This window comes from Lytechinus variegatus, chromosome 1 (genome assembly GCF_018143015.1).
Source record: "Lytechinus variegatus isolate NC3 chromosome 1, Lvar_3.0, whole genome shotgun sequence".
In the NCBI taxonomy this organism is placed as follows: Eukaryota; Metazoa; Echinodermata; class Echinoidea; order Temnopleuroida; family Toxopneustidae; genus Lytechinus; species Lytechinus variegatus.
Window position 1 is genome coordinate 20,386,520 of NC_054740.1, and position 288,358 is coordinate 20,674,877.

At 35.1% G+C, this 288,358-nt stretch overlaps 10 protein-coding genes across 18 annotated transcripts in view; 6 read left to right on the top strand and 4 right to left on the bottom strand.

Moving 5' to 3' along the window:
• The first annotated feature begins 8,225 nt into the window (after window positions 1-8,225).
• On the top strand, window positions 8,226-30,370 carry LOC121408679 (sodium/glucose cotransporter 4-like). Its single transcript, XM_041600229.1, has 14 exons — window positions 8,226-8,590; window positions 13,660-13,731; window positions 14,907-15,011; window positions 17,665-17,724; window positions 21,275-21,379; window positions 22,079-22,265; window positions 23,943-24,154; window positions 24,997-25,132; window positions 25,421-25,528; window positions 26,104-26,254; window positions 26,858-27,026; window positions 27,617-27,832; window positions 28,439-28,565; window positions 29,084-30,370. The coding sequence occupies exons 1-14, from the start codon at window positions 8,504-8,506 to the stop codon at window positions 29,299-29,301; spliced, it is 1,953 nt and encodes a 650-aa protein (XP_041456163.1). The 5' UTR covers window positions 8,226-8,503; the 3' UTR covers window positions 29,302-30,370.
• Window positions 30,371-32,534: 2,164 nt separating this feature from the next.
• Window positions 32,535-82,020, bottom strand: LOC121408688 (tyrosine-protein kinase Tec-like). Of its 2 annotated transcripts, XM_041600246.1 has the most exons (18): window positions 81,905-82,020; window positions 76,657-77,160; window positions 60,385-60,483; window positions 58,410-58,503; window positions 57,649-57,821; window positions 57,046-57,150; window positions 56,467-56,594; window positions 49,063-49,134; window positions 48,324-48,458; window positions 47,330-47,460; window positions 46,142-46,207; window positions 43,070-43,244; window positions 42,118-42,206; window positions 41,402-41,535; window positions 39,445-39,625; window positions 38,117-38,277; window positions 37,262-37,370; window positions 32,535-36,880 (listed from the first exon to the last, which is right to left on the bottom strand). In XM_041600246.1, the coding sequence occupies exons 2-17, from the start codon at window positions 76,807-76,809 to the stop codon at window positions 37,287-37,289; spliced, it is 1,980 nt and encodes a 659-aa protein (XP_041456180.1). In that variant the 5' UTR covers window positions 76,810-77,160; window positions 81,905-82,020; the 3' UTR covers window positions 32,535-36,880; window positions 37,262-37,286. The 2 variants fall into 2 exon arrangements, with proteins under 2 accessions (XP_041456180.1, XP_041456171.1); XM_041600237.1 differs by lacking the exons at window positions 76,657-77,160; window positions 81,905-82,020 and adding an exon at window positions 61,128-62,153.
• Window positions 82,021-85,022: 3,002 nt separating this feature from the next.
• Window positions 85,023-88,256, top strand: LOC121406176 (neurogenic locus notch homolog protein 1-like). Of its 2 annotated transcripts, none has more exons than XM_041597200.1 (5): window positions 85,023-85,373; window positions 85,973-86,139; window positions 86,480-86,605; window positions 87,343-87,438; window positions 87,724-88,256. In XM_041597200.1, the coding sequence occupies exons 2-5, from the start codon at window positions 85,986-85,988 to the stop codon at window positions 87,738-87,740; spliced, it is 393 nt and encodes a 130-aa protein (XP_041453134.1). In that variant the 5' UTR covers window positions 85,023-85,373; window positions 85,973-85,985; the 3' UTR covers window positions 87,741-88,256. The 2 variants fall into 2 exon arrangements, with proteins under 2 accessions (XP_041453134.1, XP_041453142.1); XM_041597208.1 differs by having other exon boundaries at window positions 85,068-85,091.
• Window positions 88,257-94,917: 6,661 nt separating this feature from the next.
• On the top strand, window positions 94,918-163,928 carry LOC121408699 (transmembrane protein 131-like). 2 transcript variants are annotated; one of them, XM_041600261.1, is made up of 36 exons: window positions 94,918-95,067; window positions 98,762-98,820; window positions 103,311-103,351; window positions 115,488-115,568; window positions 118,823-118,946; window positions 132,773-132,886; window positions 133,429-133,551; window positions 134,109-134,189; window positions 135,134-135,311; window positions 140,118-140,236; window positions 141,160-141,371; window positions 141,973-142,129; window positions 142,677-142,847; window positions 143,728-143,829; window positions 144,245-144,367; window positions 145,042-145,233; window positions 145,631-145,786; window positions 147,084-147,159; window positions 147,778-147,895; window positions 149,155-149,290; window positions 150,242-150,351; window positions 151,159-151,234; window positions 152,465-152,637; window positions 153,577-153,716; window positions 154,503-154,698; window positions 155,073-155,525; window positions 155,996-156,548; window positions 157,105-157,292; window positions 158,160-158,299; window positions 158,447-158,791; window positions 159,268-159,412; window positions 160,095-160,198; window positions 160,599-160,688; window positions 161,125-161,264; window positions 161,865-162,038; window positions 162,524-163,928. In XM_041600261.1, the coding sequence occupies exons 1-36, from the start codon at window positions 94,947-94,949 to the stop codon at window positions 162,629-162,631; spliced, it is 5,619 nt and encodes a 1,872-aa protein (XP_041456195.1). In that variant the 5' UTR covers window positions 94,918-94,946; the 3' UTR covers window positions 162,632-163,928. The 2 variants fall into 2 exon arrangements, with proteins under 2 accessions (XP_041456195.1, XP_041456206.1); XM_041600272.1 differs by having other exon boundaries at window positions 151,162-151,234.
• A 3,063-nt stretch (window positions 163,929-166,991) lies between these two features.
• On the bottom strand, window positions 166,992-171,878 carry LOC121408700 (cytochrome P450 2J4-like). Its single transcript, XM_041600288.1, has 4 exons — window positions 171,539-171,878; window positions 170,347-170,951; window positions 169,754-170,078; window positions 166,992-169,027 (listed from the first exon to the last, which is right to left on the bottom strand). The coding sequence occupies exons 1-4, from the start codon at window positions 171,876-171,878 to the stop codon at window positions 168,849-168,851; spliced, it is 1,449 nt and encodes a 482-aa protein (XP_041456222.1). The 3' UTR covers window positions 166,992-168,848.
• A 20,899-nt stretch (window positions 171,879-192,777) lies between these two features.
• On the bottom strand, window positions 192,778-194,316 carry LOC121429711 (dopamine receptor 1-like; the record flags this gene model as incomplete). The annotated part of the gene is made up of 1 exon (XM_041626884.1): window positions 192,778-194,316. A coding segment is annotated over one exon (1,404 nt), but the record flags the coding sequence as incomplete, so codon positions are not given.
• Window positions 194,317-201,836: 7,520 nt separating this feature from the next.
• On the top strand, window positions 201,837-210,733 carry LOC121408701 (cytochrome P450 2D20-like). Its single transcript, XM_041600304.1, has 6 exons — window positions 201,837-202,121; window positions 205,725-205,899; window positions 206,533-206,620; window positions 207,381-207,789; window positions 208,194-208,656; window positions 209,006-210,733. Exons 1-6 carry the CDS (start codon window positions 201,918-201,920, stop codon window positions 209,185-209,187), a joined length of 1,521 nt encoding a protein of 506 aa, XP_041456238.1. The 5' UTR covers window positions 201,837-201,917; the 3' UTR covers window positions 209,188-210,733.
• Window positions 210,734-224,037: 13,304 nt separating this feature from the next.
• On the top strand, window positions 224,038-239,115 carry LOC121408708. The gene is made up of 7 exons (XM_041600315.1): window positions 224,038-224,145; window positions 229,125-229,185; window positions 229,958-230,026; window positions 230,407-230,516; window positions 231,231-231,336; window positions 232,849-235,881; window positions 236,560-239,115. Exons 1-7 carry the CDS (start codon window positions 224,059-224,061, stop codon window positions 237,009-237,011), a joined length of 3,918 nt encoding a protein of 1,305 aa, XP_041456249.1. The 5' UTR covers window positions 224,038-224,058; the 3' UTR covers window positions 237,012-239,115.
• Window positions 239,116-246,894: 7,779 nt separating this feature from the next.
• Window positions 246,895-265,097, bottom strand: LOC121408719 (palmitoyltransferase ZDHHC20-B-like). Of its 5 annotated transcripts, none has more exons than XM_041600359.1 (11): window positions 265,071-265,097; window positions 262,086-262,124; window positions 261,692-261,786; window positions 260,451-260,577; window positions 258,663-258,732; window positions 257,797-257,950; window positions 253,961-254,093; window positions 251,386-251,515; window positions 250,287-250,411; window positions 249,191-249,301; window positions 246,895-247,199 (listed from the first exon to the last, which is right to left on the bottom strand). In XM_041600359.1, exons 2-11 carry the CDS (start codon window positions 262,087-262,089, stop codon window positions 247,153-247,155), a joined length of 996 nt encoding a protein of 331 aa, XP_041456293.1. In that variant the 5' UTR covers window positions 262,090-262,124; window positions 265,071-265,097; the 3' UTR covers window positions 246,895-247,152. The 5 variants fall into 5 exon arrangements, with proteins under 5 accessions (XP_041456293.1, XP_041456261.1, XP_041456277.1 ...); XM_041600327.1 differs by having other exon boundaries at window positions 264,882-265,075; XM_041600343.1 differs by lacking the exon at window positions 265,071-265,097 and adding an exon at window positions 264,882-265,063 and having other exon boundaries at window positions 249,191-249,298.
• Window positions 265,098-273,222: 8,125 nt separating this feature from the next.
• LOC121408748 (dnaJ homolog subfamily A member 3, mitochondrial-like) overlaps window positions 273,223-288,358 on the top strand; it is a 15,304-nt gene continuing 168 nt past the window's right edge. Inside the window, exons 1-11 of one of the 2 annotated variants that reach the window (XM_041600382.1) lie at window positions 273,245-273,475; window positions 275,296-275,441; window positions 276,275-276,358; window positions 277,814-278,035; window positions 278,534-278,686; window positions 282,404-282,551; window positions 283,268-283,461; window positions 283,971-284,086; window positions 286,169-286,266; window positions 287,052-287,173; window positions 287,734-287,865. In XM_041600382.1, the coding sequence (XP_041456316.1) occupies window positions 273,271-273,475; window positions 275,296-275,441; window positions 276,275-276,358; window positions 277,814-278,035; window positions 278,534-278,686; window positions 282,404-282,551; window positions 283,268-283,461; window positions 283,971-284,086; window positions 286,169-286,266; window positions 287,052-287,146 (1,461 nt within the window). In that variant the 5' untranslated portion in view covers window positions 273,245-273,270 and the 3' untranslated portion in view covers window positions 287,147-287,173; window positions 287,734-287,865. Of the gene's footprint in view, window positions 273,476-275,295; window positions 275,442-276,274; window positions 276,359-277,813; window positions 278,036-278,533; window positions 278,687-282,403; window positions 282,552-283,267; window positions 283,462-283,970; window positions 284,087-286,168; window positions 286,267-287,051; window positions 287,174-287,733 lie in introns of both variants that reach the window. The other variant, XM_041600373.1, reaches the window with a different exon arrangement.

Sequence of the window (288,358 nt, forward strand, 5' to 3'; positions counted from 1 at the left end):
TACCGATCCAGGAGGCTGAGGGCTACCCCCCTGCCCCTTGGAGGGGGAAAAATATGAAAATTTGAGGAAAAACGATAGTTGTGTAACGTCCACCCCTTGACAATTATAAGGGGCTGATATGCCCCGGGTTGCTGTCACAGACTTGAGAAGAAAAAGTGGGTCCGGTGTGGGGCCTCCCACCTGGTCAATGTAAGATCCATCGCTGTCAGGTGTTGAGATATGAGCCTTGATCATATAGGCCTATTATATTCTAAGCACCTCGGCTGATAAATTAAATATGTTTCACTCCATCTCGGGTTCTACGAGGGAGGGGAAAATGTGAAAACTCCATTTCACTTCGAAATTTTGCAGAAAAAAATGTGTCCCTCGTTACACGGGGGGTGCCTATTTTGGCCCATCACAGACTTTGAAACAAAAAATGGCCCCTTGTAGGCCACCCATTGGCGGCGGAAGCCAAAAAATTTAGGGGGTGTCCACCTGAAATTTGGGGATGGACACAGGAAAAAAATTGGACAAGCGCCACCAAAATTTTTTGACAAGCAAAAAAAAAAAAAAGGTCATCAACCTAAATTTTAGGGGGGACAACACACGTTTCAGGGGGGGGGGTCCACGTGACTTTAGGTGGGGGCGCTGGAAAAAAAAATTGACAAGCAAAAAAAAAAAAAAAAAGGTTATCAAAATTAAATTTAGGGGGGACCGTCCCCCCACCTAAAATTTAGGGGGACACGTCCGCCGCCTATGAGGCCACCCCCACCCCCTTTCTGGTCAATACTAGATCCTTCGCTGTCGGAGAGTTGATATTCCATGCACTCCCGCTAATCAATATGTTTGACTCCATCTCGTGTTATACTAGGGCGAGTGTCGGAGTGTCAATATGACCATCGTTTCTTGTTTACACCGACTTGTCATATACTTGCACGAAGATAGGCGATGATATTACATTATTTAATCTTATTTTTTTATTGAATTCCTCCCAAAACATGGGACAAGAACAATTTCATATACATTTCAGAAAACCACGTTTATGTTGCGTGCAGTTCAATTTATTTCGCACAATATATGAAATCATATGAAGTAACAATAAAATATTACATAATTATGTAATTAAATGTGATTTTGACCATGAAGATTACGAAGACCTTAGGTCTCCCCTAAGTAAAATGATAAACAAAATTACAAACGATTAGGATAAAACCCAATCTTTTAGGCCCATTTTGATTGATTCGAGGCCGGCCATGTATAAACTATAAAACCCTATAAACTCTCGATGAAATGGGGGAGGGGTATCTGATATATTTGTCAAGATGACAAACAAAACTAAATCACTATCACACGTTTATGACTCTTTATCAGTCGCATAGACAGTCGCAGAACTGCTGCCTTAAAAAAAACGAAATAACCAAGTGAGCTCGTATATGCTCTTTTCCATGGACAATGGGGTAATCGTTAGAAACGACAGAGTTTATCTATCTTCGTAGTAAAATATATTTCTTTAGGTAGGCTGATGATGCCACATCTCCACTTGTTCTTTTGTATTTATTATATGATATTAGGTTTATTCCAAATTTTTCCTCCAAGAACTAGAAAAATTGGATTGACAACTGATTTAGTGCATTAGATATTTACTGCTGCAACTTATTTCATTGTAAGGGAGACATATTATTCACACAAGTATGAAATAATGAAAAAAATATGATTTTATGTAATAACATAAGAAACGGAAAGTGGAGTTGTGACATCATCAGCCCACCAAATGAATATTCATGACGACTGTTTTCACAAAATATTGCTAAACTTTACATTTTAATAACTTTATTATTTGATATCCGATTGTGATGAAATTTCCGGCATTTTGCTCAGTGAATTCTACTCTAGATATAAACATTTTCAGCCCAGAGGACCATCCCTTTAAGTCCAGGGGCAATGCTACAAGGAAGGTCGACTCCTGTGATGTTCGACTATTTTTTTAACTGATGAAATCATGAGGGTAAGAATAAAGAAAGAAATAATCGAGAAGACGATTTCAAATATTAGTCTGCGTCGTCTGAGCAAATAGCTCCATGATATAATACTGAGGTCACCTTTATATTAGGTTGTCCTTCTCTTTGTCAAAGGACCCCGCGGGGTGCCGCCCCCTATCATGACTCATTATTTCTTGATTTAAGCATGGACCTATACCGACGAAAACATGTCTCTAAATTCATATTTATATTCAATATCTTATCAGTCAAATTTTTTTTTCTCTATCTCGTCATGTAATCACCTTTGTTGTGCTAGAGACACATCAAAGAGTCTATATAAACACAGGGTAAGTTGTCACATGTACACGTTACAAAGTTCCCAACTATAAATTCATGACATAATTAATGGTTGATTTGTGACAATAACAAAAATGTATGATATGACGGAAGGAGTTTTAGTTTTTTGAATGTCATTGTGATTGTTTCCCGTGTTTTTTTAAATAGATTGCTATCTTATCGTACGTTGAATACACTTGTAGACAACATATTTTCATATTTTTCAATTATAATTATAACAGATTACTTTTCTATTTTGGTACACAGACATTCTATTTCGGAGGTATTTTAATCTTGAGTAAAAGCTATAAATGTTGTTTTTGCAGGTAGGTAGAATTATGAGTGACGATGCCCAATTTCCTTTTACTTTGTTTACTTGAAAATGTGAAAAGGAAGTTCACAAAATTATTTTTGTGATGAAATTGACATAAAGATACACTGGAGGAAAATGTGCCTAAGTGTCCCATTCTGTTTGTATACCAACAATCGTGATGAAAAGGTTTCATGTTTGTATATTGTATTGAGTATACTCATGAGATGTTTGACTTGTAGAGCACATTATGTACCTTCGCGTCATGTCAAACGCCCATTACATTTCTTCTTTGTTTTATATCAATTTCATTAAAAATGTTGTTGCTCATTTATGTCATCTTCGCGTTGATTTTTTTTATATACCTTCGTTCGATGAGATGAGAAAAAAAACACGATTTCATTGAAAACATTCTAGTTTGTTTTGTTTGAATTTAGTTGGCCGGTGGAATAAAAAATGCTTACAATCCCTTGTTACATTTTAAATGACTCCTATCTTATCAATGATATTGTATTGACGAGAAAACAAAACCAGTTATATAAATCAATGAAAGTAAATGTTTTATACGAATTTGCCTTTTGTATGGATGAACGACAATCGTTTTATTGAAAATGAATACAGAATATTTGAATATGTAATTAAACAAGGTACGTAACCATTTAACATCAATCTGTCAATTAGCGACCATAATTGTCTAATGATAAACTTATTAGTTTGGAACCGTTCCACTCGGGCTCTTGCCTTTCGAATGATTTTCTTGATGATTTGGATGAATTGAAAAGAATTGGGCATGAATTATAGGCCTATTCTTTATAATCTTACAACAGAAATACGGAAAGTGTGAATATGTATCTGACTGTATATTGAATATTCCTGGCAAGGCGCAAATGAACCTTCAAAAAATTAGAGATAGATTTGACAGGCCTTGATCGAAACCTCTAAATTCATAATTTCACCTGAAACAGATTTTTCTCTCACACATCCTTAGAATTGATATCAAATTTCAGGTTTCAACGGAAAAAATAGTGAAATAGTGAGTCACAGAGAAACAGTTGCCCTTCAACCACTATATGAATTTTGCAAAAAGTAAGTGTTTAACCTGTTTGCAAATCAAGGTTTCCGAATAACAATTCTCAGTGCCAACAAAAGTCGGTAAGCAACCTGGATGGACAGTGTATAAATATCGTTTCCTAAATAGTGACATGCAAATGTTAGTCATCATGTATATCAACAGTACTATCAAAGTACATGCATCGTAATCCAATCCAAAAAAGTATGCTCTAATACAAAGGAAAGAGGGTCTAAAGCTAAGGCTATTAGTATATATCAAGGATGACACCATACATCAAAACACTGATAAATGCTAGACAAAAAGCATTTAAGAAGGGGGACAAGGTCGCTTTTGCTCGCTACAAAAACCAGCTTTCACGAGCAATTAAAGATGCAAAACGGTCTTTCTATTCAAATAGAATTCAGAACTTGAAAAGGGAGGATCCGGCTGGCTGGTACCGTGGGATCCGTAAAATGACGTCAAATGACCCCCAGCCAATAACAATAACTGTACCTGATGTTGAACCTGACAATGAGTTTGAGATTGCTCAGCGCATCAATGGATGTTTTGCCTCCTATTCTGCTGACCTGCAACCTCTTGATCGTCGACTGCTACCCTCCTACTTACCATCTCGTCACCCTGTACCACTTGTACAGCCATGGGAGGTTTATAGGCAACTAAAAGCGATAAATCAATCACGAGCTGGTGGACCCGATGGAGTAAATGCCCGCATCATCAAGAAATTCGCTTATGAACTTAGCATGCCTATTTGCTCAATCATCAACAGTTCGTTTTCTTGTGGAACATTCCCTGATGTATGGAAGAAAGCCACAATCACACCGGTGCCGAAATCGTCACCTACTACATTAGACAGCATCAGGCCAATTTCTCTCACTGATCATTTTGCGAAAGTGGCTGAGAGTTTTCTAGCAAAGTGGACACTTGAGGATATGAAGCCTTTCATTGATCGACGTCAGTTTGGAAATCGACGTGGCATGTCAACTTCGCACTGCCTCATCAGTCTCTTGCATGAAATCTACACTAATGCAGATAAGCCGAAGTCGTCATCCACCCTTGTCCTGACAGATTTTGCAAAGGCCTTCGACCACGTGGATCATGGGCTTGCAATTCGTAAATTGCTTGAACTGAATGTTCGCCCTTGTATAGTGGAGCTGATTGGTGATTTTCTCAGCAACAGACAACAACGTGTTCGCTATAGACGTCAACTCTCTGACTGGACTTCAACAAATGGAGGTGTCCCCCAGGGGACCAAACTAGGCCCGATTATTTTCCTGGCCATGATTAACGATGCATGTAATAATCTTGAGCCTATTTCTCCCAATGTCTGTGTATACAAGTATGTTGATGATCTGTCACTGATAGAGTGTCGTGGTAAAGAGCAAGAACCTGCTATCCAAGCGGCAGTCGACCGTCTCTGTGAATGGTCTCACACAAACAAAATGAACCTTAATCCAAAGAAATGTCAAACCGTTGAGTTTTGTTTTACAAGGAATCCAACACCTTCCCCATTAGTCAGAGTCGGAAACGAATTACTCCATCAGGCTGAATGTGTCAAGCTCTTGGGTGTGCACATTCAAAGTAACCTAAAATGGAGTACACACATATCTGAAATTCTCAAAAGTGCCAACCGCAAACTCTACATGCTACGTCTCCTGAAGAAGTTTGCCCTCCCACCCTCTGATCTTCTCACCATATACACTTGCTATGTCAGACCAGTCACAGAGTACGCGGTCCCCGTTTGGAATGCCGGGATTACCAAGGAGGAAGCAAGAAAACTGGAGTCGATACAAAAGCGAGCCCTGCGAGTTGTATTAGGTGAAAGCTATATATCTTACGAGCAGGCACTTTTTGTTCTCAAACTGCCTTCGCTTGCTGATCGACGTAAGGCATTGTCTCTCTCATTCGCGAAGGACCTGGTGAAGCCAACATCCCATTTCTGCCATCTCTTGCCAACCAGAGACTCGAATATTCGATCAACAAGGCATTCTAGACCATACACACTACCCAAATTCAGGACAAACAGATTAAGAGACAGTGCAGTCCCATATCTTGTTAAACTATTGAATAATCTTTAATCATTTTCCACACCCAACTTAATGTTTCCACTATGTCAACTGGATGTTCCCGAGTTTGTCTATTGTAAAGTACATTTGAGTCATATTTTGTTTATTTTGATTTATACATAGGTAAATACAAACACTTATTTTAAAGAACTCAAGAACTCTGTTCTCTATATGCTTTATTAAGTAAACAACTCAGGCACCTTTTTTTTAATCCAAATAGCCCTTTATGGAAAAAAAAATAATTTCTTTATGACAAATCATACCTACCTGGATAATTTCATACTTCAAGATGTTATTTTTCGTTATCGTTGAAATTTTCCGAATTACGTTAGTTGCACTGGCTTAAAACACGTATTCTAATATAATTTGTTTCTTCCTCTGTTTTCCATTTGTTGCATTATAAATACTATTACCGATGGGTTTTTTTTTTCCATGTTTGTTAAATACCCAAACTTTTTAACTTTGTTCCTGTCTCCCTGTCTTCCTCTTTTTCATTCCGTCTTTCGTTCTAACATGTTTTCCTATGTACTTTATTCTTTCTCTGAGGCTTTCTTCTCATATGCTGAGTATTTCAATTTATTTCATATATGTATAATTATTTTGTAGAACAATTTTGATATTTGGCTATTTTGTTCCAATTTGTATATTTTTAAAATGTCTGTATATAAACCATATGTCAACTGAATGTAATTCAGCCTTTGGCTGCGTTTTTCAGTGAGTGTTGAAATAAATAAACCATTCAATCAAAATGTTTTATTTACCAGTTAAGGGTATACTCTTAAAGGGGGGGGGGGTGGTAGAGGTCTGTATGCTTGTCTCGTATTGGAACTTTTAAATGTCCCTTATAAACGGTTCTAAATCACCTCAAACAGCCAATTTTGGAATTTTTTGTTCTTTACATTTTTGAGCATTTTCATTTTCTCGAGGGTTCCAATTAATTCTCACCTTTCTTCCAAGGTGTATCCTTTTGAGTTATATGCACGACCATTTTGTGAGATTTGTTTCCTATCGGATGGAAGGGGGGGGGGTAGACGACCCTATCCATTGGGTTCCTGTACATAAATTAGAAATCGAGGATGGACACACACCCTCCCGATTAATGCAGGATACCAAGCTCGAAGTGGAAGGGTCTATTATAGAATTTTGTTAAGTCTTTGAGATGGCTAGGGAATCGAACCTTCGAACTGTGTCTCGTAGTGCTAGAGTTCGACTTTACTAATAAGCGCTAATTTTAGTCGCAGAACGCAGTAAGATACATGGCTGTCAATTAATAACCATATCTTCTTGTAACACCAGAAACGTTAAAACCGAAATATAGAACCTCAATTTCTTTGCTAAAACCACGAAAAACCCTTCCACCAATAAGAAGATAGATCATCGAAGTGAATAGCATTTAAGGGATATGACACTATTATGCCTTTCCATTCTACACAAGTGACAAGAATAAGTCTTAAGAGATACTCTTGTCATCAGGGGAGCGTTTCATCAACATTTTTGTCTGACAAGTTGTCAGATCTGACAACTTTCTTTGATTCTGATTGGCTGAGTGACACTGTTACTATGGTAATTGTCGGATGAAACAGGACTTGTCGGATAAAATCCTTTCATGAAACACTACCCTGATCTTTACCTTAAACCTGTTAAACTATCTTTATAATCCCATGGATCATAAACGTACCTGAGAAGTCTCTCAATGGATTGCATTTGTTTGCACAAGCAGGTACATCTGAAGCACAAATATCAAACTATCTGTATCTGCGGTAAAAAAGGTAAATAGATACAAGAGGGTGAGACGTGATTCTGTTCCCAAATTTTATTTTTTTTGTGCCACAAAATCTTGAATTCAAGCTCGATACCTTTCAGTTCTTTCCTCTTTTTTTTCTCACTTTCGGTCAGATGCAAATAATGATCTAGATCAATAACTGAAGATGTATTTCAATTTGCTTTCACCATGCCAGTCAGGGGTCATGCAAAAGTAGTGCATGGTATATTCAGGGACCTATTATCGAATGTTATATACTGTATTATAATTCGGAGTAAACAACGCTTAGGATAGGGTGCGTTAAACGAAAGCATGAACCGAATGTCGAATTGGCAAAATCCCATATTTGAGCCTGATGGTTCACAAAACTTGCGTATGTCAAATATGTTGTTGCCAAAGTTGTCACTTTTGTTTTCAGCTTTACATGTTTTTTTTAATCGTTGCAAATATTTTGGCATCCCGTAAACATTTTGTTGAATCTTGAATAGTTTGTCGGTTCAGTTTGGTGATCATCTCTCGACATGCGTTCGTCCCTGGGCATTCGTCACCCTTCTCGACAACTCAGCTCTCGTGTGTGTGAAAACACACCCTCAGAGAGTGACAAACAGAGAGAGAAGTGGATAGAGACAGCGAGAGAGCGAGGGAGGGGAGAAGAGGAGGAACGAAGTAGGCGTTTCCGATGATTACGTCTGTTGGTTTTTAATGATTGCTCTCAGTGGTCAGTGCAGTTTTTGTGACAGTAGTTTCCATCTAGACACATGCTAGCCTGTCTTGTATCACACATACACAGGCAAATCTTATAATGTGTTTGATATCATGAAGAGGGAGAAAATTTTCCTATTTTCATCTTGATTCTTATCCAAAATTATATTGTGCGTCTGTGTGATATCGTTTTTATTTCTCCAGTTTTTACTGATTTTAAGGGAAATATTGATTAATTGATTGATAGATTGATTGAACATCGGAGGAAGTAAACAACTTTAAATTTCAGCTGGAAAAATGGTTCTTGTAGAGAATGCTTTACATCCGGTTGATTACGCCGTGATCGTCGTCCATTTCCTCATCGTACTCGCTCTCGGGATTTGGGTAAGTGGAGCGCAGCCATTTCTTCAATTTCAGTTAAATTCTAATATGTCTCTTACAAAGAGACAGGCGCTCATTAATGACAGGATACATTCATGCACCTGACTCTTTTTTCAGCTTTGATCTGCCTTTTCTCGAGTTAGTCGGACAGTTTCGAGAAAAATCTTCAAAATGCACCAATATCTGTTTATTTCCGTATAAAATATGGAAATAAATTTATAACAAATGCCTTATAATAAAATATAACGTGAAATTCATTCTGCAAGTGTTGTATTCATATTGCAAACATGATGATTATTATACCGTAATGATTGGCGACTGAATATGTATCCTAAAATGTAAAAGATACATTTCTTTTTACAGAAAATCGCAATGTAGGGTTGGCATGAAGTCTGAATGAACATTTTACATCATAAGAGGTACAAATATTCTAAAATCTAAATCAGTTGAAAATTTAGCAGAAGGCTGAATTGCGGAACTCTGTACAAGATAAAATACAAAATATATACAATAACAATTGCTATAACAAAATGACATGTAAAAGTAATAAAATAAATGTTATATGTTGAAATTTAAGAAAGGAGAGGAGTACAATAATTTTATACATGTGATAACAGTAATCTTGGATAGTTGTAACCACAGTATGATTCTGTTGGGATAAAGTCAGTAATTCATAAGCTTGCATGTACAAAAAAAGAAACAGAAATTATAAACAAATGGTATTTCTTTAAAGAATTTAAGATGAAATATAACTTTGCCAGAATAAGGGGAAAGAAGAAAAAGATGTCGATAAGGTTGGTAAAACTGCTTAAAGGAATTTTGTCAATGAGATAAGTGTAAAGGCTTACACGGAAATAAGAGATATCATAAATCTAATAATTGATTAAATAATTTCTGATTGTACATATGGAAATAATTTCTGATTGGAACATGGAATTAGCATATCAAACAATTATATCACGATTGGATAAACAACTATATGCCCATTGAAAACAAGCAATGTTAGATGTGGTAAATTAATATTGAGCTCATGTATGTAAGGTTTATTATCGTTACCATTTTGCTACAAAGAGTCGTAACCAGTAACAAAAACATCATAATATCATCATATTATTTTTGCAAAACACAAGTTGTTATCCTTCCTTTGAGATGAAATACACGCGAACATGAATGTGATGTAATATCATTATGGGAGTTCAGTACAATAAAACGCCAATCAAAGCTCCGTATCACATTAATTTTACGGGTGTCAAATTCCACCAATTGATCTATAAACGCCACACTGAGCCATAAATACCCTGTGAATATATGGTTATGCTCAAGAGAGCTAAGTATATATACCAAATCAGAAACGCTAATAACAATAATACTACTTTAGATAAATCAAGTATCTCAATTCTTTCATGACAGTAATAAGAATGCAAGCAGAATAATTGCTTTGGGGATAAATTGAAATAGAACATCGTCATTATTTTGTGGAAACAGTTGTCATTAATATTCATTAGGTGGGCTGATGATGTCACATCTCCACTTGTTCTTTTGTATTTTATTATATGAAATTTGGTTCATTAAAATTGTTTCCTCCAAGAAATAGGAAAATTGGATTGACAACTGATTTAGTGCAATAGATATTTATTGCTGCAACTTATTTCATTATAAGGGAGACATATTATTCACACAAGTATGAAATAATGAAAATATGTAAACTATGTAATAACATAAGAAAACGGAAAGTGGAGATGTGACATCATCAGCCCATCTAATGAATATTCATGACGACTGCTTTCACAAAATATTGCTGTACTTTAAACTTCAATATCTTGATTATTTGTCATCCGATTTTGATGAAAATTTTCGGCATTTGCTCAGTGAATTCTAATCTATGTATTAAGATAAATATTTTCAGACCGGACCATCCCTTTAAGCACTTTGAATGGCGAAATAACTAGCACCGGACGAGATAAACACAGTAAAAAAAATCACCATTTAAAATTTTAGGCATGTTGTTTAAGCCCGTCACACTAACAAGTTTAAAGTATAGTTTAAACAAGATGTTTATAAAATATTAAAGAATTTAAAATGCAAAGCTTGAATAATTTCAAAAAAGATAATTGTTTGAAAATTCAAATAAATTGTTACAGCAACGGACTTAAACAACGTGCTGAAGATTTTACCGTGCCTTTGGTCAGGAAGGCTGAATGCAATGCTATCAAAATGTTATCATGATTTATATATCATTTAATATTACAATTGAAATTTACCTGAATATGAAAAGGAAACTCTTTGGCTTTTCCATGAGAGCTTACTTAAACCTCCGACAAAACGCACAACTGAGTGGATCGATTTGGAAGACAACAAGTAGAGATTTTTTTTCAAAGTTTAGATAAAATGGGCGAAGTAAATCAAAATAATTTGTCAGTCAGGAAAAGAAACCCTTTAAGCGTCGCATTTGTTCACATACTGTAGTCTACGAGAGCGTAATTCAAAATGACCAGGGATGTTCTGTGACAGAGAAATCGTCGAGACATCAGTGAAAATTTTTACAATTTGGGGGAAAGGAAAACGACCTTAAAGTGACGTCACTGTATCAAATGAAGTTTTTAGGGTATCGTGAAAGCTCTACGACCAAGACCTCTGATTTCACCATTTCTCTTTCTCCTTCATTGTTTATCTTTTATTTTTAAATAGTCGAAATTTACGAGGTGGAAGCCCCTGCTCATCCGTGGCGCTGTCCCGATGATGAGGTTGTGTGTACTTCGCGAGATATATTATGCATGCCTCATTTTCCCAAAGCTTTTGTGGCCTAAAACAGTTTTTTTTTATATCATACTAAATGCGACCAAGACAAACATTCATAACTGCTATTCAAATCATCATTGTAGTATCTATGCTTTCAATGAGGATTTATTGATTTATATTTTCTTGAATTACAAGGCATTGAAAACTTGATTGGGCTCTATTTTTCTGATTTGTGCAAATCATTCTCAGTTTATCAGTTGAAAATTAAATTGGGAGAAGCAAAGTTTTAATACTAAACTATATTTTATAGTTATGTAGAGTGATCGAGTACTTGGTTGTTTTTTACTTACTAGTGCTAAAAAATATTCTTTTTTGTAGATAATAGCCCATGATTAACGAAACTGGTCAAAATCAGAAAACACTGTGGATATTGTAACTAATTTTTCAATTGATTTTGACGATTTTTTTCTTGAGAACACAATTAAGTCGAACACAAACATTCCCAAAATGAATGAGTGGTTTTAATGAACAATCCTTTAAGATCGTCGCATGGCAGTGCATGTGCGTTTTAGTCCGTGATATTACCCTGTGGGCTGTTACCTAGAATTCATCTTGACGTTATTCTTTATTTTTCTTCATTCTTATTCAAAGAGGATCAACCTGTCTCCACGGCGCCTTTCTTTAAATAATCCCTTTTTATTTCACTTGTTCTCGACCAAAATAGATGGTAAACCAAGTGCTTACTCAAGTTTAAGTTCGTCCGAAGTTCACTCTTCTTCTTGACTCTACAACACAATGAAATGTGTCTCATATTACAGACATTCATTCTGTAGTATTTTCAAGCAAAGGAAGATTACAATGCCTGTAATGTAGAATACTTCTCTCCCGGATCCTTCCATGGAAGACCCTGAATACCAAGTTGATACGGAAGATTAAATGAAATGAAAAGAAACTAATTAAAATAATATCAATTAAACATGTACCATCAAAGTCTTAGCCCCGGTCTTCGCAACATATTGACATGAAATATCGAATAAAAAACAATTACAATATATTATTGATGTTTATTAATATTTGCAAGGGTTTCCCGAGTTTGATATAAAAATTGAAATGGTAAATATTTTAGTGTTTGCGATCAACATCAGTTCAAACCACTAATCACTTTTCATAGGCCTAATTTTAGAATCCTTTAATTATGATACTATAGTAATAACATTGATGATGATAATGATGGTGGTGGTAGTGGTTATGGTGATGATGATGATGTTTGTTTTAATTTCACCATGCATAACAAAAAAAGAAATTGACAGTATGTAATGTAACATGGACAATAATTATACACAAAGTAGGAACTAAGCATAAACAAAAATGTTTTGAAGTGCATGCAGATTCCCTTAAATAATATCAGAACCAGAGACTCCTTTTAATTCAGAGATATAGGATGGAGCTAGCTGGGAACGGTGACGGTAAACTAGGATGATGGATGCTTTGGCTTCATAATGATCTCAACTATTCTAAATCTGAATTGTTTTGAGTGTAAGGGGTAGTGATCGATTGTGTAAAAAGCTCTTGGCATTGTGAAAAAAAGGTGCTATAATCGATTTCAAAGTCCTCTCTATCTCATTACTCAAAACAATTTAGCAAGTACATATACAACAGCAAAAACAAACTAGCACAAATCAGATTCAACTTTTAAGTTAGAAACACAAGTAAACCATTATAAACGATCAGTGTCACAGTTAATTTCGAACATTTTTTTTCATATACCTTCTTTTTGAAATGATTATATTGGCATAACGATATATGCCAATATGTCATGTCAGTATTGGCATATATTGGCAATATATTGAAATGAAACATTGCAATGATACATTGGCATAACAGGCTTAATTTTATGACCAATGAGGAGGAGGGGTATAAACCAGATGCTGTTATAACAATAGGGGCCAATTGTTTGTAAAAATTATTCACAATCTAATGATAGTTACGACTGCGATATGTCATGCATTAGCCAAATATATGTCTAAGTCGCATCAGCTACAGTTAAAATACGCAGATATTAATTGACACTTAACTACTAAATAATATTTTAAGGTAAGATTATATACTTATAATCTCAATATTGATTACTGTGTGTTATTCATAACTTTCATACATATGCTTTTCACACTTCATATGAGTGGTCGTAAAGTCACGTATAAAAATGTGATCGGTTTTGTAAAACATCGCCCTGGAAACTAAAGACAATTCCAAGAATCTGTGTATATCAATATTTTTATCATCCCTGATTATTATCTTGTCATTTTTTCCCTCTATTTATCATGTGTTTATAGTCGGCATGGAAGTCAAACCGGAGTACAACCAGTGGTTACTTCTTAGCAGGTCGAGATATGGCATGGTGGTTGGTAAGTTAGTAAGTCATTTTTGGGGGCAGGAGTTTTTGCATTTATTGTACAGTCAAAATCAGTTTATTCCTTTAAACGAGTTATGAAAGAATCCCAATTAAACCAATACCTGTAAAAAATAATGTTTTTAGTATCATTATCATTATGTATTGGAATTTAAAAATAATATTCGATAAAACTGTGATCATTTATTGGTCTAAGCTTTGACCAATTTAATTTAAGCACCATTAAACATTTTTTTTTTCAAAATATTTACCAAACGATTGATCAAAGACTATATGGTCAATATTTCGACCAAATTAATGTCTTTTTTGCCCAATCCTTGTTGATTGAAATTGTTGAACAATATACTATTCTCTTAATTTGTTTTGTAATATCAATTAACATTGGTAAAAAAATAAAAAAAAATGTATCGTCATTGTCGTCTCACCGGAATAATTTTTTACTTGTACAACCACCGTCCTAGATATTCGACGAAGACACTGGTTATTTTGAACTTTTCTGTTAGATATTCAATATGCAGTTTTATTTGCTTTATATGAAACAAGATGCACGAGTAGGTGATTATTACGCACTAAAGCATTACCCGAGGCTTTATGTCAGATTTAGTGTCCAAGAAAATCAATTACTTGAGGAAATTAGCACTTGAATCTGAAATGATTGAATAAGAAATGTTGCAATCCTATGGTAATTAGTTTGTCTCAGCAAGAGATTGGAAAAACCTTGAATGATTGCATAAAATATATTTATGCAACCATTGAAGTTAATATATTATATAATTCTTCATTCATAGGTAGAAACTTATATAACTGTCGATCGGAAGTCTCCTGTACTGAACGAAAATATTATTTTCTAACATATTTTTCGGTATTCGTTTTTTTTTAATGATTCGTTGATATATAATTTGATTTCATAATATGTCCTATGAAATTAATTATTATTAATTCTCTTCTTTGCTTGCTTTTATGTTTTTTTCCAAAATGTTGCTTCATTTAAAAACTTAATTCGAAACATGTTTGTCTCATTACACCAGTGCAAGCTTTCTCCACTTCACGGTAGTCCAAGTTTAGATTATAAAGTTTATGGCACGCTCATGTTTAAACTTTAAATATGCTTTTTTTCTATTTAAAAAAATATGAATTAAATCTGGCTTTAAAATGATTTGCTCATCCAAGGTTGGTCTATCTCTGTATGTGAGTAACATCGGTAGTGGATCGTTTATTGGTCTTGGTGGAACCGCTGCCGTGTCGGGATATGCCGTAGTTTCTTACGAATTCCACGTAAGTATATTGAAACATACAAACTTTATTTCTACCTATTTTTATGAAAAGGATTATAAAATAATTCAAATTTAATCATCAAAATATACTCAAATTGATACAGAAGAGTTTCAGATAAAGATAAGTCTTTTGTAATCAGTGGGCAATTTCAGAAAAAGTCGCAATCAAACACATAATTTTTATCTGAAATGGGTCCGAGTTCTGAGAAGTTAGACTGATTCTATACAGTATAGTCATGACAATAATAATTATATAAATGGCAAGACATGGTCTACACAGATGGTACATGTTTTTAAGGTATAATTCTACAAAAGTGTGAGAATGAAATCAAGATATCATAATTCAGAAGTGATTGTAACTTTTCGAACATGATTTTATCATGTGCTTGGTACCTTAATGTTAGCGGGTTCTGATAAAATTGGTGAATTCATTCAACATTTCGTTTTTTGCGGGAAATACAGGATACCCTTGGAACTCCCGTTGCCTCCAATATTGTGATATAAGATTATATCAAGATATAAACCCTTTTAAAATCTAATCACCGGGCAAGAATTATTCACATCCTTTAACTTAATACGCTTGGGACAATATGCCCTATAAAGGAGAGTTCAATATTTTCAAAAGCTCCAATGGATATACGAAATTAGAAACGAGTAAACAACTTCACCCCTTTTCCCCATCTTTCTGAGGATAATTCACTGTCCTGGGGTGGATGCAATTCTTAGAAGATTACAAATGGGTGAAATGACACCTCTGAGCATTTACTTGATGTCTAAAACAGAACAGAATGCCCTTATGAGTATAATATAGAGGTGAACTCTAAATCGGATTAGCTTGCATTTTTCATCATGATGGATCAGATTCTTAAGTTCCAAATATAATTTTGCATTAAGGTAATCCAGAGAGATGTACTATGGGGTAAACAATTTGCTCATAAGTCATAATAATGGTATCCCTTCACTGTTCATTTATTTGTTTATTTAACACTTGTGGGATGGAACACAATATCAGCACATGCTGTTTTTCGTAGGGGTCCTACTAATGAGACTGAATAGGAAGGAGACACAAAATTTGCCGCAAAGAGTTAGAAATATAATATAGTATCAAAATATTGAAATGTTTAAGATTAAACGCAATTCAAGGCGCACATGAATTTATGGCAATAGAGAATTAATTTAGGGATTTTAAATAGAGTTTTTATAATCAATATAGTTGATAGGAGATGAACGTTTCTTGCCAGCTGAGACAAGAAACATGAACACATGTTAAGGCGCTGTCACACCTTGGCGTTTTAGACAGCGTATGCCCGACGTATGAGGAATTTGGCGAATACGCTGGCGTACGTCGAATACGTTACGGGTAAGTTTTGCATACGTTAAGAGTACGCTAAAACACGCTGGTATACGTCGTCATACGGCGAGGTCGTCGAAAAATTTTGTGCAAGCACAAAATTTTTCGACGTATGCCAGCGTATGGCTCATACGTCCTGCATACGCGGGCCATAAGTTGTAGGCAAGTTACGCGATCGTTGATACACGTTGACACACGTTACTCGTAAGTTACTCATAAGTCGATGTACGTCGAGATAATGTCCAGCGTACCCTAAAACTTACTTCTAACCTATGAGTAACGTGCTTTGAACGTATGTGTAACTTAACTCCAACGTATATTGACGTATGAAGACGTGCTCCGGACGACCACAAAACTTACGGAACGTGTTTATAACTTACAGCTACCGTACAATGGCGTATTGACAACGTTTATCATGTTTATAGGAATTGGTATATAAAGGTGGGGTTCACAGGAGTTTTCTTCGGCATGGCGGTGGTGTTGATAGGTGATGTATCGTGCGGTTATGATCTGAATAGTCGAGCGGCAGCCTTTTTATAGGCTACGACACGTGTTCGTCAGCAATACGCTGCCACGCGCTATGCGTAAGTTAGGCTATCGTAGGGCATAAGCTGTGTACGCCAGCAATACGCTAAGCATTCGTTGGAATACGTTACTTATAAGTTAACGAAGCGTTCGATATAAGTTACTAATACGTTATGTATACGTCCAACTCGTTATGAATACGCTAAGTATACGCCCAGAGTTGAAAAAAAATCAAAGTTCAGCGTATGCCGACGTTTTAGAGAAATTTTGATACGTCGGGCATACGCTGTCTAAAACGCCAAGGTGTGACACCACCTTAAGAACACTAACTACGAAAAGACCTGAAATTGTTAAACTTTCCCGTTGTATTTCTCTTATAATTGATCTCGTTCTAAATCATCTTCTTTTAATCTTAGTATCAGAGAGGTCAACCTTGCCGAAATCTCTTCTAAACCTCTTCTAGAACAATGCCAATTTCGAAAGAAAAGATGACGGTGTAAACTTAATACTAAATGAAATCAATGTGCCCTCGTCTGGCGTTCGGAATTGTTAGTATGAAAGTGATATTTTCATGGCACAAAAGATGCACTTTGACCCATTATTTTCTAGTATTACCAGTACATATCACAAAAATAAATTTGAAGATTACAAAGGCACTGCATAGACAAGGGATATTAAATCTTAGTCCTACATGACGTGAATGATTTTTTTACAAATGATAAGAATAATAAGAAAATCACGATTCCAATTTTTTCTATACTAATTTATTTCTTCATAGGGTCTGTTTTCTCTTCTTATATTGGGTTTCATCTTCACTCCGATCTATATATCATCAGGGGTAAGTATCTAATTTCAGAAACTTTATAATTTCATATATATATATGTACATGTTATATCTAGATTCTAGATTTAAAAAATGATTCTATATATAGTTTGATAGTTGATCAGGGTTAGAGGAATGACAAAATAAAATCCTGGCAAAGATTTTTAAAACCAATTAATGGAATAGTAAACAAAACATAATTTCTAGTCATTTCTCATTATTTTTTATCGAAACCGGTGAACCCGAGTGTTCGTGGAGTAAGTAGCATAAATAGACCCTTATTCAATATCAAACAAAGGAAAAAACAATCAATGAAAATAAAAACAGGTTAGTCGCTTTTTACAACGAAGGACAGGACTAATAGTTTTAAAAAATAATTATTTATTGAATGTATATAGAATGATTAGTTAATTGGCAGTATATGCTCCCTTTTGCTAAATACGATGAATATAATTATGTTCAAGTAATATAGGCCTACTGATGGTGTGGTGAGGAATGAACAGTATGTCGAAGTGCAAACAGTGTACACCTGTTCTGATCCATGCATTAATTAGGTCAATCTTACGGTGTTGTATAGGTCAAAATAGATGAAGGGACATCATGTATGTATGTATTTGAGTTTTGTCAGACGTGTATCAATCAGATATGATTATTTACGTCTGGGACCGACCTTTAACGTCACCATCCGAAAGACGTGACCAGGGCTCGAACCTCGAACCTCTGCATCAATTTGTAACTTCCCCACAGCTTGGATTACAGGCGCACGCCACAACGCCCAGTCGATTGTAATATGATGCATATATATATATGGTCAATGTCAATCTATGATGGTTACAAGGCCTAGAATAGGGTGTAAAATATTAACCCACATCCCACCTCAGTAAAACATCACACTACGTGATTAAAATCACTTTCTTAAATGAGTACTGTAGGCTTGAAATAATCATATCTAAATAGATAGAATAATGTTCAGCGAAATGAACGAGCACAATCAATACGCTGAAAATTTCATCGAATTCTGATCTGAAATATCGAAATAATTTTATTGGATTTTAAAATTTAGCAATATTTTGTAAAAACAATATATCATACTTTCATACATGTGTGTATAGTGTCTCCCTTGTGACAAAATAAGTTGATTATCGTACACATGTAATCAGTAATCGATCCATTTTTTACTCTTTTTTAGGGCAAAATTTGAAATGTGTATAATTTCATAAAAGTTACTATAAAATACAAAAGAATAAGCTGGGATATGACAACATCATGTAGACATATAGAGAATTGTTTTACCGGAACAAAGCAATATCTTTAAAAAGAGATGATTTTTTTATCTTTTCCGATTCTGATTAAAATTGTCAGTCTTTTGTTTTCAGATTTTACTTTGTTTGTTCAAACTATTTTCAGCCTGAATTTTCTCTTAAAATCTTAATCTTGCGATGGAGTGGTTCATTATCCCTTGTAGCAAACTGGCAACTAATTAAATAACATTTGATTTTAACAGTATTTGATAGTTGAAAAAATGTAAGAGATTAAAGAGGGATTTAAGTAGAGAGCAATTGTTATGAATGCTGGGGGTGTTTCACAAAGATTTAAAGTATGAATTAAGTCGTACTTAAATGCCGACTCGTACAAGATATGCAACGCGCGATCTTATTGATAGATACGCATTAGTGCGCGTCCTCTTGAGACGATCTGACCAATGCGGTCAAGCCTTTCATACCTTACGCAACCCGTCATTTAATTGCGACTCTAAGTCATACTTAAATCTTTGTGAAACAACCCCTGATTTACCAACTAGAACAACAGGAATATAATGTAAAGAATTAACATGTAATTGCACGTCTTATGATTACTAGGAGCACTAGCGAATTATGTCGGCTTTACTGTCTCCATGGCTTTAATGAAAGTCGATGAAAACTAAAATTTGTTTTGAGATGTGTGTTTTTTTTTGTTTAAATTGAAAACGATTTAAAAAAGTAAAAGCCATTTCTTTTAATAAACGTTATAGCAATTTATCAAATCCCTTCATTAGTTGACAATAACCATAACTTTGGAGTTTCGCATGGATGGTTATAATGCTCTCCGAAATATGTCATAATTTGGTCATATCTTTTACTGGGCGTTGTCGCTTGCGCCTGTAATCAAAGCTGTGGGGGAAGTAATTGATGCAGTTGTTCGAGCCCTGATCACGTCTTTCGGATGGCGACGTTAAAGACGTAAATAATCATACCTGATTGATACACGTCTGACAAAACTCAAATACACACACACATCTCAGCTATTACTTCATCTCATTTTTGTAACATTAAATCTATTTCGAGTTATGGGATAAAAAAAATAATTTATTTGAAAACAACGAAAAAGTTATCGTCTCCTTTTCTTATACAATATGGGTGAAAGGTGATGATCATGAGATATGTGTATGGGTTGGTACGAACAGGTACTTGTACCTGTACTAGAACATACTTGTCAGGGACATGTAACAATATTTACCAAATATCAAGAGAGGTTTCTCTCGCTTTGTTTGCATTTCTTTCAATCATTTCGTTGGATAAAAACGATTATGCATACTCAGCTCTTTCACTTGTGTAATGAAAGGTTTAGTTGACATTATATAGATTTTTTGCAAAACAGAGTGAGTGAAAGATGCAGTATGATAATTCAGTGAGTAGATTCTTGAACGAGAACAAATCCTGCATTATTTACTCTCACTTGCTCTCGTTTTTCGAACCTCCAACTCCTCCTCATAGAAAAGGGAGGTTAAACAAAATTAGAAACATGTATATTGATTCATATGGTAGTAAATAGTTCTTTATTAGATATTGTGCTGCGCTCGACCCAGGTGAGGTAAATGGGTACCTGGCAGGAATTTTTCCTTGAAATAACACCGTGCTGTAAAAGGCTGCGGGGCTAAAGCCAGGGTAATAATATCCAATTAAGCGCATAGGGACGCATTTGGCAGTGATATGCGCTATGTAAGCACGTTGGTATTATTATTATTATTAAAAAATGTTAAATAAATTTAGATCTTGCTCAATATACGTCTCAGTTTCATGTGGAATATTATTATATGACTTTACAAAGTAGTTAGTAAGAGAAATTCTGATTAATATATTAACAGCAATTTGGCGGTTAAATAGTAAATGTTGGATATTTACCAACTGGGAATCGAACCCGTATCACCGGAATCCGAAACCCCCGCTCTACACCGACTGAGCTATTGCGCCTCCTATGTATGTCTTACAAGGGGCCAAGGAACTATTTTGAAAGTGTGTGTGTGTGTGTGTGTGTGTGTGTGTGTGAGGGGGGGGGGGGCTTTGAGCCAAAAGTGGGGAGGCTAAACATGTATGAAATTACAATCTGATGGTATTTTTCACGTTTTTGTACACGTTTGCTGAATGATGCCCCCATCCTGTCTCACATCCCTTACCCTTTATCGTAATCTCATACCCGGATCCCCCTGCTCTCAGCTGGCATTGTTAACTTTGTCTTTGCCTCCTGTATATGTTTCATTCTGTATCATTATTATTTTTTTAAATATTTATTTTTGTGCCTCTTTCAGGTAACTACAGTGCCAGAGTATCTTCAGATTCGATTTGGAGGTCAAAGGTTACGTCTTCTCCTTGCTGTTGTTTCTATTATCTTTATTGTCCTCACAAACCTTTCGGTAAGAATTTTTGCATAAAAAGGAGCTTTCAGAAAGACAATGGAAGTGATCATAAAGGAAGGATTAAAAAAAAGCACTCCCCCCAAAAAATGCTTGCTCATGCTCAGCCCTAAATTTACTCGGGAATGAGCACGTGCAAATAAGGTTTAATTTGTATCTTCTTTCTTCCGCTAAGTTTCCTACTAAAAGCTGCTTTGTCATTAAACATACAAAACGTGAAAATAAAGCCATAATCACTTCGTAAATCTAGCACTATAATTTTTAATATGGCACTCTGTCTTTTATCATCTTTATTTAAAAAAGTAGTAATTTATATCCTAACGATGAGTTAAAATTGTGTATTTAATACTTAAAGTATCAAGTTAAAGTATTTTGGTCGTGTGTAATCAATACAGTCAGATCTCATAAAATCAAGAGGTGAACGAAGATTCAAAATACCAAAGAAATTCTGTTTGATAGAAAGGTGTCATATAATTAGTATTGTGAATTATGTGCCATTTGTACGTACAAGAAAATAAAATGAAATACTCTCGTCAATATTGTTAAATGTTAGACGAAATTGCGTTTCCATTACTAATGTTCATTCATAATGAAGTGTGTAGAAATTAATTCCAACCACGCCCGTGAAAGAAAGGAAACGTGGCTGAAAATGAATGAATCATAATTCTTACTGTTTATTTTCTCAATCTTTAATCTAAGGCTGAAATGTACGCTGGCACAGTGATCATTCAACAATCTTTAGGATGGAATCTATATCTATGTGTTGTATTGATTCTTGCAATGACTGGTGTGTATACTGTAGCTGGAGGCTTGACCGCTGTTATCTACACTGATGCTTTACAATCGGTCATTATGGTCACAGGTGGAATGATTCTATTTATCATTGGTGGGTTATTATCTTCTTCATTTTTATTTAATTGTTGTCATGGTTGCATGTTTCCGTTCGTGTCATCCGTTCGACATAATTTTCAATAAACATTTCTTTTTCTAAAACGTTTTACTTTTATACCTGGATACACCGGTATGTATTTCATTTGGGGAATTCATATTTTAAGTCTTAGATAAATCGATTTCAAATGAATTATTTGAAATCTTTGGGAGAAGAATGAGACAAGTATTTGAAAATTCTTCAGCTTCAAGCAGAAGTATTACGCATTATCGAAGAAAACAAATAAGAGAGTTCAAGTATGGAGAGGTCTTGCAAGGATGAAAGCATACATATTTGATGATATTATGAAACGATTCCGATTGTTTGAAGTGGAGCCTAGCAATAATGGAAATGGTTAGAAGGAGAGAGAGAGAAAGAGAGAGATAGAGAGTGAGATAGAGAAGAAACGCAAAGGACACTGGATATTCTGTTGCTTAACATCATGACAATACTCTGTTTTATTAGGTACAAAGTTCCCCCGTGGGAGGCTTTAGGGGCGTTTCGACAGTCAACATGGATTTATTTTCAACCGCTTTCTTTTTATCTAGCAAATATACCATCTTTCAAACCCTTCTATTCTCTAATATTTATTTTCAGTCTTGTCTCACTCGTATCAAAATTATGCTTCTGGGTTTTGCTATGAGGCAAAGTAGAATCAACTTTACGTCTAACTAACTTTTAAATATACATACTTAGAATGCAATACAAAGTTACTAAAGTTGTGAATGATATCTGTATTTTGAGGAAAATCGATTTGAATTGTGCGTCCCTTCAATCTAGAATTAATTCATGATAACCAGAAACCAAACATGAAATTTATTTCATTCCATATATTTGTTTACCAAAACATGTTTGTGGTCTGTTTGGGTGAGAGGTGAGGGGGGGGGGGACGGGTGTGCGTGAGTGTGCAGGCGTCCGGATTTGTTTTTCAGTTTTAAGATGTATGTGTATGTTTATTTTCGCTTTTTATTAGACAAATGCATTCATTAAGGAATGAACCTATTGGACATCTTAGTGAAATATATAAATCGCTCAGAATATTAAAACATATCCAAAGTATCACATGAGTTTGTTGAATTTGTATCTACTTTTACCGATAGTGGAGCTGGAAACAATATTTCTTTTATAACATTGTACAAGTAATTGCGTGTAAAAATAATAGAATGTAATTGTGATTATGATTCACATTATTTAAGATTATTTTATTTTAATCACTCGGATATGGATACCACGCGGTAAAAATTTCAGTATATTTGTTGTTGATAATAATCGTTTCATTGCTCTTTGTATCAAAGTATTAGAATATACCACTTGCTGATTTAATACACCAGTCGATTAGACTTTGATCGTTTGATTTAGTTGAAACCATTTTCAAACATGGATATTTCATGAGTAACTTCTTATGAACTCTTGATAAATTACAAAATCTCGCCCCTTCTCTTCTTCGCTGTTTCTTTATAGCGAAACAACAAATACATACCGTACTGTATAAACTGTTAGTTTAAACAACACATTAAATTGTCTATGCTTGTGTATTTTTAGAAGTTTCCTTGTGATTTTATTGTAAATTTGTTGCCATTCAGCTTGGCAGATTGTCAAAGATGAATGAAATATACCTTGATTCTTGAATCTTAGCTATCATTCGAATTGGCGGATTTGATGGCCTTCGTCTTGCCTATATGACATCCATACCCAACGATACTCAATTAAATCCCAATACAACCTGTGGAATACCCCAAGAGACTGCCTGGCATATATTCCGTCCAGCTGATGATAGTGATTTACCATGGCCTGGGGTTGTCTTTGGTATCTTTCTTCTATCCATACATTACTTCTGTACCAATCAGGTATGGTCATCATCTGTTATTTCTAATAGCACATAGCAGCATACGAATGAGTGTGTGCTCTGATCATCTAAAATCAGAAATGCCCATAATTATTTATTTAGTCATTCTAACAGTTATACATTTTTTTTAAAGACATACTTATGAATTGTAGATATATATATAAAAAAGGGGCTACGGGTCGACCTTTGAATTCCTATTATGAGCCTATTGAGGACTTGGATGATATTCATTTGAGGAATTCGGAAAAGTCTGACTTGTTGAATATCGCCATCTGTTGTTGAAAAACAGCAAATGGGAAGGGTGACGAAATTGCCGAATTATTTTCAGGGCTAAATGTGAGTATGACAGTCATGATCTTCCGAGACAAAGCATTTCTCTGATTAATAAAGAATAATGTAAGACCACCTCTCAGATGCAGTTTTGAAAAGCCAATACCTCAAGTTGTCAAACAGCACAAGCGGAGGGTGACGAAAATGCCGAATTATTTTCATGCGTAAATAAATACGAGGACCATGCGCTCCGTACACAAAATGCTTCTCTAGTAAGAACACTTATATTAATGATGAAACAAAGAGCTTTATCAGCCTGAGCAATATTACGATGGTATAAGCAGTGACAAACAGATCCAATAGCATTTTCCCATATAAAATCGATAATTAGTACATTTTTTTGTCATGTCTCCCTTTACTTAGATCGTTGTTCGAGTTCATTGAAATGCTTGTCTCGCATGTCAAATTGTTACCATCGTTATGATGTAGGAAATAAGTTTGTTGCCTTCCTCAGTAGAATTGTATAGATATTTGTTAATAATATATCATTTTTATTTTCTCTTTTTTATCCAGGTGTTGGTCCAACGTTCATTGTCGGCTAGGAATTTAACACACACTAAAGCTGGAGCCATTCTAGCAGCATCTCTCAAGGTTTTACCAATGATTCTTATGATCTTTCCTGGGATGATCAGTAGAGCTATGTGGCCAAGTGAGAAGAATAGTTTTAATCATGTTTATGTTATCGTTTACTTTATCACATATGTTTGTATCAAGAATAAGTTTCATCAATTAGAAAATACCCCACCCTCTTAGGGCAAATGTTGGTAGGCCTCTTTCTGTTTCATGTACAAGTACTGTAGTTGTATGTTGAAACGGTTGTTTCTACTTTGTCAAACTGACAAATTTGAGTGACTTTTGAAGAATTAACATTCATAGAATGATACATATTTTTATTTGAAACTAGTATACCAAAAACTTATATTTTTAATATTTACAGATGAAGTAGCATGCCAGGATTCGGAGAAATGTATGGACATATGTGACAACCCAAACGGATGTTCAAACATTGCTTATCCTCTTCTTGTTCTCAGATGGATGCCTATAGGTAAGTCTTTCAAAAGACGCTTAGAGGTACATTTCAGAAACTTTCAAATTTAAAATTTCAAACTTTCCAATTTATACACATAGAAGTAACAAAGGGACGTCGCTTCAAAGATCACCAAACAATTTAAAAGTACATCCACTTTTACGCATTAAAAACGTAAATTAAAATTTGAAACATCACACAATATTAGGTGTACCTTATTCAAATCCTTGCCAGTCCGTGTGATTATAGGCCTACACCTCATAAAGTGGACTAATTTCAAGACATATATATCTACTAATAGTAGTAAGTTTAAATACATATAAAATATATACTGTAAAATCAAATTCATATAATTGTATGTCTGGATTGTGATTGTTTTAACCAATTTATTTCAAATTGTCCTTACTATACCTAAAAAGGAAACCACGAAAGGTTTATGATTTCGTAAAATAATGGATTTTTTACGAAAAAAAATACAAAAAACGTAATGCATATCTAAAACAAGCAAGATCATCTCGCGTCATCTTTCATTTATGTGAATGTTTCATCGCCTTGTATAACAAGATATATATATACTGTATATTTACCATCAGGTCTGAGAGGTTTGATGTTGGCGGCCATGTTAGCCGCCCTGATGAGTTCATTAACCTCTGTATTTAACAGTCTTAGTACACTCTTTACTATTGATATCTGGAATAAAATCAGACCATACTCGACTGAGCTTGAGCTTCTCATCGTCGGAAGGTAAGTCAATTTGCTTTGAGTTTCATTTGAGAAGGTATTTGTTTAAAAAAACATCAATCAGAGTTGAGTAGAGTTTACTTCACATTTAAAATCAAAATAATACATTTTGGTTATATGCCATATATAATTATGAACCAAACTATAAAGTGAGATACCAAAATAACGGAAAAACAAAGGATAGAAATTGTAAAAAAAAAATGAGAAAAGATTTGATGAGTAATGTGACAAAAAAAATGAGGAGGAAAGTCTCTAACATATATATTCTGTGCATTCGTTTTATTTTCAATAACTGCTTTAAATAAACAAAAAAAGACAATGCGGTTAAAATGAGTAACAGAAGACTATATCCTAATGCAAATATATAATGAAGGTTTATCTATGTTGGTAGAAGATAAATTTCGAGGTAAGTAAGTTTAATTTAAAGTTGAACCACTGAATATTATCTTAGAGAGTTGATATAATTTTCATCAGCAGCATAATTCACCCGGTAGATGAATAAATATATATTTCGAAGACACCCATGCATGTTGTGAAGTTAATTTTCAGTGCAAAATTCAAAATGTTTTACACAAATATATTTATGTAATCTTACTTTATTTTTAGGTTATGTACTCTTGTTCTTGCTGCTGTGAGTGTATTATGGCTACCTCTTATTGAAGCATTCGGTTCTGGTGAACTATTCGTCTATATTCAATCAATGACGTCATACCTATCTCCACCAATCTTCGCCATCTATTCAGTTGGAATGTTCTGGAGTCGTACAAATGAACAGGTCCGTTGCTTTTACTATTCGAAGAAGTCAAATAATGTGTGGATGGTAACAGTGTATTGTATATTAAAAAAAAATTATGGAATCAGTCATCTTCTTTGATGTTCATTATCTTTCATCTTACTTTCACTGTCCATTTTGTTAAGTACTCAGTAATCCCCTATTCCTACTTATTAATTGTTTCACTCATTTCATCGTCCTCTTTACGATTAAAAAGGATTGAAAGATTACATTTAGTATAATTCTCGAAATGCGTAACAATTTTGAAATATTATTTCATATCAATTGTATTGGATATTCGTTTTTATTGTCTTCTTGTTTACGGTATGATAATATGCTTTGACATCATTGCCAAAATGAAAATAAAATTGAAACTTGAAAAACGAATTATTTTCAGTTATTTTGAGATAGATTTCTTCGCCGCTTTAATAATGGGTTTTCGTCATTTTAGTTTATGCTATACATTTAGCTAATATGTTCCCATGAGCAACACGATGTTCCTCATGATGATGTTATGCTATATTTTTAAATTTTGTAACAAAAATGTTTATACCCATAATGAACGAGTGGATCCGTTCCCATGTTTCTTGCAGGGAGCATTCTGGGGCCTTGTATTTGGTGAGGTTACTGGTCTAACTCGAATGGTCCTGGATTACATTTACTCTGCACCAGGATGCGGTAACGAGGATACTAGACCAGCGATGATAAAGAACTTTCATTTCCTACACTTTGCTTGTTTTCTGTATGGCGCCACAGTTCTAGCTGTCGTGGTTGTCAGTCTTCTTACTCCTGCTATCGCTCCAGCCAAGGTACTTTTCTTCATAGCTTAAGTTATGTATGCAAACGGTGAACTACGCATGTAACAGTTGTCAGTTTGACGAGAAATATCGATTAAAACCAAAGATTACCAAAGAGTATGCAAAAACATTATGTCCAAAACAAAACAAATGTAAAGCAATTTTCTGCATGAATTTTGTTCTTGTAATATTAAATCATGACGGATTAAACATTTTGTGTGTACATTTTATGGCATTAGACGTTCTCTAATAATCAAAGATACAGGTCTTTCTTTCTTTTTAATGATAAAAAACAACAGCATAAATAGTCACTGGGAAATAGAAAGGTAAATTTTAAGGTAACAGTGGAAATTATATCAGAAATCAGCCAAACGCTTAATTTGTTGGATTCTAATTATCTATCTTGTCCAAAACGTCTGCCTTATTTGATTAATTTCTAATATGCAAATAAAAAGATTGTTTATGAACGTTTTAACCAGTAATGCCGATCCCATTTTCATTTATTTCATTGTACGATAAAACATAATTGCAGTTGCGTGTATAATGCCGTGACCGGGAATCGAACCCGGATTTCTGTACGCTTTTTTTTTGTTGACAAATTGTTTTTATTTTATTTAGTTGATAGGTCTGACTTACTGGACGCGATACAGCAAAGCACCGAGAGAGCCAATGTCAGAGGAAGAAGAGTTGAAAAATGAAAAACGTCAGAAGATTAAAAAACAAAGAGAAATTGAAAATTATAAGGGTAAGTGTGATTTATTGAATGATAAAATCAACTTTTCTTTTTTTTTAAATAGATTTTTGGACATTTTTCACAATGAATCATGGATATAATATAGAAGGGAAAGCGTATATAAGTTTATATACTTCTGCCGTTCTTTCGTAATATAATTTTCCACATGAAATGCTTTTATGATTTTAGCATGTTACCTTATGTTCTATATCTTCAACTTATGCTACGGTCTCAAATACCTTTGCGAACACCGTATACGAACGATTTCATTCCATCTATTGCTAGGTATTAAAAATCATTCGTAAAGGTATTTGTGACCATAGATATAGAATTACATGTTGAGGAATCTGCTAGCCCCATACTAGAGCTAACAACTTAGCAAAACTTGATAACAAACATTGGAAAATAGTCTGCAGCTATGGTTAGTGAATAAATCTGTGAATAAGTCTCCTCTAATTGACTGATTGTTTGGCATATCTAAAAATCCATGATTAAATTTTCATATTATTTCATTTTGTTTCCACTTCAAGGGCGTGATGAAAACCCATCATTTGGTCGTCGAACATGGAATCTATTGTGTGGTATCACAGACGCTCCACCAGCTCCAGAGCTTACTGAAGAAGAGAAGCAAGAAGAGAAAAGAAAACTGACGTCATTAGATGAAGACCCATTCTGGTCACGTGTTGTTATGGTTGGGCTGATCGTCTGTATGGCTTTCGGTGTCTTCGTTACCGCATACTTTGCCTAATTCACTCAAGAAATCATTAATATTCTTAATCTCACGATTTTCCACACTTTGTTCAGAATGTAATTTCTTATTCTCTTGCATTGTTCGTCCTTCTGTTCCCCTCTTTAAAACAAATATTTTTTGTTTTGTTTCTTGTCTCTTTCAACCCAGTACCTTGTTCAAATATGCCACAAAATAAGAATCGTCATTATGTAATTCTGCAACATTTTTTTATGCAAGCGCGATGTCGGGCGCGATATTCGATATCATATCCATAACATGCGCTTAAAGCTTGCAGTTAATGATTGATTGCGTATTTCTAAAATTAGAATTCCTTTTTTTCTGTCCAATGACACGACAAATGTGAACATATTCAACTTCTTTGAATTTTTTTACGAATTCAAATCCAGACTTCATGACAAATAAACTATGTGTCAAAATGGAGCTGTTTGATAATAATCAAATGTTGTCATGGTTTCATATTCTATACATTCGGCATAATTCCTCGAACGCTTTTTCTGTCAAGGCTGAGTTAATATTTGGCTTCATGACTGAGCTCATGTGGGGTGTATTATAGCCATGAATTCAAATATTAGTATCGCGGAGAAAAAAAAGAAGCGAATGTTTAAATATTTGAACTTGTGGATTTGCGTGAATTTGTTGTAGTTCCTTAAATGTTTTTTTTCTTTCTTTTTAGATAAATGTAAGGGCAGATACTAAGTGAAGAGAGAAAATGATTAAATGGTAAAAATAAGAAGCAAAACCCGATGTGGTCTGCTATATTTCATATGAAATAATCATGACAATATATCTCAAAGATGGTTTATAAATGGTGGCAAAGATCAGACAATTTACACCATAATGTCATCCTCTTTTCTTCTATTGTTATCGATGTTTATTGCTTTTCACAAAACATCAACAAATTACATAACTGCTTTTTGCTAAGGATATCACACAGTAAACACGGTAAATGGTTACAAAATTGCGAATTGGTTGACTTTTGGTTGATTGTGTATAAGATTTTTTGCTTTAATCAATGCTATTTTCATTTTTTTGCGACAATAATTATGAGATACATGTATACTAATTTAGCTATTAACCATTGATTAACTATATGATTTGCACATTCCGTAAGATAAACATGTTTCATGAATGAAAACAAGTATTCGTCTATTTACAAAATTGGTTGTCGCTTGCGTACTTGAAATTAAAAATCTGTTGTTGTTTTTTTTCCAGTGGTGGTATAAAAGTTTGCAACCTATGAATATTGTGTCCCGTTGGAATTTTCCCTCTTTATATTTCATTTGAAATTTCATTTGGGACCAGGAAAAAAAATAATTCTAAGGAAATTATTTTGAATAATGACCTAAAATTATTTGTATAGTTATGTTAGATTTAGAGTTCGCACCCAAACACAAATCGTACTGATTGTGATTTTCTTGAGATAAGTTTACTGATTTTATGTTTCAAAATACAGGGTTTAAATCAAAATTATGTAATTTGTGTATATATTCAAAGCTGTTTAAAGATTGAATTACCCTGTTTTTAGAGTTGATAAAAGTCTCTAGCCATGTAATAAATCTGTCATTTATATTTTGGATAAAACTATCTGTTGTATCATATTTGAGAATTGTTAAGATGTATATTAGATTAGGTTGCAAGAGTCTGTAATTTATTTTAATTTTTTTCTACTTGAAACTATTTTTTCTTATAGAAGTCTTGTAGTTGTCGAATGTATTTGTCACAATATTCACACCGTGTGTGTTTCATCATCATCTAACATGTTTCCTGAGGCCCGTTGAGTTTCAACTCAACTAAAAAAAAAGTCAAGCGCAAGTTCATATATACGCGAGTTTCATTGGTTGAAAATAAATTTGTGTTTAATTTTTAGAGTAATGTTTGATCTAAACTCTTTCTGCAAACGGGTCCCATACCTGACAACCGTACATGGTATGGCTGTATGGGGAGCGTTTCATCAACATTCTGGTCAGATCTGGAAAATTTCCTCTAATTTGATTGGCTGAGGAGCAGTGTTTCTACACGGTAACAGTCGGATAAAACGTCCAATTCCTTTCATGAATTTAATGCTCCTTTAATTGACTGTTACTTCCGGCTGTTATTATGGTACATGTACTTGAAGGAGCGGCGACACATTAGGGGGGTCGCCCTTATGATTTTTAAGTAGTGAAAAAAATGAGAGAGAAAATGAATAAAATTGAGAAAATCGAAAAAAGAAGAGGGTAGAAGTGAAATGTCTGGGAAGTGTAACGACATAATAACCGTTAAATTCAATACGAAAAAAATATGACATCAACATCAGGCCGTCTCGCTCATGTATCAAAACACCTTGGCTCTACCCCTGCGTAGCTGTCGGACAACTCGTCAGTAGTCATTTTTTTATGAAATGACCTCCAGATAACGATGTGTAACAATCTGTAACGATGTTATGTTTGTGGTATTGAAAATGATATTCATAGTTTGTTGAATAAAATAGATGCAAGAATAAAAAAAGATTTTGTTGTTGTTGTCATGTTTATACAGCACTTAGAATGATTCAAGCCATGCATACAGCAATACCGCAATCAATGTGGAATATTCTCAATATATTTCTAGCAGAGCTATATACATAGTAACAAAAAGCAATGTTTTTTTTTAAGATTTCAGATGAAAATCCATTGATGGAGTAGGGTGTCATTTGGAGGGTGAAGTAACAAATGGATTGTTATCTACAAAACCAGCCATTTTGAAGCATGTTTGCAAATTTGAGGATCCCCATAGAAAGTACAAGACTTTTCAAACTTATATTACCCTCTTATTTCATAACCAATTTTGATGAAAATAATTTTCTATTGATCGTCTCATTTTAGTTTTTATTTTCTTAAGATTGATTCTCACCTTTGGTTTTTATTTCTTTTAACAAAGAATTTTAAAATCTAATTTACCATTGTCATCATCATTCCCATCATCATCACCAACACCACCATCTTCATCATCACTGTCACTACCACAAGCACCACCACCACCATCATAAGCAGCAGCAGCAGCAGCAGTAGTAGTAGCAGCAGCAGCAGCAGCAGTAGTAGTAGCAGCAGCAGCAGCAGCAGCAGTAGTAGTATCATTACCTCATCATCTTAATCATCATATTCAGTTCCAGAATCAACATTATCTTTCTTAGACATGTCTTTCTCTCACTCCATAAAATGTATTACATGATTTTCATAACATGACAAAGATCTTAAACACATTTCAAATTGTTCACCTCTCACCCATCATGAGATATTTAATTCACCAATGATTTCAATCTCATCTGAGCATATAGGCCCTTTATCATACATGCACCGCTAAAACTTACAAAAATGCTGATGCATATTATATATAGATAAATTTATATGAGATCATATTTACAGATATAAAGTGATTGTATGTAGCCGTTATATAAGACTATACAAGGAGTACATAGAGGATTGACATCATATACAAATTAATCAATTTACATCACAAGCTATACAAATCACATATCATGATACACCAAACAACAGGGGTAATCATATATGACATGCAATACTAGTATTCAAAATTCACCCATCTTATCGTTACAGACATTTAAAAAGCAATATTTATTACTCTGATAAGTAATTTACATCTTTCTGAGTATTACAACTTCTACATAATTAATGGCAGGATTAAAATGACATGATTTGAAATGCTTACATGATACTTATACGACAAGTGCAACACCAATAATCAGACCAATCAGTAATAAATACATGAAAATATAACAAATGTCAATAACAAGAATGAAATCACAAGGTATTGCTAGAGTTGCTCCTTAGAAAGTGTTTGCAATCTTACCTCTTACAATCAAAACAAGGATCAGTCTAATTTAAAGTACCTTTCCAAAGAACAAGACTGTCAAAAGTGGAATTGATATGAACCTGTATTTAATCCACATTGTGCTGCGTTCAATCCAGTAGAGGTGAGAGGATAGTCAGAAAGATGAATTCTTTGAATGCACTACATGCTGGAAATCATAGCTAACATTAAATCAGGAGTAATACAATGTATTGTAATAAGCCATAGGGTAGATCATGCTATATATGTGTGAATGCATTATAGCATCTATCAGTAATCATCATTATTTAAATTTGTTAGTAACCTGCTCACACTGAATAAAAAATAACATCAAACAACTAGAGAGCAATTTGAATAAAAGTCTTAATGATGAATGACTCATGGTACATCCTTCATACTTTTAATTTGTACCCCAAAAATATTTGTTTTTTGAAACCACCATGAAGTCTGATAAAGTGAAATTCAATTTCTGAAAGGGACTAATGAAAATAGAAAGAGTATGAAAAAAATGTCTTGGAATGATGATGAATTTGATTTTAATAGCTCTCGCATCATTGTGATAAAAAATTTAATGTCAGAACTAATGCATGAATAATTTTGAGATTAATAAATAACAATGAGAACACAACAGTTCACAAACATACCAGTGACTGAATACACCACTTGTAATTTCACTTATTTTAAGGGCATTTGACACTTGCAGTGCTCACTTGCAGCACTTTGTCCGAGGCTTTATTTTACACCACAAACATTGATAGCATGTATAGGGCCATTAAGTTCATCTTCTGACACAAGCAAAAACATTGCTGCCTACGACCTGTGCAATTTTCATGACATATGTATTTGTTTGTATAAAAAATAAAGAATTTTCAGTTCACACAATTTTCTTGGATTTGCATGTTGGCACAAGATGAATGAAACAGTTTTTTTTTTTAACAATTCAATCTTAAGATGTATATAAAAAAGGCTCACAAATTAATCATAGACCTGATTATGCAACATAATATGAAGATATTCAACTGCAGCTGTATGACACACTATAAAAATATAATATATTGCTTCTGTAGAAACCAAATGAGTTCCAAATTCAAAATATATAAAAGCTATAAAAAGATGCCCCAAAATTGAAAAGACAAAGACATCAAAACGTGGAAGTAACTATAAAAAAATCTCCATCCTTATTGTGAAATGAACATATATATTTGCATAGTTACAAAGGTATGCAAAAAGATCTACTGAGTTGAAAGTACATACAAGCAGTCCTTCAAAGTATTTCATACTACAGACTGTCAAAATATAAAGATAGGAAGGAAAGTTGGTTCGCTGATTAGAGAGAGAAAATTCATATGCAGAACACTACTTTTTACTAATAAAACCAACAAATATCGTTGGAAGAATGTGCATGTTAGACCATTAAACAACTTTACTTGTATGACAGTAAATTTTGAAAAAAAGTGATGGGAAAAAAACATGGAATTTGAATAAACGCTTGATCTTCATTACTATTCTGCTTGAGTTTGAAAATTGGGAACAAAACCAATCCAACCAATTCCATAGCAAGAATTTTGGTAGAGACCCTTTTCCTTGCAGTTACAAAGCACTTCAATACTTGTCTAGTTTTCTTCACTTATTTGATCCAAAGGTGTTGTTTTAGAATGTGGTGTGGTATAATTTGCCAAAGACAACAAAAAAGAATCAAGTTTTCATCATTACATCATTGAAGTGACTTGAACACCATTCTTGGTAATCCTTGCACACTCTTATCCCTGATAGCCAACTTATTTTCAAGTAATTCTAGAAGATGCACAATTTCAATATAAGAAACAGAGTCTGGATATTATCAATATGATAAAAATATGAGAAAAATGACATTCCTCCCAAACAATCCATCCTTTCTTACATCGCACCCCAATCAATTCCATTCTTACTTCATTTCATGATCTGCTATCGATGCCGTGATAATCTGAGAACAAAACAACTTTTCATATGTACTAGAAAATAGAGATGAATCATTTCAGGGAGATCCCACACAGCGGGTCAGGGCCCTGTTACATAAAAGTTATAACTTTGCTATGCAATGGTAACTTGCAGGAATCCAACTTATTACAGAAAGCTGACTGGAGAATAAAGAGAATATACATATTGATCTCATATCTTATTACTGCTAGTTGTGTGCTATCTATTCAGCCAGGAATGTTTTACAAGCACCACATCTGTCTAGCTTCCTCGGCAAGTGTTTACAGTATGAGTTAGTACATGATTATCAGTGGGGGTGGCCCTCTTTAGGATAAACCAGTCAAATCTAGCCTGGTAGTATATGTGGGAATATGGAAGTACAATACAGGACTACACAAAGACATTCACCAGTGCACAGTGCACGGAGGCCACTATTCCACAAATACAACTTTTTACTGCTTTCTCTTATCTTTCTAATCTTTTTAGAGTTGATTTTACACGAATTTGTCATTTAGGAGGAATGTATTTAAATTTTTAATCAGATTTCTTACAACAGTGACATAGCATGACACACGCAATACGAGTATCATAAGTGTAAATAAAATGTGAATGATGTACAAAAAGTTTTGACAAGTAGCATGTAGTTCGTTATTGTGATGAAAGTTGTGTCGCGATAGAAAAATAAACATTATTGAGCAAACATGTAAAATAACGAAATACCTCGTCAATATCAGTATAAAAAGAATGCAGCCTAATTGTAAACTAGTATCTGAGATGGAATTTTTGGCTAGTATCAACATTACAAATAAGTCCATCAAAAAAATATCAAAATACCTTAGCTCTTATTATTACAAGCATTTTATTCTGAATGAACGAGTGACCCTGTACCATTTGTTAGTATTGATGCCATATGTGGGTGGATCGACCTAGTCATATGTGGAGGGGTCACTAATTGGCTACCTGCATGAAAACCAACATTGCTGGTAACATTGTCATCATATAATGATATGATCTGTTGAGAAATTTGGGCTTGGTAGTAGGTGCCCCAAGGGCTATTGCTGTGAATAGGCCGGTTCCATTCATCACAACTTCACTTTCTACGACTCTGGCGAAAGGCTTATCAAATGAATGAAACCAAAGCTACACATTGATGGAAGAAAGATTGAGGTATGTAGGCTGGAACTTTTAACAATCACATTGTTTCTGGAGTCACCCTACGAAACCTCACACTCAATACGATCCTATCCAAGAGTCATCGATAATTATGCACATTTCATCTTAAGGGTTGGTCAAGGTCACATCAAGGCTAGAGTCTGTCCTACAAGACTAAGATTGGTGTCAGCTGCAATCTCTGGACACACTTAATGCTGACATTCAGTTTGAATGAGGTGTCCCTTCTATCCTGGTCATAGAATGAAACAAACTCAGTTGAAATCTAAATGCAAGGTCATCACTTAGTTTCTTATGGCCCATTGATTATCCTCGGATTAAGAAAACGACATGGGTGTTCTTCTTTACTCTCTTCGTCATCAGGTTCATTCAAGGCATTTCTGAAAAATGTTTAACATGTCTACATTCTCAAATAGAATTGCAGTGCATTGATGTCTTGATCCAAGGTGGCTGGACACCACGACTAGTACATATAATGTTCCTAGTGATTTGATGATACACTGGAAGCAATATCACCTCAACCAAATGATGAACCCTGTAAAGTGTCTGGACACCAAAGACTAGGACACTCTCTCTTCTTTATAGATAAACTGTGGCTATTGGAGATGCACACCTTAGCACACTGCAAAAACACAAGGAGAGAAAATCAAGAAATTAAAATGTTGCATATAATTAACCTAAGAGTCATCTGATACAAACCGATAATAAATCTCACGAGTTGAGTATTCCTTCTTGATCCAAACAAAATGATATATCATATAACTTGATATCTGTTCAACTGATTCATTTCTGAATAATGAGTGATGCATTCAAAGTTATTCCTCAATAATACATTAAACATTTTAAGAACAATGATGAAAATCAAATAAGTTAAAAAAACTAAAAGCTGAAAGCCGAGAAATTCAAACCTATGACTTCACTTATATTTCAAAACATTCTCTACATCTCTAAGATTCTGAGATTTTTGTTGCTTTTTTTTTGGGGGGGGTCTTCCTTAACTCACCCATTTGTTGTTTGAGTTATTGGTGTCATGAATGATGAACCTCTGTTCTTTCTGTTAATTGATCTAATTTGCCAGTCAAGGAGTTGAATGATGGTCTATTCTCTGGTCTCTGGGTAGAAGAAATAGAAATATTGATAATGGTAATAGTAATAATAATGATGATGATGATGAAAGCATTTGGATGATGATAATAACACTGACAAAATGAATCATAATGACAATATCTATAAAGGGTTCCATGTCATTTGATTTAAAGACGATTGCTCTGCTCTAAATTCCACACCCTAATCAAATGACCAACTTTAACCCTGGATTTAACACTATACCCTATCCTAAACCTAACACTAAACCTAAGTACCTAACATAAATCATATCTCTATGTCTTAGACAAAATAAAACATGGATCAATTGTTGCAGGAGCAAGTGTTGTGTCACCTCTAAAAAGCATGGCATATACAAAGAACATACAAAAAGGACCCAAAATATATTTCTGTAAATGTATAGGATCAAATATGTACATAAATATTTAAATTTGGGATGTCAATATAATATATGATGAAACATCAAAGAAAATCAATTATGGGTTACTAGTTACATCGATGTCATATAATAATGCATAAAAGCATGAGAAAATAGGAAGAGTGCAAGAGATGGGATGACACATATATATATGTACCTCAACCTATAAGAATTTTGCAGATTTTGGCATTTCACGCTCTGCTCTGGTACTGCATAGGCACCCTTAAATGTATAGATAATAAATGTGAATATAATGTGGTTTTAATATGGCAAAATCAAAATAGAGGACTTTTTTTGGTGAAAAAAGTTATCTCTGATGATTGTTGAATAACATACCTCTCTCCAACACTCATTCATAATTCTGTACATCTGATACGGACAATGATCAGGTCGATCCATACGATAGCCGTGCCTCGTGACCTGATCAACGACCTCTACGTTACTCATGGCAGGGTACGGAGCCAGGCCACCGGAGAACACCTCCCACATCAGGATCCCTGGATGGATAAAAAAAATGCAAATCCATATTTTATTGCTCAAAGGAGACATCAGAACAGAAAATTTGCTTTGCCCAATAGATTGTGGGCCCCGCAGCCGCTGTGAAGCACCAGATTGACGAGGCTGAACGCCAAACAGGGTAGCAGCAACTCACATCTTTAACGTCTTTTGGTCTGACATGGCTGGGGTTTGAACTCCTGGTTGTGTGACGGACGCTCTACCGACTGAATTACTAAACATCAACACAAATTCTTTAATAGTATGTATCAAGAGAGCTGCTAGATTACAATGAATCAAGATTGTTTCATAGTGTAGTATACATCAAAATACTACAATGACAGATGTAAGGATGAATTCAGCACCTATGTTCTATTTCTTGAAACCTTCATACAAGTCAAGGTTTATTAGCATCCCAAGGGTACTTGTGCTTACTGTAAACCTAAGGCCCAAATTCACAAGATGTGTGAACCACGAGGGGGGTACAAGACCATGCAGAATTCATAATAATTTCAATAATGTTAGTGCCTTTGCAAAAAGCAAGCATTCATTATTGGACCTTTCTAAGTACATGTGCCGAATCATACATGAAATTTGTAAAGCCCATGGTTTTGTAACCATCCAGGTTGTACCTCTTTTGTGAATGGAAGATGTACAAGCATTCTTAATCTTTAGAGGGTTTTAAGAAATGACAATCTATCCTTGAAGTGTCTGATCCAATAGCCTCAAATCAATGAACCACAACTTGCTCTAAGATGATCCAAGCCATCTTGGTGATGCTTCCTATGTCATTTCTATATCAGCAGACACCATTTCATCTCGACATCACAGGTTTCTTCAGGTTTACTCTTCCTTCTGAAAAACTTGTATGACTTTCATTACTTAAGTCCTAACTTATCCACCATCCTTGGATTCATAAGATAATTTTCATCACTTTGATTATTCAAGAGTACAAAACTACCATCGCAAGTATTGAAGTACCATTCTGATCCTAATAATGCTAACATGACATTTTCCCATGAATTGCTTCAAGGTCTATTTTGTTGAATGCTTTCTTGTATTGATTTCTTCTCACACATTTCAGAGACATTAAATGAAAAGTTAGAAATAACTTCTTCTTTTTTAACTACTTCTGCATCAAGAACTACCGCATCAAGATAGTGACTTACCAAATGCCCATACATCTGACTTGCTGCTAAATCTTGTATAATGGAGTACTTCAGGTGGAGCCCACTTGATTGGAAACTTAGTCCCTGAGCTTGTGTATTCATCATCCATCACATACCTAGTAAGACCAAAGTCTGCCACTTTGACAATGTGCTTATCACCTACAAGACAATTCCTCGCAGCCTGAAAATGATTGAAAATCATCGTACATGAATAACTTACATAATTAAATCACATGTGAACTAAAATAACCTGCTTGAAATAGATTTTTTTATGCAACCTGGGGCCCGTTGCATAAAACTTTTTACCTGAGAAAACTTAGGTTGTTTTTACCAGAGTTTTTGCTCTGTGTTAAAGTCAATGGCAGATATCAGACTAACCTTAGTTTTCAGTTTTTACCAGAGTTTTCTCAGGTGAAAAGATGCAACGGACCCCTGAAGTTCATAAATTAGGCAATTGTCGATATTTTTGTACTGTCAGAGACAAATAGAGAAATGTGAAAATTCTCTCCATAATTATTATTATCAATGTTTGGATTTCTATTGATTTCTAAGTGAAAGGGTGAAATTCTCTTGTTCTTTGTACACACACATGACCTTGATGCACATGAAACAAGTAATTTAGGATATCCTGGGGCCCGTTGCAGAAAGAGTTGCAATCAATTGCAAGTGTAAAAATCATGCGCAAGTGTAAAAATCATTCGCAACTTGATTTTCAACCAATCAACAGCGTGCATTTGGGACTTGCGATTGATTTTTTGGCTTGCGTTTAAATGCAACTCTTTCTGCAACGGGCCCCAGAAGGCAGTTGAAAATTAAAATTTCCAGTCAAATCTTTTTCTTTATTATTCATTGTTTGATCACATACTGTCATTAATCTTTCCTTTTCAGGAAATAATTAGATGAATATGTAGTAAGGGTAATTGGTCCTCTCAACTTAATTAATGAATGAAAAGTCAATATAATAAATCGACAAGTTATCATAATTAATTCAAGTGGTTTAGACGCACAACCTTGTCCATAGAAAATATTATCAGACTTTGGACCCTGTATTTACTGAGAAAAAAATGAGTGAAATCACAATTTGAAGTTTCATTTTGATCTTATTTCTCACAAATTCAAATAAAATGCAATATCAAATTTAATTTGATTTCAATTCTTATATTTTGGATCAAAACATTCAAAATAAAATCAGTCTTAACTCAGAACTGATTAATATTACAATATTCTAGTTCCATTGATAAAATCAATAATGATCATAACTGTTGTCTCTTGAAGGTAAGTAGACAAAATAAAATTCAACTTGATTTTGATTTTAACTCTTGTATATCTAAAGATAATACTACTACCATGCTTTTATAAACATATCACTTCCTTAGCACCTCTTTGTGCTTTCAAGTTCAAAGATAAAACTAGTCTTAAGCACAATGATTCAAATCAATTCAAAATCTTAGAGGAAGAGTACATTGAGCTATTCATCATAAAAAATGGAATCAAATGTATGATTAAGCATAAATTGCAAGCCCGTGGACACAATGAACCAAAAGTTACAATCAATTATAAATATTAATTGATTGTAATAATATGTATTTGTTAATGCCACAGGGTCCTGGTTGGTGTTTCATAAAGCTGTTCATAAGATACGAATGACTTTACACAAGAGTGGTGATCCTTTCTTGTGCTATGTGATATCCCTATGTAATTGATTTATGACCTAAGAATATGTTCCAGTCGTGCGTAAAGTTGTGCGTAACTTTACGAACAGCTTTATGAAACACCCACCAGAGGCCTGTTGCATAAAACTTTGTACCTGAGAAAACTCTGGTAAAAACTGAAAACTAAGGTTAGTCTGATTTCTGCCATTGACTTTAACACAGGGTAAAAACTCCGGTAAAAACAACCTGAGTTTTCTCAGGTAAAAATTTTTATGCAACGGGCCTAAGGTTGTGTATTAACTTACCAAATCTCTGTGTATGAAGTGCTTTGATTCTAGATAGGCCATACCAGCACAGACTTGCTGGGTCATGTAGATGAGTATTGAGGTGTTCTCTAATAACATATACGTGTGTGTTCTGAGGTATGACAACAAGCAACCTGTGGTAGGAAGGTGGTAACAGGTGGAAGAGAAGGGTGTGGTGGGTGTGGTAGGGTGAAAGTGGTATATTAATGGTTCTATATAGTTTTGGTAGACATTCAGTAATATGAATTACATTACATTATCATTCTAAAGTCTTTTTCATATGCAGTGAGTTCCTTAATTACTATGTGGTATTGTCTCACAAAAGCCAAATCATCAAGACCTAATATTTTGATTTAATACAATATGATTGTCAACTGACAGTTGTTGATTTTGGAATTTGATTTCATGTTTAGAATGTTTTACTATAAAACTTTGAAATATTTGAAAAAAAAAAAAATCATTTTTTCAATTTGACAAAACTACTTCAAAATGTGCTATACAATGTATAGATTATAGATATAGTATGATAAATACATGTGCTACCACAGTACAGCCCTCATCATGCAAAAATTACATTGAATATTCTTGAAGTCATTTTAGGGAAGAACCATAATTATTTAGGGCCATAAAATCTAAACCAATGTAAGAATAAAGCATTTTCATAACATTTCAATAGATTTCGTCCAATAATTTTTAAAAATAATTTTGTGTCTTACCTTTTGACATATATTCTGTGACTATACACATTGGTCTTTGTGCTGATGTTACACCATAGAGCTGTACAAGGTTTTCATGTTGTAATTCTCTGCAAAAGAGGAAGATATATGAAATCAATAAAAATATTTTATCAGGTAAAAAATTATTTATTTGATTAATAATAAATCATGGGTTAGTAGTAAATAATAATACTGATTAAAGATATTCATAGAGTGTCACCTATCTACATAATTCCTTTCCAGGCATACTGTTACCCCAGATTTAACTTGAGCGGCTGCTACCAGTACTCAGTGCATTCAAAGAATGTATCTTGCCAGTTCCCAATTAACTATCATATTACTAGCTGAAATTAATTCATCTATTGAAATAATTTCTATTAAAGTCATAACCTAAACATTATTATCAATATGACACTAATATTTCATCATCACATGTACCATCATCAACATCATCATCATCATCATCATCATCATCATCATCATCATCATCAACATCATCATCATCATCATCATCATCACCATCATCATCATCATCAACACCATCATCATCATCATCATCATCATCATCATCATCATCATCATCATCAACACCATCATCATCATCATCATCACCATCATCATCATCATCAACACCATCATCATCATCATCATCATCATCACCATCATCATCATCATCATCATCATCAACACCATCATCATCATCATCATCATCATCATCATCATCATCATCATCATCATCATCATCATCATCATCATCATCATCATCAACATCATCATCATCCTCATCATCATCCTCATCATCATCATCAATACCATTATCATAACCAATGTTTTCACAATCATCAGCAACACAGCCACAACAACCATCATCATCTTCAACACTGCAGTTATCATTCTTCTCTTAAGATAATATTATAATAATGTAAGATGTCATAATAAAGATGGTACTTACTTCATTACTTTAGCTTCATCGATGAAGTCCTCTTCTGACATAGATCCCTCTTGCATTCTCTTGACCGCTACAAACCGGTTGTTGTGGGTCAGTTTCGCCAAATGGACCACACCAAATTGACCTCTCCCTAACTCTTGTAATATCTTCAGCTCTGACCAACTGATCTCCCATTTAGCTGAAAGAAATGAAATATAATGAAATTCATAAATGATGTACAAACTATGTAAAGAAATTAAAGTAATGAAAGTTACAAAATGAGGATTAAATGTTGAGTATATGAATCCAGATAATTCTGAAGATGTTCGTCATCGCGGAGAATTCAATAGAATAGGTTGATCAGTTGTCTCGCGAAGCGGTTGAAACTGTAAGAGAGTTCACGACGTTTCGTTGGCTGCTGCTCAACTTTGTCAAGTGATGGAGACTTCGGTGTGAGGGCGAAGGTTATAGCGGGTATGCGGACGTCGTAGGGAACCGGCCGAAAGTGCGGGTGGTTGCCGTACATCGGTGAGTGTGTCGAGATGCGGACGTGGGTGACAGCTCGGTGCTGGTGTTGCCGGCGGTGGTTGTTGTTGGTCGGTTGAGGGCGTTTTTTTGCTGTGGTGTTGTCTAATGCAGCGCATCCATGATTCGGCGATTTCGAAGCCTACGTCTCGATTGAGTGTGTTAGAATGTAGTCGAATCTGGATGGCTTCTTTCACACGTCTGGTATGCCAATGTTGTGCAGAGTCAATACATCTGACGCCAGTCCAATCGGGTTGGTGTTGTTGTTCCCATGCATGTTCTGCTACTGCCGAGAGTATGGTGTTTCGCTGCCTGACGTCTCTCTGATGTTCGGTTAGCCTCTCCTTTACTGGTCTGCCTGTCTCTCCGATATATGAGAAGTTGCAGTCCTTGCATGGTATCTGGTAAACAACACCGTCTTTCCTGTAAGTTGGTATTGGGTCTTTGGCTGTGACGAGTTGGTTCCTAAGGGTGGTGTCTGACTTGAAGACAGCGCGGATGTTGTGTTTCTCCAGTCGTCGTCGCAGCTGGTGTGCTATGGAGGAGACGTAGGGCAGGACTACTGTTGAAGTGAATTGCTTCTCCTCTAGAATGATCCGCTCCTTAGGTTTGCGTGACTTCTTGATGAAAGCCTTGGGGTAACCATTCAGAGCTAGTGCCGACTGAAGATGGCGCTGTTCTGGTGACAAATCCGATTGTTTAGAGACGATTCTGTTCGCTCTGTCGTAGAGGCATTTGATTAAACCGCGTTTGACAGCTTGTGGGTGGTGGGAGTCGTAGCGTAGATACTGGTCTGTGTGGGTGGGTTTCCTGTAGACTGTAGTCTTAAGGGTGCCGTCTGCTTGTCTGTGTACCTCAGTATCCAGGAAGGCTAACGATCCGTTGGTTTCATGTTCGGCGGTAAACCTGATGGTGGTTTCCCTTCGGTTCATGAAATCCAAGAGATCCTTGGATCTGTGCTTGTTGACGATGATGAAGGTGTCGTCGACGTAACGTTTCCAGATCTTAGGTTCGAGTTTTGGCGGGCAGTCGTTTAGGGCAGTATTCTCAAAAGCTTCCATATACATGTTGGCGATGACGGCTGATACGGGGCTGCCCATGGCGGCGCCCTCTGTTTGTTCGTAGAACTTGCCGTTGTATAGGAAGTAAGTAGACTTCAGAACAAATTCTAGAAGAGTGGTTATTTCTTGTGGAGTCAGGCTGGTCCTCGCCGCAAGCTTGGTGTCTGCTGTGAGGCGATCTCGGGCAACTTTGCATGCTCCTTCAATCGGGACGTTCGTGAATAAAGACTCCACATCGAATGAGATCATTGCGTCGTCTTCTTCTATGGATTGTGTGGCGACAAAGTTTGCGAAGTCTGTGGAATTCCGGACGGTGTGAGGTGAATCCCCGGTGAGAGGAGTGAGGATGTTGGCTAAAAACTTAGACAATTCATAGGCGAAGGAGCCGATGCAGGATACGATGGGGCGTAGTGGGACGGCTGGCTTGTGTATTTTGGGCAAACCGTAGATCCTTGGTGGTTGCTTTCGTTTTGGTCGGAGCTTCTGGTAGGTGTTATCTTCTAGGCTTCCTTTCTTTTTAAGCTCTGATAGTAAAGTTGTTAACTTCCTTACTAGGGAGTCAGTAGGATCTTTCTTGATTATTTTGTATGGGCCAGTAGAGAGGAGGTTGTCCATCTTGTCCCTATAAGTGGTGGTGTCCAAAATTACGGCTGCTCTTCCTTTGTCGGCGGGTAAGATCATAATGGTTGAATCTTCCTTCAAGGACTTGAGAGCTGCCTCCATATCTCGGGTGATGTTGGATTTTGGTGGTTTAGCTTGCTCTAAGATAGTGCCGATGTCCTTGCGTAGCGATTTTCTGTCTTCTGGTGTCAATTTGCTGATGTTTGACTCTACTCTGGCTACGATTTCTGCTGCTGGTATCCGCTTAGGAACAGTGGCAAATGTCATACCTCTGCTAAGCAGAGTCTTCTTGGTGTCGGAGAGGTTCCTGGAAGACAAGTTGATCACCCAGTTGTTGTTGGTGACGTTCATGTTTGTCTTGGAAGTAGGTTCGAGTAATTCGTTGAACTTCCGTTGTTGCCTCTCTTTGCATTTATCGAAGATGTCATGGTATTAGTATATGAATCCAGTTGAACAAAAAAAAGTGGAAAGTGAAAATTGAGAATACGCAGAGCTGCCATAGTTTGGAAGAGCAGATTAGTATTACTTCGAAAATGAACATTTTTCTTTAAAAATAATCATATTTCTAATTAGCTTTATATCAACTACCAGCACAGCACAATGCATGATGGAAGAATATTTTGCTCATGGCATGGACTTGATATGTACATTTTTTGCCATTTTTTTTTCAATAAATTATACATATTCATTCAAATTCCTGTTAACTTTTTCAATTTACCCTTAAAATCATCTTACAGAGTTTTATCAATATTTAAGATGCAGATTTCATTTTTGCTGACATAGAAGTCTAAACTGTTAGTCTTTGAATATATATAAAAGTTCAAATTCAAGCCTAATAATAGCTTCAAATCCTATGATTATTACAATCCTGTAGTGAGTCAATACTTACTTGATCCAAGACCAGCTGTGGTTGGTAACGTAAACCCTGGTGGATTCCGTAATCTCGTTATTAGACCTATATGATATCAAAATAAAAGAAGACGAAAAATATGGATATATTCAATGAAATGAGAATAAACAATTCATACTTCTACTGTTCATTAAATGAGTCTAAAATCAACATCTCATTGCGAGTCTTTATGATGTGAAAATCTAAAAAGCAAAGCATTTCTTCTTACCAGCTATCCAATTACCTCAAATGGCCAGCCAATCACTATCAGTGTAAAATACACATTCTGATCGAAGTGCTGACTAGTAACCAAACAGAATTAGTCTTTCATATTTGCAACCCATTGCAAACCTTTTTATGGTAGCAAATGTAGATTAATTTCTTGCCAAAGCACATCAATTATATACCTGCAAACCATAGAATAAGTCAGGACACACAATCATACCCTGAATAGGCTTGCTTCCAACAAATTGTAATATTTATCAAATTATTAATATAGACTAAACGAATGGCATGGACGAGGAAATCCTGTTTATATTGTAAATGCTTTGACCTGATATTCACCTCATGTAAAATACATTATGAGATTTGAGGACATTTAAAGGTAACATAAGACTATTAAGGAAACACAGATAGCATTATATCCCACTCGTGTAATATATCACTTAATCAGAAACACATTTCGCATAGGCAATATGAAATGGTAATGATTTTGAGTATCTTTTCTTATGTATTACATATTTACATAAATGAATAATCCAGGCCAAATCATTTACTCTCCGTAATGTAATTATGATTTGTTATTGCTCAATCATTTCACCATTTATTTGTTCGATATATTTTCCAGGGAGAGGGACAAAGAGATGGCACTATGTTTAATTTGGTTTGTAACATAGAGTACAGTAATAAAGAATAACAAATGGAAACGTTAACATAATTTCAATACCTATTAAGATGTGGATGGATGTTACTTGCTTTAAAATTTAAGTGAAAAACTATTTCATTCTCAAACCATCTTTGTTCAAAATTTCTTTTTTTTTTTTTTTAATATGTATCGTAAATCATCAGATATGGTTCATCAATGAAAGAGAACTCACAAGTTTTAAGAGACCATTCAAGAGAATGAAGGATAGCAGAAAGGATATCTCTAAATATTTCATAGTATCATTATAATTAACAGCTTCTTACCCCCAGCATTGTGTTGATGGTATTCAATGAGTTTAGCCATATCTCTAAAACAATGTTTCTCAGATACATAAAACTCTTTGTGTGAGTTCTGTTTGATGTGGTAGTGTCTAACTACGTCCTCTCCTCCTGGTCTGTATACACAAAGAAATAAGATATGGTGAGTCAAAAATGATAACCACACAAATTCATATTATTGTTTTTTTTTTAATAATTTATTTGTATATCCATCAGCTAAATTGAAATCTGAAATTTTCAAATTAACACTTTTGAATAAAAACCATTTGAATGCAATGTTTAATACTAATCAATATTTGATAAAAATTATGAAAAGTTAACTTCGATTATTTTTGTTACAATATTGAAAGTTTGGGTTGTCTCATTTAGCACAAGAAAGGGTCAATAGTTGTACGTAACCTACTAACATCTACCAGCATATAGAATGGACCCCCAGTCATTTTTAAAGTCCTGTGTAAGTGAACAAACTGTTTATGAAGTGCCAATATGTTTAGCTCAGGAGTTTTTGCTGATATTTTTTGTAACTGTGACAATTCTTCTATATAATTTGTTTTAAATTCAGACAGACAAATATACTAGGCACTAACAAGGTACGTTAACAAAATTGGAGTGAATACAAAGCGGCATAGTTCAACTAAGCTGATATAAGTACAAGAATTCAAACATGCTCGCTTAGCTTGCCATACTCCAGGCAAGCAGTGATTTTCATTGAGAGATGTTATAAGCTACTGCAAATCCTTGCATCTGATTGGCTAAGGGCAAATTAGTAAGTGAAAATCACTGTCAAATTTTTTTAATGAAAGCTCCCCTGGTGTTCATGGAGCTGCGTATAACTTTACAAACAGATTTTTTTGAAGAAACAACCATGTGTTTTATCAATCAAGTGAGAGTTATGCCTGAGATATCTTTAGGGTCTATGAAAATTATGTACAATGGTGAGATCAAAGTATGTTAAATGGGTTAATCATGTTGTACTTACCCTTTTTCTTTGGCTAATACTGAGAGCGTACACAATCCTGGTTGTCTTGAATTCCTTACAGTGAAACAGCCTTCTTTGCCTTCTTGTTTTAGTTCAAGTTCTGTTCTTTGTCTTGACCACGTTCCATTAAACCAACTTGGAAAAATAAAGGAAGGAAATAGTTTCAAAACTTGTGTTTTTCTCACATAGCTCATTACCAAAGTATTTAACTGAATAATCATATAAGTAAACATTAAAATTAGACAACATTAATAAAATAATGTAAAAACATAAATATGCAAAAATGCATCTGATTTTCATGAAATTGTCAGTATTAAACTAATTTGATTTTACTCTCAAATCATATCATTTTCATCCTGAATTAACCCTTTAAACAAAGAATATTTCATTACGTTGGCACTTGTTTGTCAAAGCCTTAGATAAACATGTCTGACTGTTGAATAAATAACATGGTTGCTATTCATCCAAACAAATTTCCTCAATTTATATTTGCCATGTCTGTAAAACCTGTACATTATAGAAAAAATACTAAAAGAAAGAAAAAAAAACTATCACACATATATTTTGGAAAAGTCACATTTCCTGAGAATGAAAAAAACGTGATTCCTATATTAAAAAAGACACCACAAATATATTGTTATATTTCAAGTACAATGATAAACATCATCTGTTATTCCTCAACTAATATGCTTGAAAACTACATTCTATGTCTATCATTAATTTAATAGTTGATACTTACTCATATCTTTCTAGGCCTGTTGAATATTTACTCTTTTCTTCTACATAGTTGCTGGGTATGAAACCTTCGCGCCTGAAAATATAAGGAAAAAAAATAAAAAAATAAAAGAATAACAGGAGCGCGAGGGTGAGTGGTAAAGAAACAATGAAGGTAAGGGAGAGAGAGAGAGAAAGGCAAAGAGAAAGAGCAAGGGAGGGTTACAGAAAAGATTAGAAAATAATGTACGAGCAAAATATTTTCCTAGGAATCGCATCGTACCAAAATGTATCCAATTAGTTGATTTTTCTATAAAGTGAGTGGTACACACTCTTTGTGAGTATTAAAATATTTTCAGATGTTTTTAGTATTTATAGAGATTGAAAAAAAAGCAGTATTTTGCAATAAATTACATTGAATACCTTGGTTATATACATATACAGACATGATAGAGAAAATTTGTCATATTCGGTTATCTTATTCTCTTCCGTATACTGATGATACAAAATTACGGCCAAGATTTGCCATTTCATTTCCTTGAGTTAGGGACACCACATCATCTATGACAAGTTTATTTTTATTCTGATAAAAGAAATAAGTTGATATGCATCATTATCAAGAATTCTTGTAATATAATCACATATTGGGATAACAGTCAGGAAGCAAACAGAGCAAGTCTTCCTATTTTAACAACCTTTATGTTAAAAAAACACTTGCAGTTGTGTTTAAAAAATGAATGAATTCCAACAAAATCAAAGAAAATGACAACCCAAGAGTTGTACAAAAATAGAAATTATGCACCAATCTTTCACTTGGAAAATGAATGATAGCTCTGAAATCAGCAAAATTAACATCGAATTATTTTCTTAAATATGTTTTTTTTTCAAGCAATTATATGCCCACATATATTTATCCGTTTAAGCAATTTCCAATTCATTTTCAGCCTACAGCTAGAATTCATTATCACATGACTGGAACAAATAGCTTGTATTATACAATTGTTGCAATAATAGATAAGTTTACTAACGTAATTGATTAAATAATATGCAAATACTTCAAAGATTGTTCTTCAAAAAAAATATTATTCCCAGGTCTTGCCCAACAAAGCAATAAGTATTTTATGGATTAAAATGAGTGAAATCCAATTCTGAGATATTAATAGAAAAATCTAGAAGTTTCTCAAGAAATTCAACAATTATATACTTAAGTATTTATGACTTATATGTAAGAGTATGAAATATTTCAAGATGATTCACAGGTCTCGTTCAGCTGGAGAGATTCCATTAATCTTACAACAATCAGACCAAACCTTGCCAATATCCAGTAACATATCGGTTATTGGAAACGACAGCTCGAATAAGCTCTGCTGGCCTAGATTAGTGAAGGGGTTCAATTAGAATATGGGTCATTCTGATGTAATACAAACACGAAGCAATGTTTAGCGCTTGAATCCAACGATCGATCCCCTATTACAGGAAATTCCTCTTATTATGCTCGTTAACCCACACATAGTATGTTACTCAATAAGTGTACAATGAGAAACTATTTTATTCTCTAATAGGTTCAAGTAACAGGAAATAAATTCACGGTAGAACCTTAAGAGTACATATTGTCATCTGCCTGGCAGAAGGACGTTAGGATACTTTAATTCCCATGTAAGGCAGAAGGACATACATGTAGGATCTTTTTTGCATGTAATGCATATTTTGTGTTGCATGATCTTCAGTCGTTATCATCCTTAGTACAGCCGTGCAGGAGTTGAAAACTGATTTATAGGTATTTGCAACCTATGTACCGCCCTTTTGCAACTTATGTACCGCCCTTTTGCTAACAAGGTGAAATTATTTTCTACTTTCTATGGGTATAATCATGTAAATATTATCAACAATTATTTGACCAGACACAGAGGAATTCTACCTCCATGGTTCAACATGCTTTGAATTCATTATAAACAATCCCATACAATGATAATCAAGTACACAAGTATTTTTTTTATTGGTATTCAAGTACACAAGTATTAGTTCAATCAACATTAAGATACCACAGTGATTATCACTTTACAATGAAGAAGGCCAACTAAAAGAGATCTCCAATTGAAACTACATTTATAAACTAGTTTGACGTCACCATGAGTGACCATTAATAGCTCTCATTATCAAAACCAAACTCGTCTACCAAGCACAATCAAAGTAAAGTTTGATCCAGTGATTTTATTTCATTCATGCTATGTAGACAACAATCAATGTGACTTAAAATCACATTAAACACTTTGAATTAAGTGACACATTATAAAACATAGTTTGCTGAAAAGAAAATGGATTTAAGAATTCAATGATTGAATTTACATACATGTATGATATTAATACATTGTTAATTAAATTTGTTGCAACCTTGGTGCACAATGCAGTACGCTCTCCTCCCCTCTCTCTTTGAAATGAATGTACATGTAAATTTGTGTTTGTGTATTACGACATTCAATCATGATTACAACTTTGTATTACTTTATTTCCAAACATGTTTGTTAATGATAAAATTTGGCATGATTTACAAAATCCATGATCACATTCATGTAATATTTCTTGTATTCAATAAAAAAATGAAATTCTAATAATCTTTTAGATAATACATGTAATAAATAATTTTCAGTATTGAAGTGAATGTCAATTAATCAGTGCCGGCAGCACAGAAACATTATTATCCAATAATCCTAATAGAGCGCTAACAGTAAGCCAAGTCACATCTTTCGGATTCTGAAGTAAAAACATTCAATGTGTAAGTATTGCATGGTTGTGACATTAGACATCGCTGCCACATTACCGGTTGTAACAGGGCCTCTGTTAGCACATTGTTAGAGCTAACAACATTTCTGTGCTGTCAGTACAGGGTGTGAGGCTGTGGTTTATTCCCTCTGTTATTCACATTTAAAGGGAGAGTTCACCATCTATCATACATGTATAATCTAGGGAGAAAAAAATCGGCAAAAATTTGAACTAAAATACATGTGGAAGAGCCATGGTGTAGTGGTTCTGACTCTCGCCTTTAAACAGAGGGTCCAATGTTCGAATCCCACCACAGCAAGGCATTAATCCACACTTTGCCATCCCGACCCAGGTGCTAAATGGGTACCTGGTAGGATGTGAAAGTCATTGTAGCTTGTCCAGTACTGTGAGCGCCTCAACGGCGACTGACTGGAATACTCCCCTTGGAGTGGAGGATGTGCACACATTGTGTGCAGGAATGACTGATTGAATCCGATGACCGGGGTAATAACATATCTGCAAAGCGCTTAGACACGTCATTCCAATGTATTAAGCGCTGTATAAAAGCAGATTATTATTATTCATTATTACATGTACATTTTTAAAATTGTGATAAATTATAGAAATAATAGAAAATTTAAATAAATGATTTATGTGATTTAAAAAAAACTGCAAATCATTTTTTTTTTTGGGGGGGGGGGTGGTTTAAAATAAATAACATTTTTTAAATTCACTTTGACATCCTCTACATGTATGTCAAGTTCTCACTTATCATTATCAGGGTGACTTCTACATTTAAATGTCATTTTCTTAATATCTCATTTTGTTCCCTGAACAAACAACACCCCCATGTTATCACCTCTCTCAACAACTCTATTACAAATAATACAAACATGATGAAATGGGGAATCCCCTAATATATCCTGGACTTATCTCAAGGTTTCCTACACAATATAATACTACTAACAAAATAAAGGCATAAAAATTGTAAGGCAGTGATATAACAGTGTACCTATGTATATATGTACCATTGACAATTTAATACATGAGAGATCAATGTCTTTAAAAAAATCATGTTTGCTTTAGTATCATTTATTGCCTTGTTCCTGTCAATTAAATGTATATTGTAAAATATAAAGAGTTCATATCAACCTTGAGAAAATCATGGTTTATGTATTTGTTTTTCAAAAGAAGCTATATAATCTGTTTGTGACTTGTAAAAATAACCTGGGAAATAAAAGCATCTTGAAACTGAAAATGAACAATATTTGGAATATCAATTACAAACATAAGAAAATATTAAAGCTTTCTTCAAAATGCTGTAAAGACGCTGATAATTAAACATGTCAATTAGAACTGAGCCATGTCTGCAGAGCAAAGCAGAGAGGTTCTAGAGAAGTTAAACTTAAAAGTGAAATGGGATACATGTTCCTGAAGAAATCAAGGATTGTAGAATATCATTTAGGTTTAAATAACAAAACAAGAAGGTGTCAATCAGTACTATGCTAAAATTTTCCAGAACACATATTTTGAAGAATTTTCATGCATACAATATCAACAAGTTATTGACCATGTTCTTTCATGTCCAAAAAAATGGAATGGTTATTCAAGTGATCATATGAAAAATTAGCAAACACCAAAATGTAGTTTTGATTAAGTATGTCTGGGGCTGCCTACCTGTAATTGCATCACTGTACACACTTGATTTTTCATCACATATTTCCTTCATATATAATGGACATGCGAGAAACCAAATAAAGTTCTTTGAGATACGATTCTACACAAGACTGATAACTGTAGGTTCAAACTTAAATATTTCCTATAATTTATCAAGTACATATAGGTGACTCTTACTGTAACAATTTAAAAAATATATGCCTACATTCTGCCCTGGCACTGACCTATAAATGAGATAATTTAATCTTAAGAACCTTGACATGTATTTAATCTAGGGCAGGTTAGTGTAAGGCACCTCAATGTGACAACCATGCAATGTGTCTGCTTGAGGCATGATCTCTGAGATCTGACAGCTATTTGACCTGTCCCTTTAAACCAGTCATTATGAGTCATGATGTGAAAAGCCCATTATCCATGGTCTGTGTTTAGCACATGCCACTTAAGTACATTCTATCCAACAAGATCATCTCCGTTCCTTCTCAATCCACATTAATCATAGTTGTATAAAAGCCCAGTCATAGAATAATGAGAGGCCTCCAGAAAAGTTCTACGACAGGCCTTCCACTCTCATATGTACCGTAACATGTATATTCAGGCATCAATGCGGGTCTGAATTCATTAGACTACATCTGAAATGATGAGAGCAAATGTCTTTAGTCTCTTCTCAAGGACGGATCTATTTATAACCAAGAGTATACAGGTGCTGACATGATAGGACAGCTACTACATGTAGATTCAAAATGCATCACAAACAATATCATATTTATATGATTTGGGTGCTACCTTTTTATTGTAAATTCTGAGGGCTTCAAAAATACCCACAAATTATAATTCATATGCTAACATAGCAACACACTTGTCTCATTTAAATTAAAGGTGTTATTATTCTTCTTTGGAAGCATCCTACAAGGTACAGTGCTCTGAAAACATACTATGTTTGTGCCTTGGTTTCTGCCCCCCCCCCCCCAAAAAAAAAAATAATAATAATCTAGCTCCAATCAAGGAACAAAAATTTTAAAGATATGGGAAAAAAGTGTTATAGGATCAGTACTGTTCAAGTATTAGCAGAAGTTAGGATGCAAATTCTTTTTATTCTACGGGTAGGCCTCTATTCTTCAGGAAATCATATTGATTACCACATCTTAAAGGATTAATACACCGGACTAAATCCTACACACTTAAATGAGAGATGACAGCATCATTCTTTATGTGTTATCATAACACCTGTTTACATCAAAGTATGTGTACATTACCTGCAAAGTTATGTACAAGTGTTTAGACTATGATGATCCAGCAATTAATATGTGTAATATGTCATGTCAGTTAATGACTATGAACAGCCTGTTTATATGCATGACAGAATAGACAATAAACCTATTCAGATGAACAAGAAAAGATTGAGTGTATTAGACAGAGGGAGAGAGAGGGAGGGGGTGGAGGGAGAAGAAGGGGGAGATAGATACGGAGTGGAGGAGCGAGAAAGGGGGAGATATAGGAGGGGTAAAGGAAAGACGGAGTGGGGAGGGGAACAGTGACAGCAAGAAGGGGGAAGGGGGTATGAACATCTAAAATGCTTTTTTTCTGGGGGTTTTATACTAACAAGCAGAATTACACTTGTCATCCTTTTTCAGTCAGGGATATTGCTAGGGAGAGAAGAATATTATAAAGTTACTACATGCCACACTAGCTACAAATAAGAGGTTTGATGTGTTCAGCGCCATCAATCTGATGCGATGATTAAAGAGTAAACACTGGCAGAATCAACAAATTGATCACAATTAACACATAAACTCGTACACAGACACACTGTGTACGAATAATTGACTGAGATGGGTGCATTAAAGGAAGTTGTTCGTGATGGATTTCCGATCAATTTTGTCCAAGGAAATTTCATCAAGATGTCAATGTCACAACTACATGTCTTGAGGAGCTATGATCTACACCACAGATTTAGCAACTGTAGACATACAAACTACACACAATTCAAACAGAAATTTACATGTGTACACAAGTAAACCAACAGAATGAACTGCATGTATCATTCAACAGATCTTCCAGGGGGGGGGGGTATTTCATGGTGCAATAGTCAGTGATTTTCACTAAACGCTCCTGGAAATGCCAGCATCTGATTGGCTGGGGGCAAATAAGATATTGAAAAATCACTCAGAAAACTCTTCTTGAAATGTGGCCCAAATCTGGCCTCTGCCTGATGCAGAAAACTTTTAATGAAACTTGTGCCTTAGATGTAATCACCATGGAAACACTGATTATGATTGGTCATTGGGCATTGTAACCAGGGTAGTTACAAATGACTGCAAAGGTAACACCGATGGCCAGGTTATGCAACAGATCACTGGCCTTTCACATGTTCTAAGATACATGAAATTGTAGAGGAATGCTCATGCTCTATCAACCCTGTACAACCCACTTCCTCAAGATTTCAGGAATACAAACTTCCTTTTTGGGGGGTAACCAATCACTGTCTGCATGAGTCAATGTTTGCTTCAATTATAGAAATCTGTTCTTTTATAAAAAAGTGATTATCTTAATTTTATACCTTTTGTTGAAGTACCTCGAGCATTAAATCAAATAAAAATAGCACTATGAAAATTTAATGCATCATCATCACCAAGGTCTCAATCCAAACTCAAGTAGGCACAAAACACTCATTAGCTGGAAACAGGTATGCTGAAAATTAGCAACACAGATAAGCACATGTGGACACATGTATAAAAGTAGTCTAGTATCATTAAGCCATGCTTATTTTGCTAATCACTGAGCATTTACTCATTTTCTACCAGGATCATCTGGCTGATTAATATAATTACTACCTCGGTGGCCAATTTGGTGGTACTGTAAGAATTGGCTGTTGATTTTTAAAGATGACTGCATTGATTATTCTGTATTATCAATGGTAAAAATAAGCCACATGATCAATCATCAAGCTTTATGATATTAAAGAACTCATCTTGAATAATAATTGTTGTCTTACCCGTGTTTATCTCTGACTTTCCACCAGTATTCTCTGGAGTTATTGAGTACTGAGTATTCCTGGCCTCTCTGTAATGGTATATCAATCTTCTCTAATGGTTCGTAGTCATACTTGGCTATTACTATCATCTGGGGAAACCAATGAGCATCATCATTAAACATGTTTGTCTTGTAAATACAAAATGTTTTTATCATAAGGTGAGACAGAATGTAAAATGCTTTTATATTAAGAATGAATATTGAACATGACACCGTAAGCATTTACTTTCCATTAATAAATCAATGTTGAAAAATTTCCCTGGATAAACGTTTTTCTATAAACTTTCTGAAGAAAATATCTGAATTACTTTTGAATTTCATTCTTTCATAAGAATTCATTTTGAAAATGTATATTCAGCATGATATGTTAATATGACATGACATAATTTTTTCATCAAAAAACAAATCAACGTTTTTAATATTATCTTGGATAAATAAATGTTCATAAATTCTCAGCACAAATGAAAAAAATCTATGATTTTGCCTTTTTGTTTGCTTCTATATGATTTCCTAACCCATAAATAAAGTCTTGATTATTTACCTTTGGTCTATCTGTAACAGGTGGATTTGGGATGGGTATCGGTGGTTTAGGAGGTCGTTTCTGGTTGTTTATAGGCACTCCAGGTAAGCTGATTTGTTGAGGCCCCTTGTTATGATGAAAAACAAAGAATATAGAAAATATATAGAGGATAAAATGAGTTTGGTAATGAGTCTCTGACCCATGGCATAGTATAAGGAGATACATGTACCAATATAGAATGTCAGGATTCAGGTAGATAAAATATCAAAATATTTCAATTAACAAAACTAAAAATGAAAGTGGAGATTGCATTTGGAGGTTAGAACATAATCTGAACAAATTATTGCACCACTAGCCAACATGCACTGTCACTCTGCCAATAATGTTGCAAAGATATTCCAGTTTAGCTTTAAAAAAAGCTTTTTTTAAGATTGTTTTAGTATATTGCTGATTGGTCTACACCAAATTTGTCTACTTTCCATTGTCATTTGACCAAATGAAGTTGAGACTAAACAGCAATTTAGATCAAATTAATATAAGAACAAATGGGTTTAGCCCATGTGGAAAGACTATCTGAAAATTATTTCTACGGGGTAATAGGTAGGGTGTCGTGCAGGTACTTACATGAGTGCGTTTACCGTTTGATGGTGTAGTTGGATAAGACGGTTGAGGTTGTGTTCTGTAAGTGTTCTGACATCCTGGAGCTCCCTTATAATCCTTCTGGCAACAGGTGTATTTTGACATCGTCCAGATACCATAGTGATATCGGTCACTAAGATTGGGATTGTTCTTAACCACTTCATAAATAAACAAAAATTGACAATAATTTTTCTTCAATTTGTTATCAAAAAGAATCTTTGGATTTATCTTGGAATTCCACAACTATAAATGGTCAGCAATGTCAACATCTAAAAATGCAAATTTCTTCAAAATATTTCTAGATATGATGTATATTCATATGGCACGGGCATGTACGTAAATTTAGATAGATAGTATGGAGATAGTATACACGCGCATAAAATCTTTTTTTTTAAGTATTTTTCAGAACCTTTCTGTGTGCTTTGGTTTGGTTGCTTAAGTGTATATTATGATCAGGAAAAAAAAGAAAAAAAGGACAGCTTCTGAGAGTAAAATAATTACTATAATGTAAAAAATAGCCCCTATATTGATGCAAAATATACCCTGTATGTTAGCACTGGGTTAGATACAAAACATACATTAGAATGAACTATCAAAGTAGGAAATATCATTCCCCAGCAAGTAAAACATAATTTTCCTTTTACATGTATATTCAGTAATGCAATCGAGTATCCCTCATATTTCTATAAAAGAAAATATTGTCATTTATCCAAGTTGTAGATATGAGACGGTACTAGGAGACTTACAATCTCTGAGATCATGAAGCCATTCTTGTTGCTCTTTCTTAGACGCTGGGAAGAAATAGAGAGTAACATCGTTATTCTGCTCACTGTACGTAACCTGGTAAAACAAATAAAGACAATAAATATAGGGGGATCACTGGAAAAGTCTTGAGACTTTGAACAAGGGGTCGCGGTTCCTGTCCCACCACACGACAATAATGTTATTGGCAGGACTATGTCTACACATGGACCTACAGAGTAGTAGGTCCATGGTCTACATGCCGCTCTCCACTCAGGTGTTAAAATTAGGACCTGGTACACTTGAATGCTTTCTACTTTGAGGATAAGGCTCTGACTGGTCTGCAGGACCTTGTACACTTGAATGCTTCCTACTTTGAGGATAAGGCTCTGACTGGTCTGCAGGACCTGGTACACTTGAATGCTTTCTACTTTGAGGATAAGGCTCCGACTGGTCTGCAGGACCTGGTACACTTGAATGCTTTCTACTTTGAGGATAAGGCTCTGACTGGTCTGCAGGACCTGGTACACTTGAATGCTTTCTACTTTGAGGATAAGGCTCTGACTGGTCTGCAGGACCTGGTACACTTGAATGCTTTCTACTTTGAGGATAAGGCTACGACTGGTCTGCAGGACCTGGTACACTTGAATGCTTTCTACTTTGAGGATAAGGCTCTGACTGGTCTGCAGGACCTGGTACACTTGAATGCTTTCTACTTTGAGGATAAGGCTACGACTGGTCTGCAGGAACAGACCCTGATAGAAACTCTAATCAACATGTATATGGTTTTGAGACATTGACTAGAACGGAGACACCCTCTATACACAAGGTCTACTCAGGCCTGCATATTAAGGTCTACTCAGGCCTGCATATTCAGGTCACTTTCCGCTAGTGAAAAGGTTTGCATAGCAAACTTGCTACGATAAGAACGAATAACTCTAAATGCAGTATCCATTCAAGTATGATGACTATGAGTATAGTACAAGTAGCCATTACTGATGTCATAACAGAGCATATAACTTGAGGGCTTTTATATTTAGAAACCTACATACATGCGAGGGTGGATAGCATAGTGTACAGTGATATGATTAATGTAATTCATTCTACCCGATATACTGATCGTTTGCACTTGGAATGTACACAAGGCAGAGATACTGAGGAAAAACAAACTTGGAACGATTATTATACCCTTGGCACAGAAATCAATATCTAACAGGAAGCTCAATGAAAGTAATCTGGATACTACTTCTTCTATGACAATTAACATGCATGTACATTATATATCTGTATACACATTCATGACTGTCTATATGTACTGCAGGCCTAAATGTAGTACTTGTGCAATATTGGATTATTTTTTAGGCAATAAAGAAGATTTTGACTCATTAACTGAATGCAATGCACATGTAAGTTCAGCAAGTTGATTATCAGTGAAAGATGATCCAATTGTTTAATGGTGCCTGTCATTCATTATAGATGAAAACTACAAATGTTTACTTTTCAAATGATTGAGCTATTTGGACTAAAAACAGAGTACATGCAATAGAAGTTCAGCATACAATGTGCATGTGTACACAGAGTAACATGAGTATGAGAAATAATTTATACACTTAGCTTTCATTCAAGATTCAATATTCTTTCAGGATAGATATCAACTTCTTTTTTTTAAAGAGCTTGAGAGTGAAAGTTCAATGCTGACTCAACAGTACATTGTAGACAATGCCAATACATCCCACTATTTAAAGGATCATCTAATATTTTCAGAAATCTTTCTAAAGTTTATTCCTGATGTCAACTTTTTTTTTTCAATTTTAATTTCTTCACTTCCAATGGAAAAATGATTAGGCATGATCTTATTCAACCATCAATCCACTATGAAAATATTGATTTTGTTATTTTGGCACATCTAATGCCCTCTCTTAATCAGATTTTATATGTTGAAAAAGGAATACATTATGACAAGGAGTTAAAGCAACAAACCTGAATGCCATTCTGTCTGTCTTGGAAAGCACCATCAGAAACAGGTTCAACCACTTTAATCTGATTCAGATCAATACGATTCTTCTCTTTTCCACGTTTCTATGAAAACAAGAGAAAAAAACATGCAGAATATTAAAGATGAAAAACCCTCAATGCATACTGTGCAAACCATTTTGAATACATTTCATCAGCAATGTCCATGTAAAAACAGGATAATTTACGAGGATTCTGCAACATAAAAGATCAAATTAGTTGTATCAATTGCATCTAATTATGTAACAAACCCCAGTTGAGATGGATTCATGTATACTTGAAATGTGAAAATTGCAAACAAATGATTAAAGAACACTTGTTGGCTTCCTAATCATATTAATTACTGGTCCACAATATTTTTCAAACTCATTGGTTTCCCAGATTCGGACTAGAATAGAAACATACCGTCTACTCCACTTTTACAAAAGAAATTTATGAAAGAGACACTTTTTTTATAAAACAATGAAAAAAATTAAATCACAATGTATGATTTAACTAATTCAACTGTACTAACAAATACATTGTAAATGCTGACAAAATAATACAATATCATGTTTCTTTGAATGTTCCTCTTTTTACTGTATCATATGATATCGGCAGCCCAGGACATCTCAATTTTTTATCAATATTGTTATTATCATAAGATTAATATATATGCCGAGGATTCCAGAGATGTTATTTTCCAGGAACAAGGGACATGATGAACTTACAGTCCTGACATGAGGTAGTCTAGATGAATCCAGGAACAAGTGCCCATTCAAGAACACCTGGATAGGCAATGATCGACGCTCAGACCTGTTGGCTGAGTTCTTAGATTTAGACATTGCTCGACTGATAGTAACATGGTGAAAACGATCTTGGGTAACCCTTATGGCCTGTGGAAGATCATCATAGTCTCGTTCTGGTAAATTATGCGGCAGTTTATCAAAGCATTCTTTTGGTTTACCTTGTGGCAAATCATCATAGTCTGGTTCTGGTATATGTCTATGCGAGACAAATATATGTGGGTATGATTCCCGACGTTGTTCCGATGAATTCCCAGAATCAGAAATGCCAGAGTCATATGAAAACTGTCTGACATCGTCATACAGGTCATAGAAGTTCCTTTTAACTGTTCCATGGTTAGCTTCATCATAGATCTCATTTGGTTCATCTGTAGTTGTAACAAAACCATCAGAAACTGAAGTACCTGAAGTACAGCTTTCAGGAACAGAAGTGGTATCAAGATTAGGTAGCTCAACTTTTAGAAACCTCTCTCCAAGCTCCTCAGGTTCCAATGTTTCATCTTCAGAACTCTCCGTATCCAAGTCAAACATGACTTTGAGTTTCTCTCTCTTCTTCCCACTAGGATTCTTACTCCTATGAGGAGAAAAGGTGAATCCTCGATCAGAATCCAATGAGTAGGATCCAGTGGAGAATGAGCCCGTAGAGTAGCCACTAGAGCTCATGTTGGTTGCATCAGTAGGAAAGACAGTTCTCAAGTGATAGTCCTCTATGAGAAATGCCTATGTTTCAGAGTTGAATGATATCTAGTGTACACCAATCCCATAACTACGCCAGGAATGCCATACAAACCCAATGCCCTGTTTATGAGGAAACGCCCAACACTAGAATTCAATGCTATTATTCATATTTACAGAGCTTGAACTTAGAAATTGGACAAAAGAAATCTATTATATCATGAGTGAATTCATTGGAAAGAGGACCGACATCAAAAGAAGACTTCACGCATGGTCGGCAATCAATATGACAATATTGGACTGAACTTTGATATGACAATAAATGAAGAATTTTCTTTGCTTCCAAGAGTGTAAATCATCCCATCATTATTCTCTATTTGAAAACAATTTTTTATGAATAGTATTTTTTGTTCTTTTGCTGCTGCTCTTGTCTGGATTAAAAAAAAGACCTTGGAGAAGTATAATGAACTCACTAAATCAACCAAGTTTGAATTTATAGTGAACATGTATAGGCTACTTCCTGATTGATGCACATCATCTTTTTGGGGCAAGATGACGCTTAAAATGAAAGGAAATTTAAAATAAATAAAAACTGGCTGTAGTTAATGATCTGTCAACTCTGGATTTAACTTGAATAATAAAGATTAAATGATTTAAATTAAAATATTCAATGTCCTTAATGTTCAGCAATCCATAAACCATAGCTGATATGGTTTTAAAGAATATATTTGATTAATTGTAGAGTATTAATTGCATACTGTACTTTAATCTCTTCACAGTTCATTAATGAAATAGTTTCATTAATCAATTTTACATTGTATATTGTGTCAACCATGGCAATCTTTCTGAATGATATGAATATGTAATGTGTGATTGATTAAGAGCGTTATTTTCTTTTGTGTAGAATGGCAACTCCATCAGTCATATATTTTTAATGGAAAAAGGAATAACCAGCTTATTATCACAAAACCATGTATCTATACATGAAATAGATGCAATATGTAACATACAGGTCTCCCTAACATTCTATTGTAGGCCTGTATGCATGGAAATAATGGAGAGACCCTTTGAAAAATAATTTGAGAGTACTAAGTATGCAGTACATTTAGTCAATTCTAAAATAAAAGGAATTGTTAGCCAAAGTTTGAAAAAAATAAATAACACTGATGATGAAATTATATTTTGATGTCTCTTTTTATAAAGAATGTGATTGTCATCTACTTTTTGCAGTCAGGGAACTAAAATAAAATTGTGGTTTGTCGCAGAGGTCAATCTACTTGCACCAAAGGGGCAGTCCACGAATTAAAATATCATTCTTAATGGAAGGGGACATTTTTTAGCTTTTTGGTCAAAATTCATTATTTTACAACTAAACCCCTCAAAAAAGTTCTGCAACTCAAGTTTGAGTGCTAATAAATTTCTTAGTGAGCAATCATCATATATAAAAGTGGTATCATTGGAAAGTATGATTATTCCTCTTTACGATCATGTGTCATTTGTAATGCTAGTGTTACCATGAAATACACGGACATGATCAATATGCAGCAATGTAAAAAATGAAATGTTGCAATAATTTAGCGAATTTCCAGTTGTTTCGAGGATGGACCGAGTGCATTCACTGTCACCTGCATGGTGGAAATTCTATAGAAATGGACTCTTGTTAGAAATCAATACATTTTGCAACATTTCACTTCTGACTTTTCTCAATGTTCAGGGTGACTGCATATTACATAATCACAGCAAATGGCATGTCATTGTAAAGAGGAATAATTCAGCTTTCAAATGATACCAGTTTCATCTTTTATACTTCATTAACCAAAAAGATATCATCCCCAAACTGAGTTGCAAAACTTTTTTTTGAGAAGTTTATATGCCATGCATGATTTATCAACCAATCTCAAATTTTTGGTGAAATTAAACAAAATCATATCACATTAATAAATGAGAGTAACCTGATCTGTTTACTTGATTTTCAGCTCAACTTCTTTATCATTTAACTCACCTAGACTTCCTCTCTTACATGTACTTCCTCAAAACATTCTGAACTGATCATCCATGCGAAACAATGCTTTGTGCTTTCATATACTGTATTTGTGAAGTACAGAAAGCACAAGTTTTCATCATGCAGCTTTTCAGACAGTAAACAATGTTCCATACAATACAAGTTTGAAATCTTAAATCTGTTCCAGGCAAATGTTTGATTTCGGAAGACATTCTACAGAATATCTTGATGAATGTAAATAGAAACTAGAATTTAATTCGTCATGCGGACGAATTGGGTGGTCTGTCATGATTTTTCATTCAGAGTCGGCTAATGTATAAAATGAATCACTTAGATATGATTGATTATCTTGATTCTAGACATCCTAAGAATAAATTTTGACCATTGCTCAATGTGATTATTAATGTGGTGATGACAATCGTCAGACATACATATTCACACAGATATATAGAAGATAGATCAGATCATGACTATATATATTGATGGATGGCGCGATGGATGGATCAAGTGATGGGTAGAGATAAATGACAGGTGGTTATATTAATAAAACATAGACAGACATATAGATAGATACATGTAGATAGATAGATAGACAGATAGATAGGTAGATAGAAAGAGACAGATAGATTGATATAGAAAGATAGACATATTCAACAAAAAAGATATATATAAGAGAAATAGACAGATAGATATATAGATAGATAGATAGCCAGACAGACCGACATACATATAGAAAGATAGATAGACAGGCAGATAGATAGATGGATATATAGAAAGATAGATAGATATACATATCTAAACAGATTGATATATTGGATTAGACAGAGAGAGATAGATAGACAGATACATATGCAAAGTAGGTAGATAGACAGATAGACATATATATATATATGGATAGATAGAGAGAGACATATTCAAACATGTAGATATATATTTGACAGAGAGATTGACATATATGTCATGTAGGTAGATAGATAGACAGACAGATGGATGGATTGATAGATAGATAGATAGAAAGAAATATACATAGATTCATAACAGATAGCGGATGGACGGATATGATTAGATAGATATAATATGAAAAAAAGTGATTATAATCTGTTTTATTTTGCAATATTTTAGCTATTATTTATTAGAATTGTTATAATTGATCGTGCGCAAGATATTAAAAAAAATCATGTTCACCCGCGGACTCAAACCCCTGCCCGCATGATTGAATGAGATGCAAGTCTGACGCCTAACCGATTGAGCTAGAATATTTCCCATAGACTTTACACGTAAGCAATTTTGAGAATTACAATTCCAATATTGCAAGTGAAAAACGGGCATGATCCCGGCATCTGATCAAAAAGTGGAGGGCACATTACCGAAAGCCCAGAATCTCAGCTATAACATATTAAAAGCTCAGGCAAAACTGACAAGAAGAAATGGAGATATGGCTCACGAAATAGAGGAATGTCGAATCTAGTTTTGAGAAAAAGTCATGTCCCATAGAGATTACACGCAAAATACATTGTACATGTAATATGAAAAAAGCAATTATAATCTGTTTTATCTTGCTAAATTTAAACTTTTATGCCTTTTAATTATCATAAAGGATCATGTAAGAGGTGGCAAAAAGAAAAAAAAAATTGAAAAAAAATCATCTTGTTCACCCCAGGACTCGAACCTTGCCCTCGAGAAAGCAAGTCAAATGCGTTATCCATTGAGCTACGATATTCCCCATAGAGATTACACGTAAGCAATTTTGAGAATTACAATACCAATTTTGCAAGTGAAAAACGGGCATGATCCCGGCATCTGATCAAAAAATGGAGGGCACACTTCCGAAAGCGTAGGATCTCAGCTACAACATACTAAAAGCTCAGGGAAAACCGACAAGAAAAAATGGAGATATGGCTCACGAAATAGAGGAATGTCGATTCTAGTTTTGAGAAAAAGTCATGTCCCATAGAGATTACACGCAAAATGAGGAAAAATGACATGCCTCTTTTCATCGCTGTTTTACGCAATGATGCGTTTCTCAAAACGAAAATTCATGTTTACTGAGGAGAAAGAGTACATTCTAATCTACGACATATCGAAATCTGGGCGAAAAACGATCTATATTCGAGAAGTTACAACCAAATTTGCATAAATTTGATGACGTCATTTTTGAAAAAAATGAAATTTTTAGTTTAGGCGCCATTTTGATGACGTCATGATATAATTTAGGGATAATGGTGACATGAAATCAAATCTACAACTAATACTCTATCGATATATGAAAAAAAAATTGGGGGTCAATGGACTATTTACAGAGCTACAGTAAATTTTCAATAGGCATGTTTTTGCCCATATATGGCCTATAGTGAGAGCTCGCGCGCACACGTGCTGCAAACTTTAATGGGTGTTAATTTCTATATTAATGGTTGTAGAAGGTTGATCAAGGTATCAAATTGCTCAGAATTTTATTAGCAATGCAATGATATTAAAAGAAACGGTTTTTCTGCGTTGCGTTAAGGTGTAATGCGCAAATTTTTGAAATGCTTAAAATGACCTGAAACGTACCCAAAAAATTTTATAGGTCATTTGGACGATTTTTTTACCTTTGACGTGCGCGTACGCGCGCGTCATGACCTTTACATGACCTTTGATGACATTGACAGTTGACCCTTGACATGAAGTTAATGTCATGTAAATATTGTTAATTTTTGATAATTGATAATGAAGATATGATCAAATGAAGAATTTTACAAAATGGCGCGTAGATGACGTCATCATGACCATATGACCTTGAAAAGCTTAGTTTGCCGTCTCTATGATAGATTCTATATATGACGAAAAAATCAGCAAAATTGATTCAGCCAATTTCGAGAAAAGTTGGCGACAAAAATAGGTGCCAAGAATAAAGAAATAAAGAAAGAAATAAAGAAAATTCTGACGAAATCAATAGGTGATCTGTCATAGACAGACCACCTAAAAAGAGGTTCAAAGTTATCTTACACCATTATTTAACCTAAAGCTGAAGAAAGATGGGAAAATATTTTACAAGAATTGATTGATTGGAAATCTGTATGGTTATTTAATCTACAAACGGTCAAAGAATATAGAATAACAGAGTTTAATTATAAGTAATTACATAATATTTTACCTCATAGATATAATTTGTATAAATCGAAGTTAAGAGATAATCCTTTATGTTCACATGACAAAGAAATACAAGACAGCGTACATTTATTTGTAACTTGTAAAAAACACAATTACTCTGGAAAAAATTTAGTAGCATTATGTATAAAGTTGTAGGCATTAATTTTCATTTTAATGTTGCTACTCTGATAAAACAATATGAGTTAAAAAACAAAGAGTATAGAATTTTGAATCTTCTAATTATGTATGCAAGGTATGCTATTTATTTAATTTTTATTTGAACAGAAAGTCGGAGTTGTAGATTTCATGAGTTTGGTATACTTTGTTTATTCAAAAGGTTGATTTGTAATTGTTTAGAAATAGAGAAGCGTTATAAACGTAAAAATTTGTGTATTTTTGAAAACAGTATTGTTGATGAAAATATTTTATGCTTTGTATGACATTGTTTACATTTTATGTAACTATTACATGTGATTATTTATCAATAAAATTATTTAATTAAAAATGTTTGATTTCAGTAGGCCTACTATTACTGGATTAAACAAGTCAACCAACAATATTCCAATACTTGCTTTCATGCATGATGCACATGTACATGTACAGTTTTCTAATTCGCTTGAATTTGAGTGCAGTACAATGAGGGTGGCTGGGGCAAATACAATTTGGACAACATATCTAATGAAATATTTGACAGGTGAATTTAATCAAGCAATCCACACAAATTCATTATTAGAACAGATTTACATGTAGGCCTACATGTACATACATGTACAATTTATTACAAAACCTAGTTTATTACATACATGTAGTAATCTGTACCTTTAAAACTTTTTTGTAAGGCAAAAGAAGCTACATGTAATTATATTATACTATTTTCATAGCCCATGTACATGTACATTGTATCTGAGGCACTAATCAGTATTGTGGCTACACACTGGGTGTGGTATTGATAATTACAAATCCATTACCATATCTAAATGTCCTTGGAAAAGGCCTGGAGTGTTATTACATACATGTATGAGGTCAGTTTACATGATAAAACCAATTTGTTCTCTATACAGCTGACCAGCATTGAGTTCATATGAGGCCAAATCAACAACTTAAAAATATTAAATGGAGTGAAAAATATCAAAATTGTCTTTGTCTGGTTCCAGACATATACAGTGTGTCCAAGAAAAAGAAAAAGAAAACTGGATTCTATGAAAGCTGATCAGCATTTGAGTTCACTTACATGTAATGTACATTACTGTTGTAGAAAAGGAGCAAAGGCAATCATACATGTACATGTATGTCCTGTGGGTATACTTCCTGTAATCTTGTTTTGAATTGAAATCAATTTACTTTAACAAAAACAAAAGAAAACTTTCTATATTACTAGCTCTTTCCTACAAAAAGAATTTTCTCAATCACCTTCACTGAATTCAGAGCATTATCTCAATTATCCAAATATGGTATATGTGCCTGTTTGTGTTTAAAAATATACTGAAGTCTTGAAGTGTACATTATACTTTTGCCTTTGTATTTCAAACATATTTTGATCATAGTTTTGTAAAATAGTAAAAGGATCTGTCAATTACAAGAAGTATAATAGGAGTGCCTCATAAAAAGGGGAAAACAGATTTACACAGCTCATTCTTGTGAATGTACATGTATGATGCACATGATTGATTGATTGATTGATTTTATTCGTCAAGAATATAACAAGAGATTACAAAGTAATTGAAGAATACCTTGACAGGATAGCCCATGAAAGCCGAAAGGCTTATTTCCAATGGGGTCCTATAGTTAGTATAAAACATTAACATATTGTAACAAAACTGGAATATGTAAAAAAGATAATAAAATACATACATGTTACATCAGTCAAATAATATGAAAACATCTGAAGCAAACAACAATCATCCTAATATGTGAAACAAGATTATATTTTAACATGCCCTAATGTATACATTATCTAAAATAGTAGAAACCAACAGTACAAAATGTGTGGTTTTTAATGGTAATATTGCTCCCGAGTAGCTTCCAGTTTTAGGTGCTTCTTTAATGCACTCTTAAACTGAGAAAATATTTTAACTGCTTTTACTTTATTGGGAAGAGCATTCCAAGATTGGATGCCATTAAAATAAAAAGTGTTCCCTATATGTCCTTCACGTTTTGGCAATATAAAATTAAAATTACTATTTCGAGTACCGTACCTATGGATATTTGATACACGGGTGAAATTATTTGCTATATAATGATCTAATGTATCCGAATAGAATATTTTATGCACATGGTGTACATGTAATACTAATTGTTGTGATCTGTGATCTACATGAAGTAATCCTGCCCTTTCAAGTTCATTACATCCGACATGTGCTCTTGGTCCTAAAACATTTATGTATCTCACAATTTTATTTTGGATTATTCTAAGCTTTTTCTTATCCGTAATACCCAGGCTACCGTACCAAGCCGCATTAGCATAGTCAAATAGACATTGTATCAAAGCAAAGCATAAAATACGTCTAGACTTCATATTCAAACAGGTTTGATATCTATACAAAAATTTCAAGCGCGAATTTGCCTTTTTGACGATTGAGTCTACCAAACCCGTCCATGATAGGTTACTTGTTAAATTAATTCCCAGATATTTTACTGAATCTTTTCTGTCAATTACCTGATTATTATATGAAACCTTGAAATCGTGTGTATAACTTAACTTTCGTTTCGAACAAAATAAAATGCTTTCTGTTTTCCCAACGTGTAAACTAAGCTTGTTGTCAGACATCCATTCAATGCAATTTGCCAAATCTGCACTAAGTTTTTTATCAATTATCTTGGGATTTGTATCCGAATATAGCAAAACACTATCATCAGCATATAAAATTAATTTAGATTCGTTAATACAAGTACACATATCATTGATGTAAGACATAAAAAGAATGGGGCCTAAAATGCTTCCTTGAGGGACTCCGCATTTAATAGGCAGTGAATCAGAAAGAACCGTCTGCATGGTAACTACTTGATGACGGTTAGATAGATATGATCTAAACCATGTCACACATGCAGAGTCTAAACCCATCACTTCTAATTTCTTCAAAAGTATGTTATGGTTTACAGTATCAAAGGCTTTTTGTAAGTCTAGGAGAACCATTCCAACCATGCGCCCATGTGAAATTTCGTTCCTGATAAAATCTGTTAAATGTATTAAACAAGTTTCAGTAGAATATCCGTTACGAAAGCCGGACTGAAATTTATATATTAGATTGGTTTCTTGAAAGTATTTCTCCACTTGAGCATGAACAGATTTTTCCAAGATTTTCGACACTACACTTAATACACTTATAGGCCTATAATTACTAACGTCAGTTTTATCTTTCTTTTTATGTAGCGGGGTAACTTTTGCAAATTTCATATCATCAGGAAAGGTAGAAGACGTAAGAGATAAATTAATAACATAATTCAAAGGTTTGTACAAATTTCTTGCCCCATCTTTTAGAAATCTTGCAGGTATCATATCTAGACCAGTACTTTTTGATATTTTCAACCTATTTAGTTCGTCTAAAACAAATTTTTCTGTAACAGGGGAAAAATGTACCTCTATGAGTAACTTTTCATACATCAATTCCCACATAAAGAAAAAGAAAAGTTAATTTTGCACCTCTGGAATGTGATTAATCATCCCACGTGATAATCAAAGACAATTTTTTTATTGTTTTTTTTTTCTCTATTTCTTACATGAGGGATCTACATGTATGAACAGTATGGGGAATGTTTGGAAAGTGCACCTACATATGTATGATAGGCCTACATTAGAATTATCTAGACTTTATTTTAGGGGGAAGGGGGGTATGTTGTCTTTTACCCTTTTTACACAGGATTTTCTTAGCCCCGGACTATCGCTAACCCTGTACTATCCTTAACCCCGTACTATTTTTTTTCCTTTTCACACATGCCAAATTGTTATTGCTAACCCCGGATAAGGAATGCTTGCTTTTCACACACGAAACTCGCTAACCCCGGACTAGTGGTTTTTGTCGATCATTCGTAGTACAAGTACTTCACTCTTACACTTTTTACACACGCTAAAATTTTCTTAACCCCGTACTATAGGTGGGGCTAAATTGCCATTTAGCCCCACCTATAGTACGGGGTTAAGCTTAGCCCACTTTCGTTTTACACTAGCGATCTTAACCCCGTACTATCGCTCTTAGCACCGCAATTGCTGGGATAACCCTGCTTTTTTGCAGGGCCAGATAATCCCGTACTAAAGGTGGGGTTAGCCCACTTTGCAAAAATGCTGTGTAAAAAGAAAGTGGGCTAAGCTTAACCCCGTACTATAGGTGGGGCTAAATGGCAATTTAGCCCCACCTATAGTACGGGGTTAAGGAAATTTTAGCCTGTGTAAAAAGGGTATAAGATGAATCTTCTCATAAATTATGAGGTATGTACAGTGTAAATAGTAATACTGTGACCATGTACATGTACATGTACGTATTGCATCCATACTTTGAACATAGACTGATATCTCATTGGTATAACCATAGAGCTATTGTTATAGCTCTATGGTATAACTCATTCATGCATTCCTTACTCCCTCCCCCTCCCGACTTAATATCGATGGGGGTTCTATTGTGAATTCACCATGTAAAGAAGCAAACAAAATCATTTTTGCAAGAAGTAGACTACAGATTTGTGCAGAATACCCCTTTTCAGGGGAAAAACATTCTATAAAAAATGACATGCTGTAAAGTACACATCTGTACTTATTCACATAAACGTACATGTACATGTAAATAACAACCCACAGGAATGTGTAATTCTGATTAAAATTCAACAATATTTGATGTTTACAACTTAAATGAGTGGAATGAAAAAAACAACTTTGGCTTGTGAAACATGGAATAAATATGTTTAATTCTCATAAAGGGATGGTCAGGGCTAAAAATATTTATATCTTAATTCATAGAGTAGAATTCACTGAGCAAAATGCCGAAAATTTCATCAAAATCCGATAACAAATAGTAAAGTTATTGAAGTTTAAAGTTTAGCAATATTTTGTGAAAACAGTCGTCATGAATATTCATTTGGTGGGCTGATGATGTCACATCTCCAATTTCTGTTTTCTTTTGTTATTATATAAAATGATAATTTTTTTCATTATTTCATACTAGTGTGAATAATATGTCTCCCTTATAATGAAATAAGTTGCAGCAATAAATATCTAATGCACTAAATCAGTTGTCAATCCAATGTTTCTAGTTCTTGACTTCTTGGAGAAAAAAATTGAATAAACCTAATTTCATATAATAAAATACAAAGAACAAGTGGAGATGTGACATCATCTGCCCACCTAATGAATATTCATGATGACTGTTTTCACAAAATATTGCTAAACTTTAAAATTCAATTACTTTGTTATTTGTTATCCGATTTTGATTAAATTTTCGGCATTTTGCTCTGTGAATTCGACTTTATGTATTAAGCTTTGATACTTTCAGCCCGGACCATCCCTTTAACATATCACTGAGAGAGAGGGGGAGGGAGGGGGGAAGGGTAAGAGAGAAAGAAAGGAACAAACAAAAAGAGGGGAAAGGGTGGAAGCAGTGCTACTCAGAAAACTGAGCTATTCACTTGATTAGAGCCTGACAGAAATTAAAATGTACTCCTACAGGAGGCATCAAAATTATTGCACAAGGTGTGAAAGTAACTGTTGGTGACACCTCCTACGAGTCCTCATGAAACAAGACAAGGCTTTGAAAATGTGAAATAAGACATAAAGACAACTCAGGGGAGACAAGAAGCTTTATTATTAGCAGCAATTTGTCTTCCTATACACAATTCTGTGGGGAAATGGAATTTTAGAGTTTAAATTAAAGACTCATGTTCTTTATAAAGGCAAAGGTGGTCTTTCTAGACAAGCTTTTTTTCTAAACAAGGTTGACTATGCATATACATGTACATGTATGTAATGGTGTTGGCAAGACTCGGTCCATCTCTATTGTGCTTTAAGATCTGTCATAATGCAGAACTTTGGTGTCATGCTTGAATAATACATGTAAATAAAAAACTGTTCATGGAATAATGCATGGATGAGGAATTCAGACAAGTACGATTAAAATTTGTCTTGTGGGCTGTACCCAAATATTTCAGCTATTTGGCGGACTTGGTTGAATTACGCATGCTCACTATTTCCAAGTGCTTCACTTATCAACTTTTAATGTACATGTATGTACATTAATTTGCACAAAGGAAAGCAGTATTTATCATGTGAATGCCAACATACCAACAATAACTTAGGTGGTTATAATCTCTGTTGTGGAACCATAAGGCTATCCATGCTGGAATGAACTTGAAAAACCATGTAAGCCAAGTTCTACATCATCCCTCCAAATACAAATACTTTTAATGTAAACAGGATGTACAAAGTACAAGATACAGGCCTACTGTACAAGTAGACAATGGTATTGTAGTACATACATGTATAGTTCTGTGGACTGAAATAAAAAGGGTAATTTTTGGTGGAAATGAAATGTACAAAGCTCTGTATTTCCCAATGACTAAGTAGGATTTGTGAAGTCTTATTTTGGGGAGTACAATTTCTTCCCTAGATAAACAAATTAGGCAGTGGGCAAAGATCTCTATTCAAGTCAACTCCAAGTGTACAGTAACTAGTATTTATTCATGATAGAATTACTGGTAATTTAAATAGATCTGACAACCTGAATAAGTTGATAAAATATTAAAAAACGAAATTCCCCATTCATAGTAAAATAATTCAATGACACAATACAACTATATAATTGCTCTGGGTTCTACTTCTACTTTAACTGAGATGTTGGGTTAAAATAGGGTTAGGGTAGGGTTGTATTTGAATCATGATCAGTGTTAAATCAATGGTTGATGTCAGTCAGTTGATACTGAAATTGTGTGTACATGTATATCACAGCAATTGTCACTGGAGTAAATGTCATGGAATAATAATTCACACTTAGTGCAATGTCAGGAAATTCTTGGGCTCTCATATTTGCCACTAATCTAACAGACATGTTAGAACTACATTTATTGATCCCTATTAAACTAGACCTCCAAATCCTTGTTACTGAAAAGGAGGTATGATTTTGGACAAAAAACTGAAGAAAAAAACAACACATTTTGCATAGAACAATAAAGTGTACATAATCAAGGTATGAATAGATGAGTTGTTTTTCTGTTTCAGTCATGAAAAAGGGAATAGAGAATTCAGCACTGTTTTAAAAAAAAAAAATTAGCAAATCGCAACATGCTTTCCGCTCTGCATTTTTGACGTTGACTCTTTGATTTGCTTTTCGTTCATCAATATTAAAGAGCGCCATCTATGTCAACAAAAACGCCATATTTTATAATTATCGTGTAAAATTCAAAGTAAACCACCGTTATATTGCATATAATCTGGCAAGCCATGGTTGTTGATCGGTATTCATGGTTGGGCAGTTGCGAGGGTGATTCGAAAGCACACGAGAGCAGAATCGCGCGTCGCTCCCATCTATTTTCAACGCTGATAGTTACACATATACATGAATGTCCTTAGGAAAGAAAAAATATTTACTTCTTTTGAGTTCAATTTTTGTATGAGATGACCTTAAGTTCTACTCATTCTATAGCAAATGAAGGGGTTGTCCCTACTCTTCATGACATCAACGATGCTTCAAATCCACACATCAGACGGATTCCGGTATTCCGTCCATTCCGTCCCAGGCCTGCTGATTTTATCTTTTCTTTTATTCGAACAAATTTCCATTGTGGTAGGAGACACATCTCATAAAGACATGGTTTCAATCTTATGCTTTGATTGTGATTGTTGAACCTGAGATACCTAACCTTACTGCTCCCAAAGGAAGAGGAAGTATTCTTTTCTCAGAATCTCAATAATGGAAACACATAGTACATATACTGCTTCCTGATGAATATTCCTGTCTACAAAAAAGCTGTACATTGTGTACATACATGTTGTATTTGTATCGATCTAAGAGTATTAGGGGAGAGTGGGGTAAATAAGGCTACGTACAATTTTTCTTTTTACTGTACAGCAGCAGTAGAAACATGATTACAAGTCTATTACTACATGTAGGTCTAGAGTGGACCAACATTATTCATTAGAAATGAAAAAAATAATCAGCCTCATTTGCACATTAAAAGTGAGTTATACATGTAAATACTTTTGTCGGGTGGCCTTATTTGCCCCATGGAAATGGGGCACATGAGGCCGCCTGATTTAAACCTATTTCATGTTGCTATATTCAAAGTAAAAATAGTTCAGTTGGTTTGATACACAATCATATTATTAGCATTTAGTTACGTGTATTTACCAAAACACCCCCATTTTAGAATTCATTTAATAATCCCATCCAGTATTATGGAAAAAATAGTTTCTTGGATTGCGTTTTCTAGTACTGTCATTTTTATATTGTGTATTAATGTGTTTTACTGGTAGTGGACATATACATGTACTATTATTTTTTTCATGGTCTCACTTCTCATATTCAAGACATGCCCATCATACATGTAGATGTTGAATTCTAATTTTGTATCCTGTTATGTGTAAAATAATTAAAGATGTTTGCATATTTAGAACCAGGCCAAATTCACTTCAAGTTCAATATGGCTAATTCGATATTCATGTGGCCATACATGTAGTGTAGTGTATCATGAGCACCACTGAACTAACTACAAAATTTGAACTTTGGATGTTTTTTCAATATACTCCTCCGTGGTACGAAAAAAGACGATAAAACATAGAAAAGAAAGAATTGTGACATCATCAATTCAATAATTGTAGTTGATTCCACTTCTCAGAATGAACTGAGGTACAGGTACATGTACGATGTATCAGTACTAAGTACTAAGTGTCATATGTTGCTTTTAATAAAGCAGTGTCACTTGCAGGTTGTATCCAAGTTCAATAAAAACAGATATTCAAACCTCCTACAAAAATAACTCTATCATTCTCTACTTTGTCTTTTAGTGTATAGATTTCTCTTAAAAACTCTCTCTACAACTTAATAATTTCCAGGTAAAACAACATACACTGTGCGTCACAATTTTTATACTTTAGAAAGCGATGATTTTGGAATAATGATGCTTCATTCAGTTTTTATAATGAATGATTGTCTGGAAAATCTGGATGACTGGTTTTATTGTTGCTCTGTATTGAGAAAAAAAAATCGAATCTATTCGGTACCAAGCCATGACAAGTACATGTACACTCTCCATACATCATAATGCTTTCAGGAAGAACTTGGGGTATATTCTCTGCACCATTGCACATTTCAAATGAGAATATTTCATCTCTCTGTGACACAACTCAAATACAGAGAAAACTCCTCCTTTCGACTGACTTTTCTATTCCTTTTCATATAAGTTTTTTGTCTATTTTCAAAGGGAAAAATATGCTTTGAAAATTTTACAGATTATTTTGTGTCACCATTGAATACATACTGCCCTCAATAAGTGGAAACAGGAGAGCAGGCATGGCTTACATTGAAAAACTTTTCATAATCAAACAAAAAGATCCATTAAGTCAAGATGAATAATGTGCAAATACTCCAACATGTACCTCGAAGAAAATATGTTTGTTATTAAACTTGGCAAAGGTTAATGAAAATGATGAAATCAAAACAGAGAACTCACCTCATTGCTACCATCGTAATATATCAGCAGACCTGGAGTGAGGGCAAACCATCTTGTCTTGAAGTTTGTCTTGGTTGTCGCTCGTTTATTCTGCGATCGTTTGTGCATGAACCCAGTGCGAATCTCGCCATCATACCCTGATCCTGTTGACATGATGACGGACTTCTCGCGTAAAATCCTTCAAGTTCAAATTCAGAGTTTCATCAAAATCTCCAACCTTCCTTTTCAGTTTTATTTTCAGTTGTCAGTCATTCATAACTTGTGTGTACCTACATCATGCTGTATGTCTGGCACCAATGATGAAACTTACATTTCATTTCTATCTGGTCCAATGTATACATGTATGTATTTTCCACAGTAAACTTGCATCAATGATGACCAATCCTCAGTTTAACCCTTCAGTGACTGTAGTACATGTATGTTCTTATCACTTATCCAGATTAATGCAAGCTGTGACAAAAAATAGTCCGATTCTGCTCATGAGACTGTAATCCTTCAGTAAATCTGTATCAGAGTTCAGAAAAAAAAAATCATTATCAATAAACAAACAAACAATATCAAGGTAACAGGTGGACCAAGGAGCAGGTTAATTTAAAATGACCAGGAACCATGGAATATATGTTAAAAGGCTTGTGCAGCAGTTTGAATAATATAATACATCTGGCATGCATCCAGTAAAATCGCAGGTCAATCTGAAATCAACAAAACAATCTTTAGAAGCTATCAAATAAAATAAAATAGATGACAGGATCAGATCCAAGTGGATCCACTATCATTTGTTCCTTATTTTTTCATATTGAAGTAGCCAGAAGTGTGATTTACATTTTAGACTAAACATTAATATGATACTAAAATTTAATATGTGATTATGAAAAGTTATTATTAGTATTATAATTATTTATAATCACGTATTAAATTTTAGTATTTGTTAAATAATCATTTTTATTAGTAAATTTTTCTTCAAGGCGGCACTTTGTGACATCGCTAATCGCAGGTACATCATAACAAAGCGGTTCATGGGTCAGACCTACATGTATTATTGTATTCGCTTTGTTGACAAATGGATCGAGAGATTTCCTTGAGATCGGTCTGGTAAGAAACCTTCAAATTTTCGCCTTTTCATTAACCGATTTTGGAAACCTTCATACACATTAGGCGTAATGAAGACCTGTGTAAAAATGAATAAAATCAGACCTTCATTTTTGAGGAGCGCGATCGCACCGGCACTCCTACCGCGCTCCTTAAAAAAATAAGGAGAGCAAAAAATCGCGCTCCTCAAAAAAAAAAAAAAAAATTCACATTTCACATCTTTAAATCCATGAAATAGCCTTCTTTTATCCATAATTCCTTGAAATTACTTTTAGTTGAAATCTATCAGAAAAATGAAGATTATTCATCTCTTTCCCGACTCTGATTTTAATTTAATCTCGGTAAATATTGCAGTCCCATGTAGTCCCATATGTAGATTTTCATGGCAACATCATGGAAGTCTACATGTGGGACTACAATATTTACCGAGGTAAGTTCAAATCAGAGTCGGGAATGTGGTGAATAGCCTTCATTTTTCTGATAGTTTTCAAATAAATCAAAGCAATTTCAAGGAATTATGGAAAAAAGAATGCAATTTCATGCATTTGAAGATGTAAAATGTGAAATTTTAGCAATTTTTTTATTTTTTAGCAGGAGCGCATACGACATCTTGTATACGTATTGACGTGACCCAGGCCTAGTTAATGTTAAGAAAAATATACAATTTATCATACATGTATTGTAATGCATTGATTTGAGCTCCTCACGGAGAGCGATTCTGAGGAGCTCAATTGAGCTCCTCAAAAAAATAAGGAGAGCGATTTATTGAGCTCCATAAAATTATAAACGTGAAGGACTGTAAAATCAAAAACATTTACATGATTTTTATCTTAAAAGATAGATTTCCTAGGGAAATCCATCTTTGTTTTGATGTGTCTCTTATAAATATATGGCAGGCGGTTCAAGGCTCCATGATGAAGAAGTACTGTACGGTACACATGTACATGTATGTCACAATATTGAAAAATATCATCATGGAGCCCTCAAGGCTAAGACTAATCTAAGACCCCGAAGTTCATCCATGGACCTACTCCATGGTTCAGCATAAGCACACTTACAATGTAGTCTTACTTTCAGGTACATGTAGTGCTGTAGCCGAACTGCCGAACCAAAGGGAAGTTCGCAGAACTTCGCACTTCCAAACCGGACCAAACCGAACGCAAAGGCCTGGTTCAGTGATTCGGTAAAAAAAAATTTGGTACATAGATCTTGCATAGTTAATATGCATAACTGCAGGGACTACATACATGTAGATTTAAGTATGAAATAAAAAACATTTTTATTGGTTAGTTATTTTACACAATAAGAATTCCACACAAAATATTTTTAAAATCCAATATGAAAGCTTCCATCTTGTCTTTGATTGAACTATTATCAACTTTAGAATATTTCATTAACATGTATAATGTATATTTTTTCTTCATAAAATGAGGGGACATTTGAAGCTAAACTCGGTATAAACGAGTGGTTGAATTACGTATTGCCGTAATCGTTCGTGATCGTAATTGGACCTAATTGTTTTGTATTTAATAAAGAATAAGGATAAGACATAAATTCATTCCTTCTAAATGACCAAGTATGACAGCTTCAGTCTCGTCTTTGATTGAACTTTTATCAGTTTCAATTTTTTTTATAAACATGAATTTATTTTTCTTTTCTTCATAAGATATGGGGACATTTTAAGCTAAACTCAGTTCAAAAGTGTAGTTGAATTACGAATTGCTGTAATCGATCGTGATTGTAATCGGATATACATGTAATTGTTTTGTATTTAAAAAAAGAAAAAGACAAGACACAAATGAATTGCTTGTGACTGACAAGTAGTAAAATACATATTTCACCGTCTGAAATCTCCATATCAATATAAAAGATAAATGAAACATACAAAGAGATGAAGGAATGAGGGTAGAAAAAACAGAAAAGATAAAAATTCAAAGCAAATCAACGCATGTTCCCTGATCGCGTTCCAGAAATGGTTGGTAAGGAAAGTTGAAATAGGAAGTCCAATCAACCTGCTCTCAGCTGCTATTATACAGGTACTATTCATATTCCGAATTTGAATTGTTTTTCTGTTGTTAATATTTTCTAAAAAGTGTTTTAATCTGGTCAATAAATGAAATGATAAATTATCAAGAATGTACTGATATTTTATCTCTTTAAAGTAATTAATTGACCAGACTTTAACCACTTTTCAGAAAATAGGGACTTTCTAAAACATTTCCTATTCCTTGGAACGTGAATTTTACCAGTATAATAACAGTTAAATGGACGTTGTTTGTCTACTTTTTTTTATATTCCTGATCAACACTTTCCAATCAGAGAAGCTGCTTTGCAATGACATTGTAATCGATCATGATCATCTACATGAAATAATCATGAAAAAAATATTCTGTTCTTTGTAATTCTGTTTCTGTCCTCATTCTCTCATTATCCATATTTTTTCTTTGGTCTTTGTTGTTAATTCAATTTAAAAATGACTCTTATTTTTATTTAAACATTTAAATAAATAAATAAAAGTTGCGCAACAATTTTTATGACCATTCTTTTTAGAAACAAAATTTATTATAAATATATGACAGGTCTTTGTTGGTGTTATCTATTCGAGGGTCAGCAATCCTTTTTTTTTAAATGTTTATAATTTAATTTGGCATTAATTGCAGAACCCGAACCGAACCAAAGTTCTAAAAAAATTGCCGAACCGAACCCGAACATGCCGCCTGACTTGCAGCACTACTTTGAGGATAACGTGTAATAGTCATATATTTTGGATGAGTGCTCAGAGTCAGACCTGTAGGCCTATATCATGTACCTGTCGACCATGACCATGACCACTTGTTCACTGCTACATGTACCATTCTGCCTGTGGAGAATCTAGAGGTAGGACTATGGTATGCCAATGCTGTATTGAGCACACACTTACAAAAATCATTAAAATATCACTTTTGTGACCAAATTATTAATTTCCGTACAGTTGCAATTCAATTTTCAATAATAGCTTAGAATAATTTTTGTACTGACCAATGACCAGAGAGCTCAAAAACTTGAATTTTGGGCATATTTTTGTGTAAGCCCTTTATCGGTGGAAAGTAATATGGCAAGAAAATTTTCACTTTTCAAGCTCTATTTTTAATAAAGAAAAAATAATTTAAAGAATCAAATTTACTTTTTGAGTCTTAAAGCTTGTGTATAGTTTTGGTAAATCCACCAAAATGCACTTATCACTATTCCAATTCATTGCTAGCTAATATGAATGGATATGCCCTATAACAGTTATGATGTGGAGGATATGAAATGAAAATGTGTTTTACAGGATAAATTTTTCGATTTTACATGGAAATTTAACTTGATCGGGTCACCCGATCAAATTAAAATATCTGTGTGTTTTTGTCTTTCAATTAAATCCTATTCCAAATCATGGAATGGGCTGAAACTTTCAAGATATGTTCTTTGTCTGTAACTTTTGGATATCTAATCACTAAATTTATAAGATAAGTGCTTGAATGCCCATTTTTTAAATTTAAAACAAGCATCGCCGAGAGAGGGCGCTATATATCCAAGATTTGAATATTTGAAATTTTCTCAGAGAAGTGCAGTTGGAAAAATATCTAACGGTCTCTATGCTTCAGTAAGACTGTCATATTAGATGATATTCGATTATCAATCACATTATTGACCCTTTACCAAAGCTATACACAGGCTTTAAGACTCAGAGCCAAGTTATATTATGTGAAAAGCTGTAGTGTAATGGAAACTGAGACCTGAGTGTGTAAAAAAATCAAGCATTTGTCCAAAAGAAAAAGAGAAAATAATCGAAACATTGTCAAACTTATTTTGCTACACATAGAGATAGATGTAACTGAGAACAATGTTATATTATACACTGTACACCTTGTTCATTGAATGAGTGCTGCATGCATGCTGTCGACCTCGGCTCAGACTCGGTCTCAACTCCAGCGAATCTCAACCGCACACACCACCCTGACCGCGAGGGGCTCCCCCGGGGAAAAAGTCCGATTACCGTTCGCTCAACAAACGTCAAATCAACACATGAAAGCTGCAAACTTATACGAAAATCATTACTTATACAGATTGCTAGAACGGATATATATCATTCATAATATCAAAGCAAATTTTAAGCAACTAAAAATAGGTTCCTCACCTAAATTTATGATATATTTGAAGAAAAATCACAAAAAGTGTCACCCATTTCCGCGTTTGGATTGAGTTGACGTCGTTTCAGTGTAGTTGTGTATGGGATGCTAGTTGCGTGTCATGCACTGCACTGATATGATAAAACCGTCCCAGCGCAGCATCAACGCAATAAGCACACATCGTGAGATGGCAATGTTATTGTTATGACTGAACTCGTATTGACTTTTTTCCTGTCGGAGGCCTCACTTGAAACTTAAGCTTATTATTTCAATAGAAAGTAATTTCTAAATCAGAAAACTTCAAAAAATGATAAACAAGTACAGCCAAAAGTCCGGCGAAAGTTAATATGCTAATTCATACTTCCTTCAAAGGCCTTTCAGTGAATGTGTCGGCCCAATTTGTGGGGGGGGGGGGGTGAGGATGTATAAGGGACATAGAGCTGTCAATAATATACATCTCTATGATAAGGGACAAAACCCGGGGGACAAAAATTTCTGACAATTTGCATCCGATCCAAATTTGTGTAATATACTTTGACATGATATTCAAATAAATAAAACATTTTACCCCTTTCCCTTTCCATTTCTTTCTGATTCCTCTTCCTTTTTTAAAATGTTTTTTTTAACTGTCTAAATAGGCCTATAGTCATAGTGAAAACCTTTCTTTAACCCTCTGCGCCGTCGCGCGAAACCATTTTAACCACGCCGCTCGCGTAGCATAGCGTGGATTTTTGTTTTCATGATTTTTTGTGTTTTTTTAGATTATGAATAACAAGTGTGTCTTCTTAAAATAAACTATATATATTTAAAAAATGAATTGCGATCACAATAGTTTGTGTACATTGACTTGGAGACGGGATACTTTCACCCCAATTTAATCATCATTAGCAGATTATCATTAATGTGAACGAAATTTTAATTTTTATGATCTTAAAGTTCCACTGTTTTCCAAATATTCCCACGTCTATATCTCATTCATTTTCTTCCTCCATTGATTTTTCTTCTTTTAGTTTCATTTTATTCTCCTCTTCATCTTTTTTGTTCCTCAAGTTCCTTTTTGTGCCTCTAATACAGGGGCGGATCCAGCTTTCGCCAATAAGGGGGGGGGGGGGGGGCCGAAAAATATTTTGATCAACATTTTTCTCGATTGGCCTCTACAATCTGGCTTTTTTGTTGTTGGTTTCTCAGGGGGTAGTCCTAACTAAAGACTGAAGTATATGTTAGTTTTTATTGCTATCAACAATATAAGGTAAATGTCACGTGATCTTGATTTATAATGCGAGCGCGAAGCGCGAGCTAAAAATCTTTGATATTTTATGTCGTTAGAACTGAAGATTCAGAGCAGTTTTTATAATCATGAACTATGATAAGTATCCAACTAAAGAATGCAAGCGCGAAGCGCGAGCCGAAATTTTATCACAGTAACATGAAAAGTGACTCAATTAGGACTGTTTTAGTGATTAATGAAGAAGATACAAGTATCACCTAATAAATAATGAGAGTGCGAAGCGCGAGCTCAAGGGCTTCCGACCTGAAAAATTGACGGTCTATAAGCGCGTTTTTATTTAAATAAACAAGCTGTGTGTCTCAAACAATTAAATGCGAGCACGAAGCATGAGCTTATTTTTTTTGATATATACTGACATGATAAAGGAGCATTTTGACAAATTTTGGTAAGAATTTCCAAAGAGGATAGGTATCTCACACATCAAACAATGCAAGCGCGCAGCGCGAGCTGAACATTTTGATTTACATTAACAATTTATGTAAATCAAACAAAATAAGCTTGATGCATGTGCGAGCTGGAAACATTGTGTGCAAATTGATATCAAAAGTGGATATATTGTATATATATATCGGATATATAATAGTGTCATTTAACCCTCTTGAATGGGATTCATTACACAGGCAATGCGAGCGCGAAGCGCAAGCGAAAATTTTTAAATAAAGTCTATTTTCCAATTCTTCCCCTCACCTTTTTCTTGTTTCCTTTCGGGGTCGGGCCGGCCGTTACGAGGCTGTAAATTACACATCATGGGTATGATACCTCTTTCTTACGTTTCTTTCTGTTTTTCGTAGTTTCTATCAAGGTAACGAGTACACTTTTTTCTGCAGGTTGTCAAAAAATAGGGGGGGGGGCGGGGCCGGCTCGGCCCCCTCCTGGATCCGCGTCTGTAATAGGGGAGGTCGTTAATTTGATCTCAAAGATCGGCCAATATCTGAAAAAGGAAAAATGAAGATAGCATGATTATTTTCCATTGACCGTGTTCTCTGTCAGCTTCTATATCAAAATAAAAAGATTTCTATATGTAGAAATATATCAAAATAAAAAGATTTCTATATATAGAAATCTTTTATTTTGATATAGAAGCTGACAATAAGGAAAATCATTAACCTACAGAGAACAATGGAAAATAATCATGCTATCTTCATTTTTCCTTTTTCAGATATTGGCAGATCTTGGAGATCAAATTAGCGACCTCCCCTATTAGAGGCACAAAAAGGAACTTGAGGAACAAAAAAAGATGAAGAGGAGAATAAAATGAAAATAAAAGAAGAAAAATAAATGGAGGAAGAAAATGAATGAAATAAAGGCGAGGGAATATTTTGAAAACAGTGGAACTTTGATTTATATGATCATTGGCGGCGGAGCAGAGGATTATCTTTTGTGTTGGGGGGACGCCTATTGTTGCGTTACCCCCCCCAAAAAAAAAAAATACAAAAGATAATCCTCTGCTCCGCCGCTAATGTATATGATCATGTTTTCGGGAAGAGGGGCGCGTGTTCAAATAAAAGAGAATGAAGAAAATGCATTCTGATTTCTTTTGACTACAATGTATAATCAAAATGTGGATATCAATATCATTCATAATCATAAGTTTGGCTTATAGTTTTCTTCTGAACCATGTCTCATACTAACACAATTTATTAATAGGCCTAAAGACAGAAAGATCATCTGTCGACTTTAATTCAGTGAAACTGTCAGTGTCTGATGAAGCTCAACGTGGTTTGAGATCGAAGGGGATTCGAGGGTATTCAACTGTCCTACAAAGATTGTTACCCATTTAAAGAATTCATTCTTCCATGCTTTTTGGTGTCTTTTCTGCAACCAAGCATATCAGACGGTTGGTAAAAGGACACGTATACATAGTGTGTTGTAAATCCAGGCTCGTCGGCCTTTACTTTAATATGAGGGTATGTGCTCTCTGTATAGACCTATACTGATAAATTTCACAATTTTACTGGCATTTTACTGCTCAGGCTTGCATGCATATTCAAAGGGAACATCAATAGGCCGCTCCGGCCCAGCTGGTATCAGGATACGCTTTCGACACAAAATTGTATTCACAAAACATTGCAAAATATCGGATAAAGATAAAGTCTAGCTACCAAGAAAGGGATGACAGACTTGAGGGGAGATTCACAGGGATTTCAACAGTTTTGATCTGACTTTCGTTTGATATTTACTTTACTGTGGTATGTACTCGTTCAATTTATTTGCTTATGTCGGAAGTATAGTGTGTTGTTTTGCGGATGACCATCGAGAGGGCAAGTGATCAGACAACAATATAAACATAAAATACTTTACACATGCAGATAATGTTATGAGTATTGCATGTGACTGTCGGGGTGAGGGGGTACGTCTACAAGGATAGAGAAACAGTGTGGGGGCTTGAGGGCCATCCAAAAAAACTTAAAGGCTAAGAAAAAGAATGAAATATTATTACTCTCTATTTCCTGCATATCACATCAAAATCTATCCCAAAATTCGATGTTTTCCTCGCTCACTCGCATCTCAATTTTTAAAACTTTTGCTCCATCCGCCATAGCCACAAGTCATCTATGGACCTCCGGTCCATGGTTTATCTGGCCTTCTCAAAATGGTTGCATTACGCCACTGTGTTGGTGGACGCCATGTGTTGAATAAAAGAATGAGAGTTTGCATGGTTTCAGTATAGGATTGTTCGATAGTGGGGGGGGGGGGTGATTCGAACTGTTCTATGATTAATGAATTATCAATCCCCATTAAAGATATAAATAAAGGATCTTAATGTTGATCATGTCCTTTTTTCTAGGAATCAATTCATCATGCAGAAGATATTATGGATACTCGTCGTAATCGCCCTCGCTTTCATAACTTTAGTACTAGCAGATAACGACAACGAAGACGACATCGACATGACCGAAATGTGTCCAGTCAAAGAGTTCGAGGACGAGAAGGAGGTAGAAGAAACTTGTAAAGGTAAGAATGAAAATATATATTTGAGTCCAACGATTTCAATAAAATAAGATCGAAAAAAAAATCAGAACTCGAGGCTCCATAGTTGATTTGAATAATATAAACCTAGACCAAAGAGACGTACATGCAGATTTTTTTTAGTAATGGTTAAACATGGCTAAAATTACTGCAGTCAATATTTTTTCAAATCATAAAGCGGGTATCTCATACTAAGTCACAATGACTTTATTGTTATTAACCCCATGAAACTTCCAGGTTTTTTTAAGGAGCAATAGTTTATTAGAGCGATTTTGTTTTCCATTAACTTGTGACAAAATGACCTTTGTCCTTTCTCCACATTCAGCTCCGGGTCATCCATGTGATTCGAACCCTTGCCAAAATGGTGGTACTTGTTATGAAAAGTTTGGTGCGTTAACCTATTACAGATGTTACTGTACTCAAAGCTGGATTGGAAGACATTGTGAGAATGGTTAGTATCAACGAAGACTTACAAGAGCTATCTAATCAGGGTCCTGTCTTATAACAGAGTTGAAATAATTGTTTCGATCAAGAACATAGAAAGCCAGCAACGCCAACATCCAAACTGCATCTTTGCTCGAAATGTTTTCTAGATATCAATATATTCATACACTCATCATTATCTTGACAGTTCAGTGCACTCCCTTAATGTTCACAAATAGATACTGTACAAATTTACTGCAGAAAAAATTTAACATTGACGTATTTCATTATAGTTGAAGTTGATCTGATCAATCACAAGTAAGACACAGGACCGAAATGATTCCCTTTGGATTTTTATATCTGAAAAAAAGGGAATTTTGATAAATGTTGTGTTACTGATGGAGCGAATTTAGAAGATATGAGTCAATTCCCTCACACCACTCTTATCTGAATCTGAAAATTGGGTATGGCCATCAGCAGTTTCATTTGAACTAATTTGGATGCATTATATTCGACAGAAAATTTCATTAAAAATACATTTAGTCCACACTTTAGTCCACACTTTAGGTGAATTTTGTGAAAACCCGCTTTATAGAAATTATGTGAGTGGGTGTAGCCGTATAGCAATATCAATATAGATCACGATTTTTTTTCATCGGAGACCCACCCTTGACTGAGCCATTGTAAATGTATGTACCACAGATTCGAAAATCATGATTCTCTCAATCTTTTTAAAACCTCCCTTTTGTCCATCTTTCCATACAGTTTCGACGAAACCCAAGCCAGAAAGACAGCAATTTCCAGGACGTTATATTCCATGTTTCGCAAATAAATTCAATAAGGACGGAATATGTTACGACGGTAAAAATTGAAATTATATCGTTTTTTTTTTTAATCTTTCCTCTTATTCTATCGTCCCAGTTTTCTATGGCCATTGTGTTAAAAATCATTTGAGATAATTAATATCATGCTCATTTTTCTCGAGGTTTATTAATAATTGTCGTCGTCGATCATGCTAAATAGGAGTATACTGTATTTTCCTCGGATACCAGCCAGTTCGTTAATAGGCCTATATATAAATACTTTATTTTCTCTTGAGAGTACCGATTTATGATTTCCCTTTCTTTCTCTTATTTTTTGTTTCAGATCTATACGACTTTTAACCGTGAAAAGTAGCGTTAATGCCTTCAGTATACCTGTATTACCATATATGGCACTGATCATATCCGGATTATGAGCGACTTTCAGACAACTCTGCGAATTGAATTAACAGAAGAAACCATGAAGAGATCCCGGATCTTGCTTCGTACCGTTACCATATGATCATCGACCCTGCATGGCTGCCGGTCTCGAATTACCACAATAAAAGGAAACCGTTTCCCTTGTTCTCAGATTATTAGGCCCACAAGTATAACGTGCAAGAGCTGATGGTCTGCCGTCGGAAAACGGAAAGGGATTAATCACTATTCATTCACAACGAGAGTCATTACTCATATAAGTTTCGCTATGCATATCTGAAATCAGGATCGTTATTCATAAAACTGTAGAAGTGTCAATAATTATAGGTACCAATACGGAAAGAGGGTCACTTTACGTCAGGGGCATCGATCCATTTTTCAGATGGGGGGGGGGCAAAATCATGAATCAACGTTCCAAAGGCGCTCGATAGTACATAACACCCACCCACACACACATATAGTCATTTATATATATATATATATGTATATATGTATATATATATGTATGACTCATGAGATACAGACACGTATCTCATCAACAAATTAATGCGAGCGCGAGCTGAATTTTTTTACAGGAAAAGCGTACTTGTTTTAGAACTGTTTGTAGTAACTCATGAATGTCTCACTAAATAGATAATGCGAGTGCCGAGAACGAGCTGAAATTTCTTTATATGCTGACGACCTGAAAGCTTGATATTGTAAGCATCTTTGGTACCAATAATTAAGATTGGTATCTAAAAGAACAATAGATGCGAGCGCGAAGCGCGAGCTGAAAATTTTGATATTTCGATCTGAAAAAGAATGACAGTTTAATGGACGTTTTTGATAAAAACAAGATATATATCCAACAAAAGATTATTGCAAATCGAAGCAGGAGTTCTTTTGAAGTTTAGAACTGAAAAAGGGACATTCTATTCACCTATTTAATCATGAAAAGTATGGGTTTTTGCTACAGAAATGATGCGAGCGCGAAGCGCGAGCTGAAAATATTAATATATTCCAATCTGAAAAGCGGACATTTTGAGCATGATTTGAAATAAAGAACCATTTGTCTATCTCAATCTCGCTTGCTGAACATTACAATCTTATTTTATTTTTGTACATTCGGAATTATTGGGGGGGGGGGGCAAAACGATTTGTTTGCCCCCCAATATTTTTATTGTTAGGGCGTTCGCCTGCCCCCCCCCGGATCGACGCCTCTGATATACGTCTTAATCGACAAAGATTTTCACTATATAGTTGATCGGAGAATATGACCATAAGTCTCAATGTGAGAAGTCGCTCATTTGTCTGATGACTTGATTTATTTATTACTAATGGTAAACATTAATTTGTTCGATTATGACGAGAAGCGACCATAATTACATAATCGACCCTCTTATTACTAGCAACCTAACGAATAGTAAACGTTGAGAGTAATCTTTCCCCCATGTTATGAATAGAGAGACTTTTATTGTTCAAAATCCCTTTTCGTATTTTGATATATAGGCTATATAGCAACCCAATTCAGACATTGTGAATAGCAACCCTTATGAGCATTCCCCTATTATGACTAGCGATCCTTGTGAATATTGTTCATTTGGCAAGCGGGTGGACCCCATGATCAGGGATCCCGGTAGTTGAAGAAAGACCCCAGACAATAGAATCCCTGATATTGAAAACGGTATTTTACAAGAAAGAAGACGCGATGCATGATATTTCCTTTCACCATTGAGCCTTATACGTATGTGGATTGTCGCACATTTTAGAGTGAGGGGGGGTCAATTTCTTTCCTTTTCAGAACCCGACCAAGGTAGTGTTCTTGCCATCAGACCATTCCATAATGTTATGAGGTGAGTGTGAGGGTTCGATGCTTTTTTGGAGCAACGAGTATGCCTCAATTAAGGTCACAAGTAAAAATATACCGTATAAAAGTATAGCTAAATACTTAAAACAATCAGTATGATAGTTTGATGATTGATTGTTACTTGATTTATCATGGTTCATTTTTGTTTAATGGGATTTTCGATTCATGCGTGTGTACCTTGAATTATTGACGATTCGAGGCTCTTTAGATGGACAAATCAGCACAAATATGACTCGGAAAGCTGGTAGAGAAAATTGTATCGTGTATATACAGTGCGTATCAAAAAAAAGTTTACACTTTGAAAAAGCCTTGGGAATTAAAAAATATACATCATGTTGGTATTTTTTTCACATGTAATCTTGGGTTTGGGTCTCATCTATCCAATGAAAGTAAAAGTTTTGACAGAATGTTACACTTGAGTGAGTACTGTCCATTATTGTAAAGCTCGCAGAAATCTGTTTGCGCAGAAATGCTCGTTTTCACGCTGTGTCAAGGGGAAATGGCGAAATCAAACTTACCCTGCGAAACATTTCTCGTACCTTTCCCTTGCACTTTTAGTCAATTGAAATAAAATGGATACAATCAAGCATTTTGGAACAACTTTGCCACCCAAATTGAAATTTCAACACTTAGTAAACACAACCTTCACAATTTTTCTGCCAGCTGGATCTGAGGACATAACTGAATCTGAACAAAAGTTTATATCAGACATCTCCAGCATTTTTTCACTAAGTTTTTTATCATTTAAAGTGGGTTTACATTTCATTTTTAATTTAATACTTGTTTTCCACACTTTTCCCAAGCTTGACAATGATTAACAAAATAAAAATCAAGCCTAAGCCGTTTCATGTAAATCACAGCTCAGTGTAAAGCAAATATCGCCACGATGGCATCGGTGTGTGGGGGAGTGGGGTGGGGCGCAATGCACTCTTCAAAGTGTTTTGGGCAAGGAAACAAGTTAAAAAAGGTAAAAGATATCTTCAAATTGATTTTACTAGCTAAATTCCACGTGTTCCTCATGATTAAGGTCTACTTTTATTCGCATAACTATTTCAAAGTTTTGCGCAAATCATTTTTTACTAACTTTTCAAAAGTAAGTGGTGCTCACTCAAGCGGAAATATTTTTCGACAGTTATATCGTCATTTACTTAAATGGATCTGTACCAATGTTAAAATGTGGAAAAATCTTTAGGATATTACAAATGTATCATTTTACAGGAATTTTTCTAAGTGTAAACTTTTTTTTGATACGCACTGTAGAGAGAATAATTGTGACTGAGATATTATAAATGATTTTTTTTTATCTATCGTTTCTTTGGGGATTTACTTTTTATACGTTTTTTATTTAACGGAATGCAATAAAACTGTGTTTCTTTATTTAAAAAAGTTGTGTGTTGGTCTATATCAATATTAAATAAAAACCTGTGCACTTTGTACATTATATCGTCTTATGATGATTATGTGGTAAAACCATGGCGCGTGGACAAACTCGTCCCCATAAAAGGGATGCTCCGGGCTGAGAACAGTATGATTTAAAGAGATAAAGAAAAATCATACAAACAAAACATTGAAAATTTGATAAAAATCGACTAGGAATGACGTTTTAAAGATTTGCATTATTCCGGTGAAACATCTGCATATCTTCATGAATATTCAACGAGCAACTTGATGATATCATATCCCAACTTGTTCTTTTGTATCTTATGATATCATTTATTCAAGAATATTTTTGTTCTACCAAGAACTGAAAAATTGGATTGATAATAATAATAATAATAGTGAGTATTTCTAATGCGCACTTTCTAATGGATCATTACACAAGGCGCTACATATTAAATAAATAAAAAGACGTTGGAGATAATCACAATTAAAATCATCAAACATAACATTCATGGAAAAGACATGGACTTCACTAATATGATTAAAACAACTGTGCAATATATAATCATTGCTGCAACTTATATCATTATAAAGGATGAATTATTCACACATGTATGAAAAAATTAATCATTGTGAATTCATGTAATAGCATAAGAAAAATGAAAGTTGGATGTGACATCATCCGCCCATCTAATGAATATTGATGATGACGTGCATATAACTATTTTCACAAATTATTGCTAGATTTTAAAATGTAATAACTTTGTTATCTGATTTTGATGAAATTTTCAGTAGTTCGCTTTGTGACTTTTACTCTTTTTATTCAGATATAAATATTTTCAACCCGGAGTACCACTTTATTATTGGCGTAGGCGGGAGGCACAATGGTGGCCCCTGTTGATCGTCGAATATACCCCTCCCCCCAAAAAATCGAACATCGAGTAGCCCCTTTCCCTATATACCATTTGACCACTGATAAAATATCTCAATTATTGCTAAAATTGTATTTGAGGCTACATACTAGTCTTGGCATTCAATCAACGTTTAACGGACATAAACAATAAACGCTTTTCGACTCTGAGCATGTTAGATGTAGTTTGCGCTTGTTTTTTGTTTGTTTTGTATATGGGGTGGGGCGGGGGTCATCTAGATAGTTAATTTTTTTTAGTCCGGAGCAGATTTTTTTCTGTAGCGGAATCCAGATAAGATGTATAATTATTATTCGGAGCATAAGAGTAAACGAGGTTATGGGTTTCTCGATAGAGAGCAGGAAGTGGGATGACTTAACGAAGAAAATCACAATTGTCATTTTAGAACCACTAAAAGGGAAAAAAGGACACTTAAGAAGTATACAATGGAAACAATAATTTGAATTAAACAGTTTGAAAAATTTGAAATATCTTTCAGCACCCGATACCCTGAATTGGATGATCCATCATTTACCAATTAAGTATTCAAACTACTTGTTCCGTCTTCAAAATCTCAGGGAGATTTTATTGGAATTATGATGGAGGGGGTCTTATGGGGCTACCGGACCCTAAAAGTTTCATGAAAAAAAAGAAGAAAAAAAAGAGAAAAGAAAGCCAAATAGGAGGGAGAAATATGTAATTTTCTGAAAATTATGTAAAATATATCGTACGCTCTGAAATCACAAAAGGCGAAGTGGAGAAAAAGGGCTGAGGATTGAAAGAGTTTTCCACCCTTATTGTTGAAATACTGCCCTTTAGACCTTTTCATCCTTTCATTTTTTTTAGTGTAGAATTATTATTTTCATTGTGAAAAAAGGTCAAAATTTTCGCTCTTTGCCGCTTTAAATAAATAAAAATTAATAATGCCTCGTGTTCGATGTTGTCTCCTCTCAAATGTAGTCTCCATATACCACATGAGACAGTCCCATGCACTGAAAAGGGAAGATTTATAGGATCGCCGCCTATGAAAACATCAGTGCTGCATGGGAGGTTCTATCATGCAAACAGGCTGGTCAGCCAGTATACTGTATGCATAGAGATGTATACTAATTATATCTCTACATGACTGTATGCAACTGGTGATCATTTTGTGTATACTGTCCTCTATCGACGTTTGAGGTGCCAACTGTGCACAAGCTTTATTGTCCTGAATGATCTTTATCCAGCTACTTGACCGACTGAATGAAAGAAGGGAAATAAGGATGAAAGAAAGAAATCATTGAAGGAAGGAAAGAATGAAGTAAGAAATATGATGTATATGGATACAAGATAGCTGTCATATAGGCTCAAACAGTAGACGTGAAAAAAAAATGAATGGAAAATGTATAGGAGAGCTGAATGAAGGCTGTAAACATAATATTTGGAGAGAAAGAGAAGAAGATAAAAATATACAAATAAATGAACGAAAAAATAATTAAACTGCAATAATATCCGTAGTGTTTTTTTCTTCAAAATAGATACCAAGCGATTTCCATAATTCATTCAACAAAAGAAAGACCTTGTCTGTGATATCCTGTATGTATAAACAAGTTCAGTGATAGGAATGAAAATGAGAGAATAATAGATGCGTATATAGCTGCAGAGCTGTCATCCATTCTGAGTCAAAGGTTGAAAAACTATTTGTTCATTAGCTCATCTGCACCGAAAGACAAAGAATCAATAAAAGGAGGTCTCGCCTAACTGCTGGCCCGTCTCCTGGTCTAGTGGTTGGCGTTCAGAGCCATGGACACGGGTTCGATTCCCGACGGACGCATTTTTTCAACCTTTGATTCAGAATCAGCTCTGAGTGACCTGAACTGAAGCTACGCTTATTCTCTCATTTTCATTTATTCACAAGAGAGATTTACAAGCGAGTTACCACAAGTTGTTTGCATTTATCCATTTTCTTTCATATATGATTATGTATGATGTCTATAATGAGCACCTTTTCTAAAAAAAAAAGAATAAAGGTAAAAGGAGAGAAAGTCAAAGAAAATAATAGAAAAAGAAAGAATAATAAAGCAAATTCGACACTTCATTTATCGTACTATATCATACTATAGGGGCTAAAGAAGAAAAGTCCTAATCCCAGGCTACAGAGAATTGCACCATCTCTGTATAGCATTCAACTCCCAATCTATACTAGAACAATTTTACTCGAAATTGTGTGACTTCATTGACTCAATAGACAAAGAAAAGTAGCTGAGCCTAGTCTTATTTATACTTCATAATATTAACAGGACTTGAATGAGTAAGCAATTTTCAACAAGAGGGACCAATGCGAATGAGCAAAGCAACCGATTAGGAAATGTGAGTGGAAGTGTGTGTTCACCCTGCAATTTTAATTTTTTATTTGCTTTTGCTTTTTGTTATTTTTTTGCTCAAGGCCTTCCATTCACTGTAATGGCACCATAATGTGTGTGTGCGTGTGGGGGGGGGGTGCTCAGTTAACAAACTATAGCTTGTTTGCTACATTCCCTTGGAAATTACGTACACTTCCATCCATGTATGATATTCTTGTCTGCAACACTTATTTTTATGGCTGTGTCCGGAATACGAAAGGGAGAAAGATAATCAGATGTTTTCCCAAAATAGATTGCACCCGTGAAGGTACAGAGTTGCAAGCCCATCATTTTGAGGTGTACGAAATGATCCCCCAATTATTTAGCAGACGCAATATTGCATCTCAAGAGTCTGGGATTTATTAGGCCCCCCCCAAAAAAAAAATGACGAAGAATCAGAAAGAAAGAAAGAAAGAAAGGAAGGAAGGAAGGAAGAAAGAAAAATGGAAGAAAGAAAGAAAGAACGAAATAAAGAAGACTTAAAGAAAACCGAAAAGAACAGTGCTAACTGCCAAAAAAACATCTCTGCATCTGTGGATAAACCGCATATCGGTTTGGTGTACGTGTTTGTTGCTTTGCGGATTGCGCGCGCTCGATATGAGTGAAAGAAGAAAACATGGCGGGTACGTGGAGAATGGAGAAAAGCAGTGGGTTCATACAAATGTGGTTTACACTGTTCCTTGGAGTTCTACAAGTTATTCCAACATATATTGATACCGCCAAAGCACAAACAGAAGGTAATATTAATGTATTTGTTGTAATTTTCAAATGATTGTTGTTTTTAGAGCATTTTTTCCAGACCCCAAGTTGTCGATTGCATGCATCGGTTGATCGGTATCATAACACACGGTCAAATGCCGTTGGTGAGCATGTTCCGCGAGAGACGTGTTCTTTTGTGCCCAATCTCAGATTTAAACCAATATTTCTTCGAAGAATTCCCCCAAGAATGTCAATTTATATCTTAATGTCATGAAATATAATGTTAAGTATTTTGTTGTACGTTCTCCCTGTGTCTGTTATAGAGTGATTCCTCCTGTCGATGAGTTTTATTAACCAAAACATTGCCATACCAACGTTCAGGAAGTCGCTGGCCATGAATGGCCTGCATCACACGTCGCTTTGTGGGTGCAAATGCATTGAATAGACCACGCGATAGAAACGGAATGTTTTGTTGTTGTAGGTATCGTGTAGCACATGGCCATGATCACGATGTACTGAATACCCTCATATATTTAACTTGTCAATGTATATTTGTATTTTGCATCATAAAATCTATTCTACAATTCAAGTACAAAGACAATCTAATGTAAAAAGTGTAAATTCCAAGTCTTCATGACATTTTCTGTCAGGATAAAGAATTAAGTTACCTGGGCTGTAGATCCGTTTGTTGTTGGGAATTGGTTTTTATTGAGATTTCTTGAAAATAATCTTGATACTGTATACGCTCATGACTGTCATAGATAAAGTTTTGACTTAATGTTTAGATAGCTCCCCCGAAAATGAATCATTTATAGTAGGGTCCATCAATATTTTTTTTAATAATAAGTCTTTAAAAAAGGTGGATATTGTAATTTTTGTTGGTTGGGTCAGGTTTTTTCTAATTTACTTCTGATAAAGTACAGTCCACCGACTGGTGTATTGTCGTACTATATTTGGCAGGTCTGGTGTGGAGTATGTACAGTATTTTAAAATATACTAAAAAGTTTCTACTTGTAAGTGCAGCTAAAAAACCATGCTCCTCTCTTAGCGAAGCAGGATGCTCTGTACCTCTTGTTTGAAGAGGCTAACAGAGGTGACATTTAGCGGTGCTGCACCATCCCGAGTTTGCTCAATCTCGAGATTTTAGCCCGATCAGCCCTCTTCGCGATTAATCTCGAGATTCAAGAAACCCCGTCTCCACCATCGCAAGAAGAGCGATTCTTGCTCGAGCGAGGCAACAAGCCCGATATTCCGAGCATGCGCACTTTCGATCTTGGAGTTTCAACGGCCCGCGCTTTTGAATATCTTCCCGCGATATGCAATCAACTACATGTACTCTTTTTCACTAGCACTTTCGCCGAATTCGACCGTTGTTATGCAACAATCCTCTCAGCTCAGCCGCGCTATAATATAAGCGAGTGAAGTATTCTTCGTTTAATATGATGGCGGAGGAGGCAAACCCAACGACAGAGGGGGAGAGAGAGAGGAGGAAAGAAATGCTATTTGCTCACATTTTGCGAAGGAATAAGACGACACTGCTGCACTGCTGTCAGTATTGTTATTGACTATGACCATCGTCGATAATGAGCGCCTCCCCCATCGGTCTGGTCTCTCCCAAAATCCATTTACGGGGGGGGGGGGGGCTGGACACCATCGTTGCTGATTGGGGAATATTGATGAACGCTATTCGCGATAAAGTTGACTTTCGCATGCGTTCAGTACAATCGCAATGTGTTTATGTTTTGACCAAGGCGGAAATGGAACGCGAATTGCATTATGGACTGAAGGTCATGAATAAATTAACCCGAGTCCAAACCCGAGTGCGTCTGCACCTACGAATTAGCGCGATAATTCGTAAATAGCGCGCTATTTTGCAAATAAACCCGAGTTGACTTGGGATTGCAATCTCGAGATTAATCCTACGAACTAGCGCGATAATTGCGTCTGCATTACAAACAATCTCGAGATTTTTCAGATCGGGATAATTTGCCGGATCAGAAATAGCGCGCTAATTTGAAAACTCGGGATGGTGCAGACGGCCCTATTGGGTAGTTCATGACTAGATTACATGACTTTATTACTAGATTAATAATGTATTTCTTTAATATCTCCAAATTTCAAATAGTTACAACAAACTCACCTAATGCCTTTCTTATTGAAAAAAAATGTTATGATGTAAAGTAATACTATGTTTATTGTGTAGATTGCATTATTCATGTTACATGTGTATAAATTTGTATAATTTGATACGTCTTTATTATGTATTTGCATGCCATTTCTATTATGGACAATAAATAAATACTTATACTTAGAACCTATACTAAAAAAATGAATTTTTGAAATTTGTTTGTATTTCTTTATTTTGTCTGTGTAGGCATACAGACAAGAAATCTATACTTTGGAGTTGTGTTTTGTTAAAAATAATTGAGATTAATTTTAATGAAGAGATGTTTTTCTGTTGATACCCACAATCAAATTGTTTATTATTGATATTATGGCAAAGTTGAAAAAGTTGATTTGATCTTGTCTACGATATCCTACTGTACTGTTGAAACATTGGATTTTTTTGTGCCTATTAAAAATAATGCATTTGTTATTCACACCAAAGTCAGAACAGTAAACACATTCAGTCACGCATAGCAATGTAGGATATAGTTCTCCTTATATCGCATCACAATTATTTGCTCCACATATACTTGAAGTCTTTTGAGTAGCAGATATGATTTTTACATAGTATACATTGTAGGACTGTTCAGAACTTTGTAGTTGAAAGCTTTTTTCTTATTACCCCCCCCCCCAATGATAGAAGTTAGGAAGCAAAATTTATTTTCTGCACAATGTAGCATTCCTAGAAGTAAAGGAGAGACAATGAAATATTTTACCAAGTTATTTGAATTGGAGGAACCAAGAACTAGAATAAAAAATGAATTTGTAGAATGTTGTATGACGATTATTTTATAATGCAGCTTTATAAATGTAAGCTCTGTACATGTATGTAGACCACACTCGTTTAACCATTAACCTGTCCAGGCCAAACAGAAACATTGTTATCCTAACAGAGCGCTAACAGTAAGCCCAGTCACATCTTTTGGATTGTGAAGTAAAAACATTCAATGTGTAATACCCTTTTCATAAACCTATCCTCCAATTAGCCGCCTAAGAGTAATGCGGATAATTCAATAAAAATTGCGTTCATAAACTCCGAAAATAAGCCGCATTATTTTTACGAGCGCCCGTCCTGAAAAAGGCGGATAATCGCCATGACAACTGGACACGCCCCCTCCGATGCGGTTGTGTTGGAAAAGGGTGACCTTGTGACCGCACCATGGCAATTATCCGCATTATTTGGAAATGCGTTCATAAACTCAAAATCTTATCCCGATGCCGCTATTATGTGGATAATAGCAGCATCAGAGTAATGCGGATAACTCTTGTCCTCCTCCAATTTTACGACCAAATTATGCTGCTATTAGCCGCCTAATTCATTTTAATTGGGTTTATGAAAGGGGTATAAGTGATGCATTGTTTAACATTAGGCATCGCTGCTACATGTACAATACCGGTTGTAAGAGGGCCTCTGTTATCACATTGTTAAAGCTTATGCTAACAATGTTTCTGTGCTGTCCGCACTGGAAAATACACAATATGCATGTACATGTATTTGTAGTAAGAAACATATTTCAATTTAAGTTTAAAGGTGATCTTACTTTTATCCCTTTTATTGATTCACAGCATTTGTTCAATCAGACATCAGTGAACTCCGACAGCTAGTAGAAGAAGTTGCATTGAAGGTTAGTAGTAGTACACAAATAGTTGGTGGGCTACATTTAGTGATGGGATTTCCATATCTTTTCTTTTGATATAATAATGATTCAATCGATGATAGAGGATGTTCAATCGATGTTGATGAGCTGACAGTGGAGGCAGTAATGATATAATGTCATAATTATAGGTGATGGTGATAATGGTGATGATTATCATTTGATGATGATGGTGATGTTCATGATATTATGATAGTACTAAACTACTATTAAATGTAACTAATAGTAATTCAATAATGAGCAGTGTAATTTATTTGAATATCCCTTGAATATTATTGTTGGATCACCTTTATAAAGATTTATGTGTTTGCAGTATCGTTCTTTATTTTGTTAAAGTTTGCAAAATTATCAGTATATTTTCAGCTTGATATTCTTATCTACCTGTTGCCAACAATTGATTTTCTTATTAAAAGCCAAGATGAACAACCTTCTCCAGAAATTGTAGGACATGAGTACCCTTTTGTGCTAGTTCATTTTAGTGCATCCTTGTCCCGCAAGCGTACATTTTCAATTATAAACAAAGTAATTGACTTATGGCCTGGCTTCATGTGCATATATGCTGGTAGCTATTAGAATAGAAAGAATTTATGTGGTTGCATTCGGTATGTCGATAGTCTCTTCAGATGAAAAGTGAATATATGTATGTAGGCCAATGATTTGCATGCAGATTAATTCACAGGTCTTTTTTGTGTAGATATCTCTATGAAAGTGAATTTTCAAAGGTGTGACTGGTAAATTATACAATTGGTGGCCTTGAGTAAACTTTGTAAACAATACAATCCATTCAAGTTACAACTACATGTACAATACATGCAGGTATATTTTCCCCCCTAAAAACATCTGCTTCAAGGTAACATCACAATGTCTCAAATTGACAATAACCATTTTCCCTTTCCATAATATTCTCAGAAATTACTGGTAGTGTTAAAATCCAGATTTTTTAAAAACTACATGTAGGCCTACATCTGAGATGGGAAGAGTGATATAACTTGTCTTCTAGGAAGATAGGGTCGTGAAGTTCGATATTGAATCAGAGATTAAATATAATTTTGTCTTTTGACGGGGGGGGGGGGATATTTAAATTCTAGCATTCAGCCAAGTCTAAATTTTATTGCGTAAAGCGGTAGAACTGTCATTTGCTCCTTTTAGAAAGCTTATGATCAATTGCTCCAGCGAAGGTCAAAATTAAGTAGTAATTTTTTAATCACATACACGGTACATGGGAAACCATAAGTGGAATGTTTGGTGATCTCAGAATATGTAGCGCTATCCTATGCAAGGTTGACTTTGAAGAATTTATTTCATCACTTTCCTGCTAATCTTGTTTATATAACTAATGTTCTTATAAGTTGACCTGTGCAGATGTTAAGTAAAAAATATACAGGCCTACATTATTTCTTTGGTCATATACTTTGAAATAGACAGCTTTTGATACTGGAGAAACTCAGCTGTAAACTGAGTGACATGGATGAAGTCTGTAATACAATTATCCATCCTGAAAACATCACAAGTACCTTTCATCTTATCTTTGTTTGCTTTTGTAATCTTCTCCGACATCTTGTTTGTTCTGCCAGAGTATTTCATTGATGTCAACAATGCCCCTTTAATGAGGTACAAGTTACATAATCATTTCCCCCAGGTAGTGTAGCTATTGGAGGAGATGGTGGTGGGATTACTTTAAACCTCATTTGCATATAACAGTAATATTGTCATTGGCATTCAACTTGAATATGCTTTCACTAATAATGCTCACCTCTGATTTCCAAACCTATGATAGACAAATGAAGGCTGATATTAATATTGCACATTATTAGGGACATTATGAAGAATTATCCTCCAAATAACCACTTTTAGAATAGAATTGGCAGATTAAAAAAAAAAGCTGAATGTTATGAAATACTTGTACATGTATGTAATGTGAAATTTTGAGCCTTCCAAGTTATTGTTGCAAAATGAATTCAAGCCCATGTACATATAACCAAACCTCTTTAGTTTCCTATTATAGCTTTTACAAAATATTTGATATTGCTTTTACACAATAATAAATTTCATATAAACTTAAATCAATAATATGTACCTGCAATTTCTCTGATAGTTGTGTCTTCGATTTTACACCAGATTATTTTTTTCCATAGTCCAGTTTCAGTGATGAGAGGGTTAAAATTCATATGTATTATGGATACAGAAATAAGTTCTTAAATTAGTTGCATTTGGTGTTTTTACAATTTTCTGTCATGTATTCTTTTATTTCAATAGTTAACCACTGTTACATTAGGTGGTATCAAACCTTCTTGATCACAATAATCCCTGTTAAATTAAGAGATTACACATTATTTACTTTGGATGAATTTCCCGATCAGAAAATACCGGTAAGTGATGAATTTCGAGGCGGGTCTGAAACCACTTTAAGATGTGGTTGATTTCCGGTGTACATGCATTTGATTCATTGAAAATGACAGGTTAATGGATACCTACCATATCCTTGGGGCAGAAAATGCAAAAAAATGGGTTTGCAAAGAGGTTCCCAATGAAACGGGTTTATGATTAGGATTGGTAAATGAAATACATGAAAATAATTATTCTGATCTCATTTTAGTCTCATATTTTTAAGAAATTCTCATGGCCTTAAATTTGTAACTATTTACAATGTGTATAACCGGTACTACCATCGGTCATTCATAACCTCAAATAATAATTTTTAGTTTGAAAATATATTATCCAGACAGATTTCAGAAGCCTGCTGTATTGCATGTTATCTTTGGGAGATATCTTGAGTGATTTTTGCAATGTGATACATACATGTATATCCTCAGATATTTCAGCTTCTGTATTTCCTTCAATCAGGATGAACAATTTGATATGCTTTTATTAAATTTCAAATCTGTCTACAATCAGATCATTTAAAACCTTTGTCATATACATTATTATTCAATGTTGGAGATTAGAAGCCAAGATACAGATGGGAGGGTATATGGGAGAGTTAGTTATCACAATTTGAGAGAATGAAGAAGGAAGTCAGTTCAGGCAGAGGATATTGGAAAATGCAAGAAAAAAGGATATTAAAAAATGTATACAGAAATCAGGGAATAATTAATATTTTAGGGCCCTCATGTACTGTATGTAGCCCACCTCTTCAAATTGATAGTTTACATGTACATTGAATTTGATAGGGAATTCAGGGGACTTTTTTTGTCTCGTTTTTATCATTGAAATGGATATGATTATATAACAAGAATTGTAAATGGCAAACAGATCAAAAGAATTGGAGATGAATTAATGCAAATGGTTGGGTTATTCTGTCATATAACTTAATTTGTATGTGTAGCAGGGAATAATTTTCCAGGTATCTCATTGCAATTTGCTCCACATTTTTGAAAGACTGCTATGCATAAAGTCCTTGTATAGCATATTTTTTCATAGGACTGTACATTACTTTGAGAGCCTTTCTCTCATGACCAAAAATGCTATTCAACTTTGTAAAGCAAAATGATTCCCTGTGTATGCAATGCACATGCATATTAAATTGGTTTTGGCTCATGAGGGAATACAGTGAGTGCTCAATGATGCAAGCATATCATCCCCATGGAGATGAATAATGTCAATTGATTATGTTCAGGCTTGGTATAATCAGCCACCTTGGAGAAAGCACATCAGAAGTGAAAATGCCACATGTCTTTTCATAACTCATGTCTTAGGAGGAAGAAAAAAAACCACCTTGCTGTATTAATACTGAGTTTTGCAGTTATTTTTTTAAATTTTTATATGAGTAGTCGAGACTAGGAAGGCCTACATGCATGTATTGTAGATCATGAACCTTGAGTGAAATGAAGAAGGAACAACGGATCCTTCTACTCTAGGCCTACTTGCATACCTGTTATCCTTCAGTGTATCTAAATTTGAAGTTTCAATACACTTCATGGTAATAATACCCCCACCCCCATACACACAAATCAACCTTATTCACCTTTCTTTTGACTGTGTTTATTAACCGTATCAAGTTATTGTCATGTCCTAACAATGCACATTTGCATTCCAAAAGGAAAACTATTGGATACAAGGAAAAACTCAATGGCTTTGTTATGGTTTGGGTGATTAGTCTCAAGAACAGACTTTTCTGTGTGAATAGAAAAAGTAGTAGCACTCAACCAAAAAAAAAAACTTATTTGTTTAAGCGGTTTTATGATTGAGACAGTCTACATAATTGTCTTTGTCTATTTTCCTATTACGTGCATAGTGATGCCCATCAGTAGTGATACGCGCTATACAAGAAATGACATATTATTAACCAGGTTTCAAATCCTGTATGGAATGGCCAAATTTTCTTCACACCCACTGTGACTCTACTTTGTCCCAGATGAGGAATTTATTTTATTATATTCACTAAATGAATTGTTGAAAATCTCATTAATTTCATACTTTCATTTGTTTCCCCCTTCTCACTATTTTTTTCTGTTACACAGAGTGATCTGACAAGTCAAACATTTACAATAGGCGAAAATGGGTAAGTATTTCATCTAAAAAAATCTTTGAAAAATCAAGTCATTCCACGAGAATTAGAATCATTGTGACAAGTCAAACATTTACAATAAGCGAAAATGGGTGCATGTAAGTATTTCATCTAAAAAATCTTTAGAAAATCAAGTTGTTCCACAAGAATTAGAATCATTCAAAGTAGAACAGGAGAACACATAATTTATGCCTCTTATTTGGAAATGGCAACCAGTTTCCATGGCTACTTGTAATTCTCCCATTATGTCAGTGTTTGATTTGTAGGGTCCATGGTATAAGCCTTGGACATGCCAATGAAATTGTTGCTTTACATAAAGACCTCCATGATTTATTGGTAAAGCTATAGGGCAAGTCCAAGAATTCGCGCGCGTTATGTATGGGACATTTCAGAGGCTTCAATGACCTGAAAAATAGTGTTAATTGACTTTGATGAGATTGAATACCCTCATGATGGTAGACATCTAGGAGAAGAATAATCATGGAAAAAATGGTGGCATATGACCTCGACCTTGACCTTTTAGAGAGAAAAGATGGGCCGTTACGTATGGGACGCAGAAAAAAGACAATTTTTAAAACAATTTTTTCAAGTTGAGAATTCTCTGAAAGTATTTCATTTGACAACTTGTAACTTAGTGTGATAGAAGTCACAATACTCTAGTATATCTAAGGCAAGTTTCATGTCATAAGCCAAATCCCTCTAATTACAGACTCTAATTAAACAAATTAATGACATGTTACGTATGGGACAGTTACGTATGGGACATTTTGTCCCCATAGAGAACGTACACAATTTCCCCCATAATTCAACAAATTGAAATAATTTAAAATATGGAAATAACAAAAGAGTTTCTATCTTTTAAAATGTTCTATTGAGACATATTTGATATGACTGAAAAGGAAATTAGCCATTTCAACATTTTTTCCCTTGTTTTTCATGGTTTCATGAATTTCTTATGTATTTCTATTGTTTTTTATTTTATTCATATTTTTCCATTTTCACAATTTTTTCACTTCAATTGTTTTCATTAATCAGTATTCATAACAAATCAGTCTTTAAAAATTAAAGAAAAGGTAAATAATCACTTTTTAGAGCACTCTTGAATTTTTTTTTTCTCCATTCACTTTGTACACAAATCTCCCCATTGACATTGTGTGTAAATGTCCCATACGTAACATGTTGTCCCATACGTAACAATTTTTTAATTAACTTTTAATTAAAAAGTAAACTCTATTTTTGAAACTTTTTGAGGTATAACATTTTCATACTTTATAAATTAGAACTTCCCAGAGATGCAGCAATGCAAGTATTGTATTATGAGAAATAACTTAAAAAAACATCCTCAAAATGTTACGTATGGGACATTCCTTCCTTGGACAAGACCTAATTTGCATAATTAATTAGATGACATCACATTTTTCCCCCAAAAGTAATAAGATGTTAGGGGGTCCATGTCCCACCTATGACTAAATCTCACAAGTTTTGTTTTTATTTTCTATGAGTTTTTATAATTGTCCCATACGTAACGCCCATTTTACCAATTATGCAAATTAGGTGCTCCAAATTAGCATAAATCTGCATATTATCAGATTTTTCTTAATGAAATTTTAAAATTTAACATTTGGGCTTTCTTACCCCACCAAAGATAACTTCTTAAATTAAAGATGAAATTTTGCCTTCTAGGGTGACCTTTTCTTGGACTTGCCCTATAATAGGTCTTCATGCCAAATGAGTTATTGAATCCATTTAAAGAATAATGTAGACTGAAATGCTGTTCTGAAAAATTATTTATTGAATAAGATAATTGAGATCTTTCTCCATTTCATACAGATCTAATGTACATGTACCACTATGATATCCTTGTCATTATACTACATGTACCATGGTACGTATCAGGCTCTGCAGCCAATCACAGTTAAGGTGTACATGGTAGTTACAATAATGGCAAAGTTAAGTGTTTATGAAACAGGGCCCTTATAAGCAAGCTCATCCTATGATATGGACCCTCTGAATTATCTCTTCCACATATCGTAAAACCTCCACCTTCAATGAAAAAGTTTGAATAACTGACGCGAGGATTGCCAAAAGACAAATTAGAGTAAACCTTAAAATACTGCTTGATACAAGTCATTATTTTGTTGATTGATTTCCTCAAAACTAGGTGATATTTTTTAAAGAATGTGGATTATGAAGGGGATTTCCCCAAACATACCCCAGGACATTCCTTGTATAGTCATGATTCACTTTGTAACAATACACACAGATTAGGATTTACCAAACAATGTATGCACTAAAAATCATGTATTTTTACACCATGAACCCCCCCCCCTGGCTTAAGTTCCTCCACTTGAGAAGTCGATTTCAATTGATCATTTTAGTTTTATTGTGATACAAGAAGATTAACATCTGAACAATGCCACTTCTGTAAATGTCAGAGATATCAATGCCCTGTACATGTATATGTGCAAGTCTTTTAAAAAAAACTTTGATTTTTTTAAGTAGGAATAAAAAGGAGCCCATACAGATGTCATTTTGTATTGTACACATTATGAATTGAATATCACATTTTTATTCGAAAGAGCAGTAATAGCAAGGACATAAAAAGTTGCAAAATTTTGTAACTTGAGACATGATTGTCTGCAGTTCATTTGAGTATTTACTTTTCTTTGCTATAGAAATCACAATCTTTCATTATCATCACAGATATTAATCAGGCTAAAAAGTGATTGCATCTGCATTTGAACGAAACCAAAACTGAAGAAAGTCTGGTTCATGCACTTACCCTGGTGTTCTACACAAATAACTCTTTAATTTTCCTCTTCATGTATATTACAAGCCTACATGTACTAGTACTAGAGGCACTTGATGCATTGTAAGCGATTATCACTAAGATTTTCCCTGTTGGCAGTTTCAAGTACTGTTATCGTAGTAACATTTTGTATGTCCTACATTATGTCAGCATGTCTCCATTTAAAGGACAAGTCCACCCCAACAAAAGCTGCTTTGAATAGAAAGAGAAAAATCAAACAAACATAACACTGAAAATTTCATCAAAATTGGATGTAAAATAAGAAAGTTTTAACATTTTAAAGTTTTGCTTAATTTTTCCAAACATTTATGTGCACATCCTGGTCGGCATGCAAATGATGGGACCGATGACATCCTCCACTCACTATTTCTTTTGTATTTTATTATATGAAATATTTTTATTTTCTCGTCATTGTCATGTGAAACAAAGTTTTATTCCTCCCTGAATACATGTAATTCAACTATTCTAACATTTTGCGGTTTAAGCAAGGGGGTCCTAATTGTCGAATTCATAAAAATTGAAATATTGTATTATTCAAACAATAAAAAACAAAAGAAATAGTGAGTGAGTGACATCATCGACTCTCTCATTCGCATATCACTGAGTTGAGCATAGAACTGTTTTATGAAAAATAAGCGAAACTTTAAAATGTCATAAAGTTTCTTATTTTACATCTGATTTTGATGAAGTTTTCAGCGTTATTCATGTTTGATTTTTCTCTATTTATTCAAATCAACCTTTTTCTGGGGTGGACTTGACCTTTAAATATGATTATTGTTGCGCTTTGAAAAAGTATCATTATTTTTAAATAAAATGAATAGTTCTAAACTTAGCTGTTTGGAAAGAAAAGAAAAGGAAACAACTTCTCTAAGTGTAGATGATTATAAAGAAGGAAGTCCCATTATGAAAGTTAGTTCCCACGGACCCACGCTGTACATGTATGGTTTGTCCTGCAATCATTATGTTCCTTTTCATCTTGGAAATTATGTTAAATGTTAATAACTTCCTGAAACACAGATATACACTACCATATTAGGGAACCACAGTAAGCTGTCCTAGATACTGGGCTCATTTCATTTTTTTAAAAGGAGGAAGGTCATTAATATAAGAAATATGTCAACTGACCAACATTTTCAAAGTTTTGCCTACATTTTTTTTACTAGCAAATGGTGCAGTAGAACATTGTCCATAAAATAGAATGGAACATATCATGAGCAGAGGACTCAGAAAAAGTAAACAAATAAAACACAAATGACCAAGTGACCTATTTTTCCCAGGGCTCTCTGTTATGGAAAACAATTTTATTATGCCCAACTCTAGAATAGTTGATAAACTCTTTCGAAGAAAAGTGAATTTGCAATATGAAATATTAAACGTTAAGCTTTAGTGTTAACTGGTATTGCATCCCAGCATTCATTTTAATGTGCCATCACTCATATTAATTAATGGTCTTGATCCACAACACGATAATAGCTTTAATATCATGTTTACCGAGGTTACTTTCCTTTTAAAGGGGCACCCAGTAATTGCATCAATACATTTCAAGTACACTGAAAGACAATCCACAGATTCAGGCTTGTTAGAAAGGCCTTGCATGTAACGGTATTGCTGCAGGTTTTATGATGTCTGCATTAGACTGATTCTAAATATGGTAGATGTCAATGACTTTTATGGATTATTTGAACACAAGATTCTAACAGCGTTGAAAATAGACGCTCTTGTATGCTTTCAAATCGCTCTCGCAACTGCCCAAAACTTTCAAGTATCGAGCAACTCCCAACATGAAAATCGCTCCTGTCTGTGCCCGTCTAGTCTCCCATCCACACCTGCACAGTAGCCAGACAGCCAGGCCAGGCTCTATATGGCCTGGAAATATGGCACGGATCCCGCAATTTAAAGGCCGAAATTAGGATTTTCAGCGGGGATTTTTGGTGAGCAACTGTCAGTGCCTGAGTTTATACATGTATTGGCGCTAATGCAGTTTCACACTTGCCTGTGTTGCGGTGATGATTGACTGAGCTGTGCTGCGTTTAGTGACTGTGCTGGCATAGGCATCGCTTTATTAGCTTGTGAAATAAGTTGCCATTTTGATGTTTAAGCTGGCTGCAATGCATTCAATATTTCATAAGATGATTTTCAAGTGAGTTTGTATCAAATAAGAATTTAAAAAAATATGAAAAGGATTCCTCTAAGAACAAATTTGATAAGTTTCATCCCATTCAATTTGACGGACAACATTTAAAAAGTTATAATGTCCAGTTGATTTTAAACATGAGATACAAACATGAACAACAATAAATTTAATACTCATTTTACAATAAAGAAAAAAAAAGAATGAATTTGTAAAGAAGCAGGACAAACTGCAATGCAAAGTCATGTGCTAAATCATGAAAAAAAGAATGGCTCCTGAAAACTGAAAATGGTCTGGTAAAGTAAAAAAATATTTTCAAAATGGCTCCCGAAAAATAAAAAGCAATTTCAAAACTGGTCTCTAATATGCTCAAGAAATGTCACTGCATTCAATTGATTTCAGGATCATAAAAAAAACAGTGGACCCTAAACCTTTCAATGAAGCATCCTAACCAATGGGTTTGCTACTTTGCTTGATTGTAATTTCAATCATATATACCCCATGCATTCAACTATAGTACTCAGGTAGGCCTACAGGTATGTATTTGTTAACATGTGTAGTGTGTTGAATATTAAAAGGGGTTTTACCGCGATGCCTACTGCTTCCTCCGTCTATAGATGCATTTCATCAGTAGTCACACTAAATTGACCATGAGCAAAGCGAAGGAAACAAGCAGAGCGAGAGAGGTTCGTTTGATGCCAAGATAAAAGGGGGTTGGTTGTCAAGGCTTCCATTCTAAATGGATGCAGATGAGATGGTGTCATCCTATTATCATATCATCATCATATCAACCTATGGGCTAATTCAGTCCAGTCTACAGGCACTTAGGATGTGATAATTCCAGATGATAATAGAGAGATGTCACTCCAGATGAGAAAAAGGAAGGGATGGGGGTTAATTCTGCCTGATCTTTAAAGGTTACATGTAGGACTAATGATAGTCCCCAAGTTCTACAAATTGAAAGGCAGAATTGATTCAAATGCATAAAGGTATTTAAAAAGTATGCATAGACATGTAACCTGTGGAAGTTGCTATCTAAAAATCTTTTTTTTATAAATACACTACACATAAAGACTATCAAGAGTGACACAGTGTAGGAGGTAATTGCAATCATTAAAATCTGGAAACGGGTTTCAATTTGCCCTCAAAATTATTATTTTTGTTTTAGTGTATATTGTTTTTAACTGGTCAGTATAACATAAAAATAATAAAACAGTAGGCCTATATTTGCTGCTCAGATTGTGTCAGTGCCTTTTGTCTGGTTCTCCGCCCCTTGAATGGGTCTGATACAATATTTGTGAACTCACAAATTAAGACATGTCATACACCTCCCATTTAAACAACCAAACATGTAGGCTACCGCTAACCCATTAAAAGTGATAACAATAAATAAAAATATGATATGTTGATGTTATAGTGATACTGATAACTGTCATTTTATATCTTTAACAAACTATTTCTTTATAATATTCTGATGATAAAAACCCCCTAATATTGCTGATGTAATTTCTTTAATAATGATTGTTGTATTTCTATAGCTAACATCCAGGGTAATTGATACACTGATCAGACATGCAACCGCTTTAATACACGTAGACTACATGTACATATAGGACGTGCATTCTGAGCCCCATACAATCAAGCGTGTACTGTACTATGCATTACTCTCATGTCTATTGATTATTAGCAGTAGTGACTGGGGTTATCTTGGGAACAAAATGACATCACAGACCTACATGTCAGAACATAACATACATGTACACAGCTGCCATAACTGACCTATCAAGCAAGGTGTCAATGGGTGGAGATAGGTATGATCCATCATTAGCAATGTAGGCTTGGGAGAGAAAAAAAATCGAATATTTTATATAGGCCTAGATGGGAGTTATTCAAGTGATTTTCTTATTGAGCCTTGGCAAAAGCACTTTACGGTGAGGGTGGGAATTTTTTGATGATAAAAATAACACAAAGAATGATGTTTATTATAATATCCATATTGGATAGAAGTTGTCTATGATCATTGATAATCCTATATGCACTTTTACAATATATAAGGGCAATATTTATTAGGGATACCTTTGATGCACCACGCCGTACCCCGGGGTACTACGGTACCCCGGTGTACGGCGTTGTGCAGCGCCATCTCGTGTTGTAATAGTGTACAGTTACATTGTTGTCATGGTGATCACGGTCGTACGATCGGTGCGACAATCATGACAATGAATGGGGACAATGATCACAACGCCTATTTCCTTTCTTTGATACAATCTAATGCCAATAATAGTAAACAAATAGAATAAAGTTATCATTTGCATGCATTAATTGTTACATAAGATCACTAAAAAAAAAAATCTGTACAAAACATTAAAATATACTTGTACACATTTTTTGGTAACCCAGGGTACAGCGCAAAAAATAAAATAAATAATTCAACAAAATGGCGGATTATTATTTGGTACCCCAGGGTACCAAATACTGCATCCTTTGTCCCATTGATTTTTCCTCATTTATGTATAGTTGTAGTGATAATTACATTTACACTGTTGTGTAAAAATAATAAAACAAACACCAAATATATTATACATGCATGTAGGCCTAAGTTGATTAGTTTTGAAAATTAATGAACAGTAATATGCCTGTATTGAATCCCACCATGAGTGCATATAGGCCTATACTACAATTGAGAAACCAGAAAACAGGATAGATAAGCTTTTAAAACTAATCTTCTTGACACGTCATGAAACTGAAATAAGGAACAGATAGCCAAGAGGTAAAATAGGACATTTACAATGCTTCAAGTCCTTGCAACAAGGTTTGAAGTCAATGGCTTTATTGCATGTGCCAAGTTCAGGAACTACTGGTTATATTTCTCTGTTAATGATATCAGAAAAGAGTTGGAAAACATTGACAGTATATGTACCTATAAAGAAATTAATGCATACACAGTAGAGCCTTTTGCCCGTATTCTGAAGTCGGGTTCAACTTAAACTCGGGTTTAAAATTGTAGTTGTATGGATATCAGGGGTGTGAGATTTCAGATTTTTATCTGATTTCAGATTTTTTTGTTTTGATTTTCAGCTTAATTTCAGCTTTTTTTCAGCTTTTTTTTCAGCTTTTTTTTTGCTTTCCTCTGTACAAAAAGAATGGGAGCTTGTTCTATTTCAGACTTTTTCACCACTCCTCAGCTTTTTTCAGATCTTTTTATTTGTGACCACTCACACCCCTGATGGATATGGGTATGTATGGATAGCCAATCGTTACATACGTCACCACCATGGATGAATCAGGAAAGAGCACAGTAAACATAAAGAAACATACAACTTGATAAAAATTTCGACACCTTTGGCTTCCCTTAATTTTAGCACAGAATTAGACCACGGTCTAAGTTAAACCTGACTTCAGAATACGGACATTTGAGTTATTTTTCTAGGAATTACTTGGTGTTACAAACTGTTGGTAAATAAAGATGAAAACTCAGAAAACCAGTGATTACCACATTACAGTGCCATAGGTTTGAAGAAAAAAACATACTTTTTCAGTTTGCAGTCATAAGTGTAAATTTACAATGGAGAATGAAATCATTAAGGCCCCCTTCTGCTCCTGAATGCAATATATGAAATTCATAATTTTCATTTTTTTTCCTTTCCAATTTAACACATCAATAATATTGTAAATATTCGCCCTAAAACAATAATTAAGTTTTCAAATAGAAAATCACATTTGGGCCTTTTCACTACAGTTACATTAATGCCCCAGATGCAGGCAGGAAAATTTTATTTTCAACTTTTCAACTTCTATAAAGTTAGAATATGGTACATGTACATGTAGATCTGTATGAATATTTCATACTCCTCCTAAAACAAAAGGGATTATAATAGATGAAAGTGATAACCTCGTATCAATCTACCAATGATGACGACAACATGCAGCTTATCCTCACTGTTCAATACCCGATTCCATACACCTGGCATTTACCTTCTCCCAATCTTATTAACTACATGACATAGGCTATGTTGCAGGTCCGTCCCGTATTACATTTTATGTGCATCCAAATAATCTGTTCCTCGAAAATCATTGCTCAAAGCCGAGGGATCAACGATACCTATGTCATGTCTTTAAAGGAATAAACTATGAGCTCTTATTAACCTTGGACAGCATCATTTATTTTGCATCTTGAGGGTCTTGGTTCATGAGACTAGAGTAGTTGACACCAGACATACCAAGAGATATTGAATGTCCTGGGGTCAAATGCCTATAGAGAGCATGGGGTGTAATCGTAACCGCCAAACTCTGTGATGTCATGTATCATATTTTTCAACGTCCAAGACGTAAATAAGAAGTCACTGTGGAGGTTGAGGTGTGTAGTACACATATACAAGACTGGTTTTTAAAGTACCGGTATTTAAACACTGTCATGTAATCTTTTAAGATATTGATATTTGATTATTGATTGTCTATTGAGATGCATAATTGGTATATGTGTGCAATATACTGGTAGGCTAATAATTGATTATAAAAGAGACACACTTAAACATTGTATAGAATCATACCTCATAATCATTTAGAGAATAAACACACCTCTAATTGTCATGCTTACATAACCAAACATCCCCCTAAAAATGCCCCAAACAAAAATGAAAAGTAATATAGATACTGTTGGGGAATGATCAAGGTCCAGCATGTCAGTAATTGTAGCAATAATGCTTACACGTAATTCTTCTAATTCATTGACCAGAATGATCAAGGTCCAGCATGTCAGTAATTGTAGCAATAATGCTTAATTCTTCTAATTCATTGACCATAATTACATCTGTCTGACATCACATTGTTCAGCTGAATTTCTTTCTTTAGAAAAGTGTAAAAAAACAAACACACACAGAGAATAATGCATACATGAAAATAACAATATTTTGCTGAATATCTCTAATGATGATATTAAAATTTTCATGAATTAACCAAAAAAGATTGAGATTGGGGAATCGGTTAAACTTAGTCAAGGTTGGAATGTTAAATGATAATCCAGCAAAAGTAATCACAAAAAAACCTTTTTGATGTCTCTCCAAGGATATTATTGATAGACTACTGTGTTTCTATTGTATTTGGCTTAAATGCATGCCTGGTTTTGACATGTCGAAATTTTGTTTTATTCAGTTGACTTATTATTGTATGGGCAGTGGGGTGTTCTATTCATGGGGTAGTAGAGATATACAATACATGTCTATTTTGTCAATATAGTGCCTTCATAGAGAAGTAAAACATCTACATACCTTGTCAATTTACAGTGTAGGCCTATAGAGATATAAAATGTGTGTGTACGTGTACTGTATGGACCTTGTCGGTTTATTCTAGAAAATTGTTTTACCTATATTTTAATTTGTACACTGACCACTCTTAATTGATTTGATTATGTGAATTTATGCCTATTGACCAGACCACATGTCAAAAGTAATAAGCCAATGTGACAATGAAAATATAAAGATAAAATGTGAAATAATTTTCGGAATACCAGCCCTGGTTTGAATAGGGAATGATTTTATAATTTAATCGAATTTGTATCTTCACAACGCATATTCTAATGTGTGAATTGGGATGACAAAATGAAAATGTGAGGGTACCAACTTATTGAAATTTGATGTACCTATACTGGTACTCTTGTCGTACATGTGCGTTATTAAACATAATACATGTAAAGCTGATGAGCTAATGAGAGTTATAGTGCAGATGAACTGTGAGGGATAGCTTGTATCACCATGGCAACATAGCTGGGGTCTGCTAGTTAGCCAATAAAACCCTATGGGTGTTAAGAATGAATTGTGAGCTGGGGTTATTATTGAAGAGACATCATGGGTGTGTAAATTGTCATCGAGATGATACTTTTTGTAGTTGGCTTTATATGTGCCTTTAACATGGAAATCCTATAGGCCTAGACCTTCTACACCTGTTGCATATCAAGATATTCCTATTTTGGGCAAATATATATATCAATTGATTATTTTTCTTTAATGTACAGTGTACATGTATTTAGCCAGACATTTGAAAAGCTAAGAAAAGGACTAGAATATTCTGTTTGCTAGGCCTATACAGTGAGTCCAAAGAATCTGTTGTGTTGATGGCTTGTTGAATTTTTCAAAATGACTGGTCCAAAGGTTGTTAATTATTACTCAGCAAAGTGATAATGGTTGGACATTTCCATTCAATTGGAAATACTGAGTTATTTTAGGCTCACACACAATATTGTAAAGAGAAAGGAAAAGTAAATAAAGTCTGATCATGTGGGAGATTCAATTCATTTGGGTCTTGTCATGATAATAAAATCTGATCTAGTTTTGAAATTTCGGTATGAGCACAATGATGATGCTCTCAAATATTCTTAAAATAATCACTTCATGTGAACAGGAAGGAGATACTATTATATTTGAAAAAAAGATTCTTTTCAACATTTTTTAAAAAGAGATTTCCTTTTAACTTTGTATCAATATCTCTTTGCAAGAATTGACCTATTGGCCCATATTCTGAAGTCTTTTTCTTTAAAGTAAAAACCATTTTCCAAATCTGCTACAATTATGGGAAGCCAACAAATGTCAAAATTAATTTTGTACATGTATGCTTCTTTTGTTGACTGGTGTTCTTTAGTCCATACCAATTCTTTTATGGTGATGTAAATTATTGTATTCACCTTTTCCCATATATTTGTACTGAATGGAATCACATAAATGACCCTATGGTCTATTAAACCAGAGTCCAGAATATTGGCAGTTTGGTTCAAACCATGGTCGTGTATAAAATCGGTGACTGCCTTTAACAATACACATGTAACAGTGCATCTATGGCCGTGTTTATGCTTCCACTTTTAAGGCCAGAATCAGCGTTTCCAAACGTGATTAGTCCAAAACACGGTTGCATCCATGCTTACTTTCATTTAAACGCTGTTTAAATGGAAGCATAAACACACCCTATGTATAAACCTATTAGTGTTGTATCACCTGTAATTGTTTCTTTTTAATGAGAGGTTTCTTATCTTAATTTGAAGTTTACACATTATTATCTTCAAACATTAATTCAAAGAATGCTAATAATCAAACTTTTCAGATACTGACTACTCTCTTGAAATAGGGTGACATTGATTGTATTTACACAGTTTCACTTTTGAAAATTGATTATTCTACATGTATTTCTTTTTTTCTTTACAGAGCCAGCAAAAATCAACATATGGGAATTCAATGGAATTCAGCGCTTAGATTTGAACCGGCAATGTTAGATTTTGGTGAACAGTAAGTACCAATATAACTAAAGTAAATTTTGATTTTAGTTAAATATACTGTATGTCTCAAATTATGCTAAAATTGTCACTTTAAGGTTTGTAAAACATTCAAGGACATTTTTGTAATAAATGTAAGGAAATTCAATTAAGTAAAGATAAAAGCCTTTTAAAACTGTGTTACAATATTCTGTGACAGTTAAATTTACATAAATTTTGCAACTAAACAACTAATAATTACTTCCTAATGTGCTTGCATACAAAGTGAAAAAAAAAACAAAAAAACTCCATCATAAAAATTGTAAAAATATCTGTGTATTTCTTGACTTGAAGCCAAATTATGTTCATTATCAAATATATGGGCGTGTGCATGTACAGTAGTGTCATATAATTACCCATCCCCTGACAATACAAGAGATAGAACATCTCTTCCTTCATATGAGGATATTGATAATGAAACTTTAATTGACTTCATTCTACCCTGGATACTACATCCCTGGGAACTTGGGAGATTAACCATAACTGAGCTCTATGGTTAATCATATTTTATTTTTTTTCTACATTTCCGGTTCACAATTTCACAAGAATATGAAGAAAACAACTTCAAATGTTGTCAGACTCTGTCAAGGGTTGTATTTCATCCAGTAGTTATGAGCAAATCCTGTCTTAGGTTATGTTACATGCCTATCATATTTTGTATGATCTGCCTAATTCATTTTGATAAAGAGACAAAATTAAAATGCGATGCAATAGGGACTACTTTGTACATTTTTGGTTTGTTTGTACATTAGAAACATGCATAATGCTGAAAATCACAAAGAGGAGAAATTATCTTTTAAAAGCCTAATAGACTTGCCTAGTTGCCTTACTGAGAAAAAATTGTATGAAGAGGAAGTTTCGTGGTTGATATTTTAGTAATGAAAGTGTATTTGAGTTACTATGGTACCTGCATCGCTTTTATACCAATATCTTATGAATAAACCATCATCAGCTCGCATAGTGGTCTCATCAGTGCATGAAAGGTAGCATTAAAGCCTCGCTTCATATACTCTGTACTTTATGTCTGGGGTAGAGTCAGAGTTGTAGACCTGTATTTAAAGCTGAAGTGAGAGCCGAGCATTGATAATTGCAACGTGTACATGCATATTGTATCCCCCACCAATGAATGGTACGTTTCATTCCAAGGTAGATTCACCATTGCATTACGAAATGCTTACAGTATTATTGCAGTGTTGACGGCCACTTATACACAATAATGATATTGTAGATTTCACCTTGATAAGGTCATTTTTTTTTCAAATTGACAGGCAATACATGCACTTACCAAATAATCTAATACCACTCCTTTTTTTGAGTGTCATTAAAATTGATGCTTCAGTTACACTGGTGAAACGAGATTTGACAGACAAAAACTATAATTACAATGTACATTATAACCAAGGACATACCATCAGCCCATTTGGAGTTGTTTTCCTTGGTGTAAATGGCATTATGTTGTTACCGTGCTCAGGAATTGTATGCACTTCTGTAAATGCTCTTCTGTGGTCCCATCCACACTTCATCGTTAAATAAGACATTACAAATTAAGAAGAATATTTTATTTTAAAAATCATACAATTGAAACCTAATATAGAAAACTATTCAAATACTACAGTTCTTATGTGGTTAATTTGTGTGGGTGTGCATTGTGTATAGGATACTACTTGAACTCTGATAATTGCTCTCCAGCATGACAGGCAATCGAGGGATAATGAGCTCTTTATTTTGTTCCAGTTGAATACTGCCCATAATTTATGGTGGAGATAGAGCATAGAGGGATAAAGAGAGAAATTATGAGATAAAGTCCATTTTAAAACTATAATAACACAAATACTTTGATAGTATAGAGTGTTGTGTATGTAGGTTTTCTTTCAAATTATCAGTTTTGCAGATACATGTATTGCCCAAGGGTATTTTAACCTTTAGCAATCCAATGTACATGTATGTAGCACTGATCATTTTTAAGACATGTCATCAGCTATAGACTTTAATATGATATTATAAGACACATTCCACTGTACTTGTCTTCCTCAACACGTACATATGCTTTTTGGTATTTTTTTAGTACTAAACTAGTTAACTTTAGAACAAGGAAGCTTCACCAGAAATTGGCAGATTCTGTTTAGTAATCTTGTTTATAAGTGGGTTTCATCAGGAAAGTACTTAGCCCGGGAAAAAGACAGAAAACCAGTTTCGATGATTGAATATAAAATGAAAGCAGGCCTACTTCGTGATTTTTACAAGAAGTCTGCCTTTCTGCAGCCTTCTGTCATACATGTAGTGAGCTCTTTGAGTGTTAATTGATTGCAAAATTAGTTTTAAAACATAAATGAGAAAAACAATTTTACATGTACATGTATGTGTACATGTAGATTTTCCGATGTTTTTGCAAGGACTATTATATCTTCACCCTTTAATTGAAAAGTCTCTTTTGAAACTGTGAATGTGTTATCTTTGTGGGTTGATACATGAGTCAAACGAAAACATGAAAGAAGAGATGAATATTGACAGACCAAACATGCAGTCATGTATGACTAGTCATCTTTTGACTAGAGGAGACTGAATAAACAATGAGGAAATCCCAGGAAATGTCTAGTAAGAACTGAAGATGAGCTCTAAATGGTTTTGAAAGTGCTTCTGTATACCGGTATGGGTGTGGAAGGGAGGAACTCTAAGTACAAGTTTTTGTGAATTATGGGACTGATAACTTCAGAAAATTGAAACTAAATTACCATTTTTCTGACCAATTAAATATTTTACATGTATCTCGAATAACAGCATTTTAAATGTATGGATACAGTATCGTAAACATGATCAGGGAGCTTTTCCCAAGAACAAATAATGATTTCCACTATTTATTGTTGCATGCATCTGATTTGATGAGAGCAAACCAGTCGGTGAAAAGAACTATAAACTTTTCTTGAAAAGCTACCCTGATGTCAACATCGTCTTTTAAAATTTGTATCTTGTATTAAAGAAGAACAAACACAAAATATAACTATTAACTATTCAAACTACCCCAAAAAATGATATTCTACTGTTTGTATGAGCTGATATTGTGATGATATTCATGAGTGATTCATATATTGAGTTCAGCACATACATTGTAGTATCAAAGTGGTTATTTTGAATAAGAGATGCTTGATTTGCAAATGTTCTAAATTAAAACCACATCTAAAATTTCAACTGTTTTCAATAATTGATGTATGTTTTTCTTTTATTTTTCAGTGCGGTGGGCATGCCAGAAATAAGAACAGTTAGGGTATTTAACCCACATCATGAAAACATGTTGCGAATGCTTTCCATCTCAGGAACAACACCGCACTTTCATTGTTCATTTTTTCAAGAAAAGGTAAGAACAAAGATTTTGATATTATGAAGTCAAAACTTAACTATCTCATTACCCCAGCTATGCTTGGCTACCGATTCCTGTGCTCAGCAGGATTACCTCCTGCTGGTAATCATGTACCTCACCTGGGTTGAGTGCAGCACATTGTGGATCATTTTCTTGCTGTAGGGAATCACGCCATGGCTGGGATTCGAACCCACAATCCTCTTGTGAAGTCCAGAGACTAGAACGTCCACTGGGCCACAGCACTCCACAATGAATGTCAATGTCTATCGCATACACTTTTCTGTAGAGAGTTCAAGGGAGCATACATGTATATATGAAACAAATGGTGACTTGCACCGAATGTTGTTATAAGCTACCAAAATCCTTGCCTCTCATTGGCTCAGAGCAAAATTGTCAGATGAAAATCACTATTTTTGTCCTGAAATACTATTGTATTCAAGGATGCTTTCCCTGTTTCGTTTGTGTACATGTATATGATACATAATTTACCATCTTTTCTTTATTAACTTTTTTTTTGGGGGGGGGAGGAACTAGTCGTAAGTTTACTTTACTTTGTCAAAGAGGCTTTTAAGACTAAGTTTTATTTTGAATTTGGGAAAGGTCATAGTTCTTATGTTGTCTACTAGTCTGAGCTATGATCTGATATGGTTTGTTGCTCTCTTGAATCTAAAAACAAAACATAGCATGATGCCTTGGACACTGTCCTGGATAACTTCCCTATAGGGTAGGTGCTTCATAGTGATGTAATTTGACCTGGTTGAAGGATGATTCTATTCATATCTTATGATCAGGTGAAAACTTCCTAAATGCATTTTCTTGTTTGACTCATGCATCTTAGCTTGACGAGAATGAGAAGTGATACATAGTTAATTCAACCTAGCAGGACTATGCGTGTAGTTTAATTTATGCTATGTTATCTAGGTCTGGGACCATGCCAAGTCACCACTTTATAAACAGACCAGAAAGGTAGTGTTTACATGTTATAGTAGGATCTCTGTCTAATTTCAGATGCATGTCGCTTGCTATCCGTAATAGGTTGAGGAAGTAGATTTTAATCCGGAAGTTGGCTTCTCTTCCCTTGATTCTCCCCCCCCCCCCCGCAGCCATGAACCCGTAAAGGATCTAAAGTAGAACTATACAGAGGTCGAGAAAAGAGGTTTCCTTTTCGAGTCATGTCAAACTCAAATAGGAAATGGGAAACTTGCTGATCATGCGATGCAAATAAACATTCATAACACGAGTGAATTATGTTGCAATAAATTGGGAACTTAAACATTTCTAGGTCCTTTTCAACACAAAGATTTTCAATCAGTAGCTTAATTGCAATAACCAATATGGATCGTTGTTGTATGCGAGTTTTGTTCTAAACACTGACGAGGAACACAATCATGAATATTATGATTCATACAGTAGAGGTATTACTGTTAGGCCCCCATTCCACGACCAGGGCTCCGTAACACAAAGATTAGCGATCAATCGCTAAATGAACTGACCAATCAGTATCAATGTTACATGCGTATTTGGATTAAAATACTGACCAGGGACCAATCAGTGCGCTTCTTTCATATTTGCAATCCATCCCAAACCTTTGTGTTACGGAGCCCAGGCCTGTGAAATCTCCGCTATTTAGCGGAAATCCGCTATTTTCATTTTTAAGACCGATTTCAATTTCCGCTTTTTTCCTGTGTTCCATTTCTGTTTTTTCTTAATCAAAATTCCGCTATTTTATCCAAAACGGCTGGAAAACAAGTCTAGGTAAATGGATGCGAGCAGAATGTGTGTGTTGTGAATATACACGTTACGGGGCCTTGTATTTTTTTGCCTTCGCGAAGTTTCGAATTTTTAGTATAAAATATATGTAACTCTATGAAACTGCTGCGGATCACACCGTGCACCGTTGCCGTTGTTGGCATACAAGCGCAAAGCAGCGGCTCAAATCGCGATATTTTGCGACTGGTAAATACGTCTGTAATGATGATGACGTCATCCAAGATGGCAACTTTCGTTGACCAACGAAAGGATCGAAGATGACGATGTTTCGATCATTATGTCAAAGGAATTAGCAGTATCTGCGGTCTAAGGTACGATATTTCTGAATTTTGAACATTTTTTCGTAAATATGGATGTGATTTCTTTTTCATAATGTGACATTTTATGTGCAAAAAAAAAACGATCGGAAAATCGGGTTTCCACTGTTAGATCTAACGTTACTGCTAAAATATGTTGTCTGTACGTACGGGCATCCAAGCTCTTCAGTTTATGTATTGGTGAGTGAGCCAAAACAAAATACATGTACAGAGACTGAAGCTTTTGGTCTATAATACACCGTGAATCGTGATGGGCAAATGCAGCGGCTTGGTGATAGTAATTAGTAAGGTAAATTTTCAGATTTTTCCGCTATTTTTTTGAAACCCCACTCACAGGCCTGCACGACAAGGAACCATTCAGTGTGTTCTTTCATCACAAAGCTTTTGTACCAGGGCCGTGACACAAATGCCATCGTTAAGATTTGAACCCAAGACTTATAGTCAGGTGCCTTTAATTGACCACTTAGTCATGACACTGACACCTTCATCTTCAGTTGGTCACTGAGATGTGTTTATTGGTTTATATCAAGTTAAGAAAACCTCGTACATACATGTACATGTATTGCATGAACTTCAACAAGTCCCTCATCTCCCATTGCTCTTTGTATCATGTGGCTAAAGTTCACTGGAATTCTTTGATAATGTTTTTTTTTTATTACTGTCTGTCAATATGTCTGTCAAAGTACTCGATTTAAATCGACATGCATGGGTGTGCAAAGTCCAGTTCTATAAAAAGATTTTGATTGTTTTATTGTGGAATACAAAGATAATTTTATTACACTATCTACAAATATATTTTAAAATTATAAATCATTTGAATCAGCATAAATCTTGTTTAAGAAGTATGATAAACTATGATTCAATAAAGTTTCATTTCAAGTGTTTGAGCCACAACACTTCTTATTGAATTCTTGAATTTCTTTAATATTTAATGATCATAGATAATACGCCCGAGTGCAATAGAAACATCTGTTATTGGACAGACAATACTTAGTCCTTCATATGTGACCATGTGTGATAAATCTCAATGTTATCAATTGTTGACCTACATGAATATAGCTTAACTACATCTCAAGGTAACAAAGGATAAATCGTTTTCACGATCAGTTCCCTTTTATCTATTTACAAGAGGGGCAGAGGACGAAAATGTTTAAAATCTGAATGGGATTTTACAGTGTGTCTCAGAAAAAGAAACTTTTGAAATGTTTAAAAGCTTAATGGGAATTTACAGCGTGTCTCAGAACAAAAGGAAACTTGGAACTCGGGCAATACCATGGGCAAATTATATATTTAATTTACAGATTACAGTGTACAATATGTTATCATCAACATTTTTTTTCTCCTTTATAGAAGATACATATACCTAGAAAAAGGATAAGTTCACTCAGATGACCAATAACAGTTTAAAATTACAATGTCAAAATCAAGTTGCACAGACACTTTGATCAAAATTTGTTTAGGACAGGGAAAACATGCACAAGAAAGGGATGGATTGCTCATCAGTATTAATTTTTATTTATTTTATCTTCATTCTATTTCTAAAGAGATGATGTTCTGTGCATATCGCTTTTGACAGGCCACAGTCATGTCTTAAATTTCTATTGCATTCACCAAGAATGGGGTTAGAAATCAGGAAAGAATTTTTTTCTCAGAAAATTAATTTGTGTTTGATTTGTAATTAAAAATGTTTGATGATTTTGTTAACTATCTCTGAAGACGGGTTTCATTTTTTCTTGGACACATTGTATATTGATGTTTGAAAACAATCTACTAGTGTTATGGAAGGGCATTTATCCATAAATAAATAATCTACCAATCTTAGCGGTAGTACATGTTGATCAGCTCAGAGCCAGGGAAGATAGTATGCATATTTCATTAGTGCAGGCAGTTGCGCGTAATAACAGAATGGTATTCAACACCCGTTAAATCAGGAGAATTAGCCTGCAATGCCATGAGGGAGTGCTTCGTGCAGAGCTCTGCCTAAAAGTCCAGATTGGACCTTGTTGTTTGGAAGTGCCCTTTCCCAAAAGCTAACATAGAGGGCACATGTCTCCCAATCTCTAATCAGCGACAATCCACTCATCTTCGCTAGTCCAGATTGGACCTTGTTGTTTGGAAGTGCCCTTTCCCAAAAGCTAACATAGAGGGCACATGTCTCCCAATCTCTAATCAGCGACAATCCACTCTTCTTCGCTCCCCACCAAGGTCCAGTACAAAACTTTGCTGCATCAGAAAAGCTAAGCGTCAATCAAACAAGTTACACGGTAGGGGGTCAGGTGCCCTAGTCTCACACACCAAACAAGACACATTTTTACCCAAACAACTTCACCTCAAACAGGATGAAAAATGCAAAGTTGTGTGTTTTTTTACACTGTAATCATAAGACTTCGTGTTCATGCACTTAAGAAATATCTATTCAGCGCCTAATTTCTCCCTCGCCAAAAGATTCCTCCCATGAACCAAGTATTAAAGTTTGAATAAGTAGACTACACCAGTTGCAAGGAGACACCAGCTGGTAAACGTCTCTGGCTCAGGCAGTAATCAAGAGATGCTGACCCCCTCCCCCATCGTGGTCAATGGGCAGTGGAGGGTCAGGGGAAACCAGACCAGTGGCCTACAGGTACGACTAGTCTCTTGTACCAAACTTTTGCTTCCACTCAAATACAAGTTTACCCCCAAGGACGATGAAAATACACAGATGTGACCGATGTTCTTCAGAATGGACATATACCGCCATGATTATTTGATATTCAAATTTTGTTCTATTGAAATGTTCTCTTACCCAATGATTTCATCCCTTGAATAAGTATTACAGTTTATATGACTAGACTACAAAAACCAGGACCCTGTGGCTTCCATGAAATGACCTCCTGACCTCCATGATAAGGGGCAGTCAATAGTTTTTGGAGCTATTAATAGCTCATGGTTTGGACGTGGTTTGTTATGCAGTGTTTGCAGTGTATTCCATACTACGGACATCCAGCTAGTTGCTATAATTATATAATAACATTCATAAAAGATCCTAGACATGGTTTCAAAAGAAAGTTTTAAAAACATTGTATAACATTAATGAAACAATATTTCCCTTATGTTAAACATGCAATAAACCTTATTTTTAATATGCCAAGCAGATATATTTTCCTAAATGGTATTTAAATATCTTTACCTATACTAGACATTAAAAAAACATTAAGACACAAAATGATATTTTTCTAACGATTTTATAATGTTACATAATTAATATGATTTTTTTTTAAAAACGTTCGATGTTATAACCATGATATGATGATAAAAAAGTCATGTTTGTTTTCAAAATATTTCGACAATTTTTTTTTCATAATATTGTTCTGATTTTTTGATAGGAACACAATAACATTTTATTTTTATTGACATCTACATGTACCTTAATTGGATGTAAAATAGCATTTTCAAAAATGTTGTTAGAATATTACTAAACTTGAATTGAATTCTTGAAGAGTATTTTTGAAGTGTTTTCCAAAAAGTGTTTTTCAAAAATATATTAGAAACATCCTGAAGATTTTAACATAAATTGTCATTTTGAGAAACAAATTAAAACAGATATCGAGTTTATAATGTTAATACATGTACGTACATTGGATGTGATAATGAATGTTATGAAAATATGTTAGATGAGCTTTTGCCGTGGCTGTCGTCCGTCCACAATTTCAAAATGCTTCTTCGCCATTTCAAGTCCGCCGATTTCAATATTGTTTGCTTTATATTATTATGATAGCACTAGGTGGGGGATTCAAAATGTCTACACAGAATTTTGAAACTCATTTAATATGCTAATTTATGCGCATTTTTCAAAATTCACAAAAAATGCATTCTTCTTTATTTCTGTTGACCAATTTTGAATTTTTGCTTCCATCTGGTAGAGCTTCATGAAGGTCACCAAACTTCTACACAGAATTTTGAAGTTTGGAGTAGAAAATTATCTATGCTAAGTGCGAAATTCAATCATAAATCACAGAAAAGAAAATTAGTTATGCCAATTTATGCGAAATTTATTCATAAATCACAGGAAATGCCTCTTCTTCTTTATTTGTTGACCGATTTTGATTTTTTCCATCTGGTAGAGATACATGAGGTTCACTAAACTTATAGGCTACATCATTTGTTGATCAATTTTAATTTGCTTTATATGATCACTTTAGGTGGTGATACAAAATTTCAACACAGAATTTTGAAACTCATTAAATATGCAAATTTATATATTTTCAAAACTCACAAAAAATATGCATTCATTTGTTGAATGTTTTAAAAATGAATCAGAAACATCCTAATTTTGACAATTTTATGATATGATTTTTAAAGGACAAGTCCACCCCAGAAAATTGTTGATTTTTAATAGCGAAAAACTCTAACAAGCACAACGGTGAAAATGTCATCAAAATCTGATAGTTACTAACTTTCCATTAGTTTTAACAAAAGAGATATATGCTCAACTCGGACATGCAAATGAGAGAGTTTTATTGATGATGTCCCTCACTCACCATTTTTGTATTACATGTATATTGTTTGAATTATAAAATATATGTCAATTTTATTTAACAGATTTGACAATAAGGACCGAGTAGATCGAACCAATTGTTAAGTCAATGGTAATACCATATGTTCAGGGAGGAACAAAACTTTGTTTCACAAGACAACAGGGATATAATTGGAATATTTAATATTTCATATAATAAAATACAAAGTTGAGTGATGTCATCAGTCCCCTCATTTGCATACCGTCCAGGATGTGAATAAAACTGTTTTATGAACATTGTAAAGCGAGATTTAAAAATGTCTTTCTTATTGTGCATCTGATTTTGATTTAATTTTCCAGTATTCTTATTTTTTTCTCATTTTATTCAAATCAACTTTTTATGGGGCGGACTTGTCCTTTAAGCAACAGATAATTATCATGCAATGGGTGTCGAAACAGAAAACTTTCTCACAAAATTATGATAATACATTTTTTTTTTTCAAATAACAACATTTTGAAAAAAAAAGGTTTTCCTGAAGTGCGAATGAATGTACAACACACATTACTATACACAAAACTATAATGAGACATGTCTTCTAATTCATAGACATCACCATTAATGTTAAATCATATATTATATCTATAATTGCACTGCACTTTCCGCCATCATCTGGTGTTTACCAATGCGAAATGATGCTGATATTTTTTTCGAGTTATACCATATTTTTGACTTCTATTAAATGTAACATGACAAAGCTTGCGTGCGCTTGCGAAATCTTTTCTATCCAATGAACGCCCTTATATTTCTCTATTCTTAAATTTAAAGGTAATATCTACTGAAAATAATAAAAGAAAACATTTTTTGATGTGATAGAATAATTTTGATTGGCACATATACTTTTTTATATGAGAGCGCCGCTAAAACCACACAATTGTGACGATGGTACAACGTTGGAATGTAGTTTGTTCCTGGGTTGTTAGATAAATTACGTTATGCCAACGTTGGGAAAACATTCAACATTGGGAAAACGTTTGGCCATCTGGACATATTCATTAACTAGAGAATGACCAAAATTTCAGCTTATATAATATACGTGATTATGTTTACTTACCTGTTTAAAGTTTCACAAATGGAGCCTGATTAACATATAATTTTCAAGGTAATATATGGAAAATGTTATTCTGCCAGGTATCGGAAAGTTGTCTCATATAGGAATCAACAGGTTTTAGTGGATAGGTGAAGATATAGAATGATATTAGGTTTAAGATTAGGATAGGATTAGAATGGGATAGAATATTTTATCAGTGGGATAAAGTCGGGTGAACCACCTTGAAAGTACATTAAACTTTTGAAAACATTCACTTGCAACACTAGATGATACCATTGCAACACTTTCTTAACATTTTTACAATACTAAACATTAACAACGATTATATTTTCCAATTTTGTTTCAAATTATATCAAAATGTATGGTTGCAGACATTAGTATTAGAATATGTTTACAATGTTTTTTGTGTCGCTGTTTAAAGTTAGGAAAATGTATTAAAGCAATACGAAAACCATTTATGTACCTTTTCATATTATCCATACAACATTTTAATGATATTTTTTGTCTTTGCAAGTTTTAGGAACTTAATTGATGAATCAATTTTCAGAATGACATGCATGTGCACACGATGTATTTCAAATCATTTTTTTTTCAATAAAAATAATGCATATCAAACCAGGGACACGTCCCTGATCAAACTAATTGGGGCAGATATCGAATTTTCCAAATAGAGGGACACTTTCTTGCTAAAAAAAGTATTCACTTAAAAATTGAGGTCATCTTCTTGTTCCAACAAGCAAAATAATATTAGGCCAAGTAAAAAAAGAAAGTAGTGGATCGGCTTGTTTTTCGAAAGCAGTGATGAGTGAGGTCCTTAAACTATTTGCTATCTTATTATAAAAAAAAACGAGGAGATATTTTCTCGGCCCGTTTTTTACATCGTTGATGAGGGAGGTCCGTACTATTTACTTTTTTGTTGCTATTTTTTAATCAAATGATTGTCAGACCATGTCAGACTCCATTTAGGTGACCAATGCATGTTCAATATTAAAAAGTAAAAACATATAATATAATATACATATATACATGCATATAATAATAAACACAAAGTCACAAGGCTGACTGGAGGTTCATCAAAGGATAGAATTCCCGAAGTGTATATATATATATATATATATATATATATATATATTGCGTTACATGGTGATTTTTGCTTTCGCGATGCACTTTCAACTTTAAAAAAATTTATCTGACAAAGAATACACCCGATGATAGCAAAAGTATACATTTTCTGAAAGGAAATTGCACAAGAAATCCAAAATCTGCACTCAAAAATAGCATTAGGTATAACAGTGTGTAAGGCGACAGTTTTACATGGACTTGAATAGGAAAATTCTGATATATTTTTAATCTCATGGTTTTTGTCATAAAATTTTGTGTAGTCCCCCATGACAAAAATAATGCTATATTATGACAGATCACATTCAGACCTTTCTAACAATATATAATTGTGGAGGGTTCATGTTTAATTAATGATCTGAAAATTGACCCCGACTTTAGCCCCCCAAAATCATGCGTTTCAGGAATCGTATACTATATATCAGGCGTTATGTATAATGCTTGCAATACCAACATTTGTTGGGTTTTCTTTGCCTTGTACATCAGAATTTATAAGTTATTAACATTATAAAAGGAATTGATGGTACATGTAGGTACATTAACAATTCAAAGGAAAAGTAACAATTGAAATGTAAGCTACATGTACACAATTTGCTTACCGAGGCTCTTATTACAATGATCCGCCAAGTGATGATGACATGCAAGAGACAATGTCTATAGGTTCAGGAGTAAAGACTGAAACAAGTTTGCAGATGCTGTATGTACAAACATGCATAAATTTATATGACTACTGCAGCTTCATGAAAGAAGTTTCTAAAGTGCAATTGCACACATTATATCCACATAGTCTGTGTTTGATTGTTTAAAGCCATGGCGGGTTTTGATGAGTTCAAAGCCAAAATATAGTATGCAGTCCTTTGGTATGATAGCATTTAAGGTAGGCTATGTCCATTTGACCATTTCACACAGACACTTATTAATGTCAATGTGTGTATTTAGTGAAATATGTATACATGAATGTGTAATAATACATCAGTCAAGATGCTAAACCTTCTAAAATTTGGAACACATTTTCTGGATGTTTAAAGTTCATTGACCTTTTTCAGTTAATAATTTGGATGATTTGCCTTAATACTTAGCAGTATTTTCATCCCCTCAGAATTGAAGGAAGTGTTTTTTTTTGTAATAGTGCTAACAATGTGTCAATCTGGAAGAAATGTCAAAATTAAGACATTGCAAATTTATCAGATTTTTATGTTTCAACCTTATCACACAGGTCTATGACATGGTCAAATCTATATTTCAATCATTAGAAAGTAAAGTAGAGTATGTTAGCTTTAATTTGATACTAAGTTTGTAGGTTTAGGCCAAGTTTTGACAAAAATATTGATGTTTTCCCAAAATTTGCACAAAAAATGCGTTTTCCCAGTACAGGCGGCGCCGCTTCCGGCACCACCCCTCATCACCTCTGGTGTCCTGACTAAGTTCTATAAAGTCTACAGCAATGAAACTTTCCAGGCTATTGCCTTATTAATTCAGCTTTAAAATGATACTAAATTTGTTGGAATAGCCTCTATGCTTTTGAAAATAATTAAGAATTACTATAGCACGTAGCCAAAATATGTAACAGCACCACTCTTTTTTTTTTGGGGGGGGCGACCTCATGACGCATGACCGTATATATATATATATATATATATATATATATATGTGGCCCAGTGGATTAGTCTCCAGACTCTGTTCAAACAGAGGATTGTGGGTTCGAATCCCAACCATGGCGTAATTTCCTTCAGCAAGAAATTGATCCACAATGTGCTGCACTCAACTCAGGTGAGGTAAATGGGTACCTAGCAGGAAATTATTCCTTGAAACGCAGCGCGCGTATAATAGCTGCACTGCTAAAGCCAGGGTAATTATGCTGCATATACTGTAGAGCGCTTAGAGACTTCTGACACAGTAAGTGTTAAGCGCTATATAAGCAAGTATAATTATTAATGTCAAGTGAATGATTTAAACATTATTCTACATTACATATGTAACGGTAAAAAATACTTGGGGGAGGGGGCATTTTAGAAGAAAACACAATTAGAGCCGTTTTTATTACCATGGAGACATGTTCAGTTTTCCAGTGAATCTCTTTTTCAGCTCAGGGCATGGTTTCGCAATTAATTGTATATTCGTTTAATAATGTGTAATTCAATCACAATTCATTTTCCTTCATTGATATCACTTATTAAATGATTACTGAATGCACTGTTGATAGTTAGATCTAGTTGCTAACTTATACAATTTTCCATCAAATTGAATAGCTCAAGGAAGGATGAAGTTTATCAAATTTGAACAGAATTGGTAGTTGCTGGAATTATTTATATCATTTTCGATCTCTTGATGATGAAAAAACTTACTTGATTTGGTCCATCACTACGTCTACTCACCATTCCGTTTGTGACCATTTTGTGTCACATCGGTCTAATATAATAATTGCTTGATTTCCACTTTATTTTCATTCATTTTGCACAACACTTAGTCTAATTAGACCAAATGGTAAATGGACTAAATGGCTATTGGCCAACTGGTTATTAGACGGAATGACATCAAACTAGACCATGTGGTGAGAGGACGTATTGATGGTAGACCAAATAGAAAGTTGGCAAATGGACGAATTGGCATTTAGATGAATGAGAAATACTATAGGACTCCAATTATGGAGTCCATACATTCAGTGCATGTATGAATTACATTACACTGACTGCCCCTTATCATGGAGGTCAGGAGGTCATTTCATGGAAGCCACAGGGTCCTGGTTTTTGTAGTCTAGTCATATAAACTGTAATACTTTTTCAAGGGACGAAATCATTGGGTAAGAGAACATTTCAATAGAACAAAATTTGAATATCAAATAATCATGGCGGTATATGTCCATTCTGAAGAACATCGGTCACATCTGTGTATTTTCATCGTCCTTGGGGGTAAACTTGTATTTGAGTGGAAGCAAAAGTTTGGTACAAGAGACTAGTCGTACCTGTAGGCTACTGGTCTGGTTTCCCCTGACCCTCCACTGCCCATTGACCACGATGGGGGAGGGGGTCAGCATCTCTTGATTACTGCCTGAGCCAGAGACGTTTACCAGCTGGTGTCTCCTTGCAACTGGTGTAGTCTACTTATTCAAACTTTACTTGGTTCATGGGTGGAATCTTTTGGCGAGGGAGAAATTAGGCGCTGAATAGATATTTCTTAAGTGCATGAACACGAAGTCTTATGATTACAGTGTAAAAAAACACACAACTTTGCATTTTTCATCCTGTTTGAGGTGAAGTTGTTTGGGTAAAAATGTGTCTTGTTTGGTGTGTGAGACTAGGGCACCTGACCCCCTACCGTGTAACTTGTTTGATTGACGCTTAGCTTTTCTGATGCAGCAAAGTTTTGTACTGGACCTTGGTGGGGAGCGAAGATGAGTGGATTGTCGCTGATTAGAGATTGGGAGACATGTGCCCTCTATGTTAGCTTTTGGGAAAGGGCACTTCCAAACAACAAGGTCCAATCTGGACTAATCTCTGCCTAAAAGCAGACTTGAGGGGAAAGAAACTAATAATCTGATTGTTATGTATGATTCATACTACAGCTCTCCCCTCTTGTTTGTTGTGTGACTAGAATTCATAGAGTAGACTTTGTACTTTATTGAGAACTATTCGTGCAAATCAAAATATATCTGAATTTGTTGGTGTGTGTGTGTAACTGTGCATACATGGGGGTGTGTGTCTACACGAGTGTGGGCAAACGTGGGGCAGTGTGTTTTGTTTGCGTGAGCGTTAAAACCCGCTTGCTCTATGTTGAAACCACTGTGTGTTTACATGTATTGTTTGGAGGTATGGAGAAAATTTGGATGGTTTCAGCAATTTTTACAAGGGTTTTGTAATGAAGAAACGTTCTCAAAAATCCTATAAATCATGGAAATACAGTAGGTTTTTAGCAATAATGAAATATGTTGCAATAGGCCCTTTTATGGCTTTCAATAGAATTGACATTTTGCAATAGTATAGTGTATGGAGGTCTATCAAGGGCATTTTGTTTTCTTCTGATCTTCAACTTTTTCCCATTTTGAAATCTTTTCTCAACCAGTCACTTCTGTATCAATCCATCGTGACACAGGCTTTGTGTTTACTCTAGTCCTTAGTTACACGTTTCTCTTTTAAAGTCATAACCTTGATACAAAGTAGTTTGTCTTCCTAAAAAGGAAGAATGGTTGTTTAGATAATGTGAGTTGATTTGAATTGAATTCTATTGACTGGATGTCAATGGATATATACAGTCTTTGATTCAGAGAAGAGGAGGAAAAGGTTGATATAGTTGACAGAATTCGTCTAGGATAAATTAGCTTCCACTTCCTCTTCCTGTTCATTCTATTTGCTTTTAATTTCTGAGAATAGTAAATAAATGATAGTTAACCTTTTCTTAGAAAAAGTATTCCAGATCTCTTGCATGGTTATACATGTATATATTTATATTTTTTACTATTTTGATGGTTTGGTGGAATGATAATTATAAAGATTTTATCATGGAAATAAATGGGATGTAAAATATAAAAGTGATAACCAAATCAAATGTGCTGATGGAAGAAGCATCACCCCAGTACAAAGTTTTAGCTGTTTTTTTTTAAAGATTTTTTTTTCTTTTTGGGACAGTTTAAGTCTAGTTGATTATAGTACATGTAGTCATGCCTCATTTCTCAACTCATATTAACATTGACTCAGCATGACTAATGCCTTGCATGGGAAAAATACATGTGACAAAACTGCACATGCTGTACATGTTTAAGAAAATTGTACTTGTACATATGATGATTACCTACATTGCTTATAAATGAAAACTACATGTACTTATATTGTATCATGATCTCTGACACCGTTCTCACTGCCTTCCTAAAACAAGTTTAGTGGAAACTAGTTTGTTTGAATTGTACAGCAGCCACACAAACACATAAACAATGCATCAATTTTCTCCGCAAGTAATACATGTATGGACAGTCCTGTGAAGTCTCAAATTATACCATAGTCTGTTCTTTTGTCTTTTTCTTAGGTTTTACCACCAGATGGGAATACTACGTTTGATGTAGTCTTTTTAGCCAGATTGCCTGGAAATGTAGAAAACACAATTTTTATTCGCACAAGTGCTGGTACAACACCGTATCAGGTGAGAAAATAAAGAAAAATACAGTAAACTATCTCTTTTTTTATTATAAAAAGATTCCTAGATAAGATTAGGTCCTCAAAAGATTGAAATATGGAAGAACTGTCTCAGAGTGATTAAAGAAAGTTGATAAATGCTCATAAGAATTTGTCTTTAATATTTATGCTATTTCAAGAATTGAATTGGTACAACATTTTAACAAATGCATGTTGTTGTCAATGAAGAGTCAAGAGATAGAGTAGATGGCTGTTTGATCTTTTTAAATTTGCAAAGACATCTTTTTAAAAGCCATTGTTCATTGAATATATATTTTTAAAACCATTCATTTTTTCTGGGTGTTTGGCAAAGATGAAGATTGAAATATAGAGGAAACTGTCCCATAGTAATTGTTTAAGGTTAAATGCTCCTAAGAAGCTACATGTATTTCATGAGGTGTTGAATTGCTATAACAGTTGTGCAGTGTGAATAACAGAAGACGTCAGTTTGTTATATCTATTTTTGAAATCAATCATTAAATAACTATTTTAAAACCTTCATTGTCTCAGGTGTTTGGCACAGGTGTACCCAATCCATACCGATTGCGTCCGTTCTTGGGCGCAAGAGTCCCTCTCAACAGCAGCTTTTCACCTTTAATAAAAATGCACAACCCTTTTAGCTCAGGTCTCATGGTAAGTAATTGATTTATTTATGTTTTGGTTAATGCTTGGAATAATTTTGCTGACCCAATTTTATAAGTACTTTGGTTGTAAAGAGAAAAGCTGTCAACTACATTCTGTAAAGCCCTCTGTAGAATTTGCTACACAAAGATTTTGTTGCAGTATGCGAAAATTGTGAAGAAATACGTGATGCAATACAAGGAAAATTATTCCCTGAAATCCATAACAGTATTGGTCATTTTAACTTTATGACTGTGTATGTCCTCAGACTGATCTGGTGCAGATGATTTCAAATGAAATAAAATGTGCTATAACAGTGAAGTAATTGTGTTGTTTATTCTGCCAAACAGTTACACAGTGTCTGATATTAAATTTTTGTTCAATTTCAGATTTGGTATGCTTTAGTGAGGTTAGAATTGAAGGCATTTTATTTCTTCCATTCAGAGTAATCTTTTCTCCCATACACTTTATTTCCTTGATTAGATATAAGGAAATGTTACAAAATATGTCCTGTTTTGTTTATGAAAGTTTTAAATGAAGTATATCTGTTTTGTATCATTTTTTCACAGGTTACGGAAATGTACAGTAGTGGAGGAGACTTGCATCTTGAGTTACCATCAGGTTCACAGGAAGCACCCAGAAATCAGTGGGTAAGTTATCCAGGGTAGTAGGTCTTTTATCAAGAGTAGTAGGTAAGTCATTTCATCCAGGGTAGCAGGTAAGTCCTTAGATCCAGGGCAGTGGGTAAGTCCTTAGATCCAGGGTAGTGGATAAATCCTTAGATCCAGGGAAGCAGGTAAGTCCTTCGATTCAGGGTAGCAGGTAAGTCCTCAGATCCAGGGTAGTGGGTACGTCCTTAGATCCATGGTAGTGGATAAGTCCTTAGATCCAGGGTAGCAGGTAAGTCCTTCGATTCAGGGTAGCAGGTAAGTCCTCAGATCCAGGGTAGTGGGTAAGTCCTTAGATCCAGGGTAGCAGTTAAGTCCTTCGATTCAGGGTAGCAGGTAAGTCCTCAGATCCAGGGTAGTGGGTAAGTCCTTAGATCCAGGGTAGTGGGTAAGTCCTTAGATCCAGGGTAGCAGGTAAGTCCTTAGATTCAGGGTAGGAAGTAAGTCTTTAGATCCAGGGTAGTAAGTCCTATAGATCCAGGGTTGTGGGTAAGTCGTTTCATCCAGGGTAGTGAGTAAGCCCTTATATCCAGGGTAGTGGGTTAGTCCTTAGATCCAGGGTAGCAAGTAAGTCCTTAGATTTAGGCTAGTAGGTAAGTCATTAGATTTAGGGGAGTGAGTAAGTCCATAGATCCAGGGTAGTGGGTAAAGTATGATCCAAGGTAGTGAGTAATTCCTTTCATCCATAGTAGTGGTAAATTCTTCATCCAGGGTTGCAGATAAGTCCTTAGATCCAGTTCAGTGTCTGGTTGTCAAGAATAACTTGTTTTATAAAACATAGTTATTCGGTCTATTGGTACAGATCAAACTTCTTTTTTTGTACCAAAATAAAGGTTTATTAATGGAAGTAATACTATATCTTTTTTCCAATGGTTCTTCAACATAAGCAATTGCTTTTATCTAATGCTTATTTTATTCTTTTGCAGGAGATAGCACCATACCAGACAAAGTCTGTGATGAGGGCTAGTTTTGTGGGTCGGACCGAAAACAACCATACGGCATTCATCCGTATCAGGACCAACCGAACAACACATAAACAAGGCCCTCTAGAGGCAGAAGAGGGAGAGTTTCTCATGCTACCTGTAGAAGTTGAAGTTTCATCAGGTAAGGAAATACATAAAAATGTGTTTTTAAGCCCTATTGATCAAACGATTAGTGAATAGTATTCCTTCATGATCAAGGAAATTTGAACTCAGATTAATTTTATTTGTAGAGTTGGGCGTATCATTCATAATTTGAAAAGAAAAATCTCCTGATTTAATTTATTGATTGGTGAACATGAATTAAAGAAGTGCTCCCCATAGACCTTTTACTTTGGCTTGATATTCTTATAATTAGCTTGAGATAAGGTCTCACTGCTTTGCCAACAGTGCTCTGAGAAATGGCACCTATGCATTTTGAGAGATAAAGTAATCTTGAAATGTTTAAATATGTGCTATTCTTCAATATTGAGAGTGCCCTTGTTCTCACCACAGCTTCACTGTACAGTTTATTAAATAATTGGCACACAATGGTGGCTGGCTTTAGATTTTTGTGAAAGTCTTAATTGCCATTCTTTAATGTTCAATTTTGTTGAGTGTTGTTACAATGGCAGGAAAGTTAATGGTAAATTAAAAGTAGTAACTATTCATGCATCATTGCTCTGGCGTCTTGACTAGCTTGATAATGATCTGTTATGGCCATAATATGGCTTCTCCAGGATCCAGCAAGAAGGACAAATATCAAATGTTACCAGCTGAAGTGGAAACCTACGGAAGTTACAAAGTATTTAATTTAAATTGCTATACAAAATATAACGTGAAAAGTAAATAAATAATAATAGTGATATCTAATTGAGTGCGCACACCGTCCAGAGACGCTCACGGCGCTAGCACAGCAACGGTTCCTTTAGATACAAATAAATAACTCTCTAAGTCTTACTGTCAATGATGAAGAGTTACATGGAGCAAATATCCTCTAAAATCTCCTTTTGTCCCAAGCCAAATATGTTTTCACAATGTTTTTGTAAGTCTACTATTCGGTTTAGTTATACGTTTTGCCAGGGAATACTACAGGTATAGAAGTACTGCCCTGACACAAGGAAGCAACTCTGTGGAATGAATTTCTTAAAAAGTGAGGAAATGTGACTTTGTTTTATGTGAAAATATTACATCACACATTATATCAAAGAGTTACTTGCTTTTGAAATGCTTGGATTTCGAAAATAAGAAAAATGATTATTATTCTTCTTTCATATAATGCTTAATACATTGGAATGACGTCACTAAGAGCTTTACAGGTATATCATTAGGTGTTATGTGTCTCCATTTAATAGCATGGTGTAGAACATACAGAAAATATCCCAAATAAAGAAAAAAGTTAGTTTTGAAATGAATGAGGGTTGCTTCCTTCTGTCACTGGAGGGTAGTATAGGATGTATGTATTAGCGCTATCATATCCATTGCCATGCCTACATACCAGGGGAATAGAAAACATGTGCTTCATATTTATGTATCTTTTTAATGATCATCAAGCCTTTTTATCAGCATCATCAAGCTAGAATACTGGAGCCAATATTCTATCTACATACTAGAGTATCTTTATACAGATGAAAGACAACTTCAATTAAAAATAAAAGAAAAAGTAGTCAAACCCTGGGTTTGATGATGTTTTTCTTTATTTTTTATTCCTCCAAAATTAAAGAGAAAATATTGATTCTTGGTCTGCTATAAATCATTCTTCTAAAACACATAGTGAAGGAAATATATATGGATAGTAGACTCCAAGATTGAATATTTGTTTCCTTATTATTTTAGTCACGCATTTACATCTTTACATGCATATATGTAGGTCTGTGTAGTCATTTAAAATGTAGGCCTACTGAAACTAGTGAATAATTACTTCAGACCAGGTGGGTGTTTCATAAAGCTGTTCGTAAGTTAAGAGCAACTTTAAAAATGACTGGTGAACCTTTCTTATGGGCTAAATAATCACCAATAAACATTTAATGGTGAATGTCATTCTTTTACCACAAGAAAGGATCACCATTCGTTTCTCAAGTCACTCTTAACCCTAAAAAGACTGGGGGGGCTGATTCAGCCCCCCTCGACATTTTTCGCAATAAATCCGCCGCTTGAAATTTTTTGACCGCGTCGCTCGCTGACATTTTACTTTCAAGTCTCGCGCAACTTTTGAGACCAAAATTGTGACCCCCGGGTACGCGGTTCCAAAATTACGCAACATTTCGTAAGTGCATGCAGATTCAAAATTACTCAAAAACGTGAATTTGTGTACAAATCCAATGCAAGTAGAGTTTTTAGCCAAAATTCATAAATGTATCATTATTTTTCCTTTTACTGCTTAAAATCAATTAAATTTATCTTTTTAATGGTCAAAATGAAGTCCCCGACAATTTCCATTGAAAAAACAATAAAAAACAAAAAGTCAAAATACAAAGAAATACATAAGAAATTTAGAAAACATAAGAAAATAAATGTGATGTTGAAATTTTTAAAAATAAATTTGATCAGATGCCAATCTAGAGTATGTGAAACAAAAATTAGCATTTTAGGGGCATTATTTTATTAATTAGATCAAAATTATGATTTTACGCATAAATTAGCATAATTAATGAGCAATGAGATTTTTTTTACAGAATTTGATATTATAGTTTTGTTGATAATGCCATGGGTAAGGCGCATGCCAAATTTCGGTCGACAGCCAAGATTATAAGGGGGGCTGAATCAGTCCCCCTCCCAGTCTTCTAGGCGTTGAAATAGCCCAGTCTATTTAGGGTTAAACTTACAAACAGCTTTATGAAATGGCCCCCTGGATAAACTGTATTTTCAGGGATTAAATCGGAGTGTTCCTTTAGTCAGGCACATTGCATACTGTCATCCTGACTAAGCATTGCATAGGGCTGTGGTACCTGGGAGATTGTAAAGTAATAGGAGAAGTTTGCTTATGTCATGGTAGCCCAGCCATTGATACGTCTGTATAAACATGGACCAACGCTGGTAACACCTGACAAAGCGAAGAGACAGACGCTTGCTTGGTTTACAACCAGATGTGCAAAGATGTGTTTTACCAGGGTCTAGTAATCACAATGCATTGTAATCAATCGTGTGGCTGAGTTTTACAATTGATTGAATTGATTTTTATGTGTTGACAATTATGCTTATGAAGTGTACAATCAATTGGTATGATTTGTGTATTTTTCCAGGGTGTCTCCTTTTTATTACCCACACAGTGTGTGCTCTCTACTGTTATTACAGACATTATTACTCATATTTTGTTGTATTTTATTGGGGGAAGGTGTTGTAAACACAAGGCCGTATGATATTGATCAGAATTTTAGTGTAAAAGAGAATTGTGTTCAACTTCATTTCTAGCATTTAAGAGCAATAATGAAAGGGTGTATGAAGAAGTATGTTGTCTTTGCTAGAAATTCAGTAAGAAAACTGACAGTGATTACAATACACAGTTACTTCCATAAATGGTGCATTGATCACAAAGAAATAGTCTCTATTTTAATTTCCTATTTGTTGGCCCAGAAATGAGCTTTGGTGATACAAGGAAAACATTCAAAATATCAAGTTCTCTAATTGAAGAGAGCATTGATGAGGACATTGGCTGGTACTTAATGAAATTCATTCTTCAGCTTTAGACAGCCCGAGGCCCTGGGTTATAAGCAGTATCGATGCCTGAAGATGTTGTTATACCATACATGCTGCTACTATGGCAACCACTGAAATCAAATATGAAGCTTTTATTGAAATATGAGCAGTGAAGAAGGCCAAAAGAAATTGCCTTGCAAATAAGAAGACATAAGAACATGCAATGTAGACTACATACAGTACATACTGCATTGATGTAAATGTGTTCCATGTTATTCTGAAATAAATTAACACTGAATTGAATTAATTGTATTAATTGTAGGTGTGGGTTTTTAGAATATTCCCTGTTAATCATGTTTTATATCATGTTCATGAATATTTAATCATTGTTTAGTGAAAACGTAAAAATTTTCATCTGTCCCACTTCAATTGATATAGAAGATCTGTCAAAAGTAAAAGATAAGCAAAAGTAATACAAAGTGTCAATGTTTCTCTATGTGCAATACTCAATTTGTTATGATGATAATGTGAATAATAAAAGGATAGTTAAATATGATATTAATAGTAATGATGAAAATAATAACAATCAAATCTTAGATAAATTATGATAATGAATCAAATAGTAAATGGTTATAAAATGATTTTATTACAATGATGACTGATTTGGCAAGAACGTATGTATGTATTTACCCCAGGCATGTGATTATTTTTTTTTGTGTGTGTTTCTAATTCCCGTTTCTCATTATGTTGTAATTTTTATGTATATTTTTGTATTTGTCTGAAAAATCTGTAATTCGGCCTTTGGGCCGCGAATGATTTCTTTTGTTCAAATAAACCATTTCTATTCTATTCTAATGATTGAAATTAATTAAACATTGATCAAACAAGAAAGGTGATAGACTTTGAAGTAGATGAAGTACAATTATAAGAGCTCTGTTAATCATTTATCAATACATTTTTCTAAGATGTAGAATACTTTGTCATCGAAAGAATGAATTTGATTAAGTCTTAATAGACACTTTTCTTGGATTGTGTAGTACCATTATAAGAGCTTTATTAATCATTTATCATAATTAAAAATATAGGATGTGCAATGCATTTTCATAGAATGACTTTGATTAAGTCTTAATAGACACTTTTCTGTGAGTGTGTAGTAGCTGTTTAATGAATCATGAATCAGTATGCTATAGGATTGTAACATGGGTCATGCTAACCTTTTTTCTAATGATTTTTCCATCTGTTTCCCTCACTATTTCCACATGTTTTTGTGTTTTTCTGGGTGTTAATCTGTGATAACATTGTTTATATTTTTCAGTTCCTGGTATTTATTCTTCTCTGGAAATGATGGACTTTGGAACTCTACGCACCCAAGATGAACCAAAAACCATTCCCCTTTATTTACTAAATACGGGTCCAAAAGTCGTGCATATATCGGTAAGTTACTGATTAATTATTTCTATGACATGAATAAACCAATCCCATCTTTAGACTTCCTGTTGGTCCAAACTTCATGTATGCATTGATAAGTGTCATTTTCATCAAACCAAATTTTTGTGATATAAACTGATAACATTCTTCTTCTGGATATTAATACATTGTAATACAAACATTAATCATTGTTTATCATTGATGAATCGCTGTGTTCATGATTGTGGTATTTCATTTTATTTAGAATACTATCCCAACCCTCCTGCATATTACATTAGAATATTTTTATGTAGAAGAGCAGTGGATCAAATTATTCATCATCTAGCATGTTTTCACCTAGATATTCTTTGTTTTGCACCACATATGAAATAATTAGAAAAAAATTCTGATAGCATTCAGCTCTCATATAGAGAGAGCCCCCCCCCCCCTCGCACCTTGACACAAAAACCCTTCTTAAAACTTGTCTGTAAGAATGTCATGCTAAAAATGCAATAATCATGAACATCCCTTAAAGGTAAATGCTAGTTTTGGTAACAATATCAAAATGAGTTCGTACAGAATCCAATGAAATGACCACCAAAGTGTCTGTTTGTATAAGTAAAACATATGTGCCACAGGATTCTGGAAATCTGCAAATAAGCACAGAATTCAGGTAGAGCGTCGGGCCCGACATTCGAAGCAATAATTATACACTGTCCCACGTGCGCTTATCTGTGTTGGGGATCTTCAGTCTGAACATTTTTCAGCGTAGATTTCAAGATTTCACAAAGTTCAGTTTATGTAACTGTACCAGATCTAGATCTTCGATGACATTCTGACAATTAAGTCTTGTATTACAGATTTTCTCATGAAATCAGTGTTTACTGCAACTACTGGAATTTCTCTTTAACTGGTTCCAATCTTTTTTTTCCTGTATATTTACCTTTCAGTCTGTATCGTTAGTTAGAGCAAACCAGGCTATTTCAATAGATTTCAGTCCGTTGGGGTTGCGGCCATCAGACACACACATCAGGGTTGCCAATGTGACCTTTCACCCTAGAAGAGCCAATCATACGAGACTGTGGTCAGGAAAGATTATTATCAAGACAAAGGAAAAAGGCTTTAAACTTCTGATTCCATATCAAGCACATGTACTGCAAGGGTGAGTAAGAGTTGATGAATAATACCAGAAATGGAGTCTATACCGCTGGAGAAATCCTCCCAACCTTATTACAGGTGATTGGTCGGCCCAATGTCAAGGCCATGGACGTGAAATGTATCACTGAGCCTGTTTTTCACTCCATCCCTAAACAATACAATTTTAAGTTTCATGTTTGAATATCGGTACAGTGGAATAAAACATTTGTCCTTATCTTAGTTTTATGGGGTGTGTTCCTTAGGAGATTCATCAATTTGGGGATTTGCAAGTCGTAGAAAAACAAATATGATTAGTAATAATTTTACATTGGTATTTGTAAGGCATTGAATTATTCAAAATTCATTATTGAATGGATTGAATTTTTTATTTTTAAAAGACAGCTTCACATAGGATTGGTATCTGTATCATCTGTCATTTTTTGGGGTGAAATTCTATTAATCTGTATGTGATGGGTTGATGAATTTATGAGGTATTTGTAAACCAACACTTCACTTTAAAAGCTCCATATCTATGTAAATTTAGTCTTTATTATTAAGTATTATGGTATGCTTGTAATGATTATTAAAACATGTTTTTATTCTAATTTTTCCTTTTTGTTTTTCAGGATTCTTCGATACAGTAGGAACAACACCTTGTTTTATCTGTCAGACCCACCTCCAAAAGATACAGCAGAGAGGAACTTATCACTCACAAATCTATTCAACTTCTCAATAGTTCTACATAGTATGAAACTAGTGGATGATGCTAAAGAGGTTTTTAGTGTGAGTATAATGACCCAATGACACTTTTTAATGTTTTTTTTTTACCAATCAGCTCCCCCTGCCTACCTCTGATAATTGGTATTTGTAATATTCCATATATTGTTTTATTAAATATTTCAGAATATGATGTAGATCTGTCCTGGAATTGAATGAAGTTTCTTGAAGTACACACAGTTTTACAATATAGTCAAGAAATAAAATATCAAACTAAATTCATAGAAATAGATGTAGAGATATTTGAATTTTCCAGAAAAGATTTTCTTTGGTGTCACAAATGTGTAAGTCTTCTTTGCAGGATTTATTTTATTCATTTTATTTTTGATTATTTATTTCATTATTTCTGTATTTATTTATGTATTTATTATTATTATTACTATTTTTTTTTTTTTGGGGGGGGGGCATTTCTTGGCAAGAATTCTATAAGATTTTTGCCATTGCACTAACAAAGTTCCCAGCGACTAGATTATCCAATTGAAGTCAAACATGCATGCACATGTTCTATGGGAGATTGGACTTATTAAAATAATTACTTTATTTTTGTTCATAGGTGATGAATGTCAGTTTACCAGTATCCATAACACCGCAAGAAACCTATAGTGATTTGGTGTTACGCTTCAATCCAGCAAACGCATCTCAACCTGTGTCTGCTACACTGAAACTTAACACCAATGCTTCAGTGTTTACGGTTCCTATCTATGCCTATACGGGCAAGTTAAAAGTAAGTTCACATTTTATTGCATTTTACACCTCCTGATATCATTAATACTTTAGTTTTAAAAGTCAGGTAGTCTCAGTTTACTCAATGTTTTTATGAATTCAAATTCAATTTTTTTTTTTCAACAATACTCATCAAAAAGTCAGAAGACTAGCAATGTGAGTTTACAATAAAAAACAACAGAAAAAAATAAATATATAGTGATCAAATATTTCTTGATTTGCATGATCATCATCATTGATTCATGTTCTAAGCTTTTAAGGTAATGCTTTTGCTTGAAATGTCATTTCAACTGTTAGAAGAGGCTTCTTGAAGCATTACTCATCATATTTTTTAAAAAGATGATAATGAGAAGTACACCTTTCTTAGAGCTTTAGTCTATCATTAAATTTTCAGATGTCTGTGCCCTAAGGCTTTTGATGAAGAAGGATTTCAATATGTGTACATACATCTTGAATCAATTTTTTTCTGTATTTCTCTACTATAGTGGATAAGAATTACTTATTTTGGTTGATTTTTAATTTAGCATTTTAATGATTTTACTGTGTAAGTAGTTCTTGATAATTTTGTTTTTTCTTGTAATAAAAAGAAATTATATTGTCCCCTGAATTATTCACTGTCTCAAGTAGTATGTATTTATTCTTGTTAATTTAAGAAGGTTATCTACTAATGAGTCATTTCGCATTGCTAGCTAGTATCAATGCATTGCAATGGGGAAATAGAATATACCTACTCCTTTTAGTAATATTTCAGGAGTCAGATAAAGATCAGTTCATTTTTGTAAAATTCCAAACATGCATCTCCAACTGTTTTTGATGAAGATCATGTTCAAAATTCACAATTCTTTCATGTATATTTCTCATTCTTTTGTTTTAATGAATAGTTTGCAGTAAGCTCTGATAAGGACAAGGTTGACTTTGGGACAATGAGTGTAACAGATACAAGAACAACAACAATAGAAGTAGTCAACAATAATCCAGTAGAGGTAAGATAAATATTGACTTGGTATTCATTCACTAATCTTGCATTTGATGAAGTTTAATATTACATACACAGAGAGAGGTCAAGGAATACGTAGATCGGTTGTCTCTTGCATTACAAATCGAATTATGACAGCGATTATATTTATCACTTTGCAGTTTAATTTTGCTGAAAATTATATTTTTGTAATTCTAATCCCTTAATTTCTTGCTTGCTAAAATTTATCAAAGTAAAATGATAGTGACAGCTGTGTGATTATGCTACACTTGACTAAACATTTCATATTATTCTTACTTCCACTATGAAAATTAAAGATTTGTTATCTTAATTAATGTGAATTTGCAGTAACTGAATTATGAAAGTTGATTCTTAAAAGTATATTGATTTATAAATATGTTGCACATTTTCTTCCATTACAGGTTCCATTAGAGATGTTTTCATGTACGTTAGAGAAGTGTTTTATGTTACTGAGGAGTATTGAAAGAATAGATGATAGCAACATGGATGGAAGTGAAGATACAGTCATACCCTCACCCAAAGCTGTAAGTCAATCCTTTGATATAATTACTAATGAATATTGTAGTTCCTTCTTGCTTTGTCACCTTGTTCTAAAGGCAGCAGTTTATATAGTTGGTAAAATAAGTTAATTCCATGACAATCCTTTTAGTCGTTTGACCCCTCATTTTCTTCATTTTTACTTTACTTCAAAATACTGCTGAAGCCATGATAATCTGCGAGCTTTACAACCTTTTATGTGAACTAGAAAACAGACAGCCATTTGAAGAAGGTCTACATATAGGGGATGGGATGTATGTATGAAACTGCTTTATAGCATTAGATGAAATCTGGAATAACACAGTAGTTGAAATCATGTTATATTGCACTTGATTTGACTCAAGGGAATAGTTAATGTGGCCCAAACTAATAATCCATGTGACATGTTCTTCGCTCTGTGAAATTGACAACTTTGAACTCTTTGAATCATCCCTCAAAACTCACTTATTTCAGCAGATGTGTAGTACTTAACTTAATTGGATTAGCCTTCACCTCTGAATGTTCTTTTAACAAATGTTTTGCATTGTAAATGCTGTGGATCATCATCATCTTAAGATAGTAAAATGGCTTGAAACGAGTGTTTGACTGCTACATGTAAGAAAGCATTAAACTTGGCACCTCCATAATTTGACATCAGAATATTTTTTATTGTATCTTTCAGGTTGTTATACCAGCAGGTCACGTAGCAAACTTTGTTGTGACGGTGACTGCACCATTGACTGAAGGTCAGTTTGTTGGTGAGGTCATCTTCAAGACGGCGTATGAAGAGAAAAGAATCATGGCCACCTTGAAGACTGTTGAAGGGTACCTTAGCGTACGACCAGATTACATCACTATGAAACCATCATTCCCGGTAAATGCATCATTTTGTTAAATATGTACATTTCTTTTAATACTGCATTCAGGGGAGCATTTCATCAACATCTTTTATTTGACAAGTTATCAGATCTGACAAATTCCCTTAACATGTCCTTTCATGATTAGCTCCCCCAAAGTTTTTTTTTAAAGTATATTGTTTTCTGTTTTCATACATAGAAATCATTTATTTTGCATGAACAACTTTATGATCACACATAAAGAATAAATACAAGTCATAGGATAAAGAGAGCCACATGGATGACAGGAAAGGAACTACAACACGAAGGTCTTCATTTTTTTTTATTGAGAGATGTATTTGTGAGTTAAAGTCTTTAATGTGCCATCAGTTACATGAAGTGACACCAATCTTCTCCTTATTCATATTTCTCTAGGGTTACACTCAGTCTCAGAGTATCACAGTATCTAACAGCTTCAGTCACAGGCTTAGAATAGAGAGTATAGCACCAGACCCTCCGGATGATAGGTTCTACTACAAACCACCTGTCAAAGTAACCAGCGTTGAAGTAGATGCACACAAGAAACAAAAGGTAAGATGTTTATTTGATCTCGTAATAGTTGTTTCTGTCTTTAAATTTTTGGAAGACATATTCATTAGAGTTAACAGCAAATGCCTTCATGAAAATATTTAATTTCTTATTGTGTACATTTCATATGTAACAAGCGATGTAAACATTCTTATTTAAAGATATTTTTCAGGTATCTGGAGTTGTATCCCCCAAAATGAGAATTCTGTTAAGTGCTATTCACACTATTGCTAAATTAGTTTAAATGTCAAATGCAGGTAACAGACATGCCAACCCTCCCGATTTGATCGGGAGGCTCCCGAAAATTCATTCCAACTCCCGCCCTTACGATTACCATCCTTATCCTCCCGAAATTACAATTTTTTTGCATTCATCAAAGTGGATTGAAAGTACATGTATCGTCTGCTAACTGTAGCATGTAGTAACTCCATTACGTTCGCTGCTACTAAATTCTGTGTGAAAGGCAAACAAATACGGAGCAGTGAAAAGCTGGTGCATGTGATATGCCCAACGGGAATCCACTGTGCACCAGGCCGGTAGGCCCGGCTAGCTTCGCGAGGCGTGTGCGCTCGCTGCCGCTGGATTTGTCGAGTCGTGCGGTGGAGTATCAGTGCGAGATTTCGGCGTATAACTATTGATGGGTTCATATCGACACGAAAAGGCGGACAATCAACAAAAGAAGACCAAGAAATGGTCTCAGAAGTATAAGACTGAATACAGTCCAGTACCAGAGGAATTCACCATGCATTTTGCACAGATTGCAGCGTGGACATTTCAGGGAATACGGACATTGCGAAGACGATTTCTTCCAGCTTTTACCCTTGATTTCACCAAGCAAGGGACCAGCGAGGAGGAAGACGATATCTGCGCTGAGCTTTTCTATACTGGATTATTATAATTCCTCCCTATTATCATTGTTGAACAGGTACTTTTCCTCTATTGTCCCCTCATTTTTTTACATGTAAAATGCATATTTTTCTTTAATTTTTATGTTAAAAAGTGGAAGCAATGTTTTTTTAAAAACATGTGAAATGCTCCAAAATAAGGGTCAGATTGCACCAGAGAGCATCTAGAAACCCAGAGCTTCCTGGACCCCGTCCGCAAGGGTCGAGCGGTTGCAAATCCTCCCTAATTCTGATTTCCAAAAGTTGGCATGTCTGAGGTAAATGTTGTTCAAGGATGTGTATCTCTTGATAATTTCATTAAAAGACATGAATTGAATCTAAGGAATTGTGAAAGAAATGCAGTGACATAAGTTTTCGCAAGTTTCATGATTGATGTAAATCTTTTTTTTTTACAGATTGGGAGAATAGTATTTGATTCTAGGAAGCAGTGTGCTACCGACTGTTATGTAGGTTTACCACCAAACTCACAACGTAAGTTTATTATTAACACTATTTAATAGAGTGATGGACATGTCTGTACTCTTAATTTATTTATAAATCTTTATTACCCTATCATGATAATTTTTATGGGCAATAACAAGACCCTTTACCTCTTGAAGAAGAATGGTATGAAAACTGTTTTAGTTTTGCAGCACTATCCAATGGGGGTGGTGTTCTCATAAATTAAATTAAGACAAGAAGAATTTTAGTCCACCCTGTATTATTGAGTGCTTGGTTTACCTGCCTTATTCAATATTCATGACAAAGATTATGATCTACCTCAAATTCTATTGAAATTAAGTTTATACTGATCTCTCACTTCATTGAGAAAGTACTGTCTTGATGCCTATCTGAGCAGGGTGTAATGGCTAATGCTTTGCAAATAAGTTTTTTTGGTGGGGGGTAGAGAAATTTGCAAGAAAATGATAGAAATGATTGAAGAATGTACTTTAAATATATTACTCAAATTAAAGAGGTTGATGTGTTTGATTGTGTGATACTAAATTTGTGACAGTAGACACATGCACTTTTCAAGTATTACAGCTTTTATAATTTTGAGGGAAGGTAAAGAATAGTCTCTTTGATTGTCTTTGTCATTTTTCCCTACAGAATCTGAGATGTGGTTATCATCGCTTGCGTTACCTGAAGAAACTCAGGACATTGACAAGCTTTCTTACAACTATCTACGTAATAAATGGTACAAGATGGTAGAATCAGGGCAAACTAGGTCAGTAAACATGCTATGAGTTTGCAGCTAAAAATGTATTTTATTTTGTGTAGTAGACCTTTGAATGTCTTTGTTAAAGTTTGAACCTTTTATGTTCATAACTGTTAATTCATGTTATTGATAAGAAGCAAAATTGCACAAGTTTGAATTAAGTGTTAAATTTTTTTAAAATAATTGTCGCATGACACAAAATTTCTAACAAATGATTTGAGAATGTTTATGTAAATCTTGTTTACATCATAAAAATTTGAGAATAGAAAGTCAGGTTCCTGGATCCTTTGATTAACAGGCATGAGATTTCTCCGCGGATCGGCGGATTTTGAAATTCTAGAAAGAAAAAAAAATGAAAAAAGCAAAAAAAAAATTCCCTTTGAGGCTACCATATCCCGCCCGCAGTGCCTGCGTTGTGAATGGTGCATTGTGCAGTGTGAGTACCGTACGTGTGCATTGTCTATGCAGCTGGCAGCTTTCTGCACATGTGCACGTGTGTATTTGTTTACATTGAATGCAAGTGATACGGACCGGACGTACAGCGTTTTTGAGTTGGATGATCGTGGATTTTACAAGAATTTGTAGGGTGTGTGGTGTAATTTCTTCAACTACAAAATGAAGACTGTTGAGAAGAATGACCCTCGTGTTAGTGATATTGACAAGGATGTCTCCAACAAGTTCAAGTTCAAAAAAACAAAGAAAGCCGCTCCAAGGCATAGCATTTTTTTCTTATCGAGGAAAAAGAAGAAAGAAATCCGCTCCAAAGCTTCGCATATTTTTTGTTACGCCGTTCCGGTCGCATTGATCTGCTGCAATTTTGGTGAAAAGCGGCCGCCGAGCGCTGTCCGACCATCGTCTCTGGGCGAGCGCACCCGGCGGAGGCCACGCTAGCTGCATCATGCACGCATACCCGTTCCATAGGGATACATACGCACGTACTCACACGCTGGCGATCCGTTCCAAGGACCCCCGTTTTCACAAAATTGTAGTTCCGAAGCCCGTTCCGAGGACCCTCCTTTTTACAATTAGCCCGCTCCAAGGCCCCCGTTTTTTTTCTCGCCCGCGGCACACCCCTACCACTTTTTTGGTCGAGTGCCCCCCCACCCCCGGCTTAGGTGATACCATCAAGAAAGCTGAAGAGGCAGGGAGAGCTTTTTGTACAATTTGTCAGTCAAATGGGGTTTTGCATACCTTAAATTCCAAAATTTTCCCAACGTGGGAGTGGGAACCCCTATTGTCTTGAACATTATATTAATCTTTCATTACAGTGTAAACACCACAATGTATCTGAATAGCAACTTAGTGAAGCAGATACCTATAACAGTACAAGCAGAATTAGAGTGGCCAACGCTAGCAGATAAACAAGAAGCTAGGTTTCCTCTCACCTACATCGGCAACACTTCGGTAAGTTCACCTACGCCATCTTAGAAAAATTCAAGTTGTATTTTCCTTTTTTTTGCCATTTTATTACTGGTGGAAATTTTTGTTTTGGATTTCAAAGATTTTATGTTGATAATAGATTATTCAGTCAGTTTGTTTTCTAAATTTGTTTAATTCATATATACTGTAAATCCTGGATATTGCAGTAGTTTCATTACTACTTTCAAATATTACTTACTGGATTAATAGATGCAGAACTGTGATGCATGAATTAATGTTGTTATGTGGTAATGTGAATGTGTAGTAAACACCAATCTGACAGGAGTATTTAGTCCTTGAAATGCTTGTTTATTGCAATAGGGGCCTGGTTAAAGCTATGGTTATTGATATTAGCACCTTGGTTACTCTACGGAATTAAAAGAACAGCTTAAAAAGTGATTTTATAGATAATAACACAATCATAGTATCAGATTATTATATACAGTCCAGAATACTGGCATTTGTGTAGTGTCCTTGAGAAAGTAAGGATATTTAGCTGAATTAACTAGTATTGTTCTTTTACCTTACTGTTTGGTTGTAATTTTTTTTACTGCAGTCATCATTCAAATAGGTATTTAGAATTATTGTAAATGAAATAATATAATTATTCAGTGAATCAGTAACATCCTCAAAATAAGGGTGCAATGCATACACTTAGATGAATTGTAAGAACTAACTATTTGAAATCAGAAAGGCACATCAAACTGTGTTAACATTTTTCGTCTGACTCACACTCTGTAGCTACCAAACAAGAGTCTGTAGATGTACCAATTACTCTGATGCATCCCGGCTCCAATCCGATGCTTCCAACATTCTAGGAATTACTTCCTGTCAGATTGGATGTGGGATGGGCAGAGTTCAAAGGTCAGATCCTGGTTTTACAAACTATTCCTGTATAGATGTATTGATGTTTTGATTTTATTGTTTGTTTTCTAGATTGCTGAGGTGACTTTGTTGAATCCTACAGACAGACTGGTAGTAGCTCAATTACTTCCCATCTCAGCTTATCAAGACCCTGGAGGAGCATTAGATCTACTTACAGAAAGGTAATATCATTCAAACAATTAGAATATGACCTTGTATTGAATTGATTAGCTGATTTCCCTCAAATACCAATAACTAACATTAATTTCCAAAGTCTGCCTCAGACTGTGATTGACTCTGATTGGATTTTACCCTAAGTTGCAGTAAGTTTGGATCTGACCAAGCTCTAGAATGCTTTATTGAAATTGCTATCAATTTTAAGAATTTAATTTAGGGCGAGGGCCAAATTGGACATCAGTCACAGGCCTGCTTCTTGGTGTTACAGTAATTATCTAAAACTGGGCAGGCCTTGGCACTCTGCAATCTCAATGTTTCTATTCATACAGCAACTTATGATATACCTTGTATGTATTGTTTAAAACACACAGTATGAAGCATGCTTTACCTTGTTTTCAGGATTGATTAAGAAAGTCAACTGTCCTTTCGTAGCTCAATTACCTCCCATATCATCCTAACAAGAAGGAATATAAGTCTCTATGATCTGTTGACTCGGTAATAATTATACATGTGTCCTGTATTGACTTGGAGACCAGTTGACTCTAATTGGTTTTTCATGCTTAGTTGGAAGTACACTGTCTCAGTGTATGCAGTTTGGAATTTATGCATTTTTTCTATGAAATGGTCTTTTGTGAAAAAAAGAAACCCTGATGAAATGAAATATCATCTTTTTTAGATCAAAGTTTTGATAATTGCGTCCCATCTATTTAGATTAACATTTCAAAATGATTTGCAATCCTAATTTGATATAATCTTTGTTTTAATCATGAATATTAATAAGGTTTATTGTTATCTTGTTTGATTGGTGTCAGCAGTGAGCAAATGGATCCAGAGTTCATAGAAATAGATGATCCTGGAGTGTTCTTTCTAGCTGATGTTAAAGATAAGGTAAGATCAATATAACCTCATCCATCATGCAGTCAACCTGTCTGTAAAGACCATCCAAAGAAACATAAATAAATTAGATAAATCACTCTTCATAAAAAAAGCTTAAATTCAATCCTTTTAAACGGATGCCATTTTAGGTGGTTTTTTAATTTCTCTGATCAGTTAACTTGCATTTCTAAGGATGTACTTTGTACACTGTTGGTCTCTATTGACAAGTTCCTTGAGGGCATATTCCAATCAATGGGATTATGGAATAAAATCTGTAAAAGACGTCTTAATAGATTGGTGGTCTCCATGGACAGGTTTATACTACATTTGTGCATGCTCTGTAATGAAGAATTATATTGTCTCTATGAAATTATTGTTAAAGAATATAATCAAATGTGAATAACGACATCCAAATTTAATACAATGTTCAAAGTGGATTGTAAAATGATAAGTGATCTTGTCAGTTTGTATTGCTTTTGACTGAACTGTCAGACTTTGCCATATATATATTATATATATGTGTGTGAAATTATCGGTTTTGATAATGGTTATCTGATTGAAAATGAATAATTTAATTTTTCTAGATTAATAATTTGGGTACAGAGATCGAAACTGGTCTTTATTCTGTTTTTGCTATTTAAAAGGGTTCCCAGCCCATCAGGGAAAGCTATTTTACTTTTTTTCCAGTCAGGGACAAATCAGGGAATTTGATAAAAAGTCCCTAAAATCAGGGGAAAATGCCTCAAATGAGGGAAAAATCAGGGAATTTTGATTAGCTTCAAAGTCGAAACCACAGTAGTCAGACTTATATTTTGTTGCATATAAAAACAACATCCATTGAATAATGACTGGTTATGGTGTTTTTTTTCTGTCTTAAAAAAATGTAATTCACTGCAACGACAACACATGCTAAACTGGGAATGGGTTTGAATAATTATCAGGGAATTTCTTAACTTTGTGGAAAAATCAGGGAATTTTGATCTCATGAAAAGCTGGGAACCCTGTTTAATGTTAAAAAGAGGGGCCGGAGGAATGCTATTTTCAGTATAATTATTTGATGCCAGTTAATGGTAGAAAGACAGGATTTTTTTTCACAGAAGAGTCTTTGTTCTTGGCTGTAAAAATACTGCACTTCTGTTTATTACAGGTGAATGACCCTCCTAGTACTTAGCCATTTTGGTGAATTATTCATTGATTTGTTAATCTGAATAAATTTGTTAATCTTTTCTTTTGATTTTGTAGTCATCACCGGGAAAATGCCTGAAATCTCATCGTGAATCAGTAGAGAATATGATAGGAGTGAAGACAAGCGATGATGCTCTCCTCGTTGGTATCAAACCGAGACAGAATGTTACTGTTCATCTTGGGTTTAGACCAACTGATACAAGAGAAAGATATTCACTCATCTTAATCAGGTAGGCAATAATGCTCTCTTTGGTCTCATTTTTATAATAGTGTGTGCGTGCTATATTATTTTTTATAATATCCTACATAAATTAAATCCTGTATGCTAATTGGTTTAAATAGCATCATGTGACCAAAAATATTCTCACTATTTTGCGATGATGTCGAAAATGAAACGCCCACCGAAGAAAATGTGCTATTCCGTGACGTCAATGATGGAATAGTCGACTATTCCATCATTGACGTCACAGATCATTGACACAGATCACGCAATTTCTCGGGCGCAACGGTCAGCGAGTTGACTCTACCGGGCGAGTCCTGTGAAGAGGCACAAATCCACGTTCTGCTGAGCGCATGGTTTCGGAAGAAGTAGATCAGCCTGCGCAGCGCGTTATCTATATTTGATTTAAGTTCAGAATAGGAAAAGAGAGTAGATAAAGTATTGTTCTACCTTATTCAGTTAGTAAATGTAGGATATAAAACAAATATACCAGGACTTTATTTCGAAAGTATAGAGGGAATTATTCATCCTCGGTTGTACTGGTCAAATTACTATTTTCCCCCGGGCTTCGCCCCTCTGGAAAAATAGTAATGCCAGTCCAACCTCGGATGAATAATTCCCGCTATACTTACAAACCTGGTATATTTGTATATTATTTGGTTGTATTTAATACATATTTGGTATTGTTGACAGTAAGTCTACCAAGGACTAAGGTAGAACAAGGCATATTCTTCAGATGGTATTCATTGATGCCTTGTAAGAGGACGTTCATATTTCTATCTCTTACAATAAGAAATAAATTAATAATTAATAAAACTCCTGTATGTTCCTATAAGAGAGAGGAAGTATTTTAATGAGATCTTCATTCAGAATGAAGCTAAAAGATATTCTCACTGTATTTATAATTTACAACGTCTGTTTCGAATTATTGTTTCTTTTGTTTTATCAGGAACAACCTGACAGTGTTAGATGCAGTGGTAGTACAAGGTCAAGGAGGGTCAGGAGAGCTTAGACTCAATAATAAACGACCTGGTGTCAACAGCAATCTACTCTTTGAACTTAAAAGTAGCCATCTCGTCGACTGCAATAGTAAGTATTCTTGTCCATCTCCATCAGACCTATGATATACTGTTTACTGAGAATTATAAAATGGCGATTTGGATTCTTATCAAATGATTGGCTGAAATGTATCATGCGACCAGTAATTTATTTCATCTAACAAGAAGATATGCTAGTGACTGGTACTTATGACATGTTCTATTGACCAGCCTTGGTTTTGAGAGGAGTATGGCTTATTAATAACAAGGACCCACATCACTATCTTATAGAACATATCATTTGGCTTAGGGGTTAGAATAATTACCTGTACTTTTTACCTGTGAAACTAGTTCTCATGCTTTGCTTATCTTGGAGCTCAGGCAGTATCTTTCTTGAGACAATACTCTTTTTATGTACTTGTACAGTTCTGGGGCCCGTCTTACAAAGAGTTTCAATTAACCTGATCAATCGCAACTATGGAAAGCCAGCAAACTCAACATATTAAATGCATGTTTGTTCAAAAAATTTCAAGATATTAATGTATATCCATAAATTCATTGATTTCTTGATGATTTGGTGTGTTCTCCTTTGTTTACAAAGGACATTTTGCAAATTTCCTGTAGAAAAAATTATGACACTGATGGATTTCCATTGCAACTCTTTGTAAGATGGGGCCCTGAACAGATCAATTCATAATGAAATAATATGAAATGTAGTCAATCATGTTTTCTTCTTAAATCATGTTTTATTCAGAGCAATGGAGTATAAGCATTGAGTTGCGCTACATAATTAGATAATTTTACTTGATACATATTCTTTCATCTTATCTTCTTTCAGAAACCTCACCCAAAGCGAGAAGTCCACCCAACTTCACAGTGAAGAGAACATTTAACATGAAGAACACTGGACAGTTACCATTATCCATAGATACCTTCCTCATCAATGGTAGACTATGTGAGGGATATGGTTTCAGAGTGTTACAATGTAGACCTGTAGAGATACTACCAAATGAAACAAGGCGACTGGATATAGCGTAAGTCATCTCATTTTCATATTTCATTCATAAAAGACGATGGAAATAGAAAAGTTCTGGTAAATGCTGAGGGGATGATTCGAAAGGCCATGTAATAAAACAAACATTGATAGTATTGAACAGAAAATAGATATATGGAGGAAAAAAACAAAGAAGAGGCTGTGTAATTTGTGGAAGGGGATTATTATTATTGTTCCTCACTACCATTTGTCTATATTATATGCTATCTTCAATTCTTTACTATTGTACTATTGGTTTTCTTCATTTTTCACTTGAGTATAAACATGATTCTTTTCTTTTCATTTGTTCCTCTTCAATACAGAGTGTGCATGTACAACATTTAAATCTCATTATTTCAATCTTTCAACCTACAGGTTCACTCCCGACTTCACTCTAAACCGAGTGACCCGCGAGCTAGAGGTGGTGGCCTTCACCGGTGAGACGCTATCCTTCACACTCATAGCCACTCTACCACCCAACATGTTAGCTCCATGCACAGCTGCCTTACCACGACCTCATTGGGAAATCCCCCTCCACCTCTTATCAGTGTGTCTAATGGCTCTTCTATTCCTGGTCATAGTAGCGGTGTCCTATCTAGAGATGGTTAGGTACCTAGAACCTAGCGTGACCACCAAGGCTAAACTCTCTGAGGCTGATCAAGATGAGATTGATTCTATTAAACCGTTTGATCTGAGGAATATTGCAGGATTGAAACCTCTCCCGCGGGACAGAGGAGGGTCTGTTGGTTTGCAAGGAAATGGTGGTGGAGCTGGAGCAGGAGGTGGAGGGGGTGCGAATACAACGGCAACAAACAAAACAAAATCAAGGTGAGAGATTGATGTGTTTGGTTTAGAAAAAGGAAGAAAACATGAATAGTCAATAAGTGTATCTTGGATATTTAATAAATAAATGCACTACAAGAATCCCGTATACTTACATGACATGATGGTATTTCATGCAAGGCTCTGTCAAGCTTTCAGGTTTCAAGAATAACCTTTGTGTGCATTGAGGATTAGATTAGAATAGTTGAAGTTATATTGAAGTTATATTGAATTTATCAAATGATATTTTGCATGAAGTAACCGTTGAATTTAGATATATCCATGGCTTGGCAGCAGTTCTGTCGTGTAAATGTTCATCTTATTTTGTGACTTCACCAGGTTCTTGATATTGTTTCACACAAATAGATTCCAGGTTGTTCTCCTTATTAAAAAATATTGTTATTTGAAAATTGATGTATTTAAGAAAAAAACAACTCATACTGAATATCCTAATTGTGATTCTATTTTATTTACAGAGCAACGAGTCTACTGTCTTCGTTAGGTGAAAAACTGAACATATTTTCCGGGAGCAGATCGGGATCAAAGTCTCGTTCCGCTTCTAATTCGGTAGCCAACAATACACGGCAGGCAGAGAGTCGGGGCTCTATTGACCGGGAAAAAATCCAAGTCAACAATTTAAGCAGTACTACGGCCTCGTCGGCTCCAAAAGTTATAAACAGAGCGTCCTCTGGTCAACCAGCATACTCGCTGCAAGATCGGAAGGGTTCTCGGAGCAAGCGAGGCATCCTACCTGATTACGAAAATAACTTAGAATCAGCATCTGGAGGTAAAAATAGTGATTATAGCAATGGTAGAGTCTTATCTAGCGAAATGATAGATGAGAATCACGTGAACCATGCAGGAGATTATGAATCATCTTACCAACTACATAACTCAAGAATGAGAGGGAAGGTTGGAGGAAGAGGAGATGATACGGAAAGGCAAGATATTAAAGACGACGATATTTCATCAACGACAACAGAAGAATCAAATGCAGAGTCAGAATATTCAGAAAGAAGCAGCAAACAAGTGAGTATCATGAATTTGCTTGTTATTGATGTATAGATTGGCAATTCCTTAAATTATCCACACCCCTATATGTAGGACCTTTCTGAAGTGGTATGTCTCTGTTTTCAATTTTAGCAATATATGAAAAATGTTATGATGCTCTTGAATCATTGCTGGAGAAATTCTTAAAGTGAAGTAAGAAATGAAAAATAAATGGTGGTCCATCATACAAAATAGTGAATTATTTTATGGAGTTGGCCAGATAACTGTATCAATAAAAATATAATGGGTGAATGGTAGACCATCTAATCCTATGTCTTTGTGTAGATTTTAGAAAAGAGCAGTAAAGTAGAGCAAGTTTTGTTGAAAAAAATCATTTCAAATGACTCGTTTAAAACCATCTTGTAAGGCTTTATCAAATCCTTACATTTACCCTTTTCATTTTCAATGCTCATGTGATAATGGCAATTACTCATTTTCTATAGACCCAAGTACTTCACAAAGAAATGAAATTCATATTCCATTCTCACATCATCTTCCAAGTCCTATCTGTTTGTTTGTGTATCTCTGTTTACAGTATGTAGATGACGATGCTAGCCTTAGTGAATCAGGAGTGTCTAATATCCCTGCTGATGATCTTGAGGCTGAAGGTCAACGTTTAGCTGCTCAAAGATTCAAGAACGTCAAATCAAAGGGGAAAACCCGCAAGGGATCTTCTAAGGGCAACTCCAAATCAAATTTTCATGGGGATGTCTGCAGACCAAGGTAAGTTGAGTATATTGACCACCGAAGTAGCCAGGCATTTTTATTTACATGCTTTCTACCCACAAAAGTGGTTGCCTGAGGCATTTCCCTCTGTCTTGAATTTCATTCTCGCAATTATTTAAAAGACTTGACAGATTAACATCAAACTTGGTTCAAGTATCCATGAAGGCGTGACATAATAATAATAATAGGTCAGTCCTTATATAGCATATATAACTTTATGGAACTATGTCCATAAGAGCTTCAGAAAATAAAGTGTTACTGAGTTCACTTTGTTGAATCTGATTGATCTGATTAGTGTGGGGTATTGAGGTCAAATGTCAAAGGTCTCAGTGGTTATCATGTACATAAAAATATATTTTGTTCTTGTGATAAGTTAGGAATTGTTTGATGGATTAGAGTTTAACTTTGGCTTATGCATGCATTTTAAAGCGACAGGGATCTGAGTCACAAGTCATAGCAATGATAATGCATTGTCTTAATAATGTCTTAATGGATTTATTCTAGTCATATGAGTAGTAGGCTTGGCAATAGGCAATTGTGACTAAACTGTAGACTTTATACTAAACCAATGGATCAAGAAAATGCAATGAAATGTTATGATTGAGCTTTTGATGTTCTCATCAATGAGAGAGTTGTCAGCTACAATTTCACAACTTTGTTATGTGTACCATGCCTTCCAGGAATAAGTTTAAGAAGAAGATTGACAGATGGATCTTCTTTATTGGATTCATTTCTGCTCGATTGATTATGTCATGTTTGAAAATCTTGCCATATGAATGTACACTGTAAGATGAGGATTTGAGCATGATACCTGATTGAAGTTTATACATTAATTATAATGTTTCTTGTCATGTCATATTTCAGCACACTTGAACTACCTTACACAACAGCTTTGGAGGCAGGGCGCCGGCAAGATAACTTTGATAAAGAGCCAACCTCGCCGCACTCCATAGCAGCAAAGGTCGCAGCCAAGGCAACCAAGAAAACTATAAAGGTTCCAAAGAGTAAGTGGTTTCTTGGATTTTATTTTTAAAAATTCTCTGGAAAACAAACACTAAATGTGAATTAGTGACCGTTCTTTATCATTGAATATAGGAAAGTATAATTGATGAAAGTATTTATCCTTTTCTTTCTTTGATTGATGAATGCAGCCTCCAAGCCAATGGACAGTGACGCAACGAGTACAACAAGCAGCGAACCTGACAAAGACTCACCCTTACCTCTGTGGGATCAAGCTAAACCTATCCCATCGGGTCCTGGTCACCAACGCCCAACAGCCCAGACGCAGCAACCCATCGGATCATCATCACGTCCTAACTCTGCTGGTCTGATTGCCAGACCTACTAGTTACAGCAGTGCAGTGTCTGGTGCAGCTCAGGGTGAAGGATCTAAGGGAAGTAAGGGTAGTAGCAAGTCTAAACTGACCAAGCAACTATCGGCACCGGAGGAGAAGTCTGCTTTCAGTACTGTCAATGATAAGAAGAATACTCATCCAGGTAAGCATAGCTCTCATATATAAATAAATGTATGAATGGCCCAAGTCCAAGACTGTTCATTTCTTGTATACCAATGCTTGACATTAATTTGAAATATAAAAATTGATATTTCAATAACAATTAGGATTCTACTATTTGTATGAAGTGAGTTAAAGGCAAAAACATTAAAAAAAGCACATTTAAAGCAAAATTGATATGCTAATTTGCATAATTAAATTAATTGAAAAATCTAAACAATTTAAAAAAAAATCAATATACAGTCTTGTAGTTTACATCCGGTCTATGCACAAGCAAATTTTATGCAATCAATGGCCGAGATCAAATATCAAATTCCACACCATGTATTAGCAATCTATTAGCAATCAAATCCAAGATTAAATGAAGTGATAATGTCATGAGAGTCATGTGTATTTAAAACGGGAAACAATAGGTTCTAATTATAATACGCTATCATACTAAATATTAATACTTTACAGGAACCATTGGAACAAAACAGAGTAAGAGCAGCAAGCCACGTTCTGCTGGAGCCACTGTCAAACAACCACCATCATGGTCACAGACTGGACAGGTAGAAGCTAGTGGTAGCAGCTCGGACACTAGTTCATCAGCTGGCCCTGCAAGGTAAATACTGCTTTATCCTTTGGCTATGGCAATAGGGTTATTACTGAGAAAGATTCATTGGAATCACATAATTTAGTGGTTAACATGTTAGAGACTGAGCTTGCCCATGTGCATGTCAAGTTTTGTTCTGTAAAGTCCCGTTTTATCATTTATCAATTACCATAGTGATCTCAGCCAATCAAAATCAAGAAAAGTCAGATCTGACATATGAGACGAAAATGTTGATAAAACACCCCAGGTTTCTATGAAAAAGTCATTTAGTCGATAACGGGTTTGAAGACAGAAAACATTTCATGCGAGATAGATCTTGTTGGATTTGTGAATCTCCATCAGTTCTCGAGGACTTCGACAATCTTCTACAAAGAGTGTCAGTGTGTTGCCCTGATGTAAAACACCTTTATTTCTGTGCTCTTTACATCTGCGATGTAGATGGCTTGATAAGTGATCCTGAGCTGTTTTAAGTTATCTGATTTCTTGTAAAGAATTTTATTATATATATGATTTGCTTGCCTTGTGGGACAAAATGGAGGGGGGGGTTGATTTGTTCCAGAAACTGTTTTAGTGTCAATAAAAAAATCATAGTTTAATTGAATATGCTATTTTAACTCAAACAAATATGACTATTATTAAGATGTTTGAAAGTAATACCATGTGTTTCATTTTCTCTATTTCTCCATTCCAGTCCAAGTTTCTTTGGCTCTTCTGCTAATAAACTTGACCAGGGCTCTGGACTTGGTAAGAAGAACAAGAAGATACCGACCTCATCTCAGTTCAACTTTGTAGGAGGTGAGACCATCCATCTTTTTAAATTATTAAGACCGATATATTGTGTAAGAGTGATATTAATTCATTGTATCGTATTGTATTTTGCATTCATATTGGGCTTTTTTTCTTCTTTTTGTACTCATTGACAAATAAGCAGTTAAAAAAGTACACCTGTCATATCACTATCAGTTTAATATGGATGTAATTTCTTGGGGAAATTCTCCCATTGTTAAAAAATTTAGGTTAATATGTTGCAAGGATATCATGTAGAAATAAATGAGAAACAATTAGGTCTTTCTCGAAGGGAGTGAAGGAGCAGTGCATATCTGAAAATTTCAAAGTAAATTTTCCAGTGTGTTGAAAACAAAACTAGAATTGATGAAAGGATTGTAATGTTGAATTTATTTGTGATTTATTTTAGATGCATTGGGTGCAGCATCCATGTGGGATAACCCAACATCATCTCCACTAAGTGCACCACCTGGACTACCACCACCTACATCAAGTCAAGGTATTACCTCCTTCTCTTTCCAAGCCAATTCTCACATCCATTTATTATATCTATTATTACATTTGTTCTATTGATACCAGTTCCCATTGAAAAACTGCACAGTAAATCCAACCTAACCATAAAGCTGACACTATCATAAAAGGGGTACTACAGGTGTTTGAAAAAATGGATTTGAACATATAAAGTAACCTCAGGACAAGTGGATCACTGAAAATTTCATCAAAATAGGACAAGGAATAACAAAGTTGGAACATTTTAAAGTTTTGCATTATTTCGGCGAGACAATTCTATGCTTGTCTATATGACTATGCAATTAGCCAGCTGATGGTGACATTTCCTCGCTTTATCCTTCTTAGATATTCGAACAAAAGATGAAATTGATTTTTTTTTACTGTGTTGTTAACATTGTATTTTATGATAATTTTAATTTGTTTAGGATCAGGAGGTTTAGGTGACTGGTTGGGTTTTGGTGTAAGTCGTGCTCCTACTTCTAGTAGCATGTGGGAATCTAGTCCATCAACATCTAACACAGCCACCTGGTCTACCAATACATCTTCACCAGGATTCTCTCAACAGGTATGTATACAAAGATTGCATTGTTAGAGTGGTTATTTGGTGTTGGGATCAGGATATTTTCTGTTTCTCTTGGTGTGAGTTTGATGCCTCCACCCACCAGAGGCATTATGTTTTCTGATCATTCGTCTATTTACCCCCTTATCTTTGTGCAAAAAAACTATCCATTTGATCTCTCAAAGCATGCATACAGGAGTGACAATAATCTTTTTTTTTGGGGGGGGGCATTTTGGTCAAAGGTCCTTGAGGTCATTATACATATATATAAATAAAAATATCTTGTTCTCATAACCAAAGAACTTTCTGAGGGATCAACTTTAAACCTGATTCATTTATGCATATTGGAGGGACAATGATATCACATTTTAGGGTCGCAAAGGTTATGGTCGCTAACAGTTAAGAGAGTTCAATAATTAAAGAAATTATCTTTATTGTAATTGCATAGAAGTTCTAACAATCAATTCATTTATCACTCTCTCCATTATCTAAATTATTTCTTTCTCTTCTTGCATCTTCATCACTTTTTGTCTCATTCTCATATGCCCTTGTTCATCTTCTTCTTTACCTGCTCCCCCTCCCTCTCCTATCTTTCTGTCCTTTCAGAACTTCTACCAGTCACCTGGGTTGTGGTCTAGTCCAAGCCCGTTGGGTGGAGGAGAGAATACCTGGTCTGGAGGGAGTACAAGTCTCTTTGATAACTCTATCTGGAGTAGCTCATCGGACAATAACAGCTCCCTGCTTGATACTAGTGGTCCACACAACGCAACTGACCCTGAGGTAAGTGACCTTCCATAGGATGGACTTTCATTAGTCAGAGTTCTGTGTGATGTATAGTGATGTGAATTCTTTCCATCTACCAAAACACGTTCAAATAGACTTTGAATCAAGAAACTGGGAATACTAGTAAATGGGTAGCGAGCAGGAAGTAATTCCTTGAATACTCAAGTGCTGATCAGAGAGTGAAGCCCGAAAAATTTTGTATTAAATGCTATATGAATTTCAGCATATGATTCCAACTTGTCAGTTTTCTTCTCATTTCAGGGCTAAATTATAGTGGTTAAAAAAAATTCACTGCAGTTACTGAAATGATATGTTGGATTGTTGCCAGCAGGCATTCATGAAAAGTGTGGTGTAATACTTCAAGAAAACCACCTAATAAATGTTTATGAATGCAGTTAACCAATCAGATTGTTTGAACTTATGGTGAAAATTTACTAAGAATGTAACAATTAGAATTATGCTTTGTTTTATCTTCTGTCCAGGCAACTCCACGAGCTTTTGACCCGTTTCGCAGCAGCATCTGGGGTCCTTCCCATGGTAGCGGAGGTCCCAACCCCTGGGCTAACCCAGATATGGATAACAACAAATAGAGAGAAAGATATCATTTAACCATCGTTTCATCATAGACAAGCATTTCTCTCATCTCAACTTGTGTTTTCACCCCCCCCCCCCCCCCCCCGCACAAAAAAAATTGTGAAGCAAGTACATCTCATAGTGTTTTAAATTCTTGTACAGATTTAGATGATTTATCTTTTTAATCTTATTTATTTGTAATGAGGAGGTGAGGTGGTTGGGTCGGGTTAACATGGACTTTCTTTCATTAAACTTATCAGTGATAAGTGCCAAAAACATGCTCCTAGTTAATGAAAGAGCACAATTTGAGTAGCTTATAACATTTAATTGATTGTAAGTTTTATGAAACGGGTCTTTGATCAATGATTCTATGCTACCATTCACGATTAACACAAAGTAAAAAAAGGCTTTGATATACATGATAATTTTAAACTTGGGCAAGATATCTAATACCAAATTATGGTACTAGTATTAGATAATGTAAAAAATGGCGGTGACAGCAGCGTTTGAAGTAAATTTGTTATGAAAACCCAGTACTCTGATACCTGGTTTTAATCACTTTTGAAAATTGATGCATAACATTGTATGCATGGTAAATGACAAATTACAGATCAAGCATCCTTATTTTACACTCTAGAATTGGCGATATCATTCTGAAAAATGAATGAGAGAATAACAAAATATCAAGAACACCATGAATAATTCAGTGTTAATATATTTATTAACCCTAAAAGAGCCAGGGCAGATGGAATCCTCCAAACAGTCGATGAAAAAGGCACGTACATCAACCTTTTCGACTATTACCTTGAAAACCTCTAAAATCAGACATTAATTAATATAGAAATTGCATTGTTTTACAGCAATTTATAGTGCATTGTTGCATAACTTCAGAACTTCATGCCCAAGAATTTGGTTTTAAAACATTAAGGACTGAAAGCTATTGAAATGAAACAGTGTTCACTCTTTGCACCACAAAGATATCATGTGAAACATCAGAACCCCCCCCCCCCCTCCCCTGGCCTTTTTAGGGTTAAATATAAATATATACACCTAATAAGAATTTAATTCAAACATCCAATATGAGTAAATAGTACATACAGCATTGCAAAGAAAAAAAAATAAAATTACAGCTGTAACCAAAAACAACTTCATAAGTATAAACATGAATCATATAGATGGAAAGGAATATTAATGCGTAATTGAAACAATGATTATCTGGAGAGGAATAATAATAATAATAATATGAACATTTGTAATGCGCCGGTATCCATCGTAAAAAGATGCTCATGGCGCAATAAGGAAAAGAAAAGAAAAGGAAAGAAAAAGAAAGGAAGGAAGAAAGAAAGAAAACCTAAAAGAGGGGTAGAATAACAATTACCTAAAAGCTTGCGTGAATAACCAGGTTTTAAGAGAACTTTTGAAAGTGGTAAGACATGAAATGAACACCAATATTTGAGTTTTTTGTGCTAACAAATCATACTGTTTATGTAATATGCCAATATGTGGACCAGTAGGAAATAGAAGATATGAATACTAATTTGTAAGTTATATATATTGCATTTTGTAAAATGCAAGATTATTGATTGGTAACATGCAGTACCTTTGTGTGTTTTAAGTTCTGTTATGCTAGATAATTATAAGCACTATTTAGTGTTGAACGTACAAGTCTTTTCTTTCATGTATTTATTGGATTTCATCTGACTGGAATCATGCCAAACTATATTTCAGATTTTTTTCCATTTCTTTGAAGTATTCCAAGTAAATTTCCATGACAATGATTACTAATGGAGATCCTCCTCAATCTAAATTAGTTTATCATATTCACATATTGCTTTATATTAAAAGACATTTGATTATTTATTTAAAAAGTGCAGTTGTTTATACCATCCCTGTTGTGCTATGGCGAATGATCAAGTATTATTTTTTTTCTATTTCAAAGATGAAATCTGAATGGATAAGAAGAAAATAAGGACAATTTCCAGAAATATATTTCAGAATTGTGTGATACACATGTGTAATTAGCATTATAAATGCTTCTGTTTATTATCAAGGACTTGTTTTTATTGTAGTCCCTTTTTATTTGCATACAACATTTTCAAAAGGCATGAAAATCTTTTCCCAAGCATATGTGGGAATAAATTTTGTTCTCAGATGCACTTAAATAGGGACACAAATACAGACTTTTGTACCCAAGAAGCTTAATTAAAGCACCCTGAGTCTTTTTTTTTTAATTATTGTCGCATAGAATATATAATATCCCAAGTTTACACAATTTAAAAAAAATATGCTTTTTTTTTTAGTTTAAATTGCATTGCCCAAGGCAAAATATTACACTATGATGAAATGTTTAATATTTCAAAGAAATCCATTTATTTTTCAGTGATCCTCTTATTTATATTTTTGTTTTTGATAAAAGAAGGTTTGGAAATTATTATGCTGTGACCAGAATGGATTTATCAAATGATCAACATCAAAAAGGCTGATAAACTTCCTAAGTTTCATTTTATTTTATTCAGTATTTATTTGCATATCTCCTAATTATGCTGTCATGGGTGATTGATGTATAGTTCAAACAGATATCAACCTTAAACCTATTTAGATGGTAGATGTTTAAAATTTGAAGAAAACTTTGTTTAAACATGGTGTAAGAGCTTATTGGACATGACAATGAGTAATAAAGTTTGACTGGTGCAATTCTGAGGATAAGTAAGCCTTCGTTAAACAAGCGACTAATTATGGTCAAAATGCTTGTTATATTTGGTCCATATTTGTATGTATTAGCTGAAATTTTTATTTTTTATTTAAATTTGATAATTGTTATTACTTGCTTGGAGATGTACTTGCTTCCTGCACCGTTCCATAATGCTTGTTCTATGATGACCGGGGTTGAAGATGATGAGGGTGAAGCAATTTTCATGTGATGTTATTGCTTTTAGAAGGTTTTTGAGTTATGGCCATGATATACCCAAAATCTAGCCTGTGTTTAGTGTTTGTTTGTATACTAAGGAGCATTAATATTGGTGACGGCTTAAAGCATTATGAGGGAGAATCATCAAGAGAAGTGTTCTCTTTTGTTGTATCTCATATTAACCTAATCCATCTCTATGAGACGGATGTAGACGTAGCCAAAATTGATATGACAGATAATGTTTGTGACATCGGATGGAGAGGATTGACACTTTTTTGTAATTTTAGCACTTGAAGTAGTTTGGATTCTCTACACGAAGATTAAAAGTCTTTCTGCTCTAAAAGTTTCCTCTATAAAGTAAGGTTCGTAATCGTGCATATGACAAATGAGGAAGCGGGGTATTTTTTGCTGTGTATTTAAAAAGTCAAAAGTTGGTGGACTCTGCCTCTATTTTCATGCTGACTCTGAGCACTTCCCCCCATGAATGAATGGGAGAGGGAATCTCTTAACTCTGCATTCTTGAATTTGAATACTTGATGTAAAAAGAACATCATCCTATTCATCTATTCAGGAAGGTTTCAAATATTGTATCCTATGCAAACTAGCTTTGCCAAGTCAAAGTAATCACTTCAAATACGTTCAACATCAGGTGGAAAATATGAAAAAAAATGATTGAAATGATTATAAAGATTCTTTTGCTGTCAACGAAAAGAAAAAGAAGCTATGTGAGGTAAATAAGTACCTGGTTGAAGGGCTTACGACTTGTGAAGGTTATTTCAAAGTCGTTTGCCATGAGTGAGTTTTTAAGCATCTGTTATTGAAAAACGAGATCTCTTTCTATCTTTATCTCTCGTTCAATAAAACTACAAACTTATTAAAAAGAAAAGCCTTCTTGTTTCTTATATATTTAGTACATTGAAAAAGATGTTTGAAAACAAAATTGAAATTTACCAAGCAACCAATTTATGTAGATCTTTATAACGTAGTAAAAATTAAGAGAAAGATGTATATTTTGGGGAGAAAGAAGGGAAAACTTGAAGAAACAAAGGTTCGAGAATGGAGATGAGAAAGGGGCATGGGAGATTTTCAAAATGACTCCAAGATGATACAAGAGAGAGTGGAGAAAGGGGTTTAGTTGAAGAGCGATGGGAGGTAATTATGAAGAGGTGAAAGAGACAGAAAGGGAGGAAAGTGGAAGGGGAGAAAGATGAAGAGGTGGAAAGAGTATGATGGTGGGGAGTGAGACTTGGAGAAACAAAAGATGAAGAGAGGTAGAGAAAAAAGGAAGCGGGAAAGAGAGTAGGTAAGATAGACAAAGAGGGGTGGGGGAGGGCAGAGGAAGGGATGGGAGTGGATAGAGTAAGATGAGGGAGACTGAGAAGCGAAGATGAAGAGAAGTAAAGAAAGAAAGGAAGTGGGAGAGAAGGCGAGGTAGACAGGGAAGGGGAGGGAATAGGGACAGAAAGGGAGGTGAGAGGTAAGCATTGGGCTGAAGGAGGGATTAGATAGTGAGTTTAAGGAGATATAGACACGGTGTGGAAGAAACAGAGAGGCAGAGAGACAGGTATGAAATTCGAAGGGAGAGGTAGGCGATTAGAGAGACAGAGAGGAACAGAAAAGTTTCAAGTTTATTCATTCAAAACCAAATTCATCGCATCATAATCAAAATAGATATAAATACAATGTAAACGAGTACATGAACATTCATCAATTAGGTTATAGCATAGCCGATTGGTTTTAGGATCCCTTTAAAAGCAAAGCTTGTGAGTAGGGCCCTGGAATTCTTAAGATTATTAACAGAAAACATGATATACTAATCTACAAGATACCAAAACGAGATAAAAAAAAATACATATATAATAAGGTTAAGATGCTAAAAATAAAATAGAATGGAAAACTATTTAAAACACACATATATACACTCACACACAACCACATCCACCCACACATGCACATACTAAATATAAATGAGGTCATCAACTTAAATGCAAATACATCAACTTAAGATACATATTAAAGGAAAATAATCATAATCTGTCAAGAAGGCAAATTTTGGATAATCATTTTAACATGAAAGTGTTTTACTATTTTTTATATCAACATGTAAATTGTTCCGCTCTTTAATACAGGATATATGAAAGAAGGTCAGAGTGACATTTGTTCTAGCAAATGGCTGACGAATAAGATCCTTTTGACGTGTATTATAATCATGTATTTGTGAATTCTGAAGAAATGATTTTTTAAAGGTACATTCTTGAGGCATTGATTGTAGTTTGAACACGCACAATGCACAATTGAACGACACAAGTTCACCCAGTGGTAGCATTTTCAGACGAAGAAATAACGGAGTACTTGGATGTCTGTAATTAGAATTTGTTATAAGTCGTATTGCCCTTTTCTGCAATACTATCAGTTAATCGAGATAAGACTTGAGTTCCCCCAGTCAACTTTACAATATGTCAAATAAGGTAGATCATTACTATTGGATTGTTATCAGTATCATTTCAGTTAAAATTTATTTTAACCTATAAATAACACCTACAGTGCGAGACACCTTTGTGCAGACAGCGTCTAGATGATTTGTTTTCCATGATAGGTGCTCATCGATGTATAACCCAAGAAACAAAATATTTGCACTTGGTTTAACATCATGACCCCCTACATGAAGACAAGTTATACGCCCTGGAAGCCATTTCCCTTAGAGCGGAAAATTCTGCACTTGGTTTTTTGAATATTCAACGATAGCTTATTGCAACAAAATCATGAATAGAGCTTCTTAATTTGCAACCAGAAACAAATTTTCTACTGACTTATCAGATAGCATCAGACTGGTATCATCAGCAAACAGAGAGTATGAGAATAATGTTGATGAATGTATTAAATCGTTTATTTAGATCAGAAACAGCAGGGGACCAAGAACAGAACCCTGAGGTACACCATACTGAATCGTAGCATGTCTGGATCTAGATCTATCTATAGTAACAAATTATGTCCTATCTCACAACTAGCTTTCGGAACCATGACAATGCGACACCATGAATTCCATAGTGTTCAAATTCTTGAGAAGGATATCATGGTAAATGGTATCAAATGCCTTTGACAGATCTAAAAATATCCCCTGACAATATTTGTTTCCATCAATAGCCTTTATGATATTACTCCAGAAGTTAAAAAAGAGGCCGGGGGAGAGGGGAGTTAATATGATAATCAGTAAAATGTCAACAACTCACTAGAAAAGATACATAGCTATTTTTGACATTTCCTAGGAAATCTCATTTTAGGCATCAATATATTGGATGTATTTTAGACCGTGATCGTTGCCCATGTCAGCGCTCGGTAGCGCATATTTTATAGGATTGAGGAGGCATCGACATCCCAGCCTGACCTTGAAGACTAGGGGTAGGTTCATCTGATGGAAGCTTGAATTCAAACTGTTGGAAAAGATTGGTGAACAAAAGAAATGCCTCCATTCTAGCCAGCTGAATACCCAGGCATTCACGACGACCTGTTAAACAGAGAATTCGATGGGAAAAAAGCGAACAAAGTGAGTGAAAGGACATGGAGGGGGAAGGGGTCACACTTGGATTGTATGGTATCCGTGAAAATCTATTTGTGAAAAATATTCTAGCAAGTTGACTTTTTATCACTATACACTCATTGACTTACTTCTGAATAAAACTACAATTCAACCTTCATGAAGCGTGCACGTAGTATCAAAAGCAAAAGGCAATTTTAGTAGTAAAAAAAAAATATCCGAGTTTGATACATGGTTACTCATGCATGACTGGACGAATCAATCCTATTTTCTAAAAGACGTTATTAAATGACTGTGAAATTAGAAAGAATTATTTTTTAATATTGAAAATAATAATGATTATAATAACAATAACTTAAATTTACTCAGGGTAGCCACTTTAGATATGAGCTGTTTTTCCAAAGGGCACTGTGTATATCTTATTATTCATTCTATAATGTGCCTGAAATACAGTTGCGCTCAAAAGTTGGTGAATCTAACAATAAAATGCGCTCCTTCATGCTGAATGTTGAATGTAGACAGCAACATTACAATGTTCGGCAAGCCCAGAGCTGCAAACACTATTGAATTTGATATTTTTTCTAATCTAACTTTACTATTAAGTATCTAAAACATGACTGAACTTGAAGACTTTAAATATTTTTATTTTCTGGTGGGGTTCACTTTGCACTGTACATTGACAGAAACTTGACCTACCCAATCCAAATAACATGAATGCCTCATTCTGTTTCATTTTCTGGTCTTCTGAAGTGAGGAATCGATCTGGGTTGAAAACATGAGGGTCGGACCATTCTTTAGGATCATGATGAACAGCCCATATGTTCGCGACGAAGAAGGTACCCTTGGGATAAGAGAACCCTTCAAATGTAAAATTCGTAGGAGCCAAACGAAATATGACAGGAAAAACCGGTCTGATACGCATCACTTCCATCAAGGTGGCGTCACAGTACGGTAGATATTGGCGATCCTCTGTAGTGGGTTGTCGACCACGCCCAACGACTCTATCCAACTCCATTTGCACCTATATTATGAAATAATTAAGGTAAACATAAGTTACTCTTGAGCTGTACTCAAGACGGAAATGTCATAATGAATTCATGTATAATTATGTATATTTCAGTTGTATACACGTCGAACTTGATTTGATCTAATTTGGGTTGATCATGTAATAATTATAATTTTAGCATCACACTTTATATTTTATTTCTCTTTACCTGTTTTTATTCAAACCAATTGGGATATCAAGTAGAATAGCACTCCATTAATAAAGAATAGGCCTACGTTCTTACCTTTCTTTGTACTTCTGGGTGTGATGCTAAGTAGAGAATGGCCCATGAAGTAACCAGTGATGTGGTTTCTGTGCCGGCACCAAACAAGTCAAACACAATTCTCCAGAACTCTTCCAATGTGTATTCCTTGGAGATATCATCAGCTAAGAATGCGTCGACATAGTCACGGATGTTATCTTCCTGAAATGTCTCTCGATGTATGTTGAGCTGGGGCATAATGAATTCTCTAACCGTGGAATAGCCATCGCGATATTTCTTATACCATGGAGTATGAATGAGGAACTCAAAGACTACGACAGGGTCAGCTTCAGAGATACTGAAGACATCTTCCATTGCTTGTAACACCCCAAGGTATTGCGCATCGTTGTATTCATATCGCCTACCAAAGACTAGTTGGGAAATAACGTTTGCTGTTGCTTTGCTCAGTATGGACGTGAGATCTGTTGGTTTACCTCGGAGACTCTTGATTTCCTCAGCAAGGTAACGAGCTTCCAGGTTGATCTGAGGCACTAAGCTCTTCTTACCAAAGCCAAAGGATCGAAGGGCATGTAGAGAGAATCTACGTTGGTCTTCCCAAGGTTTGCCATTACTCCAAACAACAGAAGCTGTAAGAAAAAAAGAAGTACTATTGACAAAAACAAATATAAGCAATGTCAGACTCAGATGAAGAAACGGACCTTAGTAGCGTTATCATGCAGTCTTTATTAAAAATCATGTACTACTTATTCCTTTCTTTAAAAAATCATTCTTTTATTACTAGAATCTATTATACAAATAAATATATATGCATTCATATACTTATGCTTATTTCACACGCAGACAGACACCCACAAACACACCCCACCCCCTCGCACACACACACTCCAGACCCTCACACACACTTTTTTCGAGCATGTTTTTATTAAGCATTTCATTCAAATAAACTCAAGATAAACAAAATAGACAAATCTTCATTTCATATCAATAACTAAATAAAAAAATATATTTAACATAAAACTGAAGCAAATATATGCAATGAAACACCTTAAAACATATATAAACTCGGCCCTGACCCTCATGTATTGCTATTGAAAGATCTGCAGAAAGAAAAAAAAACACAACCACACACAGCTTCACACAACCGCACACACATAATATATAAATATATGAAATGGTTATTTTTTTCCAAAATTGAAAAAAAAATAAGCCTTACCGTTCTTATTAGTTTCGGGAATACCCCATTTAACATATCCAGGTACGTAACGATGAGAGAAGAATTCTGGCGATTTTAGCAGTGCCCGTCTGATGGTGTCTTTATCATTCAATACGACGACAAGAATATGACCCCTTCGTAAGCAGAATGTTGGACCATACTTCTTAGACAGCTCCATGTAAGCTTCGTGGATTAGGCTTGAGCCGAACTGGTATCCTATGATTGGCCACGACCATGGTCCTGGAGGAAGGTTTCTAGGACGTCTTACAAACCAGATGGTAACCAGGAATATCAAAGCTCCAATTAAGGCAGAGGATACTGACAGTGATAACCCAAACATGGTGTTGTATTATGAAACAAGGGATGCAGTAGCTTTCCAACTTAGAAGAGACTTCGAGAACCAGGCGGGTTTTCTGTACTATATAGCCCGACCTCGTAAACAACATACAGACAACACCTGTTTGCGCGCTCTCGATGCATCCACATTGTGGGGGATATTCCAACTGAAATCCTGAGCCCAAACCCGAACATGAATGTGATCAGTGAATGAAGAACAATGAATGACCCCATATAATACTGGCATAAAGCTTTGAAACATGAACTGATCTAACAAACATGTCTCGAAACATTGGCTTTGACTTGCCCCCAACAGAGAGTGCAACACAAGGCCAAATGTTTCCCTTTTAAGAGGCGGGGGCGGGCTGGAAGTGCAAGGGGTTCTGGTGAAGGGTGCAGAAAAGGAAAGTCAGACAGAAATTAAAGGATTGAAAATATTGTTTAGTGGATAATCTCGTTTGGAAATATAATAACGAATCAGAAGTACAACCGGTTGATCCTGTTTCACAAATCTCTATTTGAAGCAGAAGAATAATTAGGGGTGGATCCATGATTTTTTGGTCTTTATCTTTAGAATTGTTTTATATAGAACAGAGAGAAAGGGGAAATAAGAGAGAGAGAGAAGGGGGGGTAGGCTGCCGAACGCCGCTCATGAGGTGTGGACTTTGGCCATCACGTGATCAAAATGAAACCATGTTCAACATGTTCAATAGATCACTATGTTTCGAGGTAGATATGTGTTGCAATTAGAGTTGAGACTTCAACAATGTTTGTATTTTTCTTCGTATGTGTAGAATGATTAATGACTCTAACACAAATTTACATGATTATGTTTTAATTCGGATTAAATAAAGCATTGCCCACCCCCCCCCCCCCAGTTTGAAGGTTTTCAAAATTTGAGCATTGCATTTATAATACGATCATGACAACTATGACATGAAACAAAAGAAATGGCATTGGAAAATCAAAGGGTTTCATAACATATCTTAATGATGCCTAAAAAAGGGCAACATTTTGAAATTACCTTATTTCAATCAACACTTTTTTTCGGGTGAGATCACAAACTTAAATATAAAAATAACTTGGGGATATATTTCTATTTATCCATGAGTTGACATTGAAGAACTAAATTATGCATCTCTATTCATGTTTGATAGTATTTTTTTATGCGATTTGGCGATTTTGTATTTTTCCTTTAAGCTATGCTGCAAAAAGATATTATCAGGTAAAATATTTGCAAGCTACGTAATTCAAACGTCTTTAAGAAATCAAGATAATACACTTCACACTATCCAACTTTGTAATTTCTGTCTCTCTCAGCCCCCCCCCCCCACACACACACACGTCACCCTGTTTCTCCCCTTGTCTCTCTCTTGCCTCTTCCTCTCTTTCATAAAGCTAAAGTTCAAATAAACAGATTCTTGGAAATTCTGTAATAACTACGAGTCTATTGAATTCTCTAGAAAGGTTTTCTTTATTATAGATGACATCCTCCCTAGGAGCCTCAATTTCGTTTAATGCATGGAGTGATATGGTGTGTCTGTTTGAATGTAATGAATGGTTGACGATGTTCAGACAGTAAGTTTGTCAGAATATTTGGATTGACAGTAATGGCTAAACGAACGGTCGCCAAATTAGAGAAACGGAAGCGAAAAGCACTTTGAAATCAGAGATGTTAATCAAATTTATATACATGTACATTTAACTCGGTAATGTGTTGCAAGAACAAATTAGGTAATAATTTCGCTCGCTTGCTCTCATCGTACCCATATAACTGAGTGTTTCTATCTGGGAATGAATGGCATTTCTACAACCATTGACCTTCTAGGTTCATGCTATAACACTTACTAGTAGAATGATATGAAGCTCCTGACTTCCATAATTCAACCCCAAGAATCAGTTAGATGACCATTAGAAACACTTAGATAAGCCTCCGAGTAGAATAATGGTTATATTTTGCTGTATTCACGATCTTTAAGTACATGTCGGTATTTCTGAAACTAAATTTATCCACAATTCCTATAGGAGTGGTGTTTGTGTTTATATATACCTATATATACATGTATAGTATTTACTTGATATATCCTTGATAGTAGTGTATTAATTAAATAGAAAAAGAAGGGTGGTTATCTTATTTTACACGTCTTAATCCGTTCTCTTCACAAATAACAACTGAAAAGAATATATACTAAACTACAATAAAAGTGACATTACGACTTGAAAAACATAATATTTTTTCATAGAAGGTAAATCAAATGTCCGAGCTGGGTCCAAGAAAGGGTTAAAACCTATGAATTGACTTTTCGCCAAGGCTTATTTTATTTCCTTTAGATAAACCACTTAGATATTCATGACTTAATTTCACACTCCGAAAATGGCAATTAAGGGTCAATAAAGTAATTTTCTTTTCCTGGACAAATTAATCTCACTTCGTGATTGACATTTCTATGCGTCGTTAGATATTGAAATCAACACAGAAATCTTATTTTTGTATACATGAGCCTCAAACGGAGAAATTTCCTAGTTTTAACACCTGATGAAAACCATCTGACAACCGATATTGAAGGAATTGTGTATGTGAAGGTGGTTGTGTGGGTGTGGGTTTAGGTATGTGTTGATGTGAGCGTGAAAGAGAGAGAGAAAGGAATAGTTATGCGAGTTACTCATCATAATGTTGATATTTGGATTAGGGTGGATAGCTGTGGGGTGCGTATTATGCACATCGAGGGTGTGTGAGGATGTGCTTGAAGATGACAGAAGAAACAAAAAACACCCGACCCTCGCCCTCACGTACAGTCTCTCTCTTTCTCTCTCTGTCATACACACACTCTCTACATATTACACACGCTCACACATACACACACACGTAACTGAGGCCCCTTTACCTACACTATTTCTTAAATTTCCATCCGTCTTTATTTCCCTTTTTACCCAGATGCTAACCCCTTATCTTTCTGTCCGTTCAAGTTCTTCAACTGCATGTATGTACATTTTCTTGAGTAAAAATTATGTTATGAATGATCGCAATAAGACACATTCACGAGACGTGATCAAGGCGAGAAGCGCCCTAATGTAGAGAAAAGAACAAATATATATTCATGAAATTAAAAACAAACCATTTAACAGTCACGTTTCCAGCACATTATTGCCACTCAGTCTGTAGAAAGTGAATCTTTTCATGTTATATTGAACATTTCTTTTGAATACAAGTCATGATGAAAAAGGTTGCCTAAGTTGATATATATATATATATATATATATATATATATATATATATCTACTTCTGAGACATTACGGGATGAGATGGATAAAAATGAAAGAGAGACACGATAGGGCATGCCTCATTTATTTCAGCAGTTTCTTTTACATTAGAATATAAATCTTAATACCATAGTATTACCATAGTATTAAGAATATTTTCTCATTATGTTGCAGTAACATTAACAAATCGAATGTAAACCTAACGACTGTATATGTTTATACATACACATCCACACACACACACGCACACACCCCGCACACACCCACCCACACACACACATATATATATATATATATATATATATATATATATCAGTGTTGTAGTGCCTTGATGCTCGGCCTTGGCCTTAAGGCGCCTTAAGGCCTATTTTTTCAAAGCCTTGGCCTTGAACATTCAAGCCTTGGCCTTGAGAGGGCCTTGAGAGGGCCTTGGCCTTGGCCTTGAGGATTTTGAGCCTTGAAATTTCAAGGCATTTTCAAGGCATTTTCAAGGCTTTTTCAAGGCATTTTGTATTTTGTACTTTTATTTGTTTTATATAAGTAATTATAAATGTTTCAATTGTTCTGTATATCTAATGACACTAAATACTACCAGTCAGCAGTAGCAGCAGCAGAAGCAGTAAGTGTACTTAGCAGTGCCATCAATTGCAATTATCATCACATAATTATGAAACAAAGAGAAGTGATGAAAATTAATATTATTTATTGGTAATATGATGTAATCATGACTAATAAGGATAATGACCATATCAATAATAATGATAATAATTATGATAAGGATTATAGTCAGTGGCGTAACTACAGGGGGGGGGGCATGGGGGCACGTGCCCTCCCCCCAATCGGCTGACTAAAAAAAAGGAGGAAAAGAGGGAGAAAGGAAGAGAAACGTAGTGGGAAAGAAGACATTAATGTTCATTATAATGTTATAATTATGTTATGTTACATTACATTAGAAACATTTTTTTCATATAAATGAAACATAAATTGCTCAGGGCATATGTCTTCATTGTTCCTGGTGCTCCCATTGTCTGTTTACCGAGATATATAATCCTGTTATACTAAAACCTCCCGTTTTCAAGTCAATATACACCAAACTACCAAATATATTTCCTCGCACTTCGAGTTATTCTTTTACATGTACAATAGTATGCTTCTTTTTCATGAATACTTTAAGTGATTGTCCCATTTTAAGGTCTTAATATAAAACATTTCCTGTCCGTGCTTACGTTCGCAGTAGTGGATTGGTGAAAGATGTCTGCTCTCCATCAATTCCTAGAATGAGTCCTTAAAATGTCCCTTTTTCTGTTTTCTGATCTGAATATCAAAAATTTTCAGCTCGCGCTTCGCGCTCGCATCATTTGGTTAGTGAACTACGTAAGGTCTTCTTGAATTCCTACAAACAAGCCTTAAAATGCCCCTCTTCAGGTCTGAATTTCCTAAATTTTCAGCTCGCGCTTCGCGCTCGAAAGATTTGATTAGTAAGATGGGTATGTTAATCATGATTACAAGTGCTTTATGTGCATGTTTAGATGTGATTCTAACAAAATCAGCAAGCGCTTATTGGCACTCCCATTAGATGACTATGGTGAGATGTGTATAATCTTAATAGATAAAAGATTCCTAAAATATAGTCCTTAAAATCTTCCTGTTTGGGGTCAATATTTACAAAAATTTCAGTTCGCGCTTCGCGCTCGCATTATTTAGCGAGACAGGTACGTATCATGATTACAAAAGATTGATTGTAATGTCCCTTTTTAGGTTTGAATATCAAAAATTTTAAGCTCTCGCGCGTTCACTAGGCAATTCCAAGTTTTTGCTGGTGCCCCCCCCCCCATGCCGTGACCCACGTTACGCCACTGATTATAGTGATTTTATGACAGGAATAATTCTGACAGATCTGACTGCAATTTTGACAACAATTTTCATACTTTAAAAATAGCTTACTCTAAAGAATGATAACAAGGTTGATTTCTATTCCATTAGGTTTTCCTTGTATTATTTTCTTTGACCAACAAGAATGTTTTAAGTCTTATTGATATTCTGAAAAGATTCGGTAAACTTGAACACAAACTTCAATTTTGTCATTTCCAAATGGGCTATGGCATCAATGGCATGATGAGCCAAAAATTTTGAGGGGCCAAGCATGGCATACAAAGCAAAATTTTAGGTTTCAAAATCAACAAATTTTGGATTGTGCTTGCATAAATTATTGTTAAGGTTCGCATTCAATTTACACCCAAAAAAATGCTTAGAATGTCTAGTTTTTAGGTCGGAATATTACAAATTTTTGAGCTCGCGCTTTGCGCTCGCATTATTTGATTGGTGAGTTATGTATCCTATTTATGAGTCACTAAATGCAGTCCAGAACAGCTTCCTTTTCTGGTCAGTAAAAATTTCAGCTTGTGTTTTGTGCTCGCGTTAATTTGTTTAGTAAGATGCACACCTTTTTCATGATTACAAAAACAGCTCGAAATATTTAAATTTCATTTCTTATTACATCTTATTACAACATCTCGCAAGGATGCCCTTTTAACAGTGATTAGCACCATAATTGACCCAAAATCGAGTTTTACAACTTCAAATTTTTTTTTTCAAAACCACTTGCTCGCTATGCTTTCTATAGCGGGAAATTAAAGCCTTAATCAAAATATCTGTCTTATCAATTAGAAATAACTTAAAAAAGCTTTGCTGAACTTAATTTCCACAAAACACACAACTTCTTCACACAGTTGATAATCTCATTTTGAAAACATCTGTTTGCACCAAAATTCTCATTTTGACTTATACTGTAAGTGCATTTTTGGCTTTGACCTTCCCCCCCAAAAAAAAAAATTCTGCCTCCCCTGTCCCAGGTAGAGGAGAAAGACGTATGTTAAGAATGGGCATGCCAGGATCAGATCACCTTGGTAATAATAATTATTGCAATGTGAATCGCCTAGAACAATAATTAAATGTACGAAGGTAACTATATACTTATTTTAATTTTAAAATTAAATTAAATTTTGCCTCCGAAGAAGATTCTGCTAGGATCGAAAGCTTAGGCCCCTTTTGACTCTTATTTTAATTTTATAAATCTACATGATCTATCATGAAATTATTTTCGTTTTAAATGTACAAGGGTCGAAAATTTTGCTCGCTCACACCTTTTATACATTTGGTCCTGTGTGTCATGTATGCCGCCTAAGCATTGTTGTCTAATTTTTTTCCATATATTGTACAATTGAAATGCCTTGGCCTTGGCCTTGAGGTTTTCAGGCCTTGGCCTTGGCCTTGGGTTTCCATGCCTTGGCCTTAGCCTTGGTTATTGAAGCCTTGGCCTTGGGTATTAGAGCCTTGGCCTTGGCCTTGGAGGTTTGAGCCTTGACTACAACACTGATATATATATATATATATGTATATATATGTATATATATATATATATATATATATATATATATATATATATATGTATATATATGTATATATATATATATATATATATATATATATATATATATATATATATATATATATATATATATATATATATATATATATATATATATATATATATATATATATATATATATATATATATGCGTGTTAATGTATATTCTTGCCCATGAACAGACGTGATCTTCACTACTGTTTTAGAAACGCATTTTTAATTCTCTCACATCATGGGCACTGACGAAGAGTGTGTCTTTACCTTTCATTTTTGAGAGCTATAAAATCGTATTTATTTCTACGGTATTCTACTAAAACCAATAATTTTATTCCTTATATACCGAAGCAGACTTAAGATTTACATCGACATCTCCTAAAGACCTACCGCCCTTTCACACGGTAAATAAACTCGTTATTTGAATGATTCCAGTGAAAAATAAGGCAAATGACTAATATTTAGCCCTTTGATTGAACTTAGCTGAAGTAATTTATTTATTTTTTACATTCCGGACAAATATTTTTATTTGTCCAGCGTTTTACTTGACTATATAGACCAAATATACATAGAACTATTTGTCGATAATCTTGTTTTTAGTCTAATCAGTTGGTCAAGGGCGAGAAGAGAGAAATAATCATTATTATATAGGTCGTCACTAAAATATTTGATAACATTTGACTACCCAACATGTCTTATAAAACTATCATATATGAGCTGATGAGCAACTCAATTAATTAAATTGTTGTGCACATCGGTGACCACACCTCTAATATATTCTTTTGTCAGATATTACCATGGAGCTATATAAAACACTATACTCCATGATATTACCATATTCACAAATTTCCACATGCCTTTGATGCCTTTGTTGTTATCCTCTTTTCAAATGTAGCATGCTCCTTATCAAGAAAGTTTAGATAGAACAATAATGCAAACTTCTCAGGGCGAGATATCCGAGCGAGATTCCAGAGTATGCCCAATTATGTCTTTTCTTTAAAAAAAAGTCTCCTTTCTCAGTTGGCATGCTTGGTGTGATATCCGAAACGCGCCAGGGGCTTATTGCGTCCTAACCAGATAAAATAACTTTTTACGTTTTTTTTTTTTACGAGTGTGAAGAGCGATATAGTTAAGGGGGCTGTTAAATGAACAATTTATTTTGAGAGTGGCAATTAAACCCACCCATATACTAACAACATGAATAGATGATATTATTTCTTAGTGGTTGAACAATTTATTAAGTGGAATTCTGAATGGATTGGTAAAACGAATGACTATACACAATATGTGTAAAAGGGGTATTATTGTTTAGATTTAGTATTTGAGGGGAGAGAAGGGTATATCTATTTTTTTTTAATTCAAACTTTGTCCAGTGTAGAAAAGAACCTAGCTGGTGATCAATTATTTCAACTAAACCAAGTAAGCAAGTAATCGAAATATATTACACTGGCCCCAGCACTTGTACTCACAAATAATTCAACATTTATCTAGCCCTTAAAGGGGAAGTTCACCCTGAAGAAAACTTTTTTGTAGAAAATAGCAGAAAAATAGTAAAAACTATTGGTGAAGGTTTGAGGAAAATCCGTTTAAGAGTAACAAAGTTATTAGAGTTCAAAGTTTTGAATTTATGACGTCATAAACGAGCAGCTGCCCCATATGTTATGTAATATAAAATGCATGAATTTCAAATTTTGTATGGTTCCTGAGGACTTAATTTTGTTTTCTATTCATGATCGGGTGTGAAATGATTTGTCTATTGATATACAAAAGGTACAGTGAAAACCATTTTTGAATTTTCTGAGAAAATGATATTTCATTGAGTTTTTACCATTCGCTATGTATTAATGTTGCTCGCATATGACGTCACAAATCAAATAATTGAAATTCTAATTACTTTTTAATTATTTGATGAATTTTTCTCAAACCTTCGGCAATATTTTTTTATTATTTTTTCTGCCATTTTTACAATAATTTTTTTGTCAGGGTGAACTTCCCCTGTAAGTCATACAAATGTTATAAAAATGCTTCGGGGTGACCATCTTTTCTAGAGCCACCTGAAGTTCACTGCGAATTCAGTAGTAACAATCTTGACATCTCCTGCATCAGGTTCGGAATGACAATAACAATAAGTAGGCTATCCATTAAGGGGTCACTTAATAAAAAGCATCAAATTTTAATAAATGACGAAGTAATGTGACACCTTTACGCCTCGGCTTCTATCTTTTGCCTTCCAGCGAGATTATGACTGTTCAAGTGACAGTTATTTGCCATTCGTTTTTATTCCTCGGAGGAACGATGTTGTTCGCAAACACCTTCAAATTATTAAAGTGCCTCCCTAAACCGAGATGATACATAAGGAAAACCCATCGATCAAACATGTATAAAACATTGTTTCCTCACTGATTATGCTTACCGAGGGATGGGAGACGACTATTTAAATAAAACATTTTGTCATATCGTCCATGTTTGCTTTCTAGATCAATGTGGCTATGTCAGTTCACCATTATTGTTTCGATGGAGCTATATTAGCTAGAATTGTTATATTTCAAGGTGATATATGCAGATGTTCAAAATAATTTGGACGAGCTTTGGTAAAGATCTAGCATATTGTCCAAATTAAAGCTAATCGACTAAGGGCCTTTTCACACGTGAAACTTAAATTGTCATTGTAATGATGATTGCAATTCGTCTTTAGAATCATCGGACCTTCACACGCTCACTCGAAAAATGTGATTTGAATTTGAATTCCCAAGCGAAGGCGGTATGTGTCCTTGGTGACTTGCCTATCAAAGCACTGCATCGCAAATACACCCCCCCCCCAAAAAAAAAAAACGATGTTTTGGAGTTCAAGCCTCCCACACGCAAAATTCGTACTGTAATTTGAGTGAAACTTAAAGGGATGGTCCGGGCTGAAAATATTTATAACTAAATAAATAGAGTAAAATTCATAAAGCAAAATGCTGAAAATTTCATCAAAATCGGATAACAAATAACGAAGTTATTGAATTTTAAGATTGCAATTTTCCGGTGAAACCGTTCTAGGTTTGTCTTCATGAATATTCATTAGGTGGGTTGATGATGTCATATCCCCACTTGTTCTTTTGTATTTTATTACATGAAATTAGGTTTATTCAAACATTTTCTACCAAGAACTAAAACAATTGGATTGACAACTGATTAAGTGCATTAGTTTTTTATTGCCACAACTTATTTCATGATGATGGAGACAAATAATTTACACATGTATGACAAAACAAAGAATTTGATTTTATGTAATAACATAAGAAAAGAGAAAGTGGAGATGTGACATCATCAGCCCACTTAATAAATATTTATGAGGATGTGCATATAACTGTTTTCACAGAATATTGTTAAACTTTAACATTCAATAACTTTGTTATTTGTTATCTTGATTTCGATCAAATTTTCAGCATTGTGCTCTGTGAATTTTACTATATTTTTTTTAGATATATATTACTTCAGCCGCAGCCCGGACCATCCCTGTAACTGGAATTCACCTCCGGAGTAGAATTTAAATTCGTGATTGTGATTAGCATTCGTGATTCTAATCATGTTCTAGTCTGGTTTTACACGTGCTAAAAACTCGTCAATAGCCATATTTTTCACTGGAATCTTCACTCGAATTACGTTTTTTTTTTTAATGTGAAAGGGCAGAATTTGACCTAGCAACGAAAACAACTATGCTTAACACTTTGGTCACATTTGTTCTACGGCGGCCGTACGGCGAGTCGAAAGCAGCCGTTTTAACATTTTTTTTGTACCAGCTATATATAGGTGGTTTGAATAAAATAAGATAACACGACTGTTTCCGACTCGCCGTACGGCCGCCGTAGAACAAATGTGACCAAGGTATTAAGGAATGGTCCGGGCTGGAATTATTTATGACTAAATAAATAGAGTAGAATTCACTGAGCACAATGCCAAAAATTCATCAAAATCGGATAACAAATAACAAAGTTATTGAATTTTAAAGTTTAGCAATATTTTGTGAAAACAGTCGTCATGAATATTCCTCCAAGAACTCGAAAAAATGGATTGACAACTGATTTAGTGCATTAGATATCTATTTCTGCAACTTATTTCAATATAAGGGAGACATGTTATTCACACAAGTATGAAATAATGGAAAAAATATTATTTTATGTAATAATATAAGAAAACGGAAAGTGGGGATGTGACGTCATCAGCCCACCTAATAAATATTCACTGTTTTCACATAATATTGCTAAATTTTAAACTTCAATAACTTTATTATTTGTTATCCGATTTTGATGGCATTTTTGGGCATTTTACTCAGTGAATTCTACTCTACACTATGTAAGATATTAATATTTCCAGCCCGGACCATCCCTTACTTACACCCCCGGTGGGTTTTTCATAAGCTTAATGCTGTTCATAAGTTATGTAGGACTTTACGCACGACTGGCGATCTTTCTCCGGGGGCTAATCCACGTCAATTAAAATTTAAATGAACACCAATGGAAATTTCATTTACCGCATGAAAGTGTCCTCTGTCGTGTGTAGAGTTCGTCGTAACTTACCTCGGCCTAGAGCTTTGTGAAACGACTCCCTGGTGTAGCTCTGTACGCGAATGACCCATTCCAGTGATTAGGTTGCATGGAATATACGACAGATCGAAGTTGATTGGTGGTGAGTAGTTAAAAGCTTCCATCCAGTTTAATGGAGCAAAGGTTGATGAGTTTGTGAAGTTCAATCATACTCTCTGATAATAATGGTATTAGCAATAGGCCAACCATAGGACTGCCAAACTATATTTATACGAAACCTGAGAATGCTTCTACAATTACTTTCAACAATCAGGTAGCATAAATCGCTAGCCCATGCCATCTTTATTTATTGACTAATTTAGTGCCTGTTTTCATCATAGGAGGATCAGCAGGCCTTCCTAACAGAATATAAATAAGAAACGTGAACAGAATTCACACTAGGTCGGCCTCAAACGTGCTTGGTCAAAAGAGCCCTGGAATGAATTTCGAAAAGTGGATGCTAGGTGCTAGTTAAGAAAGCACATGTGGAAAAAAAAAAGATTTTCGCTCCAACGTGAAGTCAGAATTTTTTCTTTAAGCAAAAAAGAAAGGTTTTCGCAACAAAATTAACATCATATTCGTCTATAAAATGTATAGGGAAGGCGGGGTAAGTTGTGACACTTTTTGCATTTTGCATGTTAGAATTGATATGACTAATAATATTGTAGAAATAAGTACCTTGCCTTTAAATTTGATTCTTGGGAAATATTTTTCACCTATATATAACTTTCTAACCCCACGCTGAAATTCATTGTGACCTTTGAAAAAACGATGTCAAATGGCTCAACTTGCCCCATATGTGGGGTAAGTTGTGCCACCGTCTGGGGTAAGTTGAGCCACAAAAACTCTGTACAAAATGTATGCGGGAAGAAGCAGCATGTCAATTTTTCATTTCAAGTCTTTTCACTTGCTAATTCTCTATAAATACTAACATCCTCTAAAAGTAAAAGAACTGTCATGTGAATTTACACCTTTCTGCCTGCATATCAATGGCTTTTCATTGTTTTTTTTTATAAATTTTTCATTCTTATTACCATACGAATTACCATGGCTCAACTTGCCCCATGTTGGCTGGCTCAAAGTACCCCAGTCTGAACTTCATGCGATATTTTCATATCCACACATTTCTTATGCATCCATCATTTAAAAGATTATGACAAGAAGGAAGATCCATACCTGGGGCCCGTTGCAGAAAGAGTTGCGTTTAAACGCAAGTCAAAAAATCAATGGCAAGTCTCAAATGCGCGCTGTTGATTGGTTAAAAATCAAGTTGCGCGTGATTTTTAGAGTTGCGATTGATTGCAACTCTTTCTGCAATGGGCCCCAGTTGGACTAACAATATTTTTCTTATTTCTTTATTATATTCAAAGACGTGTATGGGTAAAAAGCACTCCTATATTTTACACCCTTTTGTACTTTTTTGGCTGAAATTTGTATTTTTCTGTCTAAAAACGTACATTTTGCTTCAAAGTCTAAAACAATATAGTTGGGTAAAGGGTTATGTAATGGGTCATCAATACATGACACCACCACAATGTCTGACTCATTCATTATTGGCCTGGGGGTGGTGGCTCAACTTGCCCCTATGCTCAACTTACCCCGCCTTCCCCTACATCTAAGTATACCAATCTGATTTCCAGGGGCGGTGCTGCTTAAGGTGTTTAATATACGCAGAACCTCCAGCAAAAATCTTATTGAGTGCTTCAGCAACCCCCCCCCCCCCCCAGCATCCCCACTTCCCATGGCCATGTTGGTCGAGTGTATCAAATATTAATGTTATTTTACCATCCGACCTCCAGGAACACATTATACATCACACACTCATTATACTAGGAATAATATAGACCTCAATATTTCATCCACCTTTTCACCTTTCGCTTGCCTTTTATGACCAATCAGGTGAATAAATTATACATCATATTACACTCCAGGGAATCTAAAACCTGTAAAGGTGATTTATCTAATGAGAAGATACTATATTAATAGCAAAAATCCAATCAAACGTGTACTCGGGAATCTGTCACAATGCCTGCATCAGCGAGGTCATTTTAACCTTCCCATTTAAAAATACAATAATTTTCCAACTGTTCTTTTGAGATTGCATTTGCATCTATCGCATGTGATGATGTCAAGTTATAGGGTATGTATATTTGTCCGCGAAACTAAAAAATGACATTTTTATTAGGATACACAAGGGATTTCGAATGGAGAAAGGGACCGAACGTCACGTAATAAGAGCGTTATTTACATTGTCGACTGGGCTCCAATGCAGAATATCAACTTTTCAACGTCATGAGCGAGATGTAGCCGGGGATGTAGCTATTAAAGTTATTATTTAACTTTGTGAGCAGCCGATTTAAAAAATTCTCAAACCCGAGATGAAACATTTGTACAAGTGCATGTATTAGAACTAATAAACCCTGAAAACAACCATTATTGAGGATGAAAAGCTAAAACTAAGGGGCAAACCCCGATTTTGTAAATAGGCGTCTTATAGACACCTAAATAGTACACATAAGTGTATAGGATGAAATTAAGATGGTGTTTCCGGTCACTTTATATTTCAATTTTTGAAGCACTAAATAATCATTTTCGAACGCAATTTTTTCTGGGCTTCATTTTTGGAACATATCACAGACACAGGTGACAAGTGTGACCTTCTAGCTCAGATTGTTTAAAAGTAAAACCAATGTTAACCAATCACTTTAATGTTTTACGGCCTATAACAGAAAAAAATGAGGTGATGAATGTTGTCATATTAGTTACGAGCAATTACACTTTTACGGATTCGATGGGTCAACAAATTTAACAAACTAACTGCACTATTCGGTAGTGATTGAAGTTGTGATTGAACATGTCATTATAACAATTAGGGTAATATTAGCGTGAAAAGTGGCTATTCTGCTTTCGTTCTTGTCTCTTTATTATTCACAGGCAGCTAAGTATTTGCGTCATCATTTTGAACTAATATCTCTGAGTAGAATCGTGTTCATCCCTTCACCTAAGCGGATATTTTCTATGTTGGTACATGACAGTAAAAGGGATATGGTTGAAGATGAACTGATGAAGCAAAAAAAAGCGAAACTGACAAAAAAAGCAATGATGGAGGAAAGAAAGAATTATAAGAAGCAGATTGTGGAGGGGAAATATCATCAAGATTGTCGTTTATTATGTTTGCTGACTTATTATACAATAACTTAACTTTAACACAATAATAATATATTCCATCTATAAATATTGTATCAATCGATCTCTCTAGTAGCTAACCGGATAGTTCTGTAAATTTGGCAAGTCAATCGGTGTGATTCTCAAGTACAGTGAATCCATCCTCAGATCACTGCAACTAATGGCAGTCATATTTTTATCAATCCCAAACTTTGAAATTTTTAACCGGTTGAGTGAAGGAATTGTCTAGATGAAGAGAGAGGTAACCTGATTTCTTTTTAAAGGGCAAGTCTACTTCAAGTAAAAGTTGATTTGGATAAAAAGAGAATAATCACTGCTGTTGGAGATCTTGGTTTTGGAGTCTTGATTAGAATTTATTGACGAGCTTGGATAGTGTTGATTTATTACAAATATCCATGGAAATCTATCAGTCACGATGCGAGTACGCCTTATAACTGCAACAAAAGAGGTGTTATAAACGTGGAGCGTTGTGGCTCAGCGGATTAGTCTTCTGACTTTTGAAACAGAGGGTCGTGGGTTTGAATCCCAGCCATGGCGTAATTTCCTTCAGCAAGAAATTCATTCACATTGTGCTGCACTCAACCCAGGTGAAGTGAATGGGTACCTGGCAGGAATTTATTCCTTGAAAAGCGTGTGCGCTGTAATCTTAGTAAGTACGGCTGCCAAGCTACAGCTGGGGTAATAATATCCAAGTCCTAAGGAAGCGCATAGAGACATTATTCATAATGTGATATATACGCTATATACAAGAACTGTATATTATTATTACACCAGCGCATGCAGTCGATGTTCTGAGAGGACTACATCGATAACCATTTCATACCATAAAATTCATGGTACGGATTCAACAACCATCGCTGTTACACATTCTGTTTCTTATTTCAATAGTCTTTAATATTTCAGTTCAGTTTGGTTTATTTTTTCATATCTCATAAGATCGTCCATCTAAAGACAGTAAAATCACTAATGTGCAGTTCCATAAAATGTGTATGTCCGACCCCCTGTACGTGGGACCTTCATGAAATTTTCTGCTCTGTGACAGAGCGCTCGCCGCATGAACGGGGGGGGGGGGGGCTCTGTGGGTTCAATCCCCCTCCGAGAAATTTGAATTGGAAAAGTAATGGATTACTTTATAAATTATTGTATATATTTGTGATGTACTTATTTATATAATAGGTACCTGGATGTATTATTCATGAAGTTTATTATGATTTATCATTTATGAAGTTATGAAATTTATGAAGTCAGTTTTATGTTTGTATTTACTGGAAGAAGCAATAAAAATACTTTAAAAGCAAAAAATACCAAATCGATTAAAAATTAAACATTCCACAGCAATTCGCTTTATTAAGGGGATAGTGCCGAAGGATGATTATTAGCTTAGTGGCTACCCTGGTTGGAAACTGGTTGTCATCAATATGAAGAATATAATTGCATGATATTTGTAAAAGAAATATATGCGATTCATATTCTTCGGATGGCAAATGTGATGAATGTATGGAATTACGGTTTTCAGCCGAGGCACTTCATAAAGACCTGGCCTAAATGGCACTTGATTCTTCCAGGACTTATAATACATTTGGATCCTGAGTAATTAGGTCTTGGAGAATGATATCGTACTGATCAATCACTTAAGAATTCGTATTGGATATATTTGTATGGTGTTTTCGTCCATATTCATAATGATATGACTATTATGAAAGAAATATGATAGCCATTTCGGTGTTTTCCTCGGATTCATCAGATTTTGCCACAATTACAAGAATCCGGAGTAAGAGAGAATAGGGAAGAGATGACAGAGAGAGAGAGAGGGAGAGAGCGGGTGGATAGGGGAGGGGAGGGAGGGGCAAAGATTGGAGCGAGGGTACGGTAGGAAAAATTGATTCAAAATGTATTAAATCTACGACCCCACATGGGATAAGGAAATACATGTATATTACACAGTATAACAGTATATATAATTGTAAGATACTATGTGTGCGTGCGTGCATGGGTTACTCGAAGGCGAATACACCCCCTCCCCCGAAAAAATCCTGTTTATAGTATGCACTTTAGAGCGAAATATCTCGAACTTGCAATTTTCACGATTAAGAAGGGTTCCCTCCCTGAGAGGATTCTTTGTCTGGAATTCTGAGAAAATTATTTTGAACCACGTAGTCAGTGGCGTAACTGCGGGGGCATGGGGGTACGCGCTTCGCGCTCGCAATATTTGATTAAGGAGATACGTATATTGTTCATTATTACAAAATGTGCTTCATGTGTTTAGGTGTAATTCTCAAAGCAAAAATCAACAAGCGCTTGGCGCTCGCATTAGATGACTTTGATGAGATATGTATGCTCTTCATGAATTTCTTGAAAATAGTCCTTAAACATGTTAAAATGCCCGATTTGGGTCAATATATACATGTAAAAAAATGTCAGGTCACGCTCCGCGCTCGAATTTTTGTTCAGTAAGACAAGTACGTATCATGATAACAAAATTTTGCTTATAATGCCTATTTTTTAGGTCTGAATATAAAAATTTTCAGCTCGCGCTTCGCGCTCGCGTTATTTGAAGAATGAGATACATATCCGTATATTGGCACAGTTCTTAAAATCTCTCTATTGAGTGCATTTTGCGCGCACACTAAGTGACTCCAAACTTTTGCTGGTGCCCCCACGCCGTCACCCACTGTAATACATTGAGTATACTACCGTATATTATCATGGTTCTATTCACACATCCAATATCATAGTCTTAACTTAAGGTAAGGTGAATATTGTTTTGTGCTGGTTACAGGGCCGTAGCTAGAGGGGGGGGGGGTATGGGGGGGTGTGACAACCCTCCCCCCAGCATTCATGGCAGTCGGCAAAATCATGTACCAGTCGGCAAAATGGAGGATAGGGGAGAAAAAGGAAGAGGGAAAGAAAGGAAGAGAAAAAAGAAAGGAGAGAGGGGAAGAGAAAGAAAGAAAGAAAGAAAGAGAAAGAAAACTAGGGGTACTAACTTCGAAGAAGGTTACGACCTACAGAGTAAAGACAACCAGTTGGCAAATCCAAGTCCATGTAGCCAGGCTTAGAGCCATACTAGTCAGCAAAATACAAAGGACAAAACGAGATGGAGCTATAATAACACACAAAGATAGCCCCCGGTCCTCCCCCAATTTTTAGACAAGCTTGTGAGTTTGAAAATTATACCACAATTATTGACGAATTAACAAACACATTAGTTTTGTAAAATTAGAGGCAAGGCTAGGTAAAGAAATATGGGGTGGGATGAATTTCCAAGGTTTAAGTTGAATAATCAAAGCCAAATTATAGTTGGCAATATTAAAGTGGCAGAACGCTCTACCAGTCAGCAAAGTGATATACAAGTACTGTCTCGTTTCAGATCTGAAAAGAACAGAACACAAAACTGTTAACTCTGCAGTTGGCAAGTTCATGAAGAAAAGTCTACAACTTGTAGACAAGTTTGCAGTTGGCAAAAAACACAAAAATGTTCTAGGTTATGCTTACAAGTTTCTCATGACAGGGCGTTTGAATCGGTGGATTGATGAAATATGTCTGCTCTTCATGAATTCCTAATGTCAGTCCTTAAAAATGTCTCTTTTTCTAATCAAAATTTTAAAAAAATTCAGCTCGCGCTTAGCGCTCGCATCATTTGATTAGTGAAATACGTATAGTCTTAGTAGATTCCTGCAAACAAGCCTAAGAATACCCCTCTTCAGATCTGAATTTCTTATATCTTTAGCTCGCACTTTGCGCTAGTGAGATGCATATGATAGCCATGATTACTAATAATGATGATGATAATAATAATAATTAACAGTTCTTGTATAGCGCATATCACAATTATGAATAATGTCTCTATGCACTTTCAAAGGACTTGGATATTATTTGGATACTATGACTACAAAAAGCTCTTCATGTGTTTGGATGTGATTCCAACAAAATCAGCAATCGCTTAGCACTCGCATTAGATGACTATGGTGAGATATGTATACTCTCAATGGATAAAAAAAAAAGAAATAGTCCTTAAAATGTCCTAGTTTAGGGTCAATATATACAAAATTTTCAGCTCGCACTACGTGCTCGCATCATTTTGTTATTGAGATAGATAAGGTCTTCGTAAATTCCTACAAATAAGACTTAAAATGCTCCTCTTCAGGTCTGAATTTCCTAAATTTTCAGCTCGCGCTTCACGCTCGCAATATTTGATTAGTCAGATGCGTATTTTAATCATGATTACAATTACTACAAGAAGTGTTTCATGTTTTCTAACAAAATCAGCAAGCGCTCGGCACTCAAATTAGATGAATATGGTGAGATGCGTATTCTTTTATTTGATTTCTAAAAATACCGTAGTCCTTAAACTTTCTATGTTTGGGTCAATAAATACAAAAATTTCATCTCGCACTTCGCGCTCGCATTGTTTGTTTAGCGAGACAGATATTTTCATTTTGTAAGAATTGCTTATTATGTCCCTTTTTAGGTCTGAATATCAAAAATTTTCAGCTCGCGCTTCGCGCTCGCATCATTTGATCAGTGAGATACGTTACATATCCGCTTAATGGCACAGTCCTTAAAATGTCTCTAGGTCAATAAGCCTATACGTGGCCATTGAACGCAATTTGCGTGCTCACCGAGTGACTCAAAATTTCAATTCTAAAAATTCAAAATCTTTTTACATGTGGTTATTGTAGGGGGGGGGCACATCCCCCATCAGACCCCCCTGTGCTCACTTTTTCGCTGTCACGCCAAATTTAGTTGGCAAATCTAGCTGGTACACCCCCCCCCCCAAGAAAATGCTTCTGGCTACGGCCCTGGCTGGTTATACCTGTTTCCTGATTAATGATAAGAATTTATTTCGTTTTGAAAATACAGACAAGTGTGAAATCCATACAACGTCATTTTCTTCAAATTTTGCACGAAAACAAAAATGTGTAAAAGAGTATGGGGCGAATATCAACATTCATAAGCGTTTGATATCAATGAAAAATACTTATAAAACTGATAAATAATTTTGAATATCTTTATTTCTACTTTCACCACAAACACCAATCGAACCAAAGGAGTACAGCACTATTAATTCACGTTCCATGTATAAATTTTCATTACCAAAATTGGATAGTGGTCGTAAAGACACCATTTAGCGCCATTTTGAATACGTTTCAATTTTTACCCATATCTGTACAAACCATTAAAAATTGGCATTTATCGAGAAGGTAATGTTGGGTTTGATAACTAAGTACTTGAATGGAAATTAAATAAAATAATTGAATTGAAATAAATAAGTATACATTTTCCTAAACCACCCCCATTTTCATATTTTCGGGGAGGAATTAATTTAAGACCATGATAAATCTCCGCCCCTCTTTCAACCCTTTCTAATGTCGGGAAGAAGCTTCATAACACATACTTTACCGAGTTCAAGAACAAGGTCACGAAAACAATGAGCAGAAGGTCGGTTGGACCCGGGCAAGAGACTATTATTTTTTTTCAAGATCTCGCAGTTCTTATTTTAAAAAATAATAAAAACACATCTTACGCAGAATTTGGAGCGATCATCGCCACACCTTTGAATACAGAGTAACAAAACCGATCCAGAATAACATATTTTGTAACTTATAAACATCAAACAGATGAAGAACTTATTTGACGACTAAAGTTGGTCAAAGGAACCAATATAAATTAGCCATGATATCTTGACTTATAGCTGAGAATGAAATAAGTATATGTATTCTTCTTGTATCCCGGTACGTATCTCGATAGCAAATGTATTCACAAAATATTATTAGAAATCAAAGTTATCATTCAACAAATACATGTAGATGCTACAATGCCCAAACTAGACATTCCTTATTCCTGAGGTCTGGTCAATGAATTCTCTTGGGATTTTTTTTTTTCAAAGGAATGTATATCCATGGACCTACTACTCTCACAGGTCCATGGTATAACTGAAACTAACTGCAAGCCAACTCTGTGTCAACGAAATACTGCTTTCTTACAATATCGGGGGCCACTTCCGTTGACGAGTGGATACCATGAGCGACCATGGGGTCTCGAAAAGCACCCTAAACACGTAATTACCACATTCTGAAAATGCACCCCTTAACAAGTATTGGCGTGTGAAACCCTACCCTTAACAAGTATTAGGAACAAAACAATACTCTTGGCAAATGTTCCCTGAAATGAACCCCTAAACAAATACAGGAATATTTTGTTGTTATGTCACGAGTCCTTCGGTCGTCGGTTTTCATATGGTTTATAGTACGACCCCACCTTCCACACCTCGCGCGAATATGACTCTAAACAAGTAGTGTTGGGGTAAAAAGGACATCCTTTGTAAAGCAATTTAGTTTTGTTTTATCATCCCTGCAAATTTGACCCTGAGCACGTAACTTCCCTAGCGAAATAGATACCCTTTTTTCATAATTTTTGTGTTTTTGACACCCTTATAACGTTACGTACGTAACGTGCCCTATCGTGAAAAAGACATCCTTTTTACGTGTTTTGGGGGTCGCACGTGGTATCCACTCGTCACTGTAAGTGCCCCCCCCCCGGACTTACAATATAGTTCCATGAGAATACATATAGTTATAGAGATGGGATCTTTTCTTATGTCAACAACGGGCCTCGGCATGCTCAGTGGTTCTTTCATTGCTCCTGTATTGTAATGATATACGTCGAGCGCTTGAGATCACCCACGACCTTGGTTTATGATGGATAATATCTTTGAACGACTGTCGAAACTCAGGATTCGAAATAGAATAGACGCAAGGGTTCATACTTGAATTAATATAGCCTAACCATGTTAATACTTCATCTGTCTTCGAGGAAAAAGAGACACACTGTCGAAATGAGCATGTAAAAAGGTTGAGGAAGAATGGTGTCCAGCAGATCAAGAAAAGACCAATGATGGTACCGAGCATGAGGGCGGCTTTGTGGTGAGAACGATGCTGATTGTTGACCCGAAAATCGGTTGATTTTGCGTTGTTCTCATCACCCGATTTACCTTCTGCTAAAAAACCCTGACGCAGGTTCTTGTTGCGCGTTTGAATAAGATGATATATCCTCGCGTAAACGAAGAGAAGAATCGAACTTGGGATGAAGAAATCAACGAGTGTTGTGATAATGATGTACGTTTGATTGAAAGCATTATCACAGAAGATGGATCCCGAGAGATGCCATCCCCCAGCACTCTCCAATCCGTCACCGTACGCATCTGTAGCATTCGAGGCATCCTCAACCGATTCTTCACCGTGGAAGAGACCTAAGAATATTGGTAGGAATGCAGAGAGGGATTTGATGATCCAGACCATGATACTGATCAACAGAGCGCGTTTGTTGGTCATCCATCGCTTGTATTTGAACGGTTCCTTGATATGAAAGTATCTATCAACACTAATCATACAAAGGTGGATCACAGATGTCGAACAAAATGTGACGTCGAAAGATATCCATGCCTTGCAAAAGATAGGAGTGAAGATACCCTTATGGACAAAGTTGGTGGAGAGGGAGAAAGGCATGACTAGAACGGCAACCAACAGATCAGCTACTGCTAATGACGCTACAAATACATTACTTGGTTTACGTAATACAGGATCCAATCCAACAGATAAACATACTAATAGATTCCCGGCAATGGATGCGACGATGATGACCATGAGTACGACATCGATGATCACCACTATGTATCTACTAGTAGCACTTTCCTCATCCGAATTCACTTCAAGCTGTGATGGTGCGGTCACATCCATTATCAAAAACAATGTTTTGTTAGCAAACACAGAAATAGTTTCAGAAATATTCTTATGGTTTAAATCATCATAATGAAATATAATTTCCTTAAATATCAGTCTGAAGCAAATAATATACAGAGAAGAGCGTTGTGCGACCTTCAACTTCCCTCCATACCAGTCATAATCAACCTCACTGTGAAAAGTATACCACTTGCTTAGTTTTATCCCATATATCACCTTCTGGACTACATCAATTGCGAATATGATCCGAGTAGTAGGGTCATAAAGTCACCAATCAAAGAGCATATCGAAATATATATACCTGATACGGTAAGTATAGAATATAATTCCCGCCAACTATTTCTCCTGCAGACGATATCGAGGTATCACCTTTGATGCACCCACGCCGATCACATAGTGTGTGCGTTTCGAGTGCTATCATCAGCCAGCCCGTATGCGAAGGCTTTCACCAGCACTGTTATAAGGGATGCTCGTAATGAACTTGAAACGAAGAATGGTGGTAGTGATGCCGACTACATAATGGACTGAGGAACCCGCCCACCATTCACTTGATTGGCTAGGATATCCGATAACTCAATGTTGGAGAGGTTTTTGAAAGGTAGATAGAAGGTGAATCCTGGAAGTATTATGCAAATACTTCATCTTGGCACAAATTCAGTCTCATAGTATGCAAAAATACCACGTATATCCAATTAGGTATGATATTGAGACAAAAGAATATGATTACGTATCTTGACAGAACAAATGTACAGCCTACACGTATCGATATAAAAAAAATACATTAGCTTTTATATAAATATTTAATGTAATATATAAAATTATTACTTATTTCATTACAGGAGATTTGTCGTAGATAATAGAAATACTAAATTGAAAAATGTAGATGGACGTTTTCGATGACATCCAAACAAATAAATATGTATATCTTGTCTTAGTTACGAGATACACCCGATTGAACTCAAATACAAACAATCATTATTCACCATAATTTTAATTGCATGAAGATTGCATATGATTTTCTTTAATAAATCATAAATTGTGTAGAATCATTCAATCGCGAGAAGTTTGGGAATGTAAAATAAAACTCTTGGTACTAATGCCACTCTGATCATGTTAATGGAGAAAATGAGGCATATTTCTTATTATTCCTTTAAAACAATAAAAAACATTATACACACGACTCACATAAAGCAAGCATCTTCTTTGATAACATTAATGACCGTGCAAGTTATTAAACCCGACTGCTCGTATGCATGTTTGGGGAATACACTGGAATGTAAGTGGTAATTAATTGATGACTCCCTAAAGCATGTAAAGAGAAACCATGTAGTAATGTCGAGAATAGAATTTGATTGAAAATTATATTTAGATACCACAAATCAAATCAATGACTTTGATCAATGTCAGCTGGAAGGGTTTGATTAAAATTGGTTTGTTCGCAGAATGTTACGTGGCGCATTATATCTTCTGTTTGCATGCTTATTAGTTTCACCTGTCAGAATAGAGTAAACGTTTCATATAATGAAAGTGATTTTTTTTAGTTGCATCTATGTCGAATGTCATTTGCCGAGTTTAACCACTCTCATATTTACAAAGGAGAAGTTGCCATCTCAAAATTATCCATTCCCTATTGTCAAATTAACATTGGATAGGCGCATTGTCTTTCTAACGGTTATAATGTTGGACAAGGAAATTAAATCGTGAAAACCATTCATGATGAGCCACCACGGCGCTGAATCCACCAGTTCTTTGCAGGCTACCTACAGTATACAGTGCGTCCCAGAATAAACGAAACCGAGATTTAGCGATCATTTATCATTACTTAATCATAAATAAAATAGACAAATGACCTACCAATTTAAAGCTTAGAATCTCCTCTTTCATCTGATATTACTTACATTGTTTCTCATTCACGCATGAGTGAGCAAATACAATTTGAAGAAAGTATATCAAAAACTCATTTGGCGGGGGGTATCTGGGTTTCAAAAAGAAAACCACATTTCTGAAAAATTCAATATCTCCTCTTTAATTTGATACCTAAATGACAGAAAATGGTCAAGAAATAACAAAGTTCTGGTCCTTTGAAATAAGGCTTGAATTTCAATAATTTCATAAAATGAAGAGGTTCTCCAGGCTAGCGTTCAAACTCACTTGACACTCCGTTTTGTTGACGATCAGCCATGCATTAAATCTTTTGTTCACCATGCGAAAATTTCTGTGGGAAACCGGTGAAAACACGTTTATCTCATGAAATTATGGAAATACAAGCCTTATTTCAAATGACCAGAACTTTTTTATTTCTTGACCATTTTCTGTAATTGAGGTACCAAATTAAAGAGCAGATATTGAACTTTTCGGAAATGTGGTTTTCTTTTTGAAACCCAGATACTCCCCGCCAAATGAGGTTTTGGTATCCTTTCTTCAAATTGTTTTTACTCACTCATGCGTGAATAAGAAATAACCTAGGTAATATCAGATGAAAGAGGAGATTCTAAGCTTTAGATTGGTAGGTCATTTGTCTATTATATTTATGATTAAGTTATGATAAATGATCGCTAAATCTCGGTTTCGTTTATTCTGGGACGCACTGTATAGCGTTGACCAATTTGCTAGATCATGTACTTGGAGAGATGGATGTTTATATTGAACCCTAACAAAACTTATTTTTGTCTTACGTGTTTATTCATTACACAAATGTTCATATAAAAAGTCAACCCAATCATTGAAGATTTTCGTTTTTGTTTCCTTCAAAACAAACACAAATATTGAATGGTAAACAAAAAATGACTGTTAATGTTTGATAAAAGAGAGAAAAGAAATGTGAAAGTTTATAAATGCACAGATTTTTAGCATGAACATCAAAAAATTTAGAAAGATGTACATTTCAAATTCGTTGAAAATAATATACATATATTATGAAAAGAGATTAAATAAGTCCAAAATGGGGGAAGAAAATGCTTGTTCTAATATGAATCTTTAACCCATATTACCCCTCAGATGGCTACCTCTGCTAAATTGATTGATATTTTCTATGAATCGAAGGCGTTAGGGTGATTTGTTTCAGTGTTAGCCCAAAGGGTCTCTAACCATAAGTCATTTTCTGGTACAGAAACTCATGCAAGCCTGTGACACCCTGATTGTGATTCGTGTTGTTCGAGCGGACAGTTCTCCTGTATGAATGAATTCATCATCAAGTACCTGGGGGTACTAATTTATTGGACCTAATGCATAAAAAGGCAATTGTCTTTTCTACCCTTCAGCTAGCGCTTGGCAATCCCCACATCACGGCGCATGCATCCCCCCTCCTCCATTTTTTTGTTATCATAGTGATCAGGTGATAGTGTCTTCTCTCCAGAACAAACTCCTCTCATATATTCGTATGAATGACACTGCTTACCTCTTTACACACACATCTCAGGTTTTTTCAGTGAATTGTTACTGTGAATAGATCTATCGCTGTTACACACCATTAGTAATCACCCGCATTTCGTGCTAATTTCACCCGAGCTATATTATTTTTTATAATGCAAAGCTTGTCGGGCGGAATTGAACGAAGGAAGGGTGGGGGGTTAAAATCATTTTCTCATAGATATTGAGATTTTTATACAGATGTTAAATATTTACAGTTCCTCAAGCTATTTTGCTTGTTCGATGCGATCTCTTGTACTAGGCCTATTACAGAAATGTTGTTTTCGGGATCAAACTAGTGGACACTAATCTGATCCTTTCTCCCCCCCACTGATTCGCACTTCTCTTTTCTTCATTCGAGGGGGTATCAAGTCAGGATACTGTAATCCTTATATTTATGATCATGTGAAGTGAGCTTTAAGATAAGTTGCATTCTTCGCGTCTTATTTCTTTTTTTTTAATGAGAGCTAATGCGCTAAGCGCATAGAGCAGTAGAAATTCATTCCTGCATAATGGCCAACTTTAATACTTTCCCCCAAGAAATACCTTCATCATATATGGAATAAATATTGTAGGCTCTAACAAATATACAAATATATAGAGACCATAGCTTCTGAAACAAGCAAACATAATAATTTCATTCAAACACACTTTGACAATATACGTAATGTGTAATATCGTTTTGTGAATAACAGATTAATATAGGCGTATGTATAGGGCTTTGATATTTTGGGGATAAAATTAAAGATCTAGTTATAATAGTTTTAATGAGGGGTATAAGGGAGGATTCTCTTTTATATACAAGGACAGTCAGTCTATTGTACAAAAATGGTAACAGGGGATCTCTGGGCATTTGGCTACCAATAACTTTATTTAATATCGATTACAAAATTGCAGCTCGGGTTTTAACGAGCGTTTACAGAAAATTTATCATCAATTATTTCAATTGATCAATGTCGATTTAATTAAAGGTGGATCGGCAATGTTAGAAAATGTTAGAAGTTAAAAATAGGGAAATTTAACTTAGAAAGAAGCGAGTTTGATTTTACAGAAGATCCTGTTAAGTATTTAGAAATATTTTTGGAAAACATGAAGAGCATATACGAAAGCTAAATTGGGAAGGGAAAATCGAAAAGGTCAATAACATATTAAAAACATTTATATAAAACGAGACAGCTTACGTGTTATGGTAAAATAATTATTATAAAATGTTTAATTGTGCCTCAAATCGTTTATGTTGGTACGGTTATTCCAATACCAGACTATATGTAAATGTAGCACCAGAACACCTTAGATGCATGTATAGTAATGTTGACTCACTTCTTAATAAACGGGAAGAATTGGAAATACGAAATGAATTAGAGAAACCTGATAATATTGCATTATCTGAGATTTTTCCCCAAAACTCACTAACGGACATCGAATTATTTGAATTTAATTTGCCGGGCTACCGACTTTTTTTACCAAGCAAACGCAAGAGGGGATTAGCAATTTATGTTCACGAACACTTACAAGTACAAGAACTTTTGCCAATCTCATGTGAATTTGAAGAAAGTGTGTGGTGCCTTCTGGAAACTGCTAGGGATAAGATTTTAATCGGATGCATTTACAGAAGCCCAAATAGTTCTGATGAAAATAATCAAAGTCTTCTCAACCAACTTCAAGAAATTGTCTCTCGATACAACCATACTCATGTCATTATTGTTGGTGACTTTAATTTGCCAAACATAGACTGGGAAGGAAATTCAACAACAAGTCGCGGAAACTTTTCTGATCAGTTTTTGGAACTGCTTGATGATTTATTTCTGACACAATTGGTATCTGAACCTACAAGACAGAGAAATGGTCAGCGGTCTAATTTGTTGGACTTGTTAATTACAAATCATGAAGAGATAATTGAATACTGGATTTTGAGTTCTCCACTTGGAAAAAGTGACCATCTTGTACTTTCTTTCGAAATCGAGATGTACCCAGTTAGAGTTAAACCAGGTCCTCGTTATGCATACTTTCGTGGCAATTATGAGGAGATGAGGAGTTTTGTAAAGGAAAACAACAGTTTTGCAGTACCATCTAACTCTGATAGTACAGGCTTTGAGAGAAGTGACAGATTTATTCGTTCCTAAGATCAAACCATCACGTAGAAGGTCTGCATGGTTGGATAGGAAAGCAAGTGAGGCAGTTCATGAGAAACACAAAGCATGGAATCGCTATCAGAAAAATAGAACTATCTCTAATAGATTGGATTACAACAAAGCCAGAAATAAAGCTACAAGTATTATCAAGCAGGCTAAAAAGAACTTTGAAAATAAACTGGCATCTGAGGTCAAAACAAATCCAAAAAGCTTTTGGCAATATGTACAAAATAAGACAAAATCCAAATCCTGTCTTGGAGAGTTGACTCGGCCAGACGGCACAACTGTAGATGATGACTTCGATAAAGCTGAGGTGTTAAATGACTTTTTTGCATCAATATTTACGCAAGAAGATACCAGTAATCTTCCTTCATTTCCTGAGAGACCCTTTGACTATATTCTTAATGATATTGTCATTACAAGAGATATGGTTCTGGAAAGATTATTGATGCTGGACAAAACTAAGTCTCCAGGGCCGGACGAGATTCCAAGAGCTACAAAAGCAGTTCCGAGTTTACAGGACAAGAGTTACCCGGAAAGATTTGCCCAATCGAAGTTACCTTCATTATCTTACCGACGTCACAGAGCAGATCTTATCCAAGTGTTTAGAATAACTCAAGGGACTGACGATCTAGAGACTTCTAAATTCTTCAAATTCAATAAAGACTCCAGAACTAGAGGACATTTATGTAAGATCGAGAAACCTAGAGCAAATACTCGAAAAAGACAAAATTCTTTCTCACATCGAGTAGTATCTGAGTGAAATAACTTGCCAAGCCAAGTAGTGAAGAGCACTTCCATAAAATCTTTCAAATCAAACTTGCAGAAATCTTGGAAGCCGAATAAGGATAAGTTTAACCCAAACCAATTTTTTACATGCCCATGCTTTCATTAAAAACTTAACCTGCTGAAACCACACATTGTCATACAACTAGTTCCGGTTTGGTTCCACTATATACTGACTTTATGAAATCAAGAAATTGGAAGGAGAGGGGCAAACAAGTTTTTATAGGTAAAACTTTACGCCCGCAACAAGGTATGTTACAAGGTATGTTATATATGCAAGGGTTTACATAAGATAATAATTGCTTTTTTATGGAATTCAAAGCGTGAGAAAGTTAAACGTAATATTTGTGTCAGACCGATAGTTGAAGGTGGTCTTGGTATAACCGATCGATCTATATTCGAAATCAAAATCACTTATATTACCTTGGATAAATTCCTTTTTTACTAATTATGATACAGTCTGGAAAACACTTTTCTCGATTTGGTTAAGTTACATAGGAGAAATCCCCTATTGTTTTCGAATAAATTTGTAATCCAAAACACATATTAAAACCTTGTCGAAAAGGGGGCTTAGCAATGTTTTATAATGAATTTCCGGTTACACCTCGTAATTCCGAAGGTTCGTAATTCTGAAACACGTAAATTGCCTATACCTCGATGTTCGTTCATCCGAAAACTTAAAAGGGTTCGTTAATCCCAACATTTGTGGCGTTATTCCGAAGGTTCGTTAGTCCGAAAACGAAATAAGGTTCGTTAATCATTTCGTTTTCGGACTAACGAACCTTCGGAATCACGAACATCATTTCGTTTTCGGATTAACGAACCTTCGGAAATAAGAACCTTCGGAATTACGAATGTATGCGGATTTTCCACGTACATAGACTCATTTACGTTATTTAGATGAGCAGAATGTTGAAATATATATCGTGAAATAATAGTAATATTACAATAAATGGACAACCTTTAAATTTCAGGAATGGAAAGAAGCTGGTATTTTATATGTTAAACAAGTTGTATATAAAGTTAAATGGAAAGATATTTTTTTATGTTTATGATTTAGTATTTAGTTTTATAATTTAAAAAAAAAACATTTCTTGCTCATTGGTTTGAAAAAATAAGTACGATAAAAAATATATTAAAAAATTGATATAAAATAGACAACCCAAAAATTTGATCTTATTTATTTGACGATCAATGTTGCACAGTTTGTAGTTTATAATCATTATGTAAAAAATGAAACCTTCAAAATCTAAATCATAGCAATAAGAGATTGATCACGGAATTCGTTTCATATTTGAGGTTTTATCGAAATCAATCAAAAACTGTTTATTAGAGGTAAAAAGAATTATTGTTATTTGACTCTTGAAAACAAAATGAATCCCTATGTAAATGTTTTGTAACATTAAATCGTCAAGGCTGCAAGGAGGAAGCAAAGGGAGAAAAATATATATACAGGGCTTTGGCATCGGGCCAATCGTCTTATACCCCTATATAATACCAGAGTTGCAACATTAAACTTGACTGTTTCGCATTGTAAACATGGCTGAGGAATTGTTTTCAGACATGGCAGAACATTTACTTAATAGTGCAGTTTTCACTGCATTATCTGCGTTTATACTGTGTTGCTTCATCTATCATTTGATCAGCAGTCGTCAACATGTTCGCTACCCACCAGGACCAGTCGGGTTACCTTTTCTTGGGAGTATCTTGGATCTGATTTTCACCAAGAAACAACAATATGAGGTATTAATGATATTCGGCTACACTTCAAAAACTCAGGTGTTGATTTAACACCAGCCCGGACTTTATATATGTTTACACCAGAGAAGTATTGAAAAAAAAGCAGTTTGGAATCAAACCGATGCTGTTTTAATACCAATTGGTGTGTTATAAACACATCTCTGGTGTTAGACCAAAAGGAAACTGGTGTTATATAAACACTTCTCTGGTGTGGACATATACAGATTCCGGGCTGGTCTTAAATCAACACCGCAGTTTTTGCATTGTATATTAGGACGTTGTTACAGTGCGAAAACTCGGCAGATTCCAGGTTATTTCCTCTTCCAACTTTGTTTTACCTGTTTTGGTTTATTTAGTTTTAAAAAACTTTCAAGGAGGCATGATTGCGTAAAGCCCCTATTAATAATCAATTCGGATTGTAATCAATAATGATTACTAATAATAATATAAAATTCAGACGGATAAAGAGAGTTATCATAGTCATTAAACCTGGGTTCGTAACCATTTCAGAGCACTATTTGGATATCATATCTTAGTTAAGAAGAGTGTCTGCTTTCCTATGAGCATTCAAACTTGGCAGTCAACAAAAATAAAGAAGTTGAAACCGGTCGGATCAAGTGGTGAACAAGATTTGATCTGAATCACGCTTCGTCAATACAAAACACATCAAGTATCGTACGACGTAAGGCGAAATGCAACCATGAGACATAAAGGGGCGTGAAATACCATAATTCTGACATTTTCGTTCCCCATCCACTACCCATTCATCCTACCTACTATAAATCAAGTTGTCCTATATCCATATATCATATCACAATAGACCCTATCTGTTCATCCTTTATCCATACACCCTATACCAATTCGTCCTATATCAATTCATTATTATCCATTCGTCATAGTATACGTCCACACTAAAGTATATCCACATGTCCTATAGGACTATCCGTAGGTCCTATATCAATAAATCCTATACATACGTCCTATATCCATACTAAGCTATATCCACATGTCCTATAGGACTATCCGTAGGTCCTATATCAATAAATCCTATCCATACGTCCTTGGCTTTATCCATACATTCTATAAACAAACGTCATATATCAATACGTTTTATGTCCATTCGTCCTATATCAAATACGTCATATACCCATACGTCCTATATCCATAGGTCCTATATTCATACGTCCAATGAACCATGCTTCATACACCAATACATCTTATATACATACGCCCTTTATCAATACTATCTATGCGTCCTATATGAATACTTTTTATATCTAAATGTCTTATATAAATTCGTCCTATATCCAAACATCCTATAGGACGTATTGATATATGACATATATGTCTATACGTCCTATATCAATACGTCCTATATCCATATACGTCCTATAACCATGCATCCTAGAGCAATTCATCCTAATTTTTTGTACTAAAAAGTATATCGTATATCAATTCGATACTTTATTCGTCCTGCATCCATTCGTCTTATACCCACAAGATATACATGTAAATCGATACGTCTCAGTATATCCATACATCGCATATCTATATGTCGTATATACATTCGTCCTTATAACGATCGATCATGAGCAAAGTACAACGACCAGCCATGATTTTGAGATGAGGGTGGTTCATCAAATAAAATGGTTCTTTTATATAAAACAGAACATCAACAATTTTCCAGGGTTATTAGAATGATTACCCACACGTGTTACTTTTGATACTGAACAGTAAATAACCATTCAAAGATACTTCGACAAAATGCCCAATGATGTGTATTTTCTTCATGCTATCGATTTTGACCTTTTGCCACATGAGCGAATGTTTACAAAACATTTAATTTTTAATGATATTGACTTCAACTAAAGTCTCATCGTAGCTGAAGTTCAGCTCCCATGCTATCTAAACAACAAACGAAGGTAAGTATATAATCGGTCTAGGTATAGATGCGTGTGACTGAACTACGATAAATAGTCGGTGATAAACCAGTTATTCGAGCTGTTTTCGTAGTAAAAAAAATTATGTTCAATATTAAAGGAGAAGAATAAAAATGAGATTTGGAATGACGATGGTATCGTAGCGTGTCCATTTCACTCGTTACGACATTTTGATTTGCATTATTTCGGTAAAACAATAATCGTATGCCTGTCTTTATGAATATTCATTGAGCAAACTGACGATTTCATGCACCCTTGTTCTTTTGTAGTTTATTGCATGAAATCATGTTAATTGAAAATTTTTCCTCCAAGAATTAATCAAAAAATGGATCGACAATTAATCTATTAATTTGATATTCATAAAAACTTACTTTATTACAATGGAGACATAACAAAGACATGTATGGAAATATGAATTATGATTTCATGTAATAACATACGAAAAAGGAAAGTGGGGACATGACATCATCAGCCCACCTAATGAATTAATATGACGATGTGCACTTAACTGGTTTTTTTTTTCAAATATTGCTAACTTGAAATTCAATAACTTCGTTATTTGTTATCAGGTTTTGATGGAATTTTCAGCATTTTGCTCAATGAATTTTACTCTAATTGTTTAGAAACAATTAATTTCAGCCCGAATTACCTCTTTGAATTATTTTCAATCACATTTTCCTTCAAAATAGAACTTAACGATGCTACCATGACTTATGACATTTATACATCCGGCCAATCGTCTGAGCTTGGTATTGGGGGAAATTCAAAACACACAGAAAAACCACCCTTTTTGCACAGCTGTTAGAGAGTTTTGCTACACGACGCGCGACGGATTTAACATCAAAGAAAATGTACTGCCAAATGACTCTCATAACAAAGAACAACCAAGAAGCCTTTGGCGAAAAAAATATATTTTGTCGACCCCCCTCCCGAAATTTCGTCCTTGAAACTGGACGTACAACATATCTACATTTTTTTGTCAGCCCCCTCCCGCTATTCTTTGTCAATTGACCGACATTTTCAAGGCATTTACTGTGTTCTCGAACCTCTTTACATTGCGAAGCGAATACCACCTGTTTGCAGGACGGCAAAATTCCCGAAAACAATGGATGAATAGGCCTTCTACTAATAAATAATAATAAACAACATTTATAAAGCGCTTAAAATGCATTATAAGCGCTGGATACATAGACAAAAAATAAATACATGTAAGATGAAGAGTTGCATAGAATTAATGAAATAATAATACAAACTTAAGACTATTGAAAATTAAAGGAAAAAATTATGGAGGGTAAATTAACAAATTACAAGAAATAATAGAATAAACAACGAAACATTATAGTGATTTACTACTGATTAAAAAGGTAGGTACTAAAAAATAAATCAGTCTAGAATGCACCCTAATTATCTTTCTCTGCATTTTGTTTTAAATAATGCCTTGAAAAGACAGAAGAATTGTTACCGCATGTATGCGTGGAAGGGGAATCGATTGGTTTATTGGTTTTGATCAATTGAATCCTGCTATTTAACGTTTTCTATACATGTATATCTCGCATCCTATAACGCAAGGTCCCTTAACAGCTCGTTTAAACGGACTATAGTATTTTCTTTCATCTCATTTATATCAATAGAAGTGTTTTTATGCATAATCTCTTCTTTTTTTCAGGTGATTAGTGATTGGACCAAGAAATATGGTGCTGTGTTTTCCTTTAAACTTTTGAACATCCGGATCTACATGGTTAGTGATATCCGGTTATCACGAGATATCATGTCAAACAAGCACGTGACGGGAAAATTGCCGGTTCAGACGTTGAAGGCTCTTTATGGAACGCACAATGTTGGTAAGTATACGCCAGTCAGGTGATCCAACTTCTCGCATATGACCCCGAATTTGAATAAATGGTAGAGTGGTCATGGTGGTTTGAAATATTTCCTAACATATATACAAATCATTTGGCTCGTTTTTGGTGCTTTTCAAGCAAATTTGCTTTAATAAAAGTGCTGATAGTTTGAAAAAAAGCACACAAACATTTTTTATGTTTGCACCTCTTAGAAATACCTTCCTCTACATCTATGCAAAGTTTGGTTAAGATTACATGGGTTTTAAATAAAGTGTAACATTTTTTGTACTTCTCAATTTTCTTCTTGAAATCTTACAATTTTGAGATTGGATTTGCATTATATTTTACACAATTTTTAAGAATTGACAGTGGTGTTAGATTTAAAAAGAGCCAACAAATAACAGTATATAGTTACGAGATAGTAAGACGAAGAAGGAAACGAAGAACAAAGAAGGAGGAGAAGAGGATGAAAAAGAAAATAATAAGGAAAAGCAGAAGATGACAAAGACGGAGAAGAAGAATATACTGCGATTCATTCATGAAAGACATATGATCTTAACCAGAGTTTCATGTTTGCTTAAGGATTATAGAAGTAAACGGCACATAATTATTATAATGTCATTACTCCTCTAGGCATAGGGTTTAGTAGCGATGAAGTATGGCAGGAACAGCGTCGCTTCTTCACGTCTTTCTTTAACAAAGCCGACGTTGGAGGGATCAGGTATTCATAATTTTTCCTCTTTCTAAAAGGTCAAGTCCACTCAAACAAAAAATGATAATCTGAATGAAAGTAAAAAAAATCAAGAAAGCAATTAAGATTTCATCAAAATTTGATGTGAAATAGGAAGTTTAACTTGATATATATAATTTACTCTATTCATGTGAATTCTATTTGATTCCCTATATTAAAAGTTTAACATGTTTAAGAGTATTCATTATTGTAAATTGAAAACTTAGGAGTATTCATTATTGTGAATTTGTGAACATAAAGTGAAATATTGAATATCCAATACAAAAGAGATACAAGAGAAAATGGTGAGTGGGCGACCTCATTGGCTCTCTCGATTGAATTCTGATTTTAGGCCAAAACACTTATTTTTGGAAAAATAACCGACACTTCTTATTTTCTCATTTACATCAAAGTTTGACGAAGTTTATAATGTCATGCTTGTTTTATTTTTCAATATGTACTTGGCCTATATTCGTAATTAATTTCCACCTGCATATTACTTTTTATTTGTTCTCGAATCTCGACTGTGCCAGTGTAAATTATTTTAATCCAAACATCTACCATCTATCTTTACTTAGCATATCTGAAAATATTTACTTGTCTGTTTATCATCTGTAGGTGACAATTATCGGCATAATAAAATGACATTAATGTCATGATAAACTCTATCTGGTTGATGTAAAAAAAATTAGTGATTGAATAACATTTTTCAAGTGATCAATATTTTTTCCGGGTTACTATATTTTCATAGGTTTGAAGAACTCGTTGAGAACCAGGTACAACACGTCTTGCAGGAAATGGAGAGAACAGACGGGAAAAGCTTTGATCCAAAATACATGATCCAGGCAGCGCTAACCAATGTGATCTTAAGAATCGTTACTGGAGTGAACTATGACCATGGAGACCCAAATTTCCTTCTATTCATGAGGCTTTCCACTCGTCTATTTGATTTATTTGGTCCAGGAGGATTATTGACACTGCTTCCTATAGTTAATGCTATCCCTTCTAAAACGGGTCGAGAATTAACAGAAACATGGAACGACACCCTGACCTTCCTCAAGAAACAGATTGCAGAACACAGAACAAACTTCGATCCGAATCAGGAGGCTACTGGTTTCATGCACTTGTATCTCCAAGAAATTGCAAGAAGAAAGTCGAAGGTAGATTGTTTTACTGTATCCACACTAAAATAAATTGAACCCTGAATTATACACTTGTACCAACTTTTAACATGGCCATGGGAATTTGATTGATTGGGATGGTTGAAACCAGTTTCGATAGCTTTCTTTAGACAGGGACTGATGCACTTTCTGAAATCATAGTGTTCTATATCTGATGGAGAAACTGCTGCAGAACTTATTTACATTATCTACAAAGGCAATTCGGCAAACAGTTTGGTCTCCTTCATGATAGTAACAGGTCGGTTATGACACACAATTATACTGTAGAGGAAGAATGGTAAAATTTAAAACAAATTAATAGTGATATCAAAGTTACACTGTAGGCCTAAACCTTGATAACATGCTGATTATAATTAACCCATTTGATCTTGTTAATTGTTCAGAATGACCAACGATCGTTCAATGACGCCAACCTGCTCGAGAGCTGTTTTGATGTGCTTGTAGGTGGCGTTGACCCAACTATCTTGAATATCCTATATATCTTGCATACCTTAGCCTGTTACCCTGAGGTCCAACGCCGAGTTCGTCAAGAGATTTTCGAGGTCATCGGCAAGGACAATTTTCCAAGATTCTCTGATCGTCTCCGAATGCACTTCACAATGTCAGCCATCACAGAATGTCGCCGTTTTCGATCTATCTTTGATATTCTTGTTCCCCACGTGGCCTCAAAGGCTTGTAAGATTGGCGAGTATGACGTCACAAAGGGAAGCGTGGTTTCTATTAATTTATTTCACCTTGCAAGAAGTTCTGATCTTTGGGAAAAGCCTGAGGAGTTCCGGCCAGACCGATTCTTGACAGAGACTGGGGAGTTTGATATCAAGAAAGAACCGATTTTCTTTGGAATAGGTAGGCCGATCAAAAATAAAGTTGGTCATAAAACTATCTCATACGATAATATGCAGATTTTAATGTTTTAACACTCGGGTTTCCATACAACAATAACATACAATAATAAGTACCATCACAATCGCAAAGTCTAGAACAAAATACTCAACGTTCGTTATTGTTATATCTTCTTAACCCGCTATCTGGTTATGGTTGATTGTCGATGTTCAATTTGCTCATGTCATCTCAGTACGTTTGTATGTTCATAAGTTCGTATGTCGTATGCTGAAAGCACTATCCCGACCCTCTTTTAACCAGGGGATTCTCACGAACAATTCCCTGTTTGAACCTTTCTTTTCTCTTAATGTAGGTCGAAGAGTTTGCCCGGGAGAGCAACTTGCGCGGATGGAGATCTTTCTTTTCGTCACTTACATCCTGAAGAGGTTTACCATCAGTCTTGCAGAAGGAACTCCGAAAGACCTACCATGTACTCATGGTTTCACGACCCATCCAGCTCCTTACAAAATTCACGCCGTTGATGTTGTTGAATAGGTCCTGGGGTAGTCGCCTTCGTGAAGAGGGCAGATGAGTGAAATGGCGCTGATCAGAGAGTGAAAATCGTGTACCCTCTATGTTAGCTTTGGGGAAGAGAACTTCCAAACACCAAGGTCCAATCTGGACGAGTCCTGGGGTGGAGAGGTCGTCAGCTCAAACTTTTTTTTATCGTTTTCATGTATAAAATCATTACTTTGGATTGTAGGCGCGATATGTTACAATTTAAGCCTTTCCTTCATTTATAAACAGAAGGCCTAATTCCCTGTTCATTTAACATGTTTAATGTTCATAACTTTTACTTTTACACTCTATTTCTGTTTCTGTTATTATTCCTATCTCTAATGTGCTTAGTATCTAATGAAAAGAAAGGCGCTATATTGATGAGATGTATAATTATTATTATTATGTTATCTAATACTTTATCCAAGTCTGTATAGAGGTGGTCTCGCAGCCCCCATGCATATATCGTATAATATACTTGCATAAAAATGGGGGAGGGGTTGGGGTCATGCCCCGCCTCGAAAGTTCTACGACCAAGAAAAGAAAAAAAGGGAGAAAAAGGGAAAGAGAAAAGGGGTGAGATAATTATCATGATGTTATTTTATAGTGGCGTGTAGATCGGGCGGCTTGCCCCTCCCCCCAAAAAAATGAATAAAATAAAATAACGACCAAAAAATAAAACAAAGTAAAGAGAGAATGTAGAATAAATTGTTTTGTGAATATTACTTATTATCTATCACAAAATAAATTGTTCATAACAAATTTTCAAATTTCGAAATACGCTCGCTCGCTCGCAGTTTTTTATTAGTTTCGTTCGATTCGCCATATCTATAACCCCCTAAAAAAATTTGGTCATTACGCCACTGTTATTTCTGAAAGATTTATGTCAAAATACCGACGCCAATACATATGCCAAATTGAGCCCCTTTTACACCTTCACGGAGGCAACACAGATCATTACATTTCGGATTGTCAATCCCGGGGTCATCAAATTACAGTCCGGGATTATCGTGCACACAACGGCTACTCATCCGGCGGCATCCTTGGTGTACCGGCATCCCGGAGTACACGGACGAATAATCACCCCGTGTCCATCCGTGTAGCCACCTTGTACATTCGTGTAGCTACCAAATGCATCCGGGAGGATCCCTGTAGGATGTCCTTGTTGATTTATACCGGATTTATCCGGTGGTCTAAAATTTTACATTGTTTGCAAATATGAACAATAGTCCGTATTCATGTGACCATATATGAGTACGCCTAAGACGTCGCAAAAAGGACATACACTTTAAATTTTGCCCAATGCTCTATAGAGATATCCCAGTAGAGACCGTAAGCCTCCGTGAAGGTCCGTGTAAGGGCCTAGTAACATCCGTGTATTCCGTGTTGACTCCCGGTAGCTGATCAATCAGATTCCTAGTGCTACTTTGTCTATCCTTGAAGAAACCGTACTTTACGCACACTTCCGTGTAAATACACAGTTAAATCCGTATAACTGACACCAATTGGTGTTAATAGAGGACCACACCCTGAGGTGTTAAAATTACACCCTAGAGATTAAACATAACACCAAAGAGTGTAAATGTAGCAACAAAAGGTGTTGTAATAACACCTATAGGTGTAAAACTAACACCACCAATTTAACACCGGTGTAAAATAACTGGTGTGGTCCTCTATGTACACCGGTTAACACCACGGTTCTTGCTGTGTATTCTGTAACTTCTGAACTTTGCGAAGAAGAATAGTGTAGTAGGTTTTACGGTACACCATGTATCTTTCTTCGGCAAGTGTTGGTCCTGTAAAGGACCACCCAATCTCAACCCCGGCAATACTAGAAAAATATCAGTTTGGCACCCCAGATTAACACGGACTGAGATCCGTGATGATCCGTGTTGCATGCTTGAAGGTGTAAAAGAGGCTTTAGCTTCTGATATAATAATGAGCGCGAAAACAGATAAAGATGCATGATTCCTGAATGAAAGTTCTTGCTGCCTTCCATGCGTGGGAAGAATGTAAAAATTCGAAACTAAGCACTAAATGAATGTATTCCAATTATTCAATTTTAGCTATGTCACATTGTTTTAATTCACCAAACTTTTTTGAGAAAATTCAATTCAATTATGGTTCATTACAATTTAAAATCAATACAGGACAGTACTAAAAATAATGTGACTTATATGCCTATAACACACTCTGAAGAGTGTTCAACGCGCATAGACAGCTATGAGTTAGATAAATGAGTTTTGAGAAGATTTGTAAAGTCTCGACAGAGGTTCATATTTGATGTTTTCAGGAAGGCTATTTTTCAAAGTGGGGCATGTATAAGTAAATGATCTCTCCCCCAAGTTTTTGAAACTTTTGGAACAACAAGGTAGCCAGAAGTAGATGAGGAGGAGTTCATCATCACTTTCAACAGGGATGAACAAAAGGGACGCTGTAAACCACAAGGATTTTTTTTGGGGGGGCAGCTTTTTTTGGCAAATAAAGGGAGGGTTCTGCTTTATTAGTCAGTCAACCTGTGTGCTTTGTAAGAGCGCTCTATGTATCATTGTGCTTATCATCATTAACATTATTGTCATTAGCATCATCATCATTTTTATCGTTTTTGTACTATGCAGGCAATTGCGTCTCTGCGATTCTGTAAATGATTTCGCTGCTTTGTGCTGATAGCGAATGCTAAAAAAGCAATTGCAAGTTTTGCCAAAATTGGAAAGGGTATTGCTTGTGTTACCAAGGCAGTAAATAGTAATAAATTGGTCACATTCCCGTTGAAATTGAAAAGAAATTTTGTTTCATCCCAGACGGTAATGGAACATTTGGCCACGAGTGAAATTTGCTGATGAGGTACGTCGTCCGTTTCAATAAAATTGAGCTTTGTCCCCAGGCTTTGTCCTCCTATCCATAATACAGATGGTGTTGGGTCTGATATCAAAATATAATTGGATCTATATCTGGACACCTGCCTAAAGAGTGTGACCTTTATAGAAGATAAATGACCAGAACAAAATCATCTTTGCGAGGAGGACAAGACACGGTTCAATATGATATTGACCAGTACCTGATAATAACCCACTCATCTTTCCCAGTTGTACGAATTAATCATCCTGTATGATGAAATTGCATGGTTATTGCTTGGTCGCTCATGTTCAACGAGGTCATCCTCCATCGGAAGGGCATCTGAAGATGATTGCGAATTAATTTCAAATCTGACCTACAATTATGATTATGACACAACTTTAAAAACGTTTTTGTAGGGGCTGCCGAGGGATGAACAAATTTCGACAAGGTTGCAATTAAAGAAACAATATATATCCAAACTCAATGGCAGAACTCGCATATCAAAGTTGAAAAATACTATTTTGTACACAAACTGTTCTCAAGCAGGTATGCGATGTGTCAAAGATATTTGGTCTCATGAACAAATATGTGGTAAATTTGTGAATTAATCACTTTAATATCAATTTTCTATTTTACATTATATATCGATAGAATGGAAGAAGATATTCAAAATAATATGATATTGTGATCGATCACGATGATCAACGCATTAGTATTTATTTCTAGTATCTTTGAAGTTTGATGTATAATTTTTATAATTATATTTGTTATGGAAAAATTGTATAATTTATAATAACGTTTCAAATAGTTTGAACATCTTACTTATGGAATGTTAACGTGTATTTTGATTTGAGAGAATACAATAAAACATCCTAAATTTAAAAAAAAGCTTATAAATGAACGACTTTGTTTTAAAAAACAGGGTACAAACTTGGGCTTTGATATGTACTTTTGAAAGAAATCTACATCTTTCAACTGCACATCAGTAATCCAAATGTGAAACTGATCCAAGTGTAAAGAGATTCTCATATTTGAAATACTAAATTTTCCTTATTTAGTTGCTCAATTCAATATAAACTACCGAATTTCCAATTCATTTACAGAAGAATTTCAACGCAAGACTTTTATTCAAAATTAGAATTAAGTCATCAACTTATAATTTCTTTGAAACTCACAGTCGTTCATCTACTTCTAAAATGTGAATATACAATTATTTTTGAAAGATGAATACGAAAGTTTGAAGACTAATCATATCAGAAATACAACATGTAGTGAGATGGAAATCTATTTGCGGACTACAGTCTAGGTTATTTATTACTGTAATCATGCTGATTGAACGAATAAAGTATATTTGCTTTGGAAAAATGAACTTGAAAAGAAAACAAGGATAAAAAGGAATTTATTTTATGCATGCATATTCATCTATTGAAAGATGTGTAACTTTCATTCGATAAGTCTCTTTGCATGTACTACTTATGTATTGAATAAGTTGGGTTTAAAAAAAATCTTGAAAACGAAAAAGAAAATCAATATTGCACACATGCATGCACCCATATGCCTTCATCCAAATTGCTGAGATTATCATTTTCTTGGATAAAATATTTCTATTCCACCTTTGAAATTTCTGCCGATTTTGTAAAATATAAAATTGGACAAATTGTAATAAAACATAAAAGATACAAGATATTTCATTGGTCTATAAATACATGTATGATATATTTCTTTTAATTATTATTTCAATGACTTTCAAACAAAGATAATGCAGTATAGATAGAATATACAATACACTATACAGCATGCACTAGCAAAATAACCTACAATATTCATACCCTTGATCAGTATAAGATGGCCGTCTGTCAAATTTATGTACCCCTTGAATCTGGGGTAGACTTCATCATCTTGAACTAAGCTTCCCCCTGAAGATCCCCTCCCATGATTATCTTTTTTGCTGAAAAGCTGGACAAAATGAGAGTTTATTTTGACTTTTTTATCCCTCTAAATTGCGGGCCTCATTGTGACATTTACCTATAATATCTTTACCGATCTAATACCAAACTTTGAAACTTATCGAAATAATTATATGTGTGTGACTGGAATCTTGATTTTTATTCATTCGTTCAATGTTAATCTTTTTTACTTACTGATTTTGTCATGTACTAGTCCTTATAACATGTATCCTTTCATCAATTCATTTATTATCTAGCATACTTATATTTCATATATCTTATTAATTAGCTCATTAATCGTAAATAGTTAACGTAGCAGCATAGCGGGTGTATTAGGTATAGGCCTGATCTATACTTATCAATAGAAATATCACTCCAGATGGAATTTAAATGAAACTATGCATAAGTTAAAATGTACATTTACAAAGAAACACATCATTGAATACACCATATTATTTGTTTTGAATAAAGGTGATATTAAAAAAAATGTAATAATGTAATAATATGAACGATAAAAATGTTGAATAAAATATAACAATAATCTATAACCGAGTGCTTATATCGTATTAATGCGAGTTTGGAGGCGCGATATAGCTCAGTCGGTAGAGCGGGGATTCGTATTCCGGTGACCCGGGTTCGATTTCCACTTGGCGCGCTAGAGCCCTTTGGTAAGGCATTAATCCTCAGTACCAGGTCCTTCGGAGAGGACCTTAAGCCGTCGGTCCTCTGGTTGCTTGCTTACAAGCATTCATGCTTTCTTAGCAATCAGGTAAAATATCACTACCACCACCATAAAACTTTACCAGATGCAGTTTAGGTTTTGTCTTACCTTTCCCCCACGAACCCGAATTAGAACTCAATGACTTTTAAAAATATTCGTCCATTAGTCTAATGAGGATGCAAGAACGGCTAATAAATTAAAATTGAGTTTCACTCGAGTAAACCGTAATACCTTTTAAATTACGTCATGCTTAGCTTGGAAGATAATAAACCCTTTCACTGATTAATATCATTACGAGATGATCAAAAGCGGATCGAGTAATTCACTTAAAAGAGGATTGATGACCCCCGCCTACTTCTGCATTGCTTAACCCTAAAAAGAATCTGCTATTTTGATAACTACAAAGACGGGGGGGGGGGACAAGCCGAGTCAACCCCTTATGATCTCGACCAATGACCGCGCCATCGTTTTGCCTAAGAGAGAAAAAATCATGACCGCTCGCTACCCTTCACCATTTTCGATTTCGATTGTTTTTGTATTGTTTTTTATTTTTGTTTTCGATTTTTTCCTCAATTTTGTGAGCGAAATTCGACCCTCTTTCACTTCCGCTCAACGAACGTTCCAACAACGCTCTGGCGGTGTGACCAGGCCTTTAAAAACACAATTTCCATTGGCTTTGTACACGAGTTCACGTTTTTGAACAATTTTGGGTCTGATTGATTTCATCTACATAATTATGGCTGCATAGGTAAATCTCACTAAATCTTTTTTATATATTATCCAAATTTATTTATGAATTCTTTTTGGCTCTAATTCGCAAAATAATGCTCTGAGAAATTGATTTAAATATTCTTACAACAATCCTTTAATTTAGCCCACCTTTTAGTTGTATTTGAATACGTTTCCGGTACAAATATTAATTTCTCATGTGTTTGCCTTGTGTATTGAATAATTATATTTTTATCTTTGATATTTTATTGTTTTTTGTCAAATTTCAGCAACTTTATTCAGTCATAAATTACATCAAATTGAATAAAAATTATCAATAAAAGGAAAAATGATCACTAATTCATGAAATTTAGCTAACAATAAATTTCGTATTACTTTGTACAAGAAATCACATTAAAAAAAGCAATTTTGTGTCTGACACGCACTTCCATAATGCTATACACTACAGTGTGAAAGTTCAGCGAGTGGCGCGGTCAAAAAACTTCATGCGGCGGATTTATCGTTAAAAAACGTCTGAGGGTCCAGTATTGGGTTATAATCTCCCAGCCAAGAATTAGAGAGATGGAGAGAGAGAGAGAGAGGGGGGGGGTCATAAATTAGACTTGGCGAGGCCGTTCACCTACAATTAAAAGAATACCACGCTGAGCTGTATTATCTCTGCATTATAGCGCTTTCTCTATATACATTCACAAAAGGGTATTCATATTACACTTTTGCTAATTACCTCATTATGCTAATTACGTTGATTACAATAACTGTTTCACTCAAAAGTAAAAGTAAGGTCATGAATGAATTCCTCGTCTCAGGAACCCTTAAAAACGGCATCATTTATATGTTTTCAGTCTTTCTTGTTCAAGATTTAATAGCATATACAAAAAAGAAGTATGCTAATTACATGATTTTGCTAATCAGGCTGATTTAAAAGAAATGTTAAAGGTTGCCATGGTAGCAACCAATCACAATCTTCTTCAAAACCCATCTAGATCAACCCCCAAAAAACATTGTACGTAACAACTTTTCAAGGTCATATATGAGCTATGGGGGTATCTACTGGACCTACAACGAATAGAGAAAATAAAGAGAGCGGAAAGGGGAGGGGGTATTGGAGGGGAGAGAGATATATTATTCTGGGTGTGACTGTTCACCTACAATTTAAAGGGTAAGACCTCGTAGGCTCATAATTCACAGGTCACCATCTCCCAGCCAAGAATATAAAAGAGAGAGAGAGGGGGAGGGGACAGATGATTATACTGGGCGTGGCCGTTCACCCACAATTTAAAGGATAAGACCTCGTAGGCTCATAATTCACAGGTCACCATCTCCCAGCCAAGAATATAAAAGAGAGAGAGAGGGGGGGGGGGACAGATGATTATACTGGGCGTGGCCGTTCACCCACAATTTAAAGGATAAGACCTCGTAGGCTCATAATTCACAGGTCACCATCTCCCAGCCAGCGCCAAGAATAGAGAGAACAGATGATTATACTTGGCGTGGCCGTTCACCTACAGTTTAAAGGATAAGACCTCGTAGGCTCATAATTCACAGGTCAAAATCTCCCAGCCAAGAATATAAAGACAGAGAGGGGGAGAACAGATGATTATACTGGGCGTGGCCGTTCACCCACAATTTAAAGGATAAGACCTCGTAGGCTCATAATTCACAGGTCACCATCTCCCAGCCAAGAATAGAGAGAACAGATGATTATACTGGGCGTGGCCGTTCACCTACAGTTTAAAGGATAAGACCTCGTAGGCTCATAATTCACAGGTCACCATCTCCCAGCCAAGAATAGAGAGAACAGATGATTATACTGGGCGTGGCCGTTCACCTACAATTTAAAGGAAAAGACCTCGTAGGCTCATAATTCACAGGTCACCATCTCCCAGCCAAGAATATAAAGGCAGAGAGGGGAGAACAGATGATTATACTGGGCGTGGCCGTTCACCCACAATTTAAAGGATAAGACCTCGTAGGCTCATAATTCACAGGTCACCATCTCCCAGCCAAGAATAGAGAGAACAGATGATTATACTGGGCGTGGCCGTTCACCTACAGTTTAAAGGATAAGACCTCGTAGGCTCATAATTCACAGGTCACCATCTCCCAGCCAAGAATAGAGAGAACAGATGATTATACTGGGCGTGGCCGTTCACCTACAATTTAAAGGAAAAGACCTCGTAGGCTCATAATTCACAGGACACCATCTCCCAGCCAATAATAGAGAGAAAAGATGATTATACTTGGCGTGGCCGTTCACCTACAGTTTAAAGGATAAGACCTCGTAGGCTCATAATTCACAGGTCACAATCTCCCAGCCAAGAATATAAAGACAGAGAGGGGGAGAACAGATGATTATACTGGGCGTGGCCGTTCACCCACAATTCAAAAGAAAAGACCTCGTAGGCTCATAATTCACAGGTCACCATCTCACAGTTAAGCAAGTAGAGAGAGAAAAGATAATTGTATTGATTTGATTTGATTTGTTGTTTTCTTCTGCATCCATAACATTCTTATAATACATTTTTCATAACATCATAAACATAATATGTTAGCATTTTTGGCATGAACCATAATAATAAAGAGTACTAAAAGGATAATTCCAGACAAAAATCTCCCAGACAGGAATAAGGAAAACACATTGTAGAAGTGCAATATGTAATACATAATTTATATCAAACATCTTTAGTCTGTATTTTTGTGGTAATCAAAAGCACATCACTCTGAAGACAGGGGGAGGGGCGACAACTGCCTATAGATTTTGAAGTAGGAAGAGGGGGGGGGGGGGCATGACCTCACCTCTGTATCGTAATGCCCAATGCCAAAATATCATGACACTGCCCTTACGTGAACTTTTATTATTCTAATCTTGAATAATTTATATTCATTATTTGTATAATCATTTGTCGTTTTGTGGAAGAAAAATATTGAAAAAAAAATAAAAGGTCGCATGTTGTGATATGGTACATATAAGTACTTTTCTTTGAGAAAAAAATCATGTCACTTAAAATACATTTTCCAGATAAACTCTTTAATTTAGCGTCAGTGATGTTGAAAATGAGATCCATGAGTGTCGTGATCATTGTCAGTCTTTTTTTTTCCATTTCAGTTTTCATTTAATGTTTGACTAATTTTGTTATTTCAGTCATGAAAAGTTTGTGAATCACGGCATCATTTTTCAGACCGAAACATAAACGTGAATATTCTTTGCGAGTTTGTAGTTATTTTAGCTTGGCCAACAAAGCAAACAAAAAACAATGGGAGGTTATAAATTAATTTGTTTTACGCAAATTGAACTTGAAAGGTTTGCTTTCTCACTTCGCAAGGTTATAAAAAAAAATTATTAAATATTCATCAAATTCCAATGAAAAATACTATATCAAACTTGTTTCAAAACTTCATGAAAAATTGAGCAATAAACAATTTGAAATATATTGTCATTATTATTATCATTTTATTATTATTATTTATTTCGGCAATTGAAAGTATAAGAAATTGGTACAATGTAGTACAACACATAATAAACATAATAGATTGAGCACCCACTGGACTGCCAGGGACAAATAAGTTAACTGAATTACTGTAGTCAATAAATAGTCTAGATGATCGGTGCCAAAAATAGCAAGAATTGTTCAGATTATGGTAAAAGCATGAAATTTGGCTGACAGGTAGAGAAAATCGTGCTGAACATTTTTAGCAGGGGGTGCCAACCTGACCTCTTCTCGTATAGCAACAGTTGCTAGGTAACATATTTACCTTGACAACCACCATTTTTGGGGTGTTATCTACATTTCAAAAACTATATTTTGACTTCGAAGCTCCCATTTACAATCACATATCTAGAAACATTCCAACCACGTATAGCAACAGTTGCTAAGCAACACATTTTCCATAGCAACTATAGATAATAATTACTTAACACAACATCTGGAAATAATGTCTGAATGAAAGTGGTTAAAAAATTGGTCAATGTGTTACTCTAAAGTGAAAAATATATACCAGATCCCTAAAAAGTTCAGAGACATTCCAAATAATTATAATGCCTGCAGGCCTAATCTTATCTAGGTAACAAACCTAATTTCGATATACATAATTTTACTATTTTTGCATACTTTTTACTCACATATGAAAAATCTAACACACAGACAAGAATCATCATTGGGCCATCGAATGTACAGATAGGATCTCTCTTGTTATGAAACTGAAACAGGGTGCAGTAGATGTAGAATGGAACACTCGGAAAAACACCGAACCTTGAGGGAAAAGGGAAGCTGAAATTTTTTAACATTAACTAATCGCTCTCAATTAAATGACAAACCTTCTTGGGAAGTAATGGCGAGTAATGCATACGCACTTGTCAGTAAAATTATGATATCATATTGACTGACTTGAATATACAGTAGACCTGAAACAGCCTCAAGAATCATTTCCTGTATATGCACTGCAGAGCATGTGCAGTATTACCTGAAACAGCTCAAGCATCATTGTATGTATGTTGCACCTTTTTTATTTGATTATAATGCTGGACAGTTGAGTCATTTATTTTGCAATAGTTTCTATCTAGATAATGAAGAAAAAAATATTTACATTATGTACAACTGTGCAGTTTCCAGTAGTTTAGGACTTTGTGCACCATTCTAGCGAATGAATAGAACGTACATTGTATGTGTTACACATGCCTTTACAGAGTTGGGCATATACCTAGTCCAAGATTTAGGTAAAGACTGTCTGGATTGATCACAAGTCGGTAAAATCAAAACCACTGTAAAGCATGCATTATGCTCGACAAAGAATATTACAGGCAACAGACTGAGGAATTCATCGAAGTTACAGCCATCATCTTCGGTGTAACAATGAATATTGCTCGTCAATCAGAGTGTGAGAGACATTTCTCCACATAAGGAAATTATATAAGGTGGTAGTGCAATCAGCAATTTTATTTCCAACTGAGTTCTGAGTTGGACATGCAAAAATGTATTGGAGGTATTTTGAAGGAAGAAGCATATTGATCTTAATGTTACTGTTCTGTGCCGGGGTTTTGTGGTCGAGTATGGATCACGTCCAGCCAACCTGGAGCCTGTTGCAGAAAGAGTTGCGTTTAAACGCAAGTCCCAAACACGGGTGCTTTATTGGCTGAAAATCAAATTGAGCAAGATTTTTTGAGTTGCGTTTGATCGCAACTCTTTCTGCAACGGGCCCAAAATATCACAAGTGTGTCCTATGGTACATCCTGCAAGATCTTTCAAGTAATGATCAATGAAGCTGCAGGATCCCAGCCAAAACACTTGCAATCGGAACTGACTGGTCAAAATCAACTTCTGTGAGAGCTTTCAAGTCATGATACATGTAGATCATGGAGCAGCAGGGTCCAGGCCAACAAGCCTGGAAACAGAACTGATGGTTGGTCCAAATCAACTCTTGGGAGATCTTTCACGTGATGATAAATCCTGAAGGTGAAGGATTGATCCAGGTCAAAACACCTACAACAGAACGGGATAGCTGTCCTATATCCTAGATCCTATAGCTACAGGATCCAGCCAACATGACTAGAAACGGAACTGATCGGTCAAAATCAACTTTAGCATGCATGATCTTTCACGTCATGATAGATCACATAGAGCTGCAGGATTGATCCAAGTCAGAACACCTGGAGACGGAATTGCAACCCCTGCACATGGCATTAGGTCCGGAAACGGTATGGAAAGCTAATATATCTTCATTGCAGGCTTCGAAAGGGAGGGGATAAACCAAGGCAGAGTTTGTTGGCTTTCAAGAGAACGACCACTGTTAGCTAGAGATAAGTGGTATCCATAGGTAAATGATTTTTACTCTCTAATTTGAAAATTACTTTCTGGTGGGATTTTGGTGTTTGAAATAATTTCTAACATAGTTGACTCATTAAATTCTTGTCGGTCATTTTTCATCGCTCCAAGATCAGAGATATTCAACTTTTAAGCAACCATGACCTCCTGCATGGTGAGGTCTTGTAACTGTTCTTCTAACTATTCTTCTCTTGTTAAATGTTGGTTTTGTGGAATTCTTTCCAAGGGCATTTGTTGGTGTTATACAGGGTCTTAAAGGATATTCATATGGCAAATACATAGCCACAAAGCCCACAAATTTCCAGAATGTCAACGGTTTCTAGACTTTTAATTCTCGATGATACAAATTCGATCAATTTTACTTCCATTTCCAATCACTCAGATAATTAAACAAGAGGTCTATTATCATTCAATGATAAACGGGTAACTAAATTATATAGTAATAACAGACATTAACAAATTAACCTTTGCTATGAAAGACACCAAATAATTTAAATCGATGGTCGATCTTTTTCATGTGTTTATGTTAATCCATGATAATTATGGTTTTCAAATGGAGAAAAATTGGTGTTAAGGTGATTTTTAAGCATTACTATACCAATAACATGGAACCCATAGACATCGTCTTTGGAAATATGAACCATATCATGAGGTACAATGTAGTTTAGTTTGTGCAAGATTTTACGCCAATCAATAATCATCTATCAATAATCTTACCGTAAGACCTTTAACCATCGGTTGCTACAGTAAACATGTTACATCATCTGGTAGTTCGCATGGGCGTGTATACATGGTACAATAGTTCCTGGGTTGTTGTGATTAATGTATATTATTTAATAGAAAAGATGTGGTTCATACGAAGTATGATCATGAAAAAATACCCTACAATAATTGGTTACTGTGGAAAAAATGTTACCTAGCAATCGTTGCTATGGTGCTTTTTAGGAATTCCTAAGGAAAAATTCATCATATGAGGAATCTATGGGCCAGATTTAATTTCTGAGCTATTCTGAGTAAATCATATTGATCATATTCATCTCAACAATGATAAACAATTTGTTGCTATGGAAAATGGTCCCTAAGCAGCCGTTAATTGCTGTGAATAAATGGATTAAAACTGTTGTGATACAAAGGAACATGCTTTAGATTGAAATTCATGCAACACATCGCTCATAAAAATGTTACTTAAGCCCAATACAGCTCAGTTAATAAGGTAAATATGTTACCTAGCAACCGTTGCTATGTTTGGCAAATTCACGTTGGCACCCCCTGCTAAAAGTGATTAGAATAACTTACTCTAACTTTGTGCCAATTTTCAAGCTTTTACCATTTTCTGAACATTTTTTTCACCAATCACCTATACTAAAAGACCATTTGACCCTATCCAGTGGGTGCTTACATAAGCATTACAGCATATAGGCCCTGCTAGTATCCCGGTGGGGTCACTCAATATGACTTGGGGACCACATGACCGTTAACAAAATCGCGGGAAAAGGGGTCAATTTTACGAAACGTCCACGGACAGAACACTCCTCGAAGTAGTGAAAATAGGGGTGCTCACCGTCCTCGATCTGATGTAAATAGGGGTCAGGAAAAAGGGGAGAACGATTACGGGAAGTAAAATCTGTCGCCGAGTCACCAGCCGCATAATGCGCGCGCATCATGCTCTGTATCTTTATATGGACAACTCTACATTTATTTTTACAAAGAATTCTACTTTTCTTATTTTTCAAGAAAAATAAAGTTCTTTTGGATTATTGTATCAGTATGATACCAAGAGCCATGGCTCTTGGTCATCTTTTAGGACTGAGCACTCTGACGCCTGTGTTGCAATTTCCTCTAATGAGGAAAGGGTGTAAATGCCCTGTCCTTGAAATACGGTAATTAGGGGTAAATTTGCGAAATTGGCAAAAGTGTCCTTACAATCTTATATGTAGGGGTGTTTCAAGGTACCATTTTACCGCAATTTTGTCCTTGTTTTGCGTGAAAATAGGGGGTACTAAATTTCACAAAATGTCCTTGAAATTGACTGCAATAGGGGGTCACTTGCAGTGTGGTAACGGTCATACGTGACCCCTTTGCGGCTGAGTGACCCCACCGGGGCTAGTATACAACATAAGAAAATAGTACTGGAATTGGGCAGTAATATAAACCAAGATCGTCAAGATGACCACCCTTGCTAATAAACAATAAACAAAATGCATAATTAATTAAATCAATTTATCTCAATTAAGTTATATATATAGAGAGAGAGGAAAAATGACTACGAAGTGGTCGTTGCTCCTTGCTTCTCCATTTATTCAAGCTTTCGATCAATGCATGATCTTCCTCAGGACTATAAATATATAAACAAAGTACAAATACAATACAATAATATAATAATACAATATGATGGCCTCTAAAATAATCTAAACATGCTTCACGGTTACTTATAATTATTAATCATTTTACACTATATAAACAAGAGAACGTATCATATGATATAAAAAGACTTATTTTGACAATTGCCAGATAAAGATATATATTTATAGAAAGAGATATTAATTTTATGTAATTATATTACTACAATTGTCATATATATATATATATATATATATATATATACAGAGATTTATTATAAATGTATACACGTGTAGGAGTCAACATATCTGAGGAATTATAAACAAGAGAACATATTATATGATATAAAAGGACTTATTTTGACAAATGCCAGATAAAGATCCCGGGGATAAAGATATATATTTATAGAAAGAGATATATATAGATTTGTGATCTGGACCGACCAACACGCGCATGCTCATTCGATGTGCGAAAAATGGCGGCCTCCATGAAGAGCAAGTTTTGTGATCGCCTTGAAGTCCAAGATAGATTCCGTATCAACTTAGAGTCTATTATTAATAAAGTAAGATTTTGATTTACTAATCTACTAATATTTAATACAATCATAATTGAATCAATAATGTGTCTGATGTGTGAGTGGTTGTCTGTTTTGTAAAGTAAGTTTGCGAAATCGAGGCAAATGCACAAATATTTCTACTTTTCAGTCCCACACCTTATGGATTGTGTTAGTACAGAATCCGAATATATTATTGTTGACCAAAACAAAAGAGGCCGAGAGAGCACTTGTTCACTGCAACCATCCTGCCTGTGGGGAATCTACAGGTAGGACTAGTCATTCAATGAACAAGGTTATGATATAACCTTGTTCTCAGTTATATCTCCATGTGTGGCAAAATAAGGGTGGCAATGTTTGGCTAATTTTCTCTTTTTGTTTGGGGCAAATGATTGATTTTTTTACACTGACAGTTTCCATTACACCTATTATTCATACAACTTGGCTCTTATTTAAATTTGATACTTTAAATCATTTTTTTCTTAATTAAAAATAGAGATCAAAAGATGAAAATTTTCTTGCCATATTGATTTCCACCAATAGAGGGCGTACACAAAGTTATGCCCAAAATTCAAATTTTTGAGCGCTCTGGTGAATACAAAAATTATTCCCATGTTACTAATGAAAAATAGATTGCAACTGTACAGAAATTAGTAATTTTGGTCACAAAAGTGATATTTTAATGACTTTTTGAAGTGTGTGCTCTGTACAACATTGGCATACCATAGTCCTACCTGTAGATTCCCCACAGGCAGGGTGGTAGCAGTAAACATGTGGGTAGGACTATGGTATACCAATGACAATGTTGTACAGAGCACACACTTTAAAAAATCATTAAAATATCACTTGATTTTCGTGAGTGACCAAAATTACTAATTTCCAAACATTTGCAATTTATTTTTCATTAGTAACTTGGCCTTGGGATTAACTTTTGTATTCACCATAGTGCTCAAAAACTTGATTTTTGTGCATATTTTTGTGTACGCCCTCTACTGGTGGAAAGTAATATGGCAAGTAAACTTTGATTTTTTTGCATTACGAAAATCTCCTGTTTAAATCTCTCCGAGTTAGCCCTGGCAAACTCGGAATTGAAACATTGACTTCTCTGCAGCACCCCAAGAAACCTTATCTGTCCCCCAGACCACAGAATGCCCTCGGGTGTGATAAGGGCATAAAGGGCTTGATAACCACAGAATATACAACTTCTGAATTCCTACTGAGCTGCATGGTTGAACGATACTCTCCTGTCACAAAAGTTGTCTCTTTTTAATATTATAATGGAAAAGTTGTTAACAAGAATTTGTATCCCAGAATAAGCTTTAAAGCATGAAAATTTGATTGGAAATAGATGAAATATTACTCAAGAATCCTCTAAACACAGACATGATCAACTTGCATTGCGGAGGGAGTAGCCAAAATATGTTGTTTACACAATAGTCATTGCCCATCACTGACCTTGGCTGTGGTTTTTAGTTTTACGGCAAGTGCAGATTAATCTGACTAGCTTGAATTTCTGGACATCATGATTCGTTTTCTTGTTAGTTATTTCATCTTCATTTTATAAATAAGACTTTTTAAATTGATAGCTACCAAAGATATAACTTTGAATTTCTGAAAAGGACTGAGTATAAGCCAAGATATGTTATATTCAGTGTCTCTCTGCTGAGCGTGCTGTCAATGCTCTTCATGTGTTCGTATCGAACGGACGCATTTTGCCTCGTTTAAATTGAAACATTGACTTCCGAGTTTCCCATGTAGACAGTCTTCGGGAACTCGGAAGTCAGTGTTTCAATCTGAAAGACAGCAAACTCGTTATCATTGACTAGTCTAATTGATAGACCAGACTACTGTTCTATAAGTGTATTTTTGGTTTCTAATGTAAATGAGAGGGGTGTGAATCACTTCAAAACTATTAATTAAATGATGGAATTATGAGGTTAAGCGTGGCAATGATAATACTCCTATAATAAATAATATTTCTTAAAGTATGAAAAATTAGATCGCAATAGATATTAATGAGTGAGTATGCACTCATTATTAATTGCACAGATGGAAAGTGGAGTAGATAGTGAAACAGCTAGGAGAATGAGGAAGGAGGATCTGAGGCAGAAGGGAAGAAGAAGCAGAGGGAGAAGTAGATAAAGAAGAAAAAAAGAATCAATGAATGATGATATCAAGCGTAAGAGTATAGAAGAAAGAGGGAGAGAGGAGAGAGGAAGAGAGAGAGAGAGATGACCATGACAAAGTGATACAGGCAGGAGCAAAGAGAGAGGGGGAGAGAGATGAACGACTATAAATTACGCCAACAAATGTCTGAGTACAAGACTATCCAATCTATTAAATGGGTTTCATTGATGCGGTTAACTGTTGCCCACAAGGGGCTACTTGTGTTTACTTTCTTTGATAAGTTTCTTCGAGTTGGAACTCTCCCCTCTTTCAAAGGCAATGACTCAAAGTTTAAACGAGAGGTTTTCGTCATGGTAAATTTTGATCACTTTTTTTAATTAAGAAAAAATTAATTGAAAGAATCAAATTACTTAAGAGCCAAGTTGTATGACGAATAGGTGTAATGGAAACTGTCAGTGTAAAAAATCAAGCATTTGTCCCAAAGAAAAAGAGAAAATAAGCCAAACATTGCCATCATTATTTTGCCACACATGGAGATATAACTGAGGAAAAGGTTATTGAGGACAAGGTTATATCATAACCTGTCCTTGTTCATTGAGTGGGTGCGAGAGGGCTTAGTATTTTTTAAGTACATTTAAGAGTCTAATCCCACCACTTTGCAATTTTCTGAAGGGACTAAGTAATGATTCCTCTCGGTAATTTTTGACTGAGGGACTATATACAATTAGTTTAGACTCTAGTCTAATTTATAAATTAGATCTAGATTTATTTGCACACAAAACTGCTTGCTAACTTCACCAAACTGAAACTCATCCCAGCATATTCACTCCAAGGCTAAAGTCCTAGGGCAGTTTCTCAGAACCTGACAAGTTAATCATATCTTTATCCAACAAACATGGAGTTAGTTCCAATAAATCCACTGTTTCAGCTCAGTAAGAGGAGAGAGATGATCAAGGAGTTTTCAACATTTTCTGATTTTTTTCCCTCGTACACAGACGGATCACGGCCTTTGCAGGGCTTACATTCATGGTGGATCCTGCCGCGTACCACAGGGACATTTTTTTGTAAAATTTGGGCCTTTTGGGGGCTACTTGTTTCATTTTGGGGGCTCCACTTTACGTAATACGTTGTATGTACAACCCAGGAAAATTCGCTCCTTGTTTCCAAATAAATTTAATGTATCACTCGTCCCTCGGCTAGGACCATAGGCGGCGGAAGCGGGGGGGACGAGGGGGACATGTCCCACCCCTTAAATTTGAGGAGGGGGGGACGGTCCCCCCTAAATTTGTTGTTGATGACCTTTTTTTTTTTCTTTTTTTTTTTGCTTGTCAATTTATTTTCGTACGTCCCCCCTAAAATTTTTGGTTGTCCCCTCCTAAAATTTTTGGCTTCCGCCGCCAATGGCTAGGAAGTTGAATGGAGGTCCCTTGTAGAGGAGAGTTACCACCTTTGCACGTTAAGAACCCACTGCACTATTCGTATAAGTGTAGGGGGAAACCATGGTGTAGTGGTCCACCAGCATTCCCCCCAATAAGTTATATCGGGAGGAGAGACCTGCTGGTCATAGTGATTCAGTTCGCATTTCACCTCCAAGGCACAGGTGATGCCAAACAAATAATAAAAATGTTTAACATTGTTTATTTAATTGCTATTTATTTTTTTACTCATTGTTATTAATTGTGAAAGGATTATCTAATTTCTTGTTCATTTAGATCTAAAAGTTAATGTTTATTGTTTGTATCTCATGTATTCAATTAAATGGACCTTCTAAATTTTACAATTTTGTCCATCAAATTGAATAGGATGAAGTTTATCAAATTTGGCCTTTATTATCGCTTGGCAATTATTTCAACGGCAACTTCCCGATTTTATGCTGCCCCCAAAAAGCATGATTTTGGCTGATTCGGGGCGACTTTAAACATTTCCGGGGCGAATTTGCCCGCTGCCCCTGTGTATTTTTTCCCTGCTCCACCGACGCCTTAACAGGGTCTACAGCGTCTATGGAGAAAAGGGTGCTCTGCGCACCGTCCTTGAATACTCCCAAATGTTTGGATGGGGGAGAAGGGAAGTAATAATAAAGAAAATTTTCTATTCAATTCATTCAGCTTACCACCGTTTCAAAAATACTAGCATAGTGCTGAAAATTTCATCAAAATCGGATGTAAAATAAGAAAGTTATGACATCTTAAAGTTTTGCTTATTTTTCACAAAACAGTGATATGCACAAGTATGTGAGTCAGTCGATGATGTCCATCACTCACTATTTCTTGTGTTTTTTATTTTTTGAATTATACAATATTTTATTTGTTTATAAATTTGACAATAAGGACCAACTTGACTGAGCCATATAGTATTAAACAGTGCTAATTCTACATGTATAGGGAGGAATTAATCGTATCACTTGACAATGAGGAGAAAATTAAGAATATTTCATATAATAAAATACAAAAGAAATAGTGAGTGAGATGTGAATATAACTGTTTTGTGAAATTAAGCGAAACTTTAAAATGTCATAACTTTCTTATTTTAGATCCAATTTTGATGAAATTTTCAGTGTTATGCTTGTTAGATTTTTCTCTTTTTATTCAAATCAATTTTTTGTTGGGGTGAACTTGTCCTGTAACACCTTGTGATACTGTTAGATACATGTGCCTGTTTGTTTTTGGATAAAACAATATAGGCTACATTCATACTAAAAATGGTGTAATTGTGTCAACATCTAGTGTCTTATTTCATTGCAGTGTTAAAACAGACGTACATGTATATAGGTGTACAGTACCCAAGTGATGTTCGGTAACCTTTACATTGCATTTTGATAATTGAATTCAAGGTAATTTCACACTTCTCTTTGTTTTCCACAGTATGACAAACCGTTTGAAGATTCTCCCATTCTTGATCTGGATAATATGTCTTCTGATTCAGGTAAATATGAAAGAAATAAAGGAAGTGAAAATTTATGTATTTCCCAAGGCTTACTACAGTAAACTGATGAATTTGGTTCAAGTCTGGTTTTCAATTGAGGGAATCTAAGCTTTATTCAGACATGATGACACAAATCTCTGTTTATACTTATGAATGGTTCAAGTCTAAAAAAATTATGATTTGGTACCAGTTGGGTGTTTCATTAAGCTGTTGTTAGAAGCAACTTTAAGAATGACTGGTGAACCTTTCTTACGCACTAAATAATCACCAATGAACATTATCATTTACCACAAGAAATGATCCCTAGCCGTTCTTAATGTCGCTATTAACTTACCAACAGTTTTATGAAACACCCCACTGGCAGGATTGTTTCCTTGAATGTACTGAGAGCCGGAAATGGCTAGCTCGGCTTGAGCTAAAGCCAGGGTAATGATAACAGTATATCTCTTAGTGCGAGGGCAATGAATTAAATAATTGGAATATGATGAACGTAGGGATCTGACAGAAGAGGAAGAACAAAGGGAAATAAGGTCTTGGAGGTATTTGGGTGACATATGGGTAATTTTGTAGACAGTGAGTAGAATTTTGAACGTTGTTATTGATTATTATTATAATAATTTTTTTTTGCTCAATTTTCTGCTTTTATCAAAGCTAACCTGATAACAGAGTGAACATTCCCTTAGTTGCTCCAGAAGTTTAAGATTAATATCGTTGTTGCTGATTTATTATTATCATTGTTATTATAGCAATATAAATTTGTTATATTTTTCAGATTTTCTAAAGAGCTGTAGTCCATTCACACCATTTGGTCGTACACCATTAGCAACAGATTTGCAGAAAGGTCAGTATTTTCAATATATCAATCTCTACATATTCTCTTACATGGTTTAACCTAAGAGTATTCAACAATTATTTTGAAATTACAAAATGAAACAACAAAGTCTTCGTCTATAGGTTTCTCTCATTTTTCTTCTTTTATCAAAGCTAACCTGATAACAGAGTGAACCTTCCATCAGTTGCTCCAGAAGTTTAAGATTAGACAGTAGGTGAGCCATGGAGCTACAAATCTTTGTAATACTATGGTGAGCTATTATTGAAGTGTTAACAGTGTGTCCACCATCTAAACCTTGACTCCTCAGAACATTCGGGTCACAACCAGGTGCCACTACTTTCCCTTTAATGTCTATTAGTAACAACTAGGTATTAATTTGATTGTTACAGGGAAGAAGAGGAAAGGAGGAGTAAGCGGTGACAGCGCTCTGGGATCTACTCTCTCTCCTTCTAAGAGCAATGAATCATCAGATGAAGAATTAGCAGGGAATATATATCTGGTAAAATTATTCAATCTTTCTTTTCTTTATGGAAGCATAGTGGTCTAGTGGTTCTGACTCTTGGTTTCAATCCCAGCCATGGTTCATCACACCCAACCCATGCATGTGTAACATACCAGGCAGGAATAGTCATTCCTTGAAATGCTAATGATAATTAGTTCCTTAAGCATTCTGTAGAGTAGACATGATCAAGTTATTAGTTGCATTTATCATTTCTGTCTTGTTATCTGTTATACAAATAACACATATTTGTAAGTGTGTTGTGGTAATTCAGTCCACTCTAGGGTACCAGTATTTACAATAAACGCCAAGTGCTTTTGTACAATATTTTGATTACCTGGGAGGCCTGCATTATCACTAACATCACAAATTATAAATGGGCATTATCTTTTTAACATAATGGGTAAATGAATTTAATTCAGAAGACTATCAACGTGTTGAAAAATCGACATACTGACATAGCATAGGGAAAAAAATAATTCATGAAACCATAGATGCATGATGTGATGACGCATGTGATTTACAGATGCCATTTTGTACGTTCAAAATATTGCATGTTTGAATAATTCAAATAGTTTATATGCTACACATTCACCTTGTAAAAAGAGTGTTCCTCTAAGGCTTTACAGATTTGTTTAAAAGCATTGATATAATTACCGTATTTACTACTTTGAATCATGCTTACCTATTGATAAACGATGTTTATTTCTGCAGGAAAATTATGATTTCACACATGAGAATTCTGACCACCTTGGGGCTTTCATTCGATATCGACACCACTCCATGTTAAACAAGCCTGAGATTGCTGGCCTAAAAAGAGGTAATAGACTGAATACTGATACATCAATCCCTACTACCGGTATATTTTTGTCTCACTAATGGCGCCGCTTTTCCGACGGCGTCAACATCAAATCTTAACCTGAGGTTAAGTTTTTGAAATGACGTCATAACTTAGAAAGTATATGGACCTAGTTAATATAAATCTTGGCCATAAGGTTAATCAAGTATTAACATCCTATTAGAGTTTCATGTCACATGACCAAGGTCAAAGGTCATTTAGGGTCAATGAACTTAGACCATGTTGGGGGAATCAACATCGAAATCTTAACCTGAGGTTAAGTTTTTGAAATGTCATCATAACTTAGAAAATATATGGACCTAGTTCATTAAACTTGGACATAAGGTCAATCATGTATCACCAAACATCCTGCATGAGTTTCATGTCACATGACCAAGGTCAAAGGTCATTTAGGGTCAATGAACTTTGGCCGATTTGTGGGTATCTGTTGAATTACAATCAAAACTTTAAAAGTTTTTGGATCTGATTCATGAAACTTAGACATAATAGTAATTAAGTATCACTGAACATCCTGTGCAAGTTTCAGGTCACATGATCAAGGTCAAAGGTCATTTAGGGTCAATGAACTTTGGCCGAATTGGGGGTATTTGTTGAATTACCATCATAACTTTGAAAGTATGTTGGTCTAGTTCATAAATCTTGGACATAAGAGTAATCAAGTATCACTGAACATCCTGTGCACATTTTAGGTCACATGACCAAGGTCAAAGGTCGATAAACTTTGGCTAAATGGGTTATCTGTTGAATTACCATCATAACTTTGCAAGTTTATTGATCTGACTTTTGAAACTTGGACATAAGAGTAATTAAGTATCACTGAATATCCTGTGCAAGTTTCAGGTCACATGATCAAGGTCAAAGGTCATGTGAGGTCAATGAATTTTGGCCACATTGGGGGTATTTGTTGAATTACCATCCTATCTCTGTAAGTGTATTGGTCTAGTTCATAAAACGTGGAAATGAGAGTAACCAAGTATCACTGAACATCTTGTGCGAGTTATAGTAGTTTTCAAAGTCAGCAATGCTGCTATGTTGAATCGCGTGATGCGGTGAGACGGCCAGAGGCATTCCACTTGTTTAAAGATTTAAAGGAATGGTTTCCTTTGTTGATGTCGCTTTACTTTTATGTATTATTGTCATTATTTTCTATCCAATAGCTTTCTAGCAAATTGATATTCTCATGGAAGGGTTTTAATTGCTGTTGTTTTGGTGGGATGTGATAGTGATTAGGATCATGATGATGACAATGTTTTTTCTTTCTCGATTCCATCAGGCTTGATAGTGAAAACCATAAACAACAACATCTTTTGCTCTTGATACTAAAGAGGTGTCTTTGTTCAGAGTCATTATTTATGTTCAAAATTTTAATTCATTTATTCAGCTGGTCACTTTCTGGTGCACTTAAGCATATTTTCACCAAATTATTGTCTAATGAACTTAGAATAAAGTGTTTTTGTTTGATTTATCTTTCAGCTGGAAGAGAGTATGGTGATAGCCAAGACTCTGATGATGATCTTGGATCTGTGTGTAGTGGACCTACAGTGGCTCCCTTTACAGAAGAGAATTGCCAAGAGATGATACTAAGCGACCATGCTGACATGATTGACGAGGACAGAATAGAGACCGTTAGTGATGGTGGTCTTCAGGAACAATCCCCTAAAGACAAAGTGAAAAGCTGGCTGAGTGACGATGCTTTCATGAATACTAGTCATCAGAGTAACATGGATGATGCCTCGGATGTATCTTTCTCAGAACTGGATGAATCTAGCCAGGAGTCCGAGCTTCAGTCGACCCAGAGTGACGACGAAACATCACAGGATGACAAAGGAAAATCTTTGTTGGAGATTAAAGAGAGGTTTGTCAGAAAAGTTCAGTCAATGCTGGTCGAAGGAAATAATGAGAGCGAAGATATTTCATCGTCAGCTGATGAGAATGTAGTCTTTGTTCAGGGAGTGGCTGTTGGAAGAACTGAAAGACAGAGCCATGCTGCATCCAGGAATGTCCATGTGAATGGTGATGAGAGGGGCAGATCTGATTTGAGGGATCAATGTAAAACAGATGGAAGTACTTCAAGGAGATTATTCAAAGCACCTTTATCATCAACAATTTGCCATGAGGATTCTTCTCATAGAGGAAATCTTGATTTCTCTACAGCGAAGCCTGTAACACTGAGGGATGAGACAACGATAATAGCTGGTCACATTGATGATGGTATTTTGAGTTTATCCAGATGTGAAGATGAAGACAGAGTTGGACCTGATGAATCAAAGTTTGGAAGGTGTTTTGAGTTGTTGCATTCACCAGCTGGAAAAATGGAGTGGACACCACATCAAAGAAACAGTTCTACAAAGAAAAGCTTACCATTTAGTTTTCAACAATTAAAGGACAAAAGAGATTTTATTAGAGGCAGTCAATCATCATCTTGTGTGACACCAAAGAAAACATTGGTTTTAGATAATCTTCCTATCAAGGCGAATACGCCCAGGGCAACGTCAGAGAGTGCTGAAGTGTCACAGGATGTTATTAGTGAAATTATGGACTTCTTCAAGTCTCCTTTGCCAAAGCTGTTGACAAGTCCAATGCCGATTCTATCACCAAAGGGCAGACTTCGGACTGCCCATGGTAAACCAGTGACAAGAAGTTCATTTCCAAAGTCAAGTGGTGCTGGAATGACTACCTCATCAGCAATAGCAGGAGACAAAAGTGCATCAATAAGACCAAGTGGCATTAGATCTTTTGAGTCAACAGATTTTGTATCCAAAAAGAGCAGTGCTTCTCAGAGCCATTCTTCAAATTGTAACGTGTTGACTGAGAATAGGACTAAAATAAACCAAGGTTCAAGCAGGAGTCCAACAGATAGCACCTCGTATACAAGCAAACAACCTCATGGTGTTCAGGAAACAGATGCAGGGATACATTCAGATGAACAATCGTTTAATACAGATGAAGAGGAAGATATTCTCCTTTTGACAGCTAGCAGCAATGAAGAGTCAATGACATCACCAAAGCAATCAGTGGCAAAGGCATCCGATTTGTCACAGAATCAAAAGACTCCAACTCAATCGAGCAATGCTGCTCAAGCTTATGATAGAGTTTCAAGAACACCTGGCATCAGCTCACCTTTTAGTCATATGAGTGTCAATTCTGCTGAAAAACATCAACCAAACCCAAGACATTCTAGAGAGAAAGGCATTCGGGATAAACTGTCACATCCCCCTAAGACTCTGGTATTTAGTGAAAGTAAATCTCTAGATGGTTTAGATAGAAATCTAGGTACGGAATTACTGGTTCTCTCTAGTGATGATGAGGAGGAGGATGACTATGATAATGGAATGCATTCCAAAATAGAACAGAGAGCGGGTAAACCAGAAATGGGTAATCTAGTAAGTTGCAAGAAACCTCCACAGAACATATACCCCAAATCTGCTTCCCAAGTAGATGCCATGGAGAATCACACTGATGCTAAAAACAGAATAGAATCCAAACATGTTGGAAATCATGCCTTTGATTCAGTCGAGGAGTTATCCTTCATTACAGGAAAGGTGACCAACATTCCTGCATGTAAGAAGATCAGTCAGTTTGAAGAGACATACATTGTAAGAGACGGTGCGAAAAAGTCTTCCATACCTCATAAAAATTCTCCATCAAGGAACAAGACTGATAGAGACAGACAGTGGTTGAAAGAAAGGGCTCAGAGATCAAGATCTCCAGGAGAGTTCAAGTTACCTGAAAGAAGGAAAGAAGGGACCAAATCAAATGAACTAGAAGATAAGAATTCAAGAAGTCATAGAGTAAAGGATGGTAATACTTGTTCAACCAGGATGGACTCTACCAAGAAAATATACATAACGCATTCTGCTATACCTATGAAGATAAAAGATTCTTCTCACAGACACGAGGAAGATTCTGCAGACTTTCAAAAATATAAAATGCAAAATGGTGTCACATATTTGGCCAAAGATAGACAATTCAACAGTCACATGGCTAAGGGGAAGCACCAACGTCATCACTCAGACATTTCAACAGAGAGAAGTGATGCCACATTCACAATTAATTGTGGATGGACAAAGGTTATCCCAACTACAAGTAGAAAGGAAATTTCTCACAGATCTCAACCTCAAGTTACAAGAGATATCCCAAGTGCTCTAACAGAGGAAAACCGAAGCTGTAGGACACCTAAGGCTAAATACAGTTCAGTATCAAAGAACAGCATTGTGACCTGTGATAAATCGGAAGATAACTACAGATCAAATCCCATATCTAAACCTACTTGGGTAAACGACAGATCAAGCCACATTGATGTTCAACCAATATCTTCAAGGCCTCCAAAACTTGAGGATAGGGATTCATGTAGCACAAAAGCCACTAAATACCTTGCCAGAGATGTGTCTTTCCTATCATCCACCAGGATAGATGAAGATGAAGCAGGAAATAAGGATATCAGATTGAGTAGGAAGAATCATGAAGAGAAGAGGGTTCCCCAGACTCAGAAAGAAATCATCCAGGGTAAGTTATCAATAAGATATTGAAGTTGGTCTTGGGGTTGGTTGGATGTTTCAAAAGAGTTAAGCTTAACTTTGGCGTGTATCCAGATAAATCCATTATGAGAAATGCTCATGCTCTGTCATTTAAAGACTTTTCTTTCAACAACTTTTGATAACAAATTTGCGACGTCTGTGTTCGCAGTTCTTACGTTGCGTAACGTTATGTAAGTGCATGTCAGACCATAATTGCCATAAAAAAAGTATTTTATGTACAAGTCCTGATTCTAGCCAAAACTGTTATTCTGCTGGATTCTTGTTTAGTTAAAATGATTAGAATAAACAAATTTTGTGTTGTTTAAGATATTATTTTTGTCAACAATTTTCTTTGAAAAAAACAATGAAAAACACAAAGTAAAAATAAACAAGAAATGCATACCGGTAACAAATCTTTGATTTTTGCCGCTATTCTCTTGTATGCACATTCAATAAGGATCCTAAAGAGAGTTTTTTTTTTGTTTTTTTTTAAGATGGCATTTTAGGAGCTTTATTTAAAGTTTACTGCTGAATTTTAATTTCATGCATGAATTAGCACACTACAGTAATGCAGCATGAATACTATGGCTTTAGCAGAGCAGCTGTTATGTGCACTGCATTTCAACGAATAAGTTTATTTGATAGTATCTCTGATGTTACTCTCCAGATAAATCCCTCGAGGCAAAGACAGTGACTCCATCAAAGCGTAGAAGACCAACCTCAGATAGAACTAATAGCCAGGAATCACCTGCAAAGAAACAAGTCAGTACAAGGATATCTCCTCGAAGAGAAAGAATATCTTCTGATAGAATTAATAAACAGGATTCACTCACAAGTAGACAAATCAGTACAAGGATATCTCCTCGAAGAGAAAGAACGTCTTCTGATAGAACTTATAGACAGGATCCACCCACAAATAGACAAGTCAGTACAAAGATATCTCCTCAAAGAGAAAGAATATTTCTGGACAGAGCTTGTAGAAGAAGAATAGCAGATAGAAGTGGTAATGACAGAGACCAGAGTGATGATAGTGTATCTTCCTTTTCAGTATCTTCTATGTGTGAAGGGCCTGATGTATGTACCAAGAAGATATGCTTCAGATGTGCAATGAAGGATTGAGGGTGATTGTATTTTCAGAATGTACTGATGTATTTTAACCATCATGTTTTTAATGTGACCTCACACATCATATTAAAGTGGAGTGAGCTTCTTTACAGGCATTAGATGCCTGAAAAAAATTCAGTGATAAATGTCTAGGAACTTAATTTCACAGATTTTTCATCTTGGGACCAACGTGATTAAATATCCCTTTGAATAATCGCATGTGCTATGATTCTAATGATATATCTTCAAGAATGTTCAAGGGAGCATTTTATGATACAATGATTTTCACTGACTATTTGTTAAGTTGTTGAAGTCTAGGGCCCGTACTCTGAACTCTGATTTAACTTAGACCATGGTCTAACTCTCTGCTAAAATTATGGAAAGCCAAAAGTATTAAAACTTTTATTAAGTTGTTTGTTTCTTATGTTTACTGTGCTCTTTTATGATTCATCGATGGTGAAGACAATAATCTATTAATACTTCCTAAACAATTGAGAATGATTTGAGAGCCACATGAGCTGAAATATGGAATCTCTACTGTTAGGGATTTATGGAACAATTGGCAATCCATACTTACACCACAACTGTATACCTGAGTTTAAGTTAAACCCGAATTCAGAATACAGGCCCATGTCTTTCCTTGGTGTATACCAAATTTGTCAATTAAAAATCACATGATGATTGATAAAACACTCCATTGTAATGCAGAACCTTACAAGGTGGAAGGGATACCCTGTGTATATTGAAAATATGTGTTTTTTTTTATCAAAATGGACTGCAAATAAGAAACAAATTCAAGCTTAAAAAGACATTGTGAAATTATTAAAGAAAGTAGGATTCCCCATACAAAATGGTTTGTAAGACTTTGAGAGAGAGAGAGAGAGAGTAAAGAAGTTTGTTATGGCTACCTGTCCCCCTCGTATGATGCAACTATTTAGGCTTTGCAATCAGGGTAATTTTGAAATTAAAATAAGATTTCTTATTAAAGGGTAAGTCCACCCATAACAAAAAGTGTATTTGAATAAATAGAGAAAAGTAAACAAGCAATTTGCTGAAATTTGAATTGATATTGGATGTAGAATAAGATATATTTTAAAGTGTCACTTATTTTCACAGAATAGTTATACATGTATGCTCAGCATGGGTGATAAGTGAATGAGAGAGTCGATAATGTCACTCATCTATATGAAATATGGAATATCTAAATTTCTGCTGATTTTATATCAAATAATCAGAAGAGGTTGCAACAATAGAATTCCCTCATATGCAATGAGGAATCAAACCTCTTTTCACATTTCTTATTTCATGCTCGACTTTGATGAAAGTTTTAGTGCCTTCTTTTTTTCCCTATTTTTCTCCTTCAATCCAAATCTACCTTTAGTTGGGGATTGCTTTCATTTTAATGAACAATGTAGTGTATTAGAGTGATGCAATATGTAATTGAGTTTATGTTATCCTTTAGAAGCTATACTTTTTAGGGAAGTGTCCTGAATTGAAGTTTGACTCCTCCGTATAGGAAGTCTTTTTTATTATTATGGGTAATAAAATTATAATGAAATAGAATGTCTAATATTTTCCACTGTAGAGAATATAAGTGAATCTGTTCATCAGATAATGGGTTGTATCTCAGGTGAATTGCCACTTGGCTTATCCCTCATAGTCTTATAATCCCAGTTCATCTACAGCCAGTAAGTTTACTGAAACCATTTGATCTAATTGAAATTTAGCCTATACTTTGACTGATTTCCAGTTAAAGGTGCTGTGCATCTTTTCATATTGCCTTTTCAACATTCCTTATCATATTCATTATTGATGAAAAATGTGAAAACTGCATTGGGGATTCCTGTGGGAAATATGCAGTTCTTAATTTTGACGGGGTGCCTTATGCTTGCGACGGTGTTAAATGAAATTTTGTAAAACTAATTGTAAATGTAATTATTGTATGTGTGTGATAAACCCAGCAAGAAATTTTGAATACTGTAATCTCAAAGGTTTGCTGCACTGTATCTATCAAAAGTGTCATGTTCTTAACATAATCAATTCATTATTTATCAAATTTTAATTTAATCTGATCCTGGCCACTTCTTTAGGGGGGGGGGGCCACTTACATTGACGAGTGGATACATGCGCGACCCAAAAAAACACGTAAAAAGGATCTTTTTCACGATAGGGCACGTTACGTACGTAACGTGATAAGGGTGTCAAAAACACAAAATAATGAAAAAAGGGTATCAATTTCGCTAGGAAAATTTCGTGTTAAGGGTCGAATTTGCAGAGATAATAAAACAAAATTAAAATGTTTTATAAAGGATGTCCTTTTTGCCCCAACACTTCGTGTTTAGAGTCCGATTTGCGCGAGGTGTAGAAGGTGGGGTTGTACTAAACCAAATAAGGTAAAGCCGACGACCGAAGGACCCGTAACAATAAAACATTCCTGTACTTGTTTAGGGGTTCATTTCAGGGAACATTTGCCAAGAGTATCGTTTTGTTTCCAATACTTGTTAAGGGTAGGGTTTCACACGCGAATACTTGTTAAGGGGTGCATTTTAAGAATATGGAAATTACATGTTTAGGGTTATTTTCGAGACCCCATTGTCGCGCATGGTATCCCCTCTTGAATGGAAGTGCCCCCCCCCCCTCCCGGGAGAACATCCCTATTGCTCATTGGTAGGGCACAATGCTTTCAATTGTTCATAGATGCATAATCATTCCATCTACACCAATTATGAAAAACAATATACCTCCACCAACTCTGACAGCTGATAAGCTTGCATATCAGACAGTTACCATAGTAACAGTGCTACTAATCCAATCAAAATCAAGCAAATTTTAATGGAACATTCCTAAGGTTTAAAAGTGAATCCATTCTCTGTTAAAGACCGGTAGAAAAATCATTTGACAAGATTAGATATACTTTGTTGTAAATGTAAATGACTTCTTTATGTGGAAATTTGTATCAGTGTGGGTGAAAGAAATTACAGTACTATACAAACATGTATTGCAAGCAAAGCTACCTTATTAGAACATGTTTTATATAGTCAAATCATTCACTACAAGGCCTTCAATTAATTTTTTTGACGTAATACTAAATGATTAGGGTCAGTCTGTATTACATTTTTGTTAGGAATGATATGAAAGAGCACAGATCTATTTTCATATAAAGATTGATGGTTCATCAAGCACAAGTGCCTTCTTTTAACAATATATGGACTGTATTCTACTACACTGTTTGCAAGTTTGCCGGCAGGTTTCTCTAGGGTCGGATGGGTTACAGCAAACAAATGTTTTTTTCAGGCCTAACCGTGTTCAAGTTTGATTTTTAATGTTTTTAGTATTGAACAGTCCTATTGCATGTATTTATACTTTTTAGAAAATATGTGTTATTAATTAAAATCCATGACCAATATTCTGTTTGACAAGTCGATATTATGTGTGTATACTGGTGGATTAAAATGAGGAGAGAGAGAAAAAAATGAATAAGGTAAGAGGTAACATGATAGATGAGAAGCAAGAACAGAGAGGGAAAGCATTAGAGGGAAGAGAAAGGTTGAATACAGTGAGATAACGTCTAGCAGAAGAGAAGCAGAAAGACGGGGATAACATGGGATGGAAAAGAAATACAAAGATATGGGAAGAAAGGGGCAATAATAAATGTAAATTTATATTGCGCAATTTCTATTTGGATATACTCAACTGCACATTACAATACATACATGTAACAGATAAGCAGAAAAACAACAGGATATGCAAAAATTTTAAAAGTAAATTTAAGTTCGCTAAATCAATTGAAGAAAAATAAGTAAAGATTAATTATTTCTACAAAATACATAAAAAGTGATTTATTAAAAACTCATGAAAGAGGTGGGATTTCAGTTTGGTTTTAAATAAGTTGACATAGGATGCATTTCTTATTGAGGAAGGGAGACTATTCCAGAGAATGACAGAGAGGAATAAGATGAATTACTTTTCTTACAAAGGAAAGGATATGAATACATAGATGAATGGAAAGAGTAAGTGTGATATTGGCTCCCTCATTAGCAAATTGCCAATGATGTGCATAATAATGTGTTGAAATGTTATGTTCTCATTTATTTTTGTTGAAGTTTTAGTGTGCTTTTTTGATGGAGGTGTGTAAAAGGACCAGATATGTTTTTTTATGGGGGGGGGGGTGCTGGTGAGATATAGGGAGAATATGAACATTTATTTAAAATGTGGGATAGTTTTTTAAAATGGAAGAGGGAAGGGAGCTCTTCCTAAAAGACAATGTAAACACGCAATAAATGCAGGCACTGATTCTTACGATATACATTTAAAAGTAAATTTTTATTCCACAGTCTTTTCTAAAGAACATTATGAGTACATGTACATATCAAATTTTCATAGCAATTACTTTAATTTTGCACAGAATTGTGTGTGTGAAAAAAATTAAGAGTGCCTTTCTTAGACAACACAATGTTCAAATTGCAGGAGATTCCGTTAAAAACACATCTTTATACATACAAATTTGATTCAAATTAATATCTATCTGCAAAACATTAATGAGTTTGAAGATGCTTCTTTTGTTCAATTTGCCACAAATCAACCTATGAGTTAGGATAATGAATATACATGTAGGTCCCCAATTGAGAACCATGTTTGCACATTAAAAAAAAAACTGTTCATATAAGATTAGGTGAAAATGATGGTACACTGTTCACCAGCATAAACCCAGTCAATTGTACTGTAGGATTCACTTCATTTAGGTGTATGAAACAAAAACATGATGCAAAATACTTAGATTTACAGTAACATTAGATAAATGTCAAATTTCATTAGATAATAGGTAGCAATGTACACCTAGAACAAATGATTCATTTCCGTCTCCCTTGTCTTCAACCAAAACAGGTCTATTACTACCGTACTCACCAGGGATTTAGTCAAGGCCGGCCTTGGCCCCAGACCGAGTCACATGTACAAAGTCTATTGAAGATGGTCTTCTCCAGCAACCTTGAGACTTGGAGTTACCAGCCTTGACTACATCCCTGTCACACCTCTTCAGATTATTTATCCTAATTGCACAGTATTTCATATATGATAAATCCTACTTCATTGCCTTACATTACTCAAAGTGACATTGTTTTCAGTCATGATCTGATCATATACAGTACACTGAAGTGCAATGAATTCATTAACCAAAATGGTTGACGAGGGGGCCCATTCATCAGGAAAAGCCTAGCTTACTCTCTAATCAGTTTACAGTATTCTTTATTTCCTCCATTTATGAAAAATTGCTTCTATATGTCTTGAAATCAAATAAATGATTACAAATGAAATACAAATAAAGAGTGTATATGTCAATCAAATATGAAAGTTTAACTAATTTTTCGGAATGTATCCCCCCCCCCTTTTAAATTGAACCATAGCCAAAAAGAACAGTGTGCTTCATCATTAGAATAGCACCATGCAACTTCTGATCAGCATCAATTAAGCCAATTTGAAACCATGTTGTAAACACTTTATATCTATTATTATCTTAGGAGTACATGAGACGTCTTTACATATAATACCAAGATTCATATGTCACCATTATACAATGTACAAGTCATGCACTGGTATCAAAGAGGCAATGATATACAAGGCATTTATGAACAGAATGTTGTGCAAGTGAATGTGATTTGAAGTGATATCCAATAATAGGTGGTTTCAGACCGCCTCGAAGTTCGCCAGTTCCAGGTATTCTCTGATCGGGAAATTTACCCCGATCAGAAAATACCAGGTATTTTGGTAATGTGAAAGCAAACTACGCGTAATTTCCCCGAAAGAAAATACCCGCTAAATAGTAGGTACTTGGCGAAATTACGAGAACTTTCGTGGGGATTTTTCCAAGGTCGCAGGTATTTTGGCGATGTGAAAGCAAATTACGGGAACTTTTATCCCAGCGTGTCGTTGGGCGCGGCGGCGTGGGTGGCTGCTGGGCAAGTGATTTTGAATCTCCCGCCTTGCCTGCTTATCAGACCACACTGCGCATGCTCGTAACTTTGGGAACTTATCCCGAAGGATGTGTTTCGGGGCGGTGTGAATGCAGGAATAATTAACGGGTATTTTTTAGCCTTAAAAAGTTCTCGTAATTTAACGGGGATTCTTGTGATCGAGGCGGTTTGAAACCGCCTATTGATCACAGCAATAAATTTACCAATCAAATAGGCATGGTGAAAAGAATTATGAAACTTAGTTTTTTTGTCAAAATATTTTTACCACTATAAAAAGTTAAATAGTCTGTGTACAAATAAACAAAATATTACAGGCAAAGTTTAAAGAGCTCATACTGTTGTGTTACTTACAGTGCTCTCTCTGTACAAGATGGATTTTCTCTACACTGAATATGGATGTATTGACATGAACATTCAAAAAGAATATTCACAGTCTACAGCAAATAATTATTGAAATGGTAGAATCCCAATGAATTATCATATATAGATAATTTTATTTCCCTGCAAATATATTATACATAAAAAGGTGTTTTATTCCGAACTGAAATAGGTGAAATTAATATATAACATGCCTTATCAATTCATTAGCATCACTTAGGACTTGCTTCCAAGAAATGAAGTCTCCTCAATTTCATACAGATATATAACCATATAACAGATTATATGTTATGTCATTTTATACGCCATGCACATTTTCCTAAATGACAGAGACTGACAGAAAATTGTGTCTATTCATATATTAATGGTAGGCCTAGATATTTATAATACACTGACATAAAGGCATTGTGAACACTCTTCATACTTTACTCCAGAATACTGAATATTAAGTCCACAACTATCTCACTGAATTACCATAAAAATACATCTATTGTTTATATTACTTGATTATAGTCAAATATATGGATCTTCAATTATAAACATTGATGAATTTAAAGTAAGGCAGTTAAACAATGAATATAGATCAACAATGCAATACCATCAATGTCAATTTTTCGATGATTAATGTGATATCATTCCCTAAAAGATTACATCTACTCTTTCTTTTTTACCATCACATAATAGCTTGTTTGAAGAATACAAATCCAATTTAGAGACTAATATCAAATAAATGAATGACAGACAGATACTAGGTCTCTGAGTCATGGAATTTGGAACAAATTTGATGCAATGTTTTACAAATGCTGGTTATCCAATGCAACAAGCACAATTCATGTAAATGATTTCTATTTGAAATTGCAATGGGATTTCTAGTTCCTAGGTATCCTCTGCGGCGACAAATAGTGCAAACGTAATATTGCACCTCCCCCCCCCCCCCCATTTTACATTACAGACATAGGTGATTTCGGATGTTAACATTCCTATCAATCAGGTCTGGGAATCAACTATGATATACACTTGGAGATTTTTTTTTGTCCCGAAACTGAAAATCTATCTTTTTTGTTGTTGTAGTTTAAATTGTCTTAAAATTTCTGCTTCCATCTATTTGAATACAGTTTTTCAACTGGTAAGACACCATCGGAATCTGAAAAATCAAAATTCCTGAAATGACTCAGCCCTAACAAATGCAATTAACTACACATGTACCGACATATAACAATCCTATACAGCAATCATTCAGCAAGAGCTGCATTTACTACTGTATGCACAAACAATACAACTGACAACTCTGGATTTTAAATAATGCCAAAGTTATGGCTTACTAATACACTATTCAGATAGATGCTGGGACAGGTGCCCAAACACAGCAAGGCAATTTTTTTTTACAATTTATAAAAAAAGACCACTTCGACAAGTACTAGTTCTGCAGTTGAACATTTGGCAAAGTTGAATCCAATTTTCAAGCCATAATTTTGGAAGTACTTAAAAATCAATATCATTGAATTTTACTTTTACAAAGAGTTTAATATCTAATACCACATACATCACTAGTAAATAATCGTGTCTACTAACTTCCGAACAATTCTATTGCGTTGAATTACACAAGTATTTTTCAACATTTTTTGTAATATAATACAAATAAATAATTCAAGTACTTGTACATTTATACAAAAGAAACTTTCTACAAAATTAACTCAGTAGTCAATACCATTACTATCAATATAAATGAAAAACATATCAGCAAGAACAGAGAATAACAAAAATGACATGCTTTTTTCTAATTTATTTTGTATGATATGATGTACTGTGTACAACTGTATATAAAGTAACCATTTGTATACCACATAATATTGAACATCAGTAATGAAAACAGCTAATGTTTGTGCAAAGTGTCATAAGGTAACTGCATGATGTGAAATGTGATAATGTGATAAAAGGTTCTTGTGCAAATAATTGCACTGAATTAACAAAAGAAAATCACATTTATACCAGCACACTGCATAAGAATAAAGTGTGATGGAATTGGTTTATGTACATTTTATACAATTCAAATGTTTCCATACCTCTCAACATTCAACTACTTTAAAGCTTCCTTCCAAAATCTTTCCCCTTTTAAATAGCTTACATTATTTGCCATGCCTGTATACCAACAAAGGCCTTCTTAATTGTTAGGAATACATTGAAACATAAAAAAAATACATGCATCTGTTGATGTGTTGTATACAGTTGATAGTTCTACACAGACTTGATAAGTATATCGATACAAATCAATAATTTTAATTATCAGACTTTCTGTCATTAATCTAATTCCTGCTTTTTCATTAATCATGCAAAGATATAAAGGCATATGTATATCAAAGCATAAATAATGTTGTAGATTTGATTAACCTGGAGGTTGAATGGTATGAATATCAAAGATTGAATATAATCAATGACGTGAGTAAAATCTGTAAGAGAATATATGTACGTAAAATTTTTTACCTTTTCTTTTATATCACCCCATCTCTAATTTATAATTCCTTTTCTCCAAAAATATTCATCTTAATTGGACACTCACCTATCAAAATACCCTTCCAGAAAATGAAATTTATAATTTTATCGAAAAATACTAGTACCAATATAACATACTCTATACCATATATACACAAAAGGCAGAGTTAAATATTAATGTAAACATGCAGTTCTAACATCAATACTCCTGACTATTCAGAAATGACCCAATGGCTAACAATTGCTCAATATCTGACCATATAAAGGCCTTCATTCATTCTCGTTGACCAATAAATCTCATTTCAAAATATGTTAATGAATAGAATATCAAGACAATATCATAGGAATCACATGTACATTACACACATAAAACCAATCAATAAAACAAGTTATTTTTTTTAATAATTTCCAATCACAAAAAACAACACAAATGATACATCTTTTCTTCATGCTATTGCAAGACAAAATGAAGAAACAGAATCAAACAAAATTTTGTGTATCACTGCATCCATGTGGTCCCATTCCAATTAACCTATTAACTCTCAAATTCTATAATATCAACACAGATAATACAGGAACCATCAAGTTCCAATGACAAACTGGTTAAAGATCAAGTCAACCCCAGAAAAGTGATGATTTGAATAAATAGAGAAAAGTCAAATAATGCTGATAATTTCATCAAAATTGGATGTAAATAAGAAAATGATGACATTTTAAAGTTTCGCTTATTTTTCACAAAACAGTGATATTATTTTTTTGTAGTATCATACAATATTTCATTCTTTACAGGTTAGACAATAAGAACCAATTTGAGAGAACCATATAGTATTAAACAATGAATGCCAATTCCACATGTTCAGGGAGGAATTAATTGTATTTCACTTGACACTGAGGAGCAAATTAGAATATTTCATATAACAAAATACAAAAGAAATAAGTAGATGACATCATCAGTCTCCTCATTTGCATACCGACCAGGATGTGCATATTATTGTTTTGTGAAATTAGGCGAAACTTTAAAATGTCACAACTTTCTTATTTTACATCCAATTTTGATGAAATTTTCACTGTTATGCTTGTTGGATTTTTCTGTTTTTAATTCAAATCAACTTTTTGTTGGAGTGGACTTGTCCTTCAAGTAAAATCTGTGTATTTCAACAATATATAATCTAATTTGCTGATTCTACGGGTATTATTACATTTGATCAAAAAGAAACAAAATGAAGTATTGGTCTGAGATTGCACCCTGTTGAGTCAAACAATGGTTTTGATTTGTTCACGTTGCCATGACGATGATGGTAAGGCCATTCTGTCATGCTTTACTTTCCTGATTCAATGTCTGCTCCAAAGTTAACATTACCAGGACCTGAAAACACAACCAACAAAGAAGATTAGCTACAAACAATAGCATCTTGGCCTACAGTTCACTCAAGACCTGTATGATTGAATGTGCAACCTCTTCAATAAATGCCTAAATATATACAGTATATACCAGGTAATATATTAATTTAATTTTGTACTTCATTATTTAAACCTGCAATCAATTTACATGTATATTGAATGGTCTATTCTTAAAGGGATGGTCTGGGCTGAAAGTATTTGTAGCTTAATAAATAGAGTAGAATTCACTAAGCAAAATTGCATCCAAATCGGATAACAAATAACAAAGTTATTGAATTTTAAAGTTTAGCAATATTTTGTGAAAACAGTTGTCATGAATATTCATTAGGTGGGCTGATGATGTTACATCCCCACTTGTTCTTTTGTATCTTATCATGTGAAATTAGGTTTATTCAAATTTTTCCTCCAAGAACTAGAAAAATTGGATTGACAACTGATTTAGTGCATTAGATTTTATTGCTACAACTTATTTCATTATAATGGTGACATATTATTCACAAAAGTATGAAATAATGAAAAAATTATGATCTTATGTAAGAACATAAAAAAACGGAAAGTGGAGATGTGACATCATCAGCCCACCTAATGAATGTTCATGACGACTGTTTTCACAAAATACTGCTTAACTTTAAACTTCAATAACTTTATTATTTGTTATCCGATTTTGATGAAATTTTCGGCAATTTGCTCAGTGATTCTACTCTATGTATTTGAATATGAATATTTTCAGCCTGGACCATCCCTTTTTATGTTGGCTTAATATTAATAAAACACTTTTAACCCAACTTTGGAAGGCAATGCAGGATTGAGGATGCAGATGAAGGGGTAAAGTCAAGAATTATAGGAGAGAATAGGGTGGTTAGTGAGGGATTGGGTATGGTGGTGGGATGGGAGAGGGAAGGGAATGGGAGTGGGGGTAATGAAAATGTGTTAATGTGATTGGTTAACATTGGTTTGACTTTTAAAAAATCTGAGCTAGAAGGTCACACTTGTCACCTGTGTCTGTGATATGTTACAAAAATGAAGCCCAGAAAAAATTGTGTTCGAAAATAATTATTTAGTGCTTCAAAAATCGAAATATAAAGTGACCGGAAACACCATCTAATTTCATCCCATACACTTATGTGTACTATTTAGGTGTCTATTAGACGCATATTTACAAAATTGGGGTTTGCCTTGTAGTTTTAGCTTTTCATTCTAAATAATGGTTGTTTTCAGGGTTTATTAGGTCTAATACATGCACTTGTACACATGTTTCATCTTGGTTTGAGAAGTTTTTAAATCGGCTGCTCACAAAGTTAAACAATACCTTTAAGGAAAGGTGTGGGGCAGACGGGAGAAGGGAAGAGAGGTTGGTAGAAGTGATGGGTGGTAGATAGCTGATGGAGAAATGAGCATTGGTAGAATGGTAGGAAAGGGTTGGGCAGGAGGGGTGGGGGAGAGGAAATGAGGAAAAGGGGGAAGGCTGATAGCTAAAGGAGAGTAGAGTAGAGGTTGTCAAGAGGGTTAGATAATGGCAGGTGGAGGGGAGATGGGCAAAAAGTACTTGGTGGTGAAGGGAGTAGAGGGGTGGGAATGGGGGAGGGTAGCAGTTAAAGGTAGTGGGGAGGGGAACAGAAGAGGGTTAGGCAGAGAAGAGGGGTCGTAGATATGTGACAGGATAAAGAGTGAAGAGGGATAGAGTGCTAGGAAGAAAAGGATCAAGCCAAAGGGGTGGTGGAAAGGGGTGATGGGTGGCAGTTGCAAGAGAAGAGGAGTTGTAGATAGACGATGGAAAACAGGTGGAGGGGTGGACATAAGAGAGGAATTTGGAGAGGTGAGGATAATGTGGCAAGAGATGAAAATGAGATAGAGGAGCATGGGCTAAAGCTGAGAAAGGGAATGGACAGGTGAGGTAAAGGGGTTAGGTTGAGGGACATCTAAAGACTATCCTCACCCCTTTGATTCATGGCATACCTGCATCACCATTCCTTCCTTCCATCTGTATAGAGACCTGGTGATTGTTGGAATTCATGGTGTTATAGTTAGCTCCAGCACTGATGCTGCCATGTAGATCACCATTGCCTGCTGGGATCAAATACAGGTAATGCAATGAAACATTGGAAGATGTTTGGTGGCAGATAGTGTAAACACATTCACAAAGGTGGTTTTTGAAAACCAACGGTTGAGTCCATGGCTTATGCAGATTTGCTCAATAATTGTGCTTATATTACCTCTTATATTAAAAAAATGTCCATTGCTGATGTGTGTTTTTGTCACAGTGCACCGAATTGATGCCTGTTGCTGTGGTTATCCACACTATTTTATTCAGGAGTCCACTGTTTGAATTAATGAGCCCACTCTTTAAACAGTGGACTCGTGAATAAAATAGCGTATCTAAACACGGTAAAAGGCATCAATTTGGCGCACTGTGACAAAAGCGTGCATCATTATTGGACATTTTTTATACACAAACCCGATAAATAAAAGAAATTTAAATAGGAAATCTGCATAAACCATGGATTCAACCGTGGGTTTTTAAAACCACCTTTGTGAATTTGGGTCATAAAGGTAATTCTATAGATATATATGTCCAACGCCTTAAGATGGGATATCCCTGATCAAAGTAAAAATTGTCTTTGTTTTCTAGGTCATATAAAAGGACACAATTCGCTTTAAAAAGTGTAATCATTTGAGGAGTTCATAAAGTGGAGGAAGAATGGAAAATGGGTGTCAGACATACAAAAAAGTTAATGTTTTTGTTATTATTTCAGGTGACAAGTCTAACTGTCACTTCTCCAGGATGCTAGATGTACATGCTATCTATCCCCTCACATCAAGACCACTGTGAAAGTGATAATTTGCCCATCACCGTAACCAATAGTGATTTACTTCATATGAAATAAAGGCAGATATTCTCTTTCTCTAAAGACATCCCTCTCAACACCATCATCAAGGAGTCTATCAGAATCATCATCCTTACACTAAACTGGATACACTACACCATCAACCAGTGCATCCCAAAGTCCTACACCCTTGGGTCTTTTCTTTCTCTTTCCTCAATCTCACTTACCTGCATCACCCTGTGCTCCATCTTCTTCCATTCCACTGAGGACATCACTCTCAACACCATCATCAAGGAGTCTATCAGAATCATCATCTTTACACTGGACTGGATACACTACACCATCACCCTTGCTGTAAATAAAATAACATAAACACCAATGTGAATCACAATCACCATGGACTGATTGATTGAGCCATGTGAAGCACTTAATCTTGATTATAGTGTACTGGGTACTCTACAGAATCAATTTTTTTAAAATACGATAATACTGATTATGTCCCCAGTTTTCAAGCATAGGGAAAACAGATAAATTTCACAGAATTCTGGAAGAACAGGAAGTTCACAGAATTTTTGAGGAAAACATAAATTTTTCAGGCCCACCAATTTTGATTTACAAAAAAATATAGTGGTCAGTCAATGACTTTCATTGAAAATAAGCTACCTCTTCTGGCATCTTACTAGTAAGTATCTTAGTAGTAAGTAAATTTGTAAGTAAAAATCATGGTGCATTATGAAACACTCCCACACAAAATCGATCTGCTAACATTCAACGTAATCAAGTTATCCTAAATAAACTTCAATTTAAAAAATGTTCTCTTCTCTAATTTTGTACAATTTTTCCTTCCAGGGTGCTACATAACTTTTTGGAAGCACTTGCCCAGTTGGGCAAGTAAATTATTAAATAGTTGAAATATACTTGCCCCAAAAATCTATTTCACTTGCCCGAAAAAAAACCATTGAAAAAGTTTTACTTCTTCAAAAGAAAGTTTTGCGGTTTTATAAACCATTGACCTTTTCTCTCTTTTGACATGAACTGATCTACTTTGTTACTGCATTTCTTTATCTAAAAATATTTCATCTTGCCTGCCATGACCAAAATTAAGGTCAATATATCATATCAACCCTAATTTTGGTCATTTTACTGTGAGAATTTTGCATGCCCAATTCATTCGGGCAAGTAGTTTTGGTCTTAACTTCAAAACACTTGCCCAACTATAACTTTTACTTGCCCCGGGCGATCGGGCAAGTGCTTAAGTAGAACCCTGCCTTCTTATGTTTTGTTTTTGTTATTATTTTGATTCTTTAGTGAAATATGAATAGATACCTTGTGAATATAGGCAGAATCCAGTACAATTTCTCATCCCCAAAGACTTCTCTGAAGTTATCACAGCAATTACCATGGCTAAATCCATCCTTGTCTGGGCCATGACGGAACACAGGAGCACGGAAAGATTCTTTACAAATAAAATAAGACACATTGTTAAAATGATGTACAAGTTAAACTTGAAAATCTTGAAAAATTCTAAACATGTTCAAATAGTACCTCTGCGAATTGGTACAATAATTGTTTCAATTTAACTATAAAATATGAAAATGCAAACTGAAGGACATGGTGTGCCGTGAAACCTACTACACTAAGTTTCAATTGAAATTTCCTTCTTTTGGTTCAGCTGTCCCAACCAATGCTAATTCGAGTCAGTAAGTTCTTGTATCACAATTATGTAAATACAATAATTTTGCAGTCCATGGGTTATTATGTTTATGGCATTATTGCTATTGTTTGCAGTTTTGCATTTGACAAAGCGATAATTGGAAGTAGTATCAAATTACAGAATGAAAAGGAACAGTTTAAAAAAATTAATTGCTCTTTAAATTTGATTGATATTGAGCAAAAAATTGGGCAAGCAAAATATGTATACATAAAACTTCAAATGACTCCAAATGTATTTGTTATTCAGTGGGTTATCAGTGCAGTGATAAATTAAGAGTTATAACAGCTTGGTTAATTAGCATAATATAAAAGGTAAAGAAGATAATATACTCCAATTAGTTTCCCTACAAGCAAAGAAATGACAATGTACAGATAAATGTTGATGATCATGAAAATAGACAATTTAAGAGGGTGAATGAGAGAAGAAACAACCTTGAAAATCATCAATACATGGGCATACACTTGAAAGAAAATGATCCTTTACTTCTACCTCTTGCAAAAGAAATTAAATTTTAAAATGTGAAGAAGAAACATAAAGGATAGAGATATTTGCCATGCCTGCCATTTTTGCATTTCATGCTTTACATGCAGAGTGGACACTAGAGTAATGAATTCTACCCAAATAGAAAACATCATGCAGGTTTATCATGCAGTCTTATTGGCCATCAAATACTGTCATTTACAATCAATATAACCTCAATAATTCCTTAATCCACTATATTTATCCTACTTAATCAAGACTAAACCACGGAATGTAATATAAATACTGTTCTGTTGGAAAGAAGATATCACATATATGTATACGGTATTTGTTTCCAATGTCACTATTTCTTTTTAAACCAGCCTCATAAGTCTGTGCAAGGTGATTTTAGTATTGCAAATGAGAAGGAAGATCTCACTTCATAAAGAAGCTCAAATGCCTTTCTAGGGTAATGGTAAGAAATTAAGAAATAAGAATGTGTAGAAACTGTGTGAAACCACTAGCAATTTCATACTGGGGTAAGATGTGATCAATTATTGATTTAACCCAGGACAAAACGAAAGTGGAAAATAACAAGGTGCAGATATGCAGATAATGAAAAAATATCCAATATTTTTTTTGTATTTTGAGTTTGAACAGGAATGAGGAATGATTCCTTAAGAGCACAGGTGGGATACTTCATTTGATGGAGACAAATATATCTCGCATGAAAATAACAGACAATATTATTCCATGATATATATTTCTTTCTTATTTTTCTGATTTCATTAATCAAACATTTGTCATGATCTTTTGTGCCCCGTTGAATGGTCTTAATGTTCTTCATCTACCTTGGATTTGCCTTGGATATATTTTTGTGCCTTTTTCATTGTTTCCAATAATTTAATTTCTACTCTAACACAGAAATTAACCAAGACATTTAGAAAATTTGTTTGCCCTAAAAATATCAATATTTAAAACCTGAAAAGGATATCAAAAATCTTTTCAAACCAGCTTTATGAGAGAGAAATCCCTATGTGAACTAGTGTAGATGAGCAATTTGAGCTGACTTGGAAAAGGTTGCCTCATCATTGAATATTTTCTTCCTATTTATATGCTACATCATCATTATGAAAGCTTATTCTTATAAGAATCTCAAGATAATCCAGATTCTATTGCTTTAAATAACCATTAAATATGATCTGACTGACCAAAGTTGGTGTTTTAAAATGTGATGGTGGTTAAGAATATGAAAGTGTTTATCTCAATGTACAATGACTATAAACTCATTGTTTAGGTCCAACCGACTATTTTCTGATGGTGGTCAAGAATATGGTATAGTTTGGATATCAATTTACTGGGTCTATTATAATCTTATAATTTTGGTTTAACTAACCACTAGAGATGGTTTGGCTGACCAATGATGATGAGATAATGTCTGATGATATACATATAGTTTAAATCTCAAAGTAGAATGACTAAATACATTATTATAGTTCAACTGACCATTAGAAATGGTTCAACTGATAATTAAAGTTTGTCTGACTGACCGATCAAGTCTGATGGTGGAATAGAATATGGTATAGTGTAGATCTCAGGTAAAGTCCTATAAGCTCATTACCTTGGTTCAAATGAGCATTCAAGAAGGTCAAGGTCTAACTGACCATTAAATATGGTTCAACTGACCATTGCCTGATGATGGTCAAGAATAGTTTGGTATAAGCTTACCCAGGGTGCTCCTGTTGGTGAGACTGAGATGGGTGTGCATACAGCAGAGAACGGAGGTGCTTATACCAAACATGACCGCCGCAAAGAACAGGAAGAGGATATGAAATCGTCCACTCTCGTTTGACAGGCCTCCCTGGGGGTATGGGGTCAATCATAACGTGGCAAGGAAGGGGGGAAGCATAGATGGGTGTGGATGGACGGTGAAGAGTCATGTGAAATGTTATATGACACGTACAGCACCATAAAAGGAAGAGAAGATGTTACATGCATGTAGAGATGAAATGTGGGGTAGATATGTGTTTTGATCAGGATGTACATTTTGGAATGAATTAATGACAGTTGAATGTTAATTTTATAAAGATGCGGCAAGTGAGTTAATACGGATACAATCAAGGGAAAGAGCATGTAAACAAGAAAAGTAAGAAATAGGGAAGAAAGGTAACTCGGAAGAAAGGACAGGAGGAAGGAAGAATAAAAGGAAGAAATAAAGAATGAGTGGAAGAAAGAATGTCAGAAAAAAAATTTACTCAATGTATGTATATATGTATTATCGACAAAAATGTTAATTTAGTGTTAGGTTCAGTGTAATAAATGGAAAGCAAAGACGAGAAGAAATGACAAGACATATCAAGGCATGACAAGAATAAATCACATAGAATGTGAATGACAGATGTTGGATAGCCAGTTGGAAAGAGATATAGTGTACATGGTTTAGCGGATGAAAAAGCAGACAGCAAAGGTGTATCAGCATGCCATGTGTTATTTTCAGTGCAATAAGGGACACACCCAAGATCATCATGCATAATTTCAGGGAGAGAGAGAAAGACAAAAGAAAAAAAAATCAAAATTAAAAGACCATGGCAAGATGAATGGTTAGTGTTTCAAACACAGAACTGGGGAAAGGGTGAAATGTATCCAGCTTACTTTCTACTATTGCTACAATCAAATGTAACATACCATGTAGCCATCATCAGGGCAACAAGTGGTATTGTTTATGAGAGGTGAAGCAGGGCTCATCTATTCTAATTTCATTGGAAAGAGACCAATAATCTACCTTGCTTTAGGAGGCTTAAAGCAGCATTCTTTGAAGGATAACATACATGTAGAATGAGTAAGCTTAGATGCACATCACCATCCCTGATACACTATGTATACAAGAAAGTCTCCATCCATGCACTCAATATCAATATATAATACATGACAGAGAATAAGATGGTTTCCTTAGCAGCCACACATCCATCTCTGTCATGTCTGAGTGTGAAATGCCATTGGTTTCTCACAGCCATTTTAATGCATTGAGTTTGAATACATGGTAGAGAGACAAAGTGGTTCCCCATGTTGTACATCATCCTACATGATGGCAGTGTGTCATATACTTAACATGAGGCAAGCCAGGCACAACTGAATTCATGTTGTAGATAAATCTTCTTCTATTTACAATGCATGAAAACAAACAGGCCAATATTGATTTGCATCTCAATCTCAATATGTTGGTACACGTAGAACTTACATTTGGAATAAATATTACCACTACAAATAATATATTATGTAATTGGATTACAGCTTTTAGATAATTGGTATATTCTTAATGATTATTTCACTGGTCAGCACCTTGTTAATCAGTATATCACCCACTGCCACAATATAGATGAATGAACTTATGGGTAATCAGCACACATTCCTACCTAATGTTGACTGATTCTGAGCAGTCAAGCGGCAATGGACACAAAACAGTGCCGTAACGCTGATGGCAAACACGGCCGATAACAGAAACAAAAACATGATCTGGAACCCAGATGATCCTTGATCACTAATATCCTGTTAATTGAACATACATTCCTGAGTAACTTCTTTTTCAATGAATTCAGCATACTAAAATGACAACTAATCTCCCTTTAATCAAATATATACATGTATTCCTTGGTAACTTCTATTTCAATGCATCCATCAACATTTTGAAATGTCAACCGTTATCGAGAACAAATCTTAAGGAAAATAAACGTTCAAATGGAGATTTAAAAATCTAAAAAATTACAATGTATTTTGTACTTTGTGATGGCATTTAAGGCAGATTTACACACTGCTAATCACTAGAGGTAAGTTATAAAAGAAAAATTGCAACATATGCAGCTGAGGACCGTTGAAGCACGCTATTATAGTTATACGGTACTCATCAAGTTTTACACTGGACTTTACCTACATTGTAATGACATTTGCTTGACGATCAGTGTTTTAGAAAACAGACAAAAATATCTATGTAAATCAAGAGTAGATTGCAAACAATAAGATATCAATTAAAACCATATCAATGATTTAATGTTTTTCTTCAAAATGATTGATACATTAATAAATCTCACATATATTGACCCAAAACAATCATACCTTTGCCTAAAGTCTCTTTATTATCAAAATAAAAGAGTATCACATTAAAGCCTGTGTATAGCTTTGGTAAAGGGTCAATAATGTGATTGATAATCGAATATCATCTAATATGACAGTCTAACTGAAGCGTAGAGACCGTTAGATATTTTTCCAACTGCACTTCTCTGAGAAAATTTCAAATATTCATATCTTGGATATATAGCGCCCTCTCTCGGAGATGCTTGTTTTAAATTTAAAAAATGGGCATTCAAGCACTTATCTTATAAATTTAGTGATTAGATATCCAAAAGTTACAGACAAAGAACATATCTTGAAAGTTTCAGCCCATTTCATGATTTGGAATAGGATTTAAATGAAAGACAAAAACACACAGATATTTTAATTTGATCGGGTGACCCGATCAAGTTAAATTTCCATGTAAAATCGCAAAATTTATCCTGTAAAACACATTTTCATTTCATATCCTCCACATCATAACTGTTATAGGGCATATCCATTCATATTAGCTAGCAATGAATTGGAATAGTGATAGGTGCATTTTGGTGGATTTACCAAAACTATACACAAGCTTTAATATCTTTTCTTTTAAATATAAATGATCATAAAAGGTCTTTCATCAGATGCAACAAAATCAAAGTGGGTAATTTTGAGTCTTTTTTTTATGACAAAATTTAATGTTTCATGTAACAATTAAAATACCAGTAATAACAATCGGGGAACACTTTGTCCAGATCATTTACATTTCTTGATTAAAGTTGAGTGAATACAAGGGGTGTTTTCTTCAGCTTCATTATCAATTTGCAATTGAAACCATATACACTGTACTATAGAATAATTGCGAAAGTCTTTTCTGCATAATAAAATGTGAAAAATTCTGAATGACAATGTACGAAAAAAAGAATTAAAGGTTACCAAGAACGTGGAGTGTCTCACTAAGAGTTAAGTGTGACTCAAACTTATGCTTAAGTGCCAACACACACTGTGCATGTGCTTCACATTATTGCTGCATATATACAGCAGATGCCCTGGGCATGATCTGACCAATGTGGTGATGCCTTACACACAACTGGGAATTCCAATTTGATTTTGAGCCACATTTAAATACTTTGTGAAATAACCCCTTAGCTCCCTTCTTACAAAGAGTTACGATTGGTCCGATCAACCACAACTATGGAAAGCCAGCAATGTCAACATCTAAAATACATGTTTGTTCAAAATATTTTCTAGATATGATGTATATTCCTATAATCATAGTTTTCTTGAAAATTTGGTGTGCCTCTCTTTGTTTTCAAAGGGCATTACAAAAATTTCCTGAAAAAAAAACTTATGATGTTGATGGATTTCTATACGAGGTTGATCGGATCAATCGTAAATCTGTGTCACACGGGTCCCTGTCTTGTGAATAAATTAAGTAAATACATGTAAGAACTGTTTTCAATATCAAGTATACTCACCGACCAGAACTGGATGAAGTAAGGTAGAACCGTGAGGGCGACATACATACAATAAAGTACAGAGTAGAGTAGGAAGAGTACAAAGAATTTGTAGTTAGCGTAACCTACACAGTTATTCACCCATGGACAATGGTGATCCATCTTCAATATGCATCTGGGTGGAAAGAGAGAGTCAAATCATAATGAGAGGTTGGTGAAGAATTTCAAAGAGGGAGGGGGAATCAAATTCATCTGAAAAACTTGATATAAACAAGCTGAAGTCTCATATAGAAAGAAAAATGATGTATGGAATCAGAAGAGATTTCATCCCGAGTCTATACTGAATGAGAGTAAGAATAAAAAAAAAATCAGATCGGTTCTACAATCTACATGTATATTTGCTGCCAAGATGTACAGATGAGTCTTGTCAAATTGGGTGAGGATATAGTGGAGTATGTGAAATGATCATCGCAGATATATATATATCATTGACAACCAGGAAGTGGTATATCAATTGACACATACAAGCACAAAGAGTATGTATGAATATTTCAATATCAATTTCAACTTTTTTCAATCCTAATATTATAACACAAATATAATGAAGCATCTATCAATGAAATGTTTTGCAACATTTGTTTTTGAGGCTCAATTTTAGGGGGGCATGTGGAGAATCAATCATGAAGAAGTATTTTCTGATGACATGTAACAAATTCCCTGGTAATGTCAGGGAGATTTATACTGCATGCTGCTCCCAAGCTGTCCCATTCCAATAGACAGAATCTCCTAATTCAGCAGACAATGTTTGAATTTTATTTTTATTGCTTTGCGTATCTGGGAAAGCCAATACCACAAGATGAAAGAGAGAGAAAAATTTTCCTACTTACTTGTTACATACAGAGCAATGGTGACATCTATCAGGTTTAATTGCTTTGCAATTATTGCAGAATCTTATGCCTATAAAGAGAAAATACAAAGGAAATCATTAATAACTCAAAGATGAACTAGATTGTAAAATATTAGCATTTGACTTGCACCTATTTGCATAAGGCATTGGCTACATATTGTATCTATCATGCTCTATAAAAGCATACATACGTACCATAAATAGCTTCTTCATTGATAAGCCTTCAGTTACTCTTTACAGTTATTCTATAAAGCTTACAGAAACAGCTATCAAACTGTAATGTACAATATGACATACAGTGTAATCTATTAAGCTTTTGTAGGTTCCAATCAAATACAGGATATAGCTGGTGCTTGTACATGTAGATTCTTTGTATCACAAATGGATATAGCAATTCTTACCAGACAGTCAAGGAAATTGAGTTGATGAAAAAGAGTGTAAAATAAATATTTCATCCAATGGATGGAAAAAAATTATGGATTTAATAATTCTGAAAGATTTTGGAGAACAGCAGTTTAGCACATGTACATGGACTTTGTAAGATGCATTATTTACTGATTTGGGAACAATGCTACTTTGTTATTTCATTTAATTTCCATGAAATTTGAATGAGAAAAACAATTTTTATTCCACAAGCAGGAAAATTTACCTGTTTTTTGGTAAGCTTTTTTTTGCTCGGCTGCAAATTTCATCAGACCTTAGTCGTAGACTCGTAGCTAGCGCTATTGCTGATGCAGCACTACGGGGTATGGGAAATGGGATCGTACATCCAGGATAGTGCGTATTGTCTTAAAGAGAAATGCCAGTAGTTGCAATAACACTGATTTCATGAGAAAGTCTGTAAAACCAGGCTTAATTGTCAGTATATAATCGAGGATCTAGATCTGGTACAGTTACATAAACTGAACTTTGTGAAATCTTGAAATCTACGCTGAAAAATGTTCACACTGAAGATCACCAACACAGATAGGCACACGTGGGATAGTGTATTATTATTGCTGGAATAAAGACCCGACGGAAGTGACCAAATCCGCGCTTATTTTGCTTATTTCTCAGCAATTACACAATTTTTTCCAGAATCGTTTGGCACATATTTTTTATTCATACAAATAGACACTTGGGTGGTCATTATATTAGATTCTGTAAAAAGTCATTTTGAGATCGTTACCAATACTGGAATTTATCTTTAAGTTTCTATTCATAGGGGGGTTCCACTCTGCTCAATTAAGTACTATCCTTTATGTACGATCCCATACTACGTCATCCTGCATCAGCAATAGCGCCAGATACGACAGAAACTACAGCTATGAAAACGGTCTGACAAAGCTTGCAGCCTAGCAAGTGAAAGCTTGCCAAAAACAGGTAAATTTTGTTGATTGTGGAAAAAAAGAATGTTTTCTCATGTATACAAGGCAATCAGATGAATCTTTTCAGTGATAAAATTTAAATGATTTTATTTATTCAACTCATTGGGTGATTTCAAGTCCGGTGTTGGCGTTAGTGTTGGTGTTGGTGTTGCAATTTGGATTGCTTCCCCTAGCTCCAAAACTTATTCTGAGTTTGTAGAACTGGTCCAGATCACATTATTGACATCTCAACAACCAGTGAGTGACTTTTCAGAAGCAAATTCATTCTATGTTTGGTGTTATACTCATGTAAAAATTGACCTAACACCAACACCAAAAGGTCAACACTGAACTTGAAATCACTCAATATCAGTGTAAAGTACACCTTCTCTAAATCACAGCACAAAAAGATAATGGTTTACCTCCTCCATATGTCCTTGTGTGAACTGGTAATCTTTTTTCTCGAGATATTTCACGAAGAATCTCAACTTGATGCTCTGTCCTGTCCTCACTCTCAAAACGATGTAATTCTGAGCTACTCAGGAAGAACTGTACAATAACAGAAATATAACATGATATTAAGTTTCAAATCAGACATTGAAAAAAACAGAAATTCACACATAATCCATGGTACCATATGGACCCAGATGTCTAACATCAAAAACAGATTGCATAATACCTTTGATTTTTCATTTTCAATCAGTCAAAATAAAAGCTTTCTTTATTACTAAAGTACAAATCATAATGTACATTTGAGAAATTAGATAAAGAAGTAGTAAAAAGATACAATTCTCAGCAACTCAGGAATGCATGTATGAGCACTGACATTCAAATTCTCTAAAACCCCACCTCCCCCCCCCCCCCCCTCCAAACAAAACCTCTTTGTCTCATAGATCAGTGTGCAACATTAACAAGGTGATGCAAAATCATATTCTAAAGAGCTTTCATCTTTTATTTTCATCTATCCAAATAAAGGCTATTTTATGCTCCTGTAATTTGCATTTGAGTTTTTTAGAAGCCATAAAACTGCACATTTTATGAAACTTGTTAATCCTAACTTCTATATGTGTAAAAGTTGTAAAGATTTAAAAATACACCAAACCAAAACCCACATCCTGCTCACTGCAAACAAAGGAAGTTACATAGTCACATGATCAAGCATTGTATATTACATGTACATGTAAAATGAAGTGCATGTACAAAAAAAATGCAAAAGAAAAATTGAAGAACTACAAAATCTTGACCACGATGTATGGTGCATTGGACCAAGTTGGATTGAATCTTTCATGTGCATATAGTTCTTCTGATTTCAATTTTAAAATACTGAAAATCAAAATGTGTTAATAATAACTACCACCAAACATGCATGCTAATGCATTAAAAAGTGAAGCTACATACAAGTTCATTGTCCCTTTGTTACTTGTTATGACATATTGATTGTCCATGTGTACCACAAAATCAGAATACATGTATACTATATTTGTTTTCCTGCCTCAATTCTGGGAACTTGAGAATGCCATTGCTATAAAAAATAATTGTTGTCTTTTGCTTTTGATTCTTTCTGTTTTGTTTCTCTCTGATTTTGTTTTATCATATGAAATGACAAGCATAATGTAAAAAAAAGAGAATTCCAATATTGATTTTTAAAAATTGGAATACTTACTCTCTCGGGTATAACTCTTAGTGGTGTGAAGACTGTTTGCCAGTAGGCCCAACAAAACATTGCCAAGAATACATGGTAGAACAACAGGTAGAATACTGCAGGAGAAAAATAAAATGAGTTCCTTTTATAATTCCACTAAAATAATTGGTATTTAATATTCATGAAAATTTTTGCTTTTAAAACATGCTATTGTATTAGTTACTACTTGTAATACATGTACACACGCTACATACAGCTTCTATGTACTACTACAACTTCAAATACACTACGACTACTACTTCCGATGCTTCACGCCTTCACCTTTCTAAAAATAAATATTTCAATGTACTCAAGAATACCAAATAAGTACGTCCACTATTAAACTCTCATTCACTAGAATTAAACAGTGACTCACCCATTTGAGCATACTTCTGGTCTGCCTTGGCAAGAGTAACTGAAAAAAAGAGGCAATAGACGAATATTCAATTAAAACAAATAATGCTCATGAATCCCTGGATGTGTAGGCTCCAGTGTAGATTGATTTGATATATCATATAATATTGATGCGACCTTGGATCAGAAATCTGCATCTTAAATATTCTTAATTTATTCAAAATTCTTTTTTAAAAACATGTACCCCCAGGCAGGTGGGGGGAGAGAGAGGGCACTCACATACATTGGTGGTACGGAGACGTGCCGCTTTGATGACCCCCTTTTTCAGACCTACATGTAATTTTCACTTCTCTAGATACTCAGAATGAAAAAAGTTCCAAAAAAAGTTCAGTTCAGAAGCCGCCCAGCCCCGCTTGCAAGACCCCCGTTACATTGTATGTGACATCTCAGTTCCCCAGCCCTGCCAAAAAATGTCTAGCAAGAGCATCGCATGTGAGAGATGCACGTACAGCTTCACAACTCCCTTCATATAACTAGTAGCCACTCCATGCATACATGTAGCTAGTTTATGCACAGCGCTATGGTGCCGCATTCCCATTCCGTTGACCGTTTTTCATACTGCGTGGTACATATTTAGTTTCCAAGACCTGTGAGGCACACCCCCATCAAAACAAAAATTTAATACCCCCCCCGGGTACCTTGTCATTCCAAGAGTGAACCCCAGCCCCTCCAGGTCCGTTGGTCCGAGACCAGTAAAAAGTGCTGTCAGTGTCGGGCCAGTTTTTTTCAGAAAGAGCCAGACTTACTGATCTGACAGACATGACCAGTAAAAAAAAACTGATACAAATGATATTTTCCCCTTTTTGTAAGTTGTAAAAAGGACTCTTGAGTATGACATCTTAAAAAAATAGCCCTCCAAAATTGGGAAACGGCTCACATGAATTATGTTGTGTGTGTGTTTTGTTTGTATGGTTTTTTTTGGAGGGGCAGTGAATGAAAGCAATAAAAGACAGCAAAGTTAATTCAAGTCTTTTTTAATTTTTTTCTTTATTTGGGGGGACCAGTAAATTTAAGATTAGGACCAGTAAAAAGTTGTTTTTCAAAACGGCATTTTGTAACATCGCTAATCGAAGGTACAAGGGTCAGACCTATTGTATTTGCTTTGTTGACAAACGGATCGATGGATCTATCATCATCATCATCTACACGAGATCGGTCTGGTAAGAAACCTTCAATTTTTTGCCTTTTCATTAACCAATTTTGGAAACCTTACGCATTAAGCGTATGAAGGTGTAAAAATAATTAGAATCAAAATCATTTACGTGATTTTTATCTTAAAAGATGGATTTCCTATGGAAATCCATCTTTGTTAACAAGAGTCTCTTAAAAATATATGGCAGGCTCCATGATGAAGAAGTATATGTCAAAATATTTAAAAATATCATCATGGAGTCCTCAAGGCTAGTCTGTGCATCTAGACTAGTTGAATTATCAGCTGATAATCGTTGAAATACCCCTACCGGTATCAGCGCTTCTTGCTAGCATAGCGGGAACTTAGGTCTTGACTGCAGATAACAATAAAATGAGATGAGTTTGAGTCCCAACTAGCAACAGTAAAAATATGATAGAAAAATCTTGAGGTGAACAAACCGGAAGTCTCAACTAAAATCTTTTATTTTTAGTGGTGGGTGCATATGGAGCTCTTTCCACTTAGTGAAACGAATAAAGCTTTTAATTTTGGTCTAGACCTATATTACACGTGACTTAAACATGTAGATTCATAAGTTCTAGTCTAACTTAGCACTAGTATTAGCAGTAAAACCCTCTAAATATTAGAAGTCTAATTTAATCTAGCCTTTCTTTCTAGGCCTAGCGTTACATGTAGTAGTAGAATCTAGTACCGTACATGTAATTGTAAACAGCTAGATCTACAGCAAAATGTTAATACTGTTAGTGTTAGATCTAGATCTATTCCCAAACAATTTACAAATTACATCAATCCATGGCGTGAGTTGTCCACCAATGCAAGCCACAAGAGGGAAAGACTTCCATGTGTCCCCTCCACTAATTAAAAAAAAATACTTCTCCAAAACCCCCTTCTTTCGTTCTCTTTTTCTTCTTTTTTTTCTTCTTACTTCCGGTTGGAGCTTGGATTCGAACCTCTCTCTGCTGATCGAGGCATCTTCTGTCTGTCGCCTTACTCACTGAGCTAGCAGGAATTGTTGAAAGCCATGGGTTTCATAACTATTATCATGATTATCAACCGATATTACGACTATTCTACTCTCCAAGAGTATTGCCAATTGGGTATTTATTTTTCTGACTAAATAAACCGATGCCATTGGGAATTACACACACTCGAATTTTTGACGGAATAAAGCCATATTTTGGTATGTATCCAACTTTTCCTTCTTAAATCTCTTAGATATGACTTTTTTAATTCTTCATAAACCTTCTCCATAATATTTTTTTTTAAAATCTTAGTGGAGGGGACATACCAGTATGGAAGTCTTGCCCACAAGAGCAATGAAAATATGTCTTGTCATTATGACATCATCAGTAATTTTGTAATTTTTCTGCTCAATGACAATATGTCACACGACTCAAAATCATCAGAGACAGAGTGCACACACTGCACTGCCACTGCAAATACGACTCATACTCAGCTCAGTCGAGTCATATCGGTCAATCACTGCTCAATGCATAGCGCATGCGATCGCGAAACACTGCAGTCATTCACAGTACCGTACCGGTACGGTACAATTTCAAACAAACATATTTTTACACACCGTACGCTCAAACTAGTAAAAATACTCACATATACACAACTCAACCACGTAGGCATAGTAAGACCATGCTATTACAGCAGAAATGAAAATTACAGGAATCCAACCAACGATTCTCATGCATGTTTGAAGAACACCCATTTTGGGTTTTTTTATCACATCACCTCACTCCCTCAGCATTATAAACAACAAACCCCATATACTGTAGCTGTATGTACTACCAAGCCCATTTCCCGCATACGTACGTACGCGCGTGCGTGCATATGCACACCATAGAGATGTATATTGACACTAGAGTAATCGCTCGCATTGACGCGCGCGTAATGCGGCTGTGATTCCATGTATTGCGCAGCCGCCATCTTAAAGAGGGCAAGAGCGCGGATTTATAACACACGGCTCTATGGGAGAATATCACATATTTCACTTTTTTACATTATATTTTCAATTTAATGCTGTATGCAACGTTAAAATCACAAGGCAAAACATTTTTATGTTAAAATATATGATAACCATGCATATTTTTATCGATGGACTCAACATCCAGAAAACGGGGGAAAACGACGAGGTCGACTGAGTACTTAGTTATTCAATATATTAGCTATCATATAGCATATACCGTGACAAGGGTGTCAGATAAGGTCAACTTAACACTTTAGAGTGTTCATATGTTCTCTTGATTTGGTGCTCATTTGACACTCAGTGTTCAAGCAATATACTGTATTGAAACAACACTTATAGAGTGTAAAATAAACACCAAATACTCAGAAGTGTTGAAACAACACCGTGACAGGTGTTGGATAGAAATATTTTAACAAAAATTATTGTTGAAGTTACACTTCACTGGAGTAACTCAACACTGTCTGTTGTTGGGGTATAAAAAATACCCTAGTGTTAAGTTACACCGTCAGGCTGCAGGTGTTGAAGAACTTGAACACCACTAATGGTGTGAATCCGACCGTGAAACAACACCAAAGCTGGTGTAAGTGGTGTTGGTATTTTTTTTTTTACACCAATGGGTGATTTAAACTGGCGTTTAAATGTTCGTTTCTGCAGGTGTTCGAGGGTGTCAAATGAACACCAAATGGTGTCACTAACATTCTCCGACTCGTGTTCAAATTGAACACCAAGACTGGTGTTGATATATTTTAACATCCTAAATGTTGGTAATCTTAACACCAGTGGCAGTGTAACTCCAACACCAGATGGTGAGGTCCTTTATTGATTGGGCTGCTAGATTTAACACCCGTGGTGTTAAATATAGCTATAACGTCGCATAGTCTCCAATATTATATTTAATGGGATTATCAGTGATTCACCATATGATTTCTACTTTGATTTCCTCAAAATTAACTGAAAGGAGGGGAAACTTCAGACCAAGCCCTGATCTACATCATATAATGCACGTACAGCAACCTATTTTCCCCCCATTTTCTGGATGTTCAGTCCATCTCCTTTATAAAATATGCATGGTTATCATATATTTTAACATAAAAATGTTTTGCCTTGTGATTTTAACGTTGCATACAGCATTAAATTGAAAATATAATGTAAAAAAAGTGAAATATGTGATATTCTCCCATAGAGCCGTGTGTTATAAATCCGCGCTCTTGCCCTCTTTAAGATGGCGGCCGCCCCGACCATGGAATCACAGCAATTTGATGAAGTCCGCCCTCTAGTGTCAATAATATACATCTCTATGATGCACACGAAGTCCACCCACGGACAACTTTTATTTCCGTGAGTCCACCCCGGTTCACCCAAGAAAATGTGAGAAAAAATCCAGCAAGCATGTTTTGGTGCTGAAATTTTCATCGAAATTTGTTATTAAATAGGAAAATCATGAAGTTTCGTCCGGGAGTTTTGCTTTTTTTCATAGGCCTATTCACTGACACACGAACGATGTTGTCCCTCGATCATCACCCGGTCCCTCACGCACTATTTATTTTGTTATTCATTGTTTGAAACATAAATTCTACAGAAAGGACCAATTTGACTGAACAAAACGATGGTTATTCCCCATGTTCAATGAGGAATACAAGTATTCAAGTGTTCATTCCCCGGGGGGGACCACTTCCAGTCACGAGTGGATACCATGCGCGACCATGGGGTCTCGAAAAGCACCCTAAACACGTAATTTCCATATTCTGAAAATGCACCCCTTAACAAGTATTGGCGTGTGAAACCCTACCCTTAACAAGTATTGAAGACAAAACGATACACTTGGCAAATATTCCCTGAAATGAACCCCTAAACAAGTACAGGAATGTTTTATTGTACGGGTCCTTCGGTCGTCGGCTACTTATTTGGTTTAGTACGACCCCACATTCTACACCTCGCGCAAATCGGACTCTAAACACGAAGTGTTGGGGCAAAAAGGACATCCTTTATAAAACATTTTAATTTTCTTTTATCATCCCCGCAAATTCGACCCTAAACACGTAATTTTCCTGACGAAATAGATACCCTTTTTTCATTATTTTTGTGTTTTTGAATTTTGACACCCTTATCACGTTACGTACGTAACGTGCCCTATCGTGAAAAAGACATCCTTTTTACGTGTTTTTTTGGTCGCGCATGGTATCCACTCGTCAATGTAAGTGGCCCCCCCCCCGGGGTTCATTCACACATGACAATGAGGGGATCTCGAAAATTTGAATAAAAAATACAAAGAAATAGCTAGTGATCGACTGAGTGATCTACACCATCATTCCCTCATGCAGATTAGGATGTGAATATAAGGCGATCGCCCCACCAATGAAAATATTGGGGTGACAAGCATGCATCATTCAATTCAATTCAAAATGGTTTATTTAGATAAAAAACTTTCATCACAGCACAGAGTCGAATTACAAAAAGTTTTTACAATATAAAAGATTGAAATCATAAGGAATAAACAAAGTGTGGCATACAACAACAAAAAAAAAATGATACAATAAAAAACAAATATGGTACACAAAGAGAAACTTATAAGAAAAAATGTGTTCGATATGACGTTAACATCAATTACAAAAATCACAGAACTAAAACAAAAAATACAAATTCATAGATGAGACATACAAATTATGCAAAGTACCAGATCATATACAATTAAGGTATAAATTAAATACATGAATACACAAGAGATGACGGATAAGGAGAAAATATAGGCAGAATAACACGAGTGAGGAGAAAAGGGACAGAAGATAAAAAAACGAAGCAGCAATTAAATAAGGCGGATGAAAAAAAACAAAACAAAAAACAAAAACATACAAGAACAATAGCATAGTAAACGAGATGGAGTAATTGATCAATAGTGAAAACAACTTAATTTGGAATACAGCGTAAATATATAACGAAACAAAAGAAGGACAAGAGAAAACGGTAGCGAGGCTACTATAAAAAAAACTGTTTAAGTTATAGATAATTCGATTTCAACATAGTCATGATAGTAAACTGTGAAGATAAAAACAATAAAATTTGTCTGTATTGTACCAGATTACATCGTTAAACAAAAAAAAAATTAAATGGAGTGCATAACGTTTGTGTTGAAAAAAAAAATGAAAATGGAGAAAAGAGAAAAAGGAGAAAGCATTGAGAAAAAAAACTGAAACGTGAAGAGAAGGACTGTGATAATGAGAAGGAAAAGGAATAAACAGGCAGAGACCAAAGGTGAAAAGAAAGAAGCAAGGGTAAAAGAAAAGGGAAGGAGATACTGAAAAGAATCAAATGATGAAGAAGGGAAAAAAAGGATGAGGAAAGAAAGGGAATAAGTAGTAGAAACAGAATGAGGGGAAGGATGGAGAAATAGAATAATAAAGAGTCAAAGGGAAAAGTGAGACACGAAACCACAAGCATATGAGGGATTGACAAGTCCAAAGAGCAGGTAGGAAGGAACAAGTAGCATACTTACTATTCACTTATTCTGGTTATTGTTAAGTATACGAATGAGATACGGTATTGCACTATTTTGCATTCGTTTAGTTTTGCATTTTGGCTCAGGGATTAGGGGTTTACGTCTCAAGAATCTTGGATTATCTGGAGGGAAAAACGATTCAAATTGGTCTGTATTGAGTAGAGTTTTCTTAAAGAAATTCAAACTCGAATCTTCCCTTCTATCAGAGAGTGATTGAAGCTTCAATTCCACCAAGACATTATCGTAAGTAGAGTAGCGTGTGCCCATAACTACATGAACTCTTTCTAACCTTGTGATCTGCTCTTTGGTGAGTCCCCCGTTCCATACAGGAGCTGCATATTCCAACACGGGCCTAATATAGCACCTATATATTGTCAACAAATCATCTTGGGGAAGACCATGGCGTTTCAATAATCTAAGCATGTGAATTTTGCTGTTTGATCTCTTTATGATATCATTTGTGTTTTGGTCCCATTTTAAGTTGTTTTGGATAATGACTCCTAGAATTTTGGTTGATTGAACAGTTGCCAGTTCATGGGTACCAATATAAACTGATGGGTGCACTTGGAAAGACTTTTGAAAGCAAACATTCATTTGCGCACATTTTAGGGGGTTCATTTTCATATGATTGCGTTCACACCAGGTTAGAATATAGTCCATAGATTTCTGCAATTCAGATAATTGGTTATTGTTCCTACATTCTACAACAGAAAGATCATCTACGTATTTGAAGGTAGATGAGTTCATCGATTTGCCTCCAAATGATTCCGTAAGTGCAAAAAATATATATATGTGTTTCACAGAAATCAGCAAATGAACCAAACAGCATAAAAATCAGTTTTTACATCTATAGTACAGTACAAAATTATGATTTATCCGCGTGCTCCTCGGGAAGTGATTCTTTATCCATCATTGCAACCATGTAGGCCCTATAATCTCATCATATAGGCATGCATAGAATTCTTTTCTGCCAATGAATAAACCAGAACAGTGGCGTAACTACGGGGGGGGGCATATGGGGGCGAAAAACGGGGAAAAGGATAAGAGGGAGAAAGGAAGAGAAACGTGGGAAAGAAGAAAATATCGTTATATTATAATTTTGAGTATGATATGCTTCATTACATAAGAAACGGTTTAATTATAACTTCATGAAACATAATTTGCTCAGGGTGTCTTCATTTTTCTTGGTGCTCGCATTGTCTGTTTAACGAGATATACAATCCTATTGTACTATAAAATAGCCCGTTTTCACTAAGTCAAACCAAACATATTTTCTATAGCACTTCGAGCTATCATTGTTTTATGTATATATATATATATATATATATATATATATATATATATAGTGACATGCTTCTTTTTTATGACTCAAAAGTTATTGCCTCATGTTAAGATATATATGAAACATTTCCTGTCCGAGATTAATGGCGAGATGTCTGTTCTCCATGAGTTCCTAAAATCGGTCCTTAAAATGACCTTTCTTCTGATCTGAATATCCGAAATTTTCATCATTATTTTGGTCAATGATATATGTATGGTCCTAGTTAATTGCGCTTGCAATATTTGTTTAGCGGAGATGTGTATGATAATCATGATTGCAATAACTAAAAAAGTGTTTCATGTGTTCAGATGTAATTTTAACAAAATCAGGAAGCGCTTGACACTCACAATGCATGACTATGGTGAGATATGTATACTCTTAATGGATTCTTAAAATATATTCACTAAAATCTTGCTGTTGGGGTCACTATATACAAATTTCAGCTCGCGCTTCGCGCTCGTATTGTTTAACGAGACATTTACCTATATGATTACACAAATTTGATTATATGTCCATTTTTAGGTGTGAATATCAAAAATTTTCAGCTCGCATTATCTAATCAGTGAGATACATATCCGTACATGACATTGTCCTTAAAATGTCTCTATTATGTTAGTACCTGGCAACTGACTAATTTTTGCTGGTGCCCCCCCCCCCATAATGCCGTGACCCACGGTACACCACTGAACAAGATAATGGCAAACCCCTTTTGCCACAGGCGAATCCATGTGAGCTACGAATATCTCTAAATTAATTCTAACAAACTACTGGAACCACCCCCACCCCCCTTCCATCCATGACAGTTGATAAAATAAATCGGCTTAAGATTTGCGCTTGCATCGATTTTTAACTCATGCATCATATTCATAGTTATAAAAAGTTCAGTTTTCAGGCCTCATTATCAACATCTCGCGCTCTCATCAGGCTTAGTAGATTCATGATAGTATATCCACGAATTCCTAGTAATCAAATTGCTCTTTTCTTCAGATTGGAATATCGACAAGTTTCATCTCGAGCTTAGAAAGAGGAATGAGGAGGGTCTTATCTATCACATCAATCTCGTCGAAGACTGCAACCGCGTAGCCAGGTTCTAATTTTGGAGGGGGCCGTGCATGCGAGGCGTGCCAAACTTGGTGCCGACAGTTAACAGTTGACTTTCAATTCGCGGGCCGGACTTGTCCCGCAAAAAAGTACCCTTCCCGGACATTTTTGGGAACACCCATGCGGTCCCTCCGACCCCGGAGGGGGGTATCATGCCCGGGGGGGGGCCACTTACATTGACGAGTGGATACCATGCGCGACCAAAAAAAACACGTAAAAAGGATGTCCTTTTCACGATAGGGCACGTTACGTACGTAACGTGATAAGGGTGTCAAAAACACAAAAATAATGAAAAAAGGGTATATATTTCGCTAGGAAAATTACGTGTTTAGGGTCGAATTTGCGGGGATGATAAAACAAAATTAAAATGTTTTATAAAGGATGTCCTTTTGCCCTAATACTACGTGTTTAGAGTCCTATTTGCGCGAGGTGTAGAAGGTGAGGTCGTACTAAACCAAATAAGGTAAAGCCGACGACCGAAGGACCCGTAACAATAAAATATTCCTGTACTTGTTTAGGGGTTCATTTCAGGGAATATTTGCCAAGAGTATCGTTTTGTTTCCAATACTTGTTAAGGGTAGTGTTTCACACGCCAATACTTGTTAAGGGGTGCATTTTCAGAATATGGAAATTACGTGTTTAGGGTGCTTTTCTAGACCCCATGGTCGCGCATGGTATCCACTCGTGAATGGAAGTGGCCCCCCGGGGTATCATGGCCTGAAAACTTGACATTTAAAGCACTTTTGTAATACTATGAGTAAGATGCACGAGCTAATATATTTTCAACAATCAATGCGAGAGCAAATCGCGAGCCGGAATTTTTGATAAACTGTCAAGAAATGGGGATTTTGAGTAGCACCAATCTGTTAATCATGTTGACAATGACTACAAGTGCTTCATGCGTTCGGATGTAATTCTAACAAAATCGGCAACCGCTTGGCACTAGCATAGATTACTATGGTGAGATATGTATACTCTTCATGGATTCCTAAGATAAAGTCCTTAAATGTCCCTGTTTGGGATCAATATATAAAAAAAATCAGCTTGCGCTTCGCGCTTGCATTTTTTTTTAGCGAGACAGATACATATCATGATTACAAAAAATTGCTTATATCCCTTTTTAGGTCTGAATATAAAAAAAATCATGCTCGCGCTTGCGTTATTTGATCATTTAGATAATATCCGTGTCCTTAACATGTTTCTATGATGTATCAGGCCGGTGCCCCCCCCCCCCGCCATGACCCATGGTACGCCACTGTTCGTGGTGACCTGCTTTTTTCTTATTAGGAACGGATGTGAAATGATTTGTCTATTGATATAGTGAAGGTACAGTAAAACCATTTTCAATTTTCTGAGAAAATTACATTTCATCCCGGCATTTCATTGATTTTTTTTTTTTTTTTACCATATTCGATGTCGGGAAGCTGCCGAACTTCCCGGTCGAAGCTGCTCGCATATGACGTCACAAATCACCAAAACTCCAATAGTTTTTTATTCTTTGGTGGATTTTTTTCTCAAATTTTCACCAATATTTTTATTTTTTCTATTTTTACAAAAAACGTTTTGTCAGGGTGAATGTTTATATACCGTCAATCATAAGAAGCATGCATGGGCCTGTAAATGAAACAAGCAATCCATGCCTTTTGTTTATTCATGTTAGTGGGGGATCTTCTAAAATGCTTTCAAAATGACTTTTGAACCCTTTTGAACATGTTTTTTCCCCCCCCTGTCCCTTCTCCAATATATAAGCTCTCAATGCATGGTGGTATACTAGTGGCTGGTGTTCATTGAATCCCAAAGATCCCAACCGAGGATCACAACCTAACCCAACCAAACATTGGTAAGAGCCCCGTCAGAGCCTTATATCAGAGAATGGCCAGGGAGGGATAATAATTAATATATATGTTCAAAAGGGTTCAAAAGTCATAATGAGAGATTATAAGATAACAGTATTGTGCTTCTTACTCCGCACGAAGCATTTCGCTAGCATGATGCCGGTCGAATTTGGCTCACAACACCCAGCACTAACACCGTGCATGCACCCGCATACCGGTGCTGTGCTATAATATTGTGTATGGCGATATCTCTCTTTATCATTCTTCAACACATGTTGTTCAAAATGGCGACGGTCAGCCTCCTGCGAAACATCAGAACCGGTCAGAAATTGTCTTCTTTTTATCTCTTACAAGGAGAGATTGCTCGTCCGAACAGATGCAAAACATGCAGAAGTGTGTCAACTAGCAGACTATCGACTTTTTCGACTTTTTCAAAACCTAAAAGCGATAGTTTAAAAGATAAATTTGGAGGAGGAGGTAAGCTTGATTTTGACTCGGTGCCAGATTTACACAGTTCCCATCTATAGAAAATGATGTCGTGGATTTCGAAGAATTAATATGTGTACCTCGAATGTGAAATTTTCGGCTGCTTTAATACCACTCATTCAATGAACAAGGTTATGATATAACCTTGTTCTCAGTTACATTTCCAATTCCATGTATGGCAAAATAAGGGTGGCAATGTGGCAAGACTTCCATGTCCCCTCCACTAAAATTGAAAAAAAAAATATGGAGAAGGTTTTTATCAAGAATAGAATTATCTAACAACATATATCTAAGAGATTTAAGAAGGAAAATTCGGATACATACCAAAATATGGCTTTATTCCGTGTGTAATTCCCAATGGCATCGGTTTATTTAGTCAGAAAAATAAATACCCAATACTCTTTGAGAGTAGTCAGTAGACTAGTCGTAATATGATCGCACGCCACAACTGGGTGTTGTGGCGTGCGCCTGTAATCCAAGCTGTGGGGAAGTTACAAATTGATGCAGAGGGTCGAGGTTCGAGCCCTGGTCACGTCTTTCAGATGGTGACGTTAAAGGTCGGTCCCAGACGTAAATAATCATATCTGATTGATACACGTCTGACAAAACTCAAATACATGTACACACACACACACGATAATTGTTATGAAACCCATGGCTTTCAACAATTCCTGCTAGCTCAGTGAGTAAGGCGACAGACTGGAGATGCTTCGTTCTGCAGCGAGAGGTTCGAATCCAAGCTCCCACCGGAAGTAGGAAGAAAAAAAAGGAAGAAAAAAGAGAAAGACAGAAGGGGGTTTTGGGGAAGTATTTTTTAAAATTAGTGGAGGGGACATATGGAAGTCTTTCCGGCAATGTTTGGCTTTTTGTTCTTTTTCTATGGAGTATGGGACAAATGCTAGATTTTCTTAATCTTACTCTGTCACTTTTCATAATTTACAGCCAGGCCTAGGCCAGGCCATGTATGTAGGACCTATCTGAACTCAGCTCTTAATCTTACTTATGTAAATTTAATTCTTTAAATTATTTTTTCTTAATTGAAAATAGAGATTGAAAAATGAAAATGTTCTTGCCATATTACTTTCTCCCAATATAGAGGGGGTACACAAAAATATGCCCAAAATTCAAGTTTGTGAGCGCTCTGGTGAATACAAAAATTATTCCCAAGTTAAATGAAAAATAAATTGCAACTGTATGGAAATTAGTAATTTTGGTCACAAAATTGATATTTTAATGATTTTTTAAAGTGTATGCTGTGTACAGCATTGGCATACCATAGGCTACTCCTACCTGTAGATTCCCCAAAGGCAGGGTGGTAGCAGTAAACAAGTGCTGCTTACTAATTTACTGCAACGGTGCAACCTTCTTTTTTTTCCCTTGTGTTGAGACCAAAAGTTTCAACTCTGTTTTTTTCGTGAATTTGTTTCATAAAGCGAAAGAGAAACAGAAGAAAGTAAGTAGAAGCATAAGAAGGAAAGGATAGGGGTTGGGGATGGGGGATCTTCTTTCTGATAAATTACAGTCCACTGACTGGTGTATTGGATGAGAAATAGAAAAATAGATTGGAAATTTGGAGTGAGACTACAGTGAGAGTATTGGGCCGGAGCCCAAGACTTGTCCTTGTAATCATGGTAATATTAGGCAGAGCCATGAGAGGGTACTCTCCAAAATCATAAAATGGGGTAGAATTAGTGGCATTGAATCACCAGACCATCACCTTGTGGTTCAAAGTCTAGAGATTTATCCGCTGAGCGACAACATTCACTATCATAGTTAATAAGTATTACATTTTTTTTTTCTTTTTGTTACAGGCTTACAGCATCATGAGTTTATCCATGGATTGAGCAGAAACATACACACAAGTACAACAGCATTGTCAGGAAAAAAAGATTTCTATCAAATACTGGGGGTTCCTAAAACAGCAACTCAGAAAGAAATCAAGAAAGCTTATTATGAGGTTTGTTTAATTTTTTGTACTTGACCAATACCATGACCTGAGTCAATCCCAGGCCAGCAAGGCTATGGGATTTAAAATAAATTGTCCTCGCTGCCCCTTCATTGAAACTGGCCTGGGATGGATTTGATATCCTTTTTAAAATTTCCCTTTTGTGTTGTAACATTGAAATATACCTGACAGAAAAGTGGCATTCCCCTACATCAAAATTGATGGTCTTGTTCACTCATAAAATGTTGACGGTTAAATCTTTATATTGCCATTCTGGTACACTCATCTAGTTTTAATTCTTGAGATTCTCTTCTCCTTTGACTTTGTGCCTCCCATTTGGTATAGTTCCTCTTACCCTTATATTATTCAAAGTTTTCTTTTCCCAAGTGTTTGTGCCACTTAAAATGGCCAAGGTATCTGATTTTTCTTTCATCATTTTTTGTCTCGCCCACCAGAGGTGAAGGCGAGACTTAGGGATCCAAATGTCGTCCGTCCGTCACAAACCTAATGACACATAACTCCACAACCGTAAGTCGCTTTTCGACCAAACTTGGATGGTAGATGGACTTGGGGGACCTGCATGTAATGCTGCAGTCAGAGGTCACATGGTAAGGTCAAAGGTCATTTTCAGGTCAACTTCAAAGTTTACATGCAAGACTCTCTTATGACAAGTGTTATCATCCCAGTCATTGCACAATGAAGTTTTGATACAATTCTGTTGCGTGCCCTTGCAAATCACGATATTTCTGGTTATTTTCATAAGTGGGCGAGACACAAAATCACTTTTGCCTTGTTATTTAGTAACAGAATCACACTGTCACAATGTGTTTATTTGTTGTAAACAGTTGGCCAAGAAATACCACCCTGATAGGAACAAAGAGAACCCTGATGCATCCAAGAAGTTTGCTGAAGTTGCAGAAGCATATGAGGTAAGTAATATATTTTGTTTGTTCATTTATAAAGTTGATAATAATGACAGCAATACTTGTAATCGTGCACTTCTTCAGATGAGATGCTAATTGAGTCACTCTTTAGTACCATAAGCATCTATCTTGATCAGGAAAAACACTTGTAAATTCATGTGTCTTACATAACTACAACCCAGGCATCCACCTCTTAAGGTCTTCAGACTCCTCCATCTTTCAAGTCCTCACATCCAAACATTTTTTGGATGACACCATGGTGGTGTTTCATAAAGCCGTTCATAAAGTTACGCACAACTTTACCCCCAACTGAACCCTGTTCTCTAGTGCTAAATCAGTTACATAGGGATATCATTTAGCACAAGAAATGGTCACCAGTCGTGTGAAAATTCATTTGTAACTTACGAACAGCTTTATGAAACGGGCCCCGTTTTCTTATGTTGTCCTACTTTAGATTAATCCAGACCATGGCCATGGATGTGCTATCAATTGGCTTTTTGGCTCTCTGATTGGCCTTGTATTTTTTTATGCCTTTTGAGTTTTTTTTCCATTTGTGCTGTAATATATATCAGGCCTGTGAAATCTCCGCTATTTAGCGGAAATCCGCTATTTTCATTTTTAAGACCAATTTCAATTTCCGCTTTTTTCCTGTGTTTCATTTCCGTTTTTTTTTGTAGTCAAAATTCCGCTATTTTATCCAAAACGGCTGGAAAACAAGTCTAGGTAAATGGATGCGAGCAGAATGTGTGTGTTGTGAATATACACGTTACGGGGCCTTGTATTTTGCCTTCGCGAAGTTTCGAATGAAACTGCTGCGGATCCATAGAGATATACATCTCTATGCGCGGATCACACCGTGCACCGTTGCCGTTGTTGGCATACAAGCGCAAAGCAGCGGCTCAAATCGCGATATTTTGCGACTGGTAAATACGTCTGTAAGGATGATGACGTCATCCAAGATGGAAACTTACGTTGACCAACGAAAGGATCGAAGATGACGATGTTTCGATCATTATTTCAAAGGAATTAGCGGTAACTGCGGTCTAAGGTACGATATTTATGAATTTTAAACATTTTTTCGTAAATATGGATGTGATTTCTTTTTCATAATGTGACATTTTATGTACAAAAAAACGATCAGAAAATCGGGTTTCCACTGTTAGATCTAACGTTACTGCTAAAATACGTTGTCTGTACTTACGGGCCTCCAAGCTCTTCAGTCTATGTATTGGTGAGTGAGCCAACGCAGTTCAGCTGAATTTTTCCGCTATTTTTTTGAAACCCCACTCACAGGCCTGATATATATATATATATATATATATATAAAGGAGAGTGGACTAGCCCTAATTGTATCAAAATTTAAGGCCTGCAATTAATGCCTAAATAGTAATTACTGTTGATTTGTAAAATACTTTCTAAAGTCCATTCAGATAATATATGAAATATATTTGTATATTTCAGGTTATAGGAGATGAAGGTCGGAGGAAAGAATATGACACGGTAGGTCAAGCTGGTTTTGGAGCAGGTGGAATGGGCGGTGGGGCTGGTGGCTTCCAGGGACAGTGGCAACAATCAACCATGGATCCTGAGGAACTCTTCCGGAAGATCTTTGGCAATCAGGCTTTTGACCGAGGTGGCATGTTTGACGAGTCAATGTTTGGTGGATTCAATGCTGCTCATGAGGTATATCGACTAGTTACCATTAAATGCAGAATATTGGATATACTCCTGATAGAAAATTGGTTAATCACTGGGAAATCTTGGTGTAAAAATATATTGATGATATTGAGAATACTGAACCATGATGCAAGTCACACTGCTTTGTCTTGAATAATGACCTAACATTGCAGGTACTTGACATTATGCATGTAAACATACTCTTCAATTCTTTATTTTTGTAAGATATTTATTTAACAGGAAGAGGAGTTTCATTTAGCATTTTTCAGAGAATATGAGATTTATATTTAACATGTTTCATATATATCTACTGTTCCTATATATTGTGATGAGATCCAAAATTAGAAAAAAGTTATCAGTTATGCTGCAGTAGAATGAAGCAGGTTTCGGATAATTCCACCCTAAATAAATTGCATCTTGTTGATTTTTTAGTTGTGACCTTAAGTTTGTTTCATAGTTCAAATTTGAATTAATATATTTTGTACGCTGATTTGCTGTATTCAGGTGGCCATGGATTTGACATTCAGTGAAGCAGCCAGAGGTGTAAACAAGGAGATAAACGTTAAGATGGAGGACAGGTGTGAACGATGCAAGGGATCTCGTGCTGAACCAGGAACAAAAACATCAAAGTGTCACCAGTGCAATGGAACAGGACAGGTTAGAATTCTTTTTTAATGATATATGTTTATCTACAGCGCGTCCCAAAAAAAACTATACACTTTTGAAATGGCTGCCAAATAAAAAATGTAGTACTTTGGGAAAAAAGACTTATAGATATAAAGAGCTATTAAAGTCAACTTTCAAATGACACCAAAAAGTTGGAAAACTATTCATGCTTGAGCGAGCACTGCCCACTGAAACAAAGGGTATGAAAATTAGGGTGGGCTGGAATTAGCCTTCCAATTTCTCTCAGTTTTTTGTTTGTTTGGTACTTGCAAAGTTGAGGGTTATTTGTTGAATTAAAGATCAGATGTGATCAGTTTGTTTGTGAAAATTTAATGCGTTATTAAATTGAAATGTAATGCATGAGTGATCATGAATTGCAATTTTTAGTGCAGCATTTTGTCTTTATCATGTGGATCTCAACAATGTGTTCATGACAGTCAGGAGAAGAGGGGGTAATATGACTTAGGTAGGTGAAGTACGTTGATGGGATAAAGGTCAACAGAACATTTAGCAACCCCTCCCTCCATCTCTACCTCCCCCCCCACTTTTCTCCTCCTGAGATACTTAATTAAAATGTAATGCATGAGTGAACAGGAAGTCATTTTAGTGTAGCATATTCATCTTGTGGACCTCAGAAGTGTGTCCGTGAGAGTCAGAGTAATGTGATGGTACCTGTTACATGCAAGAGGGCGAGATATGCTAAGACTTGGTTAAATGGGCATTCCTCTTCTTTTTGTCCTTTAACAAATTAAAAGTCATATGTACCCTCCCCTGTCCACCTCCATTCCCCCCCCCCCACTCTCTCTCTGTCTCAATTCCTGGATTATAGCCTATTCAAAACTTACCAGCCCAGTGACCGGTGGCTGATGGTCAGTTTTTTTTCTTTGAATGATTACCAAGAAATTGACTGATTATGATGATTTTTGTCTCACCTGTGAAGCAAAGTGAGACTATAGGCGCCGCTTTTCCGACGGCAACGGCGTCGGCGGCGTCAACATCAAATCTTAACCTGAGGTTAAGTTTTTTAAATGACATCATAACTTAGAAAGTATATGGACCTAGTTAATAAAACTTGGCCATAAGGTTAATCAAGTATTACTGAATATCCTATTAGAGTTTCATGTCACATGACCAAGGTCAAAGGTCATTTAGGGTCAATGAACTTAGACCATGTTGGAGGAATCAACATCGAAATCTTAACCTGAGGTTAAGTTTTTGAAATGTAATCATAACTTAGAAAATATATGGACCTAGTTCATGAAACTTGTACATAAGGTTAATCAAGTATCACTGAATATCCTGCATAAGTTTCACATCACATGACCAAGGTCAAAGGTCATTTAGGGTCAATGAACTTTGGCCGAATTGGAGATATCTGTTGAATTCCCATCATAACTTTAAAAGTTTATGGATCTGATTCATGAAACTTGGACATAATAGTAATCAAACATCACTGAAAATTTTGTGCAAGTTTCAGGTCTCATGATTAAGGTCAAAGGTCATTTAGGGTCAATGAACTTTGGCCGAATTGGAGATATCTGTTGAATTCCCATCATAACTTTAAAAGTTTATGGATCTGATTCATGAAACTTGGACATAATAGTAATCAAACATCACTGAAAATTTTGTGCAAGTTTCAGGTCTCATGATTAAGGTCAAAGGTCATTTAGGGTCAATGAACTTTGGCCGAATCGGGGGTATATGTTGAATTCCCATCATAACTTTGAAAGTTTATGGATCTGATTCATGAAACTTGGACATTAGAGTAATCAAGCATCACTGAAAATTTTGTGCAAGTTTCAGGTCTCATGATTAAGGTCAAAGGTCATTTAGGGTCAATGAACTTTGGCCGAATTGGGGGTATCTGTTGAATTACCATCATAACTTTAAAATTTTATTGGTCTAGTTCATTAAACTTGGACATTAGAGTAATCAAGTATCACTGAACATCCTGTGCACGTTTCAGGTCACATGACCAAGGTCAAAGGTCAATGAACTTTGGCCGAATTGGGTGTATCTGTTGAATTACCATCATAACTTTGAAAGTTTATGGATCTGATTCATGAAACTTGTACATAAGAGTAATCAAGTATCACTGAACGTCCTGATCGAGTTTCAGGTCACATGATCAAGGTCAAAGGTCATGTAAGGTCAATGAACTTTGGCCATGTTGGGGTTTTTTGTTGAATAACCATCATATCTCTGTAAGTTTATTGGTCTAGTTCATAAAAAGTGGACATAAGAGTAACCATGTATCACTGAACATCTTGTGCAAGTTAGAGTAGTATTCAAAGTCAGCACTGCTGCTATATTGAACCGCGTGATGCAGGTGAGACAGCCAGAGGCATTCCACTTGTTATGAAATAATTTATTGAAAAAAAACTGAATGCCTGATTGATCACATTGCACATTTAATGAGTTGATTTACTGATAAATTGTTGAATAATGATTGATAGGAAAAAGTTGATGCCCCAATTCAGAATTAATCATTAAATCAACATTCTGCTCTGGACTTCACGCGTACATGACAATAGCCATCAGTCTCTCAACAGGAGGGGAGGGCGGGAAAGAGGGAGGGGGCAGGGGCTGAATGTTCTGTTGACCCTTATTCCATCAACCTACTTCTCCCACTTAAGTCCTATCTCACCCCTATTCTCTCGACTCCCATGAACACATTGCTGAGATCCACATGATAAAGTTGAAATGCTGCCCAAAAAGAGATTCAAATGATAAAGTTGAAATGCTGCCCAAAAAGAGATTCAAATGATAAAGTTGAAATGCTGCCCCAAAAGTATAATTTGTGTTCACTCATGTATTAAAGTTCAATTTAATAATTTCTCAAATTTGCTTAAGCAACCAAAACTGGTCACGGTTGATCATTAATTTATCACAACGCCCTTAACTTTGCGAGTTTGAAAGGATTTGCCTCTCAAAAAACATAATTATTGGAAGGCTAATTCCAGCCCACCCTAATTTTCATACCCTTTGTTTCAGTGGGCAGTGCTCGCTCAAGCATGAATAGTTTTCCAACTTTTTGGTGTCATTTGAAAGTTGACTTTGTTGGCTTTCCATATATGTAAGTGTTTTTCCCCAAAGTGCTACATTTCTTATTTGGCAGCCATTTCAAAAGTGTATAGTTTTTTTGGGGACGCACTGTAGTTGCATATTCAAAGGCATACTGTATTTTACCCCAGCTTCAGTATGAGCTGCTCTTTCCAGTGCTTGGTGCATTCAAGGAATTAATTCCACCGGTTACCCAGTTATCTCACCTGGGTTGAGTGCAACACAATATGGATACACTGTTGGAATGAAAACAAGCAATGGCTGGGATTTGAACCCAGGACCTGTGATAGAAAGATGCTAGTCAGATTACCAGACCACAAGGCCTCCATTTGCCAGTATGGTCATAGTTCAAGTACTGACATACTAGCCTTTGTGAAGTCAGTAATTTAATGTTTGTCACTTTCTGCAGCTCTTATATTTTGTTGATTTAAACTTACTGGAAGAGTCAGGGGAGAAATAGAGGTAAAAAAGAAATATTGCTAAAGCTTGCTTTTAGATAAGTGAATGAATTGAAAATAAATTGAGCAAGACTTTTATATACACCTAAAGATCAAGAGTGACTCTGATTGGAATTACAAGCAATAATGACAAACCACTGTCATTTATTGACTGACACCAACTTTGAATTTCTTTTGAATTCTACAGGAAACTGTGAACACAGGACCATTTGTGATGAGAACAACATGTCGGCGTTGCCGTGGTACCCGAGTAATCATTAATGTTCCATGTATAGTGTGTAGAGGGGCAGGACAGACCATGCAAAGAAAGAAAGTAGTTGTTCCAGTACCAGCAGGTATGGTCTATTTCTAGTACTTGTGTTTTTACAGCTCTTGAATTAACATTGTTTTTATGTCTAAGTGATTTTTTTCCTTGGTATGGATGTCTTTTGAACATGGGAAAATAGTCATTTTCTGAATTATTGCATGTTCCTACTACAATCTCAAATTAAAATCGCAATACAGTTAAATGCACCTGAATCTAACAGGTGTATTCCTACAGCAGTAATGTATTCAGTAATGTATCAATTGCTATGTCATATAATTGGATTCTATTATCACTGATAGTTGTTTAAGATAAATGTCAGTTGTGGTAACGAGCTCAAATAGAGTCCAATGAAATTGAGAAAATGTATAAATAAAAAATGTGCTAAATAGCTCAGGAAGAAAATATATGTAATTGCTGCGAAATAAGGAAAATAACCAGGGAATTCCATCAATCGTCAAGATATTTTTCCAATCAATACACTGTCCCACGTATGCATTCATGTGTCAGTTTTCATCAGTTATCATTTTTCAGTTAATATTTCATGATCTCACAAAGATAAGTTTACATTAATGCACCAGATTTATGATAATATGGTGACAATTAACCTTGATTTAAAAGACTTTCTCATGAAATAATTGCTGCTGCAACTATCTTTTACCTTTAACTGAGAATAATTACTCTGTTTTCGAGATGGCATAGAGCAGGTATTCACTATTTTGTTTCATTATTTATTTTATGTTCTAGGTGTTGAAGATGGTCAAACAGTAAGAATGCCTGTTGGTAGTCAAGAGTTATTCATCACGTTCCGTGTTGCTAGGAGTAACCAGTTCCGAAGAGATGGAGCAGACATACATTCAGATGCTACCATCAGCTACACTCAGGCTGCTCTCGGTGGTACATGCAAAATCAAGGGAATCTATGATACTATTACACTTAATGTAAGTCTGGCCATTTTATTGATATGTTGATTTTTGTTTTGAGTTCACAATAGCTCAACAACTCGTAATGTTCATGAGCAATCAATAATAAGGATTTTAATGTTAACCAAAAACTTGCATATGTTTTCTATTAAGAAGAAAGTGGGAAAGTTTCATAAAGTTTAATCTTTTTGCATTTTAAAGGAAATATTGCACTTAAAGCCAAATTAAACGTCTAACACAGACAAAACTTTCAACCCTAATCTTAGTCATCACTGTATGCTGAACCAAGAATCTTTTTGCGATCCTGGAGCAAATTTTGAGTCCCACATGCACTTACAAAATGATGTATAGTTTTTTAACTCTGTATCAAGATGACTTTACCTTTTCATGTTACAGATTTTATTACGAATACTGTGGAGAAAGGGGGGCTGAATCAGTCCCCTCCCAGTCTCTTTAGGGCAGTCTGCATTATGGTTAAACTGATTATGAAAATACCACTCTTTGAGGATTGTGTTGTTTTATTTCAGATTCCACCCGGCACCCAGTCACATGCTAGGATACGTCTACCAGGTAAAGGCATTAGTCGTGTCAATGGCTACGGGTTTGGAGATCACCATGTTCATATCAAGATCAAGGTCCCTACGTAAGTAAAACTACTTTCACTGACGGTCATGACAATTTCATAATACTGAATGGTTTCTTTGATATACTAGAGTGTGAAAATGTGTGACATGTTGAAATGAATCTGGTGAAAGAGTGTGATATGTAGTTTGTCGTCCATATCGTTGGGGTCATCGGAACTGTCGTGTCAGACATACAACAGTTCAAACCCATTTTCAGAGAAAATCAACTTTAAAGCTTACTATAACTTTTACACTTTATTCCTCAGCCTTACAACATTTTTGTTTCTAGAAACGTTCATGGTTTGAAAGACCAAGACAATTGCTTGACATTGGTGTCTTTATTTTAAAAAAAAAGAAAATATTGCAAAAGAGCTACATGATTTTTAATTGGGTTTGAGTGGTTTTGATTTTCGCTGTACAAAAACGATGCAACAACCCTGAACGCGAGTTCACTGCATGCAATCAAGCAAAACCTAGTGCTCTTTCACGTGCAAAGTCAGTGCAGTGCAGAACGACGGTTTGGCTGACTGCACATTTGCAAATTAAGTGTGCGCAGCTGTTGTTTGCTTTGCTACAGAAAACGTTTTAAATGGGATTTATGCATTTTATCAAAAATCTGTATAGCATTGTTGTGAAAATTTTCACATATCTCAGAAACTAATATTGCTCGAAATTTAATTATGTATAAAATAGGACTTGTACGCCATTTTCTGCAAAATTCTCAAAAATCTTTTTTTTTTTTAACCAAAATTGACTAATACGACTGTTTGGATGAACATTGAGGATATATGATACATGTGTAAGTTCTTGTGCCATTCCCAGAGATGCCAACCCTCCCGATTTCATCGGGAGGCTCCCGAAAATTCATCCCAACTCCCGCCCTTACGATTACCATCCTTATCCTCCCGAAATTACGATTTTTTTCCATTGACCAAATTGGATTGGAAGGACATGTATCGTCTGCTAACTTTAGCATGTAGTAACTCCATTACGTTCGCTGCTACTAAATTCTGTGTGAAAAGTAGACAAATAAGGAGCAGCGAAAAGCTGGTGCATGTGATATGCCCAACGGGAATCCACTGTGCACCAGGCCGGTAGGCCCGGCTAGCTTCTCGAGGCGTGTGCGCTCGCGGCCACTGGATTTGTCGAGTCGTGCGATGGAATATCGGTGTGTGATTTCGGAGTATTGATGGGTTGATATTGACACGAAATGGCAGAAAATCAACAAAAAAGACCAAGAAATGGTCTCATAAGTATAAGACTGAATACAGTCTCCAGTACCTGTGTATTCGAAAGTCGGAAAGAGGAATTTACCATGCATTTTGCGCAATTTGCAGCGTGGACATTTCAGTTTGGCAGGGAGGTGGTGATGACAATTCGGAAGCACTTTCGTTCGGGAGCAAACGGAATAGGCCTACGGACATTGCGATGACAAGATCTTCGAGCTCCACTAGTACCCTGTTGTCTTCATTTCACCAAGCAAGGGACCAGCGCTGAGCTTTTCTTTACTGGATTTATAGTGGAACATAACCTGCCTATAGCCGATAGTGATAATTCATCCTGATTATTGTTGTTGAACAGGTACTTCTTTTGTCCCCTCATTTTTATTTACATGTGAATATGCATATTTGATATTTTTAATGTTAAAAAAGTGGGAACAATGTTTATTTCAAACATGTGAAATGCCCCAAAATAAGGGTCAGATTGCACTAGAGAGCATCTAGAAACCCAGAGCTTCCAGGGCCCTAAGGCGGGCCCTGGACCCCGGCCGCAAGGGTCGAGCGCTCCGCGCTCGAGATGTGCGCTACGCGCACATAATTTGGTGGCGTTGCAAATCCTCCCTAATTCTGATTTCCAAAAGTTGGCATCTCTGTATTACTTGCATGACTTTCATTATTATATGCCACTCTCCACCCTGGTGATGAGAGTGGATACTAGATCTTTTATAGATTGAGAACCTGATCTCAGCTACGGTGGGGGATGTCATAGGATGCTTTTCCATCACATGCTGTACAGAATGCTCGCAAAGAAATTTGGCTTTGTAAGCTGTCTCTTTTTTTTATTTCCTGTGTTAATATTTCTTCTTTATCTTGTACTTTCAGATCTTTAGGAGATAAACAGAAGGCATTACTAATGGCGTATGCTGAAGAAGAATCAGGAGTGACAGGGACAGTCAATGGACTTAGTAAAACACAGGATGGTATGTAGGGATTATAATGGGGATATAATAGGATGAAATCTGGTATTTCAAGCTGTTCATATGTTGCTGGAAGATTCCTTTCACAGCTTTGCACTCTCAACTTCACCGATTTAAAAATTACCTTTGATAAACTTGAATGTGAAAAAGAGTTGATTCTGTTTTGAAGAGGGTTTTTTTTTTTATAGATTTCCCCTGATTGTCCCCTTTCTCCCATCTGCATGATTTCTTTAAGTGATGTAAAAAAAAAAAAAGAATTGGGGATTTAGGTATTCAGAAGTAAAATAATAGATACTTTTAGGTCATCTTGCCCGTACTTTGGCACTGCCTTTGCTCTTTTCTTTACTTTTCTTTTCTTCCCCTCCCCTCGCCTCCCCTTTCTTCCTCCTATCTATTTTTTTGTTTTATTGCTTTAATTAGGCCCAAGTCATAAATTTTTGGACTGGTGCCTGCCCGTGAATCTCCAGCGGGTTGAAGAAGTACAAAAGAAATTCCAGTGTCAATGAATACTGAATATCAGCTGGTTTAAGAATTAAATTTCCCCCAAAGTTTCAAGTGATATTTTATTCCATTCAACTAAGTGTCATTATGAAAATGATATTTCTGTTCAGACTTCTCAATTTTCTTGTTTGATGATCCACAGCATTTGCTGGTACCATATATCAGTTTAAAACATTTTTTAGGTGCATTGATTGACCTGACTTGGTGGTTTTATATCTAGCTGAAAATTCTTAGAGAGTAGAAATCAGTTTTAATATTGAATTTATTTGGCTCTTTCCAACCACCAGCCCAAAAAGCTAAAGATGAGCCTTTAGATGAGAGTGATGAAGAGAAAGAACCAGGCTTCTTTGGGAGATTACTAGACAGAATCAGAGGAAATTAATCATGACATCATGGCAGAACTTTCTAGGTGGGTGGGACATCATCAATTCATGTGTTTTCCCCCATTGTTTTCACTTGAAATCTTATGTTTGAATTTTTTTAATCATGCATCAACAATTTCATGGAAAGTTTGGTTTGTGTTTATTTTCCATGTATTTGCATGAATTTGTGCAAGGTTCAGAATTGAGATTGAATGTTCATTAATTGTCATTGAGCTAAAAGAAGAGAATATGTGATTTGAGTTAGTCACATGTTACATTTTGTAATATTGAATTCATTGTAACAGTCATCAGAATTTTTAATTCAGAAAAAATACCCTATCCAGAAAGATCTGCCCATGGTCAATTGAGTGTAATGTATTTGAAATGAATTATACATAGAATATAATAAGTTGGTTGGTTGGTGTTTATTTTAACTGCGTTTGCATTCTAAATGAATATTTATGCCTTTTCCTATTTTTTTTCCTCTGTTATTCAGCTCTTTTTCTTTTTAAATTCAGTTTTAGTCTCTTTTCAATACCTGTTTAAATATGACCTCAGGCATGAAATTTGAAGGTTTTCCATCTATTTATTTCTTCACTCTTTCTAGGAGCCAACATTGTGACTGACGACCCACAGGGCATGGTGGGAAGGATCCGTCTTGGTCTAAACACTCCTAATTCACAAGAGTTTGCCACGAAGGTAGCAGATGATATCAATGAGAAAGAAGACGATACCAAAAGATCCAGCAAATCCTGAAACCCTCAGACATTTTGGATGAATATCAAATCACAATTAACTTGTTCATCACCGTGACAGGCCAGGAGAGAGAAGAGATTTTGTCTTCAACTATGGCAAACTGGATCAGTTGCACCGATTGAATTGAATTATGGCAAGCCATTTGTGCAGGTGGTGTGTCACAATCTCCTAGATATTGTTTTAAACCATGACAAGCCATCAATTTATGTAATTTAATTCAATTTATGGCAAGCTATCTATTAAGGTGGTGTGTTGCAAAGTCCTAGAAATTGTTTCTAACCTATGGGAAACCATTAGTGTTGGAGTCCTGTCACATAGGACTCAAACTATGACCAGCCATCCATGCCATTATTTATTCTCAATATTTCTGGTATTGGTAAAGTGTGAGTCATAAAACTAATTATCAGATATTGCACATTTTGCACATGCTTTCAAAGAATGATAGTTGGTGTGATCTCATGCATGAAGAGCTTGTC

Excerpts from the sequence above, each read along its gene's own strand:
- LOC121408679 (XM_041600229.1), top strand. The coding sequence starts at position 8,504 with ATGGTTCTTGTAGAGAATGCTTTACATCCGGTTGATTACGCCGTGATC. Across the intron at positions 25,133-25,420 it reads CAGTAGAGCTATGTGGCCAA|ATGAAGTAGCATGCCAGGAT; the intron begins GTGAGAAGAATA and ends TAATATTTACAG. Across the intron at positions 28,566-29,083 it reads AGAAATTGAAAATTATAAGG|GGCGTGATGAAAACCCATCA; the intron begins GTAAGTGTGATT and ends TTCCACTTCAAG.
- LOC121408688 (XM_041600237.1), bottom strand. The coding sequence starts at position 61,865 with ATGAGCTCTAGTGGCTACTCTACGGGCTCATTCTCCACTGGATCCTAC. Across the intron at positions 60,484-61,127 it reads GACTACCTCATGTCAGGACT|AAACGTGGAAAAGAGAAGAA; the intron begins GTAAGTTCATCA and ends TTGTTTTCATAG. Across the intron at positions 49,135-56,466 it reads AAAGTCAGAGATAAACACGG|GCGCGAAGGTTTCATACCCA; the intron begins GTAAGACAACAA and ends TTATATTTTCAG.
- LOC121406176 (XM_041597200.1), top strand. The coding sequence starts at position 85,986 with ATGCAGAAGATATTATGGATACTCGTCGTAATCGCCCTCGCTTTCATA. Across the intron at positions 86,140-86,479 it reads GGTAGAAGAAACTTGTAAAG|CTCCGGGTCATCCATGTGAT; the intron begins GTAAGAATGAAA and ends CTCCACATTCAG. Across the intron at positions 86,606-87,342 it reads TGGAAGACATTGTGAGAATG|TTTCGACGAAACCCAAGCCA; the intron begins GTTAGTATCAAC and ends CTTTCCATACAG.
- LOC121408699 (XM_041600261.1), top strand. The coding sequence starts at position 94,947 with ATGGCGGGTACGTGGAGAATGGAGAAAAGCAGTGGGTTCATACAAATG. Across the intron at positions 153,717-154,502 it reads CCATCTCGTCGACTGCAATA|AAACCTCACCCAAAGCGAGA; the intron begins GTAAGTATTCTT and ends ATCTTCTTTCAG. Across the intron at positions 158,300-158,446 it reads AACTATAAAGGTTCCAAAGA|CCTCCAAGCCAATGGACAGT; the intron begins GTAAGTGGTTTC and ends TGATGAATGCAG.
- LOC121408700 (XM_041600288.1), bottom strand. The coding sequence starts at position 171,878 with ATGTTTGGGTTATCACTGTCAGTATCCTCTGCCTTAATTGGAGCTTTG. Across the intron at positions 170,952-171,538 it reads TCCCGAAACTAATAAGAACG|CTTCTGTTGTTTGGAGTAAT; the intron begins GTAAGGCTTATT and ends TTTTTCTTACAG. Across the intron at positions 170,079-170,346 it reads ACCCAGAAGTACAAAGAAAG|GTGCAAATGGAGTTGGATAG; the intron begins GTAAGAACGTAG and ends TTCATAATATAG.
- LOC121408701 (XM_041600304.1), top strand. The coding sequence starts at position 201,918 with ATGGCTGAGGAATTGTTTTCAGACATGGCAGAACATTTACTTAATAGT. Across the intron at positions 206,621-207,380 it reads GCCGACGTTGGAGGGATCAG|GTTTGAAGAACTCGTTGAGA; the intron begins GTATTCATAATT and ends ATATTTTCATAG. Across the intron at positions 208,657-209,005 it reads ACCGATTTTCTTTGGAATAG|GTCGAAGAGTTTGCCCGGGA; the intron begins GTAGGCCGATCA and ends CTCTTAATGTAG.
- LOC121408708 (XM_041600315.1), top strand. The coding sequence starts at position 224,059 with ATGGCGGCCTCCATGAAGAGCAAGTTTTGTGATCGCCTTGAAGTCCAA. Across the intron at positions 229,186-229,957 it reads TAATATGTCTTCTGATTCAG|ATTTTCTAAAGAGCTGTAGT; the intron begins GTAAATATGAAA and ends TATATTTTTCAG. Across the intron at positions 230,027-230,406 it reads AGCAACAGATTTGCAGAAAG|GGAAGAAGAGGAAAGGAGGA; the intron begins GTCAGTATTTTC and ends TGATTGTTACAG.
- LOC121408719 (XM_041600327.1), bottom strand. The coding sequence starts at position 264,990 with ATGGGTGTTCTTCAAACATGCATGAGAATCGTTGGTTGGATTCCTGTA. Across the intron at positions 258,733-260,450 it reads CACAAGGACATATGGAGGAG|GCATAAGATTCTGCAATAAT; the intron begins GTAAACCATTAT and ends TTCTCTTTATAG. Across the intron at positions 247,200-249,190 it reads AGGAAGGAATGGTGATGCAG|GTCCTGGTAATGTTAACTTT; the intron begins GTATGCCATGAA and ends TTGTGTTTTCAG.